Source organism: Tachyglossus aculeatus, chromosome 17, assembly GCF_015852505.1.
Source record: "Tachyglossus aculeatus isolate mTacAcu1 chromosome 17, mTacAcu1.pri, whole genome shotgun sequence".
NCBI lineage: Eukaryota > Metazoa > Chordata > Mammalia > Monotremata > Tachyglossidae > Tachyglossus > Tachyglossus aculeatus.
This window is the reverse complement of record NC_052082.1, coordinates 42,332,744-42,600,945: the sequence shown is the minus strand read 5'-3', so window position 1 is coordinate 42,600,945 and position 268,202 is coordinate 42,332,744. Positions and strand designations below refer to the sequence as shown.

The 268,202-nt window shown below is 46.8% G+C and overlaps 4 protein-coding genes and 1 non-coding gene across 18 annotated transcripts; 2 read left to right on the top strand and 3 right to left on the bottom strand.

Annotated features, from left to right (window-relative positions):
• The first annotated feature begins 19,499 nt into the window (after positions 1-19,499).
• TADA2A (transcriptional adaptor 2A) lies at positions 19,500-87,170 on the top strand. The gene is made up of 15 exons (XM_038759218.1): positions 19,500-19,604; positions 20,872-20,978; positions 21,716-21,775; positions 29,068-29,159; positions 38,209-38,366; positions 40,506-40,594; positions 42,114-42,186; positions 66,141-66,204; positions 68,891-68,934; positions 71,658-71,768; positions 72,855-72,926; positions 73,894-74,026; positions 77,843-77,886; positions 83,094-83,167; positions 86,339-87,170. Exons 1-15 carry the CDS (start codon positions 19,580-19,582, stop codon positions 86,522-86,524), a joined length of 1,332 nt encoding a protein of 443 aa, XP_038615146.1. The 5' UTR covers positions 19,500-19,579; the 3' UTR covers positions 86,525-87,170.
• Positions 87,171-106,205: 19,035 nt separating this feature from the next.
• On the top strand, positions 106,206-128,444 carry DUSP14 (dual specificity phosphatase 14). The gene is made up of 2 exons (XM_038759448.1): positions 106,206-106,238; positions 127,738-128,444. The coding sequence occupies exon 2, from the start codon at positions 127,842-127,844 to the stop codon at positions 128,436-128,438; it is 597 nt and encodes a 198-aa protein (XP_038615376.1). The 5' UTR covers positions 106,206-106,238; positions 127,738-127,841; the 3' UTR covers positions 128,439-128,444.
• A 5,326-nt stretch (positions 128,445-133,770) lies between these two features.
• SYNRG (synergin gamma) lies at positions 133,771-212,178 on the bottom strand. Of its 13 annotated transcripts, XM_038759602.1 has the most exons (23): positions 212,106-212,178; positions 198,679-198,719; positions 197,011-197,129; positions 191,877-192,007; positions 190,419-190,524; positions 189,700-189,811; positions 183,640-183,942; positions 181,386-181,610; positions 180,311-180,388; positions 178,551-178,747; positions 176,148-176,396; positions 174,741-174,877; positions 168,627-168,745; positions 168,378-168,440; positions 163,127-164,038; positions 150,404-150,982; positions 146,120-146,286; positions 144,746-144,799; positions 143,118-143,214; positions 140,546-140,694; positions 139,875-139,985; positions 139,515-139,550; positions 133,771-136,462 (listed from the first exon to the last, which is right to left on the bottom strand). In XM_038759602.1, exons 2-23 carry the CDS (start codon positions 198,713-198,715, stop codon positions 136,331-136,333), a joined length of 4,113 nt encoding a protein of 1,370 aa, XP_038615530.1. In that variant the 5' UTR covers positions 198,716-198,719; positions 212,106-212,178; the 3' UTR covers positions 133,771-136,330. The 13 variants fall into 13 exon arrangements, with proteins under 13 accessions (XP_038615530.1, XP_038615531.1, XP_038615536.1 ...); XM_038759603.1 differs by lacking the exon at positions 181,386-181,610 and having other exon boundaries at positions 133,771-136,465; XM_038759608.1 differs by lacking the exon at positions 181,386-181,610 and having other exon boundaries at positions 133,771-136,465; positions 150,404-150,847.
• Positions 212,179-220,543: 8,365 nt separating this feature from the next.
• On the bottom strand, positions 220,544-247,898 carry DDX52 (DExD-box helicase 52). 2 transcript variants are annotated; one of them, XM_038759463.1, is made up of 15 exons: positions 247,736-247,898; positions 245,135-245,366; positions 244,852-244,991; positions 241,981-242,166; positions 238,430-238,573; positions 236,819-236,930; positions 235,035-235,107; positions 232,313-232,516; positions 229,500-229,590; positions 226,978-227,100; positions 226,675-226,825; positions 225,585-225,660; positions 224,466-224,537; positions 223,501-223,593; positions 220,544-221,631 (listed from the first exon to the last, which is right to left on the bottom strand). In XM_038759463.1, exons 1-15 carry the CDS (start codon positions 247,820-247,822, stop codon positions 221,565-221,567), a joined length of 1,851 nt encoding a protein of 616 aa, XP_038615391.1. In that variant the 5' UTR covers positions 247,823-247,898; the 3' UTR covers positions 220,544-221,564. The 2 variants fall into 2 exon arrangements, with proteins under 2 accessions (XP_038615391.1, XP_038615392.1); XM_038759464.1 differs by lacking the exon at positions 220,544-221,631 and having other exon boundaries at positions 223,497-223,593.
• An 18,509-nt stretch (positions 247,899-266,407) lies between these two features.
• LOC119939744 lies at positions 266,408-266,545 on the bottom strand. Its single transcript, XR_005454708.1, has one exon. It is a non-coding gene; the product is annotated as a small nucleolar RNA SNORA7 (small nucleolar RNA).
• Positions 266,546-268,202: the final 1,657 nt, after the last annotated feature.

The window sequence follows — 268,202 nt, the reverse complement described above, 5'->3', positions numbered from 1 at the left end:
ATTTGTTGAGCGCTTACTGTGTGCAGAGCACTAAGCGCTTGGGAAGTCCAAGTTGGCAACATACCTACCCAACAGTGGGCTCACAGTCTGAAAGGGGGAGACGGAGAACAAAACCAAACATACTGACAAAATAAAATAAATAGAATAGATATGTACAAGTAAAATAAATAAATAGAGTAGTAAATGTGTACAAGCATATATACATATATACAAGGGAGAGGCCCCCTTCTAATAATAATAATAATAGCATTTATTAAGTGCTTACTATGTGTAAAGCACTGTTCTAAGCGCTTACGACGTGCAAAGCACTGTTCTAAGCGCTGGGGAGGTTACGAGGTGATCAGCTTGTCCCGCGGGGGGCTCACAGTCTTAATCCCCATTTTACAGATGGGGGAACTGAGGCTCGGAGAAGTGAAGTGACTTGCCCAAAGTCACACGGCTGACAATGGGCAGAGCCTGGATTTGAACCCATGACCTCTGACTCCAAAGCCCAGGCTCTTCAGAAGCAGCGTGGCTCAGGGGAAAGAGCACGAGCTTTGGAGTCAGAGGTCATGGGTTTGAATCCCAACTCCGCCACATGTCTGCTGTGTGATCTTGGGCAAGTCACTTGACTTCTCTGGGCCTCAGTTACCTCATCTGTAAAATAGGGATTAAGACTGTGAGCCCCACGTGGGGCAACCGGATCACCCTGTATCCTCCCCAGCGCTTAGAACAGTGCTTTGCACATAGTCAGCGCTTAACAAATGCCAATTATTATCATTATTATTATTATTATTATTGTTTCCACTGAGCCACGCTGCTTCCCTACACTGTGAGCCCACTGTTGGGTAGGGACTGTCTCCACGTTTCCAACTTGTACTTCCCAAGCGCTTAGTACAGTGCTCTGCACACAGTAAGCGCTCAATAAATACGATTGATTGATTGATTGATTGAGGGAGCCCTCCCCCCCTCCCTCCCACGCCTGCGCCTGAGAAGGAGTTGAGACTGGGAGCCCCACGTGGGGCAACTTGATCACCTTGTATCCCCCCCCCCCAAGCGCTTGGAACAGTGCTCCGCACACAGTAAGCGCTTAACAAACGCCATCATTATTTATTTATTTTATTTGTATATATTTATTCTATTTATTATATTTTGTTAATCTGTTTTGTTTCGTGGCCTGTCTCCCCCTTCTAGACTGTGAGCCCGCTGTTGGGTCGGGGCCGTCTCTAGATGTTTCCGACCGGCACTTCCCAAGCGCTTAGTGCAGTGCTCCGCACACAGTAAGCGCTCAATAAATACGATTGCCAGCTGTGTGACTTTGGGCAAGCCACTTCACTTCTCTGGGCCTCAGTTCCCTCATCTGGAAAATGGGGATGCAGACTGTGAGCCCCTCGGGGGACAACCTGCTCGCCTTGTAACCTCCCCAGCGCTTAGAACGGTGCTTTGCGCATAGTAAGCGCTTAACAAATGCCATCATTATTATTATTATTATTATTATTATTATTATTATTGAATGAATGAATGAATGAATGAGAACGCGGGAGGGGCGGGGTCTCCTCAAGCCCCGCCCACCCGCTCCCTCTCTCTCCTCCCCTCCCCACCCCGCGCCTGCGCGCCAGGCCCCGGGCTCGCGGGCGGGAGGGGCGTGGCCTCCGGCTTCCCCGCGCACGCGCGCGAGGCCGCTGAGGCCGGGTGGGGTGATTGGCGGCCGGGGTTACCCCAGGCCGTTGCTCGGCGCCCCCGGCCCCGCCCCCTGGGCCGTGCGGGCTCCTCATTGGCCGGGGGCCGCGGAGCCGAGGGGCGGCGGCCAATGGGAGCGCGGGGGGGCGGGGCCTAGCGTGGGGCGATGCCCGTGGGCCGAGCGCCGCGCGCCAGTCCCGGCCCGGGGGAGGGGGGAGGGGCGCCGGACACCCACTCACTACGTCACTCCGTCACTCCGTCATTCATTCATTCATTCATTCATTCATTCACTCAGTCAGCGCTCAATAAAGACGGACGAATGAATGGACGCACGAATGAATGGATGAATGTCAGCGCTCAATAAAGACGGACGAATGACTGGATGAATGCTCAATAAAGACGGACGAATGAATGGATGGATGGATGAATGAGTGAATGAATGTCAGCGCTCAATAAAGACGGACGAATGAATGGATGAATAAACGCTCAATAAAGACGGACGAATGGATGAATGCTCAATAAAGACGGACGAATGAATGGATGAATGTCAGCGCTCAATTAAGACGGACGAATGAATGGATGGATGAATGAATGAATGCTCAATAAAGACGGTCGAATGAATGGATGGATGGGTGAATGAATGAATGGATGAATGTCAGCGCTCAATAAAGACGGACAAATGAATGGATGGATGGATGAATGAATGCTCAATAAAGACGGACGAATGAATGAACGAATGAATGAATGCTCAATAAAGACGGACGACTGAATGGATGGATGGATGAATGAATGAATACTCAATAAAGACGGACGAATGGGTGAATGGATGAATGCTCAATAAAGACGGACGAATGAATGGATGAATGTCAGCGCTCAATAAAGACGGACGAACGGATGAATGCATGAATGCTCAGTAAAGACGGATGAATGAATGGATGAATAAATGAATGAATGCTCAATAAAGACGGACGGGTGAATGAATGAATGCTCAATAAAGAAGGATGAATGAATGGATGAATGTCAGCGCTCAATAAGGATGGACGGATGTATGAATGAATGAATGCTCAATAAAGACGGACAAATGAATGGATGATGGATGGATGAATGAATGCTCAATAAAGACGGACGAATAAATACATGAATGACAGCTCTCAATAAAGACGGACGAAAGGATGAGTGAATGAATGCTCAATAAAGACGGACGAATGAATGGATGAATGTCAGCGCTCAATAAAGACGGACGAATGGATGATGAATGAATGCTCAATAAAGACGGACGAGTGAATGAATGGATGAATGTCAGCGCTCAATAAAGACGGACGAATGGATGAATGCATGAATGCTCAATAAAGACGAATGGATGAATGTCAGCGCTCAATAAAGACGGACGAATGGATGAATGCATGAATTCTCAGTAAAGACGGACGAATGACTGGATGAATGAATGAACGCTCAATAAAGACAGATGGATGAATGAATGAATGCTCAATAAAAAAGGATGAATGAATGGATGAATGTCAGCTCTCAATAAGGACAGACGGATGTATGAATGAATGAATGCTCAATAAAGACGGACGAATGAATGGATGGATGGATGGATGAATGAATGGTCAATAAAGACGGACGAATAAATACATGAATGTCAGCGCTCAATAAAGACGGACGAAAGGATGAATGAATGAATGCTCAATAAAGACGGACGAATGAATGGATGAATGTCAGCGCTCAATAAAGACGGATGAATGGATGAATGCATGAATGCTCAATAAAGACGGACGAATGAATGGATGACTGAATGAATGCTCAATAAAGACGGACGAATAAATACATGAATGTCAGCGCTCAATAAAGACGGATGAATGGATGAATGCTCAATAAAGATGGACAAATGAATGGATGAATGTCAGCGCTCAATAAAGACGGACGAATGGATGGATGCATGAATGCTCAATAAAGACGGATGAATGAATGGATGAATGTCAGTGCTCAATAAAGATGGACGAATGGATGAACGAATGAATGCTCAATAAAGACGGACGAATGAATGGATTCATTCATTCAATAGTATTTATTGAGCGCTTACTGTGTGCTGAGCACTGGACTAAGCGTTTGGGAAGCCCAAGTCGGCAACATCTAGAGACGGTCCCTACCCAACAGCGGGCTCACAGTCTAGAAGGGGGAGACAGAGAACAAAACCAAACATATTCACAGAATAAAATAAATAGAATAGATATGTACAAGTAAAATCATTCATCCATTCATTCATCCGTTCATTCGTCCGTCTTTATTGAGCGCTGACTGTGTGCAGTGCACTGGACTAATAATAATAATGATAATGATGATGATGATGGAATTAGTTAAGCGCTTACTATGTGCCAAGCACTGTTCTAAGCACCGGGTGGGGGGGGATAAAAGGTTGTCCCCCGTGGGGCTCGCAGTCTTCATCCCCATTTTAATAATAATAATAATGATTATGGAATTTGTTAAGCGCTTAGTATGTGCCAAGCACTGTTCTAAGCGCGGGGCGGGGAGGATACAAGGTTGTCCCACGTGGGGCTCCCAGTCTTCATCCCCATTTGACAGATGCGGGAACTGAGGCCCAGAGAAGTGAAGTGACTTGCCCAAAGTCACACCGCCGACGAAATGGCGGAGGCGGGATTAGAACCCACGACCTCTGGCTCCCAAGCCCGGGCTCTTGCCACTGAGCCACGCTGCTTTACTAAGCGCTTGGAGAGTACGATTCGGCAACAAATGGAGGTTTTATTGTTTAGGGCTACTGTCACAATGCCCCCCAACCCTGGTACGGTGGAAGACTGTGAAATGAACAATAATTACAATAATAGTATCTGTTAAGTGCTTACTATGCGCCAAGCACTTTTCTAAGCGCCCATGAAGGTAATCAGGTTGTCCCACGTGGGGCCCACAGTCTTCATCCCCATTTGACAGATGAGGGAACTGAGGCACAGAGAAGTGAAGCGACTTGCCCAAGGTCACACGGCAGACAGGCGGCGGAGCCGGGATTAGAACCCGCAACCTCCGACTCCCAAGCCCAGGCTCCTGCCACCGAGCCACCACGCTGCTTCTCTGGCCTAGTGGATCCATCCATTCATTCAGTCGTATTTATTGAGCGCTTACTGCGTGCTGAGCACTGTGCTAAACGCTCGGGAAGTACATCTAGAGACGGTCCCTACCCAACAGCGGGCCCACAGTCGAGAAGGGGGAGACGGACGACAAAACCAAACATTTAGACTTGTAGTGGGTGGGGCCGGGGCGTTAGAGGATCTGGGTTCTAATCCCTGCTCCGCCACTCTGCTGTGTGATCTTGGGCGAGTCACCTACCCTCTCTGTGCCGCAGTTCCCTCATCTAGGAAATGAGGATTAAGGTTGTAAACCCCATGTGGGACGCGGGCTGTGTCCAATCCGGTTAGATAGCTTGCATCTACCTCGGTGCTCAGTACAGTGCGCTGACAGATAGTAAGCGCCTAACAAATGCCACGATAAAAACCCAAAAGATGGTCTGCATATCAGGGAGCTGGGGGCAACTGTAAATTCTTGTGTCGCCGGCCTCCTACAGGGCGGGGAATGTCTCTAGTGTTATAGTGTCCTCTCCCAAGCGCTTAGTACAGTGCTTTGCACAGTAAGCACTCAATAAATAAGTGCTCAGTAAGCACAGTAAGTGCTCAATAAATAAGTGCTCAGTAAGCACAGTAAGCGCTCAATAAATAAGTGCTCACTAAGCACTGTAAGCGCTCAGAGAAGCAGCGTGGCTCAGCGGAAAGAGCCCGGGCTTTGGAGTCAGAGGTCATGGGTTCAAATCCAGACTCCGCCAACTGTCAGCTGGGTGACTCTGGGCAAGTCACTTCACTTCTCTGGGCCTCAGTTCCCTCATCTGGAAAATGGGGATGAAGACCGTGAGCCCCCCGAGGGACAACCTGATCCCCTTGTAACCTCCCCAGTGCTTAGAACAGTGCTTTGCACATAGTAAGCGCTTAATAAATGCCATCATTATTATTATTATTTGGAGTCAGAGGTCACGGGTTCAAACCCCGGCTCCGCCAGTTGTCAGCTGTGTGACTTTGGGCAAGTCACTTCACTTCTCTGGGCCTCAGTTACCTCATCTGGAAAATGAGGATGAAGACTGTGAGCCCCCCGAGGGACAACCTGATCACCTTGTAACCTCCCCAGTGCTTAGAACAGTGCTTTGCACATAGTAAGCGCTTAATAAATGCCATCATTATTATTATTATTTGGAGTCAGAGGTCACGGGTTCAAACCCCGGCTCTGCCAGTTGTCAGCTGTGTGACTTTGGGCAACTCACTTCACTTCTCTGGGCCTCAGTTCCCTCATCTGTAAAATGGGGGTGAAGACTGTGAGCCCCCCGTGGGACAACCTGATCACCTTGTAACCTCCCCAGTGCTTAGAACAGTGCTTTGCACATAGTAAGCACTTATAAATGCCATCATTATTATTATTATAAATACAATTGAATGAATGAATGAATCTGGATTGGGCCAATCCAACTGGTAGCCGAAGTGGAAGATCCAGGCACAGACTCTGCACATCCTTGAAGCCTTTGGGGAAGAAAATGAGAAGCAGCATGGCCTAGTAGGAGTCAGCAGGACCTGGGTTCTAATCCCGGCTCCACCCCTTGTCTGCTGTGTGTCCCCGGGCAAGTCACTTCACTTCTCTGGGCCTCAGTTCCCTCGTCTGTAAAATGGGGATCAAGCACGTGAGCCCCACGCGGGACAGGGACTGTGTCCAACCTAATTAAGTTGTACCTAGCCTGGCTCTTAGAACTGTGCCTGGTACATAGTAAGCGCTTAACACGTACCCAGCCCTTAGAACAGTGCCCCAGTGCTTAGAACAGTGCTTGGCACATAGTAAGCGCTTAATAAATGCCAACATTATTATTATACCATTTAAAAAAATAAGGAAAGGTTGCAAGTGTTCCCTACCTGAGAGGCCCCTCCGGTCCGGGGATCTGGTGGTCCGTCGTCACTCCTCTGAGAGGCAAAGCCTCCCGACCGTGGGCTTACCGGTTTGGCTGAAGAATCAATCAATCAATCAATCAATCAATTGTATTTACTGAGCGCTTACTGGGTGCAGAGCACTGGACTAAGAGCTTGGGAAGTACAAGTTGGCAACATATAGAGACAGTCAATCAATCAATCAATCAATCGTATTTATTGAGCGCTTACTGGGTGCAGAGCACTGGACTAAGCGCTTGGGAAGTACAAGTTGGCAACATATAGAGACAGTCAATCAATCAATCAATCAATCGTATTTATTGAGCGCTTACTGGGTGCAGAGCACTGGACTAAGCGCTTGGGGAGTACAAGTTGGCAACATATAGAGACAGTCCCTACCCAACAGTGGGCTCACAGTCGAGAAGGGGGAGACAGACAACAAAACCAAACATACTAACAAAATAAAGTAGATATGTACAAGTAAAATAGAGTAATCATCATCATCATCATCAATTGTATTTATTGAGCGCTTACTGTGTGCAGAGCACTGGACTAAGTGCTTGGGAAGTACAAGTTGGCAACATATAGAGACAGTCCCTACCCAACAGTGGGCTCACAGTCTAGAAGGGGGAGACGGAGAACAAAACCAAACATACTAACAAAATAAAATAGATATGTACAAGTAAAATAAATAGAGTAATCATCATCATCATCATCAATCGTATTTATTGAGCGCTTACTGTGTGCAGAGCACTGGACTAAGCGCTTGGGAAGTCCAAGTTGGCAACATATAGAGACAGTCCCTACCCAACAGTGGGCTCGCAGTCTAGAAGGGGGAGACAGAGAACAAAACCAAACATACTAACAAAATAAAATAGATATGTACAAGTAAAAAAAATAGAGTAATCATCATCATCATCATCAATCATATTTATTGAGCGCTTACTGTGAGCAGAGCACTGGACTAAGCGCTTGGGAAGTCCAAGTTGGCAACATATAGAGACAGTCCCTACCCAACAGTGGGCTCGCAGTCTAGAAGGGGGAGACGGAGAACAGAACCAAACATACTAACAAAATAAAATAGATATGTACAAGTAAAATAGAGTAATCATCATCATCATCATCAATCGTATTTATTGAGCGCTTACTGTGAGCAGAGCACTGTACTGAGCGCTTGGGAAGTCCAAGTTGGCAACATATAGAGACGGTCCCTACCCAACAGTGGGCTCGCAGTCTAGAAGGGGGAGACAGAGAACAAAACCAAACATACTAACAAAATAAAATAGATATGTACAAGTAAAATAAATAGAGTAGTCATCATCACCATCATCAATCATATTTATTGAGCGCTTACTGTGAGCAGAGCACTGTATTGAGCGCTTGGGAAGTCCAAGTTGGCAACATCTAGAGACGGTCCCTACCCAACAGTGGGCTCGCAGTCTAGAAGGGGGAGACGAAGAACAAAACCAAACATACTAACAAAATAAAATAGATATGTACAAGTAAAATAAATAGAGTAATCATCATCATCATCATCAATCGTATTTATTGAGCGCTTACTGTGAGCAGAGCACTGTACTGAGCGCTTGGGAAGTCCAAGTTGGCAACATCTAGAGACGGTCCCTACCCAACAGTGGGCTCACAGTCTAAAAGGGGGAGACGGAGAACAGAACCAAACATACTAACAAAATAAAATAGAATAGATATGTGAGCCCACTGTTGGGTAGGGACCGTCCCTAGATGTTGCCAATTTGTACTTCCCAAGTGCTTAGTACAGTGCTCTGCACACAGTAAGCGCTCAATAAATATGAATGAATGAATGTACAAGTAAAATACATAAATAGAGTAATAAATATGTACAAATATATATACAGGTGCTGTGGGGAAGGGAAGGAGGTGAGATGGGGGGGTGGAGAGGGGGGAGAGGAGAAGAAACGAGAGCGGCGTCAAACTCGGCCCAGGGTCTCACCGCGAATCCCCGGCAGGGCAGGCAAGAGGGGGGTCCCGTCCGGCCCACGGCCCCGCGCTCCAGGCAGCGTTCCCGGCTCCGTCTCGGACTAAAAGTCGCCTCGACCTGGTCCCGTTGGGTCAGAAAGTGCCCCGGATGAGGCCACGCCGGAGGCCGGGGTCCCACCGATCAAAGGTGGGGCTTGCACAAGAGGGAGCGTTTGGGCCACAGGGCCTTCACATGGACAGTCCAAGTCCCGCTTCCTCGTTAGCCGGCATCCAGTTCATCCGGTCCATCGTATTTATTCAACGCTCATGGGGTGCTGTGCTCGGGAGAGTACGGCCGACAAGTTGGCCAACTCGTGCTCCCCCAGCGCCCCCGGTAAGCGCTCAATAAATACGACTGAATGGAGGCGGTCGCTGAACGGGCCTCGCTTTCCCTCCCTCTCCTCTTCCAAGGTGCCTGCCATTTTTCCCTCCGTCCTTTTGCAGTTACGGCCCTGCGGTTACGTCCCTCCTCCCCTTCCCCGCCGCACCGAGAAGCAGCGTGGCTCAGTGGAAAAGAGGAGCCAGAGGTCATGGGTTCAAATCCCGGCTCCGCCAATTGTCAGCTGGGTGACTTTGGGCAAGTCACTTCACTTCTCTGGGCCTCAGTTCCCTCATCTGTAAAATGGGGATTAAGGCTGTGAGCCCCCCGTGGGGCAACCTGATCATCAATCGTATTTATTGAGCGCTTACTATGTGCAGAGCACTGTACTAAGCGCTTGGGAAGTACAAATTGGCAACATATAGAGACGGTCCCTACCCAACAGTGGGCTCACAGTCTAAAAGGGGGAGACAGAGAACAAAACCAAACATACTAACAAACAAAATAAAATAAATAGAATAGATATGTACAAGTAAAATAAATAAATAGAGTAATAAATGTACAAACATATATACATATATACAGGTGCTGTGGGGAAGGGAAGGAAGTAAGAGATCACCTTGTAACCTCCCCAGTGCTTAGAACAGTGCTTTGCACATAGTAAGCGCTTAATAAATGCCATCATCATCACCTATATATATGTTTGTACCTATTTATTACTCTATTTATTTATTTATTTATTTATTTTGCTTGTACATATCCATTCTATTTATTTTATTTTGTTAGTATGTTTGGTTTTGTTCTCCGTCTCCCCCTTCTAGACTGCGAGCCCACTGTTGGGTAGGGACTGTCTCTAGATGTTGCTGTCTCTCCATGTTATCAGCTGTGTGACTTTGGGCAAGTCACTTCTCTGGGCCTCAGTTCCCTCATCTGTAAAATGGGGATGAAGACTGGGAGCCCCCCGTGGGACAACCCGATCACCTTGGAACCTCCCCAGCGCTTAGAACAGGGCTTTGCACATAGTAAGCGCTTAATAAATGCCATCATCATCATCATCACCTGTATATGTTTATACACATTTATTACTCTATTTATTCATTTATTTTACTTGCACCTATCCATTCTATTTATTTTATTTTGTTAGTATGTTTGGTTTTGTTCTCCGCCTCCCCCTTCTAGACTGTGAGCCCGCTGCTGGGTAGTGACCGTCTCTATATGTTGCCAACTCGGACTTCCCAAGCGCTCAGTACAGCGCTCTGCGCACAGTAGGCGCTCAATAAATACGATTGATTGAAGGAATGAAATCTATTAATGGGATTCTGCGCAGTCGGCGGCCCGCGGGGGGGGGGGGGGGGGAGAGGCGGCGCGCGGCCTGCAGGGGGCGCCCGCCCGCCGGGCCGGGCCGGGGAGGGGCGGGGCGGACGCCGGTGCGCGCGGGGGTCGCGGGCACGAGCACGCAGGCGGGGGCGCGCGCGTGCGCGGGAGCTGCAGGGCCTGGCGGCGAGGTGAGGCGGGCGGGCGCGCGCGCCGGGAGGGAGGGAGGGAGGGGGGGCGCGTGCGCGCGCGCGGGGGGCGCGAGGCGCTGAGGCGATTGCCCGGGGGGGGGGGCGCGCGTGCGCGGGGGGCAGGGGCGGGGGGCGCGCGCGCGTGCGCGGGGGGCAGGGGAGGGGGGCGCGCCCCATCCCAGCTGGGCCCTCGGCGTGCGCGTGCCCGCCCGGCCGGGAGCGCGCACGTGCGCCCCCCCCCCCCCCACCCCGGCAGGTCGTTCGCTCTTATTGATTGAGCGCTCACTGTGTGCGCAGCACTGTACTAAGCGCTTGGGAAGTACAAGTGGGCAACACACAGAGAGACGGTCCCTACCCAACATTCATTCATTCATTCAATCGTATTTATTGAGCGCTTTTACTGTGTGCGCAGCACTGGGCTAATCATTCATGCAATCATATTTATTGAGCGCTTACTGTGTGCGGAGCGCTGGACTAATCCCTACCCAACATTCATTCATTCATTCAATGGTATTTATTGAGCGCTTACTGTGTGCAGAGCGCTGGACTAATCCCTACTCAACATTCATTCATTCATTCATTCATTCAATCGCATTTATTGAGCGCTTACTGTGTGCAGAGCGCTGGACTAATCCCTACCCAACATTCATTCATTCAATCAATGGTATTTATTGAGCACTTACTGTGTGCGGAGCGCTGGACTAATCCCTACCCAACATTCATTCATTCATTCATTCAATCGTATTTATTGAGCGCTTACTGTGCGCGGAGCGCTGGACTAATCCCTACCCAACATTCATTCATTCAATCAATCGTATTTATTGAGCGCTTACTGTGCGCGGAGCACTGGACTAATCCCTGCCCAACATTCATTCATTCATTCAATCGTATTTATTGAGCACCTACTGTGTGCGGAGCACTGGACTAATCCCTACCCAACATTCATTCATTCATTCATTCAATCGTATTTATTGAGAGCTTACTGTGTGCAGAGCACTGTACTAATCCCAACCCAACATTCATTCATTCATTCAATCATATTTATTGAGCGCTTACTGTGCGCGGAGCACTGAACTAATCCCACCCAACATTCATTCATTCAATCGTATTTATTGAGTGCCTACTGTGTGCGGAGCACTGGACTAATCCCTACCCAACATTCATTCATTCATTCAATCGTATTTATTGAGCGCTTACTGTGTGCAGAGCACTGCACTAATCCCTGCCCAACATTCATTCATTCATTCAATCGTATTTATTGAGCACTTACTGTGTGCGGAGCACTGGACTAATCCCTGCCCAACATTCATTCATTCAATCGTATTTATTGAGCACCTACTGTGTGCAGAGCACTGGACTAATCCCTACCCAACATTCATTCATTCATTCATTCAATCGTATTTATTGAGCGCCTACTGTGTGCGGAGCACTGGACTAATCCCTGCCCAACATTCATTCATTCATTCAATCGTATTTATTGAGCGCTTACTGTGTGCGGAGCATGGACTAATCCCTACCCAACATTCATTCATTCAATCAATTGTATTTATTGAGCACTTACTGTGTGCGGAGCACTGGACTAAGCGCTTGGGAAGGACAAGTTGGCAACATAGAGAGACGGTCCCTACCCAAAAGTCATTCATTCAATCGTATTTATTGAGCGCTTACTGTGCGCGGAGCGCTGGACTAATCCCTACCCAACATTCATTCATTCAATCAATCGTATTTATTGAGCGCTTACTGTGCGCGGAGCGCTGGACTAATCCCAACCCAACATTCATTCATTCAATCAATCGTATTTATTGAGCGTTTACTGTGCGCGGAGCACTGGGCTAATCCCTACCCAACATTCATTCATTCATTCATTCAATCGTATTTATTGAGCGCTTACTGTGCGCGGAGCGCTGGACTAATCCCTACCCAACATTCATTCATTCAATCAATCGTATTTATTGAGCGCTTACTGTGCGCGGAGCGCTGGACTAATCCCAACCCAACATTCATTCATTCAATCAATCGTATTTATTGAGCGTTTACTGTGCGCGGAGCACTGGGCTAATCCCTACCCAACATTCATTCATTCATTCATTCAATCGTATTTATTGAGCGCTTACTGTGCGCGGAGCGCTGGACTAATCCCTACCCAACATTCATTCATTCAATCAATCATATTTATTGAGCGCTTACTGTGCGCGGAGCGCTGGACTAATCCCAACCCAACATTCATTCATTCAATCAATCGTATTTATTGAGCGTTTACTGTGCGCGGAGCACTGGGCTAATCCCTACCCAACATTCATTCATTCATTCATTCAATCGTATTTATTGAGCGCTTACTGTGTGCGGAGCGCTGGACTAATCCCTACCCAACATTCATTCATTCAATCAATCATATTTATTGAGCGCTTACTGTGTGCAGAGCACTGGACTAATCCCTACCCAACATTCATTCATTCATTCATTCAATCGTATTTATTGAGCGCCTACTGTGTGCGGAGCACTGGACTAATCCCTGCCCAACATTCATTCATTCATTCAATCGTATTTATTGAGCACTTACTGTGCGCGGAGCACTGGACTAATCCCTGGCCAACATTCATTCATTCATTCAATCGTATTTATTGAGCACCTACTGTGTGCGGAGCACTGGACTAATCCCTGCCCAACATTCATTCAATCGTATTTATTGAGCACCTACTGTGTGCGGAGCACTGGACTAATCCCTGCCCAACATTCATTCATTCATTCAATCGTATTTATCGAGCGCTTACTGTGTGCGGAGCACTGCACTAAGCGCTTGGGAACTACAAGTTGGCAACATTATAGAGACGGTCCTTACCCAACATTCATTCATTCATTCAATCGTATTTATTGAGCGCTTACTGTGTGCGGAGCATGGACTAATTCCTACCCAACATTCATTCATTCAATCAATCGTATTTATTGAGCACTTACTGTGTGCGGAGCACTGGACTAAGCGCTTGGGAAGTACAAGTTGGCAACATAGAGAGACAGTCCCTACCCAACAGTCATTCATTCAATCGTATTTATTGAGCGCTTACTGTGTGCGGAGCGCTGGACTAATCCCAACCCAACATTCATTCATTCATTCAATCGTATTTATTGAGCGCTTACTGTGTGCGGAGCACTGGACTAATTCCTACCCAACATTCATTCATTCATTCAATCGTATTTATTGAGCACTTACTGTGTGCGGAGCACTGGACTAATCCCTGCCCAACATTCATTCAATCGTATTTATTGAGCACTTACTGTGTGCGGAGCACTGGACTAATCCCTGCCCAACATTCATTCATTCATTCAATCGTATTTATCGAGCGCTTACTGTGTGCGGAGCACTGCACTAAGCGCTTGGGAACTACAAGTTGGCAACATTATAGAGACGGTCCTTACCCAACATTCATTCATTCATTCAGTCGTATTTATTGAGCGCTTACTGTGTGCGGAGCACTGGACTAATCCCTACCCAACATTCATTCATTCAGTCAATCGTATTTATTGAGCGCTTACTGTGTGCGGAGCACTGGACTAAGCGCTTGGGAAGGACAAGTTGGCAACATAGAGAGACGGTCCCTACCCAAAAGTCATTCATTCAATCGTATTTATTGAGCGCCTACTGTGTGCGGAGCGCTGGACTAATCCCTACCCAACATTCATTCATTCAATCAATCATATTTATTGAGCGCTCACTGTGCGCGGAGCACTGGACTAATCCCAACCCAACATTCATTCATTCAATCAATCGTATTTATTGAGCGTTTACTGTGCGCGGAGCACTGGGCTAATCCCTACCCAACATTCATTCATTCATTCATTCAATCGTATTTATTGAGCGCTTACTGTGTGCGGAGCGCTGGACTAATCCCTACCCAACATTCATTCATTCAATCAATCATATTTATTGAGCGCTCACTGTGCGCGGAGCACTGGACTAATCCCAACCCAACATTCATTCATTCAATCAATCGTATTTATTGAGCGTTTACTGTGCGCGGAGCACTGGGCTAATCCCTACCCAACATTCATTCATTCATTCATTCAATCGTATTTATTGAGCGCTTACTGTGTGCGGAGCGCTGGACTAATCCCTACCCAACATTCATTCATTCAATCAATCATATTTATTGAGCGCTTACTGTGCGCGGAGCACTGAACTAATCCCTACCCAACATTCATTCATTCAATCGTATTTATTGAGTGCCTACTGTGTGCGGAGCACTGGACTAATCCCTACCCAACATTCATTCATTCATTCATTCAATCGTATTTATTGAGCGCCTACTGTGTGCGGAGCACTGGACTAATCCCTGCCCAACATTCATTTATTCATTCAATCGTATTTATTGAGCACTTACTGTGCGCGGAGCACTGGACTAATCCCTGCCCAACATTCATTCATTCATTCAATCGTATTTATTGAGCACCTACTGTGTGCGGAGCACTGGACTAATCCCTGCCCAACATTCATTCATTCATTCAATCGTATTTATCGAGCGCTTACTGTGTGCGGAGCACTGCACTAAGCGCTTGGGAACTACAAGTTGGCAACATTATAGAGACGGTCCTTACCCAACATTCATTCATTCATTCAATCGTATTTATTGAGCGCTTACTGTGTGCGGAGCATGGACTAATTCCTACCCAACATTCATTCATTCAATCAATCGTATTTATTGAGCACTTACTGTGTGCGGAGCACTGGACTAAGCGCTTGGGAAGTACAAGTTGGCAACATAGAGAGACGGTCCCTACCCAGCAGTCATTCATTCAATCGTATTTATTGAGCGCTTACTGTGTGCAGAGCGCTGGACTAATCCCAACCCAACATTCATTCATTCATTCAATCGTATTTATTGAGCGCTTACTGTATGCGGAGCACTGGACTAATTCCTACCCAACATTCATTCATTCATTCAATGGTATTTATTGAGCGCTTACTGTGTGCAGAGCACTGGACTAATCCCTACTCAACATTCATTCATTCATTCATTCATTCAATCCTATTTATTGAGCGCTTACTGTGCGCGGAGCGCTGGACTAATCCCAACCCAACATTCATTCATTCATTCAACCGTATTTATTGAGCGCTTACTGTGTGCGGAGCACTGGGCTAATCCCTACCCCACATTCATTCATTCATTCAATCGTATTTATTGAGCGCTTACTGTGTGCGGAGCACTGGACTAAGCGCTTGGGAACTACAAGTTGGCAACATAGAGAGACGGTCCCTACCCAACATTCATTCATTCATTCAATCGTATTTATTGAGCGCTTACTGTGTGCAGAGCACTGTACTAAGCGCTTGGGAAGCACAAGTTGGCAACATAGCTGAGACGGTCCCTACCCAGCAGTCATTCATTCAGTCGTATTTATTGAGCGCTTACTGTGTGCGGAGCGCTGGACTAATCCCTACCCAACATTCATTCATTCAATCAATCGTATTTATTGAGCGCTTACTGTGCACGGAGCACTGGACTAATTCCTACCCAACATTCATTCATTCATTTAATGGTTTTTATTGAGCGCTTACTGTGTGCGGAGCACTGGACTAATCCCTACCCAACATTCATTCATTCATTCATTCAATCGTATTTATTGAGCGCTTACTGTGTGCGGAGCACTGGACTAATCCCTACCCAACATTCATTCATTCAATCGTATTTATTGAGTGCTTACTGTGTGCAGAGCACTGTACTAAGCGCTTGGGAACTACAAGTTGGCAACATAGAGAGACGGTCCCTACCCAACATTCATTCATTCAATCGTATTTATTGAGCGCTTACTGTGTGCGGAGCACTGGACTAAGCGCTTGGGAAGTCCAAGTTGGCAACATAGAGAGACGGTCCCTACCCAACATTCATTCATTCAATCGTATTTATTGAGCGCTTACTGTGTGCGCGGCACTGGACTAAGCGCTTGGGAAGTCCAAGTTGGCAACATGGAGAGACAGTCCCTACCCAACAGCGGGCTCACAGTCTAAAAGATGCTATTATTATTGTTATTTTCATTAAATAGTTTGATTAGGATTATTATTAGGGGGTGCAGTTGGTCCGGGGACCATGGCTCGGGGCGAGGCTTCTCTCGCAGATATATTGACTTGTCAGCCTTCCCTCGTCTCTCCAGTAGGTACTTCCCAAGCGCTTAGTACAGTGCTCTGCACACAGTAAGCGCTCAATAAATACGATTGATGGATTGAAAGCGGTGCGGCAGGACAGCGGCAACAGAAAGCAGGGCCTTCTTCCCCCGGCAGGTCCTGATGACGCAGCTGACTTCGGTAAATCTTGTTTAATAATAATAATAATCATCATAATGATGGCCTTTATTCAGCGCTTACTGTGTGCGAAGCACTGCTCTGAGCGCTGGGGAGGTTACAAGGTCATCAGGTTGTCCCACGGGGGCTTCATCCCCGTTTTCCAGATGAGGGAACTGAGGCCCGGAGAAGTGAAGTGACTTGCCCAAAGTCACACAGCTGACGGTCGGTGGAGCCGGGATTTGAACCCATGACCTCGGGCTCCAAAGCCCCTGCTGTTTCCACTGAGCCAGGCTGCTGCTGCTGCTTCTCTATGTTGCCAACTTGGACTTCCCAAGCGCTTAGTCCAGTGCTCTGCACACAGTAAGCGCTCAATAAATACGATTGATTGATTGATTGATTGATTGAACTCCCAAGGATCTAGAAGTGAGTTTGGAGCCAGTTGTATCTCTAGCATTTTGGCTACACCGTTTTCCCTTTCACCGGCAGTCAACTGGTAAGAACAATAATAATAATGATGGTACCTGTTAAGCGCTTACTATGTGCCAAGCACTGTTCCAAGCGCTGGGGTAGGTACAAGGAAATCAGGTTGTCCCACGTGGGGCTCACAGTCTTAATCCTTAATCTTAAGCGCTTAGCACAGTGCTCTGCACACAGTAAGCGCTCAATAAATACGACTGTTTGATTAATCCCCATTTTACAGAGGAGGGAACCGAGGCCCGGAGAAGTTAAGTGACTTGACCAAGGTCACGCAGCAGACAAGCGGCAGAGCCGGGAGTAGAACCCACGACCTCTGACTCCCAAGCTCGTGCCCTTTTCACTGAGGGCTTCTGTTTGTACATATTTATTACTCTATTTATTGATTGATTTTACTTGTGCATATCTATTCTATTTATTTTATTTTGTTAGTATGTTTGGTTGTGTTCTCTGTCTCTCCCTTTTAGACTGTGAGCCCGCTGTTGGGTAGGGACTGTCTCTAGATGTTGCCAACTTGGACTTCCCAAGCGCTTAGTCCAGTGCTCTGCACACAGTAAGCGCTCAATAAATACGATTGATTGATTGATTGTTTGATGAAGGGAACTCCCAAGGATCTAGAAGTGAGTTTGGGGCCAGTTGTATCTCTAGTATTTTTGCTACACCGTTTTCCCTTTCACCGGCAGTTAACTGATGAGAACAATAATAATAATGATGGTACCTGTTAAGCGCTTACTATGTGCCAAGCACTGGGGTAGGTACAAGGAAATCAGGTTGTCCCACATGGGGCTCACAGTCTTAATCCTTAATCTTAATTAAGCGCTTAGTACAGTGCTCTGCACACAGTAAGCGCTCAATAAATACGACTGTTTGATTAATCCCCATTTTACAGAGGAGGGAACAGAGGCCCGGAGAAGTTAAGTGACTTGACCAAGGTCACGCAGCAGACAAGCGGCAGAGCCGGGAGTAGAACCCACGACCTCTGACTCCCAAGCTCGTGCCCTTTTCACTGAGGGCTTCTGTTTGCACATATTTATTACTCTATTTATTTATTGATTTTACTTGTCCATATCTATTCTATTTATTTTATTTTGTTAGTATGTTTGGTTGTGTTCTCCGTCTCCCCCTTTTAGACTGTGAGCCCGCTGTTGGGTAGGGACTGTCTCTAGATGTTGCCAACTTGGACTTCCCAAGCGCTTAGTCCAGTGCTCTGCACACAATAAGCGCTCAATAAATACGATTGATTGACTGATTGATTGATGAAGGGAACTCCCAAGGATCTAGAAGTGAGTTTGGGGCCAGTTGTATCTCTAGCATTTTTGCTACACCGTTTTCCCTTTCACCGGCAGTTAACTGATGAGAACAATAATAATAATGATGGTACCTGTTAAGCGCTTACTATGTGCCAAGCACTGGGGGTAGGTACAAGGAAATCAGGTTGTCCCACATGGGGCTCACAGTCTTAATCCTTAATCTTAAGCGCTTAGTACAGTGCTCTGCACACAGGAAGCGCTCAATAAATATGATTGATTGATTAATCCCCATTTTACAGAGGAGGGAACAGAGGCCCGGAGAAGTTAAGTGACTTGACCAAGGTCACGCAGCAGACAAGCGGCAGAGCCGGCAGTAGAACCCACGACCTCTGACTCCCAAGCTCGTGCCCTTTTCACTGAAGGCTTCTGTTTGCACATATTTATTACTCTATTTATTTATTTATCTTACTTGTACATATCTATTCTATTTATTTTATTTTGTTAGTCTGTTTGGTTTGGTTCCCTGTCTCCCCCTTCTAGACTGTGAGCCCGCTGTTGGGTAGGGACCGTCTATGTGTCAGAGAGGCAGCGTGGCTCAGCGGAAAGAGCCCGGGCTTTGGAGTCAGAGGTCATGGGTTCAAATCCCGGCTCTGCCAATTGTCAGCTGGGTGACTTTGGGCAAGTTGCTTAACTTCTCTGTGCCTCAGTTCCCTCATCTGTAAAACAGGGATGAAGACTGTGAACCCCCCGTGGGACAGCCTGATTACCTTGTAACCTCCCCAGCGCTTAGAACAGTGCTTTGCACATAGTAAGCGCTTAATAAATGCCATCATTATTATTATTATGTGTTGCCAACTTGTACTTCCCAAGCGCTCAGGACAGTGCTCTGCACACAGTAAGCGCTCGATAAATACGATTGATTGATTGATTGATCGAACCGTAATCTTTAGGGCCCATTTTCCCCTCTGTTTCTTTGTATCGCTCTTCCTGACTGTCTTTTCTTTTCTTATTTTTTGTTTTTTGGTGGGGTTGGGGCTGCGTCAGCAGGGCACCAGTTGGCCGGTGCCGGGATCGGACCGAGTTTTGGGGCCAAGCCTCAAGAGACATCCCATCCACGACCGCTGACGATTTGGGGAATGGATCGCTTGGGCTCTTTCAGCAGTAAGTACAAAAAAAGTAGACTCCACATGATGCTTTTTTTTTTTAAATGGTGTATGTTAAGCGCTTACTATGTTCCAGGCACTTTACTGGACGCGGCGGGGAGATCCAAGCTAGTCAGGTTGGGCCCATCCGTGTCCCACGTGGGGCTCCCTGTCTTGAGAAGCAGCGTGGCTCAGTGGAAAGAGCCCGGGCTTTGGAGTCAGAGGTCATGGGTTCCAATCCCGGCTCCGCCCCTTGTCCGCTGGGTGACTTTGGGCAAGTCACTTCACTTCTCCAAGTGAAGTGAAGGATACAAGGTGATCACATTGTCCCACGTGGGGCTCAAAGTCTTCATCCCCATTTTACAGATGAGGCAACTGAGGCACAGAGGAGTGAAGTGACTTGCCCAAAGTCACCCAGCTGACGGTTGGCGGGGCCGGGATTTGAACCCATGACCTCTGACTCCCAAGCCTGTGCTCTTTCCATTGAGCCACGCTGCTTAGCACAGTGCTTTGCGCACACTAAGCGCTCAATAAATATGAATGAATAGAAGAGTACCCGGCTGGAACCTGGAAGACCCAGATTCTACTCCAAGCTCTGCAACCGGGCTGCTGTGTGACCTTGGGCAAGTCACCTCCCCTCTCCGAACCTCAGTTTCCTCATCTGCCAAATGGAGATAATAATATTTGCCTTTCTACTTACTCCACGGAGCTGCTGTGAGGGCCAAAATGTGAATAAAATGTGAATAAATATATATATATATATATCATCATCATCATCAATCGTATTTATTGAGCGCTTCCTATGTGCAGAGCACTGTACTAAGCGCTTGGGAAGTACAAATTGGCAGCATATAGAGACAGTCCCTACCCAACAGTGGGCTCACAGTCTAAAAGGGGAAGACGAAGAACAAAACCAAACATACTAACAAAATAAAATAAATAGAATAGATATGTACAAGTAAAATAAATAGAGTAATAAATATGTACAAACATATATACATATATACAGGTGCTGTGGGGAAGGGAAGGAGGTAAGATGGGGGGATGGAGAGGGGGACGAGGGTATAAATAAATATATATATTCCCAAATATATTTGGGAATAAAGGCGCTATACAGAAACCAAAGTAATGTCATCTTTAGAGAATGACCATTTATTGAGTGACTTGTCCGAGGACCCCGTTTGTTCTGGGGTGCTCAGGTTTTCCCTCAACGTCAGGTTTTCCCTGCTCCCTCCCCGGCACCCCGGTTTTTCAAAAAGTCAATATTTTGTGTTTTTCTCTTGCAGATGATCCCTCCGACAAGCCGCCTTGTCGGGGATGTTCTTCTTATCTCATGGAGCCTTACATCAAATGTGCCGAGTGCGGGCCGCCTCCTTTTCTCCTCTGCTTGCAGGTAACCCTAACCCTCCATCACGTGGGGTTTCTTGCCACAGGACGCCAAAGGTTGCACTCAGTTTCCCTATAACGCGCTGGGTATACTCGTGACAAATTCGTATTACGTGGGGTTGTCCGTCATAGTCAAAAAAAAGGACGCCCCGATGGGTACGTAACTCAAAAAAAGGTCGACGTCAGATCCGCAGCCACACTGGGCGGCGCTTAGTGGATAGCGCACGGGCCTAGGGGTCAGAAGGGGTTCTACTCCTTCATCCCCATTTTACAGATGAGGTAACTGAGGCCCAGGGAAGTTAAGTGGCGTGCTCGAGGTCACACAGCAAACCGGAGGCGGGATTAGAACCCACGTCCTCTGGTTCCCTCGTACTTCCCAAGCGCTTAGTCCAGTGCTCTGCACACAGTAAGCGCTCAATCAATACGATTGATTGTTTGATTGATTGTACTTCCCGAGCGCTTAGTATAGTGCTCTGTACTAAGATGAGGGAACTGAGGCCCGGAGAGCTTACTCTGCACACAGTAAGCGCTCAATCAATACGATTGATCGATTGATTTCCAAGCCCGGGCTCTTTCTGCTAAGCCAGCAGCAGTTCACAGTTAGCGGCAGCCAAATGTGTCCTGTCTCTTGCTACAGGGTCGTACGGATTAAGGCAGGGTAAAGTCACCCACAGGGAAGTTGTTGGAAAACATGGAAAACATGGAAAACATGTCAGTGACCTCTCGTTCCTCTTTTTCTGGCAGTGCTTCACCCGAGGATTTGAATACAAGAAGCATCAGAGCGATCACACATACGAAATTATGGTAACTGGATTTGGGGAGTTTCCTCTCATTATGAAAGGCCACGAAAACCTTGCCATTCCGTCCCACCTCGTTTCCCAAGTGTCTCGCTTTCCTCCCTGCGTCCAAGCCATCAGTCAGTGGTATTTATCATCATCATCATCATCAATCGCATTTATTGAGCGCTTACTGTGTGCAGAGCGCTGGACTAAGCGCTTGGGAAGTCCAAGTTGGCAACATCTAGAGACGGTCCCTACCCAACAGTGGGCCCACAGTCTAAAAGGGGGAGACGGACAACAAAACCAAACATACTAACAAAATAAAATAAATAGAATAGATATGTACAAGTAAAATAAATAGAGTAATAAATATGTACAAACATATATACATATATACAGGTGCTGTGGGGAAGGGAAGGAGGTAAGATGTGCAGAGCACTGTAGTAAGCTCTTGGGAAAGTACAAGACAGAAGCGTTGGAAGACATCATCATCATCATCAATCGTATTTATTGAGCGCTTACTGTGTGCAGAGCACTGGACTAAGCGCTTGGGAAGTACAAATTGGCAACATCTAGAGACAGTCCCTACCCAACAGTGGGCTCCCAGTCTAAAAGGGGGAGACGGAGAACAAAACCAAACATACTAACAAAATAAAATAAGTAGAATAGATATGGACAAGTAAAATAAATAAATAAAAAGAGTAATAAATATGTACAAACATATATACATATATACAGGTGCTGTGGGGAAGGGAAGGAGGTAAGATGTGCAGAGCACTATAGTAAGCTCTTGGGAAAGTACAAGACAGAAGCGTTGGAAGACATCATCACCATCAATCGTATTTATTGAGCGCTTACTTTGTGCAGAGCACTGTACTAAGCGCTTGGGAAGTACAAATTGGCGACATCTAGAGACAGTCCCTACCCAACAGTGGGCTCACAGTCTAAAAGGGGGAGACATGATCCCTGCCCACAAGGAGCTTACATTCCCGCTGGGGAGACAGATCCAATGATAGTTTCCTTAGGGAGCAAATGTCCATTGGTTCAGGGCTTCCTAATAATCTTATTTGGGAGCCCACCTAATAATAATAATAATAATAATGATGGCTTTATTAAGCGCTTACTATGTGCAAAGCACTGTTCTAAGCGCTGAGCACTGCTCTAGGCGCTGCATAATGCACCTAATCATCATCATCATCAATCGTATTTATTGAGCGCTTACTGTGTGCAGAGCACTGTACTAAGCGCTTGGGAAGTACAAATGGGCAACATATAGAGACAGTCCCTACCCAACAGTGGGCTCACATCTTACCTCCTTCCCTTCCCCACAGCATCTGTGTATATGTATATATGTTTGTACATATTTATTACTCTACTTATTTATTTATTTATTTTATTTGTACATATCTATTCTATTTATTTTATTTTGTTAGTATGTTTGGTCTTGTTCTCTGTCTCCCCCTTTTAGACTGTGAGCCCACTGTTGGGTAGGGACTCTCTCTATATGTTGCCAATTTGTACTTCCCAAGCGCTTAGTACAGTGCTCTGCACGTAGTAAGTGCTCAATAAATACGATTGATGATGATGATGACGATGATGATGATGATGAGTTATCTTATCAATCAGTCAGTCGAATTTATTGAGCACTTACGGTATGCAGAGCACTGTACTGAGCGCTTGGGAGAGTATACTATAACAATACAACCACTGAGCACGTAAGATAGAGAAGCGCATCGTGTTGGATACAAGCAACTTGGGTTAGATACAGTCCCTGCCCCTCATGGGGCTCACAGGCTTAATAATCCCCATTTTCCAGGTGAGGTAACTGAGGCACAGAGAAGCGAAGTGACTTGTCCAGGGTCACACACAACCGACAAGTTACAGAACCGGTGTTAGAAAGACTCTCGGGCCTGTGCTCTGTCCACTAGGCCAAATAAATAAACGTGGTACTTGTTAAGCGCTTACTATGTGCTGGGCAACGCTCTACATCATCATCATCATCATCAATCATATTTATTGAGCGCTTACTATGTGCAGAGCACTGTACTAAGCGCTTGGGAAGTACAAATTGGCAACATCTAGAGACAGTCCCTACCCAACAGTGGGCTCACAGACTAAAAGGGGAAGACGGAGAACAAAACCAAACATACTCACAAAATAAAAGAAATAGAATAGATATGGACAAGTAAAATAAATAAATAAATAGAGTAATAAATATGTACAAACATATATACATATATACAGGTATCATCAATCGTATTTATTGAGCGCTTACTATGTGCAGAGCACTGTACTAAGCACTTGGGAAGTACAAATTGGCAACATCTAGAGACAGTCCCTACCCAACAGCGGGCTCACAGTCTAAAAGGGGAAGACAGAGAACAAAACCAAACATACTCACAAAATAAAAGAAATAGAATAGATATGTACAAGTAAAATAAATAGAGTAATAAATACGTACAAACATATATCCATATATACAGGTATATATACTGGGTACACTCTGGGTACACTCTACACTCTGGGTACAAGGTAATCAGCATTTTTGGAGCATACTGGACATCTTTAATAATAATAATAACGATGGCATTTATTAAGCGCTTACTATGTGCAAAGCACTGTTCTAAGCACTGGGGGGGATACACGGTAATCAGGTTGTCCCATGTGGGGCTCACAGTCTTCATCCCCATTTTCCAGATGAGAGAACTGAGGCCCAGAGAAGTGAAGTGACTTGCCCAAAGTCACACAGCCGACAATTGGCAGAGCCGGGATTTGAACCCGTGACCTCTGACTCCAAAGTCCGAGCTCTTTCCACCGAGCCACGCTGCTTCTCCATCTCTGTGGTGCAGTTCACTGGCTGCCAACTATTACCATAAAAATTGATTCCCCATTCGGCAGGTTTCTAAGCTATTAAAACGTCTTGGCCTGGACCTAAATTGTTGTACCCTGAATTACTGCTATTATTCTTCCTCATTTTTAATCCACCAGAAACCCACAAAAAGACACTTTTGAGTGTTTCCAATGTTCTGGTTTTTAGTTACATATATCAGGGTAGTTCTTAATTTTAGGTGCATATTATAACTGGAAGTGTGATTTTTTTTTTTAATGGACCAGGTGGTTGTTTTTCCAGACTTGAAGACTTAGACAATTTAAGATTTTTTTTGAGACTTTTTTAGGTAACTTCTATCATTTTCCCAATGTTGCTTTTTGTGGAGTTGATCACGATATGGTAGATAAGGCGTTAAGCGCTTAGTGCAGTGCTCTGCACACAGTAAGTGCTCAATAAATACAATTGAATGAATGAATTAACCTACACGTTGGGATACCTGGGATCAAGGCTTCGCTCTACTATGTATGTACTATGTATGGTTCATACCTGGCATCAAGGCCTCGCTCTGCTATGTATGGTTCATACATGTAAGTAATAGTAATAATAATAATGGCATTTATTAAGCGCTTACTATGTGCAAAGCGCTTACAACAGGGGAGGTTACAACCACGGGGGGCTCACAGTCTTAATCCCCATTTTCCGGATGAGGTAACTGAGGCCCAGAGAAGTGAAGTGACTTGCCCAGAGTCACACAGCTGACAGTTGGCGGAGCCGGGATTGGAACCCGTGACCTCCGACTCCAAAGCCGGGGCTCTTTTCACTGAGCCCCGCTGCTTCTCCTGTGTATGGTTCACGTACCCATGGGCAAGTCACCTCAGTTTCCCCACCACGCCCACAGTGCCATTTTATTTTGATCGCCTGATGCTGTCGAATCGTCTCCGACCCATAGCGACAGCGTGGACGCAGCCCACCTCCCCCTGCAAATCATTCTGGTCGTGGATCCGGCGAGTTTTCTCGGTAAAAAATATGGAAATATTGCCTCCTTCGGTGCAGTAAACTTTAATCTCTGCCCTCGACTCGTTCCCGTATCGCTGCTTTCCAGCATGGGGGAGCTTTGACTTGTAGTAATCAATCAATCAATCAATCAATCAAAGCACTGTACTAAGCGCTTGGGAAATACAAGTCGGCAACACATAGAGACAGTCCCTACCCAACAGCGGGCTCACAGTCTAGAAGGGGGAGACAGAGAACAAAACCAAACATACTAACAAAATAAAATAAATAGAATAGATATGCACAAGTAAGATAAATAAATAAATAGAGTAATAAATAGGTACAAACAGAAGCCCTCAGTGAAAAGGGCACGAGCTTGGGAGTCAGAGATCGTGGGTTCTACTCCCGGCTCTGCCGCCTGTCTGCTGCGTGACCTTGGTCAAGTCACTTAACTTCTCCGGGCCTCGGTTCCCTCCTCTGTAAAATGGGGATTAAGACTGTCAGCCCCATGTGGGACAACCTGATTTCCCTGTATCTACCCCAGCGCTTGGAACAGTGCTTGGCACATAGTAAGCGCTTAACAGGTACCATCATTATTATTATCGTTCTTACCAGTTGACTGCCGGTGAAAGGGAAAACGGTGTAGCCGAAATGCTAGAGATACAACTGGCCCCAAACTCACTTCTAGATCCTTGGGAGTTCCCTTCATCAATCAATCAATCAATCAATAGTATTTATTGAGCGCTTACTGTGTGCAGAGCACTGTACTAAGCGCTTGGGAAGTACAAGGTGGCAACATATAGAGACGGTCCCTACCCAACAGTGGGCTCACAGTCTAAAAGGGGGAGACAGAGAACAAAACCAAACATACCAACAAAATATAATAAATAGAATAGATATGTACAAGTAAAATAAATAAATAAATAGAGTAATAAATATGTACAAACATATATACATATATACAGGTGCTGTAATCAATCGATCGTATTTATTGAGCGCTTACTGTGTGCAGAGCACTATACTAAGCGCTTGGGAAGTACAAGTTGGCAACACATAGAGACAGTCCCTACCCAACAGTGGGCTCACAGTCTAAAAGGGGGAGACAGAGAACAAAACCAAACGTACTAACAAAATAAAATAAATAGAATAGATATGTACAAGTAAAATAAATAAATAGAGTAATAAATATGTACAAACATATATACAGGTGCTGTGATCAATCAATTGTATTTATTGAGCGCCTACTGTGTGCAGAGCACTGGACTAAGCGCTTGGGAAGTACAAGTTGGCAGCATATAGAGACAGTCCCTACCCAACAGCGGGCTCACAGTCTAGAAGGGGGAGATAGAGAACCAAACCAAACATATAAACAAAATAAAATAAATAGAATAGATATGTACAAGTAAAATAAATAAATAAATAAATAAATAAATAAATAGAGTAATAAATATGTACAAACATATATACATATATACAGGTGCTGTAATCAATCAATTGTATTTATTGAGCGCCTGCTGTGTGCAGAGCACTGGACTAAGCACTTGGGAAGTACAAGTTGGCAGCATATAGAGACAGTCCCTACCCAACAGCGGGCTCACAGTCTAGAAGGGGGAGATAGAGAACAAAACCAAGCATATAAACAAAATAAAATAAATAGAATAGATATGTACAAGTAAAATAAATAAATAAATAAATAAATAAATAAATAAATAGAGTAATAAATATGTACAAACATATATACATATATACAGGTGCTGTAATCAATCAATTGTATTTATTGAGCGCCTGCTGTGTGCAGAGCACTGGACTAAGCACTTGGGAAGTACAAGTTGGCAACATATAGAGACGGTCCCTACCCAACAGTGGGCTCACAGTCTAGAAGGGGGAGATAGAGAACCAAACCAAACATATAAACAAAATAAAATAAATAGAATAGATATGTACAAGCAAAATAAATAGGGTAATAAATATGTACAAACATATACATATCTACAGGTGCTGTGGGGAAGGGAAGGAGGTAAGGCGGGGGGATGGAGAGGGGGGCGAGGGGGAGAGGAAGGAAGGGGCTCAGTCTGGGAATCTGTCAATTCACCACGTTCCGCTGAACGTTTTCATTTTGAAAAGTGGAAAAAAGCTGCTACGTCCCTAAGCGTATTGAGGACGCGTTAATAAGTAACGTGGCCCAGGGGAAAGAGCCCAGGTATGGGGGTCCGGACTCCTGGGTTCTAACTCCTGCTCTGCCATCTGCCAGTTATGTGACTCTGTTCAAGTCACTTAACTTCTCTGCCTCAGTTTCCTCATCTGTAAAATGGGGATTACCTGCTCTCATCATCAGTCGTATTTATTGAGCGCTTCCTGTGTGCAGAGCACTGTACTAAGCGCTTGCCCCCTTAGACTCTGAGCCCCTTTTGGGACATGTGCCATCTCTGACCCAGTTAGCTTCTCATCTACCCTAGTGCTTAGCACAAAGTAAGGGCTTGTTAAATACCACATTTGTTATTATTCATAGTATCTGTAGCATATCAAGGGTCTGTTGTTTCAAGTTTCTCACTACTGCTTAATAACATTTATTGGAGAAGCAGCGTGGCTCGGTGGAAAGAGCCCGGGCTTGGAAGTCAGAGGACGTGGGTTCTAATCCCGACTCCACCCCCTGTCTGCTGTGTGACCTTGGGCAAGTCACTTAACTTCTCCCTGCCTCCGTTCCCTCATCTGTAAAATGGGGATTAACACTGTGAGCCCCACTTGGGACAACCTGATCACCTTGTTCCTGCCCCCGCGCTTAGAACAGTGCTTGGCACATAGTAAGCGGTTAACAAGTACCATCGTTATTGTTGTCGTTATTAGAAAGGTTCGTGGTCAGTGGTAATAATAATAATAATGATGGTATTTGTTAAGCACTTACTATGTGCAAAGCGCTGTCCTAAGCGCTGGGGAGGTTACAGGTTGATCAGGTTGTCCCACGTGGGGCTCACAGTTTTAATCCCCATTTTACAGATGAGGTAACTGAGGCCCAGAGAAGTTAAGTGACTTGCCCAAAGTCACACAGAAACAAAGTAATTACCACAAATGCAATTCAGGGAATTCCACACACCACGATTTGGCATATCTACAGCACCTGTAGATATGTATATATGGTTGTACATATTTATTACTCTATTTATTTATTTATTTATTTATTTATTTATTTTGCTTGTACATTTCTATCCTACTTATTTTATTTTGTTGGTATGTTTGGTTCTGTTCTCTGTCTCCCCCTTTTAGACTGTGAGCCCACCGTTGGGTAGGGACTGTCTCTATGTGATGCCAGTTTGTACTTCCCAAGCGCTTAGTACAGTGCTGTGCACATAGTAAGCGCTCAATAAATACGATTGATTGATTGATTGATTGATCATTTAACGGAACACCGATTCTCTCACACCGGGGGGGGGGGGGGGGGGGTCCAGATTCTCTTTCCATCCCTAATCATGAGTTCTTGTCACATTCTTTCTGGGCAGACTTCAGACTTTCCTGTCCTCGATCCCACCTGGACAGCTCAGGAGGAAATGGCACTTCTGGAGGCCGTGATGGACTGCGGTTTTGGAAACTGGTGAGAGCTCAGTGTCTGGAATAATGCCTTCCGGTCACCTTTCTGGGAAGGAGGATGGACATAGGAACTTCAAAGGGGTGACTCCTGGGAGCCGACGAGTGATGCTTTTTTTTTATCCTGTAACGAGCCACGCTCTCTCTTTTTTTCCCCTCTCCTTTCCTCTCTCCCTTTCTCTCTCTCCATCTCTCCCTTCCTCCCTTATGAGAAACAGCATGATCTAGTAGCTAGAGCCCGGGCCCGGGGATCAGAAGGACCTGGGTTCGAATCCCAGCTCTGCCACTTGTTTGCTGTGTGACACTTGGGCAGGTTAGATAACTTTTCTCTACCACCGTCACCTCATCTGGAAAAATCAATCAATCGTATTTATTGAGCGCTGACTGTGTGCAGAGCACTGTACTAAGCGCTTGGGAAGTCCAAGTGGGCAACATATAGAGACAGTCCCTACCCAACAGTGGGCTCACAGTCTAAAAGGACTTGAGCCCTATGTGGGACAGGGACTGGGTTCAACGTGATGAACTAGTGTCTGCCCCAGTGCTTAGTACAGTGCCTGACACGCAGTAAGTGCTTAACAAATGTCACAATTATTATTATTATTATTCCCTCTCTTTATCTCCCTCTTCCAAATCCCTGCATGTGTCACAAAGGGGCCCAATGTTAGACCATTGCTGACAGAAGCAAACCATGCAGCCCCTTTCTGCCAATTGGAATTGTTTCATTTTTTCAACCAAAATTTATTCTCCTCCGTGCTTTTCTTGGCTATAGTTCAGTGTCAGAGCCAGAAAGAAATCGCTTGGCTGGCCTGTGATTCAATCACCGATTTTATGCAGGACGCTGTACAGAGCACTTGGAAGAGTACGGTAGAGCTAGAAGATGAGAGCCCTGTCCTCAAGATGCTTTCATTCTAAGGCGGGGGTGGAGGGGAAACACAGAAAATAATTTAGAGATAGGGGAAACGTGAGAGTGGAAATATGGATGAGGAAGTGTAAGCATTGAGGTAGAGCACTGTCCTAAGCTCTCAGAAAGAATATACCGGTGGGAATTAGACACAAACCCTGTTGTCCCCCAAGGAGCTCACAATATATGAATAATAGGTAGGGGAGAGAAGAGACTTCATCTGAGAAGGCCTCCTGAATCAATCAATCAATCTATCATATTTATTGAGCGCTTACTATGTGCAGAGCACTGTACTAAGCACTTGGGAAGTACAAATTGGCAACATATAGAGACAGTCCCTACCCAACATTGGGCTCACAGTCTAAAAGGGGGAGAAAAAGCAAACATACTAACAAAATAAAATAAATAGAATAGATATGTACAAGCAAAATAAATAAATAAATAAATAAATAGAGTAATAAATATGTACAACCATATATACATATATACAGGTGCTGTGGGGAAGGGAAGGAGCTAAGATGGGGGGGATGGAGAGGGGGACGAGGGGGAGAGGAAGGAAGGGGCTCAGTCTGGGAAGGCCTCCTGGAGGAGGTGAGCTCTCAGCACCTCCTGAAGGAGGTGGGATTTCAGAAAAGCTTTGAAATATGGGGGGAAAGCCATGGTCTGACCGATCTGAAGAGGAAGGAAGCGCCAGGCTGTCGAGAAAGGTCGGGAACAGATGGGTGGAGGTGAGAGAGTGGAGAACAAGCCGGTGACTAGAGTAGCTTGAGGGAAGTGAAGAGTGTAAATTGGGGTGCGGTGTGAGAAATGCGGGTAAGAGGGAGCAAATTGATGGGAGTGCCTTAAAGCCTGTAGCCAGATAGATCTGCTTGATGCAGAGAGGAATCAATCAATCAATCAATCGTATTTATTGAGCGCTTACTGTGTGCAGAGCACTGTACTAAGTGCTTGGGAAGTCCAAGTTGGCAACACATAGAGACAGTCCCTATGCAACAGTGGGCTCACAGTCTAAAACGGTAGGGAATGGGTAGCCATTGGAGGTTTCTGAAGAATGGAGAGACTTGTGCAGAACAATTTAGAGAAAAATGACTCGGGCAACGATATGAAATTAGTGTTGGAGAGATGTGGGGGTGTGGGGAGGGAGACAGACGCTAATGAGGGAGACAAATGAGGAAATCGATTCACCTGTGTAGTGTCTAGACTAGGGTGGTGGCAGTCTGGATAGGGAAGAAGGGGTGGATCTGGGAAATGTTATGTGGGGAGAAAGCAGCAGGATAATAAGCTCCCCTTTGTATTTTTTTTTTTGTCTTCTGAACAAGATTCCGGGTCAGTGCTCGGTAGAATTTGCAAGCATTCAGAGCCTCTGTTCTGAAAAGGAACATAGTTTCGGTGTCTGAGATGCTAAAGCCATGGGCCGCGTTCCCAGAGTTGCCACCAGCTTGCTAGCTGCCTTTGGCCCAGTCCTTTGACCTCTCGTCTCGTGGCCGAACGGGCTAATCCTCCCTGCGGCTTGTCTCCTGAGGTAGCAAGAGAGGTAATGAGCCTACGGGAATGATATTGAGACACGCTTCTGGCCGGCCCCAGGTGAAAAACCAATGTTATTGTCCAGAGTTCTGGAATTCAGTCATGGTTGCTGGGTGCGGAGCATTACACTAAGTGCTTGGGAGAGTACAGCGCAACGGTAAACAGACACATGCACTGCCCACAGTGAACTCAGAGTCGAGATGGGGAGACAGACATTAATATAAATAAATAAATTACAGATATGTACATAAGCGCTGTGGGGCTGGGAGTGGGGAGTGAATAAAGGGAACAAGTCAGGGTGATGCAGAAGGGAGTGGGAGAAGAAGAAAGTTGGCCTCTTGGAAGAGATGTGCCTTCAATAAGACTTGGAAGCGGGGGAGAATTGCAGTAGTCCTCCCAATCAATCAATCAATTGTATTTATTGAGCGCTTGCTGTGTGCAGAGCACTGTACTAAGCGCTTGGGAAGTCCAAGATGGCAACATCTAGAGACAGTCCCTACCCAACAGTGGGCTCACAGTCTTCCTTCCTCTCCCCCTCGTCCCCCTCTCCACCCCCCCCATCTTACCTCCTTCCCTTCCCCACAGCACCTGTATATATGTATATATGTTTGTACATATTTATTCCCCTATTTATTTATTTTACTTGTGCATATCTATTCTATTTACTTTATTTTGTTAGTAAGTTTGGTTTATGTTCTCAGTCTCCCCCTTTTAGACTGTGAGCCCGCTGTTGGGTAGGGACTGTCTCTATACGTTGCCAACTTGGACTTCCCAAGCGCTTAGTACAGTGCTCTGCACACAGTAAGCGCTCAATAAATACGACTGATGATGATGATAAAAGGGGGAGACAGAGAACAAAACCAAACATACTAAGAAAATAAAATAAATAGAATAGATAGGTCCAAGCAAAATAAATAAATAAATAAATAGAGTAATAAATCTGTAAGAGCTGGAGCAGCATTTCCCCGGAGGTAAGAGTGCTTTGCACCTAGTAAGCGCTTAATAAATGCCGTCATTATTATTTGTCGCCTCTTTGGAGCAGTCGAGAGGAGGTGAACTGATTATCTTCTCCCTCAGAGTTCCCTGGGTAGGGCGGGCAGCCGAAACTAGCCCTCAATCAATCAATCAATCAATCGTATTTATTGAGCGCTTACTGTGTGCAGAGCACTGTACTAAGCGCTTGGGAAGTACAAGTTGGCAACATATAAAGACAGTCCCTACCCAGCAGTGGGCTCACAGTCCCTCATCCCTTACAGGCTCTGAAGGAAAGTTAATAAGAATAATAATAATAACGGTACTTGTTGAGAGTCAGAATAATGGGAGTCAGAGGTCATGGGTTCAAATCCCAGCTCCGCCAATTGTCAGCTGTGTGACATTGGGCAAGTCACTTAACTTCTCTGGGCCTCAGTTACCTCATCTGTAAAATTCACTCGTTCAATCGTATTTATTGAGCGCTTACTGTGTGCGGGGCACTGTACTGAGCGCTTGGGATGTACAGGTTGGCGACATATAGAGACGGTCCCTACCCAACAGTGGGCTCACAGTCTAAAAGGGGGTTGGAGATTAAGACTGTGAGCCACGTGTCACGTGGGACAACCTGATCGCCTCGTATCCGCCCCAGCGCTTAGAACGGTGCTTTGCACATAGTATGCGCTTAACAAATGCTATCGTGAATTAATTGTTAAGTGTTTATTAGGTGCCAAGCGCTGTCCTAAGCACTACGGTAGTTACAAGGTAATCCGGTTGGACACAGTCCCTGTCCCACATAGGGCGCACATTCTTAATCCCCATTTCGCAGCTGAGGGAAATGAGGCCCAGAGAACTCAGTGAGTTGCCCAAGGTCACACGGCAGACGTGTGGCAGAGCCGGCATTATAATTCAGATCCTTCTGAGTTAATAATAATAATTATGGCATTAATTAAGTGCTTACTATGTGCAAAGCACTGTTCTAAGCGCTGGGGAGGTTACAAGTCTTTTCCCAAAAGGACTGTGAAATAACTAGGCGTTAGCACCTCCCTGTAGACTAAAAAGACAGATAAATTAGTTTTCCTTTGATTAGGAGCTACGATAACACATTCATCTAACGGTTACAGAATCAAAACATAATAATGATGGCATTAATTAAGCGCTTACTATGTGCCAAGCACTGTTCTAAGCGCTGGGGAGGTTACAAGTCTTTTCCCAAAAGGACTGTGAAATAACTAGGCGTTAGCACCTCCCTGTAGACTAAAAAGACAGATAAATTCCAGTATGATACTCCATCCATCTTTTGGACTGTGAGCCCACTGTTGGGTAGGGACCGTCTCTATATGTTGCCAACTTGGACTTCCCAAGCGCTTAGTACAGTGCTCTGCACACAGTAAGCGCTCAATAAATACGATTGATTGATTGACTGATTGATCCACTAAGCCACGCTGCTTCCGCTCCCAGGACTATCAGTCTCTGAGCCTGGATTGGGGACTTTATCTCCTCAACCCGAGGAGAGAAGCATCGTGGCTTGGTGGAAAGAGCCCGGGCTTTGGAGTCAGTGGTCATGGGTTCGAATTCCGGCTCTGCCGCATGTCTGCTGTGTGACCTTGGGCAAGTCACTTAACTTCTCTGAGCTTCAGTTACCTCATCTGTAAAATGGGGATTGACTGTGAGCCCCACGTGGGACAGCATGATCACGCTGTATCCCCCCCAGCGCTTAGAACAGTGCGTTGCACATACTAAGCGCTTAACAAATGCCATTATTATTATTATTATTATTATTATTATCTCCTCCACAATGCTCTGGTACCAGCCAGGGGCTTTGGGGGCCCCCGCTAGTGTTCAGGAGAGCACTTCTTCCTCCAGGAAGCCACCGAGAAGCAGCGTGGCTCGGTGGAAAGAGCCCGGGCTTTGGAGTCAGAGGTCATGGGTTCAAATCCTGGCTCTGCCAATTGTCAGCTGTGTGACTTTGGGCAAGTCACTTCACTTCGCTGGGCCTCAGTTACCTCATCTGGAAAATGGGGATTAAGACTGTGAGCCCCCCTTCCCTTCCCCACAGCACCTGTATATATGTATATATGGTTGTACATATTTATTACTCTATTTATTTATTTATTTATTTATTTTACTTGTACATTTCTATCCTATTTATTTTATTTTGTTGGTGTGTTTGGTTCTGTTCTCTGTCTCCCCCTTTTAGACTGTGAGCCCACTGTTGGGTAGGGACTGTCTCTATGTGTTGCCAATTTGGACTTCCCAAGCGCTTAGTACAGTGCTCTGCACATAGTAAGCGCTCAATAAATACGATTGATTGATTGATTGACAGCCTGATCGCTTTGTAACCTCCCCAGCGCTTAGGACAGTGCTCTGCACATAGTAAGCGCTTAATAAATGCCATTATTATTATTATTATTATGCCCCTCACGCCACACTCTCTCCAAGCCCCTTCCCTTCAGAGTTCCATCCTCAGTTTGCCCCTATACTCAGAATGAAAACTTTGCTTATATTCTTATATTTCATGCTGATTCCTTGGAACCTGAGATTCAACAGAGGCCTGTCCTAATATCATCATCATCATCAATCGTATTTATTGAGCGCTTACTATGTTCAGAGCACTGTACTAAGCGCTTGGGAAGTACAAATTGGCAATATCTAGAGACAGTCCCTACCCAACAGTGGGCTCACAGTCTAAAAGGGGGAGACAGAGAACAAAACCAAACATACTAACAAAATAAAATAAATATATATCTACTGCCGGTGCTTCTCTGGTAGTAAGGGAGTAGTACTGTGGCCTAGTGAATCAGAAGGATCTGAGTTCTGATCCTGCCTCTGCCATTCTTCTGCTAGGTGACCTTGAGCAAGTCATTTCTCTTCTAATAATAATAATGATAATAATAATGTTGGTATCCTTGAGCAAGTCACTTCTCTTCTAATAATAAAAATAATGTTGGTATTTGTTAAGCGCTTACTATCATCATCATCAATCGTATTTATTGAGCGCTTACTATGTGCAGAGCACTGTACTAAGCGCTTGGGAAGTACAAATTGGCAACATCTAGAGACAGTCCCTACCCAACAGTGGGCTCACAGTCTAAAAGGGGGAGACAGAGAACAAAACCAAACATACTAACAAAATAAAATAAATATATATCTACTGCCGGTGCTTCTCTGGTAGTAAGGGAGTAGTAGTGTGGCCTAGTGAGTCAGAAGGATCTGAGTTCTGATCCTGGCTCCGCCATTCTTCTGCTAGGTGACCTTGAGCAAGTCACTTCTCTTCTAATAATAATAATAATAATAATAATAATAATAATAATAATAATAATAATAATAATGTTGGTATCCTTGAGCAAGTCACTTCTCTTCTAATAATAAAAATAATGTTGGTATTTGTTAAGCGCTTACTATCATCATCATCAATCGTATTTATTGAGCGCTTACTATGTTCAGAGCACTGTACTAAGCGCTTGGGAAGTACAAATTGGCAACATCTAGAGGCAGTCCCTACCCAACAGTGGGCTCACAGTCTAAAAGGGGGAGACAGAGAACAAAACCAAACATACTAACAAAATAAAATAAATATATATCTACTGCTGGTGCTTCTCTGGTAGTAGGGGAGTAGTAGTGTGGCCTAGTGAGTCAGAAGGATCTGAGTTCTGATCCTGCCTCCGCCATTCTTCTGCTAGGTGACCTTGAGCAAGTCATTTCTCTTCTAATAATAATAATAATTATAATGTTGGTATCCTTGAGCAAGTCACTTCTCTTCTAATAATAATAATGTTGGTATTTGTTAAGCGCTTACTATGTGCCAAGCACTGTTCTAAGCACTGGGGGGGATACGAGGTCATCAAGGTTGTCCCACGTGGGGCTCACAATCTTAATCCCCATTTTACAGATGAGGGAACTGAGGCCCAGAGAAGTGAAGTGACTTGCCCAAAGTCACACAGCTGAGAAGGGGCAGAGCCGGGATTAGAACCCACGACCTCTGACTCCCAAGTCCGGGCTCTTTCCACTGAGCCACGCTGCCTCCTCAGTTACCTCATCTGTAAAATGGGGATTAAGACTGTGAGAACCATGTGGAACATGGACTGAGGCCGACCTGATTACTTTGTATCTACCCCGGCGTTTAGAACAGTTTGTAGCACCTAGTAAGCACTTAATAAATACCATTTAGAGAAGCAGCATGGCTCATTGGAAAGGGCATGGGCTTTGGAGTCAGAGGTCATGGGTTCAAATCCCAGCTCTGCCAATTGTCAGCTGTGTGACTTTGGGCAAGCCACCTCACTTCTCTGGGCCTCAGTGACCTCATCTGTAAAACGGGGATGAAGACTGTGAGCCCCAAGTGGGACAACCTGATCACCTGGTATCCTCCCCAGCGCTTAGAACAGTGCTTTGCACATAGTAAGCGCTTAACAAATGCCATCATTATTATTATTATTATTATTTTAAAAAGCAGGGTGTGGGTTGATGGTACTGAGAGAAGCAGTCTCTCAGTCATGGATTCTAATCCCGGCTTCTCCGCTTGTCTGCTGTGTGACCTTGGGCAAGTCACGTCCCTTCTCTGGGCCTCGTCTGTAAAAATGGGGATCGACGAGTATCGTTACTAATAACGACGTCTTCAGCTCTTAAGTGTCAGTTCGCCTTTAAATGAGGAACAACCAAACCGTACTCCCCCTTACCGCCGACGGGCCCGCAACCTTGGTGTCATCCTCGACTCCGCTCTCTCATTCACCCCTCACATCCAAGCCGTCACCAAAACCTGCCGGTCTCAGTTCCGCAACATTGCCAAGATCCGCCCTTTCCTCTCCCTCCATACCGCTACCCTGCTCGTTCAAGCTCTCATCCTATCCCGTCTGGACTACTGCACCAGCCTTCTCTCTGATCTCCCATCCTCGTGTCTCTCTCCACTTCAATCCATACTTCATGCTGCGGCCCGGATTATCTTTGTCCAGAAACGCTCTGGGCATGTTACTCCCCTCCTCAAAAATCTCCAGTGGCTACCAATCAATCTGTGCATCAGGCAGAAACTCCCCACCCTGGGCTTCTAGGCTGTCCATCCCCTCGCCCCCTCCTACCTCACCTCCCTTCTCTCCTTCTCCAGCCCAGCCCGCACCCTCCGCTCCTCTGCCGCTAATCTCCTCACCGGGCCTCGTTCTCCCCTGTCCCGCCGTCGACCCCCGGCCCACGTCATCCCCCGGGCCCGGAATGCCCTCCCTCTGCCCCTCCGCCAAGCTCGCTCTCTTCCTCCCTTCAAGGCCCTGCTGAGAGCTCACCTCCTCCAGGAGGCCTTCCCAGACTGAGCCCCTTCCTTCCTCTCCCCCTCGTCCCCCCTCCATCCCCCCATCTTACCTCCTTCCCTTCCCCACAGCACCTGTATATATGTATATATGGTTGTACATATTTATTACTCTATTTATTTATTTGTTTATTTATTTTACTTGTACATTTCTATCCTATTTATTTTATTTTGTTGGTATGTTTGGTTTTGTTCTCTGTCTCCCCCTTTTAGACTGTGAGCCCACTGTTGGGTAGGGACTGTCTCTATGTGTTGCCAATTTGTACTTCCCAAGCGCTTAGTACAGTGCTCTGCACATAGTAAGCGCTCAATAAATACGATTGGTTGATTGATTGATTGACTGAAAGAGCTGCCTCCTCCTTTCTCAAGGCAAGACGTGGCCAACCAGATGTGCACAAAAGGCAAGGAGGAATGCGAGAAACACTACATGAAGCATTTCATCAATAACCCCCTCTTCGCGTCCACCTTGTTGAACCTGAAGCAGGCGGAGGAGGCGAAGGCGGCCGACACAGCCATTCCGTTCCAGTGTAAGTAGCCGCCGTCGCGAGGACCCTCGGCTTGCCCTCGGGCCTCTCGGTCTAGTAGTTTCCAAACCATTCCTCGTCGGAAGATTATAAGAGGACCCTCGGCTTGCCCTCGGGCCTTTCGGCCTAGTAGTTTCCAAACCAATCCTCGGCGGAAGATTATATTTATTTATTTTACTTGTACATATCTATTCTATTTATTTTATTTTGTTAGTATGTTTGGTTTTGTTCTCTGTCTCCCCCTTTTAGACTGTGAGCCCACTGTTGGGCAGGGACTGTCTCTATATGTTGCCAACTTGTACTTCCCAAGCGCTTAGTACAGTGCTCTGCACACAGTAAGCGCTCAATAAATACGATTGATGATGATGATGATGATGATTATAAAGTATCTGAACGCAGTAGTGAGAGAGAGGGGTCTTTTGTTAACCTCAACCTTCGCGTCTGTCAGGCTCAGTACAGTGACCCATCTTGCAGAGCCCCGGGGAGAGCTTGGGTTGAAGTGCGGTCGAAATTTATCATCATCATCAATCGTATTTATTGAGCTCTTACTGTGTGCAGAGCACTGTACTAAGCGCTTGGGACAGTCCCTACCCAACAGTGGGCTCACAGTCTAAAAGATTTATCACCTATGGGTTGCTTGCAATTTCTGATTAAATATCACTCGCTCTGGTAAAGCCAGGACCACGGACCAGTCTGTGGTATCCTTCCACCGTCACCAGCGGCATTCATGATTTTTTTATTTTTCGACTCCAGGAGTCGAGGGACTCCCGGGCCCTCTCGATTTAGCAAAAGTAGAAACTTGAGGAATTATAAATGGGGCATCGTTCCCAAAGTTATGGGAAGACGCCTGCATACTTCTCCTTCCCTCGAGCTCCTTAGCAAGTAGCATTACCACTGCGTGAGTAGGCTTTCAATCCGTCAATCAGTGGTATTTGTTTAGCGCTCAAAAGAGAGTATTAAGTGCGTGAGAGAATAAAGTACAACAGAACTGGAGACACATTTTCTGCCCACCTCTAGCTTACAGTCTAGAGGGGGAGACAGCCGTTAATATAAACAAGTTACGGATGTAATAATCACATTTATTAAGCACTTACTTCCCTCTCCGGGTCACACCTGGAGGGCTCCCAATATTCTACCGGTCTCGGCTTTAGGAGGGAGAGTCAAGCAGAAGCATATCCATTTCATTCCTAGCTTGGGAGTGGAAGACAATCTGCTACAAGTCAAAACTCACCCTTGTTGGGCAGCAGCGGGAGAGAATTGAGGGTGGAGACTCAAGTTTACCGCGCGGAAGGAGGCAATGGTAAACCGCTTCCGTATTTTTACCAGGAAAACCCTATGGATCCACTGCCACATTAACGATTGCAGATGGAAGTGGGGCGGCGTTCTGGGAGAGATGTGTCCGTGGCGGCGCTACGGGTCGCAGATGCCTTGACGGCCTAAGACAAGCACTTACTAAGTGTCAGGCACTGAACTAAGCGCTGGGGTGGAGACAAGCAAATCAGGCTGGGCACGGTCCCTGTCCCGTGTGGGGTTTACAGTCTCAATTCCCATTTCGCAGAAGAGGTCACTGAGGCAGCACGGAGAAGTGAAGCGACTTGCCCGAGATCACACAGCAGGCACGCGGCAGAGCCGGGATTCGATCCAAATGCACAGACGAGGCGGAAGGGAAAGGGAGGCGGGGAAAAGAGGGCTTAATTGGGTGAGGCCTCGGGGAGGAGATGTGACCTTAGTAAAGCTTCGAAGGTGTGAAGTGAAAAGGAAATTCAAGTGGCCTGGAGCAATAGACGGAAAACGGCCCCTTGGGAATGAAAGGGAGGAGCAGGGATGGATATTTGAGAATTCTGGAGTTTCGACTGAGGGAGTTCTTTCACAGACTTCAGCTCAGTTTTGAGCTTTTTCCGTGATCCCTTAGCCGCATTGCTACTCTTTAAAAGATGATCTAAAGGTAACACATTTTCCTTAGGGAGCAGGGAAGGACATCAGAATAAGCTCTGACTATTTCTGGTCACTTTTCCATTCATTTTTCGGTCTTTCTCCCTTTATTGACCCTGTCAGGTTCACTCTCCTGTGATATACGTTAGGCATTTCCTTTTTCTGTCAACATTGTATGAAATGAATTAATAAAACCTGAAACTCTTCCAGCGACAGATGATCCGCCCCGGCCAACCTTTGACTCCCTGCTTTCCCGGGACATGGCGGGATATATGCCAGCCCGAGCAGACTTCATTGAGGTAAGGGATCCACTCGCTTTTTTCACAAGAATGAGGAGCCTGCTAAGATTAATCCATCCATCAGTCGTATATATTGAGCGCTTACTGAGTTCAGAGCGCCATCCAAAGCGCTTGGGAGACCCATTCCCTGTCCACAGCGAGATCCCCAGCTCCAAAACTCAGACCAAAAATCCACTTCCGAGAGCCGAGTATTGGAAGTTGGGCTCCACGCTCATCCCGCTCACAAATGTAAACCTTCCTGCTTTGTCTTCATCTTCCTGAACATCAAGAGAACTTTCATCAAGAAGAATCTGTCACAGGAAGGACCATAACTGTAGGTCTCTGTCCGTCCCGTTCCCCAGATGAAATTCAGATTAACAGCATTTCCCTCAGCCGTATTCCCAAATACTTTCCATCTTGCCCCATTTTTTTTTCTAATTTTTCAGAAAGGACTTCTGTTTATTTACAGCTCACTGTGGGCAGGGAATGTATCTGCCATATTGTAATATTGTACTCTTCCAAGTACTTAGAACAGTGCTGTGCACACAGTAAGCACTCAATAAATACATATTTATTACTCTATTTATTGATTTATTTTACTTGTACAAATCTATTCTATTTATTTTATTTTGTTAATGTGTTTGGTTTTGTTCTCTGTCTCCCCCTTCTAGACTGTGAGCCCACTGTTGGGTAGGGACCGTCTCTATATGTTGCCAACTTGGACTTCCCAAGCGCTTAATACAGTGCTCTGCACACAGTAAGCGCTCAATAAATATGATTGATTGATTGATTGATCGACTCCTCCTAGTTCTACTGATCTCTTTACTACCACCACTGAGCATTTTAACTGGTTCAAGGCCCCACTGAATCATCCTCCATTTTCTTGGGAGCACTAGGAGAATGCGGATGCTTTCCCTAGAAATTAATAATGACTGTGGTATTTGTTAAGTGCTTACTGTGTGCCAGGCACTGTACTAAGCGAGCAAATCGGGTTGGACACAGTCCCTGTCATCATCATCATCATCAATTGTATTTATTGAGCGCTTACTGTGTGCAGAGCACTGTACTAAGCGCTTGGGAAGTACAAGTTGGCAACATATAGAGCCAGTCCCTACCCAACAGTGGGCTCACAGTCTCAATCCCCATGTTCCAGATGAGGTGACTGAGGCCCAGAGAAGTCAAGCGACTTGCCCAAGGTCACTCAGCCGACACGTGGCGGAGCCGGGATTAGAACCCACGACTCAGAATAAGCTCTGAATATTTCTGGTCACTTTTCCATTCATTTTTCGGTCTTTCTCCCTTTATTGACCCTGTCAGGTTCACTCTCCTCTGAAATACGTTAGACATTTCCTTTCATTTTTCGGTCTTTCTCCCTTTATTGACCCCGTCAGGTTCACTCTCCTCTGAGATACGTTAGGCATTTCCTTTTTCTGACCACCCACTACGAGCTCCTGCTAGGTGGTTTCCCCCTGTTTATCAAGTATCAAAATCACGGACGCGATCCAGGAAGTTACTGAACCGGGGGCTCTTCTCTTCACAGGAATTTGACAATTATGCAGAATGGGACCTGCGAGACATAGATTTTGTGGAGGACGACTCGGACGTCTTACACGGTAAGGTCTGAACCTCGGGTCAAAGGATGGGTGCGCGGAGGGTGAGTGTGTCGATGTTACGCCAAAAATTGGGACGCCACAGTTTTTTGACACTATAGTCTTGGCCTGGTCCAGGAACCTGCATAAAACTAGGCTCTGGATACTTTGTTACTTCGAACCGGGTTGATTTGTCACCATTTCTGCTCACATTTCAGAGTTGACATTAGGCCCCAGGCAAACGATACCAAGATTCCTATAGTTCGATCTGCTCATATCCGACGGACAGTTGCTCGCCCCGCCTTCAAAGTCCGATCGACGGCACATCTCCTCTAAGACCTCCTTCCATCATCAATCGTATTTATTGAGCGCTTACCGTGTGCAGAGCACTGTACTAAGCGCTTGGGAAGTCCAAGTTGGCAACATATAGAGACAGTCCCTACCCAACAGTGGGCTCACAGTCTAAAAGACTTTCCTCTTCACCCCCTCCCTTCAGTGCAACCCTGACTTTCTGCCTTTACTCATCTCCCCGTCCCAGCACCGCAGTGCTGACGTTTATATCTATAATCTCTTTATTTACCCATATTTATAGCTCGTCTCCCCATCTAGACTGTAAACTCACTGAGGGCAGGGAGTTGGTGTGTTTGTCACATTGTGTTCTCCCAAGCGCTTAGTACGGTACTGTGCACCCAGTAAGCACTCAGTAAATTCGAATGAATGAACATCCTGATGGCAAATTTAATAAACTGCCCCCACGGGAAAAAGGAATCGGTCTGCAGCGGGAGGAATGCCAAGGCCAGAAGGTTCTGGATCCTTTTATTATTTAGAACCGTGTTGATTATTAAACATTTCTGCTCACATTGCAGAGGTGACACCCTAATTATTGGGGGTTTGGTTGCATCCATGCGTGATACCAAAGGGCTCTTAAAAGAGTGGGTTGTTAGAAACACGATAAATTGGTATTTAAGTGCTATGTGCCAAAAACTGTACTAAATGCTAGGATAACTACAAGATAATCAGGTTGTGCACAGTCCCTGTCCCACGTGGAGCTCAAGTATGAGGGAGTAGGATTTCATCCCCATTTTACAAATGAGGAAACTGAAGCACAGAGGAGTTAAGTCCTCTAGACCGGAAGCTTGTTGTGGGCAGGCAAGGTGCCTACCAACTCTGTTATATTGTAATAATAATAATAATAATAATAATAATGATGTTGGTATTTGTTAAGCGCTTACTATGTGCAAAGCACCGTTCTAAGTGCTGGGGAGGATACGAGCTGATCAGGTTGTCCCATGGGGGGCTCACAGTCTTAATCCCCATTTTACAGATGAGGTCACTGAGGCTCAGAGAAGTGAAGTGACTTCCCCGAGGTCACACGGCTGACAGTTGGCGGCGCCGGGATTTGAACCCATGACCTCTGACTCCCAAGCGCGGGCTCTTTCCACTGAGCCGTCACGCTGCTTCTCTACCCCAAGGGCTTAGTACGGTGCTGTGCACACAGTAAGCGCTCAAATTCATCTGTAAAATGGGGATGAGGACTGTGAGACCCCCATGGGACAACCTGATCACCTTGTATCCCCCACAGCGCTTAGAACAGTGCTTAGCAGCGTGGCTCAGTGGAAAGAGCCCGGGCTCTGGAGTCAGAGGTCATGGGTTCAAATCCCGGCGCCGCCAACTGTCAGCTGTGTGACCTCGGGGAAGTCACTTCACTTCTCTGAGCCTCAGTGACCTCATCTGTAAAATGGGGATTAAGACTGTGAGCCCCCCGTGGGACAACCTGATCACCTTGTATCGCTCCCAGCACTTAGAACAGTGCTTAGCAGCGTGGCTCAGTGGAAAGAGCCCGGGCTTTGGAGTCAGAGGTCATGGGTTCAAATCCCGGCTCTGCCGATGGTCAGCTGGGTGACTTTGGGCAAGCCACTTCACTTCTCTGAGCCTCAGTTCCCTCATCTGTAAAATGGGGATTAAGACTGTGAGCCCCCCGTGGGACAACCCGATCACCTTGTAACCTCCCCAGCGCTTAGAACAGTGCTTGGCACATAGTAAGCGCTTAATAAATGCCGTCATCATCATTATTATTATCAGCACATAGTAAGCGCTTAACAAATACCATTATTATCATTTCCAACTTGTACTTCCCAAGCGCTTAGTACAGTGCTCTGCACACAGTAAACGCTCAATAAATACGATTTAAGGAATGAATGCAATACGATTGATTCATTAAGTGACTTCCCCAAGGTCACAAAGCGGGCCGAGCGGGGATTCGAACCCAGGTCTTTCAACTCCCAAGCCTGGGCTCTTTCCACTAAGGCCCGCTACTTCCCAGTCCTTCCTCTTTTTCCTTTCCTTGCCCTTCCTGGGTTAACTAAATGTTTAAGACAAAACCTAAGCCCAACTCAGTGCCGTCTATTATTTGGCGGGCTGAAACCGAAAATACTGAATGCTGCTGTCCCAAACCACCTTCATCACCATCTGTGGTATTTATTGAGCGCCTGCTGTGTGCAGAGCACTATAGTAAGCGCTTGGAAGAGCACAATTCAACACATCCCCTGCCCACAACGAGCCTACAGGCTACGTGGCTCAGTGGAAAGAGCCCGGGCTTTGGAGTCAGAGGTCACGGGTTCAAATCCCGGCTCTGCCAATTGTCAGCTGGGTGACTTTGGGCAAGTCACTTCACTTCTCTGGGCCTCAGTGACCTCATCTGTAAAATGGGGATTAAGACTGTGAGCTCCCGTTGGGACAACCTGATCACCTTGTATCCTCCCCAGCGCTTCACTTCTCTGGGCCTCAGTTCCCTCATCTGTCAAATGGGGATGAAGACGGTGAGCCCCCCCGTGAGACAACCTGATCACCTTGTAACCTCCCCAGCGCTTAGAACAGTGCTTTGCACATAGTAAGCGCTTAATAAATGCCATTATTATTTTATTATTATTTTTTTTTACAGTCTAGAGACGGAGACAGACATGAATATCAATAAATAATTCTCCAGTTCTGAGAACCAGAATTGTCAACTCCCAATTTCACCCCCCATTAACTTACACTCTGTCATTAGGAAGAATGAACTTCATCATCATCATCAATCGTATTTACTGAGCGCTTACTGTGTGCGGAGCACTGTACTAAGCGCTTGGGAAGGACAAGTTGGCAACATATAGAGACAGTCCCTACCCAACAGTGGGCTCGCAGTCTAAACAACTTCATCCTTCCATAAGAAGCAGTGTGGCCTAGTGGAAAGAGCCTGGGCTCGGGAGTCCGAGGTCATGGGTTCTAATTCCGCCCCTGCCACTTGTCAGCTGTGGGACTTTGGGCAAGTCACTTCACTTCTCTGTATATATGTATATACATATGTATATATGTATATATTGTATATATGGTTGTACATATTTATTACTCTATTTATTTATTTATTTTACTTGTACATTTCTATCCTATTTATTTTATTTTGTTCGTATGTTTTGTTCTGTTCTCTGTCTCCCCCTTTTAGACTGTGAGCCCACTGTTGGGTAGGGACTGTCTCTATGTGTTGCCAATTTGTACTTCCCAAGTGCTTAGTACAGTGCTGTGCACATAGTAAGCGCTCAATAAATACGATCGATTGATTCTCTGGGCCTCAGTCACGTCGTTTGTAAAATGGGGGTGAAGCCTGCGAGCCCCACTGTGGGACACTCTGATGACCTTGTATCTACCCGAGCACTTAGGACATAGCACTTGGTACATAGTAAGCGCTTGACAAATGCCATTTAGAATCATTATTATTGTTATTCTAGCTCAGAAGGAACTGCCCTTTGAGTTGCTATACGCCAACTCGAACTGGGAGGGAGGCTTCAAGAAAGCGTTAACTTTTAAGGAAACGTTTGGAGAGACTTTTAAGAGCTTTCCTTCCCTTCTCCCTCCCACACACCACTTTTGTGGAATGGCGAAGTGACGCAGTTGGAGCTAAAAGAGGAAAGCCTGAAAGACCACTTTGGCGTTCACCAATTCCATTGTATTTTCTCAATCTTTCCTGTCAGCCTGTCTTTTCAACCCCCCCGTGACTCATGAGCCTGCCTCCCGGGTGGCTTTGTCTGAGGAAGGGTGCAGTTCTTATTTTAGTAAGATTTCTTCCTGGGCACATCAACTGGAAACTCCCCTCAGAATTTCTTTTCCGCGCGGAGCTCCGGCGGGAGCCCGAAGGGTCCCGTGATCTAAAAAGTTTTCCGTTGTCTTTAGCCCGTTGCCATTCCCGGCCTCTCTCCCGGGGGTCAGACTGGGAAAATAATACCGTGAAGCAGCGTGGTTCAGTGGAAAGAGCCCGGGCTTGGGAGTCAGAGGCTCTCATACCGCCTCTTCCACTTCCACTTATCAGCTGTATATATGTTTGTACATATTTATTACTCTATTTATTTATCTATTCATTTTACTTGTACATATCTATTCTATTTATTTTATTGTGTTAGTATGTTTGGTTTTGTTCTCTGTCTCCCCCTTCTAGACTGTGAGCCCACTGTTGGGTAGGGACTGTCTCTATATGTCGCCAAATTGTACTTCCCAAGCGCTTAGTACAGTGCTCTGCACACAGTAAGCGCTCAATCAGTACGATTGATGATGATGATGATGATCAGCTGCGTGACTTTGGGCAAGTCACAACTTCTCTGTGCTCCCTCGTCTGGAAAATGGGGATTAAGACTGTGAGCCCCAGGGGGGACAACCTGATCACCTTGTCTCTCCCCCAGCGCTTAGAACAGTGCTTGGCACATAGTCAGCGCATAACAAATACCAAAGTTATCAGCGCTTAGAACAGTGCTTTGCATATAGTAAGCGCTTAATTTTTAATGGCTTAATAAATGCCATTAAAAATTAAGCGCTTAGAACAGTGCTTGGCACATAGTCAGCGCATAACAAATACCAAAGTTATCAGCGCTTAGAACAGTGCTTTGCATATAGTAAGCGCTTAATTTTTAATGGCTTAATAAATGCCATTAAAAAAAACAAAAAAGATCAACTTCTGCATCTCCCAGTTTGGAGAATCTAGTATTTCAGTTAGTCAATTAGGAAAAGAATAAGAGCAACTTCTGCATCTCCCAGCTTGGAGAATCTGGTGTTTCAGTCAGTCGATCATATTTCTTGAGCACTCGCAGTGTGCAGAGCACTGTAGTAAGCGCTTGGGAAAGTACAATAGAATAATGTTAACAGACATGTTCCCTGTATCTGCTCCAGGGTTGTGGAACAACAGTGTCTCTCGACCCTGGAAGATGTTTTTAGACTGTGAGCCCACTGTTGGGTAGGGACTGTCTCTATATGTTGCCAATTTGTACTTCCCAAGCGCTTAGTACAGTGCTCTGCACACAGTAAGCGCTCAATAAATACGATTGATTGATTGATTGATCTTACCTCCTTCCCTTCCCCACAGCACCTGTATATGTGTATATGTTTGTACATGTTTATTACTCTATTTAAGCACTCTATTTAAGCACTCAGTAAGCGCTCAATAAATACGATTGATGATGGTGATGATGTTGTGGGGAGACAGTGTTGTGTAGTCAATCCAGTGTGAAAGTTTTGAAGCCAGGAACTTAAAAGGGCTCCAATCCGAACTTCAGTCTTCCCATAAGAGAACTACGCAGGAGATGCCTTTTGGACGGAAAGGTGATTTGACCAAAAATCCAATTTGCCCGTCATGGCAAGTTTGGATGAAAAAAGACAATTTGGGAGTGGCTGTTAAGACACACTCTAATTGTGCAAAAACTGTTGGATCGCCACAAGCTGAACTTCTGTTTATTTGTGGCTCAGAGGGAAAGTAACAGCCTAGAAAGGCTGGAGGCCTAGGTTCTAATCCCCTCTCTGGTATGAGAGTTAAAAAAAGATTGTAAATACCCAGGAGAGTCTAGAATAGATCACCTAAGAGTGCTGAGATCAAATTTTCCCCCCTTTTAGACTGTGAGCCCACTGTTGGGTAGGGACTGTCTCTATATGTTGCCAACTTGGACTTCCCAAGCGCTTAGTACAGTGCTCTGCACACAGTAATCGCTCAATAAATACGATTGATTGATTAAAAGGTGGTAGTGTTTCCTAAATGTCTTGTGGCACTTAATAGTCATTATTGAGTGCTTAGTATGCAGAGGGTCTGAACTTAAGCATATAATAATAATATCAATCAATCAATCGTATTTATTGAGCGCTTACTGTGTGCAGAGCACTGTACTAAGCGCTTGGGAAGTACAAGTTGGTAACACATAGAGACAGTCCCTACCCAACAGTGGGCTCACAGTCTAGAAGGGATAATAATAGTGTTTGTTATGTGCTCACTGTTTGCCAGGCACCGTACTAAGCGCTGGGGTGGATACAAGCAGATCAGGTTGGACACGGCCCCTGTCCCCCCCATGGGGCTCACAGCCTCGATCCCCATTTTCCAGATGAGGTAACTGAGGCACAGAGAAGCCAAGCGCTCCATAAATACGATTGAACGTGGACAGAGCCCAGGCTTTGGAGTCAGAGATCATGGGTTCAAATCCCGGCTCCACCGCTTGTCATCTGTGTGACTTTGGGCAAGTCACTTAACTTCTCCCTACCTCAGTTCCTTCATCCGTAAAATGGGGATTAAAGACTGTGAGTCCCCCGTGGGACGGCCTGATCATCTTGTCCCCTTTTAGACTGTGAACCCACTGTTGGGTAGGGACTGTCTCTATATGTGGCCAACTTGTACTTCCCAAGCGCTTAGTACAGTGCTCTGCACACAGTAAGCGCTCAATAAATACGATTGATTGATTGATTGACTGAATGAATGAATGACTTGCCCAAGGTCACACAGCAGGCAGGTGGCGGAGCCGGAATTAGAACCCATGACCTCCTGACACCCAAGCCCGTGGCCATGCTGCTTCTCTGTTATACTCGCACTTAGGAGAATATAATGGAATTAGTAAACGTGATGGACCGACTGTTTGCCCGCCTCAGATTGTAAACTCCTTTAAGGCAGGGACTGTGATTACCGATTCTTCGCATTGTACTCTCCGCGCGCTTAGTAAAGTGCTCTGTACGTCGTAAGCAGTCGATATCACTGCCTGATTGAAATGTGGGGGCAAGGACCTTGTTGGGAGCTTCTTTATGTTTTGTAGAGTGTCAACTCCCGGAGTAAAAGGTGCGTTAGGAAAACGTTTACATTTTATTGCTCATTCTGTAGCATTCCCTCTTGGTCCCTAGCGAAAGTAGAACCGTCTTCACTCTTCCAAAGTGTTGGGAGAGTGTGACTTGGTGCATTTGACACGGTTAGTTTGGCACAGAAATCCTCGGTGAAGGTCTGTATAAATCAGGCAGCCCTTCAACTCTGGCATCTGATCATTTTTGCCACACATCATCAATCGTATTTATTGAGCGCTTACTATGTGCAGAGCACTGTACTAAGCGCTTGGGAAGTACAAATTGGCAACATATAGAGACAGTCCCTACCCAACAGTGGGCTCACAGTCTAAAAGTCTAAAACACATGTTCCGTATCCTAAATTGCTACAGGCTTATATCATAAGCCTCTCTTCCATCATCATCATAATAATAATGGTATTTATTACGCGCTTACTATGTGCAAAGCACTGTTCTAAGCACTGGGGAGGTTACAAGGTGATCAGGTTGTCCCACGGGGGGCTCACAGTCTTCATCCCCATTTTACAGATGAGGGAACTGAGGCCCAGAGAAGTTAAGTGACTTGCCTAAAGTCACACAGCTGACGGTGGAGCCGGGATTTGAACCCATGACCTCTGACTCCAAAGCCCGGGCTCCTTCCACTGAGCCACGCTGCTTCCCATCGTGGTCTCGGGTGGCGGGGGACGGGTGGCAAAATGTTGTCAAAGCCCTGTTTGTGGTGCTACAACAAATCCTTTCCTCTGAGTTGGGGTTTTTTGTTGTTGTTGTTGTTGTTTTGGAACCACTTGTAATGTCATCAACTATCCTTGACCCTGCTCTTGATTGCAGCCTGGTAAAAAGCACTGTGTCAGAGTGCGTAGATTATGTTCCAACCGGGCTGCCGAAATGTTTCCGCAGAGCTCCTTGTCCTGTCTTCCTTCCCCCAGGGGTAAATGTTGTGTCTAGGTGATATGGAGATTCCTTTCATTGGAATTTGGAGTGATTGTAGATAATAATAATAATGATGATGGCATTTATTAAGCGCTTACTGTGTGCAAATCACTGTTCTAAGGGCTGGGGAGGTTACAAGGTGATCAGGTTGTCCCTCGGGGGGCTCACAGTCTTCATCCCCATTTTACAGATGAGGGAACTGAGGCCCAGAGAAGTGAAGTGACTTGCCCAAAGTCACACAGCCGACAATGGGCGGAGCCAGGATTTGAATCCATGACCTCTGACTCCAAAGCCCGGGCTCTTTCCACTGAGCCACGCTGCTTCTCTAGGAGGTGCTTCTCTGTAGATGCTGGGCATCCCGGCACCTACCACCGTGCAGGGCTGCAGTGATCCCATAATCCTTTCGGCCTGTCTGCTGCTCTTAAGGAACTTGTCCCTATATTAAAGATGCTTTTCTCTTGGATTATACTGTGCCCCTCTCCGGGGAGTCGAGGCTTACAAAAGACTAAGTCGCAAAAATCTCAAATCCTCAAAAATCTCCAGTGGCTATCAGTCAACCTACACATCAGGCAGAAACTCCTCACCCTGGGCTTCCAGGCTGTCCATCCCCTCGCCCCCTCCTACCTCACCTCCCTTCTCTCCTTGTCCAGCCCAGCCCGCACCCTCCGCTCCTCCGCCGCTGATCTCCTCACCGTACCTCGTTCTCGCCTGTCCCGCCGTCGACCCCCAGCCCATGTCCTCCCCCGGGCCCGGAATGCCCTCCCTCTGCCCATCTGCCAAGCTAGCTCTCTTCCTTCCTTCAAAGCCCTACTGAGAGGTCACCTCCTCCCAGAGGCCTTCCCAGACTGAGCCCCCTTTTTCCTCTCCTCCTCTCCATCCCCACTGCCCTACCTCCTTCCCCTCCCCACGGCACCTTTATATACGTTCATCCAGATTTATTACTCTATTTTACTTGTACATATTTACTATTCCATTTGTTAATGATAGACTGTGAGCCCACTGTGGGGTAGGGACTGTCTCTATATGTTGCCAACTTGTACTTCCCAAGCGCTTAGTACAGTGCTCTGCACACAGTAAGCGCTCAATAACTACGATTGATTGATTGATCTAGCTTTAATTCTATTTGTTCCGACAACACCTGTCCACGTGTTTTGTCCTGTTGTCTGTCTCCCCCTTCTAGACTGTGAGCCCGTTGTTGGGTAGGGACCGTCTCTGTATGTTGCCGACTTGTACTTCCCAAGCGCTTAGTACAGTGCTCTGCACACAGTAAGCGCTCAATAAATACGATTGATTGATTGATTGATTGATTATAAGCCCGTTGTTGGGTAGGGACCGTCTCTAGATGTTGCCGACTTGTACTTCCCAAGTGCTTAGGACAGTGCTCTGCACACAGTAAGCGCTCAATAAATACGACTGAACGAACAACTGCGCGGAAGAAGGGAATGGTAAACCACCGCCGCGTTTCTGCTAAGAAAGCTCTATGGGAACACTACCGTGAGCGATTGCAGATGGAGTTGGGGTGTTCTGGGAGAGACGCGTCCGCGGAGTCGCTACGGGTCGGAGGCGACTCCACGGCGCAAGACGAGACAAGTATCTGAAGTCGTAGTTGAGGGATGAAAGCAGAGGTGATTCCAAATTAATCGGGAGAGCCCTCCTAGGGGAGATACGATTCCAGGGAGGCTTTGAAGGTAGGGAGAGCCGTCATCTGTCAGATTTGAAAGGAGAAGTTAGGGAGAGCCGTCATCTGTCAGATTTGAAAGGAGAAGTTAGGGAGAGCCGTCATCTGTCAGATTTGAAAGGAGAAGTTAGGGAGAGCCGTCATCTGTCAGATTTGAAAGGAGAAGTTAGGGAGAGCCGTCATCTGTCAGATTTGAAAGAAGTTAGGGAGAGCCATCATCTGTCAGATTTGAAAGAAGTTAGGGAGAGCCGTCGTCTGTCAGATTTGAAAGGAGAAGTTTGGGAGAGCCGTCATCTGTCAGATTTGAAAGGAGAAGAGTTCGGGGGTGGGAGAGACGAGAACGAGACACGGAGGTTTCGAGAGGACTGAAGTGTGAGAGCTAAGGTGTAATCCGAAAAGAGTGGAAAAGTAGGAGGGGGCGAAGCAACTGAATGCCTTGAAGGCGACGGTCAGGAGTTTCTGCCATCTAGACGTAAATTATCGAAGCCGTTTCCTGAAAAGTGGATCCCTACTAGTTAGCAAATATACCTTACTGAACTTCGTTGTGTGCTCAATAAATAATCCTGAATGAAGAAATCTGTGACAGCAGGCTGCTAAATTCGAGCTCTTCTGTAGAGGATCACAGCTGACTGAGGAGTCTTTGAAACAGCGTGGCTCAGTGGTAACAAGCCCGGGCTTTGGAGTCGGAGGTCGTGGGTTCAAATCCCTGCTCCGCCCGTTGTCAGCTGTGGGACTTTGGGCAAGTCACTTAACCAATCAATCAATCAATCGTATTTATTGAGCGCTTACTGTGTGCAGAACACTGTACTAAGCGCTTGGGAAGTCCAAGTTGGCAACATATAGAGACGGTCCCTACCCAACAGTGGGCTCACAGTCTAAAAGACTTCTCGGAGCTTCAGTTTCCTCGTCTGTAAAATGGGGATTAAGGCTTTGAGCCCCCCGTGGGACAACCTGATCACCTTGTAACCTCCCCAGCGCTTAGAACAGTGCTTTGCACATAGTAAGCGCTTAATAAATGCCATCGGAGGCCTTCCCAGACTGAGCCCCTTCCTTCCTCTCCCCCTCTCCATCCCCCCCATCTTACCTCCTTCTCTTCCCCACAGCACCTGTATATATGGATATATGTTTGTACATATTTATTCCTCTATTTATTTATTTCTTTATTTTACTTGTCCATATCTATTCTATTTATTTTATTTTGTTAGTATGTTTGGTTTTGTTCTCTGTCTCCCCCTTTTAGACCGTGAGCCCACTGTTGGGTAGGGACCGTCTCTACATGTTGCCAACTTGGACTTCCCAAGCGCTTAGTACAGTGCTCTGCACACAGTAAGCGCTCAATAAATACGATTGATTGATTGATTGATTGATTGATCGTCGTTATTATTAGACAAGTGAAAGTGCCAGTTGCCGTGACTGCTGACCCGAAATTTCCAGGCCTTCCTTCCTTCATTCAATCGTATTTATTGAGCGCTTACTGTGTGCGGAGCACTGGACTAAGGGCCTTCGCCAAGGGCACAGCAAAAAAACCAGTGCCACATTGCTGAGGGTACAGGCTTCCGGGAGCCGGGGGATCCATCGGTTTCTCATCTCACCTGCTCCAGCTGTTCCCACCATTACTCCTTCCTTCCCTCTCTCTTCAGAGACGGCCCGGGGTAAAAAGATGGAGACGCAGTGGATATACATATATACAGGATATACGCCTGTATATATGTTTGTACATATTTATTACTCTATTTATTTATTTTACTTGCACATATCTATTCTATTTATTTTATTTTGTTAGTATGTTTGGTTTTGTTCTCCGTCTCCCCCTTTTAGACTGTGAGCCCACTGTTGGGTAGGGACTGTCTCTATATGTCGCCAATTTGTACTTCCCAAGCGCTTAGTCCAGTGCTCTGCACATAGTAAGCACTCAATAAATACGATTGATGATGATGATGAAACCCAGGGAGTAAGCAGCCTGGCACAGTGGGAAAGCTGTGGCCCTGGAAATCGGAGGTCCCAGGTTCTGGTCCCAAGCTCTGCCACCCGTCTACAGGGTGGCCCTGGGCAAGCCACTTAACCTCCCCATCTGTAAAATGGGGATAATAATACCCCAACTCCACTTTGGAGGGAGGCTGTGGGGAGCAAATGAAAGTAACTAATGTCAAGTGCTTCGCCGGTGAAAGCGCCAGATGGAAACTTGAGAAGCAACGTGGTCTAGTGGCTAGAGCAGGGGCACAGGAGTCAGAAGGCCCTGGTTCTAATCCCGGCCCTGCCACTCGTCTTCTGTGTGTGGCCTTGGGCAAGCCGCTTCACTTCTCCGGGCCTCGGTTACCTCATCTGTAAAATGGGGATTAAGACTGTGAGCCCCATGTGGGACGTGGACTGTGGCCAACTATATTAGCTTGTACCCTCCAGCAGTTAATACAGTGCCTGGCACGTAGTAAGCACTTAACAAACACCATTTAAAAACGTGTAGGGGTTGTACAGCGGGGGAGCCCTTCTTTAGCAATCCATTAGCCTTCCCAGACTGAGCCCCTTCCTTCCTCTCCCCCTCGTCCCCCTCTCCATCCCCCCATCTTACCTCCTTCCCTGCCCCACAGCACCTGTATATACGTATATATGTTTGTACATATTTTTTACTCTATTTATTTATTTATTTTATTTGTACATATCTATTCTATTTATTTTATTTTGTTAGTATGTTTGGTTTTGTTCTCTGTCTCCCCCTTTTAGACTGTGAGCCCACCGTTGGGTAGGGACTGTCTCTATATGTTGCCAATTTGTACTTCCCAAGCGCTTAGTACAGTGCTCTGCACATAGTAAGCACTCAATAAATACGATTGATGATGATGATGATTAGCTGTTCCTAAAGATACGGTCTCCCCCACCTCTAGACTGTAAGCTCATCGCGGACAGGAAACGTATCTACCATATGCCATTATTATTATTATTATTATCATTATCTACCAAGTAACTCTGTTGTGCTGTACTCTCCCAAGGTCGGACAGCACAACAACAGAGTTCGAATCCCACCTCTGCCACTTGCCTGCTGTGTGGCCTCTGACAAGTCATTTAACCGCCCCGTGCCTCCGTTACCTCGTCTGTAAAATGGGGGCTGAGACTGTGAGCCCTTGTGGGACATGGACTGTGTCCAGTCTGATTAGCTCGTATCTCCTCCGGCACTTAGTACAGTAAGAGCTCAGTAAATACCCCCGATTGATGACCTCACCGTCACCTTTGAGGTTTTTCTACACTTGTGTGGCCCAGGGGTAGGAAGCCATCTGGGACACTGGCCAAAAACTTACTTTTGCAAGGTGGGTAAGTGTGGTTCCGAGTTAACATTGCCCTGAGCATCACGGATGTTCTCTCTCTGCCTCTCAGCGGTCTCCTCTGGCACCTAATTAAAAATGATGGCATTTGTTAAGCGCTTACTATGTGCCGAGCACTGTTCTAAGTGCTGGGGGGGATACAAGGTGATCAAGTCGTCCCACTTGGGGCTCACAGTCTTAATCCCCATTTTACAGATGAGGGAACTGAGGCTCAGAGAAGTTAAGTGACTCGCCCGAGGTCACACAGCAGACATGTGGTGGAGCCGGGATTCGAACTCATGACCCCTGACTCCAAAGCCTGGGCTCTTTCCACTGAGCCACGCTGCTCCTCTTAAAAAAAAAAGTGCTTACTATGTGTAAAGCACTGTTCTAAGCGCTGGGGGGATACAGTGTGATCAAGTTGTCCCACGTAGGGCTCACAGTCTTAATCCCCATTTTTACAGATGAGGTAACTGAGGCTCAGAGAAGTGAAGTGACTCGCCCAAGGTCACACAGCAGACTTGTGGCGGAGTCGGGATTCGAACCCACGACCTCTGACTCCAAAGCCCGTGCTCTTCCCCCTGAGCCACGCTGCTTCTCTAAAGCACGGGAAATTAAAGCACGGGAAAGGGAAATGCCAGGCCCTAGACCCTTTCCGGAGTCAACGGAAATGGTGTTTGCTTTCCCACTTGAGCCTTTTTGTAAGGCGGCCTCCCCACCTCCTCTTAGTAAGGAAGGTCAGAAAAATAAGCGACTTCCTGGGAGACTGTCAAGGAGCAATCAAATCACCTCTCCTCCAGTGTAACGACCTTGCCGAGTCATTGTGCTAGCCTCCCATCAGGGTTGGCCCACAGCCCACGTTTTTACTTCTTGGCAATAAGGTGGCAACCGTTGGTGATGTTTTCACTTAGCATACGTGCTTGAACAGGGCTGCAATTTGGCCAATGCGTGTATTTTTATTTTACGGGTATTTATGCCCTCACTGTGTGCCAAGCTCCATACCAAGCGCTGGGGGAGATACAGGCTGATCAGGTCGGACCCAGTCGGCTCACCGTCTTTTACGGGCCACCGAGGGACGGAAAAGTGAAGTGACTTGTCAGTCAATCAATCAATCGTATTTATTGAGCGCTCACTGTGTGCAGAGCACTGTACGAAGCGCTTGGGAAGTCCAAGTTGGCAGCATCTAGAGACGGTCCCTACCCAACAGCGGGCTCACGGTCTAGAAGGGGGAGACGGACGACAAAACAAAAAACATATTCCCTGTTTCCAGGCCCACGCTGTTCCCACCACCCCCTCACTACTTCCGCACCCACCTCCCACACCTACTTCCACGGAGAAGCAGCGTGGCTCGGTGGAAAGGGGTCACGGGTTCGAATGCCGACTCTGCCACGTGTCTGCTGTGGGACCTCGGGCAAGTCACTTCTCTGTGCCTCAGTTACCGCATCTGGAAAACGGGGATTAAGACTGTGAGCCCCCACTGTGGGACAACCTGATCGCCTTGTATCCTCCCCAGTGCTTAGGACGGTGCTCCGCACATAGTAAGCACTTAACAAATGCCATCGTTATTACCCCTAAATCTGGTAAGGTTTACAAAGCGGTCCTAACCACCGCAGAGCTGGGAATTCTTAGGCAGAGCATGCTGAGAGAGAGAAAGATGATGGCCCGGGCTCTTTCCGCGAGGCCACGCTGTATTGACGTACCGCACTTAAACTGGACAGTTAGCAGACTTCGGTTCACCCAAGACGACATGCAAATAATTGTAAACCGTTTGGCAGAATCAGTCAGTCCATCGTATCGAACTCCTACTGTGCGAGGAACACTGTGGAGAAGCGGCGTGGCTCAGTGGAAAGAGCCCAGGCTTTGGAGTCAGAGCTCATGGGTTCAAATCCCGGCTCCGCCAACTACCAGCTGGGTGACTTTGGGCAAGTCACCTCACTTCTCTGTGCCTCAGGTCCCTCATCTGTAAAATGGGGATTAAGACCGTGAGCCCCGCGTGGGACAACCTGATCACCTTGTATCCCTTAGTATGTTTGGTTTTGTTCTCCGTCTCCCCCTTTTAGACTGTGAGCCCACTGTTGGGTAGGGACTGTCTCTAGACGTTGCCAACTTGGACTTCCCAAGCGCTTAGTACAGTGCTCTGCACACAGTACGCGCTCAATAAGTACGATTGATGATGATGATATCCCCCCAGCGCTTAGAACAGTGCTTTTCATATAGTAAGCGCTTAACAAATACCATTATTATTATTATTTTTACTAAGCGCTGAGGAGAGTGCAATGGAACAGAATTGGTAGACACGTTCCCTGCCCACAAGGAGCTTTCAGTCTAGAGGGGCCAGCCAGGCGTGACGGGCTGACGATAAGTCTAAAATGGAGGTGATGGACGGCCAACGATTTGCCTTGGCAGCACAAAAGTGAGAAACGTCACACAGTCCTACAGCCCGGGGAAGCCACTGACACAGTGACAGACGAGGAGGTCGAAAAGTGACCAACAAGGGAGAGTGTCGGTGGGGCGGCAGTATGGGCTCCCACCCCCGTAGAGGAACTGTAATGCCGCCCCGCTTTACCTTCAGTTGTTAGGCCTAGACACCACGTTGGCCTCCTTGGGCGGTTCCTAAAAGCACCATTTATGGGCCACGTTCAACAACAAAGTAAATCTCCTAGTATCGAAACGCCCCTCTAGACTGTAAGCTGGTTGTGGGGCAGGGAACACGTCTGTTATATTGTTATATTGTACTCTTCCAAGCGCTTAGTTCAGTCTCTGCACACAGTAAGCGCTCAATAAAAGCGTTTGAACGAACGAATGGGTGGGATGTGAGTAGAGAATGGAGGACAGCACGATGCCTGAACAGCTGCTGCAGGGTGAACTGAAAGGGGACAATTGAGAACGAGGAGAACAGAGGAAATGCTTTAGAGGAGCATCGTAGCAGAAACCCAAGTTTGCTTTCGCTGTAATTAAGAAAGGAGGAGCTCTTTTTGAGTAGAGACTCTGTAAGGATCACAAGACCGGGAATCAAATAGCCAACACAGTGTCGCAAGAAACAGTCTTTGTGTACGCGCAACGCGATCGGTACTCTGGGTTTCTCATCGGCCCTCTCGGTAACACACACATACGCCCACTGGTTATTTTAAACGTCATTAGCCCTGTCTCTGAGTACAAAGAACAAATACCCAACCAGAATTTTAAGATCAATGATCCTTTTCAATGTTGCTTTTAAAACGTAATACCTGGTTAGGGTCCTCAAAGGCCTTAATCTGGAAACCGTTCTGTTGGGTTACTTTAGGAAGAAATTTAGGACTTTATGAAGACCTAATGAGCTGCGTGTTCCAGTGGAAGGAACGCGGGCTCGGGAGGCAGAAGGACCCAGGCTCAAATCCCGGCTCCACCACTTGTCTGCTGCGTGACCTTGGACCAGACTGAGCCCCTTCCTTCCTCTCCCCCTCGTCCCCCTCTCCATCCCCCCCATCTTACCTCCTTCCCTTCCCCACAGCACCTGTATATATGGATATATGTTTGTACATATTTATTACTTTATTTATTTATTTATTTATTTATTTATTTATTTTACTTGTACATATCTATTCTATTTATTTTATTTTGTTAGTATGTTTGGTTTTGTTCTCTGTCTCCCCCTTTTAGACTGTGAGCCCACTGTTGGGTAGGGACTGTCTCTATACGTTGCCAATTTGTACTTCCCAAGCGCTCAGTACAGTGCTCTGCACACAGTAAGCGCTCAATAAATACGATTGATGATGATGATGATGATGATGACCAGTCACTTTACTACTCTGGGACTCGGTTACTTCATCTGTAAAATGGGGTTTAAGACTGTGAGCCCCTTGTGGGACATGGACTGTGTCCAACCTGATTGGCTTGTCTACGCCGGTGCTTAGTGCAATACCTGGCACGCGGTAAACGCTATACAAATACCATTAAAAATTATGATGAAGTCACTAGGGTTGGGAAAGACTAAGGTGAAAACAAGAAGAACCTGTTGGTCCCAAAGAGGTGCTGCGTTCCGAACAGCTCTGGATACTGCATTACTCCCTTCTTTGGGGTCAAAGGCCTTTTCTTCCCAGTCTTAGGCAACTTACCCAGAAGAGAGAGAAGCCAATTAATAGGGAAAGAAAGTATGGTGGGGAAGGAGGGATTGAATGAACTTCCAGGAGATATTTCTTAGCCTTCCCAGACTGAGCCCCTTCCTTCCTCTCCCTCTCGTCCCCCTCTCCATCCCCCCATCTTACCTCCTTCCCTTCCCCACAGCACCTGTATATATGTTTGTACATATTTATTACTCTATTTATTTTACTTGTACATATCTATTCTATTTATTTTATTTTGTTAGTATGTTTGGTTCTATTCTGTGTCTCCCCCTTTTGGACTGTGAGCCCACTGTTGGGTAGGGACTGTCTCTATATGTTGCCAACTTGGACTTCCCAAGTGCTTAGTACAGTGCTCTGGATACAGTAAGTGCTCAATAAATACGATTGATTGATTAGCCAAAAAAAAAAATGTGACCGTGTTCACTAATTCTGTTGCATTATACTCTCCCATGCTCTTAGGACAGTGCTCTTAGTAAGCGCTCAGTACATGCTTTGTTTTGTTGTCTGTCTCCCCCTTCTAGACTGTGAGCCCGGTGTTGGGGAGGGGCCGTCTGTATATGTTACCGACTTGTACTTCCCAAGCGCTTAGTACGGTGCTCTGCGCACGGTAAGCGCTCAATAAACGCGATTGAATGAATGACTAAATACCACTGATCCGGTGATTCATCCATATGCAAAGAAAGGGAAGCACAGATTGATGTGGTGCCTGGATCATCATCATCCTCATCATCCATCGTATTTATTGAGCGCTTACTGTGTGCAGAGCACTGTACTAAGCGCTTGGGAAGTCCAAGTTGGCAACATATAGAGACGGTCCCTACCCAGCAGTGGGCTCACAGTGTTCCCTCATCTGTAAAACGGACATTAAGACCGTGGGCCCCCCGTGGGACAACCCCCAGCGCTTAGAACAGTGCTTGGCACAGAGTGAGCGCTTACCAAATACCGTCACTATTATTTTGTCTGCCTCACTGCTGATTCACGGTGTGAACCCCGGTCCCAGGAATTCCCGTGGCCTTCCACGTCCCTTGCCAATAAAGCAGGCGACACGCGTTAGTCAGAGGGCGAGCACTTGGAATGAAAGGTGGTGCGGAAACCTAAGGTGGCTTTATTACCCTAGCTTTACCTCCCGTGTGGTTTTTTTTGTTTGTTACCGAGCTTGTCCGAACACGTCTTTAATATTTCCCCATTCATCGTTCCCTAAAAGGAGCAAACTACGCGACTGAGTGTCTTTGTCCCAGTTCCTTGAAGGGTGGCTGATGTGACACTACTGGGGACCCCCCACCACAGATTTCTGCTTTGATCGATGAAGTCGGTCCAATTAAAAAGGATTTCCTGCCACAAAAAAGAGATGATTCGGCAGTCCGGCCAGAAGGGAAGTACCCCGAGCAAACTTAATAATAATAATAATAATAATAAGGTTGGTATTTGTTAAGCGCTTCCTATCATCATCATCATCAATCGTATTTATTGAGCGCTTGCTATGTGCAGAGCACTGGACTAAGCGCTTGGGAAGTACAAATTGGCAACGTATAGAGACAGTCCCTACCCGACAGTGGGCTCACAGTCTAAAAGGGGGAGACGGAGAACAAAACCAAACATACTAACAAAATAAAATAAATAGAATAGATAGGTACAAATAAAATAAATAAATAGAGTAATAAATATGTACAAACATATATACATATATACAGGTGCTGTGGGGAAGGGAAGGAGGTAAGATGGCAAAGCACTGTTCTAAGCGCTGGGGGGAATACAAGGAGATGAGGTTGTCCCATGTGGGGCTCGCAGTCTTAATCCCCATTTTACAGATGAGGGAACTGAGGCCCAGAGAAGTGAAGTGACTTGCCCAAGGTCAAACAGCAGACATGTGGGGGAGGTGGGACTTAAGCGACTTACTTGCTGTTGCTCCTTGTCTTCTTCTTCTAATAATAATAATAATGGTATTTGTTAAGTGCCTACTATGTGCCAAGCACTGTTCTGCGTGCTGGGGCAGCTACAAGAGAAGCAGCGTGGCTCGGTTGAAGGAGCCCGGGCTTGGGAGTCAGAGGTCGTGGGTTCTAATTCCGGCTCCGCCGCTTGTCAGCCGTGTGAATTTGGGCAAGCCGCTTCACTTCTCTGGGCCTCAGTTACCCCTCAGCGTGGCTCAGTGGAAAGAGCCCGGGCTTTGGAGTCAGAGGTCATGGGTTCGAATCCCGGCTCCGCCACATGTCTGCTGTGTGACCTTGGGCAAGTCACTTAACTTCTCTGATCCTCAGTTACCTCATCTGTAAAATGGGGATGAAGACTGTGAGCCCCGTGTGGGACAACCTGATCACCTTGTATCCCCCCCAGCGCTTAGAACAGTGCTTTGCACATAGTAAGCGCTTAACAAATGCCATTATTATTATTATTATTATTATTATTATTATTATTAGGGGGTTGAAGACTGTGAGCCCCATGTGGGACAACCTGATTACCTTGTATCCCCCCCAGCGCTTAGAACAGTGTTTGGCACATGGTAGGCGCTTAACAAATGCCATCATTATTATTACAAGGTGATCAGGTTGTCCCATGTGGGGCTCACAGTCTTAGTCCCTGTTTTACAGATGAGGTAACTGAGGCACAGAGAAGTTAAGTGACTTGCCCAACATAACACAGCTGACAAGTGCATGGCTCAGTGGAAAGAGCCCGGGCTTTGGAGTCAGAGGTCGGGGGTTTGAATCCCGGCTCCGCCACAAGTCTGCTGTGTGACTTTGGGCAAGTCACTTAACTTCTCTGAGCCTCAGCTACCTCATCTGTAAAATGGGGATTAAGACTGTGAGCCCTCTGTGGGGCAACCTGATCACCTTGTATCCCCCCAGCGCTTAGAACAGTGCTTTGCACATAGTAAGCGCTTAACAAATGCCATTATTATTATTATTATTATTATGGGGGTGAAGACTGTGAGCCCCACGTGGGACAACCTGATTACCTTGTATCCCCCCCAGTGCTTAGAACAGTGCTTTGCACATAGTAAGCGCTTAACAAATGCCATCATTATTATTATTAAGTGGCAGTCATCCGCCTTTCTCCTCTACCGTGTACGCTCCCAAGCGCTTAATACAGTGCTCTGCAGCAGTGAGCGCTCAATAGATGGATCAGACGTCTCGGTTCGGGGCCTTTTTTTGTACCTAACATCGACAATGCCCCTCCCTTTCCAACCATTTGACAATTGTCATCAAATACGAGGTGCTCTGACCGTACTTCTGTTGCTTTGGGTGTCTCCCACTCCTTGCTTCCGCGTCAATTCTCTCCCCCTTTTAGACTGTGAGCCCACTGTTGGGTAGGGACTGTCTCTATATGTTGCCAACTTGCGCTTAGTACAGTGCTCTGCACACAGTAAGCGCTCAATAAATACAATTGATGATGATGATGTGATATGTAGTGGTCCTTTGTCCTTAAAGAAGATGCTGCCGACCGTGAAACTGCCCCTCGGGTGCGTATGTCTGAGTTGCCGAAAAGGCCCGTGAGGAGGCCAGGGTCCTGGCTATGTTGTGAGTTCCCAAAGGCTTCCCCTTGTCATGGTGCTGTAGTAGCACAGCCTACCATGCTTTCCTCCTAGACTTTAAGAGGCAGCATGGTGTAGTGGACAGAGCTGGGGCCTGGGAATCAGAAGGTCATGGGTTCTAATCCCATCTCCACCACTTCCCTGCTGTGCGGCCCCGGGCAAGTCACTTTGCTTCTCTGGGCCTCAGTTACCTCATCTGTAAACTGGGGATTGAGACTAGGAGCCCCACATGGGATAAGCGCTTAGTACAGTGCAAGCGCTTAGTACAGTGCTCTGCACACAGTAAGCGCTCAATAAATATGACTGATGATAGGGACTATGTCCAACCCGATTTGCATGCCAGTGCTTAATAAGCGCCTGATGCATTGAAGGGCTTAACAAATACCACAATTATTATTATTATAATTATCAGACTTTAAGCTCATTGCCTTCGAGACTGTAAGCTCGTTGCGGGCAGGGCAAGTCACCGTTTATTGTTGGACTTTCCCCAACACTTAGAACAGTGCTCTGCACACAGTAAGTGCTCAATAAATACCACTGATCATCTCAAGAGCCTTAGGCAGCCTCTGGTCAGAGAAGCGCTCCTTTTTTGATTATCCTGTGCTATGGGGTCTTTCTGAGGCCGTAAACTCCCAGTTTTCAGCTGGGACGCAACATCTCTCAAGGCTTTTATTGTCCTCTCCCAAGCACTAGTCTAGTGCTCTTTTTTTTTTAAACTCTATTTATTTATTTAATTTATTTGTACATATCTATTCTATTTATTTTATTTTGTTAGTATGTTTGGTTTTGTTCTCTGTCTCCCCCTTTTAGACTGTGAGCCCACTGTTGGGTAGGGACTGTCTCTATATGTTGCCAATCTGTACTTCCCAAGCGCTTAGTACAGTGCTCTGCACATAGTAAGCGCTCAATAAATACGATTGATGATGATGATGATGCGCTGCACACAGTAAGCTCAATAAATATGATTGATTGACTGTGCCCATAAGATATTTCTGGCCTCCTTGCATTCAGTTGTCCCCACTTCAGCTGTTCAGCAGCTGTTTGGACTTTCTGCCGTCCTCGCGTGCCCCAAATGCCATATTCACCTTAATGCAGCTTTCCTGGATTCATGCATTCATTCAGTCGTATTTATTGAGCGCTTACTGTGTGCAGAGCCCTGTACTAAGCGCTTGGGAAGTCCACGTTGGCAACATATAGAGCCGGTCCCTACCCAACAGTAGGCTCACAGTCTAGAAGGATGGATGGATGGATCTCCTCTACTGATATTACATCCCGGCAAAGTTAGGGACTATTGATATTTTCTGTTTTCGGGTCGGTAGGAGGGCTGGACTAGATTTCAGGGGCCCTGGCTCGTGGTCCATGGTCATTTCAAGTCCTATAACTCTGTTTTTTTGCCTTGTTCAGCGGAAAACTCAAGGAAAATGGCAGAGAGACCCCTGCTTTCCCTTCCCTGAGGTTCAGATTTTACGTTGCCGACTTGTACTTCCCAAGTGCTTAGTACAGTGCTCTGCAATAAATGCGATTGAATGAATGAATGAATGAATGAATGGATATTTGTACCACAGCAGGAGGTACTTGGGTTGTCTTTCTTCCATTTGGGCCATAGTAATAATAATAACAATGATTGGGCTATTTGTTAAGCGCTTACTATGTGCCAAGCACTGTAATAGTAATAATAATTATGGTATTTGTTAAGCACTTACTATGTGCCATGCGCGTTTTAAGCGCTGGGGTAGATACAAGGTAATCAGGTCGTCCCACGTGAGGCTCACAGTCTTAATCCCCATTTTACAGATAAGGTAAGTGAGGCACAGAGAGGTTAAGTGGCTTGCCCAAGGTCACCCAGCAGACGATTGGCAGAGGCAGGATTAGAACCCACGTCCTGCCCATGGTCTTTCCACTAAGCCGCACTGTAGGTACAAGATAAGCAGGTCCACAGGAGGCTCACAGTCTAAATAGTAGGTAGCAGTAGGGACTGTGTCCAGCCTGATTTGCTTGTATCTGCCCCAGAGCTTAGTAGAGTGCCGGGCACATAGTAAGTGCTTAAAAAATAAAAAAAAAATTAAAATTGTGGAATTTTTAAGCTTAAATGCAATAATAATAATAGTCATTATTATTATTATTCTACGAGCCATATAAATATGATTTCTTCTTGAGTAAGCAGTGAACACATCTTTTAGGAATATAGGAAGATGTGTCACTTAGCTATTTTGAATATTCTTGAAAATACATTTGCAGGGAGCAGGGCTGCTTCCGACTTTTTCTTACTTTAAAAGGTTTGAGTTGGCCTTTTGGCAGGGCTTTTTCCCTCCAGAGTGTTCAAAATCTGACTGCCTCTTCCCCAAAGCTCTGATTTTTTGGATCCCCTACCCATGTGTAGGTGTGTTTTTTCTGGTTTCTCTCTCTGTGCTCTCTAGGACATTTAGTAAGACCAGAACTGATCTTTCGCAGCGCATCTCATTCCCATTCCATTCAGGACCATGCACTCACTGAGTGATTTTTGCATTCTGGACCTTGGATTCAGAACCGCCTATTGGAATATGCTTTAAAAAAATAAAGATGACTGAATATGCATTTTTTTTTGTCTGGGAGAATTCCAGTATTTCCCCTCCCATTTACTTCTGGCTGTGTGTGTTTCTCTTGTGCGCTCTCTCACTCTCCCCCCCCCATCCTCCAAAACCAGTTGTATAGGTTTAAATTCTTCTGAATATGCCAGTTATCAGCAATATTTATAGAATTTTTCCAACTTTCTCTGGGTCTGTTCCTTAAATCCCTTCCATACGGAAGCAACATGGCCTAGTGGTTCGAACACGAGCCTGGAAGTGAGAAGGATCTGGGTTCTAATCCCAGTTCTGCCTCTTGTCTGCCCTGGGACCTTGGTAAGTCACGTAACTTCTCTGGGCCTCATCTGTAAAACGGGTATTAAGTCTGTGAGCCCTACGCGGGTCAGACAGAGACTGTGTCCAACCTGATTAACTTGTATCTATCTCAGCGCTTAGTACAGTATCTGGCACATAGTAAGCGCTTAACAAATGCCATAAAAAAAACGTAAACAACCGTACACGTGTGCATACGTAAATAAAACAGAACTTGAAAGTGAAGTCCCGTAAGCCCTTTCGTCTTTCTGGTGCTCGGAGAGACTTTTAATTTCTCAAAATCTACCAAATTCATTCATTCAATCGTATTTATTGAGCGCTTACTGTGCAGAGCACTGTACTAAGCGCTTGCGAAGTCCAAGTTACCAAATGAGGGGGCTTTTTCCAGCTGTTTGGGATGTGAGGATTTGAGGGTTTTCGACTGCAAATTTAATCTCCTCGTCTTGGCTCTTGTATTTTGCAGCTCTGAAGATTGCGGTCGTAGATATCTACCACTCCAGGTTAAAGGAAAGGCAGAGGCGGAAAAAGTAAGTTCGCCCAGTAAACCCTCATTTACCATCACCGACATTTAGACTGAGTCGGGTGCTTCAGAAAATAGTTGAAATATCCCCCAAATTTAAGGCCAGTTGCACAGTGGGGGCCTGAAATACCAGATTCATTTGTTCATTCATTCAGTCAATTGTATTTGAGTGCTCACTGTGTGCCAAACACTGTACTAAGTGCTTGGGGGAGTACAATATAACAATAGCATAGCTCCGTGAGGTCGGGGACGGTCCCTGGCCCCATCTTGTCACCGACCTCTCGCCCCCGTCCTGTCTCTGGCCTGGAACACCCTCCCGCCTCATATCCGACAGACAGTTACTCTCTTCAAAGCCATATTTGTTTATTTATTTTACTTGTACATATCTATTCTATTTATTTTATTTTGTTCGTATGTTTGGTTTTGTTCTCTGTCTCCCCCTTTTAGACTGTGAGCCCACTGTTGGGTAGGGACTGTCTCTAGATGTTGCCAATCTGTACTTCCCAAGCGCTTAGTACAGTGCTCTGCACATAGTAAGCGCTCAATAAATACGATTGCTGATGATGATATTGAAGGCGCATCTCCTCCAAGAGGCCTTCCCTGACTAAGCCCTCCTTTCCTCTTCTCCCTCCTGCATCACACTGCTTTGCTCCCTTTATTCATCATCCCCCCCAGCCCCAAAGCACTTCCGTCCATAGCTGTAATTTATTTATGTATATTAATGTCTGTCTCCCCTTCTAGACAGTAAGCTCGTTGTGGGCAAGGAGTGTGTCCGTTTATTGTTATATTACACGGTCTCAAGCGCTTAGTACAGTGCTCTGCCCACAGTAAGCGCTCAATAAATGCGATTGACCGATCGACTGACTCCTATTTGGGTACACTTGGCTGGTGGTTTAACCTTTCTGCACCTCCATGTGTTCATCTGTTTAGAGTTAATAGTTCCTTTCTCCAATTTACTCCCTCCTTGTCTCACGGTAATGCCCCGATGACAAGAGATAATAACGAGAGAGTGCTCTGGGCTTCTCTGGGAAGAAAAGCGCAGGATATAGTTTGAAGACTCGTACGGTATTGACAGACTTTTATATGGGGCCCTTTTACTCAGTACTCCAGAGAAATTGAAAAAGTAGCTGATAAATTCCTCCTCGGGAATTTTTCCAACAGGCCAGAGAAATGGGGAATAGGGAAATCGGCCATAGGCTTGCGATACGGAGCCTCACCTTGCAAGCCAGGAACAAGCCTTTTAGGGTGGATGAGAGGAGCTTCAGCTAAAGGGCCCTTGTTACAGCTAAGGTGTATTTATATTCATTTTCTGGGCAAACACAAGACAGTGAGCCCATTATTGGGTAGGGACTGTCTCTATATGTTGCCAAATTGTACTTCCCAAGCGCTTAGTACAGTGCTCTGCACACAGTAAGCGCTCAATAAATACGATTGATGATGAGTGAGGCTTCAATTATCCTTTCTTCAGAGGCACGATATTCCCTGTGCCTTGTGTGTGTAATAGGAGGAACTTTTACTACAGATGAAGTGACCGGAGGGAGAGTCAAAGAACCCTCAATCCTAAAAAAGGCAGGCCCCGAGCCCTGGAATATTAGGAGGGAATAACAATGATAATAATAACTGTGGTATTGGTTTAGCCCTTACTATGCGCCAAGCATTGACTAAGGGCCAGGGTAATAGTAGTAATCGTGGTATTTAAGCGCTTACTATGTACCAGGCCCTGTTCTAAGCTCTGGGATAGATATGAGATAATCGAGTTGGACACAGTCCCTGTCCCACAAAGGGCTCACACTCTTAATAAGTCGGACACGATCCCTGTACCAAAGTCTAAGCGGGAGGACGAACAGGATATTTATCCCGCTTTTTAAAGAGGAGGAATTGGAGGCACGGAGAAAGTCGCAAGGCTGGCAAGTTACAGAGCCGGAGATTTACTTAGGAGTCCCCCTCTCTCCCAGAACAGGGGAGCGTTTTGGGCGTCTGGCCTCATAGCCGTTCCCCTGCTCGGAAATGTGGGTCTCGCTCCCCTCTGTTCCAGGTGCGATCCAGGGTTCTCTGAATCTGGAGGGTGCAGTAGAAGAATGATGTTTTTAAAAATACTCGACACATCTTTTCCCCCAACATTTTGGATTCGGAAAGGAGTGTAAGCTATATTTTAATCAGAGGCTCAGATAATGACCGTAGCCTTAACGTTGACTTTAACTTCTGACCCCTTAGCAAGCCTTTTTGTGCAGTCGTTTCCGTAGTCATTAAATAGGGGTAATGATGCTTATTTGTAAAGAATTTAGAAGCTTCCTTCAAATGTAAAGTTGTTAATGAGGTATTTGGCTGGGCCCTCCTTAGTTAATAATACTCCCGTCAGGGACTTAAATTAGTGTCACCTGAAGAGTTATTTCAGGTGCATGTTTACAGTTTAGCGGAAGACTCCATAACCCGGCTTGCCTTTGTCTCTATTTGTTGCTGAGGTAACAGAGAAAAATGCATGATCAATGAGTTCATCCCAGATCTGGAGATTCAGAATGCTGGACTCCATTCCTGCCTCGCTAATGAACCCAGAGGATCTCAGAAAAAAGAATTTACTTCTTTTGGCCTGTTTCCTCATTCTCCAAAGAGGTGCTAATGATGAAATGCATAGCTGGACAACGTTACACGCATTATAATAGATGCACTTTGTTGGGGGGTGTGTTTTATTTTAGGATTATAAGAGACCACGGTTTAATCAACCTTCGAAAGTTTCAGAGTAAGTAGTATTTGGTTTTCTTTATTTTGGAGAGGCTGGCAGGCTGTTAAAACTGCTACTGCGCTAGGATCTGCTTGCCAAGTGGCATTAATTTCTGAAATGAAGCTGTTGCGGGGGGAGTTTTAATAGCTAGGTGCTCTGGATGGTAAAACCCTATTCTTGAGGGTTTAACAATAACCTGCCTTTATTGACTTTGGGACGGTAAAAAAGGGCTCACCAGGAATTAGGAAGTGGAGTGGGGGAGGTTGCCATCTAAGCAAGGACCTTTAATATTCTATTTGATAATGTAGATCAAGTCATTATGGTGTAAAAGTTGGACTTACCTTGGGACTTGCTGAAATTTTCTACGGTGGGTGACGATGAACGTGGCTCAGAAGAGGTCCCGGCCCTGCGTGGTTGAGTGAAAAACGATAGTACTGGGAAAGCAGCACTTCTCTCTCCTCTGTAATTTGTTCAGCAAAGGATGATGGGGCTCACCATACTACTGATAAAAGTAAAAAAATAATAATAATAAAAGAGCTGTTCCTTTGCAGACTCGTTCTTCCTCTTTTTTTAAAACTGAGGATCAGAGCGACCCCTTACATTTAAAGGTACTGACGATATCTTGCTGGGAATCCCCAGAGGAACTATAGATAACTTTCCCTTAGATTGCAGCCGAGCCGATACCTGTATCGTGGTTTTTTGGTTTGTTTCTTTGTGTTTTCTAAATGGTATTTGTTAAGCACTTACTATGTGTCAAGCACCGTTCTGAGTGCTAGGATCAATCAATCAATCATATTTATTGAGCCCTTACTGTGTGCAGAGCACTGTACTAAGCGCTTGGGAAGTACAAGTTGACAGCATATAGAGACAGTAAATCAATCAATCAATCGTATTTTTGATCACTTACTGTGTGCAGAGCACTGTACTAAGCGCTTGGGAAGTACAAGTCAGCAACACATAGAGACAGTCCCTACCCAACAGTGGGCTTACAGTCTAAAAGGGGTAGAAAATTTCAGCAAGTCCCAAGGATAGATGTAATTAATCAGATTGGACACAGTCCCTGTCCCACATGGTGTTCAAGGTCTAATTTCAACAACTGGGAAAACAAGACAGTGAGAAGCAGCATGGCCTAGCAGAAAAAGCGCAGGCCTGAGAGTCAGAAGGACCTGGCTTCTAAATCCGGCCCCACCACTTGTCTGCTGTGTGACCTCGGGCCGGTCACTTCCCTTCTCTGTGCCTCAGTTACCTCATCTGGAAAATGGGGATTAAGACCGTGAGCCCCACGTGGGACGGGGACCGTGTCCAACCTGATTAGCTTGAACCTACCCCAGCGCTTAGTCCAGTGCCCCGCACATAGTAAGCGCTAAACAAATACCTTAAAACAAAGTCCCGATACAAGTAACATGACACATGTGGCTAAGCTGTAGGAGCCTAGGGTAGGTTTACCTTTGAGAAGCTGCTGTGGCTCAGTGGAAAGAGCCTGGACTTTGGAGTCAGAGGTCATGGGTTCACATCCCAGCTCTGCCAACCGTCAGCTGTGTGACTTTGGGCAAGTCACTTCACTTCTCTGGGCCTCAGTTACCTCACCTGGAAAATGGGGATTAAAATTGTAAGCCCCCTGTGGGACAACCCGATCACCTTGTAACCTCCCCAGCGCTTAGAACAGTGCTTTGCACATAGTAAGCGCTTAACAAATACCAACATTATTATTATTGTTATTATTACCACCCTGCAGATGTAGCCCTAAGCCGCCCCTTGTCTCCTTCATTATCCTCCTAATAATAATAATAATATTTGCTCGGTGCTAGTGATGTGCCCGGCACTACAGTGTACGGCTTAGTACACTAAGCGCTAGGGAAGATACCAGGTAATCGGGTTGGACCCGGTCTTTGTCCCACATGGGGCTCGCAGTCTTCATCCCCATTTTACAGGTAAAGTAACCGAGGCACAGAGAAATGAAGTGATTTGCCCAAGATCACACAGCAGACAAGTGGTGGAGCCGGGAGTAGAAACTAGATCCTTCTGAGCCCCAGGCCCGGACTCTTTCCACTAGGCTACGCCGCTTCTTAGGGTCGTAGCTTGCCAAAGACGGATGGTCAGGAATGGCTTCTTAAGTCCTTAACCACGAGGAACATGTATTTCAACGGCTCGATGATAACTCAAACGATAGCCTTCTTGGGGGTGACGATTAAGTCACCCTGTCCTACTTCCTGTACAGAATGACAGCGTGTCAGATGACCTTAGGGAAAAAGCGAATGCCTCTCCAAAGAACATAGGTTTGGATATGATCTTGGATGAGACGAATGGGAAAGCAGACACCTTCTCTAGTTTCAGAATAGTCGAACTATTTTGACGTCAGGAGAAAAAGTTTCCGTGAGCTCGTGCAACAGGTAGCCCAAGCGTGCCCAGCTGGGCCCCGAAGAATCCCAACTTTGCCCCTGGATGCGTTTCCTAATTTCCGCAGTGGCGGCTCCAAACCGGGGCAAGACAACGATCCTAAGGAAGCTCCAGGGTGATAGCATCACATCGTGAGAGTTGTGGGGTGGATGTTATCAGAATGATTAGTATTTTATACTCCTGACTCTTCCTGTTTGCTACCTCATCACGGATGAAAGTGGCATGCGAAGTTAGAAATGCTACCAGCCGTTTTTCCCCCTCCTGACGTACAGGAGGGTCCCCCCTCCCACCCGCCCCCGTCCTATGTTTTGATGCGATGGATTATCTTCCTGTTCCCCCTTTAGTTCTGGAGCGGAGGTATCCCAAAGAGGTCCAAGACCTTTACGAAACAATGAGACGATTCGCAAGGATCGTCGGACCAGTGGAACACGACAAATTCATCGAAAGTCATGCCCGTGGGTAGCCTTTGAGCGCTGAGAAGATGTTTCTCTGCGTGTGGTGTGTGGGTCAACGGGTGAGGTGTCTGTTAGCTGAAGTCGGCTTCAGCAGATAGACGGTTCCATCTTCCAAACTCCCCATGATCGCTGGGCGGTAACGTTTTAGCTACGACCCCTGTGAGGCTGGAAGGGGAGAAGGGGCTCTTCTTGGGACGTACTTGAGACACCGTGTTTTTTTCAAGGGATTGGGGTTGGATGGGTCATGTGAAAAGCATTTCCGCCTGCCACTTCCCATTCTGACTAATTTACCTGCCGTCAGATGTCCAGCCCGGGAAGAGCAAAGTGTCTGTGGCGAGAAATGCCCATGATGGTGTCAAATTGCTGGGCTATAAAGCTGGTGTACCAGCCTGGGAACACAGATTCCGGCTTCTGGGAAGACATCTCGCCTCCAGGATGCTTTGATGAGACCCTGCCTCGTGACTTAAACATTTTGCCGGCCTAAAGTCCGTGGGTCTCTAACCTGAGCCGAAACTGAGCGGGCAGCTCCAAAACAGCTATTCTTACAACCGCCGTGCCGAGTATCCCGTTACCGAACAACCAGCCTCGTCGGTCATGCCCGAGCAGACAGGAGTATTTGGTTTGGGGGAAACAAAGAGTTCTTGTGTTCTCGTATAAAGAAATGCTTAACTGCTGATCGGGCATTGGCACTGGATTATTAAAAAAAAAAATCCTTTTGTGGTCCTGTAGACGCATCAGCCAAGGGGCACCTTAGAGACAAGGCTCAGAGGTGAAAGGCTTTACAACAGCTAAGTGGTGGTGGCTAGCGGGAGAGGGAAGTGTGGTTGTGTTTTAGATCGATTTCCCTGGCTTGTACCCATGGCCGCCCGCAAGATTTATTCCAGTCAATGGCTCTGATCTCCCCTAGCAATGGATTCCCTCCGAACCTGGCCGTGGCAGTTAGGGAGAGATGATAATAAGGGCGATTTCCCAAACAAGATTCCCCGGCCTGTTATTGTGGAAGCAGTTGAGGGGTTTCACCAGCAAAATTACCGCCTACTGAAAGTAGCTTCTTTTTGTGTTCCTTTTTTTCCCACGGGGAAACAGTGGAGTTTGAACTCCGAAGGGAAATCAAGCGACTCCAGGAATACCGAACAGCGGGGATCACCAATTTCTGCAGTAAGTACTCATTCGCTGATACGCGGTTCCATTTTCCGGAAGGCCCGGCGTCACGTGGCTACGGGAAATAGGATGCTGTAGCAAGAATTTTGTTTTCCAGTATTTTACTTGGGCCGAGAGAGCCTTTTCTCACTTCCAGACAAACTTTCATTACCCAAAGGAGCAATCAATGGGATTTACAGAGCACTTACTGTGTGCAGAGCACTGTACTAAGTGTTTAGGGAAATACAATATATTAGAGTTGATAGACCTGATGCCTGCCCACAAGGAGCTTACAGTCTAGAGTTTGTGTTCGAGAATGGACAAAGTCAAAGCCCAAAGAAAGAAAGAGTTTCCGTCTGAAGCCGAGGCAATGCTGCTTGCTGTGAGCCCTTGTTATTTGCAGCTCAGAGCCAACGTTCTTCATTCCCCCAGCTTTTAATCATCATCATCATCAATCGTATTTATTGAGCGCTCACTGTGTGCAGAGCACTGTACTAAGCGCTTGGGAAGTACAAGTTGGCAACATATAGAGACAGTCCCTACCCAACAGTGGGCTCACAGTCTAAAAGGGGTAAAGGGAAGATAGCAGAGGACGGTTTAATGGTTTTAATGGTTTAGGGTCCCCCAGATTCCTTTGACCACACGTAAACAAGGTTCAGAGGGATTAGAAGGGAAAGTCTTGGCCATCGATTCAATGGCCCATTTTTCTCCTCACCTCTTCTGGTTATTGTTCTGGATGGACTCTCCGTTGAAAGCTTTTTCCCTCCGTCCACAGAAAATGCCTATCCCGTGCTTAGTGCCGTGCTCTGCACCTAGTAAGCACACAATAAATACCATTGATTGATTCATTTGGAATCTTTATGTATCAGACCGTCTCTAAACCACCGATTAATGGAAAATAGGTGCGCCAGAGAAACATGGGCGCCAAAGCAATATTGAGAAATTCACGCAATCAATGCCTTCACGCCGTCTCCGTCTCCCCCAGGTGCCAGAACGTATGATCACCTCAAGAAGACCCGAGAGGAAGAGCGCTTGAAACGGACGATGCTGTCTGAGGTCCTCCAGTATATTCAGGACAGCGGTGCCTGTCAACAGTGGCTCCGTCGGCAAGCCGACATGTACGTCTGGGGTTATCGTGCATTTCCCCTAAAGCGGTCTTGAGCCTAGAACTCAAAGCCCAGGGATGCAAACATTGTACGGCAGTCTAACTGAGAGTCACCATAGCATTCCCGAATCCAAAGCCAGATTTACCCGTACCAACTCCAGAACCTTCATTCGGTCTCCGTCATGGAAGCCAAAGGTTTCGGAGCAGTTCGGGTCAAGTTATACCAATCAGTGGTATTTATTGAGCACTTAGTCATCATCATCATCATCAATTGTATTTATTGAGCGCTTACTATGTGCAGAGCACTGTACTAAGTGCTTGGGAAGTACAAATTGGCAACATATAGAGACAGTCCCTACCCAACAGTGGGCTCACAGTCTAAAAGGGGGAGACAGAGAACAAAACCAAACATACTAACAAAATAAAATAAACTTAGTGTGGGCGGAGCACTGTACTAAGTGGTTGGGAGAATACAATAGTATTGTAGACATGGCCTCATGGAGCTTCGGAGTGTTGCTGCTATTTTCCCAGCCTCCAACTCACTTCCTGATTTCGGTATGAGACGATCCTTGTGAAGTGTCTTCAGGGGTGGTCTTAGAAGGTGCCCTGTGGCTAGGAGTAGTGTTAGCATCTATTGAGCTCCTTCTTAGCCCGACAAACTGTGCCAAACACTCGGGAGAGTACTACAGAAGCAAACCTCACGCTTTCCCTGCACTCAGGAAGCTCGCAATCTAATGGCGGAGAAAGATGTACAAAATATTTACTACTGGGAACGGCAGTAGGAAAACAAGGATCAGATAGGGATAGAGGTTTGATAGGGATAATAATAATAATGTATTAAGCGCTTACTAGGTGTCAAGCCCTGTTGCAAGCACTGGGGTAGAGACAGGCTAATCAGGTTGGACCCAGTCTCTATCCCATATGGCGCTGACGGTCTTCATCCCCATTTTACAGATGAGGTAACTGAGGCACAGAGAAGTGAAGTGACTTGCCCTAGAGGTTTGTTTGGGATAATAGTGTATTAAGCGCTTACTAGGTGTCAAGCACTGTTCCAAGCACTGGGGTAGAGACAAGCTAATCAGGTTGGACCCAGTCTCTATCCCATATGGCGCTGACGGTCTTAATCCCCATTTTACAGATGAGGTAACTGAGGCACAGAGAAGTGAAGTGACTTGCCCTAGAGGTTTGTTTGGGATAATAATGTATTAAGCGCTTACTAGGTGTCAAGCAATGTTCCAAGCACTGGGGTAGAGACAAGCTAATCAGGGTGGACCCAGTCTCTATCTCATATGGCACTGACGGTCTTAATCCCTGTTTTACAGATGAGGTAACTGAGGCACAGAGAAGTGAAGTGACTTGCCCTAGAGGTTTGATAGGGATAATAATAATAATGTATTAAGCGCTTACTAGGGGTCAAGCACTGTTCCAGGCACTGGGGTAGTGACAAGCTAATCAGGTTGGACCCAATCTCTATCCCATATGGGGCTGACAGTCTTAAGCCCCATTTTACAGATGAGGTAACTGAGGCACAGAGGAGTGAAGTGACTTGCCCTAGAGGTTTGATAAGGATGATAATAATAATGTATTAAGCGCTTACTAGGTGTCAAGCACTGGGGTAGAGACAAGCTAATCAGGTTGGACCCAGTCTCTATCCCATATGGCGCTGACGGTCTTAATCCCCATTTTACAGATGAGGTAACTGAGGCACAGAGAAGTGAAGTGACTTGCCCGAGGTCACACAGCAGACAAGTAGTGGAGCTGGGATTAGAACCCAGGTCCTTCAGATTCCCAGGCCCGGGAATCTAGCCACTAGGCCCTATGTGCCGTGTCTGAAATATCAGAGTAGAGAACGGAATATACCTATGTACCGGAGGAAGGGTTTAAATAGAGCAAGTGCTAGGGTTGAGACGAGTCGGGGAGTTGGGAATTAATCAGGGAGTTAAGTAGGGTGGAGGTGGGATTTTAAGAGGGTTTTGAAGACAGGGTGGGCTGAGATCTGGCAGGTGGGGCGGGGGAGGATGCTCCAGGCTGGGGGAACGGTTTGTACGACTGAAAAGTGGGGTGCAGTTAGGGGAGCACGGGAAAAGGGTGGAGAGAACTCACCTGTAGGCTTAGGTCAGCATAGGAGACAGTTTAAATGGAGAGGAGAGGAAAGGGTGGTTTCTAGACAGCCACCAAGCCCGTCCATAAAGACGTTTCATTTGAGGTGGTGGAAGGTGTCCAACCCAATGAGCTTGGATCGACCCCGGTGCTTAGAACAGTGCCTGGCACATAGGAAGCGCCTAACGAATACCACAGTCTGCCTCACCTGTAAAATGAAAATTGAGACTGTGAGTCCCACATGGGGCCAGGACTGTGTCCGACTCGATTTGCTCGCTAAGAACAATGCCTGGCTCATAGTAAGCGCTTAACAGATACCATCATTGTTATTCACTAGTAGTATTATCATTAGGTGGACAACCGTCGGGGGCGGGGGTTTGAGGAGTAGAGAGTTGTGCTCCGCGGTAGTTCTGGAAGGTGATATTAGCCACGGTTTGGACCCAAGGGAACTCACCCCATCCAGCACAGAAGTTCATTACGCCTCCAACACAAACTACAGCACAAACTGGGTCTCGTGTCCCGTGCCCTAATAAAGCCGTAAGAGCTCGTACAGATCTCTTTCCGTCCAAATATTTGTTGGGTCCCTGTGGCCAGGCTACAGGATTGGCCCTTCTGTTTCATTCATTCATTCAATCGTATTTATTGAGCGCTTACTGTGTGCAGAGCACTGGACTAAGCACTTGGGAAGTCCACGTTGGCAACGTATCGAGACGGTCCCTACCCAACAGTGGGCTCCCAGTCTAGAAGGGGGAGACAGAGAACAAAACAAAGCATATTAACAAAATAAAATAAATAGAATAAATATGTACAAGTAAAATAAATAAATAATTAAGACTTCCTGGAGGAGGAATTAAGGCCTCCTCCAGGAGGCCTTCCCAGACTGAGCCCCTTCCTTCCTCTCCCCCTCGTCCCCCTCTCCATCCCCCCATCTTACCTCCTTCCCTTCCCCACAGCACCTGTATATATGTATATATGGTTGTACATATTCATTACTCTATTTACTTATTTATTTATTTATTTTACTTGTACATTTCTTTCCTATTTATTTTATTTTGTTGGTATGTTTGGTTCTGTTCTCTGTCTCCCCCTTTTAGACTGTGAGCCCACTGTTGGGTAGGGACTGTCTCTATGTGTTGCCAATTTGTACTTCCCAAGCGCTTAGTACAGTGCTCTGCACATAGTAAGCGCTCAATGAATACGATTGATTGATTGATTGATTGACTTCTGTGGGGTAAGGACTGTGTCCAACCCGATTACCTTTTATCTACCCCAGCGCTTAGAACAGTGCCTGGTGCATAGTAAGCGCTTTATAAATACCATAGTTATAACTCTTATTAGACGGTCCCTACCCAACAGTGGGCTCCCAGTCTAGAAGGGGGAGACAGAGAACAAAAGCAAGCATATTAACAAAATAAAATAAATAGAATAAATATGTACAAGTAAAATAAATAATTAAGACTTCTGTGGGGTAGGACTGTGTCCAACCCGATTACCTTGTATCCACCCCAGCGCTTAGCACAGTGCCTGGTGCATAGTAAGCGCTTTATAAGTACCATAGTTATTACTCTTATTATTATTATTTTAGACTGTCTCTATATGTTGCCAACTTGTACTTCCCAAGCGCTTAGTACAGTGCTCTGCACACAGTAAGCGCTCAATAAATACGATTGATTGATGATTATTATTATTATTATCAACATGATTTTACAATCCACTTCTTCCCTTGCAGCGATTCAGGTTTGAGTTCTTCAATGCCAGTGGCTTCAAATTCAGGTAATTATTTCCCAGGTTAAAACCGCGCTTGCTGACGGATTAAAAGTATCCCGGGTATGAGCGGGGCAGTCTCGGCGGGCGGGAAGAGGGAGATTGACGATGATGAAGATGGTGTTTTGTTGAGCGCTTACTATGTGCAAAGCACTGTCCTAAGCGCTGGGGAGGTTACAAGGTTGTCCCACGGGGGACTCGCAGTTTTAACCCCCAGTTTCCAGAAGAGGGAACTGAGGCCCAGAGAAGTGAAGCGACTTGCTCAGAGGCACCCAGCTGGCAGTTGGCGGAGCCGGGATTCGAACCCAGGACCTCTGGACTCCAAAGCCCGGGCTCTTTCCACTGCTTCTCAGATTGGCCTTTCTTTCTGGGGGCACGGCCAGAGTCTGACGGATTAGCCGTGGGCACCCTCCGTTCTTGTGGCCGGGCAGGGAGATAATAATAATAATAATAATAATAATGGCATTTATTAAGCGCTTACTATGTGCAAAGCACTGTTCTAAGCGCTGGGGAGGTTACAAGTCTATTCCCAAAAGGACTGTGAAATAACTAGGCGTTAGCACCTCCCTGTAGACTAAAAAGACAGATAAGTTAGTTTTCCTTTGATTAGGAGCTACAATAACACATTCATCTAACGGTTACAGAATCAAAACATAATAATAATAATGATGGCATTTATTAAGCGCTTACTATCTATCCTATTTATTTTATTTTGTTAGTATGTTTGGTTTTGTTCTCTGTCTCCCCCTTTTAGACTGTGAGCCTACTGTTGGGTAGGGACTGTCTCTATGGGTTGCCAATTTGTACTTCCCAAGCGCTTAGTACAGTGCTCTGCACATAGTAAGCGCTCAATAAATACGATTGATGATGATGATGATGATGATTAAGCGCTTACTATGTGCCAAGCCCTGTTCTAAGCGCTGGGAGGTTACAAGTCTTTTCCCAAAAGGACTGTGAAATAACTAGGCGTTAGCACCTCCCTGTAGAGTAAAAAGACAGATAAGTTAGTTTTCCTTTGATTAGGAGCTACAATAACACATTCATCTAACGGTTACAGAGTCAAAACACAATAATAATAATGATGGCATTTATTAAGCGCTTACTATGTGCCAAGCCCTGTTCTAAGCGCTGGGGAGGTTACAAGTCTTTTCCCAAAAGGACTGCGAAATAACTAGGCCTTAGCACCTCCCTGTAGACTAAAAAGACAGATAAATTAGTTTTCCTTTGATTAGGAGTTACAATAACAGATTCATCTAACGGTTACAGAATCAAACCATAATAATAATAATGATGGCATTTATTAAGCGCTTACTATGTGCCAAGCCCTGTTCTAAGCGCTGGGGAGGTTACAAGTCTTTTCCCAAAAGGACTGCGAAATAACTAGGCCTTAGCACCTCCCTGTAGACTAAAAAGACAGATAAATTAGTTTTCCTTTGATTAGGAGTTACAATAACAGATTCATCTAACGGTTACAGAATCAAACCATAATAATAATAATGATGGCGTTTATTAAGCGCTTACTATGTGCCAAGCCCTGTTCTAAGCGCTGGGGAGGTTACAAGTCTTTTCCCAAAAGGACTGCGAAATAACTAGGCCTTAGCACCTCCCTGTAGACTAAAAAGACAGATAAATTAGTTTTCCTTTGATTAGGAGTTACAATAACAGATTCATCTAACGGTTACAGAATCAAACCATAATAATAATAATGATGGCGTTTATTAAGCGCTTACTATGTGCCAAGCCCTGTTCTAAGCGCTGGGGAGGTTACAAGTCTTTTCCCAAAAGGACTGTGAAATAACTAGGCGTTAGCACCTCCCTGTAGAGTAAAAAGACAGATAAGTTAGTTTTCCTTTGATTAGGAGCTACAATAACACATTCATCTAGCGGTTACAGAATCAAAACACAATAATAATAATGATGGCGTTTATTAAGCGCTTACTATGTGCCAAGCCCTGTTCTAAGCACTGGGGAGGTTACAAGTCTTTTCCCAAAAGGACTGTGAAATAACTTGGCGTTAGCACCTCCCTGTAGACTAAAAAGACAGATAAGTTTTCCTTTGATTAGGAGCTACAATAACACATTCATCTAACGGTTACAGAATCAAACCATAATAATAATAATGATGGCATTTATTAAGCGCTTACTATGTGCCAAGCCCTGTTCTAGGCGCTGGGGAGGTTACAAGTCTTTTCCCAAAAGGACTGTGAAATAACTAAGCATTAGCACCTCCCTGTAGACTAAAAAGACAGATAAATTAGTTTTCCTTTGATTTGGAGTTACAATAACAGATTCATCTAACGGTTATAGAATCAAACCATAATAATAATAATGATGGCGTTTATTAAGCGCTTACTATGTGCCAAGCCCTGTTCTAAGCGCTGGGGAGGTTACAAGTCTTTTCCCAAAAGGACTGTGAAATAATTAGGCGTTAGCACCTCCCTGTAGACTAAAAAGACAGATAAGGTAGTTTTCCTTTGATTAGGAGCTACAATAACACATTCATCTAACGGTTACAGAATCAAAACACAATAATAATAATGATGGCATTTATTAAGCGCTTACTATGTGCCAAGCACTGTTCTAAGCGCTGGGGAGGGGTTCAAGTCTTTTCCCAAAAGGACTGTGAAATAACTAGGCGTTAGCACCTCCCTGTAGACTAAAAAGACAGATAAGTTAGTTTTCCTTTGATTAGGAGCTACAATAACACATTCATCTAGCGGTTACAGAATCAAAACACAATAATAATAATGATGGCATTTATTAAGCGCTTACTATGTGCTAAGCCCTGTTCTAAGCGCTGGGGAGGTTACAAGTCTTTTCCCAAAAGGACTGTGAAATAACTAGTCCTTAGCACCTCCCTGTAGACTAAAAAGACAGATAAATTAGTTTTCCTTTGATTAGGAGTTACCATAACAGATTCATCTAACAGTTACAGAATCAAACCATAATAATAATAATGATGGCATTTATTAAGCGCTTACTATGTGCCAAGCCCTGTTCTAAGCGCTGGGGAGGTTACAAGTCTTTTCCCAAAAGGACTGTGAAATAACTAGGCGTTAGCACCTCCCTGTAGACTAAAAAGACAGATAAGTTAGTTTTCCTTTGATTAGGAGCTACAATAACAAATTCCTCTAACGGTTACAGAATCAAAACATAATAATGATGGCATTTATTAAGCGCTTACTATGTGCCAAGCCCTGTTCTAAGCGCTGGGGAGGTTACAAGTGTTTTCCCAAAAGGACTGTGAAATAACTAGGCCTTAGCACCTCCCCGTAGACTAAAAAGACAGATAGAGTACAGAGGTAACGGCTCAAGACTATGAAAACCGAAGGCCGCTGTCCGAACGCCTTGCTGATGTTTGGAGGATTCATCGGCTCTTTACGCACAAGTTACTTGCTGAGGGCGACAGTTTTGCCTCTGCATTTTGTCTAGTTGGAGGTACTTTTATTGAGTAGCCAAGTGACCTTCTGGTTTAACTGCCCTGGAATTCAGGGTTATCATGACCCGCAGCGGCCGTTAAACAGGCAGCTTTTGTGCATTTAAGTAAATGAAATTAAAAAAAAAAAGCCAGTTCTTCTGGAACACATGATAATAATAATAATGATGGCATTCAGGGTTATCGTGACTCGCTGCGGCCGTTAAACAGGCAGCTTTTATGCATTTAAGTAAATGAAATTTTAAAAAAGTCAATTCTTATGTACAATTAAAATAAATAAATAGAGTAATAAGTACGTACAAACATATATACATATATACAGGTGCTGTGGGGAAGGGAAGGAGGTAAGGTGCGGGGATGGAGAGGGGGACAAATGTTCTGTTCATCCACCTTAGCAATGCAGCTGAAACATTGCGTTATGCTCAGCCTCTGAGGTAATTGTAATAACTACAGTCCGGGCCTAAGAGTCAAAACGTTGTGGGTTCTAATCCCGACTCTGCCACTATAATAATAATAATAAATAATAATAATAAATAATAATAATAATGGCATTTATTAAGCGCTTACTACGTGCAAAGCACTGTTCTAAGCACTGGGGGGGATACAAGGTGTATCCCACTGTCACTAGTCTGTTGTGTGACCTTGGGCAAATCACTTCAGGTCTCTGGGCCTCAATGACCTCACCTGTGGAATGGGGATTAAGACCGTGAGCCCCATGCAGGACAAGGAATGTGTCCGGCCCAATTGGCTCGTGTCTTCACCAGCGCTTAGTTCAGCGCGTGGCACATAGGAAGCGCTTAACAAATACCTCAATTATTATTACTCTCTGGGCCTCAGTGACCTCACCTGTAGAATGGGGATTAAGACCGTGAGCCCCATGCGGGACAAGGAATGTGTCCGGCCCAATTGGCTCATATCGTCACCAGCGCTTAGTTCAGCGCGTGGCACATAGGAAGCGCTTAACAAATACCTCAATTATTATTACTCTCTGGGCCTCAATGACCTCACCTGTAGAATGGGGATTAAGACCGTGAGCCCCATGCAGGACAAGGAATGTGTCTGGCCCAATTGGCTCGTATCTTCACCAGCGCTTAGTTCAGCGCGTGGCACATAGGAAGCGCTTAACAAATACCTCAATTATTATTACTCTCTGGGCCTCAATGACCTCACCTGTAGAATGGGGATTAAGACCGTGAGCCCCATGCAGGACGAGGATTGTGTCCGGCCCAATTGGCTCGTATCTTCACCAGCGCTTAGTTCAGCGCGTGGCACATAGTAAGCGCTTAAATACCTCAATTATCATTACTCTCTGGGCCTCAGTTACCTCATCTGAAGCAGCGTGGCTCAGTGGGAAAGAGCACGGGCTTTGGAGTCAGAGGTCATGGGTTCAAATCCCGGCTCCGCCAGTTAGCTGTGTGACTTTGGGCAAGTCACTTAACTTCTCTGGGCCTCAGTTCCCTCATCTGTAAAATGGGGGTGAAGACTGTGAGCCCCCCCCCGTGGGACAACCTGATCATCTTGTAACCTCTCCAGCACTTAGAACAGTGCTGTGCACATAGTAAGCGCTTAATAAATGCCATTATTATTATTATTATCTGTAAAATGGGGATTGAGACTAGGAGCTCCACACAGAACAGGGACTGTGTCCAGCCCGATGCGCTGGTATCCACCCCAGCGCTTAGTACAGTGCCCGGCACACAGTAAGCGCTTAACAAATACCTCAGTTATTATTATTAGGTAATCACCATCTCCCTCACTTGTACTTTTTCTGTGACCGCAGGCAGACGGAGCGCACCCCCCCTGAACCTCACGGGCCTTCCTGGCACAGAGAAGCTCAACGAGAAGGAAAAAGAGGTAACGGAAAAAGAGGGGAAGGGAACAAAAACAAAAAAATGGAGATAACAACGGGGTGATCCTTAGGGATCAGAGACAGCTAACTCATTTCCACTCACACAGCATTTGAGAGCAACGCAGTGTGAACATCGCCAGAGGTTGCCGAGCGGCAGCGTCTTTCAGTGGGCGGGCAAAGAGCGATAAGAAAACAACCTACTCCTAATCTTACGGCCCTGGGCACGGAAAACGAAATCTTTAATACTATCTCTTCGGGGGATAAATATGCTCCTCTGCCCAAATCAGTCAATTGTATTTATCGCGGGCTTACTGTGCGCGGAGCGCTGTACCAAGCGCTTGGGAGAATACACTATATTTTTATAAAATATATCGTATATTTTATTACATAAAAGTGCTCCTGGGACTCTTCCTGCTGCAGCGAAAGGGAGGGATTTAGTAAAGTCAATCAATCATATTTATTGAGCGCTTACTGTGTGCAGAGCACTGTACTAAGCGCTTGGGAAGTCCAAGTTGGCAGCATATAGAGACAGTCCCTACCCAACAGTGGGCTCACAGTCTAAAAAAGAGAAGCAGTGTGGCCTAGCGAAAAGAGCCCGGGCCTGGAGTCCGGGAATCTGGGTTCTAATCCCGACTCCATCACTTGCCCACTGTGGGACTGGGGGCAAGTCACTGCTCTGCGCCTCAGTTTCTTCCTCTGTAAAATGAGGATTAACTACTCATTCGCCAGCCTGCTTAGACTGTGAGCCCCTTTGGGGGAAGGGACTGCGTCCAACCCGCTTGCCCTGTGTCTGCCCTAGCCTTTAGAACAGGGCTTGACACAGCTCTTAACAAATACTCCAATTATTATTATTATGGCTCGAGCCTCCCCCTGGGGAATTATCTCTTCAGAGCCTGAGAATGTGCGTCATTTGCCAGATCAGACTGTGGTAGGGGGGCAGCCGTTGGAACCTCTTTTTTGGTGAGAGAGAAGAAAGACAAAGGACTGCCAACTTGCACTTCCCAAGTAAGCGCTCAATAAATACGATTGATTGATTGACTGGTCTGGCCCTTGCTAGGAGAAGCCTTTTAGGAGGAGGTGAAGGAATTAGAAGGCACGTGCGGGATTTTAAGACGCATCCCTCCGCGGCAGAAGCGCTGACTTCAGGTCAAGGACAGGGTCCTTGGGGTTGAGGCCGCCTCTTTGATCCACTGCGACCACAGGCTCCTCTTCCAAACTGTTACATTATAAGCCCATCCGACTCCCTATCCTAAGTAGAAGGATACTACTACTTAGTAGTAGTAGTAGTAGTAGTAGTAGTAGTTGTAGTAGTAGTAGTAGTCCCCCTCTCCATCCCCCCATCTTACCTCCTTCCCTTCCCCACAGCACCTGTATATATGTATATATGGTTGTACATATTTATTACTCTATTTATTTATTTATTTATTTATTTTACTTGTACATTTCTATCCTATTTATTTTATTTTGTTGGTATGTTTGGTTCTGTTCTCTGTCTCCCCCTTTTAGACTGTGAGCCCACTGTTGGGTAGGGACTGTCTCTATGTGTTGCCAATTTGTACTTCCCAAGCGCTTAGTACAGTGCTCTGCACATAGTAAGCGCTCAATAAATACGATTGATTGATTGATTGATAGTAGTAGAACCATGAAGCAGGAAGCAGCGTGGTCTAGTGGAAAGAACACGGACCCCGGAATCCCGGCTCTGCCACTTTCATTCATCCCTTCAGTCGTATTTATTGAGCGCTTTTACTGTGTGCAGAGCACTGGACGAAGCGCTTGGGAAGTACAAGTCGGCAACATACAGAGACGGTCCCTCCCCAACCGCGGGCTCACAGTCTAGAAGTGGGGGGACGCACAACAAAACAAAACACATTAACAAAATCAAATAAATAGAATAGGTACAAGTCAAATAAACAAATGTACAAACTGCACACCATTAGACTGTGAGCCCACTGTTGGCCACTGTTGGGTGGGGACTGTCTCTATATGTTGCCAACTTGGACTTCCCAAGCGCTTAGGACAGTGCTCTGCACACAGTAAGCGCTCCATAAATACGATTGATTGATTAACAAAATGAATGGAATAGTAAATATGTACAAGTAAAACGGAGTAATAAATCTGTACAAATATATATACAAGTGCTGTGGGGAGGGGAAGGCTTGTATCTCCCCCAGCGCTGGGAACAGTGCCGGGCACATAGATACCATTAATAAATAAATACCATTAATTAATTAATTAATAATTAATTAATTAATACCATTATTGTGATTATAATAATGTTGGCATTTGTTAAGCGCTTACCATGTGCCAAGCACTGTTCCAAGCCCCTCGGCGGGGTGGGGGGCGGGGGATACAAGGTGATCGGGTCATTCCACGGGGGGCTCCCAGTCCTCATCCCCATTTTACAGAGGAGGGAAGTGAGGCCCAGAGAAGTGAAGTGACTCGCCCAAAGTCCCACAGCTGACAAGTGGCAGGGGCGGGATTAGAACCCACGACCTCTCAGTCCCAAGTCCGGGCTCTTTCGGCTAATCCAGGCTGCTGATTATGGCTGGGAAGGCCCCAGCTGAGGGGCCCCTGAGGTTCTGTGTGACGAGAGCCACTTGCTTGCTGTGGGACCTTGGGCAACTCCCTTAACTTCTCTGCGCCTCAGTTTCCTCAGCTGTAAAATGGAGATTAAATCCTACTCCCTACCTAGACTGTGAGCCCCACGTGGAACTGTGTCCAAACAGGTAAACTTATATTTACCTCAGCGCTTCGAACGGCGCTTGATACTCGGTAAGCACTGAACAGATACCATTAAAAAAAATATGACGCGTTCCACTGCGAGTGATTACGTACTCTACTCTGCTGCTTCGGCTTGCCGCGGCAGCTGCCGGAGAAATCCGATTTTTAAGTGCCGCTGTCCCTCCCCAAGTGGAGTTTTTCCTCCGAGGGAGCCACCGAGCTCTCAGGGAACAAACGTTTTTGTCCAGCGGCAGAGGCCGAGACCGGAAACCAGGGCTCACGTGCTGAGGATTCTCCCGTCTTCGGGAATTGCTCTCTCTAATGGAATGTGGTCGGGTGACCTCCTATGAATACCTGTGGACTGAAGTCACACGTTTCTTTGTCTCCCTTTTGGTGTCGGGTACAATTACGAATGACGGATGATTAACGTCGGTTCAATTTGCCGTGTCTTCCAGCTCTGTCAGATGGTTCGGTTGGTCCCCGGAGCCTACTTAGAATACAAATCCGCCCTAATGAACGAGTGTAACAAGCAAGGAGGCTTGAGGCTGGCACAGGCAAGAGCGCTGATCAAAATAGATGTGAACAAAACCCGAAAGATCTATGACTTCCTTATCCGGGAAGGCTACATCACCAAAGCCTGAGTCTTTGGAGCCCAGGCGGGAAAGACGGGAGACGGGAGCCTCGAATGGTGTCGACCGGAGGGGTCCGACGAGCTCTGGTTTTAACCTTGTTTTTTCACCAAGTCCAAGTAACGTGTACTTTACTGTGCCGTCTAAACCCGTTGTCGGTATCGGGCCGCAAAGAGTCGTGCGTGCCTGGTGAGCTAGTTGTAAATGGGAACGGGCACGCGTTCGCAACCCTTCCTTGCACCTAAGACGAGACTCACGGTATCTCGCATCGGTGTCGGTAGAAATAGAACAGCATCATTATCCCTGGCCACCCAGCTCTGCTGCCAGGTAAGAGAAAGGCGGGTTTCCTCAGCACCTTCGCCGCAGGAAGATGGTGGACGCTTCAAGAAAGAAGAGAGAAACCACTGCGGATCGTGAGAGAACCCTGCCTTTTCAAGTTTTTTTTTTGGAGCGAATAACCTGTAACTGCTTATTTTGCCAGGGAAGGAGGAAGAGAAAACCCTGTGTTCCTGAAAACGTTAGGTCAAACCGTGTGGTCCGCTCCGCTGCCCTTTTCTTGTCCTGAGGTCGGGTGGTGAATTTGTGAAGGCGGTGGCGGGGGGGCTGGCGTTATCAGCTGTCTGCTATTTTTAGAATTAATGGATTAAAATTTTTCTACTAAACTTGTCCGAGTGTCAAACTGAAGTGCTGTTAACGAGGCGAAGTCTCTCGACCCCCTGCTTCCGCTGGACGGGTATTTTATTCCTAAGGAATGAGGCCCCCAGAGTACCGCTTGAAACCACTTGAGTTTGGGACTTGAGTGCCAGCCCTCCGTGTGTGTGACCTTGGACAAGTCACTTGACTTCTCTGCGCCTCAGTTTCCTCAACTGTAAAATGGAGATTAAATCCTACCCCCTCCTTCCTAGACTGTGAGCCCCATGTGGGATTAGGGCCTGGGTCCAAACAGATAACCAGCTTGTACTTCCCATCATCATCAATCGTATTTATTGAGCGCTTACTGTGTGCACAGCACTGTACTAAGCGCTTGTACTAAGCACTGTACAGCGCTGTGCACACAGTAAGCGCTAAATAAATACGATTGATTGATTGATAAGCTTAGAACAGTGCTTGATACACTTAACAAATACCATTAAAAAAAATTATATGCGTTCCACTTGCTGTGTGACCTCGGGCAAGTCACTTCACTTCTCTGCGCCTCAGTTTCCTCAACTGTCAAACGGAGATTAAATCCTATACCCTCCTACCTCGACTGTGAACGGTTCAACAGTAGAAGCAGCGTGGCTCAGTGGAAAGAGCCCGGGCTATGGAGTCAGAGGTCAATGGGTTCGAATCCTGACTCCGCCACGTCTGCTGTGTGACCTCGGGCAAGTCACTTAACTTCTCTGAGCCTCAGCTCCCTCATCCGTAAAATGGGGTTTAAGACTGTGAGCCCCCCGTGGGACAACTTGATCACCTTGTATTCCCCCCAGCGCTTAGAACAGTGCTGTGCACATAGTAAGCGCTTAACAAATGCCATCATCATTATTATTATTGTTATTCAAGAAAATTTGCTGGGACTCATGATAAAGTGGAATGGAGAGAAGACAATTAGATCTCATTTAATATCAGTAGGGCATCACTTAACTTCTCTGAGCCTCAGTTCCCTCATCCGTAAAATGGGGTTTAAGACTGTGAGTCCCCCGTGGGACAACTTGATCACCTTGTATCCCCCCCAGCGCTTAGAACAGTGCTGTGCACATAGTAAGCGCTTAACAAATGCCGTCATCATTATTATTATTATTATTCAAGAAAATTCGCTGGGACTCATGATAGAATGGAATGGAGAGAAGACAATTAGATCTCATTTAATATCAGTAGAGCTGATATTAAAATTTCAGCTTAATTTTAATAAGCTGAAAATTAAGCTTAATTTTAATTAAGCTTAAATTAAATAAAATTAAATCAGCTTAGGGCCGATTCATACACTCAGGTGCCCGTGTCTTTCAGACATCCAGCAAACATCTTTCCAGGAACAACAAACCAAGCCCTAAATGCAAAAACTGTTACCCTCTCGGAGTCCCTCAGCTTGCACTCTCGTGTACAGAATCACTGGGAACAGTTAACGTTACAGCTGCGCTTTAATCATCATCATCATCATCAATTGTATTTATTGAGCGCTTACTGTGTGCAGAGCACTGTACTAAGCACTTGGGAAGTACAAGTTGGCAACATAAATTGGGAAGCTTTAATCTTCAGAACCTGCCTGAAACAAGCCCTCCACATTATGGATATTTTAAACTTCTACGCTCACCAAAGCATCCAATTAGACTGATCTGCATTGCTGGGGAATGGGAGAATCACTTCCTCAAACCTTTCGACCGGTGAGGTAACCGCGCGTGACTTCTGCCAACCGACATGCCAAGCAAATATATCGCGTGTCCCGAAGACATTAAAGGTGGAAGAAAAAGAAAAGAAATTCCCAGACTCGAAAGGAACAGAAAACCTTTGTTCTAAATGTAGATCAAAGTAGAGGCTGGATAGAGGTGGACTATGGAGGGGGTATCCTGGATGGAAAACACTTTGGGATTAAAAGTAGAATATAAAAGAGTAGGCCTAGGATTCCAGGTTCTAATCCTGGCCTCGCTACTTAAGTCACTTTCATTCATTCAATCGTATTTATTATCATCATCATCATCAATCGTATTTATTGAGCGCTTACTATGTGCAGAGCACTGTACTAAGCGCTTGGGAAGTACAAAGTGGCAACATATAGAGACAGTCCCTACCCAACAGTGGGCTCACAGTCTAAAAGGGGGAGACAGAGAACAACACCAAACATACTAACAAAATAAAATAAATAGAATAGATATGTACAAATAAATTAAATAAATAAATAGAGTAAAAAAAAACACATTTTTGAGCGCTTACTGCGTGCAGAGCACTGTACTAAGCGCTTGGGAAGTACAAGTCGGCAACATATAGGGACGGTCCCTACCCAACAACGGGCTCACGGTCTAGAAGGGGGAGAAAGACAACAAAACAATACATCATCATCCTCAATCGTATTTATTGAGCGCTTACTGTGTGCAGAGCACTGTACTAAGCGCTTGGGAAGTACAATTTGGCAACCTATAGAGACAGTCCCTACCCGACAGTGGGCTCACAGTCTAAAAGGGGGGAGACAGAGAACAAAACCAAACATGCTAACAAAATAAAATAAATAGAATAGATATGGATAAGTAAAATAAATAGATAAATAGAGTAATAAATATATACATATATACAGGTGTTGTGGGGAAGGGAAGGAGACATGTAGACAGACACTTCATTTTGCAGTGCCTCCATTTAATCATCTGTAAAAAATAGTGATTATTGTATTGTCTGGTAGTGATAGGCTGTCGGGGAGGAGGGATTGGGGAAGAATGCTTGTGGCCTAGCATTTTCTCAAATGTCCACAACATTTCCATAAAAGTTCCCTTTGACTTTTCCCTCTGGTTTTTATTTTACTTGGTTTTCTTGGGTTTCAGGGAAGATAGTCTTCTAGACTGTGAGCCCACTGTTGGGTAGGGACCGTCTCTATATGTTGCCAACTTGTACTTCCCAAGTGCTTGGTACAGTGCTCTGCACACAGTAAGCGCTCAATAAATACGATTGATTGATTGATTGATAAGGTGATAATGGTTTCTTCTCCTTGGGGAAGGCTTCCTGGAGGAGGTAAGTTATGAGTGATGAGATAGTGTGGCTTGCTAGGTGTGAAGGGAAAAGCTGTTCTTGACCCAGGAATGATATGGAGGCAGGAATGGGAAAAGGGGTGCCAGAAAGAAATTCCCTTTGCTAGAAATAAACCAGCGAGAAAAAGGACAAAAATCCGATGGAGACTTCGAAACCAGTTGGAAAACTGATGGGGAAACTCGCGGTGTTGAGGAGAGGAATGACTGTCAAAACATTTGATGGGGATGATGGTTTTATAGTGAGACTTTGATGATTGTATTTTGCAGGGGTGAGATTATCTTGTGTATATACAGCATCTGTGAGGTTTCTATACGGTTAAAACGTTTTTTAAAAGATAGGGTTTCCTGAAACCCACATTAATTGCTCATGGCAGAAGTACTGATCAGAAATTAGAAGGGCAATCAATCAACCAATGGTATTTAGCACTTACTATGTGCAGAACACTGTACTAAGTGCTTAGAAGAGTGCCATACAACAGAATTAGCAGTCACGTTCCCTGCCCACGAGTGGGGACATGGATAATAATAATGATGACGGCATTTGTTAAGTGCCTACTATGTGCGAAGCACTGTTCTAAGCGGATTTATCCGATCTATGACACGTGACGTCAAATGACCCTTTCCCATTCTCATTATTCCCACTCCCTACTTGTAGATTGAAAGCTCTTTGTGGGCAGGAATACCGACTCCCCATTCTGTTGTTCTTTCCCAAGTGCTTAGTACAGTGCTCTGCACATAGTAAGGGCTCAATAAATACCATTAATTGATTGATGTACAGTGGAAAACAGTATCGCCTCACAAGTCCTTGAAGAATTGCGTTGGCCGAATAATAATATTGATGGTATTTGTTAAGCGCTTACTATGTGCCAAGCACTGTTCTACGCACTGAAAAATACAGTATTTGTTAAGTGCTTACTGCATGCCAAGCGCTGTTCTAAGCACTGGGGTAGATACAAGTTGTCCCCCGTGGGGCTCACAGTCTTAATCCCCATTTTACAGATGAGGTAACTGAGGCCCAGAGAAGTGACGTGACTTGCCCAAGGTCACCCAGCAGACAAGTGGCAGGGCCCGGGCTCTAGCCACTAGGCCGTGCGGCTTCACTTTGGGATCTTGGGAAGAAAACGTCAGAAAATGTAGGCTGCGGATGTGAGTGGGATGTAGATCGACGGGAGCCGCTGCCAAGGTGGTTTCCCCGTATACATCAATCAATCAATCGTATTTATTGAGCGCTTACTGTGTGCAAAGCACTGTACTAAGCGCTTAACGCTTTGCATTTCCAGCCAAGAAGCACTTGTTAGGAGCTGGGAGTCAGAAGGTCATGGGTTCAAATCCCGGCTCCGCCACCCGTCCGCTGTGTGACCTCGGGCTAGTCGCTTCACTTCCCCGGGCCTCAGTTACCTCATCTGTAAAATGGGGAGCGAGACCGCGAGCCCCACGTGGGACAGGGACTGTGTCCAACCCGATTTACTTGTATCCGCCCCAGCGCTTAGTACAGTGCCTGGCACATAGTAAGCGCTTAAATACCATCGAAAAAACCCAGTAAAGCAGCATAAGCTAGTGGAAAAAGAATGGGCCAAAGAGACGGAGGACCAGACCTTTAATCCTGGCTCCGCCACTTGCCTGACGTGTGACCTTGGACAAGTCACTTCACTTCTCTATGCCTCAGTTTCCTCAACTGTAAAATGGGGATTCAACGGGGACTTTGAGCTCCATGCGGGACACGGATTGTGAACGATGTGATTAATTTGTATCTGCCCCGGTGCTTAACGCGTAGTCAATCAATCAATCAATCAATCAATCGTATTTATTGAGCACTTACTATGTGCAGAGCACTGTACTAAGCGCTTGGGAAGTACAAATTGGCATCACATAGAGACAGTCCCTACCCAACAGTGGGCTCACAGTCTAAAAGGGGGAGACAGAGAACAGAACCAAACATACCAACAAAATAAAATAAGTAGGATAGAAATGTACAAGTAAAATAAATAAATAAATAAATAAATAAATAGAGTAATAAATATGTAGTCAGAGCTTAAATACCCCCCCAGAAAAGGAAAGATCACGTAGTGAAGATCTCAGCTCATCGAGTCACTGAGCTTCCACTGAAAATGTAGGGCTGGCAGGTTTCTGTCTCCCTTGCACGGTATCTTTCTGCACGTGCCCCGTCGAACTCCCAGGGGGCTATGAATGTGACATTTCTTTGTCACTGATCTGTCATTCCCCACGGTGCCTAAAAATAGCGTTCTGCACGCCGTGGATGTTCAATAAATTATTTAACAGACTTCTAAAGACTGAATAATCCCCAATACATCCCCGTTTACAATTTTCATTGCGTTCCTCCTCATCACTTTTTAACGAGCCTCACATTTTGGGGAGCATTACTATATCCCCCGCGCGCATGTTATGGTCAGTTAGCTGGCAAATTAAAAGAGGAAAGATTCAGGAGAAAGAACAGTAACAGGTGACATCGCCTACACCCAAGTCCCAGTTGGTAGGTGTCTTTCTGATTTTGGGGGAAAATGCAACAGTGGGACCTATTTCACCTCCCTTCTCCCCTTCTCCGGCCCAGCCCGCACACTCCGCTCCTCTGCCCGTAGCCTCCTCGCTGTGCCTCGTTCCCACCCATCATCATCATCATCAATCGTATTTATTGAGCGCTTACTATGTGCAGAGCACTGTACTAAGCGCTTGGGAAGTACAAATTGGCAACATATAGAGACAGTCCCTACCCAACAGTGGGCTCACAGTCTAAAGTCGACCTCTGGTCCTCCCTTTTCCTCTCCTCCTCCCCATCGTCCCCTCCACCCTACCCCATTCCCCACAACTTGTATATATTTGAACATATTTATTACTTTATTTTATTAATGACGTGTATATAGCTATAATTCTATTTATTCTGATGGTACTGTCACCTGTCTACTTGTTTTGTCGTCTGTCTCCCCTTTCTAGACCGTGAGCCCGTTGTTGGGTAGGGACCGTCTCTATATGTCGCCGATTTGTACTTTCCAAGCGCTTAGGACAGTGCTCTGCACATGGTAAGCGCTCAGTAAATACGATAATGAATGAATGAAAAGATTAGCAATAGAGGAGCCAAGTGTGTGGGCTGGGTTTGGAGTAGGAGAGTAGCGAGGTGTAGGCGATGTCACCTGTTATTGTTCTTTCTCCTGAATCTTTCCTCTTTTAATTTGCCAGCTAACCAACCATAACGTGCACGCGAGGGATAGAGTATTGCTCACCAAAAATGTGAGGCTCGTTAAAAAGGGATGAGGAGGAATGCAATGAAAATTGTAAACTGGGATGTATTGGGGATTATTCAGTCTTTAGAAGTCTGTTAAATTATTTATTGAACATCCACCGCAGGTGACTGACTGCTTTAAAGCCAATGGTGAGTGGTCTGCACACAGTAAGCGCTCAATAAATACGATTGATGATGAATGGTGAGGAGTGTTTAAAGATGGCTGCTGGGATGACTGCCAAGGAGGTTAGGGACTTAATTGGGGAATGCCTCCTAAAGGGAATGATTTTTTAGGAGGCTTGGAAAAGGAGGAGGAATGTGGTTTGACCGATTTGAGTGGAGAGTGCCAGCGCAATGGGTCAGAGTTGGGAATTCTTGCGGAGACAAAGCCAGTGGCAATCCCAACCTCAGGAGTATTAGTCTCTACTCAGAGGCAACTCTAAGGTCCTATATTCGAGTATACCTGGATTGGTTTAGGCAGGGAATTAATTTGGTCTTGATTTCCTTCAGACAGCCTCACTATATTCCATTTGAACAAATCTGATCGAGAAGACAGAGCAATCAAACAACAGCATTTACTGAGCGCTTACTATCAATCAATCAATCGTATTTATTGAGCACTTACTGTGTGCAGAGCACTGCACTAAGCGCTTGGGAGAGTACAAAAGAGTTAGCAGAAACGTTCCCTACCCACAACGAGCTTACCGGCTGGGAAGCAGCAAGGTGTAATGAACAGAGCATGGGCCTGGGGACTTAGAAGGTCATGGGTTCTAATCCCAACTCTGCCACTTTCTGCTGTGTGGCCTTGGGCAAGTCACTTCACTTCTCTGTGCCTCAGTTGCCTCATCTGTGAAATGGGGATTAAGACTGTGAGCCCCCCGTGGGACAACCTGATTACCTTGTATCTTCCCCAGCACTTAGAACAGTGCTTGGCACATGGTACATGCTTCACAAATACCATAATTATTATTCTTATTAGAGGACCCAGGCACTGGAATTAGAATAGATCGCAGGAGTCCTTGTACCTCTGGCCTTATTGTTCACCACTAGGTTAATCTATAAATTTGACCCACGGGTTTTGAATCTCAACCCCATTCTCAAGTAAGTGGCAACCGCAACTCACAGTGACCCTCTACAAGGGCAGTAGGCCTTATTCCCCCTCGGATTCACGACTCCATTTCCTGCACAGCAAAGCCCCGGGATTAACAGGCTTGATGAAGAGTAACCCTCAAATGAGATACATCTCCCCAAATCCCGGCTCTCCCAGCAGTTGCGAAGAAGAGTATCCGTGAGAAAAGGCCGGGAGATGTCATCACATCGGCCGGATCCCAGCTGTGACCTGGCTCTGAGTTTTGCCCCTCGGAAATAACGACGGTCATAAAAATAAACTCCCGTATTGCCATGGCAACTGCGGAAAGGAAAAAGGGAGGAGAGAAGGCTGACTCTTCGGCCAGGTGGCTGGCTTCCAGAGTTCGTGATGATCGGGGGCGAATGCCAGGTATCAAACCCGGATTGGAGCCCCCCGGGGATACTATAAGAGCTAGAAATGCCTAAGATCCACCTCCTAGCCAGAGGGCGAATCCCTCCGTTGGTGAGGGGTTTGGAAAGGAGACAGAAACAGTAATCAGGGCACTAAAATGATCACCATATTTCACTTGGTACATCGCTCCCATAGTTTCTGCTGTACAAATTACCCCTCACCTCCCTATACTGTACTTAATAGCGTGGCTTAATGGCTACACCATGGGCCTGGGAGTCCTGGGTTCGAATTCCGGCCCCGCCACATGTCGGTGGTGTGACCCTGGGCAAGTCATTTCACTTCTCTGGGCCTCGGTTTCCTCATCTGTAAAATGGAGATTAAGACTGTGAGCCCCATGTAGGACAATCTGATAACCTGGTATCCACCTCAGCACTTAGAACAGTGCTTGGCACATAGTAAGCACTAAACAAATACCATTACTATTATTATTATTATTATGGTAAGTGCTTAAACAAATACCATCATTATTACTATTAAGATGCCATCATCATCAGTTAATCAGTCAATGGTATTTGAGTGCTTACTGTGTGGAAGAGTAATCCATCTGTAAACTGGAGATAAAATACCCCTCCACATACCTATTCAATTGATAATAATAATCATTATATAATATTTATAATATAAATAACATTATATAATATTTATATTGTTATTATTATTAATTGAAGATGTATGAGGAGGGGTATTTTAATTATTATGGTATTTGTTAAGTGCTTACTATGTGCTAGGCACTGTACTAAGCACTGGGGTGGGTACAAGCAAATCGGGTTGGACACAGTCCCGGTCTCACGTAGGGCTCACAGTCTCAATCCCCATTTTACAGATGAGGGAACTGAGGCGACAGAGAAGCAAAGTGACCCGCCCAAGGTCACACAGCAGGTAAGTGGCAGAGCTGGGATTAGAACCCATGCCAGGCCCGTGCTCTATCCACTATGTCATGCGGCTTCTACAATTGTGAGCTCCATTCAGGTGGGGACTATATCTAATATGACTATTTTGTACCTTCCCCAGTGGTTGCCACCTTATTGTAGGCTTTTAACATTTTTTTTTAGCCCCAGCTGGGTATGATCAAGCACTAGATATTCCCAGCCCTCACTAGAATGCTACAGACTTGTAGTGAAACACTGGAGGGGCTAAAATTAAAATACAGGTGTATAAGTGTGTGTTTTGATATTCTGAAGTTCCTGTTGTTGCTATGGATGGCCTGCCCTCCTCCATGATTAGAGATAGGGAGTGCTCAGGACACCAGAATTAAGTATCCTCTAATTATCAGGTTAATCACAATTATCCCGGCTATGCCACTTGTTTCCTGTGTGACGTTGGGCAAGTCAACTTGGCTTGTCTGCGCCTCAGTTTTCTCAACCAGAAAATGGGGATTAAGTGCTACTCCCTCCTGCTTAGATGGTGAGTGCCAAGTGGAACACTGTGTCCCACCTGATTATCTTGCATCTACCCTAGTGCTTAGTTCACTGCCTGGCGCGTAGTAAGCGCCTAATAAACATCATTAAAAACAAACAAATGCAAACCACGGTGCGGCTCAGGATCAGAGTGGGGTCACTCTGGCTATAAGAAGGTCCTGCAAATAAGAATCCTTTGAGACTGTGCGCTCATTGTGGGCAGGAATCGGTTTGTTGTTATATCGTACTCTCCCAAGCGCTTAGTACAGTGCTTTGCACATAGTAAGCGCTTAATAAATACGACTGAATGAATAAACGAATGAGGGTGCTTGACACGCTGCTCTACCATCCCTGCCCTCACTCACTCAAACCACTTCTATTTCAATCCATCTTTTCCTGGAGGTTCTCGGTCCGGAAGTCAACCTGCTTAACTTTATCTACCTTGGTGCTCAGAACAGAGCTTGGCACATAGTAAGCGCTTAAAGAGTACCATTATTTTATTATTATTATTATTAAGTCTAAGGACTAGTGCCTGTTCCTTGCTTTCGATGGGAGACGCCATAATTTCCAAGGAGCTGAAAGTGCTCTAGATATTTTTCAGATCTACCCCTAATAACATCCTTCCGAGGCGAGGCTATGTGCCTCATTAAAAGAGGTGGGGACACCAAGAGAAATCTCGATCATGAATCTGCTGTCCTGGTCTATCAAAGCCATCGTCAATATTTTGTAAAATAAAGCAAAAAAAAAAAAACAAAAAGAGAGCGATATCAACTGGGGGAAACTACTGTTCTTTTTCAGAGAACTATAAAAACCTGATTAGTCTAAGGGGGAGTAATCTCCCAAACCATTAAGCAGAATATTTTTGGAACTGCGAACATCAGAAGCCAAGTAGAGCCGAAGCTCACACCCTCTACTTATTGCTTCTAATCAGATCAGTACAGTTTCAGCGCCAGGCAAGAACGAATCTAAAGCTGGTTTATTTAACAATCACAGTGCGGGGAGCCCACGCCCTGAAAGACACGCAGACATTTTGTATTCTCCTTCTCTCATTTTGGAGCATCCACTGAATACAGGTGCTTGGAAAGTATAGACTAGAAACAAGCCCCTGCTCTCAGGGAGCTTCCAATTTCATGGAGGATCCGGCTGGACGTCGTTTTAAGTGTAAGAGAGGAGTTACGATGATAAAAACTAAAGAAACGCTGAATAAATATAAGCACACCGCGACGGATTCGGACACAGAAACTGTACCCACGCCCAGGCTGACAAAATACACACGTTTCTAGCATATGTACATTTCCCAACTCAGGTATACAGTACGAGCTGCCTATTTCCTGCAAATATAGAGTGCATTCAAACCAAAATGCACACGGCCTCTTCCTCTGCCTCACATTACCTGTATATATGTATATATGTTTGTACATATTTATTACTCTATTTATTTTACTTGTACATATCTATTCTATTTATTTTATTTTGTTAGTATGTTTGGTTTTGTCTCCCCCTTTTAGACTGTGAGCCCACTGTTGGGTAGGGACTGTCTCTATATGTTGCCGACTTGTACTTCCCAAGCGCTTAGTACAGTGCTCTGCACACAGTAAGCGCTCAATAAATTCGATTGATGGTGATGATGATGCACGACAGACAAAATTGGTTCTACACATTGTCTCTACCTCAGTTCCTCCTCCTCATCCCTTCGGTAACTGACAAAAATGTACGAGACCAAATGAATTTGAAAGGGTTGCTTCAGATATTTTACTTTTTTGCTGAGGTTATCCCTTGCCCGGCTTTTTTGAGTCTGCCTGTCTGTTTTTCCTTTTCCTCTCTGGAGTCTTGCTTCCTCTTGGAAAGCTGCCTTCTATGCAACAAACAGATCTGGGTCTGGAGGAGCCAGGGGACGAATCCATCTGCGCTTGCTGAGTCATGAACCTGCCTGAAATGAAGGAGAACAGCTACAGGGATAAAAGTTGCCTACAAGTTTCCTATTAGTGATCTGCTATTCCGATATCGGCATAATAATAATAATAATAATAATAATAATGGCATTTATTAAGCGCTTACTATGTGCAAAACACTGTTCTAAGCGCTGGGGAAATTACAAGGTGATCAGGTTGTCCCACGGGGGGCTCACGGTCTTAATCCCCATTTTCCAGATGAGGGAACTGAGGCCCAGAGAAGGGAAGTGACTTGCCCAAAGTCACACAGCTGACAATTGGCGGAGTTTGAAGAAGCACCTTAGAAGAATGGGGGGAAACGTGACTCTGTCATAGATACCTTTCCCACAACAGCCTCAGTGGTTGGAACTGAGTTTATTTCCTTATATTTTTTTTAACACTTTCGGTGAGGTCAATATTACCTGTTTTAGAAGCACTGGGCATTAATCAGCGCGGTAGAGTGGACAGAGCCTGGAGCCCGGGAGTCGGAAGGTTGCGGGTTCTAATTCCGGCTCCGCCATTTGTCTGCTGTGTGACCTTGGGCAAGTCACTTCACTGCTCTGTGCCTTAGTTACCTCATCTGTAAAATGGGGGTTGAGGCGTTGAGCCCCATGTGCAACAGGGGCTGTGTCCAACCTAATTACCTTGTATCTACCCCAGCACTTGGAGCAGTGCTTGGCACATAATAAGTGCTTAACAAATCCTATTATTATTATATAATATCATCATCATCATCATCATCATCATCAATCATATTTATTGAGCGCTTACCGTGTGCAGAGCACTGTACTAAGCGCTTGGGAAGTACAAGTTGGCAACATATAGAGACAGTCCCTACCCAACAGTGGGCTCACAATAATAATACGGATTTTTGTTTAAATTTCAAGCCTTGCCTCGCTTTCTGTATTAGCTATCCAATACTGCCATGAAGCATTTTTTTCCTACATAGGGTCATTTAGGGTGGCTCAGTAGAAAGAGCCCGGGCTTTGGAGTCAGAGGTCGCGGGTTCAAATGCCGGTTCTGCCAATTGTCAGCTGTGTGACTTTGGGCAAGTCACCTCACTTCTCTGTGCCTCAGTTACCTCATCTGGAAAATGGGGATGAAGACTGTGAGCCCCCATTGATGAAGACTGGGATCACCTTGTAACCTCCCCAGTGCTTAGAACAGGGCTTTGCGCATAGTAAGCGCTTAATAAATGCTACCATCATTATTATTATTATTTGGGAAGCAGTTACATAAGCAGTTGGAGAAGCAGCGTGGCTCAGTGGAAAAGAGCCCGGGCTTTGGAGTCAAAGGTCATGGGTTCAAATCCCGGCTCCGCCAGTTGTCAGCTGTGTGACTTTGGGCAAGTCACTTCACTTCTCTGGGCCTCAGTTACCTCATCTGTAAAATGGGGGTAAAGACTGTGAGCCCCCCGCGGGACAATCTGATTACCTTGTAACCTCCCCAGCGCTTAGAACAGTGCTTTGCACATAGTAAGTGCTTAATAAATGCCATCATTAGTATAAAGATTTCTGGGCAGGCAGGGACGGGGTGGACAGGCATGCAACATCAAAGAAGAGAAGCAAAAAAGCCTTTAGTGGGGAGCCTGGGGTGATATTTCATCATCATCCTCATCAATCGTATTTATTGAGCGCTTACTATGTGCAGAGCACTGTACTAAGCGCTTGGGAAGTACAAATTGGCAACATATAGAGACAGTCCCTACCCAACAGTGGGCTCACAGTCTGAAAGGGGGAGACAGAGAACAAGACCAAACATACTAACAAAATAAATAGAATAGATATGTACAAATAAAATAAATAAATAAATAAATAGAGTAATAAATATGTACAAACATATATTACAGGTGCTGCGGGGAAGGGAAGGAGGTAAGATGGGGGGGGATGGATATTTCTCTCGCTATTATAAATTGGGGCCCTTTTTCGCTTCCACAACCTACGACTTGGTTATTCCGTCCTGCATTTCCGAAGCCAGTAATTCACAAGAGAGGGCTGTGCGGGTCTAGTGATTAAAGCCGGGGGCATGGAGTCCGGACTCCTGAATGCTGATTCACTGGCAAACTTCGAGGAAGACTCATCTGTGTCCAACCTGACATACGGCGGTGCGGGCGGTGATGGGGAAGCGGATGATGAAAGAGCTGTCTATAGATTTCAGCCATGGAAACAAACAGAGCTTAGAGTTTCCATCCTCTCCGGGTACAAACGAGGCCTTGTGGCCGACGTGAATGAATCCTTAGAGGGCCCGCAGGTCTCAGCTGGAGAAATCGGAGGCTGAGCGACACCGTGACATATCCCAGATGACACGGGCAAATCACGCGCCCTAATTCACAACCCTGCACACTGACCTCTCGGTGCTCTTGCCACGGGGTGACACCGATTCGCGATCGAAGGGCTTGCAGAGGTTGAAAACTGAGGCCTGAAGCCCAAAGTACTTCAGAGATACGCTTTTGAAACCGAAGGAGGATGCTACCGAACGTAACTGGGCCTGAAGTAATAATTGCGGTATTTATGGAGCGCTTACTACGTGCCATGCCCTGTATGAAGCGCTGTATTCAACCAAATAGGGTCGGACACAGTCCCTGTCCCGCATGGGGCTCACAGTCTCAATCCCCATTTTAAAATAATAATAATAATGGTATTTGTTAAGCGCTTACTACATGCCATGCCCTGTATGAAGCGCTGTATTCAAGCAAATAGGGTTGGACACAGTCCCTGTCCCGCATGGGGCTCACAGTCTCAATCCCCATTTTAAAATAATAATAATAATAATGGTATTTGTTAAGCGCTTACTACGTGCCATGCCCTGTATGAAGCGCTGGGGAGGATTCAAGCAAATAGGGTCGGACACAGTCCCTGTCCCGCATGGGGCTCACAGTCTCAATCCCCATTTTAAAATAATAATAATAATAATAATGGTATTTGTTAAGCGCTTACTACGTGCCATGCCCTGTATGAAGCGCTGGGGAGGATTCAAGCAAATAGGGTCAGACACAGTCCCTGTCCCGCATGGGGCTCACAGTCTCAATTCCCATTTTAAAATAATACTAATAATAATAATGGTATTTGTTAAGCGCTTACTACGTGCCATGCCCTGTATGAAGCGCTGGGGAGGATTCAAGCAAATAGGGTCAGACACAGTCCCTGTCCCGCATGGGGCTCACAGTCTCAATCCCCATTTTAAAGTAATAATAGTAATAAGAATGGTATTTGTTAAGCGCTTACTACGTGCCGAGCACTGTTCTAAACACTAAAGCTGCGTGGCTTAGTAAAAGTAGCACGGTTTAGTGGAAAGAGCCCGGGCTTGGGAGTCAGAGGCCGTGGGTTCTAATCCTGGCTCCGCCACTTGTCTGCTGTGTGACCTTTGGCAAGCCACTTAACTTCTCTGGGCCTCAGTTACCTCATCTGTAAAAGGGGGATGGAAACCGTGAGTCCCACGTGGGACAGCCCGATCACCTTATGTCTACGCTGGCGCCTAGAACGGTGCTCGGCAAGTAGTAAGTGCTTAGCAAGTACCCTTATTATTATTTTACAGATGAGGTAACTGAGGCCCTTTTAGACTGTGAGCCCACTGTTGGGTAGGGACTGTCTCTATATGTTGCCAATTTGTACTTCCCAAGCGCTTAGTACAGCGCTCTGCACACAGTAAGCGCTCAATAAATACGACTGATGATGATGATGATGAGGCACGGGGGGTGGTGGAGCTGGGATTGGAACCCACTGCCTTCGGACTCCCAGCTCTGTGCCACGTTGCTTCTTACGACAGGAAAGATCATCGTAGTGCTTGGCGCGTAGTAAGCGCTTAACGAATACCATAATTATTATTTAGGCTTCTTCTCCCCCTGCATTTCAAATCAATTAAACTTCCACTAAAGTTCCCCCAGATGAAGAGGGTCCACTTACTTTAGCATCTGCCTGGTTGTGGACTTTCTTCTTCCCTGTTACTCGGACTCCTCCACAGGTGAAGGATCCCACTCCGGGATGGCTTTAGACGTCAGCAGCCGTTTTCCCTGCAAGCTGGCCAGCTGCTTGGCTCATTAGGCTCATTGAGAAGCAGTGTGGCCTAGTGTGGAAAGACCCCGGGCTTGGGAGTCGGAGGTCATGGGTTCTAATCCTGACACCGCCACTTGTCAGCTGGGTGACTAGGGAAATCACTTTAAATTATTTGTATATATGGTTGTGTAAAGTGTATGGTTGTATAAAGTGTAATCACTTTAAATTATATGTATATATGGTTGTACATATTTATTACTCTATTTATTTATTTATTTATTTTACTTGTACATTTCTATCCTATTTATTTTATTTTGTTGGTATGTTTGGTTCTGTTCTCTGTCTCCCCCTTTTAGACTGTGAGCCCACTGTTGGGTAGGGACTGTCTCTATGTGTTGCCAATTTGTACTTCCCAAGCGCTTAGTACAGTGCTCTGCACATAGTAAGCGCTCAATAAATACGATTGATTGATTGATTGATTTAAATCTCTGGGCCTCCGTTACTTCATCCGTAAAATGGGGATGAAGACTGTGAGCCCCACGTGGGGCAACCTGATTACCTCGTATCCGCCCCCAGCGCTTAGAACAGTGCTTGGCACGTAGTAGGCGCTTAACAAATGCCATCATTATTATTAGGGAAGCAGCGTGGCCTCCTGTGGGATAACCCGATCTCCTTGTATCCACCCTAGTGTTTAAAACAGAGCTTGGCACATAGCGCTTAACAAATACCGTCATTATTATTAGGGAAGCAGCGTGGCTCGGTGGAAAGAGCCCGGTCGTGGGTTCTAATCCCGGCGCCGCCACTTGTCAGCTGTGTGACTTTGGGCAAGTCACTTCACTTCTCTGGGCCTCGGTTACCTCATCTGGAAAATGGGGATGAAGACTGCGAGCCCCACGTGCGACGACCTGATTACCTCCTATCCGCCCCCAGCGCTTAGAACAGTGCTTGGACATAGTAGGCGCTTAAGAGATGCCATCATTATTATTAGGGAAGCAGCATGGCTTAGTGGAAAGAGCGTGGGCTTGGGAGTCAGAGGTCGTGGGTTCTAATCCCTGTGCCGCCGCTTGTCAGCTGGGTGACTTTGGGCAATTCACTTCACTTCTCTGGGCCTCAGTTGCCTCATCTGTAAAATGGGGATGAAGACTGTGAGCCCCACGTGGGGCAACCTGATTACGTCGTATCCGCCCCCAGTGCTTAGAACAGTGCTTGGCATGTAGTAGGTGCTTAACAGATGCTATCATTATTATTAGGGAAGCAGCTTGGCCTCCAGTCCCCCACCGGGACTGGGAGTCGGGAGACCTGGGTTCTAGTCCCAGCTCTGCCCCTTGGCCGGGTCACTTTGTTGCACCCCATTTTCGTCTCTGTAAAATGGGCAGTAAATGCCGGTCCTCACGGCCCCCTCTGTCCCTGGAGTCTGGTTGTCTACTGCAGAGGGGTGTACAATAATAATAATAATAACGATGGCATTTATTAAGCGCTTACTATGTGCAAAGCACTGTTCTAAGCGCTGAGGAGGTTACAAGGTGATCAGTTTGTCCCACTTGGGGCTCACAGTCTTAATCCCCATTTTCCAGATAAGGTAACTGAGGCACAGAGAAGTTGAGTGGCTTGCCCAAAGTCACACAGCTGGCAATTGGGAGAGCCGGGATTTGAACCCACGACCTCTGACTCCAAAGCCCGGGCTCTTTCCACTGAGCCACGCTGCTTCTTCAACGTTTAGCGCACAGTAAAGCCCTTGACAAGATCCACAGTTATGGTGATGGTGGGGTCCGGATGAGGGGTGGGGGCCTCTGCGGGGTCGTGAGGGGACGATGAGGGGACTCCCTCAGGGCCTCTCGCCTGCCTTACCAAGTAAGCGCTCAGTTCAGTGCTCTGCTCATGGTAAGCGCTCAGTAAATACGGTTGACTGAATGAATGCCGGGCGCCCTTTGGTTTCGTGCCTTTTCCCCGTCCCCCTCCTCCTATCAATCATTCAATCGTATTGCTAATAATAATAATAATAATAATAATAATACTGATGGTGGTACTTGTTAGGCGCTTCCTCTGTGCCAAGCCGTGTTGTGACTGCTGGGCTGGATCCAAGGTGATGGGTGGTCCGGCGGGGGGGCTTCTGGGCTCCAGCCCCATTTGACAGATGAGGGCACTGAGGCCCAGAGAAGTGAGGTGTCAACTGAGCGCTGACTGTGTGCAGGGCACTGGACTAGACGCTTGGCAAGTACAACCCATCCCTTCCTTCCCTTTTCTTCCCTTCCCTCCCTTGTCCTCCTCATCCTCCTCCCGGCGGCCTTCCCAGGCTGGGAGCACGTGGGGAGCTCGTGGGGGGCGGGAAGGGGCTCTGTGCACGGTGAGCGCTCAATAAATATGACTGACTGACTGAATGAAGAATGACGGACTGGCTGACTGAATGAAAAATTCATTCATTCCTTCAATCGTATTTGTTGAGCGCTTACTGTGTGCAGAGCACTGGACTCAGTGCTTGGGAAGTCCAATTTGGCAACATATAGAGATGGTCCCTACCCAACTGTGGGCTCACAGTTTAGATTGACTGACTGACTGAATGAATGAATTGAAGAATGACTGGCTGACTGAATGGCTGACTGAGTGAAGAGTGACTGACTGACTGACCGAATGAAGAATGACTGACTGACTGACTGAAGAATGACTGACTGACTGACTGAAGAATGACTGACTGAAGAATGACTGAAGGAATGAAGAATGACTGACTGACTGACTGATGACTGACTGAAGAATGACTGACTGAATGAAGAATGGCTGACTGACTGAATGAAGAATGACTGAAGAATGACTGACTGAAGAATGACTGACTGACTGAAGAATGACTGACAGACTGATTGAAGACTGACTGACTGAAGAATGACTGACTGAAGAATGACTGACTGACTGAAGAATGACTGACTGAAGAATGACTGACTGAAGAACGGCTGACAGACTGACTGACTGAGGAACGACTGACTGACTGAAGAATGACTGACAGACTGATTGAAGACTGACTGACTGAAGAATGACTGACTGACTGACTGAAGAATGACTGACTGAAGAACGGCTGACAGACTGACTGACTGAGGAACGACTGACTGACTGAAGAATGACTGACAGACTGATTGAAGACTGACTGACTGAAGACTGACTGACTGAAGAATGACTGACTGACTGACTGAAGAATGACTGACTGAAGAATGACTGACTGAAGAACGGCTGACAGACTGACTGAGGAACGACTGACTGACTGAAGAATGACTGACAGACTGATTGAAGACTGACTGACTGAAGACTGACTGACTGAAGAATGACTGACTGACTGACTGAAGAATGACTGACTGAAGAATGACTGACTGAAGAACGGCTGACAGACTGACTGACTGAGGAACGACTGACTGACTGAAGAATGACTGAATGACTGACTGAAGAATGACTGACTGAAGAATGACTGACTGAAGAATGACTGACAGACTGACTGAAGAATGACTGACTGACTGACTGAAGAATGACTGACTGAAGAATGACTGAATGACTGACAGAATGAAGACTAACTGACTGACCGACTGGCTGAGGTGAAGCCTGACCGCCGGGCGGAGCTCCGCCTGCCTCCTCTCCCTCCTCCTTCCCTGAGGCCCCTGAGGCCCCGCCCCTTCTCCCCCTCCCCTCCCGCCCGCGGGAGCATGCGCGGACGGGCCCGGGTCCCGGGGCTGGGGGAGCATGCGCGGACGGGCCCGGGGGCGGGTCCCGGGGCTGGGGGAGCATGCGCAGACGGGCCCGGGGGCGGGGCAGGGGGAAGAAGGCGGACAGCGCGCGCCGGCGGCCCCCAGTCCGCGGGAGACCGGCGGACGCGCAACAGCGGCAGCAGCAGCAGGAGCAGCAGCAGCAGCCGCCGCCGCCCCGCGCAGGCGCGCGCAGCCCCCGGTAAGGCGCCCCGGGGACGGAGGGGTCAGAGGGCGAGCGGCCCGGAGAGCCCCCTCGTCCCCCTCTCCATCCCCCCCGTCTTCCCTCCTTCCCTTCCCCACAGCACCTGGATAGATGGTTGTACCTATTTATGACTCGATTTATTTATTTATTCGACTTGTCCATATCTGTCCTCTTTATTTTATTTTGTTAGTATGTTTGGTTTTGTTCCCCGTCTCCCCCTTCTAGACCGTGAGCCCGCCGTTGGGTAGGGACCGGCTCTCTATGTGGCCAACTTGGACTTCCCGAGCGCTTAGTCCAGTGCTCTGCACACAGTAAGCGCTCAATCAATACGATTGATTGATTGACTCCCAGCGCGCGGACCGGACCGGACCTGTATATGTGTTTGTACATATTTTTTTACTCTATGGATTTGTTTATTTAATTTATTTGTACATATCTATTCTATTTATTTTATTTTGTCGGTATGTTTGGTTTTGTTCTCTGCCTCCCCTTTTTAGACTGTGACCCCACTGGTGGGTAGGGACCGTCTCTAGATGTTGCCAACTTGGACTTCCCGAGCGCTTAGTCCAGTGCTCTGCACACAGTAAGCGCTCAATCAATACGATTGATTGATTGATTGACTCCCAGCGCGCGGACCGGACCGGACCTGTATATGTGTTTGTACATATTTTTTTACTCTATGTATTTATTTATTTAATTTATTTGTACATATCTATTCTATTTTATTTTGTTGGTATGTTTGGTTTTGTTCTCTGCCTCCCCCTTTTAGACTGTGAGCCCACTGTTGGGTAGGGACTGTCTCTAGATGTTGCCAGTTTGTACTTCCCAAGCGCTTAGTCCAGTGCTCTGCACATAGTAAGCGCTCAATAAATACGATTGATGATGATGATGACCGCCTCGGTGAGCCCGACGGGCGGCGGCAATTCCCAGCCTCCCCCCCTTCAATCAATCAATCAATCAATCAATCAATCGTATTTATTGAGCGCTTACTGTGTGCAGAGCGCACTGGACTTCAGCCCCCGTCGGCTTACCCGCCCCATCCTCCCCCCCGGGTACCCACGGGTCAATCAATCAATCATATTTACTGAGCGCTTACTGTGCGCAGAGCACTGTACTAAGCGCTTGGGAAGTACAAATTGGCAACATATAGAGACAGTCCCTACCCAACAGTGGGCTCACAGTCTAAAAGGGGGAGACGGAGGACAAATCAATCAACCAGTCGTATTGATGGAGCGCTCACTGTGTGCGGAGCACTGGACTAAGCGCTTGGGAAGGGCAAGTTGGCAGCATAGAGAGGCGGGGTCGTGGGTTCGAATCCCGCCTCCTCTGCCGCCTGTCAGCCCGCTCGCTTTGGCTTCTAGACTGTGAGCCCGACGTTGGGTAGGGACCGTCCCTATACGTTGCCAACTTGGACTTCCCAAGCGCTTAGTCCAGTGCTCTGCACACAGTAAGCGCTCAATAAGTACGATTGAATGAAGGAATGAATGAACTTGGACTTCCCACGCGCCGAGTCCAGTGCTCTGCACACAGTAAGCGCTCAATAAATATGATTGAACGAATGAATGAACTTGGACTTCTCAACCTAGTTAAGCTGTGGAAAAGAGAGGCTTGGACACCTGGATTCTAATCCCAGCTCAGCCACAGAGATGCTGGCCTTTGTTTTTCTCAATTTGGCTGGTGTGAGGATTGATTAGATGGTGCCCGCAAAGTCCTCTAGAACATAAGCTCAATTCATTCATTCAATCGTATTTATTGGGCGCTTACTGTGTGCAGAGCACTGGACTTAAGCGCTTGGGAAGTACAAGTTGGCAACATATAGAGACGGTCCCTACCCAACAGTGGGCTCACAGTCTAGAAGCTCAGTGTGGGCAGGGAACGTGTTTATCAACTGATAAGTGCTTAGTACAGTGCCCCTTTAGACTGTAAGCTCGTTTTGAACAGGGAATATGTCTTATTGTTATATTGTGGTGCCCCTCTAGACTGTAAGCTCGTTGTGGGCAGGGGGTGTGTCCGTTTACTGTTACGTTGTACTCTCCCAATCATTTAGTACAGTGCTCTGCACATAGTAAGCGCGTTCGATAAATACGATTGACTGCCCTGAATACAGTAAGCAGCCATTGGAAACGATCGATACTGCTAATTGCTCAAAGTTGCTATGTTTGTTATCTTTGTTTTGTGAGGGTTAAAAAAAAAAATCTCTTCGCTCAGATTCCAACAGGGAAGTCTTTGGGTTTGGAATGCTGTAGAAATCAATCAATCAATCATATTTATTGAGCGCTTACTGTGTGCAGATCACTGTACTAAGCGCTTAGAAACTCCTGTAACGTATGGACAAGCCTTCCTTTCGGGACTTGTGAGTAGTAAAGTCCATTAGGCAGACCGGGGTCCCTTCTTTGATGGAAAAGGGTGATGTCTAGTATATAGACTGAACTCAGGAGAAGGAAGCTTTGTGCCTGGACTGACTCACCAGAGTCTTTGGTGTTGGGCTTGGTTGCTTAGCCATTAAGAATGCTTTTGTTCATTCCCGAGAGTCATTGGAATGCCAGTATTGGTAAAGTGTGTCCCCGTCCCCAATGAAAATTCATAGAGTGCCTATTAATACTCTGGCAACACATTCTTACGTGACGGATGATGTACAGTATGTGTGATCATCATGCAGAAATTTAAAGTTGTTGTGCTCTAGAAAACCTGACAAAGCCATGGATGCTATGTCTGGCGATCAGTTTTGAAGTCATTTTGGGTACTTGTTGCTGCTTCATTGGGGATTTTCCTTTAAAGACAAGGTGAGTTTACCTGGTACTAATTCTTTTAAAACTTCTACCATAGTTTTGGGAGATCTAGTTTTGGGAAAACAGCTTTGATTTGGGGACTGCCAGCAGCCTCATTGATATCAATACAACTGAAGTATGAAGCTTCCTTGAACGCAAAGCTGTTTTGGAGAAATGTTTTGCTTCTTGAGTAGCTGAGTAGCTAAATAACTACAACAGTGATCTGATAATAATAACAATAATAATAACCACCTATTTTTGTAGTGTACTCTTTTTTTTCCAAGTGCTTTCATATCAATTATTGTATAACCACCTATTTTTGTAGTGTACTCTTATTTTTCCCAAGTGCTTTCATATCAATTATTGTATCCTGACGAGAGAGATCATCATTACCTTACTAGCTGCAAATGAAGGCTTTCCTATTTATTATTTAGGACCTTTGGCCTTTTCACTAGTAAGAGGGAGAAGGAAGTTACTAAAGCAACAGCTTCTTAGCTATCAACAAACACACAGTAACAGTAGGATCAAATTTGATTGCTTCTGAAAGTTGGAAACTTTTGTGAAAATGTTATACAATGTAACTTTTTTAAAGAGCTAAAGAAAAAATTCAAATCATCCAGAAATTGAGAGATGTCTATTTTTTTTTGTCAATTATGGGATGTCTTTGATCCTCAAGGGTAAAATAAAAATAGATTGTAATTTGGTTTGGAAACCCGAAAGTTAATATTATACCAAGTACTGTATTTACCATTATTTTCTGCTTCAGTTTTTAAGATGCACGCAGGCCTGATTTTCATTGTCCCGTTTTGTTTCTTCTACCGGTCCTGATTCCAAATTCAGTGCATAGGAAGCTTTTTACAAGTGTCCATCAACTTTTGAACAACGATGTAATAATAATAAAACTGGTAGTGAGGTATTCGATAATAAAATCCTTTCCAAGTGCAACAGAAATGTAGATTAAAACGTTCCTCTACATTGCTGAAAACTGCATTTTGGACCTCAGTACTTCATCCAAATTCTAACTCTGAATATGCAGACACGGAGAAGTTGCTGGTCTGCATACACCTGTGATCTGTGTGCAAGTAACCTAATAAATTCCTTAATAAAGTAACCTGAGTTTCGGCCCCACTCTGCGTGTTTGAGTAAATACTCATGTCACTGCAAAGTACGCGGAACAGAGTACCGTGAATAACTTGCGACTGAGTTACCAACAAATAAAATTTGTTGCTTTTTGGTTTCGTATTAGTTAAGCTAAAATGTCCCTAAAATTTTCCTGGGTAAATGTCAGCAAGAGCGCAGGGTTAAGATTGATACAGATCATCACTGCCATCCCGATAAGGCAGGTTTTAGCTTGGGCTCTCCTTTTTAGCAAAATCCGTATCCCCACGCATGAGTAACGTTTTCGTTGGACAGAATAATCAATGACCACAGGATGGTTATGCCTCTTGTGATCTAGATCCATCTGCAGAACAAAATGGATTAGATTGAAGATTGACAGTCGTATTTCTGGACGTTTTCTCAGTCAGATAATTTACTAATCCAGGGACTCAGAAGTGTGGGTCTCAGCTTTGCGCTTGCACGGAAACACCTTGTGTAAGACATTCAACACCTCTTTCTTCATCCATGAATTAGGATCATCAGTATGTACCAAGTGTTTTGAGACTGCTTGAGATTATCTATGTAAATACAAAGGTGATCAACCAAAAGAATCACTGAAGGGGGAGTATGAAGCAATCGCCAGTGGAAGGTCATGTCTGATGAGGTATTTGAACAAGTCTAATGCTGAATGAGTAGAAATCCCATTTATGCTCTTTATAAACTGCCTCTCTCCAAGGTCACAGGTGAAGGGGACTTCATTGTTCTGGCTTTAGGGCAGCAAAAAGACCCGTTTATAAAGACCCTGCCGTACCTGTATCAGTCTGCTGGCAGTGCTTCATGACTTCTTGCCCAACTGATCCAGATAAGTTTTTTTTCCCCAGCTAGACCTCATACACAGCAAAAATACCCATCCAGTTTGAAATAATAATAATAATGGCACTTGGTAAGCGCTTACCATGTGCAAAGCACTGTTCTAAGCGCTGGGGAGGATACAAGGTGATCAGGTTGTCCCACGGGGGGCTCACGTTTTTTAATCCCCATTTTACAGATGAGGTAATTGAGGCCCAGAGAAGTGAAGTGACTTGCCCAAAGTCACACAGCTGACAATTGGTGGAGCCGGGATTTGAACCCATGACCGCTGACTCCAAAACCCGGGCTCTTTCCACTGCAGGGGGGAGCGGAAATAACGGCCAGAGTAAAAAACAACAGCAGCATCAAGGTTCATCTTGTTTCCTGGTTTGTTTCGCTTACATTTTAATAGTTAAACAGCATCGAGCAGCTTACGACCCTTTCTTTTAACCCTCCCGAATCTCCGACTTGACGATTCCACCCCCTTGAGCCGAGCACTGCACCATTGTTCAATGTTGGTAATTATCGTTTCCATCTGAGTAGGTTCCGGGAGAGACGGAGGCTAGAGGGCAAATTAGATTTCCAGCCATCACATCCAAATAATGAATTTTAGATTAATATCAAGAGTGAATATGAACTCTAATTATTTTTCCCCATCACAGACATTCTCTTAGGAGAAAGTGCCGAAATCAGTCGATTAAGGGACGGATTGTAAGGATAGGTTCTTCCTACTTGACGACGGGCTCGGTCGTGACTCAGGAAAGGAGTCATGCTCGGCGGTTTTAAAAATAAATAAATAAATGGTCCGACATCAGGCACCGGCCAAAAAAGCCAACAGAACACTTGGCATCACCACCAAGCAGCTAGAAAATAAGACAAGGGGTAGAGTTTTGCCACTACATAAAACCGTGATCGGCTTGCCCCCGGAATACAACAGGAAATCTGATTGCTTCATCTTAAGAAGGACAGAATAAGGATAGAGAAAGTATAGAGAAGAGGAACCAAGCTAATCAGGGCATCGGAAAAGCTTCCTTAAAAGGATAGATTGAACGAGCTAGGACGTTTCAGTCTGGAAATATTCAAGCCTCAAAGGGGCAGGTGTGTAAATCTTAAAATCAGGAAGGATGTGGACAGGACAAACACGAGTCTTCACCAAGGCCCACAACACTAGGACGAGAGGAGACCCAGTGTCGATAAAATCACATGTGAGTGACCCATCTGGGGGGAAAATTGTGGAGATTTGATGCCTCATCCTAAACATTAGGATAGATGTCTGATTCTGTTTTCCCCTATAGACTTGTAGTCTCCTTATGGGCAGAGATCACATCTACCGACTATGCTATATTGTACTTTTTCAGTAAGCGCTCAGTAAAGCGCATTGATCCGTTGATATCAAAGAGAGTAGCCATCAAGCATTCTGTTGCCACTGCAGGAAACACAATATCAAGCTAAAAGGACTATTGGTCTGACTCAATAACAACATTTCTTACTCATCTAATTTGTGATTAGACAGACTGTGAATATAAAGGGGATCACACAACTTTAGCTTTATGTATTTCCAACCAGAGACCCGTAAAGCAAATGTCCACAGTTCACAGAAGCACGTGCAGATTTCACTTAGATGAATATTCACAGGCACAAGTGAATTCTGGATTTTTTAGGAAACAGTTAAAAATGAAATCTATATTTCTAAAGCCTGATGGCACTCACCAAGAGAGTGGCAGCGTGGGCACCTAAAAAAGATAAATGATTTCCTTTCCATAACACTAGTTAATAATATTATTATTATTATTATTATAACACTAGTTCAACGATGTGAAGAGTCAAACTTTTTAGACTCCCAGTTGAAGTGTAAGGCAGCACTTAGGTACATATCAATAAGTGATTTATTTATATTAAGGTCTTTCCTTTTCTAAACCGTAAGCTCGTTATGTGAAGGGAACATGTTTACCATTCAATCGTATTTATTGAGCGTTTACTGTGTGCAGAGCACTGTACTAAACACTTACCAATTCAGTAGTACTCTCCCAAATGGTTAGTACGCTGCTCTGCACACAAGTAACCGCTCAATAAATACCATTGATCGATAGTGTTTCCACTTCCTAACGTAAACAGTTATGGATGTAGGGTGTGAAGCGCTTAAAATAGCTACTACATTTGTCTTTCCCTTGCACAATTTATTAGAGACTTTTAAAAGTATACAGCTTAGTCTCTCGATTAATGAAGTGTTTTGGGAGGTAGGTAGAAACAGCTATGTAAATCTCAAGCCCATTGTTTCGGTAAAATGGTTTTCACGTTCTTAATAAGATGCCATTATCACTGGCAGGGGACTAGTTTGTGCCTCATGTGTTGAAGCCTCCAGTTCATGGACAAAGTGCCTCTTTCAGTGTCATGGGAGGGTTCTCTAGCGATAGGTTCAGTCACCCATTTCTTGTCAAAATTTTGTCACCAAGTACTTGTTATTTTTTCATATGCCTCTCCATGCAGCAGTGATTTTTAATCCTCTTCTTTCAAGTAGGAACAGAACCTAATTGCACAGTCTGATGGTCTTTCCAGGCGATGTAAATTTCATTGGCATTTAGCCGTAACTTTTTCCGTATCTCTGGGAAAGTGCCCTGGGAAAGAATGCATTGCCCTGTCAGGAAACCGGGTTTTCCCAAAGAGAAGATGTTGTGACTTAGAATTATGAGGCCATGGAGGCTTTTGTGTAAAAAGGGCCAGGGACAAACTGATTAGATTCAGGTCTAAAGACCATATTTGTACCAGGAAATTCAATATTGTAAGAACACCTGTGATTCTCAGCTTCTCTAAGACCTGGACCTCATAAGGAAATCAAGACTGTAGCTATGCTAATGCAAATCTAGGCCTGACCTATATAAATAAAGGTTCACCACGATATTACGCATCCAAATCTATGAATCATAGTCTAATTTTACAGTTTATTCCTTCAATATCTTTTCAGTATGATTTATAGGTTGTTGCACAAATTGATTTCGTTACCTCTAAACAGGTTTAAGCTCAGTTGAAGAGCCATGTAAGCATTTCTTGGTTCAGATTTATCAGATTTCCATGAGCTAGCCACACACCCTAATTACATCTCATATCATATGTATCAGGAATTTTCTAAATGAATGCTTAGTACAAAGAGGTCAAAGTCAAAAGACTTTCAAGTCTTCTCTTCAACTTGTCTCTCTTTTTCTCGTGTTGTACATCCAACCTGACGGGTTCTGGTTTGGCTGCTGCTGCTTGAAGTGACAGTGTGGCTAAAAAGATTAGAAACTTGGGAGCTAAAGGCGAATCTTGGCTGCACTTCTAACTCGCTGTGATAATCTGGAAAAATCACTTAGCCAACCGGTATCTCAGATACCTCTTTTGCAATATGGGATTGGTGGATTATTACTCATCAAACCAGGCCTGATGTCTTTGGCAGTTTTACTAACATGGAATTAGACAATAAAGATTTGGAAAGGAAATTGGGAGGAAGAAGGAAATAACAGCCATAAAAACGGTCTTATCACTTGGGGCCTAAAACAAGGGCTGGGGGTGCCTAGGGAAAAGAGCAACACATTTTAAGCAGCTAAGAGAAAATGCTGAATATCAGCTCTCACAGGATGTTATCCCGAAAAGCGGCTACTTGAGAGCCAAAAGCAAAATTGATTTTTATGCATAGAAATGGCATTTATCCCTTTGTTGGCATTCTAAAATTCTCAAGATTCCTGCTTCCAGGTACAAACTGATGGCCCTAAGATGCCAAAAAAGAATTCTGTTTACCCCAGTTTATAGACAGAATTAGAGTTAACATTACAGTCCCCCAATTCCAGGCTTTCTCTTGCTTGGTACATTGACCCAGAATGTGTGTCAAAATTGACACAGGAGACAAAATGCTCAATTAGTGTGAACTCTCACATATTTGAATGTCAAATCTGATTTTTTCAGAGTTCATCAATTTTTTTGTGAATTACCTGGGGCTCAATGAAGGAGAGAGCTTTTTTTTTTTAAAAAAAAGAGCTTGCCCCCAGGACCTGGTAGGGGGAAAGAAGGGCGACGCATAGATCTTTCTGGCTTGAAGGCTGTCCACCAGCTTTTACCACCTTATTCACTGCTCTCTTCACTTGCTGCTCTCCCAAGCTAACTTCTCACCAAGCCTCGCTCTTGTCTCACCCGCCTCCGAACCTCCGTTTCACCCTGTTTCCCCGACTTGGAACCCTCTCCCCCTCAAAAATGGCCTGACCTCAGCTCTCCCCGTCTTCAAAGCCTCCAGAAAATCCAACTCCCTCAGAAATCCTTTTCACAACACCTCATTTGGGTTGCCCCAACACCTCCCCGTAGACCTATGTCCTATTTTATCCTCACTATCAATTGGTGGTATTTATTGAGTGCTTATTGTGTACAAAACTGTGCGCTAAACACTTGGGAGAGTACAGTATGACAGTTGGTATGTGTATTCCCTCACTATGCATGTGTGTGTGCATTTCTCATACATAATCAGTTATTTTTATCATATTTGTCCCTGCTTTCATTACTTGTAAATACTTGTAAATTACTTGTAAATACTTGTAAATACCTTTGGTCTGATTGTCTCCCATACTAGATTTTAAGGTCACTGAGGGCAGGGAACGTGTTTTATTACTGCGTACTGTCCCAAGTGCTGGATGCTTAGCCTTCTGTAGTTGCTCAATAAATACCTACTGAAGAATGATCGATTTAAGCTGGTGATGGCTCTGGGAGGAATGAAGAAGTCTGAGTCCCTGGGTTAGAAGCAGGACCTTTACTGAAACCTCAGTCTCTGACAGGTGACAGTGGAGAGAATCAGTCCATCAATGGAGTTTGAGTGCTTACTGTCTACAGAGCACAGTACAATAAAAGACACATTCCCTGTCTTTTTCCATGGAAAACTACCTCGGGGAACTTGCAGTCTAGTGGAGGAGACAGACCTTTAAAAGAAATTGCAGATGGGGAAGCAGCAGAACAGTGCTTTGCACATAGTAACTGCTTAATAAATGCCATTATTATTATTACTTGGATGTGTACATAAGTGATGTGGGGTGGGGGATGGTGAAATTAATTTGCAGCCACCCTCATCTGTAACCCAGGGCTTCAGGGGAAGTTGGGATGCCAGAGTTCTGATTAACGACGATGATGACAATAACAACAGTGCTTTTTAAGCGTTTACTATGTGCCAGGCACTGTATTAAGCACTGGGGTGGATGCAAGCAAATCAGTTGGATTTAGTCCCTGTCCCACCTGGGACTCACAGTCTTACTCCCCATTTTACAGATGAGGAGACAGAGGCCCAGAGGAGGGGAGGGACCTGCCCAGGGTGACACAGCGGATCAGTGGCAGGGCTGGGATTAGAACCCAGGTCCTTAAGACTCCCAAGCCTGTGCTTTATCCACTAGGCCATGCTGCTTTAGGACTTGAGGTGGGCTTTCCCCTGAGCTTCCCGCCACTGGAATGGAAATGGTACCTAGTGCACACAGCAAGCACTCAATAAATACGATTGATTGATTGATAGTGGTAATAGTATTCGTTAAGCCCGTACTATTCACTCAGTCGTATTTATTGAGCGCTTACTGTGTGCAGAGCACGGTACTAAGCGCTGGGGAACATCTAGAGACGGCCCCTACCCAACAACGGGCTCACAGTCTAGATATGTGAAGAACGCTGTTGTAAATGCTGGGACACAGTGATACGGGTGGACACTAGCCAGTTATCATCATCAATCGTATGTATTGAGCGCTTACTGTGTGCAGAGCACTGTACTAAGTGCTTGGGAAGTACGAATTGGCAACATATAGAGACAGTCCCTACCCAACAGTGGGCTCACAGTCTAAAAGGGGGAGACAGAGAACAAAACCAAACGTACTAACAAAATAAAATAAATAGAATAGATATGTACAAGTAAAATAAATAAATAAATAGAGTAATAAATATGTATAAACATATATACATATATACAGGTGCTGTGGGGAAGGGAAGGAGCTAAGATGGGGGGGATGGAGAGGGGGAGAGGAAGGATCCCCTTCAACATAACACATCGAGAAAAATTCATCCGAAAGCGGCACAGCCCAGATCACTTTGGCCAGATGAGTTTGTGGTAAGCAAATGCTTGTTGACTTATCTAGAATAGCTCACGCTCTTATTATAGAATTACTCTTTATGATTAGTTTTGCTGGTATTGATTCTATGTTTTCATGTAGAACCTGAGAGCACAGAGCACTTCATTTATTGAAGGGTAAAAAAAGAAAAAGAGTGATCATAGATTTTTCAGGGTGGAAATAAAGGCAGCAGGCTCTTAGCTTTGTAAATTTCAAAGAATTCAGGGCAGTACACCTCACACTGGCAACATTTCTCCCTGGCAAATTCACCATTGTTGTATCAATCAGTCGCTTACTGCGTGCAGAGCACTTGGGAGAGCACAGCACAACAGAGTTGGTAGACTCATTCCCTGCCCATAAATAGCTCACATTCCAGAGGGCCATTTTCTGATTTAAACTAGACACAGGCACAACTTCTCCGAGTTGGTTTCTTTGCTCGGTTAAAAAGGAGTAGTTTTAGTTTCCACGGGTACCAGCGGATGAGTCAGCTTTGGCAATAATAATAGGTCCTTGGCCTTCAGATTGTTTTCCGAATCCTGGGGACTGACTCAGGGGGAGTTCATCGCTTCCCGGGAAGTGGAACTGCTGCCTCATTATTAAGCGCTTAGTACAGTGCTCTGCACATAGTAAGCGCTCAATAAATACGATTGATGATGATTATTAGCGCTGGAACCCTGGGCTTGCTGCTCCGTCTCCAAAGCTCTGCTGTTAAGAGGCCTAGCCGGCTTTATAAGTCAGTCGTATTTATTGAATGCTTACTGTGTACACAGTGCTATCATTTTGATTAATTTAATGATGGCATTTGTTAAGCGCTTACTATGTGCAGAGCACTGTTCTAAGCGCTGGGGGGGGGGGATACAAGGTGATCAAGTTGTCCCACGTGGGGCTCACAGTCTTAATCCCCATTTTACAGATGAGATAACTGAGGCTCAGAGAAGTTAAGTGACTCGCCCAAGGTCACACAGCAGACATGTGGCGGAGCCGGGATTCGAACCCATGACCTCTGACTCCAAAGCCCGGGCTCTTTCCACTGAGCCACGCTGCTTGGGAGAGTACAGTATAATAGACACATTCCTTGCCTACACTGAGCTTACAGCCTAGAGGACTATTATATACATTAATAGTATATACATATTATATACATATTATATAATATAATCAAGGCCTTCCCAGACTTCCCAGACTAGGAGGCCTTCCCAGACTGAGCCCCCTCCTTCCTCTCCCTCTCCTCCCCCTCCCCATCCCCCCCCTTACCTCCTTCCCCTCCTCACAGCACCTGTATATATGTATATATTTGTACATATTTATTACTCTATTTTACTTGTACATGTTTATTCTATTTATTTTATTTTGTTAATATGTTTTGTGTTCTGTTCGCTGTCTCCCCCTTCTAATAATAATAATGGTATTTGTTAAGTGCTTACTATGTGCAAAGCACTGTTCTAAGCGCTGGGGAGGTTACAAGGTGTACAGGTTGTCCCACAGTTTTAATCCCCATTTTACAGATGAGGTAACTGAGGCACAGAGAAGTGAAGCGACTTGCCCAAAGTCACACAGCTAACAGTTGGCGGGATTTGAACCCATGACCTCTGACTCCAAAGCCCGGGCTCTTTCCCACTGAGCCACGCTGCTTCTAGACTGTGAGCCCACTGTTGGGTAGGGACCGTCTCTATATGTTGCCAACTTGGACTTCCCAAGCGCTCTGCACACAGTAAGCGCTCAATAAATATGATTGAATGAATGAATGGATGAATGTAGATTATAAATATATATATTTATCTTTACACGATTGTAGTGTGGTGGAGGTTGAGGCTGGAAAAAAATAAATGGTATTAGAACCCAGGTCTTTCTGACTCCAGGCCCTTGCTCTATCCACTAGGCCATGCTGCTTCTCAGTCTGAGAAGAACTGGGCATAAAAGCTGGCTATCCTGGTTCCCAGAGCCGTCCTCTAGCCCCTAGCTCTCTTCCTCCCTTCAAGGCCCTACTGAGAGCTCACCTCCCCCAGGAGGCCTTCCCAGACTGAGCCCCTTCCTTCCTCTCCCCCTCGCCCCCCTCTCCATCTCCCCCATCTTACCTCCTTCCCTTCCCCACAGCACCTGTATATATGTATATAGGTTTGCACATATTTATTACTCTATTTATTTTACTTGTACATATCTATTCTATTTATTTTATTTTGTTAGTATGTTTGGTTTTGTTCTCTGTCTCCCCGTTTTAGACTGTGAGCCCACTGTTGGGTAGGGACTGTCTCTATATGTTGCCAACTTGTACTTCCCAAGCGCTTAGTACAGTGCTCTGCACACAGTAAGCGCTCAATAAATACGACTGATGATTGATGATGATAAAAGACATCAAGTAGAGCTCCTTTACAAACCCTTTTAACCAGTTCTGGAATTTCTGCAGGCCCTTGGGCACCGTACAAAAAAGGACCATGAGGCCTTCCCAGACTGAGCCCCTTCCTTCCTCTCCCCCCTCTCCATCCCCCCCATCTTACCTCCTTCCCTTCCCCACAGCACCTGTATATATGTATATATGTTTGTACATATTTATTTATTTATTTATTTTACTTGTACATATCTATTCTATTTTTTATTTTGTTAGTATGTTTGGTTTTGTCTCCCCCTTTTAGACTGTGAGCCCACTGTTGGGTAGGGACTGTCTCTATATGTTGCCAATTTGTACTTCCCAAGCGCTTAGTACAGTGCTCTGCACACAGTAAGCGCTCAATAAATACGACTGATGATTGATGATAAAAGACATCAAGTAGAGCTCCTTTACAAACCCTTTTAACCAGTTCTGGAATTTCTGCAGGCCCTTGGGCACCGTGCAGAAAAGGACCATGAGGCCTTCCCAGACTGAGCCCCTTCCTTCCTCTCCCCCTCATCCCCCTCTCCATCCCCCCCATCTTACCTCCTTCCTTTCCCCACAGCACCTGTATATATGTTTGTACATATTTATTTATTTTACTTGTACATATCTATTCTATTTTATTTTGTTAGTATGTTTGGTTTTGTCTCCTCCTTTTAGACTGTGAGCCCACTGTTGGGTAGGGACTGTCTCTATATGTTGCCAATTTGTACTTCCCAAGCGCTTAGTACAGTGCTCTGCACACAGTAAGCGCTCAATAAATACGATTGATGATTGATGATGATGAAAGACATCAAGTAGAGCTCCTTTACAAACCCTTTTAACCAGTTCTGGAATTTCTGCAGGCCCGTGGGCACCGTGCAGAAAAGGACCATGAGGCCTTCCCAGACTGAGCCCCTTCCTTCCTCTCCCCCTCGTCCCCCTCTCCATCCCCCCCATCTTACCTCCTTCCCTTCCCCACAGCACCTGTATATATGTTTGTACATATTTATTTATTATTTATTTATTTTACTTGTACATATCTATTCTATTTATTTTATTTTGTTAGTGTGTTTGGTTTTGTCTCCCCCTTTTAGACTGTGAGCCCACTGTTGGGTAGGGACTGTTGCTATATGTTGCCAATTTGTACTTCCCAAGCGCTTGGTACAGTGCTCTGCACACAGTAAGCGCTCAATAAATACGATTGATGATGATGAAAGACATCAAGTAGAGCTCCTTTACAAACCCTTTTAACCAGTTCTGGAATTTCTGCAGACCGGTGGGCACCGTGCAGAAAAGGACCATGAGGTGTAATCAGTCTGCCCAACTTAGAGCCTGCCCTGAAGACTTTGATCCGTTTTCCTTTCCGTGTTAGCCGAGTGCCGTCCTCAGACTCCCAGCGGCTCAGTTTAGAGCTCTCCCTGTGCAAATCCCAAGGGTGAAGACTGTAGGCTTAAAAAGCCATTAGGCAGAAGCAGGGAAGGGAAGGGAAGGCTGGTTTTCTTGGCAGCCCAGTTGGGGAGCTGAAGCAAGAAGAGGCCAAAGTTACCTCACCTGCTGTTCAATGACCTGGCAGACTATGTATGGAATTTAACCCGAGAAATTGTGTCAGTGCAGAAGGATTTAGGGTCTATTCTGGTGTCACTGTAATGTCACCTAAGTGAAAATTGACACATTTTGATTAATTCCAAAACTATCAAGGAGAACTCCAGAAAGTTCGTTAAAAATGCCTAACGTTTTGGTAAATGCGAAGGAAAACCAAGAAGCAGCGTGGCCTAGTGGATAGAGCACGCGCCTGGGAGTTTTGTTTTAATAATAATAATGGCATTTGTTAAGCGCTTACTGTGTGCAAAGCACTGTTCTAAGCGCTGGGGGGATACAAGGTGATCAGGTTGTCCCGTGTGGGGCTCACAGTCATCATCCCCATTTTAGAGATGAAGGAACTGAGGCTCCGAGAAGTTGACTCGCCCAAGGTCACACAGCAGACATGTGGCAGAGCTGGGATTCGAACCCATGACCTCTGACTCCAAAGCCCGGGCTCTTTCCACTGAGCCACGCTGCTTCTCTGTCTCCCCCTTCTCGACTGTGAGCCCACTGTTGGGTAGGGACCATCTCTATATGTTGCCAACTTGTACTTCCCAAGCACTTAGTCCAGTGCTCTGCACACAGTAAGTGCTCAATAAATACGACTGATTGATTGATTGAATGGTAACATATCCTTGGATTCTCGGCTGTTCTCTCAGGATGGTGATGCATGGTGTAGTGGAGAGAGCCCGGGCCTAACCCCAGCTCCGCCACTTGTCTGCTGTGTGACCTTGGGCAAGTCACTTCCCTGGGCTTCAGTTACCTCATTTGTAAAATGGGGAGGAGACTGTGAGCCCCAGGTGGGACAGGGACTGTGTCCAACCAATCAATCAGTCAATCAGTCATATTTATTGAGCGCTTACTGTGTGCAGAGCACTGGACTAAGCGCTTGGGAAGTACAAGCTGGCAACATATAGAGACAGTCCCTACCCAACAGTGGGCTCACAGTCTAGAAGGGGGAGACAGAGAATGAAACCAAACATATTAACAAAATAAAATAAATAGAATAGATATGTACAAGTAAAACAGAGTAACAAATATGTAAAAACATATATACAGGTGCTGTGGGGAAGGGAAGGAGGTAAGATGGGGGGGATGGAGAGGGGGGTGGGAGGGAGAGGAAGGAGGGGGCTCAGTCTGGGAAGGCCTCCTGGAGGAGGTGAGCTCTCAGTAGGGCCCTGAAGGGAGGAAGAGCTCGGGGGGTCGCGTAACTAGTTAGCATGCCAGAGTCTCGTTCGTTATCAGAATTAACCAGATAAATCGCTCCACCAACTAAGAACGGCCATGCACCAGATTTGCTTGTGTCCATCCCAGCGCTTAGTACAGCGCATGGCACCTAGTAAGCGCTTAAATACCACTGTTGTTATTACTGTGGAACCCGGGACTCTGACACGAACTTTGACAGTATTCGGCAAATGTTGGCCAGCCTCATTCATCAACAGAAACACCAAAACCTCAACTGGCTGAGGGTGCGGTATCCTTGGTTTCCTAGGTTTCTTTTTGTTCCTTTGATGCTTTGTCAATAAGCGCTCAATAAGTACGATTGAATGAATATTGCCGTGCCTCCTACTGCCCGATTGCTGATTACACATCTCAATCAATCAATGATTTTAGCGTTTACCGTATGCAGAGCACTGTACTAAGAGAAGGGGCATGACCAACTTGTACTTCCCAAGCGCTTAGTACAGTGCTCTGCACACAGTAAGCGCTCGATAAATACGATTGAATGGTGGATGCAGCATGGGCCTTTTGAGTTGGAGGTTTTAGGTTCTAATCCCAACTCCCCTGCCCAACCACCAAAAATACCTTTAAAAAAAAAAAAGCGCTTGGGAGAGTACAGTGCAATCAAGTTGGTAGACATGGTGCTGAGGGACAAGTCCCAGCGCTTAGAACAATGCTTGGCACATAGTAAGCGCTTAATACAATTATTATTATATTTGTTGGAACCCACTGCCTGTGCTTACCCAGTTTTTGCTTCTGAAAACCCACCAGATTTTCCTGGCTGTTCACTGAACCCCAGCAGGACGATACCTCCTCTTCTGAAGCTTATTCGCAATTTCAGAACAAAAGGCAAATTCATTTTTCTTCACCCAAATCATGAATTCCGTTTCAGTCGGCAGCCCGGGCCTTAACTCGACGCTTTTAATCATTTGTAATTGTGTCTCCTCTTTCACCAAAAGCTGGCTCAAGTTTCCCCAGGAATCTCACGCTTTCTGTTCCACTGCTGTTGTATGGTATCATTATTAACTTGGTTCAAAAAGGAGCTTAGAAACACGGAGCGTCAGCGAATTTCAGCTGGCTCTGAGACTCCTTCCCTATTACTCCCCCTGATTGTGGCCTCTCAGCTCCCATGCTTATTGAATCGTATTTATTGAGCGCTTACTGTGTGCAGAGCACTGTACTAAGCGCTTGGGAAGTCCAAGTTGGCAACATATAGAGACGGTCCCTACCCAACAGTGGGCTCACAGTCTAGAAGTGGGCTCACACTTATTCCAAACACTTTTTATCTGTATCCCCCAGATGTGGTGCTTAGACTTCTCCTGAAGAGGTTATGGCTTGACTTCACTGTTATTTTCCCAGTGAGCTTTACTGAACGGTTTAATTTTTAGAGTTGCCCGGTATCTGAATCTGCTCTCCCTCGTGACTGTAATTGCCATCCCTAACACTCTCTATTCTTAGGTAGACTGTGAGCCCACTGTTGGGTAGGGACTGTCTCTATATGTTGCCAACTTGTACTTCCCAAGCGCTTAGTACAGTGCTCTGCACACAGTAAGCGCTCAATAAATACGATTGATTAGGTGATTCTGAACATGGACTGTGAGCCCCATGTGGGACAGGGACTCTGTCCATCCACATTATCTTGACTCTACCCCGGTCCTCAGTACAGTGCTTGAAACATAGTAATAATAATAACGATGGTATTTGTTAAGCGCTTACTATGTGCAAAGCCCTGTTCTGAGCACTGGGTGGATGCAAAGTGATCACGTTGACCCACTTGGGGCTCACAGTCTTAATCCCCGTTTTTTACAGATGAGGGAACTGAGGCACAGAGAAGTTAAGTGACTTGCCCAGAGTCACACAGCTGGCAATTAGGAAGCACTTAAATACCACAAGTACCTTCTATGGGACAAAGTTTTCCCTACAACCTCATTTCTCCAACCCACCCTCCGCTGTCTGTTACCTATGCCCTTGACTGTGTCCTCCTAAGCATTTTGATACCCCAGCCTCACGGTTCTTACGTACAAACATCCTTCTAGACTCCCCAGACTGTAATTTAATGCCTTTTTCCCCTTGTAGATGGTAAATTCCTTGGCGGGAGGCATCAGGTCTAGTAACTTTATTGTACTACCCCAAATATTGTTTAGTGCTGTGCACACAGTAAGAGCCCAGTAACTACCATCGGTCGATGGAGGGTGGTGGCGGCGTAAGGATTCTGTCGCGGACTCCCTGTCCCAGAACAAGCATCGTCTTCCTGGCAGTTGTGGCTTGGGCCTTGGGCAGCTCACTTAACTTTGCTTTGCCTCAGTTCCCTCATCTGTAAAGTGGGGGTGAAGACCATGAACGCCCTGTGGGACATGGACCTTGCCCATCCTGATTATCTTGTTATTAGTTATTATTAGTACGGTGCCTGGCACAGAGTAAGAGCTTAACAAATACCATAAAAACAGTTAAGTGATGAGGCAAAAACGGGGAGATGGAAGCCAGTCCCCTCCCAGCCCTTAAGAGCCCAGAAAGCCACCGTTTTGGATCTTTTCATGCCCGACTGGAAGTCCTCCGGTCTCTTCCAGGATCTGGGGTGAGCAAGGCTGGGAGTCCAGCCTAAAGGGCCTTGTGTTAGCCAGTGGCCACCAATGATCCTGTTTGTATTAATAATAATAATAATCATAATAATGGCATTTTTTAAGCGCTTACTATGTGCCAAGCACTGTTCTAAGCGCTGGGGAGGTTACAAGGTGATGAGGTTGTCCGACGGGGGGTTCACAGTCTTAATCCCCATTTTCCAGATGAGGGAACAGAGGCGCAGAGAAGTCACCCAGCTGACAGTTGGTGGAGCGGGATGTGAACCCATGACCTCTGACTCCCAAGCCTGGGCTCTTTCCACCGAGCCACGCTGCTTCTCACGCTGCTTTGTATTACGGGGCTCAACCCCTTTCAGAAAAAGCTGAACAGTGGATTGGGCTGGAATTTTATTTCAGCGTCTTTTAGGCCTGTTGCAACTAGAAAACGTTCTCCTGCTTGCCCCAAATCAGGAGCCGGTTTGGGAGGAGAGTTCCCTCCCAAGTAAACGTGTTGCCTCATAACATCTGGTACCGATTGCCTTCAGTCTCCCGCAGGACTGCTAATTAGTCAGGAGCAGAGAGGTCATCCCTGCATCCCTGTTGCTCCACAGCTCAACTACATCTGTTGCTCTTCCCTTACTTTTTTCGGGAACATTTTCACTCTAAGAGCAAACTCAGAGAGGGCAACGAGCAGCAGGTTGTGTAATGATGGCAGGCTCAGCCGTCTCCTGCTGTAGCTGGCTAACAGATTTTCAGTTCAGCGCTCAGCCTCCGCATTTACTCCCGTGGCTTGTAATCCGTGCAGGTGGCTACCTGGAGACCACACAAGTCAGTGCGGGCAACTTAGCACAACCCAACACCACCAGGTGACAGACACCAAATGCATGTCCCGCTGTGGTGACACGTTACTACTTCCTCTCCTCCTCAACCGGCCTGAAACAAAAATCTATATTTAAAAGCTCCTACAGGGCCCGTGGAGCCCTGTTTTTGAATATACGTTCACCGATTCGAGGAAGTGGTTAGAAAAGTGTTTCTAGTGTCCTTTTGTGCGGACGTGCAGGATAGAAGAAATGTATTGGGCATGATTTCTCACCGTCAGCATTAGTATTTTCAAGCATCATACAGGCAGAGCTCTAGCTATTACGGAGAGAGCGCATACGCCTAAACATCCCAGCAAGGATTTTGAGAAAAAGGCCAGGTATTCAGACTAATTGGGATCAAGTTTAGTTTAAATGAAACAAAGCCGATCTTGTTCTGTATGTGAGAGGGGCTTACCCAATTTATTGGGCTACACAAGCTTTTTAAGTTTCACTGTCTGAATTAGCCTGAGTTTAAATAGCAGGCATTTGGGTAAATGGCTTTTACTCTCTTTTTAACCAAGTATCGTGTAGATCTGATTTTTCTTTATGGGTCCGTAAGACTATCCAATGAAATGCTGTTTAAAAAACATAGAAGTTTGCCCAAGATTAGCTATCTATGTAATTTCCCCTTACCTCCTAATGCTATTGAATACAGAAGAATGTAACCAACTATCGGATTGACTTTACAGTAAATAGTCACCACCAAATGTTTTGTGGGCTTTTTTGGCACAACCTGCCTCTAAATCTAATCTTCCCTAGGGGGTGGAGGGGAGTTGAGGAGTCTTCAGGAACTGCCCATATCTGTTCTATTTGTGAATTCTGGGCAAATGGTTGTGGGGGTGGTTCTTGTATCTGCTTCCATTGCACCCGCATTCCTATCTTCCAAATTGGGTGAAAGTCACAAGGGAGCAAAGATTAATTAAAAACAGAAACATTCAAAAGCAACAGGTAAGTCCCTTTTCCAGACGTCCATTGTGACAGGGGACCAAAGCGGCCCGAGCCCAGGTGAGCTGTAAAGCTGAGATCTGCACACCCAGAAAAGCAACATTAGACACGGTCCTGGGAGTCAGAAGGACCTGGGTTCTAATCCTGCCTCTGCCACTTGTCGGCGGCGTGACCTTGGGCAAGTTGCTTCACTTCTCTGGGCCTCAGTTGCCTCATCTGTCAAATGGGGATTAAGAGTGTGAGCCCCATGTGGGACAGGGATGGTGTTGAACCCAATTTGATTGTATCTAGCCCAGCACTTAGTACAGTGCCTGGCATGTAGTAAGTGCTTAACAAATACCACTGTTATTATTCTATTACCCACACACGGGTAAGGAGTGTCAGGACGTGACCCTGTGAAGGGCACGGGGACGTTTCCACGAGGAGCCCGACAGCCGCTGCCCTCATTCATTCAATCGTATTTATTGAGTGCTTACCGTGTGCAGAGCACTGTACTGAGCGCCATCAGGCTGGGCAGGGAAAGCCATGCTGGGAATAATAATAATAATAATGATACTTATGGTATTGGTTAAGTGCTTACTATGTGCCAGGCACCGTTCTAAGCGATGGGGTGGATAAGAGCAAATCGGGTCAGACGCCGTCCCTATCTCCTATGGGGCTCACGGTCCCAATCCCCATTTTACAGGTGAGGTAACTGAGGGCCAGAGAAGTGAATTGCCAGAGCTGGGATTAGAACCCACGATCTTCAAACTTCCAGGCCCGAATCCCGTGCTCCCTCCCAAGACCAGCCTCTGATTCCACCTACCGCTCTTGTTTGACTCCAACCCCCACTTGCTGTATCCCGAGGGGTAGCCACCCGAAGAAGTGGTTAATTGCCAGGGGAGGACCGGGAAGAGAGGGGAGTGTGGGGGGCAGGGATGAGGGGGGAGGAAAGCCACCAGAGACAGAAGAAGGGGGAGCTCGGAGGGAATCGACGTAACTGTGGCGACCGGGCCTAAGATCGGGGGCCGGTCAACAGAGAGCACGGTTCCCGTCCCCAGGGTGAGGTGGCTGGAAGTCGGGGTGCGCCCGCAGAGGACGAGCCCTCCCGCTTCTCCTCCGCTTACCCCATGAGGCTTCCCCGCCGACTTCACGTTCCCCTGGATTGACGGCCGCTTGTGTTTTGCAGGAAGGAAGCCGCGTGACCGTCTCCGGTCCCCCGGCGGAAGGGAGGGCAGAGAAAGCACCGCGTCTCCTCCCGAGGATGAGAGTGTGACCGCCAGAGGAGTCTTCATGAGCTCGAGAGGTCACAGCACGCTACCACGGACACGGATGGCTCCCCGCATGATTTCCGAGGGCGAGCTGGGCGGCATCGCCCAGATCACCTCCTCCCTGTACCTGGGCCGAGGCAGCGTGGCTTCCAACCGGCAGCTCCTCCAGGCCCGAGGGATCACCTGCATCGTCAACGCCACCATCGAGATCCCCAACTTCAACTGGCCGCAGTTCGAGTACGTCAAGGTGCCCCTGGCCGACATGCCCCACGCGCCCATTGGGCTGTACTTTGACACGGTGGCCGACAAGATCCACAGCGTGAGCCGGAAGCACGGGGCCACGCTGGTGCACTGTGCCGCGGGGGTGAGCCGCTCGGCCACGCTCTGCCTCGCCTACCTGATGAAGTACCACAACGTCAGCCTGCTCCAGGCCTACAACTGGGTCAAGGCCCGGCGGCCCGTCATCCGGCCCAACGTGGGCTTCTGGAGGCAGCTGATAGACTACGAGCGCCAGCTCTTTGGCAAATCCACGGTGAAAATGGTACAGACCCCTTACGGCCTCATCCCCGATGTTTACGAGAAAGAATCTCACCAGCTGATGCCTTACTGGGGGATATGAGGCCGGCCGCGGAGCCGGGATGCCCGCCCGCCTTCTCCCGCGGCGGCCCGTCACCCGTTTCCCCGAAAGTATTTTTTACGCTTGGTGTTAGACTGTGTTCAGAAACTAGGAGGGCGAGAGAGGGTAGAGGGGACACCATAAAAAACAAAACCAAACCAAAAAGCCCCCAACCCCTTCCGGCTTTCGATCATTTTTAAGAAATCAAATAGTCTCAGCAGATATCCCGGGCGGTCCTTTCCTCCGTCAAACCTGCAGCGGTTTGCAGGGGCCCCTGAAAGGCATCCTCAGTTCAAAGGAAAACAGTTTACTTGGCTCAGATTAAGAAAAGCAGCGTGGAAAAGTGGCTAGAGCCCGGACCCGGGCGTCACCGGGTCATGGGTTCTAATCCCAGCTCTGCCACTCGCCTGCTGTGTGGCCTTGGGCAAGTCACTTCACTTCTCTGGGCCTCAGTTACCTCATCTGGAAAACGGGGGTTGAGACTGTGAGCGCCACGTGGGAACAGGGACTGTGTCCAACCCAATTTGCTCGTACCCACCCCGGCGCTTAGTATGGTGCCCGGCACATAATAAGCACTTAAATACCATAGTAATAATAATAATAGCAATTATTGTTATTATTATTAATAACCCTCTAGCCACAGGCTCTAACCAAGCTAACTAGAATGCCACTGAGGGAGACGTTTAGGAGCAGCTTCAGGTTCCAAAGAGAAAACTCTTATCCTCCCCCACCCTTTCCCATTATTTAATCATCCTGCCTTTTAAATAATTCAATCCTTACTTCGCTGTTAAGTATTCCAATCAAGCGTCCTGCAAAGTCTTTCTGGGGAATCACCAACGTACTGCAGGACGGTAGTAGTCTTTAACTTTAAAACAAAATTAAGAGCTTGTCACTTGATGAAAACCGTACCAGTTTTACTGTTGAGCGATTCACTTCCGTCGGTGATGAAAGAAGGCAGCCAGAACCGTGGTCGAACGGGGGCCCTTCGGATGATGAACACTGCTTTAAATAAGAGACACCCCCAGCTGAGTCATGAAAACCATTCACACCCGTGCAGATGGGCAGATATTAATACATCACTGCCAAGCACTCCTGGAACGGTGGTGTGATGCAGCTCTCTCAGTTAAAAAAGAAAAGGCCTGTTCTCATCAGCCCGTTGTTCTGGTGTGCTTAAAGTTCATCGGTCCACTATCAGAGGCATCTCTTTCAACCAAGATTGCCTCTGCTTGTACGAAAAAAAAAAAAAGCCACAATAAAGATTCTAGACAAATCAGCCCGTTTTCTTGCTTGTTACTGAACGTCACCACGTCAGCCTGGTCTGATTCTGACTCCCACTTCGAAAGAGCCACGTAATGCATTATTGACTCCCTGGGAACTTAGAAAGGGAGCTAGTTGACGGCCCCGCTGAGGCGCGGTCTCCCGCTCTTCCTCTGCTCCTTGAGTCCGGGAGACCTATTTGAAGGAGAACCATATTTAGTCCCTCTGTGCCTATTCCTAATTAGGAAAGAGCTCGGGAATTCAGCTTAGTGGAAGGATAAGTGGTCTGAATTAATCGGTGGAAAAGATGCCGAAAAGACAAGTTCTGCTCTAACCCACTTGTGCTGTTCTTGAAGAATCGTGCGTTAGAGGGAACAAACAGAAGAGTCTGCCACGAACTCGTGCAAAAGTCACTGCTTCTGACCTCTCATCTACTTACGGCAACTTGCAGGGCACAGAAGTGCACTGTGTGAGGAACGCGCCTTACACTCCAATTATGTTCTTTCCAAATTAAAAAACCCCAACGCTATAATGAAAACACACCCCAGCACAACTGACACTAGTCGAATTGTATTGCTGGAAAATAATAAGCAAATGCCTTCTAAACACAATTCTTTTTTCGTGCACGACCTGGATTTTGCAGAGAGGGGCAACTTGGAGCAATGAACGGTCTTCAGTTACTTTGTCAGAAGCCCGTTTCTGAATTTGAATCATGAAATAGCGTGGTCTAGTGGGTAGAGCCCGGGTGTGGGACTTAGAAGGACCTGGGTTTTAATCCTGGCTCTGCCACTTGTCCACTGGGTGAGGTTGGGCGAGTCGTTTTCACTTCTCTGGGCTCAGTTACCTCATCTGTCAAATGAAAATCAAGACTGTAAGCCCCAAGGGGGACATAAGACTGTGTCCAATCGGATTATTTTCTATCTTCCCCAGGCGTAGAACGGTACCTGGCACATAGCAAGCACCATTAAAAATATGATTCCTACGTCAACATATGATACAATCAATGGAATTTGAGCACTTAGTATGTGCAGAACATCATACTAACCCCTTAAGAGCGTATGAGTTGGTAGACGCAAAGTGCTTGGCACATAGTAAGCACTTAACAAATGCCATCATTATTAAGGAGCTTTCTCCTAGAGGATCCACTTTTTAGAGCGGAATTAAGAGTAACCAAGTTGTTGCTTCTGTTTTCAGTTACCTTGAGCTCACTGATAAGACTTCCTTCTAGACTGTGAGCCCGCTGTTGGGTAGGGACCATCTCTATATGTTGCCAACCTGTACTTCCCAAGCGCTTAGTTCAGTGCTGTGCACACAGTAAGCGCTCAGTATATACGACTGAATGATGAGACTTTGATGAACTGTCAACTGAAAATGAAGCATATGCAGAGAAGCAGTATGGCCTAGTGGAAAGAGCACAGGCTTGGCAGTCAGAGAACTTGAGTTCTAATCCCAGCTCTGCCACTCGCCTACGCTGTGACCTAGGACAAGTCACTTCTCTGCGTCTGGTTCCTCATTTGTAAAACGGGAGACTCAATCCTACTTCGACTGGGAGCCCCAAGTGGGAGGGGGGGCTCTGTCCCAACAAGTTATCTTGGATCTACCCCATCGCTTGATAAATAGCAAGGTTAATACCATTCCTAGCAGTAATAACAACGAGAAGTGTATCAGTCTGGCAACCTCAGTTAAAAACTCGCGATTACCCCACTGCACTTTTGACAGAACCGTAAAAGGGTCTCGTTGAAAATGTTCCCCTGTGACATAGCCAAATTCACTTTATTTGGGAGAGGGGAGTGAGAACAAGACAAGAGGTACGTAGCGGTTGATAGCTCTGGGAATAGAAACCAGGTAATAGCAGGAATGGTATTTATTGAGTGCAATGCCCTACTGTACTAAATGCCTGGAAAAGTACAAACAACGAGATATGTCATCTGCCCACAGAGAACTTAGTTCAGTGGGGGGGAAAATACAAACCGCGGAAACAGCAGAAACAATCAAATGCAACGTGAAGTACTCACGTAGAAATGGTGTTGGGTTCTGGTTGGAGAAGAGGAATTTGGGGGGTTGAAGCGCTTAGTACAGTGCTCTGCACACAGTAAGCGCTCAATAAATACGATTGATTGATTTGGAGGGGGAGGGAGGTCCAGGTGGAACAGTATGATTGAGGGGTTCGAGGGAGGTGAGATGAGACAGGCGGGTTCCCAGAGCGAAGAGGGCGAGCTAGGAGAAGTAGGTGGAAGAGAGGCGATGTGTAACGTCGAGAGCCTTGAAGCTAGCGGTAGTAGTAATGGTATTTATTCAAGCACTTACTGCGGGCTGGGAAAGGGTCTACAGGTTTAAAATACGACACAGACCTTGTCCCTGGAGGAACTCACGATCCCAGCTTTAGCGAGGTGAGCAGTCGTCGGAAGGTTCTGAGGAGTGATGTGTGCTAAGCGGTTTTTCAGGCAGATGATCCGGGCAGGAACTCATTGTGGGAAGGGAAGGTGTTCATTCTTATTCTGTACTCTCCCCAGTGCTTAGTACAGAGCTCTGCACAGAGTAAGCGCTCGATAGATCCAACTGAATGAGTGAATCAGACCTCAGACCGTAAGCTCGTCGTGGGCAGGGAATGTGTCCACCGACTCTGTTATATTGTACTCTCCCAAACGCTGAGAACACGCAACGCGGTAAGCGCTCAATAGTATGACTGACTCCAAGGGGAGAGGCTGAAGTTAGGGAGACTGGGGAGGAGGTTGATAACAGTAGTCTAGCCGTGCTACGACACGTGCTTGAACTTGGGTGGTGGAAAGGAAAGGGACATGGTGAATCCCAATGAGGAATCAGGGATGACACCAATGTGGACTAGAGGGACAGTGAGGAGGGTGGTGTTACTGATGAGATGGGAAAACTGGTAGGGACTAAGGATGGAAGAAGAGTTAACTGGAGGCAAGAGATGTGAAATTGACCCGGGGGATCAGGGCTAAAGAGTCATCTGCAGAGAGGTGGTAGCTTAAACCATGCCACTGAACCACCCACCAGTAGTCATTCCATTTTTTGGAATCTCCCCCGGAGGCCTTCGGGCTCAACTGAGTTTGCCACTGATAGAGGAAGACCACTATCCTTGCTGAAGCAAAGTACACCATTGAACCCGTGGCCAGTGGTGGCTTGGAGTTTTATGTTGCCAATTTGTACTTCCCAAGCGCTTAGTACAGTGCTCTGCACATAGAAAGTGCTCAATAAATATGATTGATTGATTGATTGATTGATCAAGAATATTTTGGAAAAAGAAACACCAAACCACTCAGGTTTGTTAAAGAAAGGCAAAGATTTACCTTAGAGCGAATGCGGGGGAAAAAAAAAAGAATCAGTGAACATGTTCTCAATCCAAGTTTATCAGACTTTTTAAGACACAATTTTCATTTGATATTTTAAATCTCCAACCCTTCCCACATCTACTAGAGAAGCAGCGTGGCTCACTGGAAAGAGCCTGGGCTTTGGAGTCAGAGGTCATGGGTTCAAATCCCGGCTCTGCCAACTGTCTTCTGTGTGACTTTGGGCAAGTCACTTCACTTCTCTGAGCCTCAGTTCCCTCATCTGCAAAATGGGGATTAAAACTGTGAGCCCCCCGGGGGACAACCTGATCACCTTGTCACCTCCCCAGCGCTTAGAACAGTGCTTTGCACATAGTAAGCGCTTAATAAATACCATCATCATTATTATTATTACTATCTCACAGAAAGGTAAAATGTTTCAGTAAATTACCCACCACAGGAGAAAGGCTGTGAAAAGTAGTTTGGGAAGTGGAAGTTCTTTTTGTATCAAAGTGCTTTCTATCGGGGAAATTTAATAAGCATTCGTTTTAGAAAAGATTAAATTGAGAAAGTCGTCACTGTTTTTATAGCAACGAGAATTGAATTCCCCACTGTGCAGCTAGAACTGAGGCCCAGGGAAGGGAAGTGATTTGCCCAAGATCACACAGCAGGTAAGCGGCGGAGCCAGAATTAGAGCTCACATCCTCTGGCTCTTAGGCCTGTGCTCTTTCCCCTAGGCCACTTCTTTTTTTTTAAAATACAAAGTTTTATAGAGCATTACACCTGTCAACGAGTTAGGACAAACATTTAGTAAAATGTAAAGTAATAAAAAGCTATGCTATTTACAATTCAGACTAAGTTCACCACAGACACTCATATGCTATAAAACCACTTTTCACTACCATAAGTTCACAATGCAGCAGTTAGCTTAGGACACTCATTTTATTTATTCTATTTAGATGCAAGACAACTACCTAAAAGAATATTCTCATATATTAATGTTTCTGTGATTCCAATTCTCAGTTGTAAGATCTCAGACTTAGTAATGCCTTAGGAAAGTTAGGAAAGTACGTAAATACAATAGCATCTTTCATTAAGAGCCACTGGAATGGAATAAAGCAGAATGTAAAGTTCCTTCTTAAACCATAAATAACTCAGCTAGTTTCCGAGAGTAGAATAGCTGAATTCATGGAAAGTTCATTGTGTAAAAGGCTTTAGAACGACACCAGCGATTCCTGCAGTTCAGCAGTAAATTTAAGTTTTCGAAAACTAAAGAGTCTTCTCAAAACACACTCCGGTGATGAAACAAACCTCTATCTACCACCAAGACATCTAAAATTGAAACATGCAACTTCACCGGAATGCTAAAAAGCAGATCCCAGTTTGGGGACATAGCTCAGTGACAGAAAGAAAACAATTCAAAGCGATTCTAAATATAGTACTGAAGTCAAAAAAGCGATTTACCTCCAAAAGGGTTTAGTTATTCTGCAGCCAAACAACGAGCTGCGGTTGTCAGTGCACACTAAAGATGGTAACCTTGGTTATAGTTTTCAAGGCGATTGTTTCTCCCTTAATCACATAACTACAGGGAGGATAAAAGCAAAACTGAGTCATCGGAACGTAGGTGACACCTAAGTTGACAGGCAGGCAAGATGATACTTTTTATTTATCAGTGGCTACTTGCAGAAAAACATTTCCAGGGAGAAAATTAGAGCTTTCAATGCTGTGGGTCCAAGCAATAAGTACTTACTGATATCCACTGATATTTCTGCATCTGCGCTTCCCAAGAGGTGAACAAACTTAGTTCATTCTTTGGGAAGGGCAAGTTTAGAGACCTAGAAATGTCTTTTCCAGGTATTCTAACTTCTATCCAGGGGTGAGGAGACTGATTTGCCTAATAAGGAAGCAGAGTGAAAAGAACAGTATTAGCTCTGAACGACTACTGGGCCATACAGCGATGGTACAGGTGCAGTGAGAAGCGTCCACCTGTAACCTCCATGGCTAGTGAGACACTTTTTCAAATTCTGGGGCCTAAATAACATTCAAACGGGACTCAGGATAGGCAGAATGCCGGTTACCTTACTTGGGAAAACTGGTAAACCGTGGGCTCATTAGAGTTCTGTTTGCAAGCCAGAAACGGTAATCTTATTAACCAATCCTGCCAATTCCAATTCACTGCCAGCAAGTCAGCGTGCGTACACACACACACACGCACACAAATGCCCCAAAAAAGACCTAGCCCATTCCATAAAAAGCTCGACTTGTCAGAGGAAAGTACAGTTCCCTTCAGATCTGCCAGGAGAAAGCATTAACTCAATTAATGCCGTAAACTCCGCAGTTACATAAGCATCACCGCTTCAGTTTGTCGACAGCAAAATGGAGTGAAGGCCCGAGAAGCTTAAATCATCTAACCGAGCACACACGGCACTTAAGTGGGATTTGAAATCCCTCCGCAATCTCTCAAATTGGGAGGTTGGAAAAAAAACAACAACCAAAAAACACCATCCCAGAACTGGTAACGTTTCCCAACTTGATTTGGTTTTCTGATTCACTGCTTTCGGTTCAACGGAGGACTCTTCACAGTTGCGGGTCCTTTTGGAGTCATCATTGCCGGACAGCCCCCACGACACGCTCCTCCTGCCGTCAACACACACACACACACACACACACGCACACTACTCTCCATGTTGTCGGGGGGCCTCACCGCCCTCCAGTGTGAGGGCGTTTCAGGATTTCCACATTTAAGCCGGTGGCAGTCCCCACCACTGCCAACAAACTGGTTCCCTCTCTACCCAGACTGGTCGCATGTGGCATGGCGGGGCGGCCCTCTTTCCGGGCAAATCTCCCCCCGAGGGGCAATCCTCTAAAGCCACCGGGTGGTCATTCTAACTAGCCAAATTGTGAAGTCTGTAAGCCCCTACTCACGGTCCTCCCGGAGTCGAGTCGACCCCCACCCCCCGCGCCGGCTTTTTTAATTCCCTTTCTTATTCAGCCCTTTACTTAACTAAGGACGTCGATACGCGGATGAGCTCACGCAGGACAGTTTTTCTATAAAGAAGTACAGGCTCGCGGAAGTTCTATTCTACCACAATTCTATTCTATGACAATAATTTACTTTGACAGATTTAATACCGCTGCGGCCAATTCCTCTTCGGAGAGAAAACCGTAGTCCGTAGAGCAAAGCGTTAAGGGAACTGGATACGTAGCCGCCGACTGCTCCCACACCGCACTTTAGGCAGGGCCTTTTCCGGAGGGGGGAGGTCCCTCTTCGGCTCTCGAGTCCACGGTGCCGCCGCCAGTGCTCCCTTTCCAGTGCTCCACCGAATCCCTCCCAGAGCCCACATCCGCTCACAGCAGGTCGGGGAGAATGAGGCCGGGAGGCTTGGGTTCCACACAGTTGATCCAGAAGTTGGCACAGCTGGCGTGGTACTGGTGCCCGCCGTAGGCTAGCTTAAAATTGTCCGTCTCCGAGTTGAACGCCTGCTGGAAACACAGGGAGGGAGGGAGAGTCAATCAATCAATCAATCAATCGTATTTATTGAGCGCTTACTATGTGCAGAGCACTGTACTAAGCGCTTGGGAAGTACAAATTGGCATCACATAGAGACAGTCCTCTGCCGGGGACGGAACCACGTTGGCCCCCCGCGACAAAACAAGACACGCTAAAGCCTCGAGTCTCCGAGCCCGGCCGCTTTTACCAATTTCAGTCTGTGGCAAGATCGGTACACGGGACTGACGAAGGGTTTAAGACGCTGGGTGACGGTTCTTTGCTCACAACTACAACTGCAGGTATTCACCGTCTCTATGTGTTGCCGATCTGTACTTCCCAAGCGCTTAGTACAGTGCTCTGCACACAGTAAGCGCTCAATAAATACGATTGAATGAATGAATGAATGAATTCACTGCTAAATCAAGAAGCTACACCGTACGCTCCTTAAGAGTCGGGATCGGGCCGACTGATCTTACTACGTTCTCTTAAACGCTTAGTGCAGTCCTCTAGACGGTAAACTTGATGTGGGCAGGGAATCATCATCATCATCAATCGTATTTATTGAGCGCTTACTATGTGCAGAGCACTGTACTAAGCGCTTGGGAAGTACAAATTGGCAACATATAGAGACAGTCCCTACCCAACAGTGGGCTCACTCATTGTTATATTGTACTTTCTCAAACACTTAGTACAGTGCTCTGCACACAGTAAGCGCTCAATAAATACAACTGAATGAATGCTCTGTGCCCGTTCAATACTACTGATTAATATTAATAATAATGATGGCATTTAAGTTCTTACTATGTGCCAAGCACTGTTCTAAGCACTGGGATAGATACAAGGTAATTCATTCGTTCAGTTGTATTTATTGAGCGCTTACTGTGTGCAGAGCACTGTACTAAGCGCTTGGGAAGTACAAGTTGGTAACGTATAGAGACAGTCCCTATCCAACAGTGGGCTCACAGTCTAGAAATCAGGCTGGACACAGTCCCTGTCCCACATGGGGTTCACAGTCTTAATCCCCTTTTAACGGATGAGGGAACTACGGCCCAGAGAACTGAAGCGACTTGCCCAAGGTCACACAGCAGACAAGCGGCTGAACCGGGATTAGAACCCACGTCCTCGGATTCCCAAGCCCGGGCTCTTGCCACTAGGCCAGGCTAATGAGTTTGGGCGAGAGATGGCAAAGCTGCAGAGAAGCCGGAGGGGCAACAGTCACCTGAGCCGGGAATAAAGTAGCCCAGAATTATCGACGCCGCAGACGTGCCCTGCTACTTCATTCATTCAGACGTATTTATTGAGCGCTTACTGTGTGCAGAGCACTGTACTAAGCGCTTGGGAATTCTGCCCTGAGAGTGGTGCAGCGGGGAAGAGACCTGCCCGAGGCCATTTTTTGTGGTTATGAGACAAGCAACCCCTCCCGCCGGGTTTGGTTCCCTCCTATCCCTGTCTAAGGCTGACGCCTGGTGTGGTGCTTGGGTCACGGAAAAGGGAAGCACGGGTGAGCCGGACTACGAAGTGACGGGAAGCTTGGACGTGGTCGTCATGACGGCCGCCGGAATCTAGGGCCGGAAATCGGGAGGAGATGTGGGGCGTGCAGAGGAGGGACTGAAGCCGAGCCACTTCATTAAAACAGAAAGACCCGATGAGCAGGTCCGCAGCCGCGGATTCACGGGAAGGAGGAACGCCAAGACCTCGGATTCCCCCTCTAGACAGCCGGGAGTCACGCAGAGGACTTCAATGATAATGATAATATCTTAACAGTAGTAACTGTGGTACTGGATAAGCGCTTACTGTGCAGGGATAGATATTCAAGCCCGGTGTGGGCAGGGAATGCCTCTCTATTGCTGAATTGTACTTTCCAAGTGCTTAGTACAGTGCTCTGCACACAGTGAGCGCTCAATCGGTACAGCTGAATGAATGATAATCAGATCCCACGTGGGACCTGTAGACTGAGCAGGAGGGAACACAGAAGCGGCATGGTATTGCGGATCGAGCACCGCCTGGGAGTCGAAGGTCGTGAGTTCTAATCCCACTTGTCCGCTCTGTGACCTCGGGCAGGTCACTGCACTCCTCCGTGCCTCAGTTCCCTCATCTGGAAAATAGGGATTGAAGCTGTGTCCCCCGCATGGGACAGACTGTGTCCAACCTGCTTTGCTCGTATCTACCCCGGCGCTTAGTACAGACTGTGTCCAACCTCATTTGCTCGTATCTACCCCAGTGCTTGGTACAGTGACCGACACTTAGTAAGCGCTTAACAAATACCATTATTATTATTATTATTAGGTACTGAATCCCTATTTTGCAGATGAGGGAAATGAGAGAAGTTAAGTGAGTTACCCAAGGTTACACAGCAGGCAATGCTGCTCCCTTTGTGGAGAATTAAAAAAAATTAAAAATCTCTTTCTCTCTCATTTCTTCCCCCCTCCATGGTAGGTGACTGGAGTCACTAGACTGCAAAACCCATGAAGGCAGGGACAGTTCCTACCAACTAACGTTACCACTACTGTATTGTACTCTCCTAAGCACTTAATTTAGTGCTCTGTACACAGTAAGTGCTCAGCAGATCATCATCGATCGTATTTATTGAGCGCTTACTATGTGCACAGCACTGTACTAAGCGCTTGGGAAGTACAAATTGGCAACATATAGAGACAGTCCCTAACCAGCAGTGGGCTCACAGTCTAACTAACAGTCTAACAGTGGGCTCACAGATGTCATCGACTGGCTGACTGACCCCACGGCCCGCTTGGTGTGAACCATCCCCTGGCAGACAACATTCTGGAAACTCCTTCCGAGCTCACAAAGCCGGCCACAACACCACAATGGCACCCAGCGGGAGAGCAGACGGATGGGGAGACAAGGACGCCCCAAAGCTCGCGTGAGGACTAAACCCCCACCGTCACAGCAAGCAAACGGACTGCACGAAGGACTCGTGACAGGGGCGATTCAGAATGACGACGGGGGCGGGGATTATCCCACCGGCCCTCCACCCTCGGAATTAAGAAGATGAAGCTAAGACAACGGTTTATCGGTTCGTACTTTGTTAGGATGCTCTTCGGCAGGTTTCTCTTCTTTCTGCAACAACGTTGAAACCAGAGGGTCAACAAAGCTACCGATGTACGTACTTCCTCTTAACAAGTCCAACTTCCTTCTTCACGCCCACCCACCCCCTGCCTCCGAGACCTCCCCTCTCCGGACTCCGGTATTCCCACTGCAGCCGGCCGGCTCGTTAAATACTCAAATACGCTTCGGGATCTTTCCAGCTCTTCACGGAACCGCCGGCTTTAATCTCAGGGAGTTGGGGCCCAGCCCCTGCCAGGGAAAGCCCCGGACACCACAGCCTCTGGCGGGGAGAGCGGAAGGTGGTTAGCGAGGCCGGGCCGGTCTCACACGACTCACCCTGCTTCTCGAGTCAACGTTCAGCAGACACACCCCACAGGCGAGCTCCTGAGCGTTTTTAATTCCGGGACGGAGCATACAGGAAGAGAAGTCCAGGGAATTTTCGTCCGGCTGATGGGCCAAGGAAACAAGCAGTTAGAGAGGGCGGCCGTTCCCCCTCCCTTCGACCGCTTCCACGTCTCCAAAACGGACGGCGACGAAGAGGAGCTCTTTCCACTGCTCCTCATTGACTGACTTAAACTGGGGGCTCCCAGGTGGCCCAGAGAAATGACTTGCCCACTGTCACGCGTGGGGCAGAGCGGGGTTTAGAACCCAGGTCTCCTGTCTCCCCAGCCCATACTCTTTCCACTAGGCCACACGGCTTCTGCCCTGGGACTTCTCTGGCACCTGGATCAGCCGGGACTTCTTCCCGTTACACGCTCCCTTCCGACTCCCCTTCCTCAGGGATGTTACACTGTACTTCCCCTCAAGCGCTTAGTACAGTGCTCTGCCTGCAGTAAGCGCTCAATAAACACAACTGAGTGAATGACAGTCCGAGACAGGACGGCGCATCAGCCCAGTTGGAAAAGGAAGCCGAGTTCAGCGTGACTAGGGGAAAAAAAACCCATCATCTCCTCTCTTTAATGAGGAGGTCTCTGGAAAAGCAAGTTTCATCATCTTAATTGCCTTACCGTGAGGGTGGCCAGGGACATGAATCCAATCAGGTTGTTCCATATTTTATCGATGTCCTTCAGCAGCTGCTGGAGGCTCTGGCTGCACACGGCCGTAGCCTTTATCCCCAGTTCCACCCGCTTCGTCACCCGATACACCTCGACCACACCTGGGGGCGGCGGGGAAGGAGACACGGCAGACAGTCAGGAGGACGCGGAGGAAGGGGTGGGCGAGGAAGAGGGCCGGACCCCCCAGCTCGGGGCTAAGCTGGCCCGAAGCAAAAGGATAGACGGAGGACAGTGTTCCCGCTGGCTTGTTACCTACTAACGCGGGGCATGGGGGGGGCGAAGGCCCATCAAACGGGCGACACTTCCTCCCTCCCAAAACACTCCTGGCTTTTCTCAGGGTTGGCCATTTGAGGCCTCTGAGATTCCCACTAGCCGAAGACCTTCCTACCTAACTCAGCTCCCGCAAACTTCGCTCCTCTAACGCCAATGTGCTCGCTGAACTTCCATTTCGTCTTGCCGTCGGCCTCTTTTCAAGTTCTCCCTCCTGTCTGGAGCTCCTTCCCCCTCTATGACGCACAGACCAGTCTCCCCATCTTCAAAGCCCGACTGTGATCCAATCTCCCCCAGAAAACCTTCCCTAACCTATCAGTCGTACTTACTTAGCACCTACTGCATATAGAGCACTGTACTAAACACGTGGGAGAGTACAACGCAACAGAGCTGGTAGACTTGTTCCCTGCCCACGAGGAGCTTGCCATCAGTAAGGGAGGTAGATATTAAAATGAATTTTAGATCTGTACTAAGTTTTGTGGGGATGAGGGTGCGGGGAATGAAGGGCATAAATCCAAGTGCTAAGGCAATGCAGGAGGTGTAGCAGAAATGAGGGCTTAGTCAGGGAAGACCTTGTGAAGGAGATGTACTTTTTTAATAAGGCTCTGAAGGAGGGGAGGGTGATGGTCTGCCGGATAAGGAGGAGAAGGGAGTACCAGCCCAGCAGCAGGGTGCAAACGGAGTGTCGGTGGCGAGATAGGTGAAATCGAAAGGCACTGAGTAAGTTAGTGTTAGAGCAGTGACGTGTGTGGGCTGGGCTGTAATTGGAAATGAGCAAGGTGAGGTAGGAGGGGGCAAGGTGATTGAGAGCTCTAAAATCAACGGTAAGGAGTTTGATGCAGAGGTAGATGGGCAACCAGTACAGAGTGGGGAAACATGGACTGAACGTTTCTGTAAAAAACGACCCAGACCAGCAGAGTGAAGTGTGAATTGGAGTGGGGAGAGACAGGGAGGTCAGCAAAGAGGTGGATGTAATCGTCAAGGCGGGACAGGAGAAGCGTAGTAGCACTTTGGATGGAGACGAAAGGACAGATTTTAGCGATGCTGTGAAGGTTCATGCGGTGGGACTTGGTGTCAGAGTGGACGTGTGGGTTGAAAGAGAGATCAGTCGAGGACGGGTGCTAAGGTTTCGGGCTTATGCGACGGTGGTGCCGTCTGCAGTGTTGAGAGAGTCAAGGGAAGAATGTCTCCTCACCTTATTCCCCGTCTCCCGCATCACCCTTGGGTCCGGACCCCTTAAGCAGTTTGACACTCACCCCACCCCTAGCATTTACATCCTGCAGCTTCCCTTAGCTGTAATTTCAGAGTCTGCCTCCCCCACTGGATTATACGCTCTTTAGGGCAGGGATCGCGTCTACTAACTTTACTGTATTGTACTCTCCCAAGCGCTCAGTAAAGCGCTCAAAAAATACCACAGATTGATAACAAGTGAAAAAAAAAAAGTAGACCCTGGCAGGCTCCAGAAATTAAGATATGCTGGTACAGCGCTTAGTACAGTGCTCTGCACATAGTAAGCGCTCAATAAATACGATTGATGATGGTGGTTTCCCCCTACCTTTAAATAGCCACTGAACTTTAACCCAGTGCTGTGCCTTGGTTTCCCCATTTGCAGGAGGGACTGCTGCTAATCCAACTGTGTTTGTCATTTTTGGTTTGTGATCTTTGGTTTGTGATAGAAGCAGCACGGCTCAGTGGAAAGAGCCCGGGCTTTGGAGTCAGAGGTCATGGGTTCGAATCCTGACTCCGCCACATATCTGCTGTGTGACCTTGGGCAAGTCATTTAACTTCTCTGAGCCTCAGTTCCCTCATCTGTAAAATGAGGATGAAGACTGTGAGCCCCACGTGGGACAACCTGATCACCTTGTATCCCCCCAGTGCTTAGGACAGTGCTTTGCACATAGTAAGCGCTTAACAAATGCCATCATTATTATTATTATTATTATCTTAGGACCAAAACAGTGCTAACAACTGAGAGAGCCAAGCACACTGAAGATACACAATTCACAAACCAAGTCTGATTATCATGAGCAATAATTCTCTGAATTTCTAAAGCACTTAGGTTTCACTTTCAACATCAGTGATCTTACTATAGCCTCCTGGTGTCCCTAGGAGGTAGAGGCAGAAATGATCCCCATTTTAGAGCAGAGGAAACTGAGGCCCAGAGAGATTAAATGACTTGACCCAGGCTCCATGGCGGAACACTGGCAGACCTGTGCTTTTTCCAGAGGTCACGCTCCCTTGAATAAAGACATACCTAATAAATATTCCATGCCTTGGGCTGACTGAATTACTTCAGTGCAAACAGATGAACTACTGATTCCATTTAAGGTGTCATTTGCCTTCTTAATAACCTGGAAGAAATGACACAACAACGACACGCGTTACATACAAGAAAAACCCCAGCGCAAGTCAAATGGAAACGTCAAGCGCTGCCATTCGGAAGGCTGGCCTGAGCCGCGGTGTCACGTGTCTGCCCTAATATATTTTGAAATCTGGGTCTCTGTCGAGCAGCAATGGATCTGAGTAGGCCGCAGTTAATAGGAAATGGACAACGTGGATCACTTAAGGCGGAGACTGCTTGGAAACGCGCAACGGACCGAGATCAGGAGTAGAAACTATGCAAGTTCACGGGACATCTCAACCGCCGGCTCTGCCAGAGCCACTTGCGTTCATTCACTCATTCAGTCGTATGTATTGGGTGCTTACTGCGTGCGGAGCACTACTCTAAGCGCTACGGAGAGTACAATGCAGCAACAGACACATTCTCTGCCCACAATGAAATTACAGTCTAGATGCTTTGAGAATGAAAGATAATCAGAGCAAGGACACAGGAGTCTGGGGAAACCCCTGGTTGAACTGGAGGATAACTGGAGGACACAAAAAGTGGAAAGAGCCCGGGCTTGGGAATCACAGGTCGTGGGTTCTAATCCCAGCTCTGCCACTTATCAGCTGTGTGACTTTGGGCATCACCATCGATCGCATTTATTGAGCGCTTACTGTGTGCAGAGCACTGTACTAAGCGCTTGGGAAGTCCAAGTTGGCAACATATAGAGACAGTCCCTACCCAACAGTGGGCTCACAGTCTAAAAGGGGGAGACAGAGAACAAAACCAACCATACTAACAAAATAAAATAGAATAGATATGTGCAAGTAAAATAAATAGAGTAATAAATATGTACAAACATATATACATATATACAGGTGCTGTGGGGAAGGGAAGGAGGTAAGATGGGGGGGATATGTCAATTAACTTCTCTGCGTCTCAGTTACCTCATCTGTAAGGGGATTAGAGCCCCACGTGAGACAACCTGATTACTCTGTATCTATCCCAGGGCTTAGAAAAGTGCTTGGCACGTAGTAAGCACTTAAATACCATCATCATCATCTTGAATGCTTCTGTTACGAGGTAGAAGAATGGATTAACTGGGGGCGGGGAGCAGTAGGACCCAGTGACGATGTAACTCTGGGGGATCTTTCTGTGGGGATTTAGGGCTGAGAAGTCTTGGTAACATCATATATGATAAGCAAATTCAGCGTCTAGCTACCTACGATCCTCCAGCGCTCTCTCTGTTGTTCTTGAGTTTATAACGATGAGATGTAGCGATGATCTGTTATACTATACTCTCCCATGTGCGTAATACAGTGTTCTACACACAGTAAACGCTCAATGAATACTACTGATGAAAGTGCTTGGCACATAGTAAGCCCTTAACAAATACCATCATCGTTATTATTAACGCTCAAAAAATACGACAATGAATGAGAGTAAGATATAATTGCACCCCGACATTAGGTTCTTAAAAGATTCATGGGACGAGTAGGGAATGCTAGTTCAGATCTCTCTCTCACACACACATATGCACGCCGAAGAAATCCACTCACCTCTAACGCACTCCCCAAACACCGCTTCCATTCATAGGCATATCTCTCACTTTCCTGTGAAAATAAAAAGGCCATTTTTATCAGCAGTCCCGACAGCCCGTTGTTCCTCCATCTCCATCCAAAGGGCACAGCCGAGGCATCTTCCACTTGTCTTCCTTCGGGACCGTTCCAAATGAGACCACCTATTTCTGGATCCACTTGGGTTTAATTTTTGCTCTCGAAAGGCGATTTGGGGGCCCTTGGTGGGTCTAGTTTGAAGGAGGGTTTCACTAGCAAATGCCTCAGAGCACAAGTTTTCCAAATCTCTACCTCCCTATCAAACAACAACTCCTCACTATTGGGTTTAGGGCTGTCCATCACCTCGCCCCTTCTTACCTCACCTCCCTTCTCTCCTTCTACAGCCCAGCCCGCACCCTCCGCTCCTCCGGTGCTAAGCCTCTCGTTGTGCCTCCATCTCGCCTGTCTCACCGCCAACCCCTGGCCCACGTCCTACCTCGGGCCTGAACCGCCCTCCCTCCTCAAACCCGCCAGACAATCACTCTCCCCCACTTCAAGGCCCTACTGAAGCCGCACCTCCTCCAAGAAGCCTTCCCAGCCTAAGCCCCACTTTTCCTCGGCTCCTGCTCTCTTCCACATCACCCCGAGTTCTCTTTGCTCTTTCCCTCTCTCCGCCCCACAGTACTTACATTATAAGAATTATATACCAGCGCTTAGAACAGTGCTTTGCACATAGTAAGCGCTTAATAAATGCCATTATTATTATTATTATTATTATATCTATAATTCTATTTATGTAGACTGATACCCATTTACTTGTATCGATGTCTGTCTCCCCTCGCCTTGCCTGTGAGCCCACTGTGGGCAAGGACTGTCTCTATTGCTGTTTTGGACTTTTCAAGCACTTAGTCCAGTGCTCGGCATGAATGAATGACATTGGGACTATTTAGTGAGGACCCAGGGGACCCGTGGCTTGGAAAACCCAGGCTTTCCTCAGGTAGGGACACAAGGGCAGGAAAATATTCCCCCCATTCTGGACCTCAGACGTCGGTAGTGAGGCTGGGGGGCGGGCGGACTCCCCGCGCGGAACCATCACTGCTCTGTCCTTCAGCGCAGCCCAGTGGAAAAGAGCCCGGGCTTTGGAGTCAATCCCCGGCTCCGCCCATTGTCAGCTGCGTGACTCTGGGTAAGTCACTTCACTCCTCTGTGCCTCAGTTACCTCATCTGGAAAATGGGGACTGACTGTGAGCCCCCCCCGTGGGACAACCTGATCACCCTGTAACCTCCCCAGCGCTTCGAACAGTGCTTTGCACATAGTAAGCGCTTAATAAACGCCATCATCATCATCATTATTATTATTAGTATTATTCAGCTCACCTCCACTTCCCCAGTGAGATCCTTGTACTTGTCCCGGATGACAGGGAGCGCGGCGGGCTTCTCGCTCACGGTGTTGGAGCGGTCTCTGAAAGGTTGCTCCGGAGCCGGGGACGGGGTGGAGCGGCTTATTTCTTTGTCGCCGAGACTCAGGCTTCTCTTATGAGACCCTACGGGTTTAAAGCCCTGCTGAGAGCTCACCTCCTCCAGGAGGCCTTCCCAGGCTGAGCCCCTTCCTTCCTCTCCCCCTCATCCCCCTCTCCATCCCCCCCATCTTACCTCCTTCCCTTCCCCACAGCACCTGTATATATGTTTGTACAGATTTATTACTCTTTATTTATTTTACTTGTACATATCTATTCTATTTATTTTATTAGTATGTTTGGTTTTGTTCTCTGTCTCCCCCTTTTAGACGGTGAGCCCACTGTTGGGTAGGGACTGTCTCTATATGTTGCCAATTTGTACTTCCCAAGCGCTTAGTACAGTGCTCTGCACATAGTAAGCGCTCAATAAATACGATTGATGATGATGATAAAGCGCAGGCTGTTTCCTTTCTGTCTGCTGCTTCCAAGTCAGGCAGAGAAGCAGCGTGGCTTAGTGGCTATCGACCACAGGCCTGGGAGGCGGAAGGATCCGGGTATGTTGTATTCTCCCAAGCGCTTAGTACAGTGCTCTACACACAGTAAGCACTCATTCATTCATTCAATCGTATTTATTGAGTGCTTACTGTGTGCAGAGCACTGTACTAAGCGCTTGGGAAGTACAAGTTGGCAACATATAGAGATGGTCCCTACCCGACAGCGGGCTCACAGTCTCGAAGGGGGAGACAGATGACAAAACCGAACATATTAACAAAATAAAATCAATAGAATAGCAAATATGTACAAGTAGAATAAGTAAGAGTAATAAATCAGTACAAACATATATACAGGGGCTGTGGGGAGGGGAAGGAGGTAAGGCGGGGGGATTCATTCATTCATTCAATTGTATTTATTGAGCGCTGACTGTGTGCAGAGCACTGTACTATTCATTCAATTGTATTTATTGAGCGCTGACTGTGTGCAGAGCACTGTACTAAGCGCTTGGGAAGTCCAAGTTGGCAACATCTAGAGATCAACATCTCATCAATAAATGAGAAGCAGCGTGGCTCAGTGGAAAGAGCCCGGGCTTTGGAGTCAGAGGTAATGGGTTCAAATCCCAGCTCCGCCAACTATCAGCTGTGTGACTTTGGGCAAGTCACTTCACTTCTCTGGGCCTCAGTTCCCTCATCTGTAAAATGGGGATTAAGACTGTGAGCCCCACGCGGCACAACCTGATCACCTTGTATCCTCCCCAGTGCTTAGAACAGTGCTTGGCACATAGTAAGCACTTAACAAATGCCATTATTAGTATTATTAATAATAATAAATATGATTGAATGAATGAATTAATTCTAATTCCAGCTCGGCCACACGGCTGCTGAGTGACCTTGGGCAAGTCACTTCACTTCTCTGGGCCTCAGTCTCCTCATCTTCTAGACTGTGAGCCCGCTGCTGGGTGGGGACCGTCTCAACATGCTGCCAACTTGTACTTCCCAAGCGCTCCGCACACAGTAAGCGCTCAATAAATACGACTGAACGAATGAATCCGTAAAAATGGGGATTAAGCGGATGAGCTCCATGTGGGACAGGGACTGTGTCCGACCTGTCTTGCATCTACTTCAGTGCTTAGAACAGTGCTTGGCACAGGGTAAGGGCCTAACAGGCGCTTAGTACAGTGCTCTGCACACAGTAAGCGCTCAATAAATACGATTGAATGAATAACAAGTATCAATATTATTATTATTATTATGCAGAGGCCGAGTAGCGCAAAATCTCCAAACTGGCTTTGAGTCTCTGCCAACTCAGCCCACTTTCCGTCTCCTCTTTTTACCCGTCACTCCCCAACTCACTCTTCATTCCTCCCACCTCCTAAGGATCTCTCACCCAACTTTTCCACCTCCCACCTCTTGCTCACACTATCCCCCATTTTTTTGTGGTATTTGTTAAGTGTCTTCATTCCTCCCACCTCCTGAGGATCTCTCACCCAACTTTTCCACCTCCCACCTCTCGCTCCCACTATCCCACCACCCAGCCATTTTTTTGTGGTATTTGTTAAGTGTTTACTATGTGCCAGACACTGCACTAAGCACTGGGAGACGATGGGACACAATCCCTTTTCCACATAGGGCTCAGTCTTAACCCATTCGGTCGGTGTCAAATGCCGTCGAGTCACTTCCAACATACGGCGACTCCACGGACATATCTTCTCCGGAAAGGCCCATCTTCATCGGTAGTAGTTCTGGTATGTTTGTCCATAGAGTTTTCTTGGTAAAAAACTAGCAGAGTAGTAGTGGGTAAACCCTTCTTCCGCAACCCGTGTCACAGATGAGGTGACTGAGGCCCAGAGAGGTGAAGAGACTTACCCAAGGTCACACAGCAGACAAGTGGAGAAGCCATGACTAGGACCCAAGTCCTTCTGACTCGCAAGCCCGTGCTCCATGCGCTAGACCGCAGTGCTTCTCTCACTGCTGGTGCAACGCCCTCCTTCCCCAAATCTAGGGGCCCACGGCCTCCCCAGATTCAAGATTTCTTGAATTCCAACTCGAGCAACAACAAAAATCTTCCCCAATTAATTGCCAGCACCCCTAATTACAACTTCTAATCAGCAACCTCTAACTCTCGGGGATTTGTTAAGCGCTTACGACGTGCCAGGCACTGTTCTAAGCACTGGGGGAGATACAGGATAATCAGTTTGGACACGTCCCTGGTCACACATGGGGGTCACCATCTTAATCCCCATTTTACAGATGAGGTCGCTGAGGCCCGGATAAGTGAAATGATTGGCCCACGGTCACACAGCAGACAAGTGGGAGAGTCAGAATCGGATCCCTTCCGACTCCCAGTGTTTATTCACTTATTTACTTTGATTATTCTATTGGAAGATTTTTAAATTTGACTCCTCTTTTCCAGTGGAAGTTTCTTGTGGCACGGAGCAGGGTATGCCTTTATACTGTATTGCCCGAGTGCTTTGTGATAATAACAATGACGGCATTAATTAAGCACTTACTATGTGCAAAGCACTGTTCTAAGTGCTATACAGTGCACTGCGTCCATCACTCAACTGTACGTGACAGCTCTGTGACTTGCTCGAGGTCACCCGCGGCAAACGAGTGACAGAGCCCGGATTAGGACCCCGGCCCTAACCCTGGCTCGTGTTCTGTCCGTTAAACCACACTGCTCCCAAAATTGTGGTATTTGTTGAGCACTTACTGTGTGCCAGGCACCGTATTCAGCGCTGGGGTAGATACGCTCTAATCAAGTCCCACCTGGGGCTTGGGGAGAACAGGTTTGAATCCCAGTTTTGCAGATGGAGGAACTGAGTCACAGAGGAGTGACTCGTCCAAGGTCACACAAGAGTCTTGCGGCAGAGCCGGGATTAGAACCCATATCCTCTGACTCCCAAGCCACACTCCCTGGTCTCTTCCCCTCCTCCCTGGAGCCGGTTTTTCCAGGTCCAGTTAGCTCTCACGCTGAGAGTTCCTTGCGTGGTCCTGGGAAGTAACTGTGTCTGTGATATCTCAATTATATGTTGCCAACTTGTACTTCCCAAGCAGTTACTACAGTGCTCAGCACACAGTAAGCGCTCAATAAATACAATCAAATGAATGAATGAATGAGGAAGGGGACAGGGTTTTAAGTTTCACAGCACAGGGGTATCTTAACAGCTGCCGCAAACCGCCTCCCCTTAGTGAGCTCTGGTTCGCATCCAACCCTCACAGATTTATCTCAATGAGATGAAGAATCTGTCTGCTTTTAGAACAAGGACTCAAAAGCAGAGGCCTAGCGGACAAAGCCCGGGTCAGAGGGCCTGGGTTTTAATCCCAGCTCCACGCCTTGCCTGTGTGACCTTGGGTATGTCACTTCACTTCTCTGCGCCTCAGTTACCTCCTTTTGTAAAATGCAGGACAGGGACTGTGTTGAACCCAATTATCTTCTATCTACCCCCACCTTTTAGACGTGAGCCCACTGTTGGGTAGGGACTGTCTCTATATGTTGCCAACTTGTACTTCCCAAGCGCTTAGTACAGTGCTCTGCACACAGTAAGCGCTCAATAAATACGATTGATTGATTTAGTACAGGGCTAGGCACGAGGAGATGAACAAACGCCACAATTAATATTTTTGTTGCTAGTAATAATAATTGATCAGAAAGCATATGGAATGTCTGCTAAGGAGAAGCAAGCCGGTAAAGTCCGGAGTCTGCTCACCTTGAACGGAGAGATCAAAAGTAGCCAGCTCACTCCTGATCATTTCTTCACTAGATTTCATTTTGTTCTGTGAATGGGCCAAGAGGAAGTCAAATTTGCTGATTTTAGGCTTTTCACTCTGGAACTCCCCAAAGTCATCGGGGCATTCGGTCAGGGATTCCTGGGACCCGTCACGAGGGGCCGGCCGGAGACCCGCGGCGGCCGGGCCGTCCGGGGGGTCTTCCGACGGGGGCACGGAGAAATCGAGGAGTTCTCCGCCGTTGGCGTCCCTCTGTCCGGCAGACTGGGGGAAGCCGTCCTTGAAGCTGACCGCCTCCGGACGATGGTCGTCGCTCAGAAAGGTCGCCCCTTTGGATACCGTGGTCGTGGCGACGCTCTCGGCCCCGCCGAACGAACCCTCCTCCTTCTGAAGGGCTGAGGCAGCCAGCGAGGCCTCCCCTCCTGCTGAGGAGAACAAGGGAGAGAGCTTCCTGACCTCCACTGGGTCATCCCTGTCCGACCAACAGGAGCTCGGGAAGGAGCTCACGGTCGGGCCACCGCCGTAGATGCCAAAGGAAGCACATTTTAAGTCCTCTAGATCTGAAAAGGAAGTAAAATCCCACAGTTAAAAGATCTCGGGGTTTAAAGCCGGACATCCTCGACGGCGCCGAAAGCCGATCGCTCAGGGGGTCACCTCTAAAAAGCGCCGGTTGTTCAGAGGGTCACCTCTAAAAGCGCACGGCCACCTCGATCTCAGGCCCCGTTATAGTATTTGGGGTTTAGGTGAAGTGTTAAGGGGGTGCTGTGCTAGAAGATCTAGGATAACGTCCAATTAAGGTGGAAAAATCTGCTAATTGAAATCACTTTCTCTGGGTAACAAGAAAACACTGCTTACAGCTAGTCCACCTAGCCAGGGTTAAAGCCGAAGATAATTCCGTGCCCTATTTTTTAGGTACTTCACATTGATTACGATCCTTCTAATCCATGTATTTGGGGAACAACTTTTTGTTCTCTGCCTGACAATCTCAAACCCGGATCACATAAGCACCTGTTCTACTTGTTCTGTTGTCTGTCTCCCTCGGGTAGGGACCGTCTCTATATGTTGCCGATTTGTACTTACCAAGTGCTTAGTACAGTGCTCTGCACACAGTAAGCGCTCAATAAATACGACAATGAATGAATGAATGATCTAGATAGATGAGATTCCTTCCACATGGATGTCCTTCAATGGGAAGTTCTAGAGGCAGTCAGCAAATTAGTCATTATCGGCAACCAGTGGGTATTTCTGATACGGTATAAACTTGCCTTCAATCAAGCAGTTACTTACCCCGTGTCACTTTATGGACCAAAAGGTAACTTCAAGTGCTCTGACTGGACAGGAAAGAGTAAACTCACTCTGCTGATTTACTCTGGATACGTAAAAGTCAAATTAGGGGCAGGTTTCTGCCAGGCAGACCGATCCCTCATTCAACTTTTTTGGAGAAATGAAATGACAGCATATGGAAAAGTAAGACAAGAGGCAGAGGACGTACACCCTACAAAGCACGTGGAGAAATAGTGAATAGAGCACCATCCTGGAAGTCAGAAGGACCTGGGTTCTAATCCCAGCCCCGCCACTAGTCTGCTGTGTGACCTTGGGTGAGGCACTCCACTTCTCTGAGCCTCAGTTACCTCATCCGTAAAATCGGGATTAAGACCGTGCCCCATATGAGACAGGGACTGGGGCCAATCTGCTTAACATATATCTAACCCAGTGCTCAGAACAGTGTTTGGCATGTAGCAAGTGCTTAACAAGTACTATTATCATTATTATTATTATTAATTCACCTGCCAGCAACCACTTATATTCCAGATCACCCCTTATTCTGCCACTCACCACAAAGAAAAGTGAGCCCCACATCCTTTCTGTGACATTTGGGCTAGATCGAGTCTCAGTGATAGGCAAGCGACCAAAAAAAACCTGCTCAGGTTTTTAAATAAGGAGGGAGCACAGCACCTAAAAGTCCAATTTTTGCAATCGAACCTGGTTCCATCTTTCTGCTGAACTCGGGCTGTGGCTTCACTGACTCGTCTTTCAGGCAGGGCAAGACGACTTGGCTCTATGTCTCATCTCCTGCCTCGCCTTCAAGAGATTAACCAGAAAACCGACCACCAATTTTCACACGCATGTAAGTTGCAGCTTCAAAATTAAGTATAAAGCCCACTAACTATTGTGCCCAAGACAGGCACGAGGTTGGATTTCTTGCCTCCACAGGATCAGTCCCAGGATAGCGGGATTTTAAACTTGGTATTTCCAGAGTCTTTTTTATCACAGAGCTCAGTCTCTCCCTCCTCCCGAAAATCCAGTGAAAGGAATCCTGGACTAGAACTTTGGGTTGAGGGGAGGGAGAGGATTTTTTGTTTTTAATTTCTAAAATGTGTCTTTCATAGGCAAATGATGTGATTTTGAATTTGGGGGGATGCAGCGGGGAAATGTAGGGGTAGAAAGTCCTGTTCTTTTAAAAACCCAGACTGGAAATTCTGTTGGGCTACAGTGTATAATAATGATGGCATTTATTAAGCACTTACTATGCGCAAAGCACTGTTCTAAGCGCTGGGGAGGTTACAAGGTGATCAGGTTGGCGCACAGGGGGCTCACAGTCTTAATCCCCATTTTACAGATGAGGTAACTGAGGCCCAGAGAAGTGAAATGACTTGCCCAAAGTCACACAGCTGACAATTGGCAGAGCCGGGATTTGAACCCATGACCTCTGACTCCAGAGCCCGGGCTCTTTCTGCTGAGCCCCGCTGCTTCTCAGTGTATCCAGAATTGCTACCAGGAAAAACACAAAAACAAGAAAAAACCCCACTCCCCATCCACTTGGTTTACTGTGCTTGTTGCTATAAAACTAATGTGATTTCACAGGTAACTGCAGGCCACCACTTATGATCTTTAATTTCTTATAGCCACTATGTAGTAATAAAGGCAGTAACGAATACCGCAGTCCAAATGCAAACGATGCAGATGACAGGGGTGGTTATGAGATGAATTCAGGACAAGAATTCACAAAATAGGGTATTTTTATTCTTGGACTCTATTGGAATAATGCTTTATGAGGTTTATGAACCATTCATAAAAGCCTCAGATATGAAAGATTGTAGGAAACTTACTTGAGACCAGAAATTAATGTATTGAAAAGTACTGAATCCGTTTTCACACAAACACAAACTTCCTTCCTGTTAGGACATTTTTCTTTTGAAGTGGAGAATGAGAGTAGGACATCAGAAAAACATTTGCTGTTAATAGAGAATGTGTTCAGCTGGAGGGATTTTAAATAGTTCTATAACGGAGAAATGCACTCAACAAACCTAGTTTCCACTGAGCGCCAGTGTTTCTGAAGCAACAGAGGCAAAATGAAACTAGCAAGCCTACAACTAAATTAAAAGCGTGTTTTAAAAAATGGTCAGTAAGTCTACCAAGTCAACAAAGCCTTGATTTTGAAGTCTTCCTTTTTCTATTTTTCCTGGCTTTGAAGTATACATTATGGAAAAATATCGCTCATCTCCAGTTCATCTGGTAACCCACGAATGATCATAAAACCATAGTATGTCTCAACTACTTAAGATCTGAGGGATTGCATTAGCATTTTCAATGAGTTCAGCTAATTGTTCATTTGAAGATAAAAATCACAGTCCCTTTGACTTTCACAAGTCTAGTTGCACAACAGGTGCAACGACTTATATTAATCACCGTATACTAGCACAACGAAAGACCATCGGGTGGTGATACTCTAAGCAACCGAGGAGCAAACTCAAAATTCCCTTCTATTTATTTGGCAATCCCTCAAGCTTTATCATCTGGGATTTGGAATCGAAAGCTAAGATCCAGACTTTGCAAGGAAAAAGGGAAAGCAAAGCCAGAGGAGAGCAGGAAGTGACAATTCATTCATTCCATCGTATTTATTGGGCGCTTACTGTGTGCGGAGCGCTTGGGAAGTACAAGTTGGCAACATATAGAGACGGTCCCTACCCAACAACGGGCTCATAATGGTATTTGTTAAGCACTTACTACGTGCCAGGCTGGGGTGAATATAAGTAAATTGGGTTGGACACAGTCCTTGTTCCCCGGGGGGCTCACAGTCTCAATGCCCATTTTCCAGACGAGGTAACAGGCTCCGAAAAGTGAAGCGACTTGCCCAAGGTCACCAGGCAGACCAGTGGCGGAGCTGGGGATGGAATCTGATTCCCGTGCCCTATCCACTTTGCCATGAATTCTAGTTGGGGATCGCTTGGATTTCAAATGCTCGGGGATTAAGTCGAGCACCTCATTTCGGTGTTTGGAGATCATGAATCCCCTACCACGACTAATTCTTCAGTGTGCACCTAAAATGGTCTCAAGGACAGAACTGCGCTGTCTTTTAATTCTTCAGTGTGCACCTAAAATGGTCTCAAGGACCGAACCGCGCTGTCTTTTCCCCTTGAATCCCGCCAGCCCTCCTTTGGGCAGACTTTGCCATCTTGGTCGGCTCGTCCTTGAATAAAGACGCCGTCGTCTGGACACCAGATTCACCCCACACTGAATCCTCTATTACTCGGTTGGATGTCGGGCCGTCTTGAGAAGCAGCCTGGCTTAGGGGAGACATCACAGGCCTGTGAGTCAGGAGGACCTGGGTTCTAATCCCGGCTCTGCCACGTCTCTGCTGTGCGACCTTGGGCAAGTCACTTAATTCTCCGGGCCTCAGCTACCTCAGATCGGGATGAAGAGTGTGAGCCCCATGTGGGATGGGGACTGTGTCCAATCTGCTTAATGTATATCTACCCCAGGACTTAGAACAGTATTTGGCACATAGCAAGCACTTAACAAGTACCACCATTTTTTAAAAAAAACATTTAGACACCATCAGGTGTAGCACAGCATAGTTCAATACACCTGTGACAATCACAGATGCCCAAAAAGCAAATGGCTTTTTAACTTCCCAAGCACTGGTTTTAATGGAATCCACCCCTCAAATCAAGAAGTTGGCAGGGCAGGATGAATGAGTTTAAAGGCTCGTTCCTTAGGAAGAAGCGGCATGTCTGGATATCACTTCCATGTGCCCCTTTCCCATAGCTCCAGGAGTAGCCCGAGACCGGTAAGGAATGCCGGGGTCATTGAATGCGACCACTCCCGGTAAATTCCACTGCCCACTTGTGCGTCTCTAGACTGTAAGCTCATTTTGGGCAGGGAATGTGTCTACCACCTCTGCTATATTGCTATATTGCATTCTCCCAAGCGCTCAGTTCAGTGTTCTGCACACAGTCAGCGCCCAATAAATACCAGTGACAGACTGATTACCTTCTATCTACCCCAGTTCTTACTACACTTTTTGGGTCACAGTAAATGCTTAATATCACAATTATTACTGCACCTGTATGGGAAAAAAAAAAAAAGATGTTCACTTGACCACGGAGGACGCGGTTATACGTTAGGTTCTGATTCCCAATAGTAAATCTGGATTTCACAGACAACTGCAGACTAAAATGTTTGTAACTTCCTGTTTTTCCAACAGGGCCCAATTCAAGTCTGTGACCAAATGCTGGCTTGAGAGTGCAAGGAATCAGGGCTGTTGTGAAGCAGAATAAAAACACACACACACTCAACTGACAGGCTATAAAAGCGAGCAGTACAGTGGCTTCCAAAGGTTATCTATTCCTCGTGAAAATCAGCCTTTCTTCACTGGTAGGGACTACTGTTTATCTGCACATCTTCAATGGTTCAAATTAGATCTCCACCCCCTCCACAGAAAAATCAGAGTTTCAGCGTCGGTTTGGTGAGGGGCCATGAGGTTTTCCACATGTAGGCTGGAAAGAGCAAGGGCTCAAGAGTCAGAAGGAGCCGGGTTCTAATCCTGGCTCTGCCACCCGTCTGCTGTGCGACTTTGGGCAAATCGCGTCACTTCTCTGGGCCTCACTCACCTCGTCTGTCAAACGGGGGATAAAGGCTGTGAGCCCCACGTGGGACATGGATTGGGTCTAACCCAATTACCTTGCATCCACCCCAGTACTGTGGGGTCCGGAGGTCACCACCCCTCGGGTGAATCGATGCCAAATCCACCAAAGTGGTCCCCAAGATGGCAAAACCAGCCGGGAGGACCATCTGGACCGTGGACACCTCCTTTGGAGCCAAGGCGTCGATCCCCAGAGTTTCAGCTGTCTCCCCCCTCTTCCAAACTGGAAGTTCGACGTGGGCAGGGAATGTTGCTGTTTACCGTTGTACTCTCCCAAGTGCTTAGTACAGTGCTCTGCACACAATAAGCGCTCAATAAATACGACTGAATGAACGCACAAGACAGGCTAAGCAGAAGAAGAGCAAATCCCATCACTACAGATGCTAAGGTGACGTTCCCGGAGATTTTCATTTAAAGAAAAAATCTAAAACAGCTACAGAACCAACTAAGAGCTCATCTGTGCTTACTTTATCCACTTGAAGACCAACGAATCGTATTTACTGAATGCTTACTATGCACAGAGCACTGTACTAAGCGCTTGGGAGAGTCTTGCCATATGCCGTTGAGTCATCGCGGACCCACAGCGACGCCATGGACACATCTCTCCCAGAACGCCCCACCTCCACCTGCAATCGTTCCGGTAGTGGATCCATTGAGTTTTCTTGGTAAAAATCCCGAAGTAATTTACCATCATCGCCTCCTTCCACGCGGCAAAATTTATCCTCCGCCCTCGACTCTCTCCCGGGCCGCTGCTGCCCAGCACAAGTGAGTTTTCCTTGTAGCAGATGGCCTTCCACTCGCTAGTCACTGCCCAAGTTGGGAATGGAAATGCCTCTGCTTCACTCTCCCTCCCATCAGTCGAGACTGGTAGAGAACTGGAAACTCTCCAGGTGCGACCGAGAGGGGCTTGGGAAAATACAGTATAATAAAGTTGGTACCTTGCCCACAACGAGCCTACAGTCCTTCTAAATGATTCCCTTCACCCCCTTTCCTTTCGTTGGAACTGAAATTCCGTGTTTAATAACCAAGAAGTGTCCGACGGGGACATTTTCGCACTCAAGGCAAAGGGAAACGAAGTTCCAACCAACGACGGCTTCGTTCACCACACACCCTGAAGTATCATAGTGTTTGTGGAAAACTCTTTGAGGGCAAGGATCACGTCTCCCTACCTCTTTGTACTCTCCCAAGTGCTCAGTACAGGGCTCTGCTCACGATAAACACTCAATAAATACTCTTGACAGAGAGCTGTAAGCGACTTTTACATCTGTCTCCCCTATTAGAGCGCTTAGGCTCCAGTGAGTAGGGAACGTGTCACTTCTTTATTTCCCAAGCGCCCAAAACGTGCACCACACCAAGTAGGTGCTTAATCAATAATAATAATAATAACGATGATGGTATTTATCAAGCGCTTCTATGTGCCAAGCATTGTTCTAAGCACTGGGATAGATAACAGGGAATTACGTTGTCCCATGTGGGGCTCACAGTCTTAATCCTCATTTTACAGAGGAGGTAACTGACACCCAGAGAAATTAAGTGGCTTGCCCAAGGTCAAACAGCAGACAAGGGGCAGAGCCGGGATTAGAACCCACGTCCTCTGACTCCCAAGCCTGTGCTCTTTCCACTAAGCCACGCTGCTTCTCAATCCCACTTCTGCTATCGCTGGCGATATCCTACACAACAAGGATAATACTAATAATAATGGCATTTATTAAGCACTTACTATGTGCAAAGCACTGTTCTAAGCGCTGGGGAGGTTACAAGGTGATCAGGTTGTCCCCACAGGGGGCTCACGGTCTTAATCCCCATTTTCCAGATGAGGTAACTGAGGCCCAGGGAAGTGAAGTGATTTGCCCAAAGTCACCCAGCTGATAATTGGCAGAGCCAGGATTTGAACCCATGACCTCTGACTGCAAAGCCAATGCTCTTTCCCACTGAGCCACGCTGCTTCTCAAGGATTTGAGAGGTCCCTTTTTTGTCTTGAGATGGTTAATCAAAACAAATGTTCACAATTTCAGCCAGATAATAGATGCACGGTTGACCCATCCCACGGTCGCCATCTCATTATATCCCTCGCCTCCCTTCGATGATCACTTCGATTTTTAACATTTATAATAATAATAATAATAATAATAGCATTTATTAAGCGCTTACTATGTGCAAAGCACTGTACTAAGCGCTGATATGGAAAGCAACTCTTTCCCCTAACGCTTCTGATCTTGAGACTTACTTGTAAAAGTAATTATGCCTCATCAAATTCTGTACTGGGGTGTAGTGGAAAGAGTGTGGGAGTCCAAGGACCTGGGTTCTAATCTTGCCAAGGCCCCTTGTCGCCGAATGACCTTGGGCAAGTCACAACTTCTACATGTCTCAGTTTCCTTCATTTATAAAATGGGGATTCAACACCTGCTCTTCCATCTTACTTCAACTGTGAGTCCCCTGTGGGACAGGGACTGTGTCTGACCCCACCAGTGCTTAGAACAGTGCTTGGCACTTAGTAAGCGCTTAATACCATTATTATTATTATATCTCCCCCAGTGCTTGCTACAGTGCTTGACATAATAAGCACTTGACAAATACCACAATTATTATTATTATTGCTACTATTACTCAGACGCTTTTGGCAACTTGAACCAGAACAGATATTCTGGGCCGTAAGTTTCATGAACGCCTCTGGAAATTGGTTTCAAAATTGTTTTAAGGTAGGGTTGGCCCACCAAAGCCATAAACCATTTCTACCCCATGCTCTGCAAGATAAATCGAAAAATGGTTTCTGAAAATTCTGGTTTTTTTTAAATGCTATTTGTTAAGCACTTACAATGTGCCAAGCACTGTTCTAAGCACTGGGGTAGAAACAAGGTAATCAGATTAGACAAAATCCATGTCGCACGTGGGGCTCACAGTCTTAATTCCCATTTGACAGATGAGGTAAGTGAGGCCCAGAGAAGTGGTTTGCCCAAGGTCACACAGCGGACAAGTGGCGGAGCCGGGATTTGAACCCAGATCTTTCTGACTCTCGAGCCCTTGATCTTTATACTAGGCCACGCTGCTTCTCTAATACCATAAATTCTGAAGATTGCAAGCTCACGTGTAGTCTGACAAGGACTGTTTCCCTTTTTTTTTTTAATGGTATTTGTTAAGCGCCATATGATATCTGTTAACCACTTAGTACACTGTTTTGCAATCAATAGTGCTTTTTCAATCGATAAATATGATTGAAGTGCTTACTGTGTGCCAGGCACTGTAATAAGCGCTGGAGTAGATACAAGTTATTCAGGATGGACACAGTCCAAGTTCCACCTGGGGCTCACGGTCTTAATCCCCACTTGACAGATGAGGCAACTGAGGTCCAGAGAAGTGAAGCCACCTGCCCAAGGTCACACAGCAGACAAGCGGCAGAGCCGGGATTACAACCCAGGTCCTTCTGGTTTCCCATGCTCTATCCACTAGGCCACACTGCTTCTTTACTTTGGGGGCACATCAGAATATTTCCCCAGGGACTCATAGCCCCAGTCTTCAAAGTTAAATTTCAATCCAACGTGCGACTGCTAGAGAACATTTTAAGGCCATTTGGTGACCCGTTTCGAGTCAAATTTATGACTCGCTAAGCTCCGGTTCACTTGTCGATTCCATTCCAATCAAAAAAAAGGGGTTAAAGTTGGTAATAAAAACCAGTATGATTCCAATACTGTTTGGACATGCTGTACAGATCTTTAAATAATAAATTACTTATATTAATGTCTCTCTCCCCCTCTAGACTGAAAGCTCATTACGGGCAGCAAACGTGTCTGCTAATTCTGTTGTATTGTCCTCTTCCAAGCACTTAGTACCGTGCTCTGCACATAGTAAGCGCTCAATTAAACACAACCGATTGGCCAAACCATGAAGATCCACTTGCTTCCTTCTCCAGGGGAATCCTTAAACCACTCTTTGAAGATAGTTAAATCAAGATATTACAATCAAGACTTTAGAGAACAGCGTTAAAGTCTTGTTTTCAAAGTTCAAAGGCAGCAAGTCAAGGATTCAAAGGCATATAGCACCGATCCACCACCAGAATCCCTTCTGGAAAAAATCAGCTCCAGCAAGGAAGACTCAGAAACAAAGAATAAAGAAGAAGGGGAGTCGGTAGCTCTACGCTTTGGCATAATCCAGGGATGTCCCTGGTTTGTCCTGGCAGTACAAATTACACACACCCCCACACTTTCAAAATATGCCAAGGTATTATTTATTAACACAGGACTTACAGATCACAAAAAAGAGAGTGATACAGAAGAGCTCATAAGGGAATCATCAGAATAAGCATGCAGATCATTATTTGCAAAGGAGATATAACAAAGCAAGTTTGAGAAGGCACAGTCACACTAGAAATGTTTTTAAATTGGAAGAAGAGACATTGGAAAAGCAGCAAAAAAAAAAAAAAGAACAGGTATTGATTAGGATACAAAGGTTTTTTCCACCCCCATGTCAAAGGAAAGCTACTTTACAGGTAGATATTAGAAGCCGTCACCCTGCTGAGAGGGTTATAAAGAAGGATGGATGAGTCCTTGCTGCTACTGAACTAGAACAGGATGAACGCAAGGCTGCATATTCTCTTTGAAATGCTTTCGATTCAGAGGGAAACTGGAAAAAAAAAAGTCAGAGCAGCCAAGTCGAAACGATTTGCAGCAAGTGCCCAAGAGGATTATACTGAACATATGCAAAGAGAGGTCAGGAAACATCGGGAATGTCATCGCCCTGTCCCGTAAAGGGAGCTTCAGCCGAGTTCGAAGAGGCAGTATCCCCCTTACGGAGCTAAGTTTGGGTCACAGAATTAAGGTCATTAAAAGAGCACAAAGACTGGATTTTCCCGGGTTATTCCCCAGCCCCCTTTCTCCCATATTCCTAACATTGTCCTCCACTCGGGAAAGGCCAGATCTTGCTTCCCGCCCCCCCAAAAACCCGTAACCCAAAACTTCAGGGAACAGGGCATCGTTCTTCACACTATGTGCAAAAGAGCAAATATATTTAAGAAATTCCTCCTACTGACCCTCCTTAGTGTTATTACGCTCAACAACATCGCTCGGTAGTCAGACAGCAGCCCCCGTCCAATAAGGACTCTGGGGGGGATACAGCTCCTTTCGCACATGATTTGTAGAGCGGAAGGAAGAAAGGCAACAATCTGCTTTGAAAAAACAAAAAGATCTACGCACACTGAAGAGATTCGGCTTGAACGTGACAGGTTCCAAGTTCAAACTGGTCCAAAATACTGAAAACGGAGGAACAGCAGCACAGAAGATTATTTTAATACACAGATCGGAGAGCTCAGTCGAGGAGCTAAAAACGGAAAAGAAGCGGACACAATCGAATTTGGCACGGTAAGGGAATTCCGGGTTGCCTTCAGAAAAATAGCTCCCCCCTATTAGTTCTCGGCCCCAGGGGCTAGCGTTATGGAAATTTCAAGCTATCCCTTCTACGTCAGCAAGGAAGTTATATCCCGCAAAATGGAGCGCTGGTCTGCCTTGGCCCAAGCAGCTCAGAGAGAAGCACGAAGTCATCGTCCCAACCAAAAAACTACGGGGGGAGGAAAGAGAAACCATGTGGGGGAAAGTGCATAAAAAGTAACCGTTCAAGAGGATGAGATGCCACGGGCTGCTCTTCTCTGCATGGAACACCGTGCCGCTTTGCCAAGTGAAATACTGAATGTCTTTGCTCCCTTCCCCTGATTTCAGCCACTGCTGTGGAGATGCAATTTCAGTTTTTTGGCCTGAAAATTATCATACGATGAAAGGCTACAGTACAGTTGTTTTCCGCCAGATCTGTCAATGTGGCAGAAGCTTCACAAGGAGATCTGAGCCTCAAAGTAATAACCTCTGGTAGTTACTACAGAGTGCGTCCCTCCCGTTCAAAAAAACCCAAAAGCTTAGGCTACGAAACACTTTCTCTAACCGCACGGTAATACTGAGATGCCGCTTGTTTATCAAAGGCCACAAGGTAGGTTCAACTATCTCCCTACATAATATCCAAAGGGGAAAAAAAAAAATCAGCCAGGACACTTGGGAAATTCGTTTTTATGATAGGAAGCCAGCCGGGAAACAGACGTGATTCCTATGCTCTTGTGTGTCGTTTTCTAGGGTGTTTTAAAATGGGGTCACCTAATAAGACACTAAATTCTGGAGAACAATTAAAAGCCTAAGCCGAACAGGATTACCCTACCACTTAAGGGACTCTTCAATACTCCGCGTGATAGCGTTAACACTAAGATCTGTAATTTCTTTCCAGTGATTCTACCTGCGGAGGGCATCGGGAAGAAGGGGGGGTTCATTCATTTTTTTTCCTTTCCTCCGATTGGCGGGCCGGTCTAAACTGCGGTGGGGAAAGGCTTTGATTCACGGCACAAACGAACGTAAGCGGAACACCAAACGCACCGCGCTGGGCGCTGGCTACCAAGTTTCTTCCAAAAGATGGAGAGACGGTGACGGAGGGTCGCCGACCTCCCTCCGAAAACCAGAAAAGGGCAATTCTAACACTGACTGGCCACTGAACGCCTCGGACACCCCGGGTTTCTGGATCTTAAAGCGGTGGGTGGGCCTTCACGCCGCCAAGCCGGGAAGGCCTCCCCCAATTTAACAGAGCTCTTGGCTACCCAATCTCAGCAGGCTGTCGGCGAATCAAATACGACACCGTTCTCCCGGAAGGGAGGTGGACAACTACGAGGTCGACGTTACCACCGAACCGGGCGCGTCTTTGGCCCACACCACCGTCTGAAATCACCGTCACCAGAGCAATCTCACCAATTCCTCACCTGCTGCAGGCAGATTCTGGCCACTAACCATTGGCAAATCCAAAGAGCTATCTGACGTGACATGCTTAAGATCTCCTCCCACGTCGGCCAGTTTCATGTCAAACTGCACGGAGAGGGCGTCTTCCGAGTCCTCCTTGCCGACGCTGCTGCCCCCGATAGACGGGAGATCCAGGGACTTGACGGAAGCGGAGTCTTCTTTGGCGTGCCGGAAAGCCGCCGCTTTCTCGGAGCCGCCCGCGGCGGAGGAGCATTTGTTGGCGTGGAAGTCGGCAAAGTCGTCGTCGCTCTTCACGGAAGGGGAGCCCTCTTTGGGTTCCTCCAAGCCCAACCCCGAGCCCTCCAGAGACAGCTGCCTGAAGACGTCGTATTTAGTCGACGGGGCGGTCGGGTTCTCCCCGGCGTCCCTCGCCGCGTCGCTCGAGCCGTCGGTCGGGGGAAGGGGACGGGCTTCCTCGCGGAGAGCGTGGCCTCTGTCGTCCGCCTTTGGCTCGGACGACCCCCGGCCGTTGTTGAAGGCCATGAAGTCTGCAAAATCGTCCTGCCCGCTAACCGACGCACAGTTAGAGTACCCCCCGAAGAGGCTGAACTCCCCAAAGTCGTCGGCTAGACTGGAATTTTTGGCGGCTCCTGACGGAGCGGTCGGAGCAGCAGCGGTGGCCGCAGATACCGGTTTGGTTGAGCTAAGAGGCGCCGGGAACGGAAGGGATTTCTCCCCGGGGGGACCGACCGAGGAAAACATATCCAGCTCCGCCAGGTTGAGGGGTTGCTTCTGCTGGAGGGGGAACGGAGGAAAGGGGGCCGGAAAGGTTCTGTCTTTCACTGGTGGCTCTAGCGGGGAGACGCTGTCGGCGGTTTTAAAGTCTGTGAAACCGTCGTCGGCGCCTGCGGATCTGAACTCGGCGAAGCTGTCTCCTGAAAGGGAAAGTAGAACCGTTTAGCAGAGCGGACTGGAAGCGCCCGTCATGCGGCAGACTGAATTTAGGCTCCTGCGGGACAGCGCCTGGAGAGCTAGTCAACAATCTGTGGTTTTTAGAGCAGTCCCCTCTAATTAATTCCCTCTTCTCCCTGTGCGGCAGCTGACATTTTGGAGAGAGAGTACCCTTTTTCCTACTCCAGGATCAAGCTCACAGAGTGAGGCATATGAAAGATCGAGTTTTACTGGAAGAGGCAAGGGAAGTCCACAAGAGGCTCAATAGTTAAAGCAATAAAGAATGACGTGAGAATGAATGATTCAGGTGACGCAGTTAAAAATCCTGTGACTTAAGTGCAATTATTACATTCAGCTTAAATCTAGTCCCTCGAAAGACAGGGACTGTGTCTAATTCTCACCTGCGTATTACGTCCCTACACTCAGTACACTGCTCGGCACATAGTAAGCTCTGAATACTATTATTACTGAATAGCTGGACTAATTGGGCAGTTTCTAGTCTCTGACGTGTTTTAGTGGGCATTCTCCTCCATCCCTGGTGCTCCCGGGTGAAGACTGGGGAGAAGAGAGCTCCATTTTTTTTGTCAAGTACCAGTTCAAAAAATCCAGTGAAAGGATCTCTCATTTTGCCTCTGCTCATAGCCACAGTCTTGGCATTAGCCACATCTCTATTTGGCCCAAGTGATCATATCCTTTAAAAGGCACCAAGACTGATATTAACCTGCCTATTTTCCATTTCAGCATTTCAAAAGGAAGACTCTTCATTCACAGTGAGGAGTCTGTGGGGAAAGGAACGCTGACCCAAACTGCTAGAAGAGGCACAGCAACTGAAGCATTTCTTGTAAAGAATTAAGTGAGAATTCTTAGAATTGTAGGTAGACTCTAGGTTAAAAGTCCTGTGAAAAATTCTTCTGGGTTTGTCCTTGGAACCATTAAGTCAATATGCCTAGCTATTTTGCCACGACAACCTCGACTTCAGCTTTTCCAAGACTCCTGGACTCTACCCCAAAGCTCAAGGAGAAACTTCCGTCAAATATTCTTAGAAGCCGAGAACACCTTATAACTTACAATTTAAATCGCTCCCCACTAACAGTTCGTTCCACAGGAGCTCAGCGGTTGCGAATGAATACAAAGTAACGTCTGTTCAAAATGAAAGCTCCAAAACCTGGCTCCTTATTCAGTACAGGACTAATTACAAGGCACACATCCAATAGTCTTAAATGTACACTTGACGCCATAATTCCCAAAAACGTGGCAAACAGGAGGTCGAATATCTATCTGGGACGTTTAGCCAATTCACCAATATAATCAGCGTTAAGAACAGCGACGCAGAATACTAAAACGCTGTATATAGTTATGGTGCTACAGACCAAAATATTGTTTAAAGACTGGTGTCGATTTCACAAATATTGTCAGAGGACTGGAAAAACAGTCCTAATAGAGTAGCCCAGGATATTAGGCATTTTTAACTGCTGTTTCATTTTCAAAGATGCACTGCACTGATATGAACGTTAAGGTTGTGTAGCGGTTTTCCCGAGTTTAAAATCTTCATGTGTTGCTTTAAAATAACCTGTGAAACTGACATGAATATGCTTAGCTTTACTTTCAAAAACCCACTACAGCAAACTAAAACTTGCTGATGAAATGTAACGTTTTCCATTAGAAACGTAAGCTGGTGAAAGGGTTGGAGGACAGTCAGAAATGGGCAGTTTACAAGTTCAAAAACAATGGTCTTTAGACACAAGTAGCCATAAAGTACCAAGTTTTCCTAGGCTCACCTCCTTCAGAGCAGCTGATCAAACCACTCTTTCTGTACTAAGCCAAGCGCTTAGTACAGTGCTCTGCACACAGTAAGTGCTCAGTACATACGACTGAATGGACGAACCTGCCCACAGAGCGTTGGGAAGCTTACGGCAGTTTCGGCTTGGCGTGGCTCTGCCTGGGCTGGGGAGGGAAGGAGCCAGGGAATCATTCCCTCCCAGCAGGAACATTCCCGCTCTTACTCTTGTTGTGCTCTCAGTTAGCTATGGTGTTAGTTGGGCACTCACTATGTGACAAGCACTGGTCAAACTTTGCTTTCAATCAATCGTATTTATTGAGCGCTTACTGTGTGCACAGCACTATACTAAGCGCTTGGGAAGTACAAGTTGGCAACATATAGAAAAGGTCCCTACCCAACAGTGGGCTAACGGTCTTTCACTAGTGCCTTATCCTAATTTTCCTTTCCATCCATTTGCCTTTATACTGGTGCTCAATGAAACCGTGTTTATAAAATGCTAACTTCCTAAGCAGTCGAATTACCCATTCCACTTTTTCCACTTGGGAATAATATCTCCCTTTTAAAAAAAAGTTAAACGGGGTGCTGTGCCCTGATGTAGGCTCAGACCTCCGAGATTCCACTCTACTGAAGCAGCGTGGCTCAGGGGAAAGAGCCCGGGCTTTGGAGTCAGAGGTCATGGGTTCAAATCCCGGCTCCGACAATTGTCGGCTGTGTGACTTTGGGCACGTCACTTAACTTCTCTGGGCCTCAGCTCCCTCATCTGTAAAATGGGGATTAAGACTGTGAGCCCCCCGTGGGACAACCTGATCACTTTGTAACCTCCCCAATCAATCAATCGTATTTATTGAGCGCTTACTGTGTGCAGAGCACTGTACTAAGCGCTTGGGAAGTACGTTGGCAACATATAGAGACAGTCCCTACCCAACAGTGGGCTCACAGCGCTTAGAACACTGCTTTGCACATAGTAAGCGCTTAATAAATGCCATCATTGTTATTACTACTGAAGAGTCTGGCTAGGAAATGCCCCAGCTAGGACGGGCTGTCTGGACACCTGGGTTCTAGTCCGGGCTCTGCCGCTTGTCTGCTGTGTGACCTTGGGCAAGTCCCTTCACTTCTCTGGGCTTCAGTGACCTCATCTGTAAAATGGGGATTGAGACTGGGAGTCCCAAATGGGGCAGGGACTGTGCTCGACCTGATTTGCTTGTACCCACCCCAGCGCTCGGAACAGGGCCTTGGCACACAGTAAGCGCTTAATACCGTGCTTATTAATTATTATTAGAAAGGGGGTTTAATCTAGTGCATGTTATTTAAGGTATTTAACCGGCTCGGAAGGTGCTAGGAGTTTCCTGAGCTGACTGGGGCTCCATGAAGCTCAGCAAGAAGGACTGTGTTGGTTAATGTTGATATAGCCGGGTTTGGGACACTGGCATATCACAGTGATGTCAGTCAGTCAATCATATTTACTGCGCCCTTGCTGTGTGCAGAGTACTGTACTAAGCGTTTGGGAGAGTACAATACAACAGACACTTCTCTCCCAATATGTCTCCCTGTTCTTTCCCTCCTTAGGAAGGGGGATTCATTCATTCATTCAATCTTATTTACTGAGCGCTTACTGTGTGCAGAGCACTGTACTAAGCGCTTGGGAAGTACAAGTCCGCAACATATAGAGACAGTTCCTACCCAACAACGGGCTCACAGTCTAGAAGGGGGAGACAGACAGACGAATACCTATTATGCTATTGATGCCTGTTCACTTGTTTTGTTGTCTGTCTCCCACTTCTAGACTGTGAGTCCGATGCTGGGTAGGGACTGTCTCTATCTGCTGCCGAATTGTATTTTCCAAGCGCTCAGTACAGTGCTCTGCGCACGGTAAGCGCTCAACAAACACGACTGAATGAATGAATACCGGAGTAGGGAAGGTCCTATGCAAAATGGAAGCCTGCACGGGTTGAAGGTGTTCAGTCTAGCCCTTCCGTGGTCCAAGCTGAACCCCAACATCTCGGCAACTGGAGTCCACCTGGATCCTCTTGAGCCTGGAAGGGATCCCCAGGACTCTTGGGGTGCAAGGGTGCGGGGGAGACCTGCAATGGCCCTGCAGTTCATGGGACCAATTCATAGGCAAGAGAACCGTGGGAATCCCCCGGGAGTACTTTGGGGGTTGCATTCCCCTCCTCGCCCCTGCACCCCTTCAATAATGGGTGAAGAGGGATAGAAATTCCAGGCCTGGGGAAGAGTCCAGGCTGAATCAAAACCCGATCATTTTTTAACTTGGCCCATGTAAGCCAAGTCCTACGACCCTCTTGCTTAGCCCAAGATGGTCTCCAACTGGAGGTTTCTCTAGAAACTTCCGAGTTTCCATGAACCCTGGGTGTTTACTGATACCTCCGAGGCAAAACAGACCCTGCTGCTTTTCTCTGATGACAGAGGACTTTATTACGAAGCAAAGCAGGATCTCTGGAGTAGTGGTCCTCAAATGAGTTACTGACACGCCTTCTTAATTAAGAAGACAAGACAAACGGACACACACGCAATCAAAAGCTTACCTAAGGACTTGTTTTCGGCAGGCTGCTCCAACTCGCGGAAAGCGCTGTATCTGTCTTCACATTCTAAACGGCGACAGAAAGGACAGACGGTCAATCAAGGTCAGCAGAGTTATAGGTGTCCACGTATTTGAAACTCCCAAAACAGTTTTGTATTACCATTTATTAACATAAGAGGCCCCGGCTGAAATTCTGGACTCTTACGATGAAGTGAAAGGTGACCCTTTATTGCTATTTACAATCAGTTTTTACCTCCAAATGGAGCGCCGCTTTCTGAGGGTTTATTAGTTGCAATTCCTTTAAATGCCGCATATTTATCTGTTGTAGATAATGATTTTGTTCCAGGAAATGGCACCAACAATGACGGGGCACTTGAGTAAAGAAGAGAAAGAATGTTCTTATTTCCAAATCACTTTTATTAAAATAAAGAAGAGATGATTAAAAAGTTGAATTGCCATTGGGTAATGGGGAAACTAAGATGTTTGACAATTAGAGTTGCCAAGAACTGAGACTGTGAGCTCGCTGTGGGGAATGTGTCTACTAACTCTTTTATGTTGTGTTCTCCCAAGTGCGTAGGATAACTCTCCACACACAGAAAGCGCTCAGTAAATACTATTAATGAGTGGAGAAAATATATGTCTCTCTTTAGCTTGAAGACAAAGTGAAGAAGTGAATGCTTCTTCTAAACACACTTCCCATTCTGAGAAAATCAACTGCAAAATGGTAACCACTGTATATACACACAGTATACTTTTCAATACCTTTCAGAGGGGAGACTGGAATAGAAAATAGGTAAAAATCAGAAGGTGTAGGGTGATGTTCAATGCTCTTCACACGGTAAGTGCTGAATTCACCGTTCAGTGATAGCCTGAATGCTTCTGCTTTTGATTCATTCATTTAATCGTATTTATTCAGCGCTTACTGTGTGCAGAGCACTGTACTAAGCACTTGGGAAGTACAAGTCGGCAACATAGAGAGACGGTCCCTACCCAACAATGGGCTCACAGTCTAGAAGGGGGAGACAGACAACAAAACTAAACATGGACACAGGTGTCAAAGCTGTCAGAACAAATAGCATTATAGCTCTATGCACATCATTAACAAAATAAATAGAATAGTAAATGAGAAACTGACTCATAAGTAAATAAACTGACTCATAAGTAAATAAGAAACTGAAATTGCTTATATTTTAAGTAGGAGCACATTGGTAGCTTAGAAAAACTTTTTTTGAAGCAAAATCATGACCAATGATAATGACCACAGTAAAATAGGTGAAGAGCTTCTAACCGAACATATTCCAAAGCTAGATGAGAAGTGGCTATTGTTTTGGTAAATTATTGGAGGTCTCAAACATACTATTAAAGCATTGTTTTTCCTCTTACCAAAACTGAGGAGTTGCCTTGAACAATGACCTGTACATATACCTTACGGAAGCAGTATGGCCTAGCGGAAAGATTTTGGGCCTGGGGGTCAGAGGATCCGAGTCCTAATCCCAGCTCTGCCCTATCCCTCCTGCACGACCTCGGAAAACTCACCTTCTCTGGATTACCTCATCTGTAAAACGAGGATTAAGACTGCGAGCCCCTTGTGGATTGAGGACTTTGTTGAAACTGATTATCTTGTATCTATCGCAGGGCTTGCTACATAGTACATGCTTAATACCATAAATTACTATTATTCTACCTCTTGATTGCATCACTCAATAATATTCCCATTAGTTACACATTAGAGCTACTATTGGGTTCTCTGCCCTGGACCAAGAAGCGTCCGTCGGCTATTTAACCTGTTGTCTCAAGTAAAATACAAACACAATTACTACCCATTTGTTCTTGCAGGAAAAAAAACAAAAACAAAAAAAAAAAGAGTTCCTTAATCATGGAGTTAATGGCTCTTCCCAGTTGACTCTTGCCGAAGTTCCCACTCATCCCCGCCACAAAGTAACCTTACAGTTACTTGTCTCCTACCCATTACTCTGCCCTTCCCGTACCCAAAAAATGTTCATTGCATTCGGCTGTCAAATCAAGTCTGCTCCCCCTGTCACTGCCCTCTTACAGAGTAACCTAATCATAATGATGATAATGGTCATTTGTGGTGTTCAAGTGCTTAGTATGTGCCAAGTACTGTACTATACTCTGGGACGGACACAAGATAATCAAGGTTGGACAAAGTCCCTGCCCCGCGTGGGACTCACAGTCTAAGCAGGAGGGAGAACAGGCACTGAATCCCCATTTGACAGACAAGGAAACTGGGGCACAAAGAAGGTAAGCGACTTGCACCTGGTCAAGTGGCGGGGTCAGAATTCGAACCCAGGTCCCCAGACTCCCAGCCCCGTGCTCTATCTGCTAGGCTTACGTCGCCTCCCCAACGGCCTCCTGTCGGAAGCATCCCCTAATCCCAGCCCCAAAGTACCTGCGCATACCATCCTGTTGGCCCTTTTAGCCTTTACACTCACGAACACTTGTTCGTCTGGCGCTTATTCTATTACCTATTGTATCTTCGGCAATGATTCCACTAATTGTGGCATTTGTTAAGCGCTTACTATGTGCCAACTACTACACTGAGCGTTGGAGTGGATACAAGCAAATCGGGTTTTACCACGTGGGCCTCCCAGACTCAATCGCCATTTTACAGATGAGAACCTGAGGCCCAGAGAAGTCAAGTGATTTGCCCAAGGTCACCCAGCAGACATGTAGTGGAGCGGGGATTAGAACCCATAACCATCCAACTCCCAGGCCTGTGCTCTATCCACTACGTCATGCTGCTTTTCTCTCTCCAATGACCTTCAGCTCTCCCAGAGGGAAGACCATATATTTTCCAGATTTCCCAAATTCCAATACAATGATCAATCTACATGGGCAATCGATAGATGCTTCGGATAAGAAAGGAAAAAATCCTGCTGCTGCACGTCTGCTACTGGAGGCGCACAGTTGCTCGGGGGACTGAATGTCAAATCAAGCATTAAAATGGAGGTGTAATTTAAATTTAGCACCATTACCAGACTGTTATATAGCTAGTACTAGCAAATGTAATGGGTGATTATTTAAACCCCAAAGCGGCAATTATTTAAATAAAACTCTTCAACTAATTGTACCACGGCTCACTATATAGAATATTACAAGAAATGCTTTTACAACTGAATCCAGAAAATTAATGGCGGGGAGAGGCATACGGAAGGTAATCTCTTTTGTTTTTTCTCACCGTCGTCCGACTGAGTACAGTCGCTTAAAGTTCCATAATTTCAACTTGGTAAATATTCTTCGGTGAAGTTTGACATTTCACTGGATAATACTTTCAAAATTATGTTCACCACAGAGTAAGGGGATTGAAAAAATTAGAGTGTCTGCAGGGTAATGAAGTGTTTCTGATTAAAGCCAAGGGAATGAAATCCCAGTCAAGAAAATCACTCGCTAATTTCACACAGACTGCAATTGAACAATTCATTCTCGTTTCTTCCTCCGAAGCCATTATTGAAGAAACAGCTAGTAATCACCATAAAAATATTTATGCCACCCAGCTAAAAAGGGACAAAATTTCACCACTGGCCCCAAGCGCGAGGATGAAAATAGGTAGTTTTGCTTTTCGAAATGGATAAAACGTAGACAAGCAGCATGGTCCAGGAGTCGGAAGGACCTGGGTTCTAATCCCGGCTCGGCCACTTGTCTGCTACGTGACCTCGGTCAAGTCACTTAACTTTTGTGCGCCGCAGTTACCTCATCTGTAAAATGGGGATGAAGATTGTGAGTCCCATGTGGGACACGCGCTCTGTCCGATGCGATGATCTTGTAACTACCTCAGTGCTTAGCGTGCATGGCACACAGTAAACGCTTAATACCGTTAAAAAAAAAAAATGGAGTGAGATGCCGATTGTTCAATTTCAGTGGCTGTGACTAATGAGAAATCCCACGAAGTGGCCACCTCGCAGTCTGGCCCAATAGTCACGGCCATACACAGTTTTTAGACTGTGAGCCCACTGTTGGGTAGGGACTGTCTCTATATGTTGCCAACTTATACTTCCCAAGCGCTTAGTACAGTGCTCTGCACACAGTAAGCGCTCAATAAATACAATTGATTGATTGAGTGATACTAAGAGAACCAAGGAGGGACTATTAGAAGGCTGCCCAAGCCATCTTTTTCTTTATTTTTTTTTAAATAGTATTTGTTAAGCGCTTACTAGCACTGGGGCAGATACAAGCAAATCAGGTTAGTCCCAATCCAGGTCCCACTTGGGGCTCCCAGTCTTCATCCCCATTTGACAGATGAGGGAACTGAGGTCCAGAGAAGTGAAGTGACTTGGCCAAAGGTCACACAGCAGACAAGCAGGATTAGAACTCAGGTCCTTCTGCCACCAGGCCCGGGTTCTATCCACTAAGTCATGCTGCTTTCAGGTAAATATCCAGCAGGCCAACCTGGAATAATAATAATAATAACGATGGCATTTATTAAGTGCTTACTATGTGCAAAGCACTGTTCTAAGCGCTGGGGAGGTTACACGGTGATCAGGTTGTCCCATGCGGGGCTCACAGTTTTAATCCCCATTTTACAGATGAGGTCACTGAGGCCCGGAGAAGTGAAGTGACTTGCCCAAAGTCACACAGCTGACAATTGGCCGAGCCAGGATTTGAACCCATGACCTCTGACTCCAAAGCCCGGGCTCTTTTCCACTGAGCCATGCTGCAAGTGCAGCTGTATCAGTCCACCTAAATACTGCACCCCTCGAGACTGTAAACTTGTTGCGGGTAGGGAATGTGTCTGTTATATTGTTAGACTGTACTTTCCCAAGCGCTCAGCAGAGTGCTCTGCACACGGTAAGTGCTCAATAAATATGACATTGACTGACTGTACTCATCAATTTCTCCCCAACAACACAATGGCCCCAAGGGCAGGCTGAGAAATACATATTGAGAGCGCATGGTCTGATGCGCTTTGCATTGTAGTGAATAGAGCAGGGGCCTGGGAGACAAAAGGACCCGGGTTCTAATCCCAGCCCTGCCACTTAACCTACTGTGTCGCCTTGGGCAAGACACTTGACTTCTCTGGGCCTCAGTAACCTCATCTGTAAAATGGGGATTAAGACCAGGAGCCCCACATGGGACAGGGACTGTCTCCAACCTGATTTGCTTGTAATAATAATAATAATAATGGCATTTATTAAGTGCTTACTATGTGCAAAGCACTGTTCTAAGCGCCGGGGAGGTTACAAGGTGATCAGGTTGTCCCTCGTGGGGCTCACAGTCTTAACCCCCATTTTACAGATGAGGTAACTGAGGCCCAGAGAAGTGAAGTGACTTGCCCAAAGTCACACAGCTGACAATTGGCGGAGCCGGGATTTGAACCCATGACCTCTGACTCCAAAGCCCGGGCTCTTTTCCACTGAGCCACGCTGCAAGTGCAGCTGTATCAGTCCACCTAAATACTGCACCCCTCGAGACTGTAAACTCGTTGCGGGTAGGGAATGTGTCTGTTATATTGTTAAGACTACTTTCCCAAGCGCTTAGTAGAGTGCTCTACACACGGTAAGTGCTCAATAAATACGACACTGACTGACTGTACTCATCAATTTCTCCCCACCAACACAATGGCCCCAAGGGCAGGCTGAGAAATACATATTGAGAGCGCACGGTCTGATGCGCTCTGCACTGTAGTGAATACAGCAGGGGCCTGGGCGACAAAAGGACCCGGGTTCTAATCCCAGCCCTGCCACTTACCTACTGTGTCGCCTTGGGCAAGACACTTGACTTCTCTGGGCCTCAGTAACCTCATCTGTAAAATGGGGATTAAGACCGGAAGCCCCACATGGGACAGGGACTGTGTCCAACCCGATTTGCTTGTAATAATAATAATAATAATGGCATTTATTAAGTGCTTACTATGTGCAAAGCACTGTTCTAAGCGCCGGGGAGGTTACAAGGTGATCAGGTTGTCCCTCGTGGGGCTCACAGTCTTAACCCCCATTTTACAGATGAGGTAACTGAGGCCCAGAGAAGTTAAGTGACTTGCCCAAAGTCACACAGCTGACAATTGGTGGAGCCGGGATTTGAACCCATGACCTCTGACTCCAAAGCCCGGGCTCTTTCCACCGAGTCACGCTGCTCCAGAGCTCAGTACAGTGCCCGGTGTGTAGTAAGCGCTTCACAAATACCATCATTATTATTAGTAGTAGTAGTAGTAGACAGAGTCTTGGGGAAGTAAACATTGGAAGACTTAATATGGGGGAAGCAAAGAATTAGGAGAACTAGATGGAGAAGGTAAGGCACCAGTTTCCTTCATCTTGGATTTGGGATCTCTCGCTCTGCACACACTAAGCGCTCAATAAATATGGCTCTTTCGGATTATTCGATCTACAGTGTCGGAATTCCACCGCTCTACCTGCTCAGGGGCTGAGAGCCGGCCATTATCGAAGGCGCCGTCACCTCTGCGTGGAAATCCGCGAATGGATCGTCAAGTGACCCTGACTTTGAAGCATCTTGAAACTCCTGGAAATCATCCTCTTCTTGTTTCGCCCCCTAGATTGGAGAAAACGCAGGAAAGTGATACACAGAAGCAGGGCGGGACTGACAGGCAATGAACAAAAAATCTCCTCCCGCAAAAGCTGCCCCGTAGAAGTCCCCGTCGGGATCTGTACTGCCGATCTCCATCTCCAGGGAAGCAAAAAAGGACTTCATCACAGCCCTCTCTCCTCTCCCAGATGCTCTGCCTTGATAACCTCTAGCGTCGGCTGAAAAGTCGGCGAGGCGGAGAAGTCCAGCTCTAAGGTGACGATTGACCTAAAACTCTCCTCCATAAGGGCAGCAAGGGAAGTAGCCTCCTAAATGGAAGCATATTAATAGTCGGTTCTTTAAAAGGGTTCACGAGCTGGAAGAGTAAGAGATGCAAACTAAAATGCAAACTAAAGGACCTCTTTACTTCTATACACCATTTACGTATTAGAAATTTCCCATCTAAAATTGTGAAATCTTTTCTGGCAAGAAAAGGAAGCGATCACTTGGGTTGTAACTATGTGCCTAGCACTGTTCTAAGCGCTGGGGTAGATACAAGGTGATCAGGCTGTCCCACGTGGGGCTCACAGTCTTAATCCCCATCTGACAGAGGAGGTAACGGTGAAGTTAAGTGGCTCGCCCAAAGCCACACGGCAGACAGGTGGCAGAGCCGGCATTAGAACCCACGTCCTCTTTCCACTAAGCCACGCTCCTTCTCTACCCCGGCACTCAGTACAGTGCCTGGCACACCGTAGGTGCTTAACACCGTGACTCGGTGGAAAGAGCACGGGCTTGGGAGTCGGAGGTCATGGGTTCAAATTCCAGCTCCGTCAATCGTGGGCAAGTCACCTAACTTCTCCGTGCCTCAGTTCCCTTGTACTTGTACATTTCTATCCTATTTATTTTATTTTGTTGGTATGTTTGGTTCTGTTCTCTGTCTCCCCCTTTTAGACTGTGAGCCCACTGTTGGGTAGGGACTGTCTCTATGTGTTGCCAATTTGTACTTCCCAAGCGCTTAGTACAGTGCTCTGCACATAGTAAGCGCTCAATAAATACAATTGATTGATTGATTGATTCCCTCATCTGCAAAATGGGGACTAAGACTGTGAGCCCCACGGGGGACAGCCTGATCCCCTTGTATCCTTCCTAGCGCTTAGAACAGTGCTCCGCACATAGTGAGCGTTTAACTAATGCCGCCATTATCATTATGAACAAATACCACAGTTGTCATTACTAGTGGTTCTCCCTTTTTTGAGAGAGAGGTTTGGTTCCATCACCCCACAGGCACCATACTGACCTGGTTTGCGGGGAAGGGAGAGATGAAGGCAGCGGAAACCTGGGCTGAGGCTCCCCCGGCTGTCGCGGAGACGGTAATCCCAAGGACCGGTTGCGGGATGCTAAGAGGCCTCGAGGCCGTGGAGCCCGAAGGCATCAACCCCTGTTGATTCACCGGGCCGGGAAGAGCCAGAGGGAAGCCACTTAGCGTGGGGACAGGGGCAGTTGGGAACTGGCCCAGAGCATCCGGACTCATGGGTGGCATCCCTCGCTACACAAGATAGTTGGGGGGGAAAAAAAAAAAAACAAAACACACAACATCATTTCACAATTGCCCTAGAAATGGAAGTGAGAGCCTTCCCATATGAGCCCCCTTTTTCCTCTCCTCCTCCCCATCCCCTCCGCCCTACCTCCTTCCCCTCCCCACAGCACTTGCATACATTTGTACAGATTTATTACTCTGTTTACTTGTACACATTTATTATTCTATTTATTTTGGTAATGATGTGCACTATAGCTACAATTCTATTTGTTCTGACGATTCAGACACCTGTCTACGTGTTTCGCGTTGTCGCCTGTCTCCCCCTTCTAGACTGTGAGCCCGCTGTTGGGTAGGGACCGTCTCTGTTGCCGCCTTGTACTTCCCAAGCGCTTCGTACAGTGCTCTGCACACAGTAAGCGCTCAATAAAGACAACCAAATGAAAGTTTACCTTATGGGCAGGGAAGGTGCCTGCTAATTCTACTGTAGTGCACTCCGCCAAGTGCTTAGTACAGTGCTCTGCACATAGTAAGCGCTCAATAAATACCACTGATTGATGACGATCCTTGTGGGCAGGGAACGAGTCTACCAGCTCTGTCGTACTTTATTCCCCCAAGCACTTGGTATAGGGCTCTGCACACAGTGAGCACTTGGGGATAAAGACTGTGAGCCCCCCGTGGGACAACCTGATGACCTTGTATCCTCCCCAGCGCTTAGAACAGTGCTTTGCAAATAGTAAGCGCTTAATAAATGCCATTATTATTATTATTTTTATTATTGGGAAACACCACTGACTGAACTGAACCCCAGAGCTGACCTAATGTTTTCAGTCACACTTAATCAGTTTGCACTGTTTCTGAAACGTTATCAAAGCGAAGCCTAGCATTTGATACCGGGATAAAATGTTTCAGTAGTAGCTCAAACTCTTCGAATTGATCCTGTTTTAAGACCATTACTGTTATGGAGAAGCAGCGTGGCTCAGTGGAAAGAGCCCGGGCTTTGGACTCAGAGGTCAAGGGTTCAAATCCCGGCTCTGCCAACTGTCAGCTGTGGGACTTTGGACAAGTCACTTAACTTCTCTGGGCCTCAGTTCCCTCATCTGTAAAATGGGGGCGAAGACTGTGAGCCTCCCGTGGGACAACCTGATCACCTTGTAACCTCCCCAGCGCTTAGAACAGTGCTTTGCACATAGCAGGCGCTTAATAAATGCCATCATTATTATTATCGATTGCTACAAAGGCAGCTGAAGTTCCAAACGAGTGCTCACATAACTGAGCATTCAGTCAGTTTCTTGCTTACGTACACATGGCTTTCCTAGCCCAATGGGTGGAGAAAGTTCAGAGTTCTGAAAGGTTTTTTTTTTCTTTTTAAATGATATTTGTTAAGCGCTTACTATGTGCCAGGCACTGTTCTAAGCTCTGGGACAGACAAAAAGGTAATCGGGTTAGACGTAGTCATTGCCTCACATGGGGCTCAGCCTTAATCCCCATTTGACAGATGAGGTAGCAGAAGTGAAATGACTTGCCCAAGGTCACAGAGCAGGCAAGTGGCAGGGCAGGGATTAGAACCCAGGTCCTGCTGACTCTCAAGCCCGTGCTCTATGCACTAGGCCACTCTGCTTCTCAAGTTGTTGGCAGTTTAAGAACACTTCACCTGTCTCCAGAAAAAGGTGAGAACCAGGACTTCACAGATGGGGATGACTGATTTTATTAATTCTGCGGCACAGAAAAAGCTGCAGGAGTATTTAGCGGGAATGTGCAAAATGGATTTCTAATAAGGCAACGTCTTAGTAGGGACAAATACAGAGCACAAGTCCGGGAGTCAGCAGGTCATGGGTTCTAATTCCAGCTCCACCAAGTGTCTGGGCAAGTCACTTTACTTCTCTGGGCCTCAGTTACTTCATCTGTTAAATGGGGACTGAGACTGTGAGCCCCATGAGGGCCGGGGACCGTGTCCAACTCGATTTGCTTGAATCCAGCCCAGCGCTTAGTACGGCGCCTGGCACATAGCGTGTGACAGACACCATCACTATTAAATGGACGGAAAGTTTACTGAAAACAAAAATCTTGGTTTTGTAAATACCGAGATTTATTCAAGAGAGTGGACAGAGAACAGCTTCCCCTCCCTCCTGAGCATCATGTCTCATTTAGGAAACAAATACTTACCTGAGTTACCGCTATCAGAGCCAGAACAGTATAAAGTTCTTCTTTTGTAAGTTTTCCAGGCGTGGTGCGATTGGCTAAGGCCCATATCTGTCCTAGTGTTTCCCTGGGAAGTCCAGATGACATCAGAATGGGATAGAGTTTAGCAGTATCTATTCCAGTGGGGGTCATAGTGGTTTCTAAAATCTTCTTATAAAGATCTATTTAAAAAAAAAACAACCAAACAGAGCCACTTGCGTGATCGTATGTCCACGTATTTTTAACAGTTGATTCTGGTCATGTGGGGAGGTACGCAGCAATTACACGCCTACTGCTGTCAAAAATACCTAAAAATCTGAAAATGCCACAGGTTTGACGTTTTCACTAGGTTTCAGGCCTTCAAATGGATGGAAACTTGCATTGATTCCACAAATCTGGGGAAAATGGTGTCTTCAGTTCTGACTGAAGAGAGGGGAAAAAAAAGGACCCACCAAGGTTTTTATATACCATTTAGTACGAAACGAAACTTGCTTCTCATTATGTGTTTTTGTGAATTTGGAAGTATGAGGCAGTCACCTGGTCCTTCTAAAGTGGGCCCGACTCAAACAAACTTAAAAATCTTGTTAATAACAAGATTTCATCAAAAGCATAGGAACGGACACCGAGAATCTGCGGTCTGCTGAATGACGGGAAATTTTCTGAAGAACGCGCCCTTACATTTCCCACGATCGACGAGGTGTGCTTTGCTAAATAAACTAAATGGGCCTGGAAGCCAGAGGACCCGGGTTCTAACCTCAGCTCTGCCACTCTCCGGCGGGGCGAACTTGGGCAAAAATCAATAAATAAAAATCACAACTTCTCTGGACCTAAGTCTCCTCACCTGGAAAACGGGATTTAAATACCTTGTTCTTCCTCCCTCTGGCACTGGGAGCCCCAAATGGGACAGAGACTGTGCCTGACCTGATTACCTTCTAACCCTGTGCTTGCCATATAGTACTTGAATACATAGTAATTATAATATAATATCACTATAATGCACAATTATATTTTACGATATAAGTGCTTACTGTAATAATATTAATAAATTGGGATAAATGGACAAATTCATACTCGGTTGCATGGATCATCATTTCCACTCTAAATTAACCCAACCCTCCTTCGCTATAAATCCATTTTGTTTGGAAAAACCTCCCCGTCCCCCACCTTTAATTTATATGTGCACGTTAAAGATTAAGGATCGGATGGGCGACCTCAGGGAAAGTAGGTGGGGGGGCATTCTTCAGTCTAGTGGGGTTTGGCTTCAGGTTTTAAAACTGGACTCACGTAGATGAACCCTGCTGGGAAGATTATGTTCCACTCCAAACAAAATGGGAAATGGGAGACAAAAATGTCAAAACTAGCTTTTAAAAAAGTACATCTTTTGTCCTTGTAGGCACTAAAGAGCTGCAGTGTTGAAATACTTCTTTCAATTTACATTGTTTCATTTACTCTGAAGCTAAATGGTTGCTTGAAATTTCCAGACTATCCAAGTCAAGACTAAAGGAACAGGGGATTTTTAAAAATGAGCAACTGACACGCTTCGTGTTTCAATTCCTAATCCCGTGGCCTCCAACTTTAGCCTTTTTTAGATAAAACTGGTTCTCTTCTAAAGGTCAAACCATAAACTGAGAATATTTTGAGTTCCAGAATCGGAAACAAACGGCGTGTAGATTGTACAGGAAGCTTTACGTGAAATACAATTTAGACAATTCCTGAAGGATTTTTTTTTTAATTGGTGTTTTTACCTGGGACCAAGTTCTCATTGTAAATCCAAGAAGGCATCATGGGCTGGATTGGGTCCTGTGACGGATACACACCAACACCTAAAAAGGGAGGCATGAAAATATCCCCTAATATAAACACAGCTGTAATCAGTGCAGTGGGGATGTGGGGGTGGGAGAAACGTGAACCTCTCAGTAAGCCACACTTAAGAAATTAAAGCAGCAATTTAAAAAGTCACCAATACCGGAGATGCAATGCATGGCAAAATTATCCAATTGCCCCAGCAGATAACTGATGTCAAATTCATCAGGGAGGTTGAAAACGCCTTCGATAAACAGTGTAACTTGCATCAACATCACTACAGGCTAAACAGCAAGAACCAGCTCGACAACTACAGGCACCATTTTGTGATGATCAAGTAGGAAAATTTTGCGACTGGACTATTTTTACTGCAACGTAAGCTGTCCGGGAACATACCAATATTTTAACTGACTTTGACATTTTGTAATACATTCTTGGGGCCCTTAACCTCCACTTTCCATCTAGTAATTCTGATATTCCAGGAAAAAGTTCCCTGAAAAACGCGTCCAGTGGGCGGCCCGCATTCTTCAAAGCGGTAATGCAAACTGAACCGAGAAATTTTCCTCCTCCCAGCAATAATGCTAGAGAGTTATTTTGTGGCAGTGAAACCCCCCCAAGCTCCTCATTGGTGACTTTTCAAGTAACGGATTCTTTTTTATTCTCCCGTCATTCCGAGAACAGCAAAAGACAATCAGAAGGAATGCATCATTAGGTAGCTTTTAAATGGGCAAGAAGCGCTTTCTTTTCCCCCGCAAGGGAATGGATCTGATTAAAGGAATCGGGCACAAAAACCCCCCACCCATACACCCATCCGCCCAAGTGGAAACAGCTGCTGAAAGACGTCTGTTATTTGGAGTAGAGAACGGGAAACGTTAAAAACATTAAAAAAAAAATAAAAATCAAGCAAAATGCCAAAGAGCAAAAAATCAAGCCACGTTCACTTCTGGATTAATACCGAAGGTGTTAGCCATCGAGCGACATTTGGTTAAATGCTCTGCATAGCATTCGGGAGCTCACCACTCTCTTCAACCGCTACTATGTTTGGGTCTGAAGCCTTTTCTGCCTCCGCAGGGGCACGGCCGCCGACATGGCCACCTAAGACACCCCCGCCAGAGGCCGGGAAACCGGGGTGACTCTTACTGGCGGCTGAGGTTGAGGCTTGGGGCAAATTAGATTTAATTTGCCTCTGCCCGGGCGGACTTAAATCACAAGAGGTTAAGAGCTTCTCCTCCAGTGAGAGGCCTAAAAACAGCACGAAGGACGACAGAGAGATAAACGTGGGGAATTCCAAATGCGGACCCCAACCCATCCCAGAGCTGTCCGACCAATCAATCAATCAATCAATCAATCGTATTTATTGAGCGCTTACTATGTGCAGAGCACTGTACTAAGTGCTTGGGAAGTACAAATTGGCAACACATAGAGACAGTCCCTACCCAACAGTGGGCTCACAGTCTAAAAGGGGGAGACAGAGAACAGAACCAAACATACCAACAAAATAAAATAAATAGGATAGAAATGTACAAGTAAAATAAATAAATAAATAGAGTAATAATAAATAAATAGAGTAATAAATATGTACAACCAACCAACCATATTTATGGTGGTCATAATATGACCACCAACGGGGGACCCTACCCCAACACGACCGCGTGGCCTAGTGGCTAGAGCACGGGCCCCGGAGTCAGGAAGACCTGGGTTCAAGTCCCGGCCCCCCGCCACTTGTTGGCTGTGTGACCTTGGGCCAGTCACTTCACTTCTCTAGGCCCGGTAACCTCATCTGGAAAATGGGAATTACAACCGTGAGCCCCGTGCGGGACAGGGACCGCGTCCAGCCTGATCACCTTGAATTTTCCCCAGAGCTTAGAACAGTGCTTGGCACATAGTAAGCGCTTAACATAAAAAATAAAAAACCGCACGCGGTAGTCTTCTTCTGCCCACCCCGGCTCAAAGTCGTCAAATCAGCCGAGAGAAGCAGCATGGCCGAGCAGACAGAGAACAGGCTTGGGAGCCAGGACCTGCGTTCTAATCCCACTTGCCTGCTGTGTGACCTTGGGGAAGTCACCCTGTGTCTCTGGGCCTCAGTTACCTCATCTGTAAAATGGGGATTAAGACTGAGCCCTATGACTGTGTCCAACTTGGATGACTTGAATCTATCCCAGCACTTTGTACAGTGCCTGGCACATAGCGAGTGCTTAACTGTTTGTTGTATTGTACTTTCCCAAGCACTTAGCACAGTGCCGTGCACACGGTAAGCGCTCAATAAATACGACTGCTTATTATTATTATTATTTATTATTATTAAATACGAGTGCTTATTATTTGCAGAGCACTGCACTAGAGAGTAGTGTGTCTGTGTATTGTTGTACTCTCCCAACCGCTTAGTACAGTGCTTTGCCCACAGTAAGCAGTCAGTAAATGCCATTGAATGAATGAGGACAGCAGAGTTGGTTCCTGCCCACAAGGAGCTAACAGCCTAGAGGCAGAGACAGGACATTAAAATAAATTACAGATCTGTACAAAAGTGCTGTGGGGTAAATTGGGGTCAATTGCCCCCCATTGCAATGGCTGACTGATCTCTATTTAGCATCAGAAGTGCTCTCCACATAGTAAGCACTCAGTAAATACCACTGATTGATTGATTAGATTATGATCTTTAGTTAATAAAAGATGACTTTGCTGGATATGATATGAAAGGTACTTTTAAAATTAATACACCTCCTTCCCTTCCCCACAGCACCTGTATATATGTATATGTTTGTACATATTACTCTATTTTACTTGTACATATCTATTCTATTTATTTTATTTTGTTAATACGTTTGGTTTTGTTCTCTGTCTCCCCCTTCTAGACTGTGAGCCCACTGTTGGGTAGGCACTGTCTCTATATGTTGCCAACTTGTACTTCCCAAGCGCTTAGTACAGTGCTCTGCACACAGTAAGCATTCAATAAATACGACTGATTGATTGATTGACTGAATGAATGAACCAATACCGTTAAAAAAAAAAAAAGAAGTTTTCAGAATAGCAGCCTCCCGCCCTTTGCAGGGAACTGGCCACTGGCTAGGAAGCTATTTACAAAAGGATTTAAATGGGAACCTTACCTACCGCCAAGTTAGAGACCTGGAATCTCATTTTGATCGGTAGCAGGATGTCACCACCCTAACTGATTTTATTTTTCTACCCGCTTCGGGCTTAGATGGCTGGTTCCACCTTCCATTTCAAAACGCACTTTGACCAAGTGGAACCAACTCCAAAACGGCGGCGTTACCTGTTTTCTGGGGACTGAGGGAGGTTGAAGCGGTAGAGAAAAAAGTTAGCGGCCCAGAGGCACCGGGCTGGGCGGCAGACATTGGCACCTGTACTGGAGGGAGAGGCTGGCTCACGGCCTTCGCAGAAAGCAACTGGCCAGTCAGGGTGCTGGGGTGGAAAGACTGAAAAGGCCGAGAAGAGGTTGGAGTCCCAAATGGAGGGATTTCAACGGGCCCGTGCAGAAAGTCACTGAATTCGTCTTCGTCGATAAAGGCAGAGGTTTGGGAGACAGTTACGGTGGAATGGGATGATGGGAGACAATCTGTAAAATGGGAATGAGACACAGACACGGAAGTTAATGAGGGGAAAAAAAAAAAAGTAAAGATGGGGCATGGTACCCAAAGAATAATACTGAAACATGAGTGTTGGAGGTGGATGGTTAGAAACGCTACAGCAAAACACACAAATGGGAACTGCGCATGAAAGAATTAAAAGAATCTAAAAGTGTACTGGCAAATGCCAGACTTCCAAAAATTAAATCGACGTTGCATCCCCTCCGCCCTCAAACTAAAAAGGAGGTCGAGTTGTCTCTTCTCTAGAATCGCATATAATAATGATGGTATTTGTTAAGCGCTTCCTGTGTGCCAAAGCACTGTTCTAAGCGATGGGGTAGATACAAAGTAATGAGGTTGTCCCACGTGGGGCTCACAATCTTAATCCCCATTTTACAGATGAGGGAACTGAGGCCCAGAGAAGTGAAGTGACTTGCCTAAGGTCACACAGCTGACAAGTGCTTACAAGAAGCAGCGTGGCTCAGTGGAAAGAGCACGGGCTTTGGAGTCAGAGGTCATGGGTTCGTATCCCGACTCCGCCACATGTCTGCTGTGTGACCTTGGGCAAGTCACTTAATTTCTCTGAGCCTCAGTTACCTCATCTGTAAAATGGGGATTAAGACTGTGAACCCCACATGGGACAACCTGATCACTTTGTATCCCCCCCAGCGCTTAGAACAGTGCTTTGCACATAGTAAGCGCTTAACAAATGCCAACATTATTATTATTATTAAGTGGCAGAGCCGGGATTAGAACCCACGACCTCAGACTCCCAAGCCCGGGCTCTTTCCGCTAAGCCACGCTGCTTCTCATGTCTTTTACATAATAGGTATTTGATTGTTATACTTTAAGAGACGCTATTATGTCCAAATCAAGTTAAAAGAGAGAGCTCCCCAACATTCCAAGTCAAATTTCTTTGCGAGGCTCTGGGCCTTTTCGATTTTTCTTTAACTGGGACATCCTCTGTGAAATCTAAGTGCCTTGGAGGAGACTGCTTTATCCTCTCAAATCGCGTTTCGCCGAGCTCCTTATTGACTCTCAATCGATTTACCGGAGCGAGGGGGCCCGTGGCCGCCCCGTCCCCAGTTTGCAAGGGAATCCGGGAGAGGCCGGGGCCAAGCCTTTCCCCATCGGTGGTACTTCTGTCTCTCCATCCCCTTGGTCTCCTAGCCCCGGTTTTGTGGTATTTGACAAGTGCTCACTATGTGCAAGGCACTGTATTCGACCCCGGGGGATACACAGATAACTGTGTTGGACACAGTCCCTGTTTCACGTAGGGTTCAGAGTCTTTGTCCGCATTTTAGAGATGGGATAACTGAGGCACAGAGAAGTGAACTGACTTACCCGAGGTCACGCACGGCAGACAAGCTGGGTAGGAACTGTCTCTATAAGTTGTCAACTTGTACTTCCCAAGCGCTTAGTACAGTGCTCTGCACACAGTAAGCGCTCAATAAATACGATTGATGACGATGATGATGATGATGACAAGCTGCGTGATATTTAACCCATATCTGGCGATTCAACTGCACAGAACCTTTCCAAGAGTGGATAATAACTGCGGTATGTAAGTGCTTATTGATGTGCCAAGCACTGCACCAAGTACAGATACAAGGTAATCAGTTCCCTTCTGGGGCTCTCAGCCTAACTAGGAGGGAGCCCAGGAACTGAATCCCCATTTTGCAGAAGAGGGAACTGAAGCACAGAGAAGTGACTTGCCCAGTGTAAGTGGAGGAGCTGGCAAGGATGAGCCATCGATGCCCGAGACCAGCTGCGGGCCCTGGGAGGCGACGGGCAGGGAGAACTGGTGTGATCTGGCCCCACCTTCACAGTATCACCAAAATCTGCTCTAAACTGCTACCGCATTAATACAATCACTCATCCTATCCCACCTGCATTACTGCATCAGCCTCCTTGCTGACCGCCCAGCCTCCTGTCTCTCCCCACTCCAGTCCATACTTCCCTCTGCTGCCCGGATTATTTTTCTACCACAATGTTCAGGACACATCACTCCGCTCCTCAAAAAACTCCAGTGGTTTCCCATCCACCTCCACATTGAACCATGGCTTTAAAGCACTCCGCCACCTTGCCCTCCTCTTACCTCACCTGGCTTCTCTCCTTCTACAACCCAGCCCACACACTTCACACCTCTGATGCCACTAACCTTGTCACTGTGCGTCCATCTCGCCTATCTCGCCACCGACCCCTCTGACCTGGGATGCCCTCCCTCCTCAAATCCGACAGACAATGTTCGGAGCCTTATTGAAGTCCCATCTTTTCCAAGAGGCCTTCCCAGACTAAGCCCCCCCTTTTCCTCATCTCCCGCTCCCTTCTGCGTCGCTCTGACTTGCTCCCCTTGCTCTACATATTTATTACTCTATTTATTTATTTATTTATTTTACTTGTACATTTCTATCCTATTTATTTTATTTTGTTGGTATGCTTGGTTCTGTTCTCTGTCTCCCCCTTTTAGACTGTGAGCCCACTGTTGGGTAGGGACTGTCTCTATGTGTTGCCAATTTGTACTTCCCAAGCGCTTAGTACAGTGCTCTGCACATAGTAAGTGCTCAATAAATACGATTGATTGATTGATTGATTGATTCCCCCTCCCAGCCCCACAGCACTTATGTAAATATCTGTCTATTTATACATATTGATGCCTGTCTCCCCCCACCCCCAAGACTGTAAGCTTGTTGTGGGCAGGGAATGTGTCTCATTGTTGTACTGTACTCTCCCAAGCATTCAGTCGTATTTATTGAGCGCAAAGTAGTCATTCAGTCGTATTTATTGAGCGCTTACTGTGTGCAGAGCACTGTACTAAGCACTTGGGAAGTACAAGTTGGCAACATATAAAGACGGTCCCTACCCAATGACGGGCTCACAGTCTATGCGACCCACATCTCCTGCCCATAACGAGCTTATCGTCTAGAGACTGGATTTAGCAACTCTATTGGATGGTATTCTCCCAAGAGCTCAGAACAGTGCTCTGCACACAAAGAGGCGGCAAGGCCCGGGAGTCAGAAGGACCTGGGTTCTAATCCTGCCTCTGCCACTTATCTGCCGTGTGGCTGTGGGCAAGTCACTTAACTTCTCTGTGCCTCAGTTACCTCATCTGTAAAATGGGGAGTGAGACTGTGAGCCCCAGGTGGGACACGGACTGCTTGTATCTAACCCAGCACTTAGAAAAGAGCCTGGCACATACATGTGCTTAAATACCATTAGAAAAAAGAGCAGAGTCTGAAAATCAAAAACCAAGATCTGCACCAAATGAAAACATCATATAAAAGGGAACCCTACTTTTCAGCCGGGGTTTGGGAGGAGCTTTCTCACTGAAATTCATATGGATCCACGGAGAACTGTGGTTTTCCAACAACGTCGCGTTTTGTTTACTCTTCTTGCCCGGGCCAGCACGTCATAACATCAGGGAATTGTAAGCACACACCCACAGTGATGACAGCACTTCAGTGCTGACCTCCTTTGGTTTAGACCTCCCTGTCCTGCCTGGACCACTCCCCGAAAACGTTGTTCTGAGCACTCTCCCTGCCCCTCAAAAAACGCCCTCACCAACAGTTGGCCATTTATCTCCACACCAAGCTGAGCTCTCCAACCCTCAGCTCTCTCCCTCAATCAATCAATCGTATTTATTGAGCGCTTACTGTGTGCAGAGCACTGTACTTTTAGACTGTGAGCCCTTTTAGACCGTGAGCCCACTGTTGGGTAGGGACTGTCTCTATATGTTGCCAATTTGTACTTCCCAAGCGCTTAGTACAGTGCTCTGCACATAGTAAGTGCTCAATAAATACAATTGATGATGATGTACTAAGCGTTTGGGAAGTACAAGATGGCAACATATAGAAACAGTCCCTACCCAACAGTGGGCTCACAGTCTAAAAGGGGGAGACAGAGAATAAAACCAAACATACTAACAAAATAAATAGAATAGATATGTACAAGTAAAATAAATAAATAAATACATAGAGAAATAAATATGTACAAGCATATATACATATATACAGGTGTTGTGGGAAAGGGAAGGAGGTAAGATGGGGGGGGGTGGAGAGGGGGGCGAGGGGGAGAGGAAGGAAGGGGCTCAGTCTGGGAAGGCCTCCTGGAGGAGGTGAGCTCTCAGTAGGGCCTTGAAGGAAGGAAAAGAGCTAGCTTGGCGGATGGGCGGAGGGAGGGCATTCCAGGCCCGGGGGATGATGTGGGCCGGGGGTCGACAGCGGGACAGGCGAGAACGAGGCACGGTGAGGAGATTAGCGGCGGAGGAGCGGAGGGTGCGGGCTGGGCTGGAGAAGGAGAGAAGGGAGGTGAGGTAGGAGGGGGCCAGGGGATGGACAGCCTTGAAGCCCAGGGTGAGGAGTTTCCGCCTGATGCGCAGATTGATTGGTAGCCACTGGAGATTTTTGAGGAGGGGAGTAACACGCCCAGAGCGTTTCTGGACAAAGACAATCCGGGCAGCAGCATGAACTATGGATTGAAGTGGGGAGACACATGAGGATGGGAGATCAGAGAGAAGGCTGATACAGTAGTCTAGTCCCTCCTACCTATCCGCTCTTCTCCCACTACACCCTGGCTCGGACATTTCTCTCGGCCCCACCGGCTGAATGTCTCTCTCAACCCCATCCTGTCATCATGCTTCATTCTTTGTCTCCCCCAATGCACCGCCAACCAGTGGGCCCCTACTTACCCCACATTTCCACTACCCCAATGCTCAGTATAGTGCCTAGCATGTGGGAAGCGCTCCATCCCATAAATAAAATCTTCCAAAGCCATTATGAACGCTCATCTCCTCCAGGAGGCTTTCCCCGATTAATCTCATCTCCACAACTGCCACTTCGGCACGTCTTTATCACGTTAGCACTTGTGTAACCACACTTTTCCCGTGAGTCCAACCCGATTTGCTTTGTGTCCACCCCAGCGTTTAGTACAGTGCCTGGCACGTAGTAAGCGCTTAACACACAGTGTCATCATCATCTTCATCTCACTTATGCACATATATTTATACCCTGCTTCCTCTTATTTTTGTGTCCAACCCGAGCCTCCTCAAGGGCAGGAATCATGTCCGATTCCACCGCCCTCTCCCAACTGCTCTGCAAAAACCAGATAGTCGGTAAATACTACACTTTGCTGGTAGCGGTCTCGTAGGAATGAGGAGGAGTTCTGTTCCCTCCGGAAAATGAATGACTTTGCCCGCTCCCCTCTACCTCCCAACAGGTGGTTTCAGACCCAAACTCGAGTTCTATAAAGAGAAGTCTTCCTAATGCCGAAACTGCTCTTACTTGGCATTTTAAGGACTCACAAATTTGATCTTATTCAAATCAAATCTGAAAAGCTCAAAAAAAGTACAGTTTCTTCCACACTGTTAATGAAAAAGAAGTCATACGTTCTCTCATTACACTGAGCAGGAGTTAATGGACTACTATAATAGCTCCTGAATGAACTCTCGTTTACATACAAAACATTTTTAATTTGTCATATTGGTGTTTAAGTAGATTAAAAATCTCCAACCACACGGCCCCCAGAGCTAAAAAAAAACCCACAGTTTTTATCTACCGTAAGTTTCAAAGTACTTGGGTGCAGTGTAGTGGCAAAGGAAGAGCTCAGAACATTAACCCTATCATTCCCAATAGGCAATTCACATATGGAGGTCAAATGATCTTCCAATGCAGAAGAAAAAAAAACCAAAAAAAGACCATGTAGTATTTAAATTTTCATTTCAATACTTTTTTTTTAAAAAAAAAAGCTACCTGTTTTCTTGGGGTGCGAGGCTGGAGTAGGGTGCATCTTAGCATCTCTGGAAAATCCATCTAAGTTTCCTTTGATGGCCTCCAAAGCATCATCTCTGCTCTTCTCTCCTGTCTAAAAGACAACACACATGTGGGTGGCTTTTTTTCCCCCCTCCCACCACCTTCCACTTCTTTCTTGCTCTTTTGTCCATTTGCAGGGAGAGATAATTAGGAAGGTGTTGATTTTTTCCATGACGGAATGCCTTTTTATTGGCAGCCTGACCACGCAATCACTGTAAAGCAATCTGGCCTTTGTGGCAACGGAGAACGCACAAGAGGAAAGCCATTAGCAGGAAGGATTTCCTATTTTTAGAATATCTACCAGACTAACCTCAAACAGAATTCATTTTCACTTGGGATGGGGCGCGGAGGAATGCTACGTGAAGAGCAACACCAGTGGGTAGAGCACGGGCTTGGGAGTCTTAGGGACGTGAGTTCTAATCCCAGCTCTGTCCCTTGTCTGCTGTATGACCTTGGATAAGTCACTTCACTTTTCTGGGCCTCAATTCTTTCATCTGTAAAACGGGGATTACGACGGTAATCCCCACATGGGACAGGAACTGAGTCCAACCTGATTAGTTTGAATCGTCCCCAGCGCTTATAACAGGGCTTGACACAAAAGCACTTAAATATAATTATTATTACTGTTATCAATAAAGAGAACACCCCAAATGGGTTACCTTGGGCTTTACACTGCTCAAAAGTCTGAGCTTCTGTTTCTGCTCTTCAAACTGGCGCCTTTTCCTTTCTTCTTCCAACAGCTTCTGCTGATGCTCAAACCGTTTTCTAAAAGATCAAAAGAGGACTCGACGATTTGAGCAGATAACCACGCCATGCCAACAGCACCATTTCCTAGCAATGCCGCCTTGTAGTCGTTTGGTACGTTACCTTCCAAAGTGCTCTACATCTCAACCATTACGTTAAAAGAGCGCAGTGAAAAAATTCAGGTAAATGAACTCCTGATCTGGTTGGTCCGATTTCTCTGAAAGGGGAGACAAACTAAACATCTGGCCTTCCTACTGACTGAACTGCCACTCTCTCCATTTTCAAAACCCTACTAAAATCCCACGTTCTCCAAGAGGCCTGCCCTGACGAATCCTGCTTTTCCCCCACTCTGTTCCTCCTCTCTTTGTTTTCTTTGCACTTGAATTTGTACCCCTCAAGCCCTATACTACTTACCCCCGTCCAGCACATCTTCGTCTTTTAATTTATTTTCATGTCTGTTCCCCGCACCGCTACACCGTAATTTCCTCTGAGAGGGATTGTGCCTACCAACTCTATTGCACTGCACTCTCCCAAGCGCTCAGTACAGCGCTTCGCACACAGTAAATGCTCAAAAAACAATCCCAGTTCTGCCACTTATCTGCTGTGTGACTTTGGGCAAGTCACTTTGCTTCTTTGGACCTCAGTCACCTCATCTGTAAAAGGGGGATGAAGACCGTGAGCCCCATGTGGGACACCGTCTCTATATGTTGCAAACTTGTACTTCCCAAGCGCTTAGTACAGTGCTCTGCACACAGTAAGCGCTCAATAAATACGATTGAATGAATGAATGACATGGACTGGGTCCAACCTGATTAGCTTGTATCTACCCCAGGGCTTAGTATGGTGCGTGACACATAGTATGCACTTAAATACCATGAAAAAATACAACTGATTGATTGAAAGCCTTCAACGAAGTCAAGCAGAAAGAAAGCACTTTTAAATTCCATATTGAGAGCATCTTGACTGCTTTAGTTGGAGCCTGGGCAAGTCACATCTCTGTGCCTCAGTTCTCTCATCTGCAAAATGGGGATTCAATACCCATCCTCCCTTCTACCTAGACTGTGAGCCCCATGTGGGACCTGACTATCCTGTATCTACCCCAGCGCTTGGGGTACAGTGCTTGGCACATAAGCACGCGCTTAACATACTACAATTATTACTATTATCATTTTTAACAAGTATTCGTGGTTTTCTTTAGAAACACTAGAGACTTTTTACAAGCCCCGTTTTTATTACGCAGTCCAGAAGCAAAGCCTAATGGCTACAGCCTGGGCGTCACAAGGACCTGGGTTCTAATCTCAGTTTAGAACAGCGCTCGACATGCAGTGAGCACCTAATAACATCATTATCATCTCTATCAGAGAATCACTTACTGCTGCTCTTCTGCAAATTGTTTCTGCATGTCAGGGGTGTATTGGGGGCCCGGGGGACGCATTCCCAGGAAAGGCGCTTGCCCCATGTACGACAATCCTCCTGCTGGCATCGGTCCCATGGGAATTCCACCCTGAAACGACAGAACACGAGCGGCGTAAGAAACTAAAAGTCTTCTTGGTGGAGCTGATCATGACTGTAAGCTCGTCGTGGGCAGGGAATGGGCCTGTTCATTGTATACTGCACTGTCCCAAGCGCTCAGTACAGTGCTCCACACACAGTAAGCGCTCAATAAATATGACTGAATGAGTCACGGTGTCTCGGAGAAACCAAGCTAAGAACTATCTTATAAATATTCTCCCCATTAGGTCCGGAAAGCTGCTTTTCCAAACACTGAATGCTTCTGTGTCACCACCGACCCGTGTAACCCATTAATATAAACATTCTCTCAAAACAAGGAAGAGGTGGCTTTTTTAAATATTTGTCTTGAAAATATTCTCTCCATTAAGTCCAGAAAGCTGCTTTTCCAAACGCTGAATATTTCTGTGTCACCACCGACTCAGGTAACCCATTAATAAAAACATGCTCTCAAAATACGGAGGTTGTGGCTTTTCTAAAGTATTCTATATTGTTACTGCTTGGGAATTCAGATGCGTAAAACAACACAATAGAAGGGTAAAAAAAAAGAAGTCAGGATTTCTAATTCCATATAGGAAGCTCCCCAATCACACAGCAATGGGAAACTACTGGGGAGACCAACCACCCCCCAAAAAGTGAACACAAATACATCAGTTAAAATTTCCACCAGCAGAGAACATCTTCCCTCGTGGTACGTTCATTTCTCTGGGGAACCGACCCAACTTTTGGAGCCTTGATTACTGCAGATTCATGACTATTAATTCAAAACTGCTCATTCTATCCTTCAGTTAGTTTTTCAGTGCAATTTTAATGAAACGAAGAGTGACTTTCATCCCAGTGTTTGATTTGTGGAGGCACAAGATTCAGTTGCGTCCCATTAGATTGTAAAGTCCTCGACAGCTTGGATGGGGTCTAACTTCATCATGCCCTCCCAGGGGTTGGGAGTCGGAAGGACCTAGGTCCTAATTTCGGCTCTGCTGTGTGACCCTAGGGAAATTATTTGAGGGACACGGACTGTATCCAACCTGATTAGCTTGTATCTACCCCAGCACTTAGTACAGGGCCTGGCATGCATATAGCTGTGTCTGTTTTTTGTGCTACTGTCTCTCTTTATTGCTGCATTGTCCTTTCCGAGCACTTAGTACAGTGCTCTGCACACCGTAAGCGCTCAATACGATTGAATGAACACTCTCCCAAGCACTTGTACAGTGCTCTGCACAGAGTAAGCGCTCAATAAATATGACTGAATTGAACTTAATGATGACCTTTTAGACTGTGAGCCCACTGTTGGGTAGGGACTGTCTCTATATGTTGCCAACTTGTACTTCCCAAGCGCTTAGTACAGTGCTCGGCACAGAGTAAGCACTCAATAAATGTGACTGAATTGAACTTAATGATAAGCGCAAAAGAAGAAAAAGTTCCTTAACAAGGGAAGATAGTTTTGCTCAAGTCTTCCATATGAGAATCTTAGAAACAAAGAGTGAAAAAAGAAAATACTTTCTCCTCAGAAGTTCTGCCCCGTTAAAGTATTTGTCCTTGTGTTTTACTGTGCATCCCAACCCTCTTCCCATAACAAGATGAGATATTTACTCACTGTCTTTCCCTCAAGCGCCTCTAGACCAGAAGCTCACCAAGGGCAGGGAACATGTCTGCTAATTCCACTGTATTGTACTCGCCCAAGTCCTTAATACAGTGCTCTGCATACAGTAAGTGCTCAATAAATACCATCGACTGATTGATTGTAAGAAGAAAAAGGATATTTTTAGGCTTAGCAGGGTAGGGCAAGTGACTAGGTCCCAGAGCTTGAGGACAGGATGGGAAAATCAAAATCCCTTGGCACTCCACAAGAACTCTCTCTTTGGGATCAACTTGCTCACATCAGTGGGTGTTTGCGGCCAGGCCAGACTCAGGGAAGAGCCCTTGGAATTCCTGGAAATTGGGAAAGTTTTCCTGCACCTGCCTTAGCCCAATCCAGTGGCCTAAGGGGGCTCTGGAACAGTCCCAGGATTAAAAAAAAAAAAAAAAAAAAAAGGAAAAAGAAAGTACCAGTCAATCTAAGGTATTTATGGCACACTTTCTGAATCCTGGGGAAAGTACAGAGTTGTTCAGCACATCCCTACCCAACAACAATCTAACAGATGTAACAAGTTGGGCACAAGTTGGCCCTCGCCTCTCCTAGTTTGCGGCTGGGTACTTGCCCAGGGGCTAGAATCCTACCCAAGCCCCTGCACAAGCTGCTTGTTTGGGGGAAGCAGCGTGGCTCCGTAGAAAGAGCCCGGACTTTGGAGTCCAGAGTTCATGGGTTCGAATCCCAGCTCCGCCAATTGTCAGTTGTGTGACTTTGGGCAAGTCACTTAACTTCTCTTGTGCCTCAGCTCCCTCATCTGTAAAATGGGGATTAAGATTGTGAGCCCCCCCATGGGACAACCTGATCACCTTGTAACCTCCCCTGTGCTTAGAACAGTGCTTTGCACATAGTAGGCGCTTAATAAATGCCATTAAAAAAAAAACCCAGGCTGAACAGGGCTGGGCCTTACTCACTCCAGGGGAATACAGGCTACGCACGGATGTCACGATACTGGCGCTACACTCTGCAAAGCTGCTGCCCCTCCAGTCCCAACCCTGAGGGTCCAAGTGAGAGTGTGTAGACCAACTTAATCCTGAACGCCACAATTCCTTGGGCCAACGTGACCTCACCCATGGCGGGCTTTACTGGAGGAGACTGGGAAGGAAGGATAAAACTCGGGTCAGGGAGTTGGAAGGACCACGATCCTAGTCCCGGCTCCGCCACCTGTCTGCTGTAGACTGTGAGATCGTTGGGGGCAGGGAATGTCTGTTTATTGTTACACTGTACTCTTCCAATCAATCAATCGTATTTATTGAGCGCTTACTGTGTGCAGAGCACTGTACTAAGCGCTTGGGAAGTACAAGTTGGCAACACATAGAGACGGTCCCTACCCAACAGTGGGCTCACAGTCTAGAAGGGGGAGACAGAGAACAAAACAAAACGTATTAACAAAATAAAATAAATAGAATAGATATGTACAAGTAAAATAAATGGAGTAATAAATACATACAAACATATATTCATATATACAGATGCTGTGGGGAAGGGAAGGAGGTAAGGTGGGGGGATGGAGTGGGGAGGAGGGGGAGAGGAAGGAGGGGGAGAGGAAGGAGGGGGAGAGGAAGGAGGGGGAGAGGAAGGAGGGGGCTCAGTCTGGGAAGGCCTCCTGGAGGAGGTGAGCTCTCAGTAGGGCCTTGTCCCAAGCACTTAGGACAGTGCTTTGCACAAAGTAAGCACTCAATAAATACAACTGACTGAATAAATGCTGTATCAAGTCACTTCACTTCTCTGGTCCTCAGCTACCCCACCTGTAAAACGGGGATTGATGATGGTATTTGGTAAGCGCTTACTATGTGCCAGGCACCGTGTCCAACCTGATCAGCTCATCTCTACTCCAGCACTTAGTATACTGCCTGGCACTTAGGAAGTGCTTAACAGATACCATAAAAAAGACACTTATTTACATTCAGAAATCCTGCACTTTACACACACGTCAACCATTTGATGGCATTTACTGAGCATTTACTGTGTGCAGAGCACTACGCTGAGCACTTGACAGAGTACAATATGGAGTTGGTAGACGCATTCCCTGACCACAGCAAGCTCACGGTCAAGAGGGCGAGACGCAGCAATCTAAATAAATTCCAGATATGTGCAAAAGTGCTGAAGGTGGGATGAATGATGAGTGCTCAAAGGGAACATATGAGGCTAATATGGAATTTGGAACACATTTCCTTCCTCTCCCCCTCCTCCCCCTCCGCCTTACCTCCTTCCCTTCCCCACAGCACCTGTATATAGGTTTGTTCGTATTTATTACTCTATTTATTTATTTATTCTACTTGTACATATCTATTCTATTTATTTTATTTTGTTAATATGTTTTGTTTTGTTCTCTGTCTCCCCCTTCTAGACTGTGAGCCCACTGTTGGGTAGGGACCGTCTCTATAGGTGGCCAACTTGTACTTCCCAAGCGCTTAGTACAGTGCTCTGCACACAGTTAAGTGCTCGCTCAATCAATCAATTGTATTTATTGAGCACTTACTGTGTGCAGAGCATTAATATGATTGATTTCCTTAGCTCACCAAAGAAACAACTGTCTTCAGAATGCCAATTTCATTAGTAATACGGTATCTCATGGGAAAATCTTTCTGTATCAGAGAGGAGCTACTTACTTCTATGCCGAAGAGTTAGATGTAGGCAAATGTGTTTTATCCATTCCATAAATATTTTTTTCCTGTTAATTTAGCTGCTCAGTGAAGAGTAACAGCTTGGGACTTGGTTGCTTAGCTTTGAGCTCTTTCAGAACTAAGTGTCAAAATAAGTTTCTGGGGCCTCACTGCAAACTGTCAGTCTTACTGTCTATTTCATTTAACAATATTTGGAAGTTTCCAACCCGTTACTGGGAGAGGTTCCAGCAATTCTACATTTGGATTCCTAACGGGGGAATTTCTGTTGTGGTGACATGGAGAAGCAGCATGGTGTAGTGGGTAGAGCACAGGCTTGGGAGTCTGAAGGTTGTGGGTTCTAATTCTGGCTCCGCCACTTGTCTGCTGTGAGACCTCGGGCAAGTGGCTTCACTTCTCTGGGCCTCAGGGACCTCATCTGTAAAGTGGGGATTGAGACCGTGAGTATCATTCATTCATTCAGCCGCATTTAATGAGCGCTTACTGTGTGCGGAACACTGTACTGGGCGCTTGGAAAGTATAGTTTGGCCTGATTCGCTTGTATCTGCCCCAGCAATTAGTACAGCGCCTGGCATAAGTCAGTGCTTAATGGTTACCAAAAGTATTGTGTGTAGCCTTTGGGAGAATATAATACGACAGGGTAAGGAGACACCCTCCCTGCCCACAAGGAGCTTACAGTCTACAGGAGGAAAGATAGTGAATCGGGCGCAGAAATGCATAAAGGTCTTAGTGGTAGAAACACGGTACCTGCATAGACATAGGTCCTGTAGACATCTGAGAACTGTAATTCATTCTCATCATACCCTGCATGTTCGGCTGCATGACAGAGACCATTGGAAACCCCTGTGGCTGCAAAGCCATCATACCTGTGCCAGAAGAAAGAAACAAGTCACCAAAGCCATTTCTCAATTTGGAAGCATTACCGGGACGCGAACGCTGGAAGGGACGTCTTACAGAACTCATTAACCTCGGGCAACTGCTCCCGAGGCAACAAGTGAATCAACACGTTAAAAGGTGGCTCCGAAAGCACGAGTTGAGTTGGATGCTATAAGACCGAACAGGTAGAGGAGAGATTAAGCATACTGGAGTTCAAAAAGCTCTACAACCTGCCTCCCCCATCTACAACCATGTAGCCAGTCAGGTTCAGGCATCAAATGTCCTGCTGTGATATTCTTTTATAGGACTGCTGATAAAGATTTTCGGGATGTTACCCGACGCCCCTTCTTCCAGAACGCTACGGGTAAGCTACCAGACTTTCTGAAACTCCCTCCTCTCCCAGGAGGGCTTCCCTTGGTTGGCAGATTTTACTTTAAAAATAAAAAAAGGATTAAAGCAATTAAGAGAAAGAGTTTGAGGCTTAATACGAGTTTCCGTGAATTCTCAATGATTAAGAGGCCTTAAGATGTTAGTGTCAACACCCGATCATGTTCTAGCACAACCAAATCATTAGGGAGAAAGAAGCTGGAAATAGGAAAAGAAAAATCGGTGGTATCAGTGATAAGAGGGTGCTTATTACTGTGTTCGGAGTACCATACTAAGCGCCTGGGAGAGTACAGCAGAAGAGTTGTTAGACACGGTCCCTACCCGAGACAGCTAAGCTCCTAATCCGACTGTGAGCCCCATGTGGGATAGGGACTGTATCCAACCTAATTTATTTGTATCTACCCCAATGCTTAGAACAGTGCTAGACACACAGTAAGCGCTTAACAGACGCCATTTATAAAATAATAAGTTTCTTTGCAAGTTCTTAGAACAGCTTATCTGTTCATTCTCTATGCTCTACAAGTCTTCCCTCAGAGGGGCTTGGAAAATGATGAAAGGCTAACGACCTTTTTGCTTTGCTATTCACCGCAGCCCCGGAGCACTTATGTACACATTCCTATATTTTATTTCCCTTCTCTGTAATTTAATGACTATCTTCCCAATCTTCTACAGGACCTATGTCTATGCAGGTACTATGTTTCTACCACTAAGACCTGTATGCATTTCTGCGCCCGATTCACTATCTTTCCTCCTGTAGACTGTAAGCTCCTTGAGGGCAAGGCCCATGTCTACCAATATCACTGTATTGTATTTTCCCCAAAAACTCAATAGAGTGCTCTGCATTCAGTAAGCACTCGATTACCATTGATCGGGCAGAATTACCATCTACCAACTCCACTGTAGCAGACTTTCTCCAAGCATCTAGTACGGTGCTCTGCACACAGGAAGCGCTCAATACACAGCATTGATTGGGAAAGTCTCACTTCCACTCGTCACAAGACTTCCCAGAAAGGTCCCGAAGAATTTCAAGAATTCCTGCCAAAATGTTCAAGGCTGTGCTAGCCGGCGAATTCACTGACTGTGTACCGATCCACTAAACCTCATACTGAGCAGAAGGACAGGAAAAGTTTAAAATCTAAACTCTTTACATACCTTGAGGAGGCCCCAGTCCGCCCGCCACGGGAAACATGAAGCTGAAATGACAGCAAATAAGGGTCATGACCGCAATGAAACGGAGCTAAAACTTTTGTACCACGACACACGATTGTCTGTTAGGAGGATAAATGTGTGCTGTAGTTACACGGCTGAATCTGAGCAAATGCTGCTTTTAAACACTGGTGGAACTGAACCCAAGACCGGCATTCATCGGTTGCGACAGAGACAAAAGGGATAATAATAATAATAATGATGGCATTTATTAAGCACTTACTATGTGCAAAGCACTGTTCTAAGCACTGGGGAGGTTACAAGGTGATCAGGTTATCCCACGGTGGGGCTCACAGTCTTAATCCCCATTTTACAGATGAGGTAACAGGCACAGAGAATCAATCAATCAATCGATCGTATTTATTGAGCGCTTACTATGTGCAGAGCACTGTACTAAGCGCTTGGGAAGTACAAATTGGCATCACATAGAGACAGTCCCTACCCAACAGTGGGCTCACAGTCTAAAAGGGGGAGACAGAGAACAGAACCAAACATACCAACAAAATAAAATAAGTAGGATAGAAATGTACAAGTAAAATAAATAAATAAATAAATAAATAAATAGAGTAATAAATATGTACAACCATATATACATATATACAGGTGCTGTGGGGAAGGGAAGGAGGTAAGACGGGGGGATGGAGAGGGGGACGAGGGGGAGAGGAAAGAAGGGGCTCAGTCTGGGAAGGCCTCCTGGAGGAGGTGAGCTCTCAGCAGGGCCTTGAAGGGAGGAAGAGAGCTAGCTTGGCGGAGGGGCAGAGGGAGGGCATTCCAGGCCCGGGGGATGACATGGGCCGGGGGTCGATGGCGGGACAGACGAAGTTAAGTGACTTGCCCAAAGTCACACGGTTGACAATTGGTGGGGCCGGGATTTGAACCCATGACCTCTGACTCCAAAGCCCCTGCTCTTTCCACCGAGCGTGGCCTGGTGGATAGAGCACAGGCCGCCTGGGAGTCCGCCACTGGCCTGCTGTGTGACCTTGAGCAAGTCACTTCACTTCTCTGGGCCTCAGTTCCCTCATCCGTAAAATGGGGATTAAGACTGTGGGCCCTTTGTGGGACAGGGACTGGGTCCAACCCGATCATCCTGTATCTAACCCAGCGTGTAAAACAGTGTCTGGAGCATAGTAAGCGCTTAACGAATACCATAATTATTATCATTGTAAGGCCCCTTGAGGCCTTTCAACTGGCATTCAGGGCAGGTCGCTCATTGAACCAGAGTCCCCAGGGCAACAGCTCTAATCCCGGCTCTGCCAACTCCTTGCTGTGTGACTTTAGGCAAGTCACTTACCTTCTCTGGGCCTCCGTTAACTCAACTGTTCTCCCTCCACTTAGCCTGCCAGCCCCATGTGGGACAGGAACGGTGACCGACAACTTGAATCGACAAACCTCACCCAGTGCTTAGAACACTGTTTGACGCATAGTAAGCACGTAAAAAATATAAGCACGTAAAAAATACCATTAAAAAAACCAACACACCCAGACTTGGGGGTGTGTACATTAGCATTCACTTTTCAGCAATGAGAACATGGAAATTTCTCATGGAATGTTTGTTTTTTAAAGAAAGCTATTTCCCACCTTTAAAGCTGCTTTTAGGTAACCAACATGAAAGGTTATCTAGGTTCTATATTACATCTATAAAATATAATTATATATAATTTTTTTAAATCATCTTTAATGATTATAATCTAAATAAGCGATACCTGACCCAAAGACTGGGGAAAAAACAAAGCCAACCACGAATTTAGAGGGTTTTGAGTTCTTATCCCCACTCACTGTGCGTTTACCCAACATCAACTTATTAAATACCTCGGACCAACAGAATACTACAAGTTGAGTGGAACCCAGAAAAATCAAAGTCCCTGCCTTCAAGAAGCTTAAATTCTAAGTGGGGTGGGGAGGGAGGAGGAGGGAGAGGAAGGAAAAGACAAGCGAACATGAGAAGCAGCCTGGCCTAGTAGAAAGAGCCCAGGTCCGCAAGTCAGAGGACCTGGGTTCTAATCCTGACTCTGTCACTTGTCTGCTATGGGACCTTGAGCAGACTGCAACTTCCCCGTGCCTCAGTTACCTCACCTGGATTAAGACCGTGAGCCCCACGTAGGACAGGGACTGTGTCCAACCTGATGATTTTAGACTGTGAGCCCAATGTTGGGTAGGGACTGTCTCTATATGTTGCCAATTTGTACTTCCCAAGCGCTTAGTACAGTGCTCTGCACATAGTAAGCGCTCAATAAATATGATTGATTGATTTTGGATCTACCCCTGTGCGCAAGTGCCTGGCACCCAGTAAGTGCTGAACGACCTCAATTATAATTATAATGCACATCAAAGGTAATTATGAGATATTTTCAAGAGTAGATTGGACAACTAAAACTCCAAATACAGAATAAAGATCCAAAGCCACCAAACATAAGCAAACTTTCCAAGATTCTAATTACAGCTCACTAAAGGCTCTCCCACCTTCACCCAGGCCTTTCTCACCTGAAATGTCCTTACTAATAATAATGATGGTATTTGTTAAGCACTTACTATGTGCCAAGCACTGTTCTACGCACTGGGGTAGATACCAGGTAAGCAGGTTGTCCCACGTGGGGCTCACGGTTTTAATCCCTTAAGTGATTAGTACAGAGCTCTGCACACTACCACTGAATGCGATTGAATGAATGAATCCCCATTTTACGGATGAAGTCACTGAGGCACAGAAGTCACGTGGCTTGCCCAAGGTCACACGGCAGACAAGTGGTGGAGCCAGGATTAGAACCCAAGTCCTCCGACTCCCAAGCCCATGCTCTTTCCACTAAGCCACGCTGCTTCTCTTTACTCCTTCCCTTTACTAAACCACTTCTCTCCTTCCTTAAACTCTACCCCAAGTCACCTTCTCCAGAAAGCATTCCCTAATTAATCTCCTTGCCTTCTTGGGCCATAACATTACATCCACATTCTCATTCGTTTATTTGCTATTTATTTACTCACGTGTGCAGCCTTCCTGGTGGAAAGAGCTTGGGCCTCAGAGTCCGAGGACCTGAGTTCTAATCCCAGCACTACCACTTGCCTGCTGCGTGACCTTGGGTAAGTCACCGCGCTTCTCTACGCCTTAGCTTCCTCAGCTGTAAAATGGGAATTAAATACCTGCTCAGGCTGCGAGGCCCATGTGGGACGGGGATTATGTCCACCACAATTACCTTGTCAACCCCAGCACTTAATACAATGCTTGGAACAAAGTACTAAAATACCCCAATTATTAATATCAGTAGTAGTAGAATCAGGGCAGGTGCCTCCTTCAGAAAGTCATAAATCCCTTGAAAGTAGGAATCCCATCCTTAATTACTTTTGCATTGCTCCCCTAAAAGTCTACACTAGGCACTCAACTGCAAACACTCAAATACACTTGATACAGCGGCTCGTTCATTTTATATTAAAAGCCAGGCCTACTGGCTACTCTTCTTTCTCCTCCAAAACCACCAGCTCACAGCCTTCCAAAAAATAATTTTGGTCCTTTAATAAAACAAACTAGCCTTCTGCGCTGTCTGGGACCCCAAATTCAAAGAGTACTTGGTAATTTAAGTGTTTCCTGTATGATTAGATACAAGATGATCAATCCCTGCCCCTCATAGAATTCACTGCCTAAAGGGGGAGGGAAAACAGGCATTTAACCCTCATTTTACAGATGCGGAAACTGAGGCACAGAGAAGTTAAATGACTTGCCCAAGGTCACCCAGCAGGGAAGCGGCAGAGGCAGGATTAAAACCCAGGTCCTCTGACTCCCAAGTCTGGGCTTTCCCCACTAGCAAACAATGCCTTCTGATTCCCACTTTAAATGATATTCACCCCACTGAAATGTATTCATCGCCCTAAGCTTTTTTAACAGTTATTTATTACTTTGGCAGAAGTAACAGAGCCGCTTAAAACACGTGCCGACGAAGTCGGTTGTGACCAAGTCTCCTGGAATCAAATTAAAATTAAATTTTCATCTGGGGATGTGTAGCATGCTATCAGCATGCTGAAAAGAAATTAAAGCCAGGTCATTAAATATTCATCCTTTCCAAAATGAAAGCTGAGTTCTAAATTTGTAGCTACCTACAAGAACTCACTGAATGAGTTGAGAACTCATTAAAAAAAGAGTTTTCTAAGGTAAATTCTGACAGATACAGCCACCACCCCTCCAAAAAATAAAAGAAAAAGAAAAATCAGGCTGCCAACCTCACTCTACTGCATTATTTCTAGTGGGAATCACATATGAGAGCCATTACTCTATTCCTTATTGGGGTTTTTTATTAGAATAATGTAAAACGCTACTTAGAAATACTTGAATGGTAAAAATACAATCATGGAATTATTCACAGACTCTTAATTGCCCAATTACATCATCTGCAAATTAAAAGTTCGTAAAGGGAAATGAAAAATGGGATGATGCACATAAAAAATCTGTTTATTCTAGGCACTATCACTTTTTTCCTAGCAAGTAGATCTGCTTTTTTCAACACCACTCATTGCACTGAAGGAAAGGAGAACCCGTTTACTCCTTACCTACAAAGAAAGCATTATCTCTCCTGAAACTAAAACAGCAACGCACTACCAAAAAACATGATAATTTCCCCCCAAATAATTTAGACTATTAAAGCAATTTTTATATTCAGAAGCACCAACTCGCCATCACCATAGACAACAGCACCGTCCACTTTCTCTCACAAGCCCGGGACCATTCTTGCGGATTCAATCCGCATGTTCGGTCCATCACCAAATCCCGTTGGTTCCACCTTCACAACACCCCTAGAATCGGTCCCTTCCCCTTCATCCGAACGGCTATCACACAGGTCCGAGCACCTGTCATTCCCATTTTGAGTCCTTTTAGTGTCCTCTCTGCCTCCAGCCTCTCCCCACCTCAATCCACATTTCACTTGGCTGCCCAGGAAAAAAATAAATAAATCCGTGTTTGTCTCCCCCATCCTCGAAACCCTCCGACAGCTGACCGTCCATCTCCACATCAAGCGGACTCCTTACCGACGCCTTTAAGGCCTGGCACGGAGTAAGTGCTTAACAAATACCACAATTATTATTTTTATTGTTGTTCCATAGTCAAGGTAGGATAGGACAAGCGCTTAGATCAGCATGGTAGTTTGGGCGGCGAGGAAGGGGTAGATTTTAGCAATATTGTGAAGGTAAATCCGACGGGATTTGGTATTAGATTGAATAAAGGGGTGGAATGAGGAAGATGAGGACAACGCCACCATTACGGGCTTGTGAGACAGGGAGGATAGTGGTGGGAAAGACAGGTTTTGGGTGGGAAGATGAGAAGTTCGGCTTTGGGCACATTACGTTTGAGGGGTTGGCAAGGACATCCAGGTAGAGGGGTTCTGAAGGCAGGAGGTAATGTGAGACTGCAGGGAAAGAGATTGATCGGGGCTGGAGATGTAAACTTGGGAATCATTTGCAGAGAGATAGATAATAATAATGATGGCATTTATTAAGCACTTACTATGTGCAAAGCACTGTTCTAAGCACTGGGGAGGTTACAAGGTGATCGGCTTGTCCCACATGGGGCTCACAGTCTTCACCCCCGTTTTACAGATGAGGGAACTGAGGCACATAGAAGTGACTCGCCCGAAGTCACACAGCTCCGCCACTTGTCTGCTGTGTGACCTTAGGCAGGTCACTTCACTTCTCTTTTACCTAGTCTGTAAAATGGAGATTGAGAATCTGAGCCCCATGTGGGACAGGGACCGCGCCCAATCTGAGGACTGCGCCCAATCTGATTTGCTTGTATCCACCTCGGTGCTTAATAAGTGCCTGGCACACAGTAAGCACTTAACAAATACCTTAATTATTATTACAACCTGAAGAATAGAAGGGGAGCCAGGATCCCTAACTATCAGAGGGTGGGAAGCAGAAGAGGAGCCGGCGGAAGAGACTGAGGAGGAGCGGTCAGAGGGATAGCAGCAGAACCAAGGGGTGACCGTGTCAGTGAAGTAATAAAACTTTCAAGGAGAATGGGGTGGTCTAAAGCGTCAAAGGTCGCTGAGAGATCTAGGAGGATCGGAAAGAGTAGAGGCCGCCAGATTTGGCGAGAAGGTCATCGGTTACCTTCAGAGGCCTGTTTCTGTGGAGTGAAGAGGGCAGATCGGAGAGGATCTAGGAGAAAACTGGAGGAGAGAAAGTGGAGACGGCTGGTGTAAGCAACTCCCTCAAGAAGTCTGGAGCAAAATGGCAGGAGAGAAATGGAGTGATAACTGGAGGGAGCCGTGGGGTCAAGGGAGCCTTTTTTAGGATGGGAATACGGCATCTTCGAAAGCAGCGGGGAAGGAGCCACTGGAAAGTGAGCGGTTGAAGATGGCAGTCGAGGAGGGAAGGAGGGAGGGGACGAGCGTTTTAAAAAGGCATGAAGGGATGGGGTCGGAAGCACAGGTGGAGGGGGCAGATTTAGAGGCGGTGAGAGATCTTGAGTTACTGCAGGGAATATGGGGGGGAAAAATCGAATTGCCAGGGAAGGGTGGATTAGAGAGAAGCAGGGGAGATTTTAGGGATATCGTCCCTGAGGGTTTCAATTCTGCTGATGAAGTTTGTAGTCAGGTCACTAGGGGAAAGACACGGTGGGAGAAGGGGAACAGGAGGTTTTAGCACAGTGCTCTGCACACACTGAGTGCTCAATAAACACAACTGATTGATTGGAGGAGGGAGTTAAATGTCTGAAACAGTTGGTGGGGGCAGTGGGAATGGATTAAGAAGGAGAAGTATCGTCTTCTGGCAGTGGAGAGGGCCGAGCCGAAGCAGATAGGAATGAATTTAAGGTGGACGAGGTCAGAGACGTGTCTGGATTTCCTCCAAGAGCGCTCCGCAGCTCGAGCCCAGGAGCGGGGGAGGCGGAAGGTGGAGGGGATCCAGGGTTGCGGGGTGGCAGTGAGAGATTGTCAGGGGGACAGGGGAGCGAGGGAGTTCATTTCAGTGGAGAGGGTGGTGATGCGTGGGTCAACTTGTGCGTCAGGGGAAGGTTGTTTGGGTTTGGAGACCAGATGGGGTTAGAAGGCTGTAGAGTATTTGGGGGGGGGGGGGGGGGTGTCAAAAGAATGGGGGCTTTGGTGGGGATAAGGGACAGATAAGGGAGGGTGAGTGTATGGGAAAGGCAGCCTATGAGGAAGTTGCGGTCTGAGAGAGGAATCTCAGAATTGGTGAGGGTAGAGACTGGAAAGAGATTATAAAATCAATGGTGTGCCCATACTGGAGAGTGCATGATGTGGGATGGAGCAGGAGGTCAGTGACAGAGAGGAGTGGGAGGAGGAGGACAGCGGAAGGATCATCAGGGATATCCACACAGATAATCAAGTCCCCAAGGATCAGTGTAGGGATGGAGAAGGAGAGCAGGAATGTGAGAAAGGGATCTAAATGGTTCAGAAATGTGGAGGTGGGGGCTGGGGGTGGCAGTAGATGACTGTCACTAGTAATGGTGTGGGAGAAGGATATGGGCCTCCAAGGGAAAGAGAGGGGTGGGACGGTGCTTAAGCAGCACTGGGGAGAAAAGAAGAAAGCCGATTCCTCCCCCCTTCCCAGTGAGAAGACGAGGCCCTCCCTCTAGAGAGGGCGGCAGGGGAAACCGTGTCTGGGGAGAGTCAGGTTTCTGAGATGGCAAGGAGATAGGAGCAGGTCAAGGATGAAGGGAAGCTTCCCTGTGATGGACTGTGGGTCCCATGGGCCGCGCTTGTCCGAGGCTACGGGGAGGGGGTGTGGGGTGGAGACGACGTGAGGAAGAAGGGGTTGAATGGGAGCAAGGTAGGGTGGAAGGGGGGTGAGGGGCAGCACTGAACCAGGATGACCAGGATGGGGGGGGGGGAGGGGGAGAGAAAAGTAGGGGCTGTTCAAGGGCCGGATGGAGGTGAACTGGGAAGAGTCGGCCTGAGGGGATGGGGATGGCGGGAGAGGGAGGGGAAAATCGGGGGCTACGGAATAAGAGAAAGGAAGTCCACGGTTGCAGCAGTGACCAAAGCCGATTCCTCGAGGAGATGGACAATCAGTAGCTCCCGGCAGCTGGGGGAGTGGGAGATTCATTCATTCAATTTATTGAGCGCTTACTGTGTGCAGGGCACTCTACTAAGCGCTTAGGAAAGCAGAACAATCAACGGTACATTTGCTGCCCACAACGACTTTGTAGTCTAGACGCGGGGGGAGACAGACATCAATACAAAGAGTTACAAATACGGACATAAGTGCTGTGGGGCTGGGGGGGGGCGGGGAGAGCAGAGGGAGCAAGTCACGGCGACGCAGAAGGGAGTGGGAGATGAGGAAAGGGGGGGGGCTTAGTCTGGGATGGCCTCTTGGAAGAGATATGCTTTTAATAAGGCTTTGAAGGTAGGGGAGAGTAACTGTCGGATTTGAGGAGGGAGGGCGTTCCAGGCCAGAGGCAGGACGTGGGCTAGGGGTTGGCGGCGAGATCGAGACACAGTGAGAAGGTTAGCACTAAATTTCTAGCACAGAGCTGAGAAGCTTTCCTGCTTAATAAGATTAAGATTTTCAGAGCTGGTGGCTCTTATAGAAATAGTACTTCAATGTTTCCTTACATATTTGATGTAAGTAGGCAGCCAATTTTCCATGTTCACACAGCTCTTCCACGAACAGCTTGAGCTGAAGTACGCCAAGCTACACTTCCACTCGGCTGCTAAGCAACCAACCGGGAAGTTTTCCCGTCTATTATCGTCTCTGCAAAACCTGTGGAAAATCCTTGACTGCCGCTCACTCTTTCTCGGTTTTCCCAACTTGCGAGGGATAGAGGTGGTGGAAAAGCCCCGTGCACCATCAGCAATTCCCCCTGGCTACAGAGAAAGATGCCAAGTTCATTTCTCCGTCTTCGGCCCATTCTCTCGACCGCGACTCTAGTGAACAAAGACAGTAACCAAAAGAGCGAAGAGGTCCTTGTTACCTCCAAGCCAGTTACTCCTGAAGCCTAGCTCACAACCTCATCCGCAGGTTTCTGACAAGCGTCCCGTCCGAGCCAACTTCTCTGCACACCGAGACAGGTTCCCCTCGATCAGTGATATTTACTGAGCGCTTACTCTGCGCAGAGAACTGCATTAAGCGCTGTCAACCTGTCCAATGGACTGTAATCTTGTGGGCAGAGAATGCGTCTGATTACGTTGGACTGTACTCCCAAGTGCTTAAGTCAGTGCTCTGCACATTGTAAGCACTCAATAAATGCCGCTGATTAATAGTAAGTGCTTAGTAAATACCACTGGTTGATAGTAAGCACTCAATACATGACACTGACTGATCCTAAGTGCTCAATACCACTGGATAGTAAGAGCTCAATAAATACCACTGATGAATAGTAAGTGCTCAATAAATGCCACTGATGGATAGTATGCACTCAATGAATACCACTGATGTACTCAATAAAATACTGCTGATTGATAAGTGCTCAATAAATACCACTGGTGAATAGTAAGTGCTCAATAAATGCCACTGATGGATAGTATGCACTCAATGAATACCACTGATGTACTCAATAAAATACTGCTGATTGATAAGTGCTCAATAAATACCACTGATGAATAGTAAGTGCTCAATAAATGCCACTGATGGATAGTATGCACTCAATGCATACCACTGATGTACTCAATAAAATACTGCTGATTGATAAGTGCTCAATAAATACTACTGATTGATAAGTGCTCAATAAGTTCCACTGATTGACAACAGCAATAATAATAATAATAAAAATAACAACAATGATAATAATCACGGTATTTAAGTGCTAGGTGCCAGGCACTCTACTAAGCGCTGAGGTGGATACAAGCAAATCGAGCTGGACGCAGTCCCTGTCCCACGTGGGGCTCACGGTCTTCATGCCCATTTTGCAGATGAGGTCACTGAAGCGTAGAGAAATGAAGTAGCTTGCCCGAGGCCACGGAGCAGACAAGTGGCAGAGCCGGGATTAGAACCCATGACCTTCCGACTCCGAGGCCCGTGCTCGAGCCACTACAGCACGTGGCACCTCCCTGACACTCAACAAGTACCACTGACTGATTGATAGCAAGTACTCAATAAGGACTATTGATGGATAGTAAGTGCTCAATAAGTAGCACTGTTTGATAATAATAATAATAATAATAATAGCATTTATTAAGCGCTATGTGCAAAGCACTGTTCTAAGCACTGGGGAGGTTACAAAGTGATCAGGTTGTCCCATGGGGGGCTCACAATCTTAATCCCCATTTTACAGATGAGGGAACTGAGGCCCAGAGAAGCTAAGTGACCTGCCCAAAGTCACAAAACTGACAAGTGGTGAGTCAGGATTTGAACCCATGACCTCGGACTCCAAAGCCTGGGCTCTTTCCACTGAGCCACGCTGCTTCATAGTAGCACGCTGTTTGATAGGAAGTACCACTGATTAACTGATAGTAAGCACTCAATAAGTATGACCGGTTGATAGTGAGTGCTCAATAAGTATGACTGACTGAGAGTAAGCCCTAAATACCACTGATTAAGAGTAGGCGCTCATTAAATACCAGTGACTGAGTAGGCGCTCATTAAATACCAGTGACTGAGTAGGCACTCATTAAATACCAGTGACTGAGTAGGCGCTCATCAAATGAGAAACATACTATGAGACGCAGCATGGCTTAGTGGAAAGAGCATGGGTTCGGGAGTCAGAGGTCGCGAGTTCTAATCTTGGCTCCACCACTTCCCAGCTGCGTGACTTTGGGCAAGTCACTTGACCTCTCTGTGCCTCAGCTCCCTCATCTGTAAAATGGGGGATTAAGACTGTGAGCCTCACGCGGGATAACCCGATTACCTTGTATCTACCCCAGCGCTTAGAACAGTGCTCAACACACAGCAGGTGCTTAACAAATACCATTATTATTATTAGTTGGGCACTTACTAAGTGCCAAGGATTGAGGGAGAAGAGGGGGGCCTGGACAAGAGCGGGACCCCCGAGGACGTGACTCCTCACTCATTCAATCCTATTTATTGAACGCTTTTTGTGTGCAGAGCACTGTGCTAAGCGCCTGGGAGGACGCAACGTAACACCAAACACATTCCCTGCCCACCATGAACTCATAGTCATGGAGGATGGGAGACGGACACAAATAGAAATCAATGATAGCTGTCTGGATGGATAAATAAGTGTGGGGATGGCGCAGTAGGGAGTGGGAGGAGAGGAGGGCTCAATCCAGGAAGGCTTCTGGGAGGAGGTGGGCCTTGGCTCACGGTTTAGCTGGGAAGGGGCTAGGAGAGGGGGCCGCCACAGGCCCCCAGGGGAATAATAATGATAATAATAGCACTTATTAAGCGCTTACTAGGTGCCAAGCGCCGTTCTAAGCGCTGGGGAGGATACAAGGCGATCAGCTTGTCCCACGGGGGGTTCCCGGTCTTCATCCCCATTTGATGGGGGAGGGAACTGAGTGAGGCCCAGAGAAGTGAAGTGAGTTGCCCAAAGTCAGCCAGCTGCCAAGTGGCGGGGTCGGGATTAGAACCCACAACCTGTGACTCCCAGACCGGAGCTCTCTGCAATGGGAAGGGGCTGGGATGGGAACGGGAGGAAGGGAGCAGCCAGGATCGGTCGGGGGCTCTCGGAGGGCAGGGGAGGGGAACAGGGGAGGGCACCCGTCAGGCCCGGATGGGACCAGTCGGGACCAGGCGGAACCAGTCAGGACCGGGCAAGACCAGTCAGGCCCAGTAGGGACCGGGCAGGCCCAGTGCGGACCAGTCGGGACCGGGTGAAACCCGTCAGGACCGGGCAAGACCAGTCAGGACCAGTCGGGACCAGGCATGACCAGTCAGGACCAGTCAGGACTGAGCAGGACCAGTGGGGCCAGTGGGGACCAGTCAGGGCCAGGCGGAACCAGTCAGGACCGGGCAAGCCCAGTTAGGACCAGTCGGGACCAGGCGGAACCAGTCAGGACCGGGCAGGACCAGTCAGGACCAGTCAGGACCGGGCAGGCCCAGTGGGGACCAGTCAGGACCAGGTGAATCCAGTCAGGACCGGGCAAGACCAGTCAGGCCTAGTCGGGACCGGGCATGACCAGTCGGGACCAGTCAGGACTGAGCAGGGCCAGTGGGGCCAGTGGGGACCAGTCAGGGCCAGGCGGAACCAGTCAGGACCGGGCAAGCCCAGTTAGGACCAGTCGGGACCAGGCGGAACCAGTCAGGACCGGGCAAGACCAGTCAGGACCAGTCGGGACCGGGCAGGCCCAGTGGGGACCAGTCAGGACCAGGTGAATCCAGTCAGGACCGGGCAAGACCAGTCAGGCCTAGTCGGGACCGGGTATGACCAGTCAGGACCAGTCAGGACTGAGCAGGACCAGTGGGGCCAGTGGGGACCAGTCAGGGCCAGGCGGAACCAGTCAGGACCGGGCAAGCCCAGTTGGGACCAGGCGGAACCAGTCAGGACCGGGCAAGACCAGTCAGGACCAGTCGGGACCGAGCAGGACCAGTGAGGACCAGGCGGAACCAGCCAGGACTGGGCAAGACCAGTCAAGGCCAGTCAGGACCAGTCGGGACTGGGCACGACCAGTCAGGGCCAGGTGAAACCAGTCAGGACCGGGCAAGACCAGTCAGGACCAGTCGGGACCGGGCAGGACTAGTGGGGATCAGTCAGGACCGGGCAAGACCAGTCAGGCCCAGTCGGGCAGGACCAGTGGGGAACAGGCAAGGCCAGTCAGGACCGGGCAGGACCAGTCAGGACCGGGCAAGACCAGTCAGGACCAGTCGGGACCGGGCAGGAACAGTGGGGACCGGGCAGGACCAGTCAGGACTGAGCAGAACCAATGGGGACCAGTCAGGCCCAGGCGGAACCAGTCAGGACAGGGCAGGACCAGATAGGACCAGCCGGGACCGGACAGGACCAGTGGGAGGACCAAGCAAGACCCGTGGGGACCAGTCGGGACCGGGCAGGACCAGTGGGGACCAGTCGGGACCAGTCGGGATGGGGCAGGATCAGTGGGGACCAGTCGGGACCGGGCAGGACCAGTGGGGACCAGGCGGAACCAGCCAAGACCGGGCAAGACCAGTCAAGACCAGTCGGGACCGGGCAGGCCCAGTGGGGACCAGTGGGGACCGGGCAGGCCCAGTGGGGACCAGTCGGAACCAGTCAGGGCCGGCCAAGGCCAGTCAGGACCAGTGGGGACCGGGCAGGACCAGTGGGGACCAGTCAGGGCCGGCCACGGCCAGTCAGGGCCAGTCAGGACGAGTGGGGACCAGTGAGGGCCGGCCAAGGCCAGTGAGGACCAGTGTGGAGCGGGCAGGACTGGGCAGGCCCGGTGGGAACCCGTCGGGGGCTCCCTGAGGGGAGGGAGGGAGGGACGGGCGGGCGGACGGACGGACCGGTTAGGGCCAGTTAGGCCCGGGGAGGGTCGGGCCGGCCCGCGCTGTCTCCCCGGCCCACGCACCTGCCGCCCCCGCCGGCGGCTCCCGCCGCTGCTGCTGCTGCTGCTGCTGCTGGTCCCGGTCCCGGTCCCGGTGCCGGTGCCGGTGGCGTCGGGGCCGGGGTCGGCGGGGTCGGGGCGGGGCCGGCTCCGGCTCCGGCTCCGGGCCCGGCCCGCAGCGCCATCTTGGCGGGGCCCGGGAGGCGGCGGCGGCGGGGCCCGTGAGGCGAGGCGAGGCGGGGCGGCCCCTCCCCCCACCCCGCTTTGGAGGCCGAGCGCGCGCGCGCCCGTCACGTGACGCCGACGCCCGGCGGAGGGAGGGGGCGGAGCCCCGGCGCCCGGCACGTGACCACCGGCGCCCGTCACGTGACCGCTCCCTCCCACCCCCGGCCGCCGCGCGCGCTGACCTCGGCCTGCGGGAGACAAGGAGGGGGCGGGGAATGCAAATGAGGGGAGAGGGGCGGGGCTCGGAGGCGAGGGGCGGGGCCTCGAGGGGAGAGGGGCGGGGCTCGGCGAGGACGGCCTCCTCCCGGAGGCCTTCCCAGACTGAGCCCCCTCCTTCCCCTCCCCACACCACCTGCGTAGATGTGTGTACGGGTTGATTACTCTCTAGTTATTTTACTCGTACATATTTACCATTCTACTGATTTTATTTTGTTCATATGGTTTGTTCTGCCGTCCGACTCCCCCTTCTAGACCGTGAGCCCGCTGTTGGGTAGGGACCGTCTCTAGATGTTGCCAGCTTGGACTTCCCAAGCGCTTAGTACAGTGCTCTGCACACAGTAAGCGCTCAATAAGTACGATTGAATGAATGAATAAACGAATGAGCCCCTTCCTTCCTCTCCCCACCCTCCCGCCTTACCTCCTTCCCCTCCCCACCCCACCTGTATATATGTATATCAATCAATCAGTCGTATTTATTGAGCGCTTGTTTGTACGTATTTATTACTCTACTTTATTTGTACATATTTATTCTATTTACTTTGTTAATATGTTTTGTTCTGACGTCCGTCTCCCCCTTCTAGACTGTGAGCCCGCTGTTGGGTAGGGACCGTCTCTATATGTTGCCAACTTGGACTTCCCAAGCGCTTAGTACAGTGCTCCGCACACAGTAAGCGCTCAATAAATACGACTGAATGAATGAGAGGGCGGGGATTGGAGAAGGGGCGTGGCTGGGAAAGGGGGCGTGGCCTGCAGTTGAGGGGGCGGGGTTTTAAAGGGGTGGCTTGGAGGCGAGGGCGGGACTCGGAGAAATGGGGGCGTGGCCTAGAGGAGGGGGCGGGGCCTGGCGAGGAGGTGGTGGGGATTGGATAAGGGGAGCGGCATGCAGATGAGGGGCGGGGCTTAGAAAGGGGCGGGGCCTGGAGGTGAGAGGAGGCGAGGGGCGGGGCCTGGTGAGGAGAGATGGGCGGGAATTGGATGGGGGGGCGTGAGATGCAGATAAGGGGCGGGACTTAGAAGGGGCGGGGCCTAGATAAGCAGCATGACTCCGTGGAGAGAGCCCGGGCTTTGGAGTCAGAGGTCATGGGTTCGAATCCTACCTCCACCACATGTCTGTTGTGTGACCCTGGGCAAGTCACTTAACTTCTCTGAGCCTCAGTTCCCTCATCTGTAAAATGGGGATTACGACTGTGAGCCCCACGTGGGACAACTCAATCACCTGGTGTCCCCCCCAGCGCTTAGAACGGTGCTTCGCACATAGTAAGCGCTTAACAAATGCCATCATTATTAGTATTATTATTATTATTAGAGGAGAGAGTGGTGGGGATTGAGAGGGGGCGTGGCATGCAAATGAAGGGCGGGGCTTGGAGAAGGTGGGCGGGGCCCACATAGGGCCCCACCCTACCTCATGGCACTTTGTTAGAGGCGGGAGCGTCATTCTATTACTCTATTTATCTATTTATCTTACTTGTACATGTCTATTCTATTTATTTTATTTTGTTAAAGATAAAATAGAGTAGGTGTTAGGGAAGCAGCGTGGCTCAGTGGAAAGAGCCCGGGCTTTGGAGTCAGAGGTCATGGGTTCAAATTCCGGCTCCGCCACTTGTCAGCTGTGTGACGTTGGGCAAGTCAGTTCACTTCTCTGGGCCTCAGTTCCCTCATCTGTAAAATGGGGATGAAGACTGTGAGCCCCTCGTGGGACAACCTGATTACCTTATATCTACCCTAGCGCTTAGAACAGTGCTTTGCACATAGTAAGCGCTTAACAAATACCAACATTATTATTATTAGTCTGTTTGGTTTTGTTCTCTGTCTCCCCCTTTTAGACTGTGAGCCCACTGTTGGGTACGGTCCGTCTCTCTGTGTTGCCAACTTGGACTTCCCAAGCGCTTAGTCCAGTGCTCTGCACACAGTAAGCGCTCAATAAATACGATTAATTGATTGATTGATTATTCATCCTAATAATAGTAATTAATGATGGTATTTGTTAAACACTTACTCTGTGCCCAGCTCTGTTGGAAGCGCTGGGGGAGATTCATTCATTCATTCATTCATTCGACGTATTGATTGAGCACTTACTGTGTGCAGACCACTGTACTAAGCGCTGGGGAAGGACAAGTTGGCAACATAGAGAGACGGTCCTACCCAACGGCAGGCTCACAGTCTAGAAGAGGTACAAAGAGATACACGGTTATTATAATCATCATAATCATCATAATAATGATGGTCTTTGTTAAGTACTTTGTGCCAAGCTCTGTTGTAAGCGCTGGGGGAGATACAACGTTATAATAATAATAATAATAGTATTTGTTAAGTACTTACTCTGTGCCAAACTCTGTTGTAAGCACTGGGGGAGATACGAGGTAATAATAATAATAATAATAATAATAATAGTATTTGTTAAGTACTTACTCTGTGCCAAACTCTGTTGTAAGCACTGGGGGAGATACAAGGTAATAATAATAATAATAATAATAATAATAGTGTTTGTTAAGTACTTACTCTGTGCCAAGCTCTGCTGTAGGCGCTGGGGGAGATACAAGATAATAATAATAATAATAATAATAATAGTGTTAAGTACTTACTCTGTGCCAAGCTGTGCTGTAGGTGCTGGGGGAGATACAAGGTTATAATAATAATAATAATAATAATAATAATAATAGTATTGGTTAAGTACTTACTATGTGCCATGCTCTGTTCTAAGCGCTGGGGGAGATACAAGGTCATTAGGCTGTCCCAAGTGGGGCGCACAGTCTTAATCCTCATTTTCCAGATGAAGGATTAATAATAATCCTGGTATTTATTCTATTTATTTCTGTTGACGCTATTGATGCCTGTCTACTTGTTTTGTTTTGTTGTCTGCCTCCCCCAAGCGCTTAGTACAGTGCTCTGCATGCAGTAAGCACTCAATAAATTCAATTGAATGAATGAATGAGTGAATGGTATTTGTTAAGCACTTACCGTATGCCAGGGACTGTACTGAGCACTGGGGTGGTAAGCAGTGCGATTAGGGTAAACCTAATCCCAGCTCTGCCACTTGTCTGCTGTGTGACCTCGGGCAAGTCACTTCACTTCTCTGGGCCTCAGTTCCCTCATCTGTAAAATAGGGATTAAGAGCGTGAGCCCTATGTGGGACAGGAGCTGCGTCCACCCTAAATTGAATCTATCCCAGCGTTTAGAACGGTTATTGGGACATATTAATAATAATAATGATGGTATTTGTTCATTCATTCATTCATTCAATCGTATTTATTGAGCGCTTACTGTGTGTAGAGCATGTACTAAGCGCTTGGGAAGTACAGGTTGGCAACATATAGAGACGGTCACATAGTAAGCACTGTTCTAAGCACTGGGGGGATACAAGGTGAACGGTTTGTCCCACGTGGGGCTCACAGTCTTAATCCCCATTTTCCAGATGAGGGAACTGAGGCCCAGGGCAGTGAAAATCACAGTTGACAAATGGAGGAAACAGGATTAGAACCCACGACCTCGGACTCCCAAGCCCGTGCTCAACAAGTGCCGTAATCATTATACAATCAAACCGAGTTGGCCACCGTCCCTATCCCACAAGGGGCTCAATCCCCATTTTACAGATGAAGCCCAGAGAAGTGAAATGACTTGCCCGGGGTCACGCAGCAAACGGAGGCGGGATTCAAACCCACAACCTTCTGACTCCTATGCCCATGCTTTATCCACTGAAGAGTTGAGGACCAGGCTCGATTAAGACCGCTTGGAAGGGTGGGAGACCGTAAGCTCGTTGGGGGCAAGGAACGAGTCTTGTTATGTTGTTATAGTGTACTTTCCGGAGTGCTCAGTACAGAGCCCTGCACACGGTAAGTGCCCAATAAATACAATTGACTGACCGACAGTGGTGGAGTGGAAAAAGAGAATGCCTGGGTAAAAGGAAGCCAGCTAGCGAAGTAAAGGCTGGCTCACTCACTGCTGGCTTGGGGGAATATTCACTCATCAATCAATCAATCAATCGTATTTATTGAGCGCTTACGGTGTGCAGAGCACTGTACTAAGCGCTTGGGAAGTCCAAGATGGCAACATATAGAGACAGTCCCTACCCAACAGTGGGCTCACAGTCTAGAAGGGGGACACACAGAACAAAACCAAACATACTAACAAAATAAAATAGAATAGATATATACAAGTAAAATAGAGTAATAAATCAATCAATCATATTTATTGAGCGCTTACTGTGTGCAGAGCACTGTACTAAGCGCTTGGGAAGTCCAAGATGGCAACATATAGAGAGAGTCCCTACCCAACAGTGGGCTCACAGTCTAGAAGGGGGAGACACAGAACAAAACCAAACATACTAACAAAATAAAATAGAATAGATATATACGAGTAAAATAGAGTAATAAATCAATCAATCATATTTATTGAGCGCTTACTATGTGCAGAGCACTGTACTAAGCGCTTGGGAAGTCCTAGATGGCAACATATAGAGACAGTCCCTACCCAACAGTGGGCTCACAGTCTAGAAGGGGGAGACAGAGAACAAAACCAAACATAGTAACAAAATAAAATAGAATAGATATATACAAGTAAAATAAATAGAGTAATAAATCAATCAATCATATTTATTGAGCGCTTACTGTGTGCAGAGCACTGGACTAAGCGCTTGGGAAGTACAAGATGGCAACATATAGAGACAGTCCCTACCCAACAGTGGGCTCACAGTTTAGAAGGGGGAGACAGAGAACAAAACCAAACATATTAACAAAATAAAATAAATAGAATAGATATATACAAGTAAAATAAATAGAGTAATAAAACAATCAATCACATTTATTGAGCACTTACTGTGTGCAGAACACTGTACTAAGCGCTTAGGAAGTACAAGTTGGCAACATACAGAGACGGTCCCTACCCAACAGCGGGCTCACAGTCTAGAAGGTGTAGAAAGTCACACTCATTCATTCAATCGTATTTATTGAGCGCTTTACTGTGTGCAGAGCACCTGTATATATGTATATACATTTGTACATATTTATTACTCTATTTATTTTACTTGTACATATCTATTCTATTTCTTTTATTTTGTTAGTATGTTTGGTTTTGTTCTCTGTCTCCCCCTTCTAGAGTGTGAGCCCACTGTTGGGTAGGGACTGTCTCGATATGTTGCCAACCTGTACTTCCCAAGCGCTTAGTACAGTGCTCTGCACACAGTAAGCGCTCAATAAAGGCGATTGATTGATTACTAAGCGCTTGGGAGGTGCAATTCAGTACACTATAACAATATAATCGCACCCGCTCTTTAATTCCCCTCTGACATTGTCCCTGCAGGGACCCCCCCACACACACACACACACACAACTCTACCAGCGCATTGAACAGTGCACGTGGCACATACTAAGCGCTTAACAAATACCATTATTATTATCATTATTTTATTACCCAACCACATCCTGCCCCTGCTTCAAAGCCTCCTAAAAAGAAGGCCTCTGCAACCTCCCAACACATTTCCCGCTCAATCCCCACCTTCCCAAGCAGCGAGGCTCAGTGGGAAGAGCCCGGGCTTTGGAGTCGGTGGTCGTGGGTTCAAATCCCGGCTCCGCCACTCGTCAGCCGGGTGACTTTGGGCAAGTCACTTCACTTGGCTGGGCCTGTTACTTCGTCTGTAAAATGGGGATCATCATCATCAATCGTATTTATTGAGCGCTTACTGTGTGCAGAGCACTGTACTAAGCGCTTGGAAAGTACAAGTTGACTGTGAGCCCTATGAGCCCTACGTGGGACAACCTGATCACCTCTTAGCCTCCCCAGCGCTTAGAACAGCGCTTTGCACATAGTAAGTGCTTAATAAATGCCATCATTATTATTAATATATCACCCGCCCCCTCCAAAAAATAAATCATCACTTATGTAGAAGCAGCGTGGCTCAGTGGAAAGAGCACGGGCTTTGGAGTCAGAGGTCGTGGGTTCAAATCCTGGTTCTGCCAATTGTCAGCTGTGTGACTTTGGGCAAGTCACTTAATCAATCAATCGTATTTATTGAGCGCTTACTGTGTGCAGAGCACTGTACTAAGCGCTTGGGAAGTACAAGTTGGCAACTTCTCTGTGCCTCAGTTACCTCATCTGCAAAATGGGGTTGAAGACGGTGAGCCGCCCCATGGGACAACCTCATCACCTTGTAACCTCCCCAGAGCTTAGAACAGTGCTTTGCACATAGTGAGCGCTTAATAAATGCCATTATTATTATTATGTGACCCAACAGTGCTTTCTTCTTACTTTCATTTTTATCATTTATCAACCCTCTTACTTCTACCTATTGAATACTTGGAAATGTGGGCCTCGCTTGTCATCTTTTGAATCATCAATCGTATTTATTGAGCGCTTACTTGAGCGCTTTTGAATGTTTCCACGCTCCTGGTACGGGACTTTGTGTTGATGGGAAGCAGCGTGGCGGATCGAGCAGGGGCCCGGGAGTTACCAAGTCCTGGGTTCTAATCCCGGTTCCGCCACTTGTCTGCTGTGTGGCCTTGGGCAAGCCGCTTCACTTCTCCATGCCTCAGTTCCCTCCTCTGTAAAATGGGGATTGAGACTGGGAGCCCCACGTGGGACAGGGTCTGTGTCCAACCTGATTTGCTTGTATCCACCCCAGCGCTTAGTACAGAGCCTGACACGTAGTAAGTGCTCAGTACCGCTATTATTATTATTATCAGGAGGCACCAGACGTCAGTGGACAAAACGGCAACCTGAAAACCACGTTGAGCAACCTTGACCTATGGCTTCAACTTCTCTGTGCCTCAGTTCCCTCATCCGTAAAATGGGGATTAAGGCTGTGAGCCCCCCGTGGGACAACCTGATCACCTTGTAACCTCCCCAGCGCTTAGAACGGTGCTTTGCACATAGTAAGCGCTTAATAAATGCCATCATTATTATTAGTAGATCACTTAAAGGCCTGGACGTAGAAGTGAGTTGGGGGAATATGAAGCTGTGTAGATTTTCCTCTCCCGTGGTAGCTGAACCTTGTTCACACGCACAGATCAATTGATCAATGCTATTTATTGAGCACTTACGAGGACCAGTACTAAGCGCTTGGAAGGGAACAATATAGCAAAGTTGGTAGACACGTTCCCCGCTCACAATGAACTCACAGTCTGAAAGGGGAGACAGATATGAATTTAAATAAATGATTTACAGACGTATACCGAAGTGCTGTGGGGCTGAGGGAGGGGTAATCAATCAATCGTATTTATTGAGCGCTTACTGTGTGCAGAGCACTGTATTAAGCGCTTGGGAAGTACAAGTTGGCAACATATAGAGATGGTTCCTACCCAACAGTGGGCTCACATTTACCCCGTGGGTAAATGCCCACAGGGTACAGATCCACGTGTAGAAAGGATGCAGAAAAAGGACATTGAATCAGGGAAAAGCAGGCTTAATTGGGGTAGACCTCTTGGAGACTTCAAAAACTTCCCTGATTTTTCATTTTCCTGTAACTGGTTCAAAACCAAGAAAATCTCGAAAATTAGCAGCATGGCCACTACGTGTTTAAGCAGCATTTAATACTGAACTTGGATTTCTCGGTCCTTTTCCCTGAATCAAATTTGCGTCGGTTAGCCATGTGAAAGATGCTTTCTGGCTTCTACAACTGGGTAATCAACCAATCAATCATATTTATTGAGTGTTTACTGTGTGCAGAGCACTGTACTAAGCGCCTGTCTTTAAATACACCTAGCACAAATCCTTCAGATGCAATCACAGACCTGTGAAAGATAGCAAGCCCTGCCGCTTCACAAACCAAAATAAGCATTTGTAAATCCTTAATTCTTGCTTTTTGGCAAAAGTGAACAACGCTGAGAACAGAACTAGGGCACAATTTAGGAGTGGATGCATTTTGGCATTTAGAATTTAGATAAAGTTCAGAGAGGCAATTTTTAGTAAAAAAAAAAAGATTATAAAAATAGAACTATTTCTACATTAAAAATGAGTGTTAGAGCTACCAGAAATAACTGCCTAGGAATGGGCAACTTTATAAGACAGCGTTATAAAAAGGCACAGTGTTGTAACCAAGATGTTTTATTCCTTAACACAAAGCTTGCTTTTTTGTAAAAACACGTTAACCGTGGAAAATAATTTACATCAGCTTTCAGGAGACTGGGGTTCCGTGAAGAAAACGGACTTAAGATAAAAATGTGTCAGGAGACTAGCCCACTAGTGTATACTGCCAAAAAATATGTCCTATAATAGGAACACGCGTTCATCTAGGGAGTAGAGCCAAGTGGTGAGGAAAGAGACGGGCTACAAAGAGAGTCTCAAGGGGTAGGGAAAATCATTGTGGAACAGAAGGTCGACGGAGGGTTTTTCTCCAACGGCGACCGTCTCTGATGGGAAAAATTTAAACGACGGGAAGTTTGTTGCCTTTCCCGGGGCTCTTTGAAGAGTCCAAAAGGATCATCAACTGGGATTCCTGGGATCTGAGGGCTCGAGGAGCTGGCTGTAGAAAGGACAAGCTGTGGGTCTCCCCAGAGACGGGGCCCATATGAAGTGTGATTAGCACACACTTCTTGCTGTCCATTACCCACATGAATCAACATCTTTGAGAAAATCTCCAACTCCAGAGTGACTCATTTGGTGGGCAGAAAGCTGTCCGCTTCTCGTCTACACCACTCTGGCTCTGAAGTCCCACCTGAAGCTCTCCTTCTGACATCTTGCTCCAAGTTTTAGAGAACAAAAATTATCTTCACCAGCTCCGTCACGGGTAGACCAAAGCTCTGCACCTCACTATCCTTGGGGAGAGACAGCATTGCCGCTCTCAAGCACTTCTGAACAAGAAGTGCTTCCAATATGCTTGAGCCCCCAAATTTCAAGACTCTTACTTCTGTGCTGGTTTAAAAATTCTTCGTCAATTGAAGCTTGAGGGGAAATACTCAAGTCCGTGATGACCGCGCCCCCTCGTCTCCACTGCTGATTTTCTGGCTTTTGATTCCACGTGGAAAGACACAGAAAGGGTGGCTGGGTTTGATGAAACCACCTCTTCCCACCGGAATACGTAAAACAATCGGACTAAAGGGCCGGGGCAGTCTATAATGAAGGGTGGTTATTACTTTCCGGATCAACTTTCTTCTTGGCGCTCTGACCGGCAACTTTCCTGTGAGGAATAAGCCAAGGGGAAATGACATCAGACGAAGCGTCAGCTACACACCCGTTTCGAAAACACCACAGATAAGACTTTCGCAGGATCACTTTCTATCCTCTCGACTAGCTGGGCCTTTAAAACGCCCGTTATTCCATTCCGCACCGTCACAGCTTCGGATGGAGAATTATTCCGCTGGGAAAGGCCTCCCGAGAGTGGCCTGGGGCTAAAAGGGAGGCGAAGCTCAGTCAGCCTTTTCTCCGGGACACGAAAACTGCAGTCGCAACTACTCAGAGGAAAAACGCTGAGAAACCGAGAATCTGAAGCGGTGAAAGAAAACGCGGGTGAAACTCCCAACGTCTTGGTCCTAAAACAACTCTGAAAGTGTCCCGCAGACACCGGCAAGAGCCGTGTTAGCCAACGAAATCGGTAAAAATGTGGATTAAGCCTGGGAGCCCTGTGCGGGACAGGGACTGTGTCCAACCTGATTAGCTTGTAGTACAGTGTCTGGCACATTCGTTCAATTGTATTTATTGAGCGCTTACTGCATGCAGAGCACGTAGTTACATACGTGCACATAGTTAAGCACTTAAAAAATACCATGAGAAAAAAAAGAGTCAGAAGGACCTGGGTTCTAATACTGCTTCTGCCACTTGTCTGCTGTGTGACCTCGGGCAAGTCACTTCACTTCCTTGTGCCTCAGTTACTTTGTATAACGGGGATTAAGACTGTGAGCCCTGTGTGGGGCAGGGACCGCGTCCAACCTGGTAGGGACCGTCTCTATATGTTGCCAGCTTGTACTTCCCAAGCGCTTAGTACAGCGCTCTGCACACAGTAAGCGCTCAATAAATACGATTGAATGAATGAATGATTAGCTTGTATCTACCTTGGCGCTTAGGACAGTGGCTGGCGCATAGTAGGTGCTTAACATACCCCCTAAAAATAATTTTTTTAAGAGTATGCCTCCCTGTTAACCTCCACCCAAACGTGGAACTTCGAAGATGGTGCTCAGGCGGACGTTCCTGCTCTTCCTCTCCGAAATTCCTCGTCGGTCCCCAAGTGGCGATGCTTGGAGCGGGCCCAAGTCCCCAACCAAGCCCAGAATACGAAAACCAGGGAGGAGGCAGAGGAAAGCTGGCTTCACGGAGTGCTTCGACCTGTGTCTGACTGGTTTCTTCACCCAAACAGCAGGGAGGATATTTACAGTAACTCAAGCAGCATTTGTTGACTGAGGATGGGACCCTGAGTTTTTTTTTAATGGTACTTGTTAAGCACATATTATGTGCAAGACTGTACTAAGGGCTGGGGTAGATACAAGCTAATCAGGTTGGACAGTGTCCCTGTCCCACATGAGGCTCACAGTCCGAATCTCCATTTTACAGAGGAGGGAACTGAGGCCCAGAGAAGCGAAGCGACTCTCCCAAGGTCACCCGGTAGACGAGTGGCGGGGTCGGGATCCGAACCCAGGTCCTTCTGACTCCAAGACCTGGGCTCTAGCCACTCCACCACGCTGCTTCTCAACAGTGGAAAGACGGAAGGCCGTTACGGGAATATGCACGATTCCCTTTGGGAATGTGTCCAAGTGAGACGCTCTTTAAAGAACTAATTTAACAATGCCATCAGATGCTATAGCTGCTGTCTGGCCCCGAGCTCACACCACAGACCTTGAAGGTTACGCTTCCATGGTTTAAAAAGCAAAATTTCCAGAATTAATCAATGGTATTTTTTGAGCGCTTACTGTGTGCAGAGCACTAGTGCTTGGGAAGTCCAAGTTGGCAACATATAGAGACGGTCCCTACCCAACAGCGGGCTCACAGTCTAGAAGAACAAAGAACAAAGAACAGTCTAGAACAAAGTAGCCATTACTTTCCGTGATCTACTTACTGCTGGTCCTTGGCCTTTTCCAAGAAATACTCTGGCATTGTACTAATGCTCTTCCTTTCCAGTGGTTTCTTGATCAGCTTGCGCTTTTGCTTGCTGAAAGGCAATGTAAAGAGTGAAAGGTGTTACTACTATTACTAATAATAATGGCATTCATTAAGCGCTTACTATGTACTAAAGACGGTGCCCACCATCACGATTCACTGCAGGAAAAAGCAGTCTTTCATTCCACACCATGTACTGGTTTCAACTTAAGGTGGTGTCCACTCTGATTCATTTGTTCATTCACTGCATCACATCTACTGAGCGCACGCACTGTCCTCAGCGCTCGGGACAGTACAACAGGACAATAAGCAGGTTCCCTGCCCGTAATGAGCTTATAGATCAGAAGTCTGGCGGTTTCTCCCCTCGGGAAGAATCAAGAGTTTCACAGAAAAAATTCCCAGCCACCGGCCTTACTCACTCAATCCCATCTCTCCCTCCTACTTACTTATTCCCTTTTCCCACCGCACCCCGCGCGTCTTTCCTCTCGAGCCAATTTACTCACTGTGCCTCACTCTTGTCCCTCCCGCCTGGACACATCTGACAGATCGCTGCTCTCCCCATCTTCAAAGCCCTTCTAAACCGTCTCCTCCAGGAGGCCTTCCTGGATTCAATTCATCTCACCACAGTAGATCCTTCAGCCACCTAAGCACCTACATTTGTATCTTTTTTGCTCTCTTATTTCCCCCTTTCAGTAATTTGTTTTAATGCTTACCTCCCCAGCTAAGTTATAAATTTCTCAGAGGCTTACTGATCTTGCCAACTAATTTCCCAAGCCCACAGTAGGCACACGGAGATTACGGACATAAAGAGATCATTTCTCTTCTGAGACTACGAGAGGATCGATTTGGCTACTCTCTGCTGAATGTAATTTTCAAGCATCCTGTATGGGAAACTCCAAAAGGGGTGAAGGGAAAGAGACATACCTCTGCAGTTTTTGGAAATGTTTGATGTATTCTGGCACAGGACATCCTGCCTGTTGGATCACATTAGCGACACTGTACCAAAAAAAAAACCAAAAAAACCAAACACCAGTTGGCCTCTTGCCAAACTACTGGCAGGATGATGGACGACTGCAACTCTGACAGATAACTGGCATTATTCTTCCTTCTGTGAGGCGTGGCTGTGGTTCGGATGAAGCTAAAGTCCTTTCTTCCACTTAACAGTGAGATACACCCAATTCTGCTACACCGTGTACAGGTTGGGTGTGATGCGCTCTGGCTTCAGAAATCCATCTTTTCCCTCACAGGGCAAGGGAGGGAACATTTTGAGGTTGACGCGGCTATTGCAAGCTTTCCTCTTCAACCCTCCCGCCCAATCTGGGCCTGAGCTCATGGGAAGGGGAGGCAGGTGGAGGAGGAGGAAGAGTGTGACCCTCCCTTCTTCCTCCCTCACCACACAGCCACCCGCCACCGTGACTTCCCACCCTCCCTCCTGCTGCAGCACATCCGGATGGACTGATGGGGGTCCTAAGCTCACTGTTCCCATCCCATTATAATAATAATAATAATAATAATAATGATGATGGCATTCGTTCAGCGCTTACTATGTGCCAAGCACTGTTCTAAGCGCTGGGGTAGATACAAGGTAATCAGGTCATCCCACGTAGGGCCCAAAGTCTTAGTCCCCATTTTCCCTCAGTAACGAAAACAGGCACGCACTGTGACTGCCACCGTTCGCTGCTGCTCTTGTTGAATTGTATCTGTCGAACCGACGGCCCTGTTCTTTCCCCACCTTCCCTTCACCTCCTCTAGGATGAGAGGCCCCCCGGGGCATATCGCAAGCATTTTTTTTAAATCATCATCAATCGTATTTATTGAGCGCTTACTATGTGCAGGGCACTGTACTAAGCGCTTGGGAAGTACAAATTGGCAACATATAGAGACAGTCCCTACCCAACAGTGGGCTGGAGTGAACGCGAGTTAGAAAACGGAAATTTCTAATGGTTAACTATCTCCACTCTACGCCTTCCTCCACCCCACCGCCACCCAAAGACCAAAAAAACAAAAAAGCAAGCCAGAAACTGGGCCTTATTTTAACTTTACCTTCGTAATAAGGGCTTGTCGTCTTCGGTGAAGAACGTAACGGCTCTTCCCTTATGTCCCGCTCTTCCAGTCCGGCCTACGTTAAATAGCCAAAAGTTGCAAGGGGGCGAGGGAAGGGGACAGAGGAAAAAAACACCATGAAATAAAAGGTCAAATTTCATTAATCTGAAGCTCCTGAAGATGACTGACACCTAACCACATGTTTTGTTATCTGTCTCCCCCTTCCAGACTGTGAGCCCGTTGTTGGGTAGGGACCGTCTCTATATGTTGCCGACTTGTACTTCCCAAGTGCTTAGTACAGTGCTCTGCACACAGTAAGCGCTCAATAAATGTGACTGAATGAATGAATGAATGATAATGATAATAATGGTACTTGTTAAGCGCTTATTACGTGCCAAGTGCTGTTCTAAGCACTCAGGTCGATATAAGTTAATCAGGTTGGATACAGTCCCTGTCCCCCATGGGGCTCCCCATTTTACAGATGAGGTGAGTGAGGCCCAGAGAAGCGAAGTGACTTGCCCAAGTTCACACAGCGGACACGTGGTGGGATCAGGATTATCATCATCATCAATCGTATTTATTGAGCGCTTACTATGTGCAGAGCACTGTACTAAGCGCTTGGGAAGTACAAATTGGCAACACATAGAGACAGTCCCTACCCAACAGTGGGCTCACAGTCTAAAAGGGGGAGACAGAGAACAAAACCAAACATACTAACAAAATAAAATAAATAGGATAGATATGTACAAGCAAAATAAATAAATAAATAAATAGAGTAATAAATATGTACAAACATATATACATATATACAGGATTAGAACCCAGGTCCTTCTGAATCCCAAGTCCAGGCGCTGTCCACTAAACCACGCCCCTCTTAACTGGGGGCATAATAATTACCGGAGCACATAATAACGACAGTAATAATGATAGTTGTAGTATCTGCTAAGCGCGTACTATGTTCTAAGCGCTGGGGTGAATAAAGCCAATCGGGTTGGACGCAGCCCCCGTCCCTCAGCCGCAGGTCGAGAAATGAAGCGTTCGGATAGAGCGGCGCAGAGAAACGGAAACCTTGTAACTCCCAGTGACTCACCTATCCTGTGGATATACTCCACGGCACTCGTTGGAAAGTCGTAGTTGATTACCAAGTTCACACCTTTAAAGTCAATCCCTCGGGCTAACAGGGCGGTGCAGATGAGAACCCAGATTTTTCCTGCTCTGAAACTCTGGACAGTGTTATCTCTCTGGCCACGAGAAAAATACGCAAATTATAACAGGGTTAGGGGAATTCCACCCTCAATCCCCCAGTAGCACTCTTGCCTTAGCAATGGCTTTTCAAACGGAATTCAAAAGGGTTTGAGAGAGCTCCAAGTCAGCAAGGTCATCGACCTCCTACCTGCTGCTGCGTTCTTTCGGCATGAATAACATCCACGTTAATACCTTCGTAGATGAGCTCGTGGAAAAGCTCCTTTGCCCGTTCGATGGACTGAACGAAAACAAGCACAGGAGGGCTGAAACCCTGAAGGAAAGAGGGCGGGGAGCGGGGGGAAGCCACAATTTAGGAGCAATAATCAGTTTCCGTTCAGAAGGTGTAGAACCGCCTCTCGGGGTGGTCTTTAAAAGGAAGGATGGGCACTCATCAGAAAAGGGTCGTGGGAAAGAGGCTTGGAGACTCAGACTGCCACGCTCCCCACCTTCAAAGCCCCACTAGCACCACATAACAGTAACAATAATTACGGTATTTGTCAAGCACTTACTATGTGCCAGGCACTCTACTAAGCGCTGGGGTAGATACACAGAAATCAGGTTGGACAGAGTCCCTGTCCCACGTGGGGCTCACGGTCTCAATCCCCATTTTGCAGATGAGGTAACTGAGGCACAGAGAAGCAGGGTTACTTGCCTTTCACGCAGCAGACAAGTGGCGGAGCCGGGACTAGAACCCATGATGTCCCGTCTCTCAGGCCCGGGCTCTATCCCCCCTACGCCATGCTGCTTCATCTCCTCCGAGAGGCCTTCCTTAACTAAATCCTCGTTTTCCCTCCTCCCGCTCCCTTCCGCGTCATCTGTGCCCTTGGATCTGTACCCTTTGAGCTCTTGATATTCAGTCCATCCTTAGCCCACAGCGCTTATGTACGAATCTCTATATGTTGCCAACTTGTACTTCCCAAGAGCTTAGTACAGTGCTCTGCACACGGTAAGCGCTCAATAAATACGATTGATTGATTTATTTTCATCTCTGTCTGCCCCTCCAGACCGAACGCTCCTCGTGGGCAGGGAATGTGTCTACTAACTCTGTTGTGCTCTCCCGAGAGCTCTGTACAGCACAGGGCTCTGCGCCGAGTAAGGACTCGATAAATACGACCGATTTGAAAATGACTCTGGAATCTCAAAGGTGCCAAACCCAAAACAAACTCTGTGAGCTCGCTGCGGGCACCGTTTATTGGGGCACTGTACTTTCCCAAGCGCTTAGTACAGTGCTCTGCACGCGGTAAGGGCTCAATAAATACGACTGAATGAATGAATGATACTAAAGCCAGCTGCTCCTTCCCAGGGCAACCGAGGAGTTGGAGAAGCTGCCAGCTCTTTAATATTTTCAGAGACAAGCTGGAACAATAATCTAAAAATATGCAGCAAACCCAATAAGAATACTCTTCTTTAAGCAGGCTTTCATGAGAGCGCGATCAACTGAAGTGAAGGCATCGCTTAAAACCCTGCCAAGCTTTCTCTGGTACAAGCGCACCCCAGGTTATAGAATAATTATGGTATTTGTTAAGTGCTTACTGCCTGCCAGGCACTGGGGTGGAAACAGGCAAACTGGGTTGAACAGAGTCGCCGTCCCTCCTGGGGCTCCCTATCTTAATCCCCGTTTTACGGACGAGGCAACTGAGGCACAGAGAAGTTAGGCGACTTGCTCACAAGTGGCAGAGAGGGGTTTAGAACCCGGGTCCCTTCCAACTCCCAGGCCCGTGCTCTATCCACCGGGCCACGCTGCTTATTCCTCGAAAATGGGGCTGTATTGCGAACAACCGTATAGCGGGAAATGTTTTGGCGTGCAGCGCTCAAATGAAATTTGCTAGGTACCAGTCCGGAATGGGTCCCGACAAGACGGCCGATCCCAAACGGACATGAAAAATCACACCGGAGGTGGCTCCTCGCTGTTCCTTCCCCACTAATATCCCTCGGGACCTTCTTGATCCCTGTGAATCCCAACCATGCCTCCACCCACCTCCCCAGACCTCCGACTATCCAATATTCTAGTATTTTCTTCCTCCTGCCATGGGCCCCAGCTGGAACCAAGCATTTCTGCCCAATGTTAAGGGGGGCCGTTCAGGTTGGACCCCTTTGGCCAGATACCTGGCCTCGCCTCTTGCCCAAATGGCAAGGGGGCAGATCCGTTTGAGCCCGGCCAAGTTCTCTCTTGCCCACTCCCTCTTTCTAAGGGTTTCAAAATCCCCTACCTCTTAGTATGAGGGACTGCTGAAACACGGCACTCTCCCAAGCGCCTAGTACAGTGCCCTGCACACAGTAAGCGCTCAATAAGTAACGATCGAACGAGTGAAGCTGCGGCTTTCCCCAACCGCCATTACTGCACTGGCCAACCAGGAGGGCTTCTCTTTCGGAGGGCTACAACAGAGGGACAGAAGTCGGTCACTTCCTCCCCTGTGCCCATAATGTAATTGTCAACTCCCTGTAAGCTCGTCCTCTCGACTGTAGGCTCGTTGTGGGCACGGAATCTGTCGGTTTATTATTCTACTGGACTGGCCCAAGCGTTTAGTACAGCACACAGGAAGCGCCCAGTAAACACGACTGAATGAACTGAACTCAAGTCGATTAACGAGGAGGAAAACACAGGCGCCGGAGAATGAAACGAGGAGCGGGCTTGGCTCGGACGGACAGCCAGGGAAGCCCAAGAAATACCTTTTTAACGAGGTCTCTCATGGCCAGGAGCTTCCCCGTTTCGGACCCGACGAAGAGAAGCTCTTGTTCCACCGTCTCTGCGGCGGAGTTCCTGAAATCAACAAAAAAAATCTTTAAAAATCACTCCACAGTTAGGGGGCTGCGATTGCTGGCATGCTTGCGACGTTGTGCAAATAGTCTGGAGTGGCTTCTTTCTTGAAGATCCTTCTGTCTGTGGCCACTGGTGGAATCCTCACGCCGAGCTAAGAGAGGAAGTTGTAGTCATGGCAACTGATGCCATGGGGAGACAGGAATGACTGGGGCAACTGAACAGGAAAATGCAGTATGGCCTAATGGAAAGAGCGGAGAACTGGGAGTCAGAGGAGCTGGGTTCTAATCCCAGCTCCACCGCTCACCTGCTGTGTGACCTTGGGTAAGTCTGTCCCCGACCGCCGTAATAGTAGGCAGACATTTACTCACCCCTCTTTCAAAGCCTTATTGACGGCACATCTCCAAGAGGCCTTCCCTGACTAAGCCCCTCTTTTCCTTTTCTTCAACACCCTTCTGCACTGCCCTGACTTGCTCCCTTCCTCCCAGCCCCAGAGCACTTATGTACATATCTGCAATTTATTTATATATATATTAATGCCTGTCTTCGCCTCTAGACTGTAAGCTCGGTATGGGTAGGGAATGTGTGTCTGTTTATGGTGATACTCTACTCTCCTATGCACTTAGTACAGTGTTCTGCACACAGTAAGCACTCAACTGACTAAAATTTCTGCCTCAGCTTCCTCATCTGAAAAATGGGATAAAATCCCTGCTCTCCCTCCCATACTTACTCCCCAGAGCACTTATATACATATCTGCAATTTAGTTATATATATATATTAATGCCTGTCTTTCCCTCTAGACTGTAAGCTCGGTATGGGTAGGGAATGTGTGTCTGTTTATGGTGATACTCTACTCTCCTAAGCACTTAGTACAGTGTTCTGCACACAGTAAGCACTCAACTGACTAAAATTTCTGCCTCAGCTTCCTCATCTGAAAAATGGGATAAAATCCCTGCTCTCCCTCCCATACTTACTCCCCAGAGCACTTATATACATATCTGCAATTTAGTTATATATATATATTAATGCCTGTCTTTCCCTCTAGACTGTAAGCTCGGTATGGGTAGGGAATGTGTGTCTGTTTATGGTGATACTCTACTCTCCTAAGCACTTAGTACAGTGTTCTGCACACAGTAAGCACTCAACTGACTAAACTTCCTTCTGCCTCAGTTTCCTCATCTGAAAAATGGGATAAAATCCGTGCACCCAGGTGGGACAGGGGCCATGCCTGACCTATCTTATTTCTCCCCTAGTGCTTGGCACAGAACAAGTGCTTAACAACGATCACAATTATCATTAACGTCTTCGGCTGGGGAACAATTTTTTTTAACGAAGCCTTGAAGGGAATTTCACTGACACATAAAGAGTCATAAGGAGTGTGGATGAGGGAAAGGGAGGACTCATCCCGTGAGTCTGGAAAAGCTTGAAACTGGTAAACACAGAACAAAGTAGGTGGCAATCTAAAGAAACCTGTTTCCCCCGGCAGTTGTACGGGCGTTAATATCAGTGGGTTATAGAAGGGTTCAAATGAAATGCTTGTATCAGAAAAAAAAATGGGGATTAAGACTGTGAACCCCTTGTGGGAAAAGAGATTGGGTCCAACTTGATTAGTCCCAGCCACTTGGTACATTCACTCATTCGTTCAATCGTATTTATTGAGCGCTTACCCAACAACGGGCTCCCAGTCTACACGCGGGGAGAGGGACAACAAAACAAGTAGACAGGCATTGATGGCATCAATATAAATAAAAAGAAACGCTTTGCTTGGAACGGAGAAAGGGTTTAATCTATCAATCCATCATATTTATTGAGTGCTTACCACGTGTGAGCACTGTACTAAGCGCTTGGATGAGTACGACATGACAGAATTAGCAGATACGTTCCCGGCCCACAACGAGTTTACCGTCTAGGGTGGAAGAGAAATGGAGCTCGAGGATTGACTCATAAATGGGCCCTAGATCCTTCAGACAAAGCTACCTTTGTCTGGAGAAGCTGCGTGGCTCAGTGGAAAGAGCACAGGACTTGGAGTCAGGGGTCAGGGGTTCAAATCCCGGCTCCACCAATTGTCAGCTGTGTGACTTTGGGCAAGTCACTTCACTTCTCTGGGCCTCAGTTACCTCATCTGGAAAATGGGGATTAAGACTGGGAGCCCCCAGTGGGACAACCTGATCGCCTTGTAACCTCCCCAGCGCTTAGAACAGTGCTTTGCACATCATCATCATCATCATCAATCGTATTTATTGAGCGCTTACTGTGTGCAGAGCACTGTGCTAAGCGCTTGGGAAGTCCAAGTTGGCAACATAGAGAGACAGTCCCTACCCAACAGTGGGCTCACAGTCTAAAAGACTGGGGAACAATTTTTTTAACGAAGCCTTGAAGGGAATTTCACTGACACATAAAGAGTCATGAAGAGTGTGGATGAGGGAAAGGGAGGACTCATCCCGTGAGTCCAGAAAAGCTTGAAACTGGTAAGCCCAGAACAAAGCAGGTGGCAATCTGAAGAAACCTGTTTCCCCCGGAAGTTGTGTGGGCGTTAATATCAGTGGGTTACATATTTATTAAGCGCACATAGTAAGCGCTTAATAAATGCCATCTTCATCATCACCTTCTTACCCGCCAGGTCACTGCTGGTTACTAGCCCTGACTGCCGCATCTATCAACCACCATTTCACACAAGGAAAGAGAAAGGAAGAGATCTCGCGGCGACCTCCCGGCGGGCCTTACCTGGCTCCAATGGACACCGAAATGACGTTGTCAAGATTGAGTTTGCACCACTGCTCCACGTCATGTGCGAAAGTTGCGCTGAACATGGCTCTTCTGACCTTGGGAGATGTACACGCCAGGAAGATGGAGGCCAGCTGGTCTCTGAAGCCAGACTTGCCGTCTTCGAACAATTTGTCCGACTCGTCGACCACCAGCCATTCAACTCTGTAAGTGAAACCACACGTTTTACGGGCTGCGAACGACAGACCGCGACCCTGGCTCATCACATCCCTGTGGCTGACGGTCCTCAAAAATCTGCAGTGCTACCAATCAATCTGCACATCAGGCAGAAACTCCTCACCCTGGGCTTCAAGGCTGTCCATCCCCTCGCCCCCTCCTACCTCACCTCCCTTCTCTCCTTCTCCAGCCCAGCCCGCACCCTCCGCCGCTAATCTCCTCACCGTACCTCGCTCTCGCCTGTCCCGCCATCGACCCCCGGCCCACGTCATCCCCCGGGCCTGGAATGCCCTCCCTCCACCCATCCGCCAAGCTAGCTCTCTTCCTCCCTTCAAGGCCCTACTGAGAGCTCACCTCCTCCAGGAGGCCTTCCCACACTCAGCCCCTTCCTTCCTCTCCCCCTCGTCCCCCTCTCCATCCCCCCATCCTTCCCCACAGCACCTGCATATATGTATATATGCTTGTACATATTTATTACTCTATTTATTTATTTATTTTACTTGTACATATCTATGCTATTTATTTTATTTTGTTAGTATGTTTGGTTTTGTTCTCTGTCTCCCCCTTTTAGACTGTGAGCCCACTGTTGGGTAGGGACTGTCTCTATATGTTGCCAACTTGTACTTCCCAAGCGCTTACGACAGTGCTCTGCACACAGTAAGCAAGCGCTCAATAAATACGATTGATTGATTGATACCCCGCTTTCCTGACCCTCTCTCCCTTCCGCGTCGCCTGTTCACTTGGATGCTAATGATGCTTGTTCTGTTTTGTCGTCTGTCTCCCCCATCTAGACTGTGAGCCCATTGTTGGGTAGGGATGGGCTCTATCTGGTGCCGAACTGTACTTTCCAAGCGCTTTCCGGGGGAGATTCTGAATCCGGCAATTTTTATTTTTTCAATGGAATTTGTTAAGGGCTTACAATGCGCCAGGCACTGTTCTAAGCGCTGGGGAACATGCAGACTAATCAGGTTGGACACCGTCCATGTCCCACATTGGGCTCACGGTCTTAATTCCCGTTCTACAGAGGAGGGAACTGAGGCCCTGAGAAGTGAAGGGACTCGCCCAAGGTCATACAGAAGACAAGTGTCCCCCCCGCCTTACCTCCTTCCCTTCCCCACAGCACCTGTATATATGTTTGTATGTATTTATTACTCTATTTATTTATTTATTTTACTTGTACATATTCATTCCATTTATTTTACTCTGTTAATATGTTTTGTTTCGTTGTCTGTCTCCCCCCCAGACTGTGAGCCTGCTGTTGGGTAGGGACCGTCTCTATATGTTGCCAACTTGGACTTCCCAAGCGCTTAGTACAGTGCTCTGCACACAGTAAGCGCTCAATAAATACGATTGAATGAATGAATGAAAGTGGGGGGAGTCCTTATAATAGTAACGACAACAATAATGATGATGATGGTATTTGTGAAGCATTTGCTACGTGCCAAGCACTGTTCTAAGCCCTGGGGTAGATACAGGGTAATCAGGTTGTCCCACGTGGGGCTCAGTCAATCCCCATTTTACAGATGAGGGAACTGAGGCCCAGAAAAGTTAAGTGACTTGCCCAAAGCCACACAGCTGATAAGTGGCGGGGCCGGGATCAGAACACACGACCTCTGACTCCCAAGCTTGGGCTCTTTCCACTAAGCCACGCTGCTTCTCTAATATTATTATTAATAATAATGATAACAATTGTGCCATTTGTTCAGCATTTACTATGTGCCAGGCACTGTTCTAAGTGCTGAGGGAGATCATTCATTCATTCATATTTATTGAGCACTTACCGTGTGCAGAGCACTGTACTAAGCGCTTGGGAAGTACAAGTCGGCAACATATAGAAGCAGCGTGGCTCGGTGGGAAGAGCCCGGGCTTTGGAGTCAGAGGTCGTGGGCTCAAATCCCGGCTCTGCCAATTGTCAGCTGGGTGACTTTGGGCGAGTCACTTCACTTCTCTGGGCCTCAGTTCCCTCATCTGGAAAATGGGGATTAAGACTGGGAGCCCCCCGTGGGACAACCTGATCACCTTGTAACCTCCCCAGCGCTTAGAACAGTGCTTTGCACGTAGTAAGCGCTTCATAAATTCATTCAATCGTATTTATTGAGCGCTTACTGTGTGCAGAGCACTGTACTGAGAGCTTGGGAAGTACAAGTTATCATTATTATTATATAGAGACGGTCCCTACCCAACAATGGGCTCACAGTCTAGAAGATGAGGTCGGACACAGGCCTTACGAGTTCCGAGCCCGTGGTCTCCCCTCTAGACGAAGCTGCTTCTCTATTAGCAGTGGTGTCCTGCATCAGCCGGGAGAGTTTCTGGCATCATCGCACTTGATGCCAAACGTCACTCGCGCACCGACCTCAACAACACAATCGGCAAAGTCAAACCAGAAAATGTACTTCCAACTTCTACCCGATCGGCCTCGCCCTCCTTTCGATGCATCGCCGTCCCCGCATCTCCACCCCGCTCCTTCACCCGCCACGGAAACCTCTTTTCCAGACGTCCTCCGTACCTCGTTAGGTCTATTCCTGGAGGCTCCTGTTTCAATAAATAAATCAGTCGATTCGGCGTGGTCACGAGAACGTCTATGGGAAAAATAAAGAGAACCACCCGTGAGACAAGAGTCTTCCTCCAAGAGTCAGCCTCGGCGGTTCACTTTGGCTTCACCATTCTGGGAAGAATTATTAATAATAATTGGGGGGATTTGTTAAGCGCCGACTGCGTGCCAGGCATTGTCCTAGGCGCTGGGGTAGGTACAGGCTCCTGGAGAGAAGCAGCGTGGCTCAATGGAAAGAGCACGGGCTTGGGAGTCAGAGGTCATGGGTTCAAATCCCGGCTCCACCAATTGTCAGCTGTGTGACTTTGGACAAGTCGCTTCACTTCTCTGGGCCTCGGTTCCCTCATCTGTAAAATGGGGATTAAGACTGAGCCCCCCGGGACAACCTGATCACCTTGCAAACTCCCCAGCGCTTAGAACAGTGCTTTGCACACAGTAAGCGCTTAATAAATGCCATCATTATTATTATTATTGTAACCTCCCCAGCGCGTAGAACAGTGCTTTGCACGTAGGAAGCGCTTAATAAATGCCATCATCATTATTATTTTTACAGACAAATCAGGTTGGATACAGTCCTTGGCTCACATGGGGCTCGCTGTCTTAAACCCCATTTTACAGATGAGGTGATTGAGGCACAGAAGTGAAGTGCCTTGCCCTAGCTCACACAGCAGACGAGTGGTGGAACCGGGATTTGAACCCAGGTCCTTCTGACTCTCAGGCCTGTGATCTATCCACTAGCCGACCCTGCTTCTCAATAATAATAGCAGTAACAATATTGGTATGAAGTGCTTACTATGTACCAGGCACTGTACCAAGCACTGGGGTAGACATGAGATTATCAGGTTGGACATAGTCATTATTCCACATAGGGCTCACCGACTTAATCCCCATTTTACAGAAAAGGAAACCAAGGCACAGAGGGGATAAGTGACTTGCCCAAAATCGCAAAACAGACAAGTGGTGGAGCTGAGATCAGAACCCAGGACCTTTGACCCCCAGGCCTGTGCTCCATCCACCGGGCCATGCTGCTTCTCAAGAATTATAGTTAAATCCCTCTGCAAACCGGTTCAGTCGTGGCATAATCCCGGCTCTGCCACTTGTCTGCTGTGTGATCTTGGGCAAGCTGCTTAACTTCTCTGTGCCTCAGTTCCCTCATCTGTAAAATAGGGATTAAGACTGTGAGCCCCACGTGGGACAACCTGATTACCTTGTATCTACTCCAGCGCTTGGCACATAGTAAGCGCTTAACAAATACTATCATTATTATTATTATTGTTACTATGGCAAACACCTCTACTTGAGCCTCCTCACAGAAGACTTTCTGCCTCCTTCTAGTAGCGACAACACTGAATGGCATTTGGCTAGCTTTTATTTTAAGTGGCAAACGGAACAAGCTGTGGTTGCGTGACTTCGATGGCACCCGCCTAATGCTGAGAGTCCCCAACTCCTCATCCATCATCATCATCATCAATCGTATTTATTGAGTGCTTACTATGTGCAGAGCACTGTGCTAAGCGCTTGGGAAGTACAAATTGGCAACATATAGAGACAGTCCCTACCCAACAGTGGGCTCACAGTCTAAAAGGGGGAGACAGAGAACAAAACCAAACATACTAACAAAATAAAATAAATAGAATAGATATGTACAAATAAAATAAAAAAATAAATAGAGTAAAAAATATGTACAAACATATATACATATATATATAAGCGAGAGGTCACGAGAATTCACCTCTTACCAAATTTCTTGGACGATTTAGGCCCAAACTTTTTGGCTGCCTCGGCGGCCTTATGTATCATATGTATTCTGAATCCAGTGCCTTCGGAGATTTTCACCAGCTCCCGGTGAATCTGAAACAGACGACGAGAGAGCACAGCTCCGACCAGTTGCCCCGAAAGACTTCGGGAAGAAATCAAAGCCCTGTCGACTCGAATGAAACAAACAAATCCACCACACACCCACAGGTTCCAAAAGGTGACCCCACAACGGACCCTGTCCGTACAAAGCTTCTCCGCAGTTTGAAAATATCAGAACTCCATTCTTCCAATCAATCAATCAGTCAATCGTATTTATTGAGCGCTTACTGTGTGCAGAGCACTGTACTAAGCGCTTGGGAAGTACAAGCTGGCAACATATAGAGACAGTCCCTACCCAACAGTGGGCTCACAGTCTAGAAGGGGGAGACAAGAGAACAAAACCAAACATACTAACAAAACAAAATAAATAGAATAGATAGGTACAAGTAAAATAGAGTAATAAATATGTACAAACATATATACATATATACAGGTGCTGTGGGGAAGGGAAGGAGGTAAGATCCACTCTGTCTCATTTTTTTTTAGCACAATCGCTGAAGACTGAAGTTGTAAAAAGCAGAGGCCTGTTTCCCTCTGCACAGCAGCACTGAAATGAAATCTTTACCAGACGCTGAACTTACTTTTCTCTGTTTGGCATATATCGGTGCTGAGGGCGAAACAGAAGGGGAAATTTCCTTTCTGTCTTAAGCTGGGGCAAACACACCCTCATGACAACTAAACAGCCTGAGCCCTCCGTGGAGGAGGGCTTACACCCCAGTTTCATTAATAATAATAAAACAGTCATTGAGGTATTTGTTAAGCGCTAAGTATGTCTTAAGCACTGTTCTAAGTGCTGGGACAGATACAGGGTAACCAGTTTGGACACAATCCCTGTCCCACACAGGGCTCACAATCTAAGTAGAGGGGACAGGTCTGGGGGAACTGAGGCACAGAGAAGTGAAGTGACTCGCCCGAGGTCACACATCAGGCACGTGGAGGAGCCGGGATCAGAACCCGGGTCCTCTGACTCCCACCTGTGCTTTTTCCACTAGGTGTTTGTTAGGTAGTAGTACTACTATGTATCAGGTGCTTTCTGTGTGCAGAGCACTGTATTAAGCACTGGGACAGAATACACTGGTGGGAATTAATCATTTATCCATTCGGTCATATTTATTGAGTGCGTACTGTGTGCAGAGCGCTTTACTAAGCGCTTGGGAAAGTACAATAAACAGTGACATTCCAAGCACGGTGCTAAAATCTGAGGTAGATGCAAAATCATCAGATCAATCCTGGCCTCGGATGACCGTTTTGCTACCTTGCTGTGAGGCGTGAGGGTTTAGGCCAAAGTGCTGCACTTCGAGTGAGCACTCTAGGCCTCACAGAGTGGCCAAAGAGCCATTCGGGACTAGCCAACAGCCGTTTGACCCCATCAGGGATCGACCGGACAAAGAATATACCGAGACACCGAACTTATTCCCTTGGAGTTTTACACGCTCCTGGAACACGCCAAGGCAAGTGCCAAAAACCCGCTCTACGGAAGCTACGAAACCCACCTGGCTGGCGAGTTCTCGGGTCGGCGATATGATCAGAGCTCTGAAGCCTTTATTCGTGGGCTGCTTCAGCTGCATTAAGATAGGAATACTAAAAGCCAAGGTCTTTCCCGAACCGGTGGGAGCAGAAGCCAGGAGCTCACGACCCTGAGGGAAGAGAACACGGAACGATCCACAACTGGGAAGTCTTCTAATTGCTCTTCAGAACAAGCCTGCCAACAGCTTAAGAAATTCCAATACAAAATTTCCCTCCCCCTTCCAAACACTCAAGGTCACAGTGAAACGATATGCAAACCCCCCTCCAGACTGTAAGCTCGTTGTGGGCAGGGAATGGGTCTACCAACTTGGCTATTTAATACTCTCCCAAGTGCTTAGGACACTGTTCTGCGCACAGTAAAAGAGCTCAATAAATACGACCAATTGACTGAAATCTCTACAATTCTTTTCCCTACTCTTTAATAATACTGATAATTGCGGCATTTGTTAAGTGCTTACTGTGCGTCGGGCACCGTACTAAGCGTTGGGGTGGATACAAGCAAATCAGGTTGGACACAGTCCCTGTCCCACATTGGGCTCGTAGTCTCAATCCCCATTTTACAGATGAGGTAACTGAGGCCCAGAGCAGTGATGAGAGTTGCTCAAGATCACGGAACAGACAAGCGGCAGAGCCGGGATTAGAAACCAGGTCCTTCTGAATCCCGGGCCCCTGCTCTACCCACTAGCTTCTCTTCCACCTTGTTAGCTGATTTAAAGCCAAGGGGAGAAGGAAAGCTCTACTTTCACAAGTTGCTTGTTAAGAATGACAAACTTTTGAGTCCCTCATGACTGGGTTGGTCCAAAGGTAGAGCACCCTGCTGATAAAATCAATCCGAACGAGTCATTTGTAAGGGAGGAGAGCAGATGTAAATGAAATCCACAGATTATCCACGTCTTAAGTCGCCAGTTTTAACCTACGCTTCGGCCAAACGGGCAAACCAGTAACAGCGAGGCCTGATTTGCATTTCCTTTCCGCTCACTGCCCACATTTTTTCTGGTGGAGAAGTATGAGAAGCAGCATGGCACAGCAGATAGAGCCCGGGCGTCACCGGGTCAAGGATTCTTATCCCGGCTCCGCCGCCGGTCTGCTATGCGACCTTGGGCAAATCATTTCACTTCTCTGGGCCTCAGTTCCTTCATCTGTCAAATGGGGATTGAGATGGCGGGCCCCATGTGGGACAGGGACTGTGTCCAACTGGATTTGCTTGTATCCACCCCAGCGCTTAGTGTAGTGCCTGGCGCATAGTAAGCGCTTAACAAATACCATAATTATTATTATTAGGGCAATACTATTACAAGTGTGGTATCACGTGAGCCCCTTCCTTCCTCTCCCCCTCGTCCCCCTCTCCATCCCCCCATCTTACCTCCTTCCCTGCCCCACAGCACCTGTATATATGGATATATGTTTGTACAGATTTATTACTCTATTTATTTATTTATTTATTTATTCTACTTGTGCATATCTATTCTATTTATTTTATTTTGTTAGTATGTTTGGTTTTTGTTCTCTGTCTCCCCCTTTCAGACTGTGAGCCCACTGTTGGGTAGGGACTGTCTCTATATGTTGCCAATTTGTACTTCCCAAGAGCTTAGTACAGTGCTCTGCACATAGTAAGCGCTCAATAAATACGAATGATGATGATGATGATGATCATGTCTCCCCACTCCTCAAGAACCTCCGGAAACTCTTTACCGTTGACTTTAAAGCCCTCGATGAGCTTTCCCCATCCTACCCCACCTCACTACTCTCCTGCTCCAGCCCAGCCCGCACGCTCGGCTCCTCACATGCCAGCTTCCTCGCTCTGCCCCCATCTCCTCCATCTCGCCGCCGACCGCTTTCCCTCGTCATCCCCCTGGCCTGGACCTCCCTCGCCCTCCATAATCAAGCGATCGTATTTATTGAGCGCTTACTGTGTGCAGAGCACAGTACTAAGCGCTTGGGAAGTACAAGTTGGCGACATATAGAGACGGTCCCTACCCAACAGCGGGCTCACAGTCCACTCCCTCCGCCTCCCAAGCATCACTAAGGTTTCATCTCCTCCAAGAGGCCTTCCCCGTCGAAGCCCTCTTTTCCCCGGCTCCCTCTCCCTTTCGCGTCCTCTGTGCACTTCGATCTGTGACCTTTGGACATTTGATAGTCGCCCCAACCCCACAGCACTTAAGCACCTATCTTTAAATTGCACATTATAAATTACTTATCTGTCTCCCCCTCTAGACTGCGAGCTCATTACGGGAAGGGAACGTGTCTGCTCATTCTGTTGTATTGTTCTCTCCCCTGAGCCTAGAAGCAGCTTGGCTGAGGGTTCATTCATTCATTCATTCAATCATATTTAGTGAGCGCTTACTGCGTGCACAGCACTGTACTAAGCGCTTGAGAAGTACAACTTGGCAACATATAGAGACGGTCCCTACCCAACAATGGGCTCACGGTCTAGAAGGGGGAAGGGCTCTAATCCGGCTTGGCCACGTGTCAGCTGCGTGACCTTGGGTAAGTCACTTCACTTCTCCGTGCCTCAGTTACCTCCATCTGTAAAATGGGGCTAAAGACTGTGAGCCCCACGTGGGACAGTGACTGTGTCCAACCTGACTGGTTTGTATCTACCCCAGGGCTTAGAACAGTGTCTGTCACATAGTAACTGCATAACAAATACCATTATTATTATTGGAGTGCTCTGCACATAGTAAGAGCTCAATAAATATGATTGCTCACTTGCTCGCTTGCTTGCGACGAAGTGCCAAGCACTGGGCTAGATATTAAGATAAGCTCGCTCTGGGCAAGGAATGTGTCTGTTATACTGTACTCTCCCAAGCGCTCAGTACAATGCTCTGCACCAAGCAGGCACTCAATAAGTACAACTGATCAGGTTGGAGACGGCCTCTGTTCCACATGGGGCTCACGGTCTAAGTAGGAGGGAGCACAGGTACCGAATCCTCATTTTACAGGGGAGGAAACTGAGGCGCAGAGAGTCTGAATGACTTGCCCAAGGTCTTCCAGAAGGCAAACAGCAGAGACAGGATTAGAACCCGACTCCCAGAGCTGTGCTCCTTGCGCTTCCGCAGTTCAGCTCGTTCAAATGGACACAATCAATCCTGTTTAACTGAGGGTTTACTGTGTGCAGAGCACTGTACAGAGTACCTTTTTGAGTGGAATCGGTTAAGTGCTTACCATGTGTCAAACACTGCTCTAAACCGTAGGGTACGTTCACGCTAATTCGGTCAGACACAGTCCCCGTCCCACACGGGGCTCCCGGTCTAAACAGGAGGGAGAACAGGTACTGAATCCCCATTTCACAACTGAGGAAATCGAGGCCCAGAGAAGTCAAGCGCCTTGCCCGCGGCCACACAGCAAGCAACTGGCGGAGTTGGGATTAGAACCCAGGTCCTCCGGGCCTGGGCTCTCGCCACGAAAAACCACGCTGCTTCTCAAGCGCTGGGGAGAGTACGGTGTCACGAAACCGGTAGGAAGAAAGGATGAATCTTGAGATTCAGCCAACTCCTCCGGTCCGGGTGCGACTTACATGAAGCATGATGGGAATAGCTTGCATCTGAATGGGGGTGGGGCTCACGAAGCCGGCGGCCAGGATGTTCTGAAGCAGTCGCTGATTTATCTTATATTCCTGATCGAGCTGACCGAACGCAGCGATTGGTTCGGGAAGATCCGTCCCTTGGACGTGAATTTTGTGTTTGCTTCTTAAACGATTTACCTGAAAAGAAGAAGAGGAGACTGAGGCCCAGAGGAGTGAAGTGACTCACCCAAGGTCACTCAGCAGCCGTGTGGCCGGGCTGGAATTAGAATTAATTCATTCAATCATATTTATTAATAATAATATAATAATAATAATAATAATGGCATTTGTTAAGCGCTATGTGCCAAGCACTGTTCTAAGCGCTGGGGAGGATACAAGGTGATCAGGTTGTGCCGCGTGGGGCTCACAGCCTTAATCCCCATTTTACAGATGAGGGAACTGAGGCCCAGAGAAGTGAAGTGACTTGCCCAAAGTCACACAGCTGACAGTTGGCGGAGCTGGGATTTGAACCCATGACCTCTGACTCCAAAGCCCGGGCTCTTTCCACTGAGCCACGCTGCTTCTCATTTATTGATGAGATGTTGACCTCTAGATGTTGCCAACTTGGACTTCCCAAGCGCTTAGTACAGTGCTCTGCACACAATAAGCGCTCAATAAATACAACTGAATGAATAGTACAGTGCTTTGCACACAGTTAGCGCTCAATAAATACAATTGAATGAATGAATTAATCCCCCAGCCCTACCTCCTTCCCCTCCCCACAGCCCCTGTATATATGTGAGTACAGATTTATTACTCGTATTTATTTAATTGCACATATTTACTATTCTATTTATTTTATTTTGTTAATATGTTTTGTTTTGTTGTCTGTCTCCCCCTTCTAGGCTGTGAGCCCGTTGTTGGGTAGGGACTGCCTCTATATGTTGCCAACTTGGACTTCCCAAGCGCTTAGTACAGTGCTCTGCACACAGTAAGCGCTCAATAAATACGATTGAATGAATGAATGAAGAACAAATAGGATTTCTCTAGTCAGCGGCCACTATCAGACTGGGTTAAAAAAAAACTGTAACATGATTATTGGGAAGCAAGGACATTGTGAATTCCAGGAATTAATTTATATTAATTGTGAACTCAGGGGGACGGGAGCTAGGATTGCGCCTTTTATATTTACCATCACCGCCGATATTTGTTGAGCGCCTGGTGGAGACACAGCGCTCAACTCGGTTTAGGACCAAACCGTGACAGTATTCACTCGGTCGTATTTATTTGGCGCTTACTGCGTGCCCAGCACTGTACTAAGCGCTTGGGCGAGTACACTATAACAATAAATGGACACAATCCTTGCCCACAACGAGCTGTCAGTCTAGAGCGCTTGGTACGGTGCTCTGCACACAGTAAGCGCTCAATAAATACGATTGATGATGATAGGGCACGCTCTCTGCCCTCGGAGAGTTTGCAAACCAATGGAGGAGAGAAGCAGGCACTGATAATACATATAATGGGAACTCTACGGAAAACACAAATGTAACAACCAGAGTAAACAAAAAATGAGTGGAATAAAGAAACCAATGTCGCCGAAATGGCTCAGGATGGTGGAAAAGATCAAGGAGACGAGGGGGTTAGCTGGGAATGCCTCTTTGGGTGGGGCTGGGGGGGATCTGGAGAGATTTAAAGGCGGGAGGGACGTGGTCTGGCAGGTTTGAGATGAGAAATTCCAATCAGGAAGGAAGGTCACGTTCAAGTGGCCTGCACGCTGCTTTGTGCACAGTTGGCGCTCGATAAATACCAGCAACGTTTATATTGCTCTAGCGTGCATTATCGCATTTTTATTTTCGCGGCACCCACAGTGAGGGAGGGAGGAGCTGGGATAACCTCCCTACGTTACAAATGAGGAAATCGGGTCCAGAGGTGGAGGGGGCCAACAGAAGCTTGGAGCGGGTAAGCCAGAGTTAGGTGATGTAGAGTCTAGAAACCAATGATTAGGACACTCGTTTTATGCAAGAAGTGGGCAATTCTTGGCAAGGGCATTTAAGAAGGGGATAATGGTACATGCGAGATGACAGAACGCCTCATTGGAGAAGCTTGAGGCGAAGACACCAGCAGGGAGGTTGTTTCAGGCACCCAACATTGGGGTTTTCTTATGGTATTTCTTAAGCGCTTACTATGTGCCAGGCACTATTCTAAGCGCTGGGGTAGATACAAGGTAATCGGATTGGACGCAGTCCACATCCCACACAGGGCGCTGGGTCTTAATCCCCATTTAACAAATGATGGAACTGAGACACACAGAGGTGAAGTGACTTTCCCAAGGTCACGCAGCCAGATGAGTGGCGGAGGCGGGATTAGAACCCGCGTCCTTCTAACTCCCAGGCCCGTGTTCTAGCCACTAGGCCACGCTAGTTCTCAAGTTGATATGGAAAGAATCCTGGAACTGTATTAAGCGCTTAGCAAATACCATGAAAAGAGTCTTTAGTACAGTGCTCTGCACACAGCGTAAGCTAGTTGTGGGCAGGGGATGTGACTGTTTACTGTTCGGTACTCTTGCAAGTGCTTAGTACAGTGCTCTGCACACAGTTCTCAATGAATACAGTTGAATAAATGGGCTTAGTACAGTGCTCTGCACACAGTATTTATATGTCACTTCACTTCTCTGGGCCTCAGTTCCCTCATCTGTAAAAGGGGGATTGAGACTTTGAGCCTCACATGGGACAGGGACTGTGTCCAACCCGATTTGCTTGTATCCACCCCGGTGCCTGGAACATAGCACGCACTTAACAAATACCGTATTCATTACTATTAAAAACGCAGTTAAGCCACAAGCCAGGTAAACACACCGATACGAGCCAAAGGATCCAACCTCACCTTTTCCTTTCTGAGCCGTTCCAGTTTTTCAGCCGTCGGTTTGTTCTCTCCCTTTTCTTTATTATTTTTACGGTTTGCTTCCAGGGAGGACATCCAGAGTATCGAGTTACCGTCCTCCGCAGAGCCGAACAGAGCGTTTTCTAAAATTTACCAGGAAAGCGAGAGGGGAAAAGTGAAGTCTTCCTGTGTTTAGGTTTCTTTGCAGTTTACAAATCATACCAACCCCTTTCCTTCAATCTATCGTAACAAAACACGCCCTCTTCAAAAACGACCCCTTCACCACCTGAGGCCCCCTGAATCTTCCTCTTCTTTGCGTTCCTCTTCCTCTTCCTCGGGTTTGCGGTGCCGGGAGTTTCTCCGCCATCCGTTCCCTCATCCCGCGGCTCGTTTCCTCCGGATTCGGGGACGCCGCCCGCAGTGGCCCCGGGCTCTTTCGCGGCAGGTTTCTTGGCTCCAAAGAAGTCCAGCCGCTCCAACAGTTCCGGAGACTCCGAGTCACTTTTCCTTTTTCCCACCTGGGAACAAAGCGAACTGAAATGAAAGTACTTGCCCGAACGTTTTGAGGAGCGGCGGTGCCTAGTTGTTGGAGTACGGGCCTGGCAGCCAGAAGAACCTGGGTTCTCATCCCAATCCCGCCACTTGTCTGCTGTGTGACCTTGGGGAAGTCACTTCTCTGGGCATCAGTTACCTCATCTGTAAAATGGGGATTAAAACTGGGAGCCCCATGTGAGCCATGGACTGTTACCAACCTGATGATCCTGTCTCTACCCTTGTGCTTAGTACAGAGCCTGGCACACAGCAAGCGCTTAACGAATACCATAAAAACAGTGTTCAGTACAGCGCTCTGCACACAGTGTATGCTCACTGTGGGCAGGGAATGTGTCTGTTTACTGTTGTAGTGTACTCTCCCAAGTGCTCAGTACACTGCTCTGCACAGTTAGCACTCAATAAATACAACTGAATGAATGAGCTTAGTACATTCATTCATTTAATCGTATTTATTGAGCGCTTACTGTGTGCGGAGCACGGTACTAAGCACTTGGGAAGTACAAGTTGGCAACATCTAGAGACGGTCCCTACCCAACAACGGGCTCACAGTCTAGAAGGGGGAGACGGACAACAAAACAAAATATATTAGCAAAATAAAATAAATAGTAAATATGTACAAGTAAAATAGAGTAATAAATCTGTACAAACACATATACAGGTGCTGTGGGGAGGGTAAGGAGGTAGGGGGGGATGGGGAGAGGAAGGAGGGGGCTCAGTTTGGGAAGGCCTCCTGGAGGAGGTGAGCTCTCAGTCGGGCTTTGAAGGGAAGAAGAGAGCTAGCTTGGCCCGGAATGTCCTCCCTCCGCACATCCGCCAAGCTAGCTCTCTTCCTCCCTTCAAAGCCCGACTGAGAGCTCACCTCCTCCAGGAGGCCTTCCCACACTGAGCCCCCTCCTTCCTCTCCCCATCCCTCCCCATAGCACCTGTATATGTGCTTGTAATAATAATAATAATGATGGCATTTATGAAGCGCTTACTCTGTGCAAAGCACTGTTCTAAGCGCTGGGGAGGTTACAAGGTGATCAGGTTGTCCCACGGGGGGCTCACAGTCTTCATCCCCATTTTCCAGATGAGGGAACTGAGGCCCAGAGAAGTGAAGTGACTTGCCCCAAGTCGCACGGCTGACATTTGGCGGAGCCAGGATTCAAACCCACGACCTCTGACTCCAAAGCCCGGGCTCTTCTCCCCTGAGCCACGCCTCACAGATTCATTACCCTACTTTACTTGTACATATTTACGATTCTATTTATTTTATTTTGCTAATATATTTTGTCTTGTTGTCTGTCTCCCCCTTCTAGCCTGTGAGCCTGCTGTTGGGTAGGGCCCGTCTCTATAATGTTGCCCAACTTGTCCTTCCCAAGCGCTTAGTCCAGTGCTCTGCCCACAGTAAGCGCTCAATCAATACGATTGAAGGAACGACTGAATGTCATTATTATTGTTATTGTCATCAAGAAATGCCCTGGCCAGGGTGATGATTATTAATCAATCAATCGTATTTATTGAGCGCTTACTGTGCGCAGAGCACTGTACTAAGCGCTTGGGAAGTCCAAGTTGGCAACATATAGAGACGGTCCCTACCCAACAGTGGGCTCACAGTCTAGACGGAGGAGATGGAGAACAAAACCAAACCTACTAACAAAATAAAATAAATAGAATCATCATCATCAATCGTATTTATTGAGCGCTCACTATGTGCAGAGCACAGTACTAAGCGCTTGGGAAGTACAAATTGGCAACATATAGAGACAGTCCCTACCCAACAGTGGGCTCACAGTCTAAAAGGGGGAGACAGAGAACAAAACCAAACATGTTAACAAAATAAAATAAATAGAATAGATATGTACAAGTAAAATAAATAAATATTATAATAAATATGTACAAACATATATACAGGTGCTGTGGGGAAGGGAAGCGTGGCTCACTGGAAAGAGCCCGGGCTTTGGAGTCGGAGGTCATGGGTTCAAATCCCAGCTCCGCCAACTGTCAGCTGTGTGACTTTGGGTAAGTCACTTCACTTCTCTGCGCCTCAGTTCCCTCATCCGTCAAATGGGGATGAAGACTGTGAGCCCCCCGTGGGACAACCTGATCCCCTTGTAACCTCCCCAGCGCGTAGAACGGTGCTTTGCACATAATAAGCGCTTAATAAATGCTATTATTATTATTATTATTCTCTGGACCTCAGTTCCCTCATCTGTCAAATGGGGATGAAGACTGTGAGCCCCCCGTGGGCCAACCTGATCACCTTGTAACCTCCCCAGCGCTTAGAACAGGGCTTTGCACATAGTAAGCGCTTAATAAATGCCATCATTATTATTATAAGGGAAGGAGGTATTACCTGGAACCGGGCCGCGTCGCCGGAGAAGCGTCTCAGGTCGAACTTGGCCCCCATGCCCAGCCTGAGGAACAGGCCCTGGGCGTCCATCTTGTCCCGGCAGCCTCCGCGCGGGGCGGCCGCCTCCCTCAGCCAGAGTGGGCCGCACTTACCCGGCAGCCTCCGCGCGGCGAGGGCGCCTCAGCCATCGTGGGCCGCACTTACCCGGCAGCCTCCGCGCGCGGGCCGGCCGAACCCCCCGACGCCACTTCCGGTGGGAGGGGCGGGTTGCTAGGGGACGCCGTGGTTGCTAGGGAACGCCGGGCGGCTCCTCTGAGGTTCGCGCTAGGGGGCGCGCCACCCTCGCTTATTCCTGGGGGAGCCAACTTTCCTCCTGCCCCCAAACAGTAATAATAACATTATTATTATTATTATTATTATTATTATTATTATTATTATTATTATTACATTTATTAAGGGTTTACTATGTGCAAAGCGCTGTTCTAAGCGCTGGGGAGGTTCCAAGGTGATCAGGTGGTCCCACGGGGGGCTCACAGTCTTCATCCCCATTTGACAGATGAGGGAACTGAGGTCCAGAGAATAATAATAATAATAATAATAATAATAATAATAATAATAGCATTTCTTAAGCACTTATTATGTGCAAAGCGCTGTTCTAAGCGCTGGGGAGGTTACAAGTTGATCAGGTTGTCCCACGGGGGGCTCACAGTCTTCGTCCTCATTTGACAGATGAGGGAACTGAGGTCCAGAGAATAATAATAATAATGATAATAACAATAATAATAGCATTTATTAAGCGCTTATTATGTGCAAAGAGCTGTTCTAAGCCCTGGGGAGGTTACAAGGTGATCAGGTGGTCCCACGGGGGGCTCACAGTCTTCATCCCCATTTGACAGAGGAGGGAACTGAGGTCCAGAGAATAATAATAATAATAATAATAATAATAATAGCATTTATTAAGCGCGTATTATGTGCAAAGCGCTGTTCTAAGCCCTGGGGAGGTTACAAGTTGATCAGGTTGTCCCACGGGGGGCTCAAAGTCTTCATCCCCATTTGACAGATGAGGGGACTGAGGCCCAGAGAAGCGAAGTGACTTGCCCAAAGTCACACAGCTAAGTGGCGATGTGCATCTAGCTTTATTTCTATTTATTCTGATGACTTGACACCTGTCCACCTGCTTTGTTTTGTTGTCTGTCTCCCCCTTCTAGACTGTGAGCCCGTTGTTGGGGAGGGCCTGTCTCTAGATGTTGCCGACTTGCACTCTCCCACGCGCTTAGTACAGTGCTCTGCACACAGTAAGCGCTCAATAAATACGATTGAGTGAATGAATGAAAGAACCCACGACCTCTGACTCCAAAGCCCGGGCTCTTTCCACTGAGCCACGCATAATAGTCATTCATTCCATCGGATTTAATAATAATAATAATAGTGGCATTTATTAAGTGCTACTGTGTGCAAAGCATTCATTCAATCGTATTTATTGAACGCTTACCATGTGCAGAGCACTGTACTAAGCGATTGGGAAGTACAAGTCAACAACATATAGAGACGGTCCCTCCCCAACAACGGGCTCACAGTCTAGAAGGGGGAGAGAGACAACAAAACAAAAAATGTGGACAGGTGTCAAGTCATCAGAATAAATAGAAATAAAGCTAGATGCACATCATTAACAAAATAAATAGAATAGTAAATATGTACAAGTAATATAGAATAATAAATCTGTACAAACAAAGCACTGTTCTAAGCGCTGGGGAGGTTGCAAGGTGATCAGGTTGCCCCACGGGGGGCTCACAGTCTTCATCCCCATTTTCCAGATGTGGTAACTGAGGCCCAGAGAAGTGAAGTGGCTTGCCCAAAGTCACACAGCTGACAATTGGCTGAGCTGGGATTTGAACCCATGACCTGTGACTCCAAAGCCTGGGCTCTTGCCACTGAGCCACGCTACTTCTGTTAATCAATCAATCGGTCGTATTTATTGAGCGCTTACTGTGTGCAGAGCACTGTACTAAGCACTTGGGAAGTACAAGCTGGCAACATATAGAGACAGTCCCTACCCAACAGTGGGCTCACAGTCTAGAAGATAATGTTGGTATTTGTTAAGCACTTACTATGTGCCAAGCACCGTTCTAAGCGCTGGGGTAGATACAAGGTAATCAAATTGTCCCACATGGGGCTTACAGTCTTCACCCCCGTTTTACAGATGAGGGAACTGAGGCCCAGAGAAGTGAAGTGACTTGCCCGAGGTCACACAGCAGACGTGCGGTGGAGCCGGGATTCGAACCCGTGACCTCTGACTCCAAAGCCCGGGCTCTTTCCACTGAGCCTCTGTTCATTCATTCATTCACTCGTATTTATTGAGCGCTTACTGTGCGCAGAGCACTGTACTAAGCGCTCGGGAAGTACAAGTTGGCAACCTCTCGAGACGGTCCCTACCCAACAATGGGCTCACAGTCTAGAAGGGGGAGACGGACAACGGAACAAAACAAGTAGACAGGTGTCAATATCATCAATATAGATCAATAAAATTATAGATATATACACCTTAATAAAATAGAGTAATAAATATGTACAAATAGACACGAGTGCTGTGGGGAGGGAAGGGGGGTAGGGCAGAGGGAGGGAGTAGGGGTGATGGGGAGGGGAGGAGGAGTCGAGGAATGGGGGGCTCAGCCAGGGAGCTCTCAATCATTCGATCCTATTTATTGGGCGCTTACTGTGTGCGGAGCGCTATACTAAGCGCTTGGAAAGTCGAATCGTAAATACCAATACCAACTGTGGTATTAGCATCATCAATCGTATTTATTGAGCGCTCACTATGTGCAGAGCACTGTACTAAGCGCTTGGGAAGTACAAATTGGCAACATATAGAGACAGTCCCTACCCAACAGTGGGCTATTCAATTCGGCAACAAACAGAGACAATCCCTGCCCACAACGGGCTCACAATCTAGAAAAAAATGATAGTACTTGATAATAATGGCATTTGTTAAGCGCTTGTTATGTGCAAAGCACTGTTCAGGATACAAATTGATCAGGTTGTCCCACGAGGGGCCCACAGCCTTAATCCCCATTTTACAGATGAGGGAACTGAGGCACAGAGAAGTTAAGTGACCTGCCCAGAGTCACCCAGCTGACAATTGGCAGAGCTGGGATTTGAACCCATAATAATAATAATAATAATAATAATGGCATTTATTAAGCGCTTACTATGTGCAAAGCACTGTTCTAAGCGCTGGGGAGGTTACAAGGTGATCAGGATGTCCCACAGTGGGCTCACAGTCTTAATCCCCATTTTACAGATGACGTAACTGAGGCACAGAGAAGTTAAATGACTTGCCCAAAGTCACACAGCTGACAATTGGCTGAGCCGGGGTTTGAACCCATGACCTCTGACTCCCAAGCCCGGGCTCTTTCCGCTGAGCCACGCTGCTTCTCTCTGCTCTTCTCTACTTGTTAAGTGCTCACTATGTGTCAAGCACTGTCCTAAGCTCTTTGCACATAGTAAGCGCTTAATAAATGCTATCATTATTATTATTATATATGTTAAGCAGATTGGACACAGTCCCCGGCCCACATGGGGCTCACACTCTTAATCCTCAGTTTACAAATGAGGTATCTGAGGCCCAGAGAATTAAGTGACTTGCCCAAGGTCACCCAGCAGACACATGACAGAGCCGGGATTAGAATCCATGACCTTCTGACCCCCAGGCCTGTGATCTCTCCACTAAACCACGCTGCTTTTCTAATAATAATGACAATAATGATAATTATAATAATGATAATAATGATTCCCCTCCTTCCTCTCTCCATCCTCTCCCTCTCCATCCCCCCGCCTTACCTCCTTCCCTTCCCCACAGCACCTGTATATATGTATATATGTTTGTACATATTTATTACTCTATTTATTTATTTATTCTACTTGTTCATATCTATTTTATTTATTTTATTTTGTTAGTATGTTTGGTTTTGTTCTCTGTCTCCCCCTTTTAGACTGTGAGCCCACTGTTGGGTAGGGACTGTCTCTATTTGTTGCCAACTTGGACTTCCCAAGCGCTTAGTACAGTGCTCTGCACACAGTAAGCGCTCAATAAATATGACTGATCGATTGATTGATTTGTACGTATTTATTACTCTATTTATTTTACTTGTACATATATATTCTATTTATTTTATTTTGTTAATGTGTTTGGTTTTGTTCTCTGTCTCCCCCTTCTAGACTGTGAGCCCACTGTTGGGTAGGGACCGTCGCTACATGTTGCCAACTTGGACTTCCCAAGCGCTTAGTACAGTGCTCCGCACACAGTAAGCACTCAATCAATACGATTGATTGACTGATTGATAATGATGGTGGTATTTGTTAAGTGCTTACTACGGGCCACGCGCTGAACTAAGCACTGGAGGGAAAACAAGCAAATCTGGTTGGACACAGTCCCTGAACCACATGCGGCTCACAGTCTCGATTCCCATTTTCCAGATGAGGGAACTGAGGCACGGAGAAGTGAAGGGACTTGCCCAAGGTCACACAGCAGACAAGTGGCAGAGCCAGGATGAGAACAGAAGCAGGCCCTTTGGCAAAAGTAATGTGTTTTGGGATAACTAGAACCCCTTTTTTATGATGTTTGTGAAGCACTGACTATGTGCCGGGCACTTTTCTAAGAGCTGGGGTCGATGATGATAGTAATGATGGTATTTGTTGAGCACTTACTATGTAAAATCCCCATTTTACAAATGAGATAAGTGAGGCACAGAGAGGTAGGTGACTTTCCGAGGGTCACACAGCAGACAAGTGGCGTGGCCAGGGCTAGAAGCCAGATCCTTCTGGGTCCTTCTGGGAAAGCAGTTTGGTCTAGTGGAAAGAGCCTGGGCCTGGAATTCGGAGGACATGGGTTCTAATCCTGGCTCTCCAAATGTCTGCTGTGTGACCTTGGGCAAGTAACGTCACTTCTCTGTGCCTCAGTTACCTCCTCTGTAAAATGGGGATTGAGACTGTGAGCCCCTTGTGGGACAGGGACTGTGTTCAACCTGATTACCTTGTATCTACCCCAGTGCTTAGAACAGTGCTTGGCACATAGTGAACACTTAAGAAGTACTATTTTTGTTATCATTATTATTATTATTTCATTGCCCTGCCTTAGGGATCAGGCCCAGTTCATCTGCCATTTCAGCTGCCATCTGTCTCTAAGCAGGATTTAGTGATCATTTGTCTGCTTTTCATCTCCTGATGAATAGTACGTAGGGTAACAGCTTGGTTTTATTAATAAATGATAATAATAATAATTGTGGTATTTGTTAAGCACTTACTAGACGCCAAGAACTGTACTAAGCACTGGGGTAGCTACAATAATAACAATATTTATTAAGCACTTACTATGTGCAAAGCACTGTTCTAAGTGCTGGGGAGGTTACAAGGTGATCAAGTTGTCCCTCGTGGGGCTCACAGTCTTCATCCCCATTTTCCAGATGAGGTAACTGAGGCCCAGAGAAGTGAAGTGACTTGCCCAAAGTCACACAGCTGGCAATTGGCGGAGCTGGGATTTGAACCCATGACTTCTGACTCCAAAGCCTGGGCTCTTGCCACTGAGCCACGCTACTTCTGTTAATCAATCAATCAATCGTATTTATTGAGCGCTTTCCTACTGAGCCGCGCTGCTTTGCATAGGCAGTCCCTGTCTCCCAAGGGGCTCACAGAGTAAGAGAGAGGGAAAACATATTTAATCCCCATTTTACGGATGAGAACACTGAGGCACAGGCCCAAAGTCACACAGCAAGCAAGAGTCCGGGGCAGGATTGGAACCCAGAGCCTCTTACTCCCAGGCTCTTACTATTTCACAAGGCAACGTTGCTCCGAGGGACATTTACTCTCCCCTCCTTCAAAGTCCTATTGAAGGCCCATCTCCTCCAAGAGGCCTTCCCTGACTAAGCCCTCCTTTCCTCTTCTCCCACTCCCTTCTTCATCGCCCTGATTTCCCGCTTTATTCATAGCTGTAATTAATTAATTTATTTATTTATTCATTCATTCATATCGATGTCTGTCTTCCCCTCTAGGCTGTAAGCTCATTGTTGGCAGGGAATGTGTCTTTTGGCCTAAGGGAAAGAGCCCCGGCCTGGAAGTGGGAGGATGTGGGTTCTAATCCCGGCTTTGCCAAATGTCCGCTGTGTGACCTTCGGCGAGTCACTTCACTTCTCTGTGCCTCAGTTCCTTCATCTGTAAAATGGGGGTGAAGACAGTGAGCCTCATATAGGACAGGGACTGTGTCTGACCTGATTTCCTTGTATCTACCCCGGTGCTAGTATAACGCCTGCCACATAGTAAGCACTTAACAAGAAGCACAATTATTATTACTATTATTAGTGTTATTATTGTTAAAGTGTACTCTCCCAAAGGCTTAGTACAGTGCTTTGCATACAGTAAACTCTCAATAAATACAATTGAATGAATGAACCAAATATCTCTGTATTTAATATTTTTAATATAAGGGCCAGCCTCTTTCTGTCTTCTAGACTGTGAGCCCACTGTTGGGTAGGGACTGTCTCTATATGTTGCCAACTTGTACTTCCCAAGCGCTTAGTACAGTGCTCTGCACACAGTAAGTGCTCAATAAATATGATTGATTGATTGATTGATTGATTGGTTCCTCCCACTGTGTTTCATGGCTCAGAGATCGTACCTGATTTCAGAGGGACATGAGAAGGGAATGAAAAGACCAGATAACCTTGTATCCCCCCCAGTGCTTAGAACAGTGCTTGGCACATAGTAAGTGCTTAACAAATACCATTATCATTATTATTATATAATAAGTGAGCAAGTCAGTGGAGAAGTCAGAATCCTCCCCCTCACCCCCTGGCTCAGAGACAATCTCAAGGTTCAGACAGGTTGGGAAGAACTTCTTCAAGTGATAAAAATAATAATAAGGATATTTGTTAATCATTTACTATGAGCCAGGCACTGTACTGAGCGCTGGGGTGGATACAAGCAAATCAGGGTGGATAAAGGCCCTGCCCCACATAGGACTCTCGGTCTCAATCCCCATTTTAAGACGAGGGAACCGAGGCCCAGAGAAGTGAAGTGACTTGTCCAAAGTCACACAGCAGATCGGTGGCAGAGCCGGGACTAGAACCCATGATGCGTAGTATGTCATTATTTTATGCCTTGTGTAACACATATGTTATAACCTGTTCTTGTCCAATATCTGTAGTAGTAATGATGATGATGGTATTTATTAAGCGCTTACTATGTGCAAAGCACTGATCTAAGCACTGGGGAGGCTACAAGGGGATCAGGTTGTCCCACAGGGGGCTCACAGTCTTAATCCCCATTTTACAGATGAGGTAACTGAGGCACAGAGAAGTGAAGTGACTTGCTCATAGTTAGCTGACAATTGGAAGAGCCGGGATTTGAACCCACGATCTCTGACTCCAAAGCCCGGGCTCTTTCCACTGAGCCACACTGTAGTATGTCCTCAACAAGCACTTTGTGTAGGACGTCGTGTTAGGTGTTTGGGAAGAACGGAATAAATAAGTGAGCTGTTCCTTGCCCACGAGGAGTTTACATTTTAATAAAGAGGGCCTGTCTCAGAGAAGGCTGCCGCTGCGGCCAACAGTCATTTTCGATTCATAGCGACTCCATGGATATACTTTCTCCAGAACGTCCTGTCCCCCGCCATAATCCGCAACCTTTCCACCGGCTCTTCCGTTATTGTTGTCTCTATCCATCTAGCTGCCAGTTTGCCTCTTCCACGTTTTCCCTGGACTTCTCCCAGCATTAGTATCGTCTCCAGGGAATTCGTCCTCCTGATGATGTGTCCAAAATATGCTAATCTAAATCGAGTCATTTGGCCTTCCAAAGACCACTTGGGTTTAATTTGCTCCAAAATCCATTTGTTTGTTTTTCCGGCAGTCCAGAAGTCTGGTATTATTGAGTGCCATTAGTGTAAGCCCCTTCTTTAATAATAATAATAATATAATAATGATGGCATTTGTTAAGCGCTTACTATGTGCCAAACACTTTTCTAAGCGCCGGGGGGATACAAGGTGATCAGGTTGTCCCACGTGGGGCTCACAATCTTAATCCCCATTTTTTTTACAGATGAGGGAACTGAGGCATAGAGAAGTGACTTGGCCAAAGTCACACAGCTGATTAATGGCGGAGCCGGGATTAGAACCCATGACCTCTGACTCCCAAGCCCGGGATCTTTCCACTAGACTGTAAGCTCGCTGTGGGCAGGGAATGGGTCTTTTTGTTGTTGTTTTGTACTCTCCCAAGAGCTTAGTACAGTGCTCTGCATAAAATAAATGCTCAATAACTATCACTGATGGATATGGCTCCAGATACTTTTCAATCAATCAGTAGTTTTTATTAAGTGCTTGCTATGCACAGGACGCTAAGCACTGGGAAGAGTTCAGTAGGATCCCTGCCCCTAAGGATCTTACCATTTAGTAGGGAGGCAGATTCTAAAATAGTTCAGGGAGAGGAGGAGGAAGAAAAAAGAGAGATTTCTGTTAAAAGTGCTGTATGATGTCACGAGGAGAGGCACGTCCTAGTGGAAAGAGCACGGTGTTAGGAGTCAGAGGACCTGGGTTCTAATCCTCGCTCTGCCACTTGTCTGCTGTGTGACCTGGAGCAAGTCATGACTTCTCTGCAATCAGTCAATCAATCAATCAATCGTATTTATTGAGCACTTACTGTGTGCAGAGCACTGTACTAAGTGCTTGGGAAGTACAAGTCGGCAACACATAGAGACAGTCCCTACCCAACAGTGGGCTCACAGTCTAGAAGGGGGAGACAGAGAACCAAACCAAACATACTAACAAAATAAAATAAATAGAATAGATATGTGCAAGTAAGATAAATAAATAAATAGAGTAATAAATATGTACAAACATATATACATATATACAGGTGCTGTGGGGAAGGGAAGGAGGTAAGATGGGGGGGATGGAGGGGGGGACGAGGGGGAGAGGAAGGAAGGGGCTCAGTCTGGGACCTCATCTGAAAAATAGGTGTTCAGTGCTTGTTCTTCCTCCTGCTTAGATTGTGAGCCTCATGTGGGACAGGGACTGTGTCCCATCTGATTAACGTAGCTCTATCCTGGTGCTTAGAATAGTCCTTGACGCATAGTACGAGCTTAACAAATAAATAATAATAACAATTACATTTGGCTGTGTGACCTTCATAATCCAGGCCCATCTGTTATTCTGTGTCGGCAAAGGAGCATCCAGTTTCCATGAAGACGTTGATGACCACCCTAGTGAGAGGCTACTTTTTTTTTTTAATGGTATTTATTAAGCACTTACTATGTGCCAGGCCCTGTATAATGCACTGGGGTAGATACAAGCTGATCGGGTTGAGCACAGTCCCTGCCCCACCTGGGGTTCACAGTCATAATCCCCATTTCACAGATGAGGTAACCGAGGCCTGGAGAAGTGAAGTGATTTGCCCAAGGTCACCCAGCAGACGAGCGGCAAGCGGGGATTCGAACCCAGGTCCTAGGCCGGTGCTCTATCCACTAGACGACGCTGCTTCTCACCCTACTGTGTGGACTCCCGCTGCCATCTCGTGATCTCTGGGGAATGGGCCTTTCTGAGCGGGTCGCCTGGTTCAGGGCCTTTGTCCCAGTGTTCAATAAATGAGGACTGATTGCCTCGGCCAAATCCCCCGACCAGAAATACCCGAGGCTCCCGTTCCTCACCTTGACCACGCTCCTCTGACGCAGCCGCTGTTTTGCTTAGGAAAAAATCGAACGACGAAAACAAAGAGCTCTCGGCACTCCCATCGTGTCCGCTCCAGAGGGCCTATTCATCGAGTCTCGGTGAATTCCATGTTGGAAATTCAGTCTGTGTTTACGCAACGGGAATTTCTCATTATAAACCGGTTAGAGCCGAGTCTGAGAGACGGGTGGCCCCAGGGCAAGAATCAGACTGGTGGGGTTAGGGCATTGGAGAAGAGGGACCACTCTCACCCCCGATCGAAGTTCATCCCTGCTCCACTTTCAATCATTCATTCAATCGGATTTGTTGAACGCTTACTGTGTGCAAAGTACTATATCGCCTTTTCCGCCATCGAACCCCGGCCCACGTCCACCTCCTGGCCTGGAATGCCCTCCCTCTGCACATCCGCCAAGGTAGCTCTCTTCCTCCCTTCAAAGCCCTACAAGAGCTCACCTCCTCCAGGAGGCTTTCCCAGACTGAGCCCCTTTTTTCCTCTCCTCCTCCCCATCCCCCCTGCCCTACCTCCTTCCCCTCCCCACAGCACCTGTACATACATTTGTACAGATTTATTACTCTATTTATTTTACTTGGACATATTTACTATTCTATTTATTTTGTTAATGATGTGCATCTAGCTTTATTTCTATTTATTCTGATGACTTAACACCTGTCCATATGTTTTGTTTTGTTGTCTGTCTCCCCCTTCTAGACTGTGAGCCCGTTGTTGGGTAGGGACCGTCTCTGTTGCCGAATTGTACTTCCCAAGCGCTTAGTCCAGTGCTCTGCACACAGTAAGCGCTCAATAAATACGATTGAATGAATGAATGAAGAAGTCATTTAACTTCTCTGGGCCTCAGTTCCCTCGCCTGCAAAATGGGGATTCATCCCTGTTCTCCCTCCTAGTTAGTCTGCGAGCCCTGTGTGGGACCTCATTCATTCAGTCGTTCGTTCATTCATTCAGACGTATTTATTGAGTACTTACTATGTGCAAAACACTGTCCTAAGTGCTTGGGAGAGTACAATATAACAACCTAAAGACACATTTCCAGCCCACAACGAGCTGTTGATGTTGTATCTATCCCGGCCCTTAGTACAGTGCTCGGCACATAGTGAGTGCTTAACAAATATCCCAATTATTATTATCATCATCATCATATTCCTGACAGTCTGGTGAGCTGCTTAAAGGGGCAAACCAATGAGAAGCCAAAATACCGGGATCCTACTGAGCCGAATGCCAACAGCAGGGGTGACCTCTGCCCCCTCCCTCCATCCTCCAGGCCGGGGTGCTTAGTGAAAGGCATCAAAACGGATCATCATCATCATCATCAATCGTATTCATTGAGCGCTTACTATGTGCAGAGCACTGTACTAAGCGCTTGGGAAGTACAAATTGATGAAAAAACATTTTAGAATTTCCAAACACCCATCGTCAAGGTTACTAACCGCCTCCGCCTCTCCCTAGAGTAAGATCAGCAAGGGACAAGTTTTGCTTATTCCCCAACAGTGTTATAATTAAGACAACTGCTCGGCCTAATTTTTTAAGGAGAAAACTGGAGGAGAGAATGGGTGGGGTAGCTTTTTGTTCGCATACGTCTACGTCCCCGTGATTTATAGTCTAAGGATCCAGCCCCTCAGCCCCATCCTGCTAACCCCCTCCTCCATCCATCACATCTCGGGCAAGTTCCCATCATCGGCTCCATTGGGAGGAAATGCCTTCCCTCTTAGACATGTAAAAATATTACCTCCCGGATTATTTCCCCCAGGAAGGTTCAAGGAAATATTGCGATCCATCCACGCGTATTGTTTCTCGTGTCCGGCCCCATCTCTCTTTTCCTGCCATTTCAGTCTAATGCATCCAATCATTCATTTGATTGTATTTATGGAGCACATACAGTGTGCAGAGCACTTTACTAAGCGCTTAGGAGAGTACAATGCCGCAGAATTAGCAGGCCCTTTCCTTGCCCATAATGAGCTTACAATCTAGAGGGGGGGTGTCTAGTATGAATCTTAAACCACAGACCAAGAATGAAGCAAAATAAGATCCGGTTTTATAGTAGAAATATAATATTTATTAAGGGCTGATTCTGTGCAGAGCACTGTTCTAAGTGCTGACAGAGAGTACGCAGATGGGAATTAGGCACGGCCCCTGTTATTTAATAATTATGGTATCTGTTAAGCGCTTGCTATGTGCCAAACACTGTTCTAAGCGCTGCCATTTGTACTGAGGATGCTTTCTACTTACATGTGCCTATCTGTGTGAGCTTGGGCTTTGCACATAGTATGCGCTCAATAAATGCCATTATTATTATTATTATTATTATTGGGCAAGTCAAGCTCAACTGTGCCTCAGTTTTCTCATCTGCGAAATGGAGTTTGGAAACCTATTATCCCTTCCTACTTAAATCGTTAGCCCCATTCATTCAGTCGCATTTATTGAGCGCTTACTGTGTGCAGAACCCTGTATTAAGCCCCATGAAAGCAGAGACTGTGTCTGGCCTGATGATCTCGTATCTACCCTGGCGCTTAGTGTTTGGTATATTGTAAGCGCTTAACAAGTACCACAGATATTATTATTAAGATTATTACTAGATGCACAGAAAGTACCTTCCTTCCTCTCCCCCTCATCCCCCCTCCATCCCCCCATCTTACCTCCTTCCCTTCCCCACAGCACCTGTATATATGTATATATGTTTGTACATATTTATTACTCTATTTATTTATTTTACTTGTACATATCCTATTTATTTTATTTTGTTAGTATGTTTGATTTTGCTCTCTGTTGGGTAGGGACTGTCTCTATATGTTGCCAACTTGTACTTCCCAAGTGCTTAGTACAGTGCTCTGCACACAGTAAGCGCTCAATAAATACGATTGATTGATTACTCTATTTATTTATTTTACTTGTACATATCTATTTTATTTTGTTAATATGTTTGGTTTTGTTCTCTGTCTCCCCCTTCTAGACTGAGCTCACTGTTAGGTAGGGACCGTCTCTCTATGTTGCTAACTTGTACTTCCCAAGCGCTTAGTACAGTGCTCTGCACACAGTAAGCGCTCAATAAATACGATTGATTGATTGATTATTTAATTGCCCCCACAACTCTATTAAGTTGGCAAGTGGCCTCATGAAAAGAGCACAGGCCTGGGATTCAGAGGACCTGGGTTCTAATCCCAGCTCTGCCACTTATTCATTCCTTCATTCAATAGTATTTGTTGCGCTTGTACTGTGTGCAAAGCACTGTACTAAGCACTTGGGAGAGTACAATAAAACAACACATTCCCTGCCCACAGCGAACTCACAGTCCGCTTATTATTATTGTTGTTATTATTATTAACTTCTCTGTGCCTCAGTTACCTCATCTGTAAAATGGGGGATAAGGCTGTGAGCCTCATGTGGGACGTGGAATGCGCATCTACCCCAGTGCTTAGGACAGTGCCTGGCACATCGTAAGTGCTTAACAAATACTTGTATATATTTGTACAGATTTATTACTCCATTTATTTTACTTGTACGTATTTACTATTCTATTTATTTTGTTAATGATGTGTATTTAGCTTTAATTCTATTTGTTCTGACGATTTTGACACCTGTCTACATGTTTTGTTTTGTTATCTGTCTCCCCCTTCTAGACTGTGAGCCCGTTGCTGGGTAGGACCCGTCTCTATATGTTGCCGACTTGTACTTCCCAAGTGCTTAGTACAGTGCTCTGCACACAGTAAGTGCTCAATAAATACGATTGAGTGAATGAATGGCTCAACAAATGCCATTAAAAAAGAACCTGCCTTTTTCACAGGGGTAAACTGAGGCATGGAGAGTGTCAATGTCTTCTTAACAACTTCACAGTAAGACGGCAGGGAAGCCAAGACTAAAACCCAGAACATTTGCTTTCCGTTCATTAGATGCCACTTGCCCACAGCAAAAGAGACAGATCTAGATAGAAGCAGTGTGGCCTTCCAGGAGGAGCACAGGACTGAAAGATCTGCTGTGTGACCTTCAGCAGGCTACTTAACCTCTCTGAGCCTCACTTTTCCCATCTCCAAATTGGGTCTTAAATATCTCCTCCTGAGACTGTGAGCCCCATGGAGGACAGCGACTTTTTTTTAATGGTATTTGTTAAGCGCTTACTATGTGCCGGGCACCGTGCTAAGCACCGAAACAAGTTAATCAGGTTGGACACAATCCATGTCCCGTGTGGGGCTCACAAGTCCTCTATTTCGCAGGTGAGGTAACTGGGACCCAGAGAAGTTAAGTGACTTGCCCAAGGTCACCTAGCAGACGCGTGGCGGAGACAGAATTAGAACCCAGGTCCTCGGATTCCCAGTCCCGTGCTCTACCCACTAGGCCACGCTGCTTCTCAGCCCGTGTCTGATCTGATGGCATTGTGTCTACTATCAGTTCTTAGTACAGTTCTTGGCACAAAGTAAGCACTTAAATACCATTAATATTACTGTTCTTATCATTATTATTATTATTTAAGGATGCAGGTGATGGGCATAGCATAAGATGTACAGTTGGACTTGGGGAGCTGTTGACAGACAGCCCTTGTAGCTTGCTACTAAGACAATGCTTCCTGAGGGCTGCGAACGCATGACTTTAAATTCTATAATTATAATAGTGGTAATGTGAGAAGCAGCGTGGCTCAGTGGAAAGAGCATGGGCTTGGGAGCCAGAGGTCATGAGTTCTAATCCCGGCTCCGCCACTTGTCAGCTGTGTGACTTTGGGCAAGTCACTTCACTTCTCTGGGCCTCAGTTACCTCATCTGTAAAATGGGGATTAAGACTGTGAGCCCTACGTGGGACAACCTGATCACCTTGTATCCCCCCGCGCCCCCCCCCAGCACTTAGAATGGTGCTTTGCACTTAGTAAGCGCTTAACAAATGCCATTATTATTATTATTATTATTATTATTATTTGTTAAGCACTTACTGCGTGTCAGGCACTGCACTAAGCTCTGGGGTGGAGACAAGCAAATCGGGTTGGACACAGCCTCTGTCTCTCGGGGGGCTCACAGGCTCAATCCTGAGGCATAGGGAAGTGAGGTGACTCACCCAAGGTCCCAAAGCAGACACGTGGCAGAGTCAGGATTAGAATCCAGGACCTTCTGACTCCTGTGCTCTATCCACTACGCTACGCTGCTTCTCTATTCTAACCTTGGGATGTTCCCTTTCTGTGTCTGTGGGCAGAGAGGAGGAAAAAGTCCCGTCCCATCTCAGAGCAGAACCACAGCTCTTGCTTTCGAAATCCCCGTGAAGCATTTTAGCAAAAACATAGTCTCTCCTCTTTATATTATAGGGAAATGATAAGCAGGGTGGTCTAGTGGTTAGAGCATGGGCCTGGGAATCAGAACGATCTAAGTTCTAGGCCCGGGTCTGCCACTTGTCCGCTGTGTGACCCTGGGCAAGTCACTTCGCTTCTCTGCGCCTCTGTTTCCTCAACTGTAAACTGGGGATTAAGACAGGGAGCCCAGTGCTCCAGCGCTTAGAACAGTGCTTTGCACATAGTAAGCGCTTAACAAATGCCATCCCCCACATTTTACCTCCTTCCCTTCCCCACAGCACCTGTATATATGTATATATGTTTGTACATATTTATTACTCTATTTATTTATTTATTTTACTTGTACATATCTATTCTATTTATTTTATTTTGTTAGTATGTTTGGTTTTGTTTTTGTTCTCTGTCTCCCCCTTTTAGACTGTGAGCCCACTGTTGGGTAGGGACTGTCTCTATATGTTGCCAATTTGTACTTCCCAAGCGCTTAGTACAGTGCTCTGCACATAGTAAGCGCTCAATAAATACGATTGATGATGATGATGATAAAGGGATTGTGTCCAACCTGATTATCTATCCCAGAGTTTAGAACGGTGGCCTGGCATATAGTAAGCGCTTAACACACCGTTAAATCAAGAAAGTCATCCGTTTCCCACCCCGGATCCTTCATCTCGACGACTGATATTGCCCCGTCCCTTCCCGGCTAAAGGACCATTTAGGGTGGAAGTGGTCGCTTTTCCACAGATCGCTGGGCATGGGATAATATGGTGGTTGCTCCGGTCTCTCTGGAAAGATGATCTTTTTGGGAAAACCGAAGCTAAGCGAGGCACAGGACTGTTGTTGGGGGGGATGGAGAGGGTGACCCGGCTCTTCCTTTAAACATAATGACTAACGGGGAGGAATGTGGAGGGATTTGAGTAACAAAGAACCATAAATCATCTTCAGTGCTAGAAGACCTACCCCCCACACTCATCACTCAGCTTCATGGACCTGTCAGGGGAAGGCATGAAGCAGCGAGAAGGAGAAAGGAAAAGGGAACCGCTAAAGAATGTGTCCGCTAATTCCGTCGGACTCTCCCAAGTGCTTGGTACAGTGCCCTACGTAGTAAGCGCTCAATAAATACAATGGATTGATTGACCGGGGAGGGAGATGTGCTCCGGACCAGGGGAAACATGACAAGAAAACAAATCCTTTCCCTTTCTCTTGGCCTTTCCCACTTTGCAGTGTCTTCGGCCAGGGGGATCAAACCTGACTACAAAGGTCCACCAGACTGTAAGCTCCTTGTGGGCAGGGAACATTGTTCATTCTCTTGGATTGGACTCTCCCAAGTGCTTAGTACATAGTTAGCATTCAATAAATACCACTGATTGATTTACTGAGGGCTGGGATCATGTCTATGCACTGTATTGCATTGCGCTCTTCCAAGCGCTTAGTACATCCATTTATTCAATCGTGTTTATTGAGCGCTTACTGTGTGCAGAGCTCTGTATTAAGCGCTTGGAAGGTACAATTCGGCAACAAATAGAGACAATTCGTACCCAACAACGGGCTCACAGTCAACAACAGTGCTCTGCACCCAATGAATGGTCAATAAATACCATTGACTGATTGATGGATTAAGGCCATAAAGCTCTGCATTCTCACAGCAAAGCTGGCAGTCATGTGGAATGATAAGAGTTTCTATCTGTTTCTGTCTGTTGCGAGACCTTGGGTAAGTCACTTAAATTATCTGGGCCTCAGTTCCCTTCTTCGTAAAGTGGGGATAAAATACCTGGTCTCCCTCCCTAGGTCGGGTCTGCCACGTGTCCCATGTGTCTGCTGTGTGACCTTGGGCAAATCACTTGACTTCTCTGGGCCTCAGTTTCCTCATCTGCAAAGTAGGGGTTAAGACTTGTGAGCCCCACATGGGACATGGACCGTGTCCAACCTGAGTCGCTTGTATCGGTGCTTAGTACAGTGCCTGGCACACAGTAGGTGCTTAACAAATTTTTTTTTTTGAAACGTCCCTGTCCTCCATGGGGCTCACAGTCTAAGGAGGAGATATTTAAGACCCAATTTGGAGATGAGAAAAATGAGGCTCAGAGAAGTCAAGTAGCTTGCTGAAAGTCACACAGCAGGTCGCTCGCTAGTAAAGCACACCGCATATGGGGCAGGGACCGTATCCAAGCTGACGACCTTTTATCCACTCATAGTTCTTGGCTTATAGTAGGAATTTAATAGATATTATTATTAATAATAATAACTGTGGTATTTGTTAAGCGCTTACTATGTGCCAGGCACTGTTCGAAGTGCTGGGGGTAGACACAAGCTAATCGGTTTGGACACAGTCCATGTCCCACGTGGGGCTCACAGGCTTAATCCCCATTTCACAGACGAAGTAACTGAGGCACAGACAAGTTAAGTGACTTGCCCAAGGTCACACAGCAGACAAGTGGCAGAGCCGGGACTAGAACCCAGGACCTTGTCACTCCCGGGCCCATGCTCTATCCACTAGTGGTAATAGTAGCTGTAAACAGGCCTTCTTCGTGGATAAGGGTCAAGCCCTGCTGACACTCACCTGTGAATTCATTCATTCAGTCGTATTTATTGGGCGCATACTGTGTGCAGAGCACTGTACTAAGGGCTTGGGAGAGTACAAGATGACAGTAAATCAACTCATTCCCTGAGCACAAGAAGCTTACAGTCTAGAGGAGGTTGGGGGGAGACGGACGGTAATTCAGTAGGGTAGTTGTGGGGGCCTTTACCTCAGAGACCCTCTCATGGCCTCCTCCAGTTCCTGGTTCAGCAGAAGTATCATCCCACCGGGCTGTTCCCTGGGCTGGGTCTGGAGCAGAATGAACCAGAAAAGAGTCCATTTTGTCCTGTGTAGACAAAAAAATGATAACACCACCCCACAGAGACCCAGAGATGCCAAAGCGAAGCCATACGAACTCACACACGGAGGACCTTGTTCTTGAGAAAAAACGAAAGACTTATTTTCCTACTTGGGCAATTTGGTTCTGCTTCGTCGCTCGGCGGAGTGATGGGGTGGGATGGACGGTTGGGTGTGTTGCTAAATGGTCTCTGTCCCCGAGAGGCTCTCGTGAGCCTCTTATTTACTAATTTTACTTGTACATATCTATTCTATTTATTTTATTTTGTTAGTATGTTTGATTTTGTTCTCTGTCTCCCCTTTTAGACTGTGAGCCCACTGTTGGGTAGGGACTGTCTCTATATGTTGCCAACTTGTACTTCCCAAGCGCTTAGTACAGTGCTTTGCACACAGTAAGCACTCAATAAATACAATTGATTGATTGATTGATTGTCTTGGTGAAGTGAAAACCCATACCTGCTCCGGTTGCACTGCCCACCACGGCCTCCTTCGCGCTTTCACGTATTTTACTTCACACTCAATTTTCCCATAATGAGAGGGTTCTCTTCTTAAATAATAAAAATCATTATGGTATTTGTTAAGCGCTCACACTGTGCCAAGCACTTTCCAAGCGACGAGGTCTTGCCTTATGCTGTCGAGTCTTTTCCAGCCCAGAGAGACTCCACGGACACATCTCTCATAGAATGCCCCGCTCGTTCTGGTCGTGTATCCATACAGTTTTCTTGGCAAAAATACAGAAATGGTTTACCATTTCTGCAGTAAACTTGAGTCTCCGCCCTCGACTCTCTCCCGTGCCGCTGATGTCCAGTACAGGTGAGTTTTGACTTGTAGCAGATGGCCTTCCACTCGCTAGCCACTGCCCAAGCTAGGAATGGAATGGGTAGGCCTCTGCTTGACTCTCCCTCCCTTAGCCAAGACCGGTAGAGGACTGGAAACTCTCCAGGTGTGATTCTAGAAGGGACAAACGCTGGGGTAGATCCAAGTTAATCAGGCTGGACACAGTCCCTGTCCCACATGGGGCTCACACTCTTAGCCCCATTTTCCAGATGAGGTAACCGCGGCCCAGAGAAAAGAAGCGACTTGCCCAAGGTCCCACAGCAGACATGGGGAGAAGCCAGAATTAGAACCCTGGTCCTTTTGACACCAAGGCCCATCCTCTGTCCACTAAGCCATGCTGCTTCTCCAAGAACCCCACATTTTGGAGAAATCATGTCCTCACGGCTTTAATGACGCTATGTGAATGTGGGCACTTATTCCTCCTGACCCTGGATCTCAGTCTATCCAGACAGATCCTTCATGTGGAAAGAATGCTTTCTAAATTATTATAGCAGTCTATCCGAAGCGTATGATGAAAAGCCAGGATCAGCGGAACTGAGTGTACTTCTGATATACGTGGGAGTATTTCTTTTATTCCTGCTCCTGCACTTCGGTAGACTATTTGTTTTATGCAAAGTCCTTTAATGTGGTGACTTTTGCTTGGGGAGTAGAGTTCCTCTTTAAGAATGAGGAATGTTCCAGCAGCAGATCAAGAAGAGTCGGAGCAGAGAGCTGAAAAAATGGAGAGGCAGCCATAGAAACAGGTATATAAACTATCGATTCATTCAATCGCATTTATTGAGTGCTTACTGTGTGAAGAGCACTGTACTGAGAGCTTGGGAAAGCACATCTCAACAATGAACGGTGACATTCTCTGCCCACAACAGTCTAGGGTGGGGGAGACAGATATCAATACAAATATATAAAATTACAGATATTTGTAAAAGTGCCGCGGGGTTGGGAGGGGGGAAGAGCCAAGGAAGTGAGTCAGAGAGACGCAGAAGGGAGTGGGAGATGAGGAAACGGGGGGCTTAGTCTGGGAAGGCCTCTTGGAGGAGATGTGCTTTCGATAAGGCTTTGAAGTGGAGGATTTGATGGGGGAGGGCGAAACAGGTAAGATCGAGGCACAGTGAAAAGGTTAGTACTAGCGGAGAGAGGTTTGTGGGCTGGGTTGTGGAAGGAGAGAATCGATAACCAGCTACCTATCATTCTTTAGACTGTGAGCAGGGAAAGTGCCTACCAACTCTGTCGTAGTGGACTCTCCCAACCGCTTAGTACAGTGTTCTGCACACAGTAAACACTCAAAAATTGCCACTGATAGATTGATTCTAAAAAATCTGGTTCCTCTGACTGAATTACCACGGGTGAATTGAATCCAGACTGTGGAATGGTGAGGGAAGAAAGCTAACGGAAAGATATGAAACAGTTAGAAGTACCTCAAAATTTAAAGCTGACCTAGTACTGCTCATGACTGGAATTGTTTTGTACTGCAATTTGTCTGGTTCCTGAGAAGAAGTGGTCCAAATCTCAAAGAAGATTTTTGGAAGATGGTCACGTTCCTAAGTAGAGGGAGGAGGGTAGGTGTCTCATTTTTCAAAAAAATATTTGTAAAGTGCCTACTATGTGCCAGGCATTGTACTAAGCACTGGAATAGATACAAGTTAATCAGGATGGACACAGGCCATGTTTCACGTGGGGCTCGCAGTCTTAATCCCCATTTTACCGATGAGGTAACTGAGACACAGAGAAGTGAAATGACTTGCCCGAGGTCACACAGCAGACGAGTGGGGAAGCTGGGATTA

Excerpts from the sequence above, each read along its gene's own strand:
- DDX52 (XM_038759463.1), bottom strand. The coding sequence starts at position 247,822 with ATGGACGCCCAGGGCCTGTTCCTCAGGCTGGGCATGGGGGCCAAGTTC. Across the intron at positions 229,591-232,312 it reads TCGGTGTCCATTGGAGCCAG|GAACTCCGCCGCAGAGACGG; the intron begins GTAAGGCCCGCC and ends TGTTGATTTCAG. Across the intron at positions 226,826-226,977 it reads CCGAAAGAACGCAGCAGCAG|AGAGATAACACTGTCCAGAG; the intron begins GTAGGAGGTCGA and ends TCTCGTGGCCAG.
- TADA2A (XM_038759218.1), top strand. The coding sequence starts at position 19,580 with ATGGATCGCTTGGGCTCTTTCAGCA. Across the intron at positions 71,769-72,854 it reads ATTCATCGAAAGTCATGCCC|TGGAGTTTGAACTCCGAAGG; the intron begins GTGGGTAGCCTT and ends ACGGGGAAACAG. Across the intron at positions 72,927-73,893 it reads GGGGATCACCAATTTCTGCA|GTGCCAGAACGTATGATCAC; the intron begins GTAAGTACTCAT and ends CGTCTCCCCCAG.
- DUSP14 (XM_038759448.1), top strand. The coding sequence starts at position 127,842 with ATGAGCTCGAGAGGTCACAGCACGCTACCACGGACACGGATGGCTCCC.
- SYNRG (XM_038759602.1), bottom strand. The coding sequence starts at position 198,715 with ATGTTTCCCGTGGCGGGCGGACTGGGGCCTCCTCAAG. Across the intron at positions 143,215-144,745 it reads GTTTGGGGAGTGCGTTAGAG|GTTATTAAGAAGGCAAATGA; the intron begins GTGAGTGGATTT and ends CATTTCTTCCAG. Across the intron at positions 140,695-143,117 it reads AGGCATGGAATATTTATTAG|GTGTGGTCGAGGTGTATCGG; the intron begins GTATGTCTTTAT and ends CGCCGCCCCCAG.